The sequence below is a fragment of the Ochotona curzoniae genome, unplaced genomic scaffold, assembly GCF_017591425.1.
Source record: "Ochotona curzoniae isolate NIBS_2020 unplaced genomic scaffold, NIBS_Ocur_1.0 scaffold_1037, whole genome shotgun sequence".
Classification (NCBI taxonomy): Eukaryota; Metazoa; Chordata; class Mammalia; order Lagomorpha; family Ochotonidae; genus Ochotona; species Ochotona curzoniae.
Genome location: NW_024467083.1, coordinates 19,268,343 through 19,556,700, shown reverse-complemented (window position 1 = coordinate 19,556,700; position 288,358 = coordinate 19,268,343). Strand labels below are relative to the sequence as shown.

General features: G+C 42.1%; 8 protein-coding genes across 19 annotated transcripts in view; 4 read left to right on the top strand and 4 right to left on the bottom strand.

Annotated features, from left to right (window-relative positions):
- Positions 1–9,451, bottom strand: part of ATP5PB (ATP synthase peripheral stalk-membrane subunit b) — a 12,626-nt gene extending 3,175 nt beyond the window's left edge. Inside the window, exons 1-5 of the mRNA XM_040998703.1 lie at positions 9,328–9,451; positions 9,083–9,119; positions 3,030–3,175; positions 892–1,055; positions 402–527 (exon numbers count right to left, since the gene is read on the bottom strand). Of these exons, the coding sequence (XP_040854637.1) occupies positions 402–527; positions 892–1,055; positions 3,030–3,175; positions 9,083–9,119; positions 9,328–9,364 (510 nt within the window). The 5' untranslated portion in view covers positions 9,365–9,451. The remainder of the gene's footprint in view (positions 1–401; positions 528–891; positions 1,056–3,029; positions 3,176–9,082; positions 9,120–9,327) is intronic.
- Positions 9,452–9,613: 162 nt separating this feature from the next.
- WDR77 (WD repeat domain 77) lies at positions 9,614–17,515 on the top strand. 2 transcript variants are annotated; one of them, XM_040998776.1, is made up of 10 exons: positions 9,614–9,816; positions 10,032–10,217; positions 11,052–11,193; positions 11,450–11,499; positions 14,308–14,378; positions 14,500–14,554; positions 14,952–15,023; positions 15,505–15,613; positions 16,021–16,089; positions 16,497–17,515. In XM_040998776.1, the coding sequence occupies exons 1-10, from the start codon at positions 9,702–9,704 to the stop codon at positions 16,654–16,656; spliced, it is 1,029 nt and encodes a 342-aa protein (XP_040854710.1). In that variant the 5' UTR covers positions 9,614–9,701; the 3' UTR covers positions 16,657–17,515. The 2 variants fall into 2 exon arrangements, with proteins under 2 accessions (XP_040854710.1, XP_040854711.1); XM_040998777.1 differs by lacking the exons at positions 11,052–11,193; positions 11,450–11,499 and having other exon boundaries at positions 9,618–9,816.
- Positions 17,516–29,543: 12,028 nt separating this feature from the next.
- OVGP1 (oviductal glycoprotein 1) lies at positions 29,544–42,058 on the top strand. Of its 2 annotated transcripts, none has more exons than XM_040998601.1 (11): positions 29,544–29,658; positions 30,203–30,232; positions 30,596–30,800; positions 31,684–31,740; positions 33,311–33,476; positions 33,938–34,062; positions 35,312–35,420; positions 35,628–35,813; positions 37,634–37,750; positions 40,270–40,405; positions 41,486–42,058. In XM_040998601.1, exons 1-11 carry the CDS (start codon positions 29,634–29,636, stop codon positions 41,659–41,661), a joined length of 1,332 nt encoding a protein of 443 aa, XP_040854535.1. In that variant the 5' UTR covers positions 29,544–29,633; the 3' UTR covers positions 41,662–42,058. The 2 variants fall into 2 exon arrangements, with proteins under 2 accessions (XP_040854535.1, XP_040854534.1); XM_040998600.1 differs by having other exon boundaries at positions 41,363–42,058.
- Positions 42,059–68,305: 26,247 nt separating this feature from the next.
- PIFO (primary cilia formation) lies at positions 68,306–80,580 on the bottom strand. Its single transcript, XM_040998838.1, has 6 exons — positions 80,366–80,580; positions 73,178–73,317; positions 72,603–72,701; positions 71,722–71,852; positions 69,549–69,666; positions 68,306–68,543 (listed from the first exon to the last, which is right to left on the bottom strand). The coding sequence occupies exons 1-6, from the start codon at positions 80,442–80,444 to the stop codon at positions 68,475–68,477; spliced, it is 636 nt and encodes a 211-aa protein (XP_040854772.1). The 5' UTR covers positions 80,445–80,580; the 3' UTR covers positions 68,306–68,474.
- Positions 80,581–118,354: 37,774 nt separating this feature from the next.
- Positions 118,355–160,597, bottom strand: LOC121168824 (chitinase-3-like protein 2). 2 transcript variants are annotated; one of them, XM_040999212.1, is made up of 15 exons: positions 160,529–160,597; positions 150,767–150,892; positions 141,716–141,759; positions 141,258–141,494; positions 132,062–132,176; positions 130,352–130,381; positions 129,943–130,144; positions 129,640–129,696; positions 124,967–125,117; positions 124,005–124,129; positions 123,294–123,423; positions 121,630–121,812; positions 120,712–120,828; positions 119,776–119,915; positions 118,355–118,568 (listed from the first exon to the last, which is right to left on the bottom strand). In XM_040999212.1, exons 2-14 carry the CDS (start codon positions 150,771–150,773, stop codon positions 119,778–119,780), a joined length of 1,536 nt encoding a protein of 511 aa, XP_040855146.1. In that variant the 5' UTR covers positions 150,774–150,892; positions 160,529–160,597; the 3' UTR covers positions 118,355–118,568; positions 119,776–119,777. The 2 variants fall into 2 exon arrangements, with proteins under 2 accessions (XP_040855146.1, XP_040855147.1); XM_040999213.1 differs by lacking the exons at positions 141,258–141,494; positions 141,716–141,759; positions 150,767–150,892; positions 160,529–160,597 and having other exon boundaries at positions 129,943–130,110; positions 130,220–130,381; positions 132,062–132,131.
- Positions 157,061–175,843, top strand: DENND2D (DENN domain containing 2D). 3 transcript variants are annotated; one of them, XM_040999215.1, is made up of 12 exons: positions 157,061–157,232; positions 162,022–162,197; positions 163,003–163,115; positions 163,681–163,750; positions 164,472–164,549; positions 165,511–165,651; positions 166,733–166,881; positions 169,101–169,278; positions 172,030–172,071; positions 172,465–172,549; positions 172,741–172,980; positions 173,388–175,843. In XM_040999215.1, the coding sequence occupies exons 1-12, from the start codon at positions 157,175–157,177 to the stop codon at positions 173,462–173,464; spliced, it is 1,407 nt and encodes a 468-aa protein (XP_040855149.1). In that variant the 5' UTR covers positions 157,061–157,174; the 3' UTR covers positions 173,465–175,843. The 3 variants fall into 3 exon arrangements, with proteins under 3 accessions (XP_040855149.1, XP_040855150.1, XP_040855148.1); XM_040999216.1 differs by lacking the exon at positions 157,061–157,232 and adding an exon at positions 157,645–157,761; XM_040999214.1 differs by lacking the exon at positions 157,061–157,232 and adding an exon at positions 161,213–161,442.
- A 1,119-nt stretch (positions 175,844–176,962) lies between these two features.
- CEPT1 (choline/ethanolamine phosphotransferase 1) lies at positions 176,963–215,916 on the bottom strand. Of its 3 annotated transcripts, none has more exons than XM_040999220.1 (9): positions 215,814–215,916; positions 208,329–208,739; positions 201,325–201,472; positions 199,162–199,303; positions 193,737–193,821; positions 180,316–180,447; positions 179,699–179,857; positions 178,339–178,464; positions 176,963–177,749 (listed from the first exon to the last, which is right to left on the bottom strand). In XM_040999220.1, the coding sequence occupies exons 2-9, from the start codon at positions 208,665–208,667 to the stop codon at positions 177,630–177,632; spliced, it is 1,251 nt and encodes a 416-aa protein (XP_040855154.1). In that variant the 5' UTR covers positions 208,668–208,739; positions 215,814–215,916; the 3' UTR covers positions 176,963–177,629. The 3 variants fall into 3 exon arrangements, with proteins under 3 accessions (XP_040855154.1, XP_040855151.1, XP_040855152.1); XM_040999217.1 differs by lacking the exon at positions 193,737–193,821 and adding an exon at positions 186,029–186,113 and having other exon boundaries at positions 215,814–215,915; XM_040999218.1 differs by lacking the exons at positions 193,737–193,821; positions 215,814–215,916 and adding an exon at positions 186,029–186,113 and having other exon boundaries at positions 208,329–208,746.
- Positions 215,917–216,010: 94 nt separating this feature from the next.
- DRAM2 (DNA damage regulated autophagy modulator 2) lies at positions 216,011–250,261 on the top strand. Of its 5 annotated transcripts, none has more exons than XM_040999230.1 (8): positions 216,011–216,091; positions 225,362–225,506; positions 229,182–229,249; positions 230,452–230,591; positions 237,274–237,451; positions 237,973–238,055; positions 238,986–239,078; positions 250,078–250,261. In XM_040999230.1, exons 2-8 carry the CDS (start codon positions 225,376–225,378, stop codon positions 250,123–250,125), a joined length of 741 nt encoding a protein of 246 aa, XP_040855164.1. In that variant the 5' UTR covers positions 216,011–216,091; positions 225,362–225,375; the 3' UTR covers positions 250,126–250,261. The 5 variants fall into 5 exon arrangements, with proteins under 5 accessions (XP_040855164.1, XP_040855163.1, XP_040855160.1 ...); XM_040999229.1 differs by lacking the exon at positions 250,078–250,261 and adding an exon at positions 242,389–242,509; XM_040999226.1 differs by lacking the exon at positions 250,078–250,261 and adding an exon at positions 239,545–239,896.
- The last annotated feature ends 38,097 nt before the right edge of the window (positions 250,262–288,358 follow it).

The following is a 288,358-nucleotide window of genomic DNA, read 5'->3' as shown; positions in this document are numbered from 1 at the left end:
ATAACTATTTTCTCAGGGCCAACATAATGGGAAGTGGGTTAAGCTAACATCCCATATAGGTGTTGTTTTGGTTCCCAGCTGTTTCATTTCTGATCCAGCTCCCTGCTAATGTGCCTGGAAAAACAGAAGATGGGCCAAGTGCTTGAGCCTCTGCACCCAATGGGAGACCCAGAAGAAGCTCTTGGCCTCATCCTGGCTGCCATTCTGGATGTGAAGCAGCAAATGGAAGATCTTTCTTCATTCTTCATTCTCTCTGTACTTCTGCCTTTCAAATATATATACATCTTAAAAAAAAAAAAGACTATAGAAGATGCTCTATTTAACTATTCCTTCCAAGAAACTGCTTTCTTCCTCATGTACATAAATGAGCAACTCTCTTTTCAGAAACCTGTGAAACCTACCCTCTGGACATCAAAAAGGTAGTGGCGTTTCTGAACCAGAGCCTGCTGTGCCTTCTCCGACTCAATCGCATTCTGGATTTCTTTGATGGAAGCCTGCTTCACCTCTTCTAGTTGAGCAATTTTTTGCTGTAATTATAACATAATCAACAAACATCAGTGAAAACCTCTGAAGTCAGAAAGATTCATTTTATGCTTCCTAAATACTATATTTGTGAATATATTCATTAGAGACCACTTACTGACAGAGAATATACAAATCCTAAAAAGAATTATTCATACTAGTTATGTTGAGTGGATAAAACTATGGAAAAGTTAAAAATATGACAGATTATAAAAATATATCTCTAATAGCTAGCACTGATACACATAATTGCAGTTATTGAAATCAGATCAATTTCTTTATGATTTTCCTCCAATGCCTCTAGCAATACAGAAGGCCTTGAGGCTTCTGCTACAGTCTGTAACAGGAAATAAGGTCTATGGTTCTTACCTCATTGAGCTTATCAGCAAACTCTCCAATTGAGGCACCGTATTTCTTAATTACATACACAAGTAAGCCTACTACTGATATGGAAGAGAATGTCTCTGGGGTAATCACATATATTTCTTTGGATAGACAGTATAAGATAAGCCCCGTTCCAAGCATGTAGGGTCCTAAAAGAAGAAAGAGTTTATAAATGAAATGCTCTGCCTGAAAATGAAAAGACACTTGTGTATTTGACTGGTTGAATTAATGATTTAAAAAAATGAGATTTGGCCCGGCGCGCTGGCGCAGTGGTTAAAAGGTCCTCGCCTTGCACGACCGGGATCCCATATTGGTGCCGGTTCTAATCCTGTCTGCCCCGCTTCCCATCCAGCTCCCTGCCTGTGGCCCGGGAAAGCAGTCGAGGACGGCCCAAAGCTTTGGGACCCTGCACCCGCCTGGGAGACCCGGAAGAGGCTCCTGGCTTCAGATTGGCATAGCATCGGCCGTTGCGTTCACTTGGGGAATGAATCATCGGACGGAAGATCTGCCTCTTTGTCTCTCCTCTCTGTATATCCGCCTTTCCAATAAAAAAAAAATCTTAAAAAAAAAAAAAGAGATTCAAAGACCAAACACTGAGCTGAGAAACAATACGGTGAGGATGAGCGCATACAGCTCTGGCCTCCAGGAAACCGGTGTCCTGATTCTGTTAACTTAGAAGAAACTAGGCCATCTCAGGACTCTGGGGGTAGCTCCCTCAGATGGGCACAGTAACTTCTTCACAAAGCTGAATAAACTGAGAAACAGCTCTATAGGCACAAAGATGTCAAGTTATTTACTGAAGTGATTTGCCTAGCAACACATTAAGGCTGAAAGGAACACTGGACACGATAAATGCATCTACTCCTTGTCTCTTTTCATTGAGTAGAAGCCTGACAAGAAAAATCTGTAAAGTTATATACATGTAAAAGAAAGAAAAGCAACATGATTCTCAAGTCCTATAACTTATAATGACAATATTAAAAATGGTTATCTTTAATCAGGTCACAAATTCTGAAAGAAACACTTAAAAGCATGACTTGGGATTTAGGACATAGATGTTTCCTCAGGATTTCCAGGCTCGCAGAGGCACAGAGTAGATGTTTAGGGCAGTATTTTACAGTTTTGCTAAGCAGTGCTAATACCAAAGGATGCATTGTGAGAATAAAAGGGTGACTTTCAGAAATACAATTTACTCAGGTAATAGATTTATTCTTATCTGAAAAGCAGATTTCAGAGAGGAGAAACAGGTTTTTCATCTGCTGGTTTACTCCCCAGACAGCTGAAAGGGCCATGGCTGAGCTGATCAGGGGCCAGCAGCTTCATTTTGGGTCTCCCATGTTGGTGCATGGGCTCAGGCAGTCTGTTGCCTTCGAGGCCATTAGCAGGGAGCAGGATTGGAAGTAAAGCCTCTGGGACCTCAACTTGTGATGTCAGTGCCAAATGTGGAGGACTAGTCTGTTATGCCACTATCCTGGCCCCTCAACAGTTTCTCTAAACTCGCCTGTAGTTTCAGTTAAAAAAAAAAGTATGCTAATTTAGTCTACTTCAGAATTAAAAAGGCTAACAAAGAATCCTACACTTTATCAGGGGACACAAATTTAAGGATAGGTTAAATAGTTGTCTATGTTTTCTAAAAAAATGTTCTCATAGGACTTCTTTAATGATTATATTAAATGAAGCATATTTATTATAAAAATGCAAGGCTTTGAAATCGTTCATGTCTTTTTAAAAAAAATTGATATAGTCCAATTTCTGTTTCACACACACACGTTGTCTTTTTTGCTTTATCCATGGCTTTTTAAAAAAATTATTGGATAGCATATTATTCAATTATTCAGTTATTCTCTGCTTACCATACAACAGAATGTATGATATACCATGGTAGACACTTAGTTCACTAAAGTGTGTCTAGAAGGGTGTGTGAATTGGTAGGCATCTAAAAAGGGGTCTATGAAAAGTTGGAGACACTATAAAGTTAGTTTCAAGCAAATTTAGAGCAAATTAGAGCAGCCAAATTAATTATTCTATTCAATCACCCTCACAATTCCTTTTAAAAACAGCTCAATTTATTTTATTTAGTGGTACCATCCAGATCTACCATTAAAGACTGGACAAATGCTTACCTGTTACACCTGTTTTGGGATAAAGGAACTGGAAGAATTCCTCGGGGATCAGTCCAAGACGAACTTTTCCTCCATGTTCAGGGAGAGGTGGTACAGGAGCCAGACTCGGTTTCCCTGTGTGAAAGATCCTTGTTGCCTGCAATACCCTAAAGGTAGCAATCAGACAAAGATCATCATGTATGACAAGGGCAGCTACTGAACCAAAGACACAGGCTGTATGTGACCTACTACTCAATATTGGAATTCCTTCTGGAAGCCAGTCAAGCCTTTTACCCAACAATTACTAGCATTGAAATCAGAATATGAATTCTGCACTCAGACCTCCTGGGTTAAAATCCTAGACATGCTTCTTGACTTTCAAGCAGGAACTTAAGCTTTTGCAAGTTGGGTCTAAGAGGCAATAAAATATATTAATTTACACAGGGTTGTTGTGGTGCTTAGTATATGGTAACGTTCTATGTACACAGCTAGCTACTACCTGTCTGCTATGCTGTGACCATCTTGATGCCAACAACTTGAAGCTTTCTGAATATCCCTTTGATGTCATGTTTATTATGTGAAAACTCCTGTCAGGAAGCAGTCCCTGCAGATGAGCACAGGAACCAAGTCTGGGAGTAGGCCAGACCAAGCCAGGTTATGGTATTCAATTGGCAAATATATGGTAGGTCAATTCATAACACCCACTACCAGGATGGGTTGGGCTGCAACACCAGCCAGTTTATATTAGGTCGGGACTGGGGGCTGACTGACTGGTCTGGGATGCAGTATTCACCAGAATGAATTGGAACTAGGGGCAGACCAAGCTGGCCAGGCTACAGGACCTGCCGGCAAATGCCAAGGTGAGGTGCATCATGTCAGACTGGGATGCAACACCTACGGTGAGTTGTGGGGAGGGTGGTTCTGCAGGGGACTCCCCTGCTGGGCCACTGCTCCCACTGGTGAACATGGGAACTGGGATCAGGGGCAGACCAGGCTGGGCATGGCTACAACACCTGTTCACCTGCATGTGAGCTGGATTACGGGGAGAGCCAGGCTGGGCTAACTGACTGCACCCACTGGAACACTCATGGGTCAGAGTAAGAACAGGCTGGTTGGGTTTTGCTGCAGCACTACCTGGCAAATGCTGGGACTAGGGGCAGATCCTGCCAAGCTAGGATGCAGAACCACCTGGAGAGTGCAAGATACAAGACTAGGAGTGGACCCAGGAAGGAAACTGTGGTACCTCTCTGATGGGTTGCAACGTCCACTGGTGAGCATGAGAACCAGGGCTGGGTCAGGCCTGGCTAGACAGGTGGTGGCACCCACCGGCATGAGTGTGGTTTGGATAGTGGGGTCAGGTGGATTGAGCTAGGCTTCAATGCCCATTGATGTGTATATGAGTTGAATGAGTTGTGTGACAGAGTGGATCAGTCTGCTGCATTGCTGGCAAGCACAGGAAACAGAGCTGGGGGTAGGCCTAGTGGGGGGTTATTTCGGGTTGCTCTGACGAGGCTGCAGCTCCTGCTGGTGTATGTGGGGGTTGACAGTGTGGTGGATAGAGCTGGGCTAGGTCACAGCATCCACTGAAGATGCTGGAGAAAGACGGGGCTGGAGACAGAACTGATTCAGCAACTGCAACTACCAGTGTGGGCTTAGGTTGATGTGAGTGACAGACAGAGCTGGACTCCATACTGAGAAGCTCTGAGATCACTTCAGACGAGGTTTTTTTGGGGATCCTCCCAACTTAACTGCTGGACTCAGAACCCTAACCATGGGGAAAATTGCAGGCTCTGTGGTCTAACCATGGAGTGTGTGTATCAGAACTGGGGCTCAGTGGCTAAGGTGGAGTATTGGACAATATACCCAGATGCACACGGAGGATATGGCAGTTGACTAGAGCCTGCAGAGGACATCTAGTAGCGTAACAGAGGAAAGAGGGCAGAATAAACTGGACAACTACCCCAGTCAAGTACTGACAGCAAATATCTGGGCAAATAGTGACTCTAAGGTGGACTATGTCAGCCAATGAACCTTGGAAGCATTTCCCTATCCTTGGATTGGCAAGATTGATAACATCTCAGAGCCATCAAAACCACTTAAGCATATTCCTGGGATGACATCGGGTGGCCAGCCGTTCCTCATCCCAGGCACTGAAGCAGCTGGAGGCTGGGTGCAGCTTCTTCCACCCACTTTCCCCTCATCTTCGACCCTTCCCATGCTGACCAACTATGTAAATATCATCAAAAATAAAAACAGAAAAAATTTTTTTACATGAAACAGACCTCTTCTATTTAGGGTTTCTTTAATGCTGTTCATATTTAAACTGACTACAGCATACATTCTAGGAATCTCAATCCAACGGTTCTAAATTTTTCTATGGAAGACAACACATATCTGGATTAAATATCTTAGTTTCTCTACATCCTGACTGTTCATCAGGATTTCTCATGATTTAAAAAAGATACAAAGCACTTTGCACAATACTTTAATGAAGAGTCCAAGATTGCATTTTTAGCAGTTATTGCATACTGATGTCTCTTCTAGTCTCTTTCATACTTGCTGCCAAGTTTAGATTCCTTCACATTCTCAGCATGCCTTGTCCCTTTTTAAAATTTATTATTATATTTTTGACAATCTTTACACAGTTAATTAGGGCATAAAGGCTACAGGAAAGTGGGTAGGACTATCATTTCCACACTTTTTTTTTCTATATCTGAGGTAAAGGGGGAGCTAAAGGGAGAAGCCCCACCCAGTCTCCCACCCATCCCACGTCCTCGATATGGGGCATGCTTTGAGGGTCTTGCTCAAGTGGTTTTGATAGTTCACCAGTTATGAATTGCTGCCAATCTCGCCATTCCAAGCACGAAGAAATTTTTGCAGAATCCACTGGTTGATATAGTTCATCTTAGAGTCTCTGTTTGCCCTGTTTTTCACTGCCAGCATATGGCTGGGGTAGCTGATTGGTTTATTCTGTCCTCTGTCTTTTCATGGTTAGGGATCTGAGTCCGGTAGTTCAATTGAGGGGATCCCTAAAGAAACTGTCTGAGGTGAATCCAGACCAGGTTCTTGTGTGTGCTTGCAAGTACGGGGCCCGGTACAGTCCATTGCCCCGATCAGCTGGTGGTTGCAATTGCTGGGTTGGTTCTGTTTCCAGTCCTGTCTTCCACTGGAACCAAAGGGTGTTACAGTCCAGCCTGATTCTGCCCAGCACACACTTGGCCCTCACATAAACCAGTGGGAGCTGCAGGCTAGTCAGAGCCACCCACAATAAACCCCACCAGCCCCCCCCTCATCCTGCTTCTTGTGTTTGCCATTATGTGCAGCAGACTAGTCCAGTCTGTCCCACTTCCCATTCAGCTCTCATACATGTCAATGAGCACTGAAGCCTAGTTCAACACAACCAGCTCCACTATCCAGCCTGCACACTTGCTGTTGGATGCCCTTCTGTCTAGCCACCCCTGCCCCTGTCCTGGTTTTTGTGCCCTCCCTTGGGAGTGGTAACCCAAGAGGGAGGAGCTCACTATTTCCCTTCTAGGCCACTCCCAAATTATGCACTCTCCAGGTGGTTCTGTAGTTTAACTTGACAGAATTAGCCCCCAATGTCAGCTTCTGCTAGCTGATGCTGCACCAAAGCCCAACCAACCCTCAGCCTTGTCCCTTTTTCTACCCTCCTACTTCACCACTCCAATTTTGCAACGCTAGAGTTTACAACATTTCACTGAGTGCTGGTTAATGTTTGTCTTCTGAATATTATTTCTGGCTCCAATGACATTAGCCACGTCATGAGGCTTTGAAATTTGAAATTAATGCTTGGTATTCCTTCATTTAAACTGAAGTTTCTCAAGTGGGTGGTATGGACCCAAGTACTTGAGCCATCACTGCTGCCTTGAAGGGTGCCTTTAGCAGGAAGCTGGAATCAGACATGGAGCTGAACCTAAATCCCACCAACCCCCATCAGCACTACTGGCATTTTGGACTAAATAATTCACGCTGTTCTGTGCACCGCACAAGGTTTAGCAGTGTCCCTGTGGCTCCCATACACCCTTCTTTCCTCATCCACCTGCCCACTGGTAATAATCAAAAAACAGCTCCAGATGCTGCCCATGTCCAATGAGAGGCCAAAGCAGCTCTGAGAAACTCATTAAATCATGGCATGGGAGACCCCGCACACAAACTGTCTCACCAAACAGCTGTCTGTTTAACCTTTCATTATCTCTTGCCTTAAACTAGTTCACTAACCCAGAGCCTTACCTCCGTGCTCCTTATCCAGCACCTCTTACATCTACCTTCTACCACTCGATTGTAACTATTTTTGCAGATGTGACTTAAATAGGCTCCTTTGAACAGAAAACAAACACAGCATGCATGATCCAGAACCTGTCAAATTTTATCTGTGTTTATTACCACACACATTAGCTATACAGAACTACTTATAACTCCCCAAAACCCCACAATTTCCGCCTTACGCTGCTCTCACTGTGTGATGTACCCCTCGTACCACGTCTCCTATGTCCACCAACCAGCCTTTACAAAATCCCAAGCACCTTCTTTATAAAAGCCTTCCCTAACCTTGGGCCAACATTCACCAATTCAATTAACAAAACATTACTGGCTTTCTATTCAGGGTGTGGCAAGAGACGACGTGTATATTCACACACCATTCCGAGCGGCTGAAAGTGGTATGAAGAAAAACAGAGCAAGACAAGGGGAAGAGGGGACAATGGAGCGGGGTAAGTTCTGAGGAAAAAAAAAGACAAGCAGAGATTCTCAAGGAAGAAAGCGCTTGGTGTTTCAGAGTAGCAAGGGCAGTCTGGTTGAAGCACAAACAAAACAGAATAAAAGTTGGATCTAAGAGGTAGGATGGGATCAATTCATACCGGGCACTGTGGGATATTCTAAAGCTGATCTTTATTTCAAGTGAGATGGGACATATCAGCAGGCTTTAGGTGTAGAACTGACACAATCGCTCTGGCTACGGTGGGACAAGCCTCAAGCTGCACAAGTACTAGGGAGGAGACTACTAGGCGGGGAACAAGTGGCCAGGGCCCACATGTCATCCGGAGGAGGACACTTACTACTCTGGTTAGGGAATGAGAAAGAAAAGGTCGTTCCTTGCATCATGTACATAGACTTATCTACTTACTATCTCTATCATGATTTTTTGTTTACATGTCTGAATAGACCGCACTTTCCCTTGTTGAAAGCAGTTACAGCTCTATTTTATTGCAAGCATGACTTAATTAAAGCCAATTCTAAGTCATAGGATAGTTACATTTTGCAAGCTTTAAGGCTACAAACTGCAAAGAAAAAAACTGCCATGCCTAAGGAAATCATTTTTTGCCTGCCAATATTTACTAAGCATACACTATATACCAAACACTGTCTTTAGTTCCACTGAAAACTGTGTCTTCTCACTGGTAATAACAAGCACTCAACTCCATCTGGCAGATGATTGAGGTTGAGGTGATACAGCAGCAGGCGAAGCCAGGTGGGCCCCTTGCTAGAGAACCGCTGTGCCGCAGCTACGAACCCAGCGAGATGGTGTGTGAGCCCCACTAAGCAGACACTGAGCCTTAACTCCTCTTTGTAACCTTGGCAAGCTAAACATATATGGACTCAATGCGTGGTTTCTGCGACTTGTGAGATGGCACTGAAACGGTAGGAATGTGGAAGACAGATGGAAAAGCAACATGTTTAGCAGGCTTATTTAACCCAATGCACCCTGGGGATGTAATCTAGTAATTTTCATTCGTTGTGTCAGGTTGTGTCAGGCTGAAGGTCACAGGGAAATGGGCGGAGCTTCCGGGTGGCAGGTTATTCACCCTCTTGGGGTCTTTGCCATTAGGTGACAGGCCAACATTCCAGGCAGTGCAGACGAGGCTTTTAGACGCAGACAATGGGTATGCCTCACAAACAAAGCCAGTCCAACCGTGACAGCCGCTGATCTTTATCAAGCGCCAAGCATGCAGTCTTTACTTCAAGCAAGGGAATCGCTGGCCGATCACTACGAGGAAGCAGCAGAGGCACGAGAGACAGACAAGGACACAAGGGAGCACTCCACGTCCCACACTTACCCCGGACCCAGGAGGCCTGCGTTCTTCAGGGAGGGGGCTGCGGACACACAAGGCGCGGGTCAGCAAAGTCAAGGTGAAGCCCACCGTCCCGCGCTGCCCCGCCACCGGGTCTGGCGCCCTTGTTGCCCTCCCCAGTGTCCCGCCTCGCTGTCAATCAGGCCCAAGGCACCTCTCACCCTCCCCGACCCTACGAACCCCGGCGCCCTCTCTCTCTGCAGTGGCCCTGACAGCTCCAGAGCCCTCACCCGCTGCGGCGGCAGAAAGCACCACCCGGGACAGCATGGTCAGCGAAAGCCCAGGCGTCCCTGTGACCCCGAACGGAGACTCCACCAGGAGTAGGGGCAAGATGGCCGCGCGCAACTCTCGCGAGAGGAGAACTCCTTCTCTGGGCACTTTAACCTGGACCTTTTTTTTTTTCTCGCGAGAAGAGGCATAGGGTCCTGAGCACTTGTGGAAAATGGGGTGGGAACGTGGAAGCCAACTCTCGCGAGAAGTAGAGTGACGGTAGTTCCCGGATCGGGGCGGAGAGCCAGCGGTGCACCACGTGGGATTGCCGCCGGGATTGACTCCGGTTGGCGCGTCCGGCTGTTCCGTGTAGGGTCAAGTGGGAATCGTGAAGATGCGCAAGGAAACGGCTCCTGCGGCAGTGCCCCCGGCGGCCCGCGAGTGGAACCTTCCCCCTAATGCGCCCGCCTGTATGGAACGGCAGTTGGAGGCTGCGCGGTACCGGTCCGGTGAGCCGGGGTTCCGGGCCTGGGAGCAGCCCCCTCGCCCCCGTCCTGCCTGGGCCGCCCTTGTCCTGGGACGACCCCGCACGCTGACCCCTTTGGCTCCCCGCTCCCGCCCCGCCGTCCTGCGCTGGGATCCAGGCTCCCGGCTTGTTCCCTGCGGTCACTATGGAGACCAGCAGGTCCACGCCTCTCGCACTGACAGCCTGTACCTCTCGTAGATGGGGCGCTGCTCCTCGGGGCCTCCAGCCTGAGTGGCCGCTGCTGGGCCGGTTCCCTATGGCTTTTCAAGGACCCCTGTGCCGCCCCCAACGAGGGCTTCTGTTCGGCCGGAGTCCAGACAGAGGCCGGAGTGGCAGACCTCACGTGGGTCGGGGACAAAGGTATCCTGGTGGCTTCTGATTCAGGTGAGTCCCTTTTCCTTCACCCCCTGGTGGGGAGCGGGCCTAGCTCAGTCTGTGATGCCCCAAAGCAGTTCTTGAAGGGGCCTGAAGGCCCAATATTATCTAGGTGGGCAGTATCTTTTCCAAAATCCGAAGTTGTCTGGTGACATCGCCTAGAAAAACCCAGAACAAAAATACTAAATGAATTGGAGCCATTTCCCTCCCTTCCTTCCTAACTCCTAAGCTAAGACAAAGGATAGTCGTGTTTTTAATGATGCGAAGGCATCCCATTTCTTTCCATTTTCTTAAATGTCTTCATTCTTTGATTTGAATGTCAGGCTCAGCAGGGGAGAATTTGCAGTTTATTTAAAAAAATCAGAATTTGGAAATTGTCAGGCGTTGCATTGAGGTTTGAGCGTGGGACATTAAAGATGGATTCCCTGACAGTTGAACACTAAATGAAAGACATTAATTAAGGTCCAGAAGTTACTCGTCAGTGTCCAAATAATTGGGAAGAGTTAACTTTGCTGGGTAGTGAGCCATTTAGATAGGGAGACTTCATCTCGCTGGAGACTCACTTTCCAGAGTTCTTTCCCTAGAAGAAAAATGTTAGATTTTAGAGACCTTTTTATGTCTTCTTGTGTTTTGCAAGGAACTTTCCCCATGTCATCATCTGGGGTTAGAAAAACAATAATACAGCTTGAAGCCAAAAGGATGTGGAGGTTACCTAAACACTCTGATGGGCCTTTGCTTTTCTGAGCCAAATAAGCATGGTGGAGGAACACCAACTGTTCGAGTCTTACAGGTGCGTTTCTGCCTTGATGTAATCCCAGCTCGTGTTTCCCTCACCCCCAACAGGTGCTGTTGAACTGTGGGAGCTGGATGAGAATGAGACCCTGATTGTCAGCAAGTTCTGCAAGTATGAGCACGACGACATTGTGTCCACAGTCGGGGTCCTCAGCTCGGGCACGCAGGCTGTCAGCGGCAGCAAAGACTTCTGGTGGGTCCCTGTCCTCACTGCTCCTGTGTCTTGGCCACCTCCCGGTGTCCTTATAGGCTTGTGACCCGCTCGCTCTTGAGAAATCATAGGCTCATTACAGCGTTGTTTGTTGTAACTCATTGTAAATAGACCATAACAAGAGTCCAGGAAGCAAAGACATGGGACAAATTGGAGAAAGGAAATTCCTGTTTGAAAAAAATTTTTTTGTAATATTGGTAAGGTAGGTCAAGATTAAGTGTTTCCTTTTGCTTCTTAGCATCAAGGTTTGGGACCTTGCTCAGCAGACAGTACTGAATTCCTACCGAGGTGAGTTCTTTCTCTTCAGTCCTGGCCTTGGCTGTTTTGTTTTACTTGTCCCCCTGTGAGTTATTTGAACTTGGCTTGGGTGTTTGGAGTAGCAGCCAATTCCATGTTCTCTTGTGCCTGCTGATTTTCCTTAAAAAAACTGCAGGTTCCAAAATCTACCATGTGCTCTTTTCCTCATTTTCCCTATGTCCTTTCCTCTTTTCTTACTAAGCTGTCTTTTTATTTGAAAGAGAAAAACAGAGATTTTCCATCTGCTGGTTCATGCCCCAAATAGCACAGTGACCTGGGCAGTCCCAGGCTGGTGGTATCAAGAGCCAGGAACTCCATCCTGGTCTGCCACATGGGTGGCAGGGACCCGACCACTGGACACATTGGTAGGGAGATTGAAGTGGAGCGGCCAGGACCAGTGCTCACCTGGGATGCTGTACCACCATGTCAGCCTCTCTGCTTCCCCACTTCTGTTGCTCGTTTTACTGCTTTCTCAACCACGGAGGGTCTAAACTCTCAGTCTTGCTCCGCTTCTGCTTCTTCTGCTCCCGCTTTTCCTCCATTGTTGGTCTCTAAGTTCTTTTTCAATCTGGTCCATCACTTTCCTGTCCATTTCTAATTCCCCTATCTATTTTCAGGCCTTTCTTTGTACAGGTGGTAGTAGCTGTTTTGCAGCCTGTTATCTTTAGTTCTCTTGGTCTTTGGTTCTAGTTGTTTGCGCATTAGAATACCAGTTTTGCATCATGGCATTCAAGTTCTTTTAACTGTCATTGTGTTTTCAAGCATATTTTGCTAATCTAACTCAGTCACAGTAGATCCTTGACTTTCTTGAGGGATAAACCCTGAAACTTGTGAATCTAGATCTTTTGAATATTCACCTCCATAAAATGTCTATTTTTTTGGTCAGCACCATCATTTTTTTGTTTTTTGGTTTTTGTTTGTTTGTTTTTGTTTTTGTTTTTCTTTAACACTTTCATTAACAGTATTAGCCATTCCTCAGGAAAACGATGTATAGAATGTTAAATGTGTGATTGTGAGTTGGAGCTGCTGGGTGATCACTGCAGTTCTTTTAGCGGTTCTTTCCTTCACCTGATTTCCTTATAGTTCAAAACAAAATCACAAACACACATCTGCTGGACTTTTAGACAAGTAAGAGGCAGACACCAGTGTTAAAGTACCAGTGCTTACAGTGTAGACTGCTACATTTGCCTGCCGTGTCCTGGACGTGTGCTGTGCTTTCCTGGATAATGGCGTCTCTTCCTTCTTCACCCTCTTCTGGTTACTCCTTGGTGTTTGTGTCTTAGTCATGACACCGATGTCCAAATCTTTTGAGGATGGAGGAACCAGGCTTTTTCACCTTTCGTATATTTGTAGGTTGCTTATCTCAAAGCATTACTTTCTTCAAGTGTGCAATTAAGTCCTTTTCTAGCTTATCATCCTCTTAGTTTTCCATGGATTCCAGGGCTAGGAAGTAACTGTGGAAAGCAAACCCTCCGACTGTCATGGGAAATTAATTATATGACTCTAGACAAGTGATTTCCATAGCTTCTGGTTAACACTTCACAGTGATCTTCAAAAATGTTTGTCCTTAGGGAATTTTGAGAACTACTTCCACATGTTTTAAAGAAGCAGCAAAAGAGATAGTTTCTAATTATTTATTGTATATACTTTTAAGGTGCTTGTTCACCATCATTTTTGATTTTCAGATTAGGCCCATTTAGTCTGTGCAAATATTAAATAGGCCAGTAGGCAAAAATCCAAACTGCATTGTTAAGTTAGTTTGACAAATTAGATTTAACTTTATATCAGGAAAAGTTGAGTTTTATTTGTTTGAAAGTTAGACTTACAAAGAGAGAGCCTCCTTCCACTGATTTACTCCCTGGGTGGTTGCGTTGGCCAGGTCTGAGCCAAGCTCAAACAGGAACCAGGAACTTTAGCTAGGCCTTGGACGAGTGTGGCAGGGCCCAATTACTTGGGCCATTTTCTGCTGCCTTCCCAGGTGGTTTCTCAGGGTGCAGCAGGACTGCAAGTAGAGCAGCGGGACCTGGAACTAGTGGAATGCTGACTTTATCTGCTATCCCATAATGCCAACCCCTGAACTCATTTTTAAATTTTGATAAACTTGAACACATCTATCACATTTTTCAGTTTTCATTATTTGAGACAGGTAGGTCATTTACACTTAAGTTTGTATTGTGACTCAAACAGGTGGTGTCCCACTCATGGACCTTTACCCATAGTCCTGCTTGGTAGCTCCCTGGCCTTTAGGGAAAAGCCTCCTTTTGTCCTTTGGTGTGGAACCTTTGGATTTTTACGCCCTTGGACATTGTATCCTGGAAAGCTTTGAGATGGTACGTGTTACACATGGGTGAGAGCCATGTGTTCCTTCTGTAAAGTGGGATGGAATGACTAAAAGTTCAGGCAGTTGAAGTTTTGGTGAGAGAACTTTGGAGAAATGGATTTTCTTAATTATCATTGCTTTGAACTTAATTGAAAGTGTTTGTATTTTACTTAGAAATAAAGGAATTCCAGTTATGAAAACTGTTATTCTGGAATTACTTGGCTCATACATCCAGGATATGTTAACTGTGAATTCACTGTTCTTACTAAACCCCTGACTTCTGTATCATCCTTGAAAATTCATGTTAACTTTTTTAACACTTCCAGCCTGTCTTAAAGGTTTTGTCTAGTCCTGTTGCATGGTGAGGCCAGGCCCATTTCTTGCACGTGCCCTCTTGCTCCTTGATTGTACGTGGCCTTGCCTTTCGTGCTGCCCCCAGCTGCGTGCCTGTTATGTTTCATTTTCTCTTCCCATCACAGCTCATGCTGGGCAGGTCACCTGTGTTGCCACCTCTCCGCACAAGGACTCTGTGTTTCTCTCATGCAGTGAGGTAACATCCGGCCACTTCTCCTTCCCTCCCCACATGCCTCCGTGGGCCAGTCTCTACTGTGGAGAACTCTGGGCCAGCACTTTGGCCTGTGAGACCATTTTCTGCTGCTCTTTGTTTTTAGGACAGTAGGATTTTACTTTGGGATACTCGCTGTCCCAAGCCGGCATCACAGTTGGGTAAGTCTGAGCGCTGCTGGGGAGGTCCTGGGAGCCTACCCGGAAGAGGCTTTCCCTGACTTAGTAAAAGGAAAATGGCCATGTGTGACATACATGATGTAATCTTTTCCACTGTGGCTATGCTAACCTTGTTCTATGCAACAAGTACGAAGAAGGAAGGGGAGGGTCTGGTTCCTATGTGGGAGATTGTTCTGTTGGGTGTGTGGGTAGAGGGGCCAGAATCATTATATTCATGCTGTGTTGAGAAAGGCAGGAAGCTGATAGATAAAGGTAGATTGTGAGATAAAAGATTGAGGACTGTGCTGCCTTCGCAGGGTTTGGGAAGCTGAATAAAGGAGCTCCTGTGGTTTAGAATGACTTCTTTTGAGTTTCATTCTAGATCCTTCTTCCCTTGTAGGCTGCAATGCCTCTGACTACCTTCCTACTTCACTGGCTTGGCATCCTCAGCAGAGTGAAGTCTTTGTCTTTGGTAAGGTAGAGTGCAAACTGATGTTGACTCTAGTTTAGGGAGGGTGGGAGAGCAAGCTCACCTGGGGCAGCTCCAGCTCTTAGCACAGGCGTCTTAGCCATGCGTCTTAGCTTTGGAAAACAGTCAGTTTTTCCCCCAGTGGACTTGATTCCTGTTTTTTCTGACCCCTGTATTTTGGGCGTGGCTACCAGTAAGTGAGCCACAAAGCAAGTGGGTTGCTGTATTGGGAGTTCTGTCCTATTGTGGGTCTTGATAATGGGCTGTGCTTATGGTGACATAGCTTACGGTTAAAATGATAGCATTCTCATACAGTCATTTATTTGTTGTAGCCACTGCATTTTTATCCCTACTTTGCAGAAGAAGAAACTGATGCTCAGAATGGTTGACTTGTCCAAACTTGAGAAACTGGGATTCAGATCTAGGTCTGGCTGACACCAAAGCCCATGTACTTAACCTCGGTGATGTGTTCTCTCTTCCCTAGGCGACGAGAATGGGACTGTCTCTCTAGTGGATACCAAGAATGCCAGCTCTACCCTCAGTGCAGTAGTGCACTCACAGTGTGTCACCGGGCTGGTGTTCTCCCCGCATAGGTATGTCTATTGTCACTGGGGACATGGGGAGGAACAGAAATGGCTCTTAAGACTTCACACCTCTCTTAGGTTCCAGTCTCTCAGAATGCTTGCAGTGTAGCTTCATTGTTGTTTAGCACCAAAGTGATTTACCTGTAGGTTTCTAACATGTGGGTTGGAAGAGCCAATGTTTCTAGGGTGCTAGGTGGGGCCCCAGAGAGGGGCCAGATGGCATGGTTTGTTTGCTAGGGTGGTTATTGTTGAATCTGGCTTTGTTCTGTGTTCCCTTTCTTTCCCTGGAATTTTTAACATGCGCTTGAAGGGTTGCAAACTTCAGCCACAGCTGGGAGACAGGGTGCCTTCTCAGCAGAGCCAGACCAGTGAGGGTTTTGTTTTGGCTTTTCTCAATCTTTTCCTCCCTCCCCTAGTGTACCCTTCCTGGCCTCTGTGAGTGAAGACTGCTCACTTGCTGTGCTGGACTCAAGCCTTTCTGAGGTGTAAGTATGAAGTGGACTCCTGTGACCAGGGTCAGGGAGTGGGAGCAATGGGAGGGTAGGCCCTGGCATTGCCTGGGTGGGGGAAGCAGGCCGACTGTTGGCAGTTAGCTGGTCCCTGCAGGGGAGGATTAGGGGTGGTGGATAGAATTTCTCTCTAGCGTTGAGCCCTCTTCCACAAGGGGACAATCCATCCTTTTCCCATAAAGAGTTTGAAATGCAACTTGCTGTAGTTTAGTCCTGCCACTATTATGAGATTGGAACACTGGATTACATAGCAGATGCGTTTACACTACTATTCAGGTGATTAAAGCCATGCAGATGGTGGTATATGTGTTGTTGGTTCTCCTTCCCCAGGAGTACATTTTCTTGTCTCTCATGCTCAGACTGTCTTCATTTCTCTCCTGCAGGTTTCGAAGTCGGACCCACAGAGACTTTGTGAGAGATGCAACCTGGTCTCCGCTCAATCACTCCCTCCTTACCACGGTGGGCTGGGACCATCAAGTCATCCACCACGTTGTGCCCTCAGAGCCTCTCCCAGCTCCTGGACCTGAGAATGTTGCTGAGTAGTTTGAATTTCAGACAGAAAGCTAATCTGTTCCTCTGCCTCACCCTCTTTGCACGTGCGACCTTAGACATGAGGTCGATGCACCAGATCTGTGCCGCTAAGTGGCACTGTCTCTGCCAGAGGGAGGCTGGGTTCTAGAAGCCTGTTACAGGGAGGGGAGACGTGAAACACAGATGTGTAAGTGTGTCTAGGTGTGTAGGTGTAGCTCTGTAGGTTTTGGTGGCAGGAGTAATAACAGTTCCATCCCATATCTTGCATAAACACCGTCTCCAGCCTCCCTCCACCCCCATTTCCTCCAGCTTCCCTTGCAGCTGAGGTATTTATATCCCTACATTTTTGGAAGCATCTTTCAGTGCTACTCATAGGGGTAAGAGCAACTTTCTGTTTGTTTGTTTTTCTTTGTTTGAGCTTTTTTTTTTTATTCACAAAATTTCAAACCAGCCACTTTGAGGAAGAGGTGGGATGCATCACAGTTGTACACAAGCTCCTTGCCATTAAACTCAGCTGTCTGGCCCAGAAAGAGACTGGTGCATGGGTGACATCTGTCTCCTCCTTCATACCCTGCACCTCTGCCTGCCCCCTAGTGGTGTGTGTGAGGGATGAATGGCTTCCTGTCATAGATGCCTTGTGGAAAAGTTTGGGGGTGATGGAGACGTGAAGACATTTCAGCTACCTTAGGAAACTGGCAGACTTTCACTGAGAAACCTTGCTCCTTTGCCCACCTGGAAACAGCCTTGGACCTGAGCTCGCCTACATCGGGGTCCCTTCTCTGAATTTAGGCAGTCTGAATGCTGCATATGTGGAGTCCTGAGGCTTTTATTGAAAATGCTTGTTGAAGGAATAAAGAGTTCCATCACTGTCGGCCTGTGTGTGTTTGTGTGGCATGTGCAGTTACATTTACTCGTCGTGAATGTTGCCAGGGTGTCTCTTGTGTCACCCCCTGCTTCTCTGTGCTGTCTCTTCCCAGAATGGCTTGCTGGAGCTTACAGTGACCATGATTTTACTCCTTGGTTTGGTGGAGTGATCAGTTAGTGATTATATTGAACCTAAACACAATTATGTACTCTGGAGCTTCATGTAGCCAAGAGTTATGAAACTGGGGGCAGTTTGGAGAAATACGGCCAAAATATTGCTAAGTAAAAGTATGCTTCCCTTTGGCTAAACTTGCCTGTTTTCAGGGCTGCCCTGGCAAAAAACACAAGGGCGTTTGTTACCATGTGCTTTTCCGGGGGTGGGGTGGGAGGAATGCCTACATTTTTATTAACTGTAACTTAGAGGGAATGGGAGGGGTGGATAGCATCATTTAAGTTCTGCTTTCCAGAACAAAAAGCTAAAATTGGTCCCTAAGTGAAAGTAAGGTGTGTGAAAGTAGGAATTATGATCCTTTTCATCATGGATTTAGGAATGGTGCCAAAAATGAAGCTAGTGCTGTGGCTTAGTCGGCTACTCTGCATGTATTACTGGCATCCCATGTGGGTGCTGGTCTAGTCCTGCCTGCAGCACTCCAGTCCTGCTCCCTGCCAATGGCCTAGGAAAGCTGGCTGGCAGAAGGCGTTGGGCCGCCACACCCACCATGAGAGACCTGAAAGAAGTTTCTGGCTTTGGATCAGCTCGGCTTTAGCCATTGCAGCCATTTGGGGAATGAACCAGAGGGTGTAACAATTCTGTCTCTAAAATCTGCCTCAAAATTATTTTCTCTGAAAAAAAGAATGGTGGAAAAAATATCTTCTGAGACTAAATCTGGGGAATGTTTGAAAGTTAATGGAAAATATGAATGGATTTCAAAATTTTTTTAAACCAAATCAACATGTTTGCATTTCATTTTCCCACAAACTATAGTACTGTCATGTCAAGGGGATTAAAATGAAGAATAGTAGTGTGATTTATTGTAAACAAATATGTTCACATTAGGCTGTGCTGCCTATTAATGTTTATTACCAAGATCTTTGCAAACCTACTTGGAGTTCATTTGGTGTGACCGTGATTTATGGAAGAATGAGTACATTTGTGTTGAGCAAAGAAGATAGTTCATAATAGAAAGTCTCAATAAATGGGATATTGCATACAGGGTAGTTCACCAAGTTCCTAAGTAGCTCCAATAAAGTGATGATGGGGAAACATCCATTATGTTGGAAGAAAATTTTTGCCTGTAATATCACTGATTCCAATGTGTAAATACTAGGGTAAATTGGTTTGCCAACTTAAGTATTCTTACTCTGAAGTCCATTTCACTTGAACCACTATATTCTGCTGCTGAGCTCTGACCTTTCGGGGTCTAAGAGACTCAGATCTTGACTAGTGCTCAGAACCACAAAGAAGCAAGAGTACATGCAGTCCATCATACGTGTGGCCAAGGCATTTTCTGCCCAACATGCTAGACCAGTGAAAAGCTGAACAGGAGAGGCTGCTGCCTGTTACAGCAGTATCCCAGTTCTGTTACAGTAACCCTGTTACAGCAGGCAGTGGTTCTGACTGCTCCACTTCCAGTCCAGCTCTGTTTATGCCTAGGAAAGCACTACCAGCAACACAGGTGCTCAGACCACTGCACACATGGAAGATCCAGAAGAAAATGGCTCCTGGTTTCAGCCTGGCCCAGCTCCAGGCCTTACAGGCATTTGGGGAGTAAACCAGTGGATGGAAAATTCTTGTTTCTCCTCTCTGTAACTGCCTTTTCAAATAAAAATTATGTGGTTCATAATTGCAGCAGCAGAAACACTTGAGTCCTAACTACTCTGAGGCCTCTTGCCATATATCTTATGGTCAGTATGTTAAAAAGGGCAGAAATATTGAATATATATATATATATATATATATATATAATTTGCATTCATTTGAAAGGTAAAGAAATTGCTCTCATTTGGTTTAGTCCTCAAATGCCTGCTATGGCCCAACTAGGCCATATGAAAACAAAAAGCTGTGAGGACTCAAGCCAGGTGTCTAAAAGCAGAAGAGTCAACTCTAAGCCATCATCTCTCTCTGCAGGGTACACATCAACAGGAAAGGAATTGGGAGCTGAGTTGAACACTGGGGAATCAAATCATAACCATTATGTCATATTCCTGCCCCTCAAGATATTTTTGTCTTTTTTTTTTTTTTTCTGGAAAGGCAGATTTACAGAGAGAAGGAGAGACAGAGAGCAAGATTTTCCATTCACTGGCTCACTCCCCAAGTGGCTTCAATGGCTGGAGCTGAGCCAATCTGAAGCCAGGAGCCAGTACCTTCTTCTGGGTCTCCCATGTGTGTGCAGCATCCCAAGGCTTTGGGCTGACCTCGACTGCTTTCCCAGGCCACGATCAGGGAGCTGGCAAACCCAAGCATTCTGATTTGGGATATGAGCATGTTAACTGCTAGCTTAAATGTTTCTCTTTTCTCACATTTTTGATTTTATTGTATGTCTCAGAGCAGTTTATCTCTCCCTCCTGAGGTTCTCTGAGTTTCAGGAATCTGAATGTCTGTATATCACTGCAGATTAGAGAAGTTTTCAGCCAGTGTTCTTTAAATAAGTTTTAAACTCTCTTTTCTGTCTCTTCTTCTAAAGCTGTGTTTTGACACTTGATGGTGTTCTATAAATCTCTCAGATTGGAGTAAAGGGGTTGGAGACAGCCATCAGGATCCATGACAGGGAAGTGAGGACGAGAGACATGCCACCTGCCACCTAAGCCACTAGCATGCGTGGCATTTCCTGGGCCCCAAGGTGGATAATAGAGGTCACACAGGTTGGCAGCTGAGTCTAGAGGGGAATGTCATTATTTCCAGGTTTAGAATTGGGACGGTGCTTGGCAAGTCTGCCACCTGGACTGGTGCCTCCACAAAGCATCCCTCCTAGGTTTTAGGCTCCACTGGAGTTTTACAAAGCCCTTACAGAATCCCAAGACTCCCACATTATTGTTGCTTCAAGGGCTCTGAGTGGGAGCCTCTGTTCTGCCAGCTTGCTGACCTGGGACGATGACATTGAATCTTAAAGACTATGTCTGGGTTAGTAGATGTTTGCAGGTGGGGAAGAATCCGGATGGAAGTGATAGTGTGAAAAGTGTGAAAAGTGCTGCTTTTAAGGAATCTTAAACACTGTAGAGAAGGGACTCTGTAGGCAAGGTTAGATGAAGTAGGGGCAGCAGCTGGGTTACCGATACCATATGCTGTGGGAAGAACTTCAAACAGAAGAGACATGTGAGATGTACTTTTGAGATAGATTGCCTGGCTGTGGTTTACAGAGGAAGCAATGAAAACTTCAGGGGACCCATAGTATTCTTGACCCCAAAGGCACAGAAATAAATTGGTTTGGCTGTTTGCGCTTTCCCACCTCTGACTTAAACCTGGAAGTAGTGCTGCAAAGATTCAAAGATTTGGAAGTGGAAGGTGGTGGGGGGCTGTTGTATCACTTGGAATAGCCACGTCCCATGTAAGAGTGCTGATTTGAGTTCCAGCTACTCTGTTTCTGATCCAACTCACTACTACTATAAATGGGAAACAGCAGGTAGTGACTCTAGCACTGGAGTCTCTGCACCCATGAGAGAGGTCTGAATGGGATTTTTGGCACCTGGCTTCAGTCTGGCCCAGCCTTATTGTGGCCACTAAGGACTGACCAGTGGGTGGAAGATCTCCCTATGCTTCTTTCATGGTTTTTCTTCCTTTTAAATAAATAACTTCAAGAATCAACAAAGATTGGCAGAGATTGGGTAGCTGGCAATGAATGACAGTAGCCCAGTGACAGCAGCAATAATAGTAGCTGCCGAATTTGTTACCCAGCTGCCTATGGCAAACAAGGTTCACCCATGAAGGTTTTGTCCCTACGTGGTGATATTTAAGAGGTGGAGCCTAATAGAGGAATCCTTAGGCCACTGGGAGCATGCTGTAGAAGAGAACTATGGGACCCTAGGCCTTCTGTGCCTGGTTCAAGATACAATTGCTTTACTCAAACACCTGCTCCTTTCATTGCCATCCACTGCCTAAACAGAGGCCGAGTCAATGGCCTGATCTGAAACTTTGAAGCTCCAAAACCATGAGCTCAACAACACTTTTCTCTTTATAATTTAGCAATCTCAGTTATTTTGTTGTGATTTAAACCTAGCACATTACCCATGAATCAGTTGGGCTTGCAGCAGCCAACTGGGTGAATTATAGGAGGTTGTGATGCATTAGAAATAAGCATCTCTGAATGTTTTTTTTTTTTTAATTTATATTTACTTGAAAGACAGATGTGCTGTTTCACTCACCAAATGACTACAACTACCAGAACTGAGCTGATCCAAAGCCAGAAACCAGGAACCTCTTCCGGGTTTCCTATGCAGGTTCAGGGAACTGAGCATTCGGACGTCCTTCACTGCTTTTCCAGACAACAAGTAGGTAGCTGGATGTGAAGTGGAACAGCTGGGATGTGAACTGGTGCCCACATGGGATGCTGGTGCTTTAAAGGTTGTTGAGCCATGGTGCCAGCCCCCCAATACCTCTGAATTTATCAAGTCTTTTATGGTGGCACTTTTTTCTACTGCAGTCCTAGCAACCAGCATTGCTTTTCTTCACTACGGTTTTACTGTGTTTACTCATATACACACATGATTCCAGGCGCTTTTGCTTGGTCCTGCCTACCGTAATCCTCCTGATATAGGTCAGTGAAATGTGAGAATTCTGCATGTTACTCTATATATTCCCAGTACACATCATGGATCCTAGGGAATTCACCACAGGGATAAACCCATGAGCAAACTGGACCAGTGCTAGGTGAACTCAGGCCAAGAATCTATTTGCCCCTTGCACTTTATAAGCCCATAGTTACCATTTTGATCACTTCAGTGGTTCCAATCTCTGAGAATCAGCATCAATTTACTAAGCAAATATTGAATACTACATCATGGGCTGGCATTCCTTTCCCTCAGATGACATCACCCAGTCTGTATTATCTCTTGCAAATTTAGCTGCAAATTCACACTCTATTCCTTCGACCACATAGGAGGTTCCTTCTCTTGCAGGGATAGCTTGCTTAGAGTTGAGTGGCTCCACGATTGTATACTGGCTTAGCTATGGAAATTAGGTAAGAAGGCATAGGCTCCCTTGTAACGATTTAGGTTGGTTTGTATCATATAAACCTACAACCTTTCTACATGATTAGCAGTACCTTGGTAGTCTAATTATCCCTTGAAACCTCATCATCAGTTACTCATAAGCTACACATTCCTTACATTTGCATCATTACTTACAGGTCAAAATACTGTGATTACCATTTCTTCCTTGTGACTCCTGTGGTCAGTGTTCAGGAATAGGTTTTGTTGCACTTATTCCCACCATCACTTTTAGCCAGTGGAAGATAGCCACTGGAGTTGGTGCACAGGTACCAGGCACGTGGTACCATCTTCCACTGCTTTTTCAGATAATAAGTAGGGAGCCGGATGGGAAGTGAAATGAACTGGTGGCCACATGAAATATTGGTGCTTAAAAGTAGAGGATTAGCCTATTGAGCCATGGTGCCAGCCTCCTAATATCTCTGAATTTGTCAGGCTAGTTCTCTGCCTGCAGCACCAGTGACCCATATGGGCACTGGTCCTGCCTTTCTGATCTACCTCTCTGCTAATGGCCTGGGAAAGCAGCAGAGGATGGCCCAGGTCATTGGCCTGCTGTACCCGCATTGAAAACTGGTGAAGAAGCTCCTGGTTCCCAGTTTTGGATCTGGCCATTGTGAGCATCTGGGGAATGAACCAGCATATGGAAGATCTGTCTATCATTTCTCTGTAAAATCTGCCTTTCAGGGCCCAGTGCGGTGGCCTAGCGGCTAAAGTCCACACTTTGAACATACAGGGATCCCATATGGGCACCAGTTCTAATCCCGGCAGCCCTGCTTCTCATCCAGCTCCCTGCTTGTGGCCTGGGAAGGCAGTCGAGGACAGCCCAAAGCCTTGGGACCCTGCACCCACGTGGGAGACCCAGAGGAAGTTCCTGGCTCCAGATCGGCGCAGCTTTGGCCATTGTAGTCGCTTGGGAAGTGAATCATCAGATGGAAGATCTTCCTCTCTGTCTCTCCTCCTCTCTGTATATCTGACTGCAATAAAAATAAAATAAAACTTTAAAATATCTGCCTTCGAAATACAAATAAATAGATTTTTTTAAAGTTCAAAAGAAAAAGAGAAGATAGCCACTAAAGAGCTGGACCTCTCTGTGCTGGGACCAGTCATTTGAGCAAAAGTGGCAATGTGGGAAATGAGCAACTCAAGATACTCTAGACCCTTGCCGCTTCCTGACATTCAGTGGGTCTCTGCCCCATTCCATCTTTTACTTGACTACGTGCATCATCCTAGAACATCCTTTTGATTTTTTAATTTCCTGCTCAGATGTGTTCCATGGCAGTGACATTTCTAAACCATCTTCTTCCCAAATAGTACATCTACATCTTTTATTAATCATTCTTGTAAGAAACATAAGCAGGTGAAAAAAGGAGACTATACTAACAGTTGACATTGGAGTTACTCTTTGGATTTGTTTGAGAAATTATGGTGATGTGTGCTTGGATGTAGATACCAAAAACTGAAGAAGCACTTTGGGTATGTTTAAATGGAATTGCAACGAAAGAGGGAGGTAGGTTCCAACAATTCTGCAATGTGTTAGACACATTGGTGGGACCATTGGAAAGTGCCAGGAGCTGGTTACAACCTCTGCCTTGTGATGTGGCCCTTCACAGGGATCCACATCTGTGTTTTCAGAAAAAAAAGCACCAAGTCAAAAGCGCCTAAGGAAGATAGTGGGAGGGCTCAAATCAGGCACCAGGAGGCTGTGTGAAAGAAGTCTATACCCTCAGGCCACAGGAATGCCAAAGCTACTTTGGGTCAACCCAGGCAGAGTCTAAGAGGCAGAAAGTCCCTGCTGGACATCCAAGCTATATCTTTAATATTCATGTTTTCCTTTTTTATTGTACCATGAGAGTATGAAATAAATTTTGTTGAATAAATGAGTAAATGAATGAATGAATTGCTTTCAGGACAATGCCATACAGTCGTGGTGTAAGAAAGGACTCACGTGTCAATTAGTCCCACTTGTTTCACAGTTGGTACATGCTGATCTCATTGCCAATGGCAATGGTCAGCAGCAGCGACAGCTCCCACCATGACAGCCTAGCCCGAGTCAGCCGTCTTTTACTTGTAATCCATTCCTCTAAGGCTGTTCACAAAAAAAAAATGCTGTGATGTTTAGATATATTGTTCAGAATTTCTTGACTTATGCCTGCTTGTTTCTTGGTTCTTATGTGCTGATTTCCTTGGCTGGGGTTTTTCTCAGCTCATTTGTTTCAAAGTCAAACTTTTAACTGTTGGTCTTGGGACTACAAATAGGAACCAATCATGACTCCTTCACTAAAATAGCTCACTTTGTATTGAAGGGAAATTTGCTTATTATTACTATTTTAAAATGTATTGTATGTATTTAGAAGGCAAAGTCAGAGAAAGTGAGAGAATGTGTGAATTTTTCCATCTACAGGTTCTTTCCCCCAAATGGCTGTAACTGCCATGACTGCCTCAGGCTTAAGCTAGGAGCTTGACCTCCATTTGGGTCCCCACATAGGTGGCAGGGGCCCAAGCTCTTGGACCATCCTGCTCTGCTGCTCCAGGTACATTAGCAGGGATGCTAGATCCAGAGTGGAGTATCTGGACTGCTGATCTTCAGGTGATAGTTTAACCAGCTGTGCCACAATGCTGGTCCCCAGTTTGTTTAAATTTTCAAACTGGCGTTATAAATGCTTCAATAGTAATGCACTCTTACATTTATGGAAAGAGAAGAACAAGAACAACAAAAATCTGCTAGGTGTGATTAAGTTTTCGATACTGCCGTAGTTTCTGCTGTAGGGCTATTTTGTGCTTTGTAGGATATTCAGCGTCATCACTGCCTGCTGCCCTTTAGGTGTGGTACCACTTCTTTCACTCTTGATCCAACCCCAAATGTCCCCAGACATTGCCAGGTGTCCCCTGGGGGAGAAACTGTGCAGAGACTTCAAAGGAAAAGGAGACCAGTGCACAGAAGAGCAGTAATGTACTTAGCCGTCTCCTAAAGATGATCCTTTAGTTGATGAGGCTTTTTTTTTTTTCTGTACTTTATGCTACAAATAAAACTGTAACAGTCACACATGTACTTTCTCTGTGTATTTGGGCTAATATATCTGCATGGCATATTTTAAAAAGTGAAGTTGTTGGATAGAAGGACTGTGGTGTTGCCTAAATGACCCCGAAAGTAAGAGAACGGATAGCAACCCATTTTCTACTTTATTAGAGATATTCTTTTTAGAATTACCTCAATTTATGCTCACACCAGTTATGTAAAAATATGGGTTTTTACGATAGTATATTTTTTAGTACTCATAAAAACACATTAAATATTAAAGCAAGAAATCACTTACATACAATCTCAAAGAACTTTTTATATCAAATATTGGCAAAACTTCACTATAAAGATCTGATTATTAATTAGAAAAGTTTACCCTGATCTGTAGTCAACAGTATTTGGAGTTTTAGATTATTCTAACAATTGATTTTGTTTAAGACATACTTCTCCATTCAGATGAATATGGTTTAGGACTTGTTCAAATAAAGGATGTGATCCAAAGCGTTGTGAAAACCGAAGCACGCTGAAGATATGTGTTCTTGCCTATATCAATCCAAATCTAGATTATGAGAGTGGTTGTATTATTGTAGTGATTTCTTCAGTTACTCAAATAAAGGGTATGTATAAATATGTCATCTCCTTTTGTGAGAACAGCCTAAACACTAGAAAGCAGGATTTTCTAAACATCCAGGTGGGTTTGTAAAAACAAAAAGCAGCAAGTGTGTTTGTGTGTGTGTGTCTGTCTGTGTGTGACAGCAAGAACTCAGGGAGAAGGATGAGAGCCAAGAGCAACACGGCACACTGGTTTTCAATAAGCCTTATTCAACTTTTCTTTATTCATCTTCTGCCATGTGTGTGGAGTCAGAGTTGCCTACTTTTTGGCTCGGTCATCCCTGAATGAAGCAGAGGTCATTTCTGGGGAACATTGTTACCTCTTGGCATTCCCCACATCATCAGTTACTTGGCAGGAATGGAGCAGTTCAGGTCTGAGATCTATCTCTGCCATTGTGGCAGTGTGAGAGCCCAGAAGATGCAGGTGCAGATGAATGAGGTTCAGATTGTTGGGCAAATTGGCCAGTACCAACAGGTAGTGCCCATGCCAGGAGTCTTCATGGAAAGGCACAGAGCCAGTGGAGAATCTCACAGACCCAGTGGAGGTGCAGTCTTCAGCAGGGGAGCTGAGAAAGAGAGGATTTCTATGTCAAGAGGTCTAAAAAACAGCCAGGAAGGCCTCAGGGTAGTGGGGTCCTGGCAAGACTGAGTCCGGACCAGGCCTTGGAAATCAAGTGTTGGTACCTGTAGTTTACAGAACAGGAAATCAAAGCTGAGAGCAGATGGTAAGAACTGGGGAGTTGGAAATAAATAAGAGAACAGTCATGAGAGCCAAAACACACACCAGGGTTAATCTAGTCCACAGTTACAGAGGACAGATATGCTGCCAGATTTGAACCCTACGCAGTGTACATCTCAAAGCATGACACAGCACGCAGTAAATATGCATAATTTTACATATCAGTTAATGAACAAACACAAAAGGGTTGATTCAAGCAATGGTATAAGCTGTTGCCAAGCCTGATCCAAGTGCTCAGGTTAATTATGTCCACTACAGGTGAAGATTGGCCAGGGGGGAACTCAAGGCGCCCTAGTATACAACAGGAGCTGAATCTATCTGTCAGATCACGTGATTCAGGCTCTTCTCACCTCATGCTGCTTCTCCAAGAAAAATACACATACTGCGGATGTGAGCAAGTTGTTTGTGAGGCCCCCAGCTCCTTGAAAGGGAGTGCTAGGGTCCCCAGCAGCACCTGGCATAGGCTCATGGAATATTGTGAAAATCATAAAGAGAGGCAAAGACAGATGAGCATATGGAGACCTGGTCTCTGCTGAGTGGATTTTCCATCAAAACGTCACGGAGGTCCAGGTGAACTCTCCCTGTCCCAGACATCCTGTAGCCCATTTATTCTGTTAGGCCATGGTATCCTCAAAGACACGGATTTTCCTGATTTTGTTCATACTGGAAATGAATGACAGATATTCCATGAATCTGACCACTAATCATTGTTATTTCCCTTTGTCATGTCAGCGGGTACTTCAAACTGTTTGCATGAAAATCAAATAAAAAGTAAGGTATTTTGGTACAAAAGAATTTGAAATCCATATATATATACTTTCTATCATGCATTTTTCCATGCATTTTCTTGAAAAAAGATGGTTTGTTTGAAAGACAGAATGGCAAGAGAGGCTTTTAAAAAAAAACATTTATTTTTATTTAAAAGGAAGAATTATAGAGAAAAGGATAGATAGAGATCTCATATCTGCTTGTTCACTCCCCAAATGGCCACAACACTGAAAATTGGCCAGTCCAAAATCAGGAGCCAGGAGCATCTTCCTGGATATAGAGGCCCAAGGTCTTGGGCTGTCCTCTGCTGCTTTCCTAAGCCATAAGTAAGGAGTTGAATCAGAAGTGGAGCAGCCAGGATTCAAACTAGCACCTATATGGGATGTGGGGGCTGCAGCCAGAGCTTTAATCTGCACAATGGCCTATCTGCTGGTTCACTCCTCAAATGGCCTCAAAGGCCAGGGCTGGTCTAGGTTGTAGTCCGTGTGAATATCAGGGACCCAAATGCTCATACCATCTTCCCTCCTTTCTCAGGCACATTAGCGGGCAGCTGGATCAAAGTGTGGTTAGGACTTGAACCAGCCCTCCAACATGGGTTGACAACATTGTAAGTGGCAGCTTATCTTACTGTGCCACAATACCAGCCACTTGCATGAACACTTTGAAGTCTCTGTGTAGTATTGACTTCTGCTTAGTACCCTGTGCTATCATATGTGGATTAGGCAGTAAGGACAAGAATCCAAGATGGGAACGATATGACCTGGAACCTGTGAGGCAGAGATAGAAAACTGATGACTGCTAGAAGCAGATGGCTTAAAGACCTTTGCGTCTTTGTATTGCGGCTGTTACATGTTTTACAACCTGACTCTTGGATGGCCTGAAGCATGTTTGCCCTATTCCTGAGATTTGTGACATGTTCTCCCATCCCTCATTCACTGGATCCAATAGTATTAGCTCATTTGAGAAGTTTGACTTTTGCTTTTTCTCTTGAGAAATTGAAGGCTCCCCCAACCCTCAGTCTATTTCCCAATTGTATTTGACCATGGGCTTTAGGTGAGTTGAAGCATATCACTGGACCTGAACTATTGTTCTTCTAAGAAGGTAGAGAGCAAGCCTGGCCAGGTGTTAGCGTTTGAGGTCAAAAGCCCCTCTTGCTACAGTCACTGAGTCTTTACTGAATGCAAAGCACTGGGTTCACCATTTCTCACATACTATCTGTTAATTCCTTCACATCCCCATGAGTTATCATCTTTCTTTTTGTAAGTGTGGAGACTGGAAACCCAGAAGTTAAGGAACTTGTCCACAATTATAGAACTTCTAAGAAGTAACACAGAGATTCAAATCGAGGATGAAGACCTTGAACTCAAAACCTGGTAACCTTACGTTATGCTGCTTCTTCCAGAAGTAACTTATAACAGTGGACTTATTGCTATCCAAACCCAGGCCATTGACTGACTTCCAGGAAGTGGGGCTGAGCACAAGGCAATCCCAGAAGTGCTGTCCTGCCCTTGTCACGGCTCATGGTGCACGGTCACTCCCTACAAGAGTGAGCCAGAGCTAGGCTTTGTTGATTGTGAGAACCACAGAGGAAGGACAGGTGGATGTAGGGGCACTGTGACTCTCATAAATCACTTGCCCTGGCCCTGTGTGTGTGAGAGAGAAAGAGTGTGTGCGTGTGTGTGTATGTGTGTGTGTGTGTGTGTAGCTGGGCTTCTCTGGGACTGTACATGGGGCAGCTCTTATAAAGGGCTGGAGTTTTGACCTTACAGCCATCAGACCACTAAGATGGGGAGGCTGCTGCTGTGGGTTGGTAAGTGTGGCAAGTCCTGGCAGTGTTAGCTAATGAAGACACAAGGCTTTTGAATTTGCTGTCCCTCTGGGACCCGAGAGAGCAGCCCGGGACTCGGGCCTAGATTGTGCATCAATAGGATGGAACATAGTGAGGAGTCAGAGGGATCCAGAGAGGAATGGTCAGAGTAGTTTTCTCAGCTTTCTCATTAGACATTTTTGATGCTTGAGTCTCACTTTGGGCCAATCAGAATCTCTGGGGTGGAGGATGCAGGTTGTTGATATTTTCTAACTTGGGCTAGGGTCGACAGTGGTAAGCTTGAGGCTTTGGCTGTCTCAGGACAAAGCATGTGTATAAACACATGGCATCTACTTCAGAGCCAAGGGGCTTACTTAGGTGGTTCTGGCTGCACTTGCTTGGCTTTAGAGGATAGGAAACCAGTGAGTGGGCTGTGTGTCTCTAGGAGTGCAGTTGCATCACTACAGGGTGCCCAGTGGCGGGAGCACTTGCTGGCTGCAGGCGGTGCAATAACCCCTTGTGTGTCCCTTCCCTTTGTTCTCTACAGGGCTGGTCCTGGTGCTGACTCACCAAAATAGTAAGAAATTGTTCTCTCCCTTCCAGGGGTTCCCCTGCATTGAGAGTGTCTCTTTCAGTCTGATCCTTCCCTGGCTCCTTGGTCAAGGGTTACTGACCCACTAAAGTTCAGTGGAGGATTTTGGTCACTGGCTGTTTGTGGTACTCACTGTGTGCCAGGAACTAGACCTGCACCTCCGTACTGATCAGGATTGTATATGGCATACTGCAGGGGAAGGACTGGACCTTGGCTTTGGGCTGTGTGGGAGGGAGCAGAGGAGGCTACAGTGGCCTGCTTTCCTGGACTACATTCCCACTGCTCTCTGAAAGCTGAGCTCTATTTCCTCCTTGGATTGTGTCAACCCTGTGTGCTCCCCCTTTCCAGGCACTGCCTACAAACTGGTATGTTATTTCACCAACTGGGCACATAGTCGACCAGGTCCTGCCTCCATCTTGCCCCATGATCTGGACCCATTTCTCTGCACACACCTGATATTTGCCTTTGCCTCAATGGACGACAATAGGATGGTTGCCCAGAGTCTCCGGGATGAGCAAATTCTCTATCGAGAGTTCAACAAACTCAAAGAGAGGTATGCTCATCTTAGATGGGGGTTGCAGTTTTGATTTTTACGGAGATAAGAGAGTTAAGCTTATTCCTCTGCTACCCTCTGACTTTTCTCCTATTCTTGCAGTCCTAATGTATCTCAGTGGGGCTCACAGACACTGCCTCCTTCAAAACTCCATGTTGACAAACACCTTGAGCTCTTTCTCACCGCTATGCCTTAGTCTGGCTGTCACCTCCCTCTCCCAGCTCAACCTATGAGACCCATTTGTCACCTGCTTTCCCTCAAGCTGTGAATTCCTCAAGCATAGTATCAGTGTCTCTTATGTCTTTGTATACCTAGCGTCCAGGTCGCAACTGGATTGCACTTGGTGCTCACAAAGAGCTTGCTCAAGTATTCCCCCACCTGCAGCTCTCCTTGGTTCTCTCCCCATGTGAAGGAAGTCTTTTCACTCTTTGATGGTTATCAGCGGGCACAACACTAAAGGATAAGCTACCAGGTGGTAAGGAGTTGGTCTGTGCTGTTCGTTGGTGTCTCTCCAGCACTTACAGCAGCCAATAGCACATGGCCAGTGCTCCAGTAGAGCCTTATTTAATGAGGGAAGAATTTCAGGTGACTCTTTTTCTGGAAACATCATGCGGATGTGGGGGAGTTTGGTGGGCTCTGTACAGCTCTGGAGCTCTTGGTGATGACTTGGGGATCGTTGGTCTCTTTTCCTTTACTCGCCCTCCCCTGTGCTTTCTTCTTTCTTTCCCCACATCTCTTTTCTCCTTTCCTCTCCCTGCCTCCCATTCACCCATGTCCATTGTTCCCTCAGTGAGAGACGCAAAAAGAAGGTTATTGGTGTGATTATTGCTGCCTACTGGGGTGAAGATGCCCAGATCACAACCTCCTCTCTCCCATACCCTAGGAACAGGCAGCTGAAAACACTGCTGTCCATTGGAGGTTGGAATTTTGGCACTTCGAGGTGAGACTCTGCTGTTACCATCTCTTCTTGGGGGACAGGAGGAGGATGGAACAGGTGGGCTAGAAGTGAGGGCAGACTGGGGAGAGGAAGCTGGCTTGGTCATAAGGTCAGCAAAGTTGGTGCAGATGCAACCCTAATCCTAACCTGAATCTGGATTCAGGGGACCCCCAAGGCCTTTTTCATGAAGTGTCAGGGAGATAAGAAGTTCCTGCAAGTGGTGAGAAATGGGGTGGAGGGAATGAGAGACAAAATGGGGGTGCTCATGAGGGTCCTTTCTTGTTCACAAAGGCAGAGGCTTATCTCCAAGAGAAGTGTCTCACTTAGGACAAGAACAAACTCCAAATCTCACAAGGCTAGATATCCTTGCTATATAAACAGAACCAGTGACATCAGCCCCAAAAGGAATGGGTTAGAGGCAAGGAATAACACAAGCAAATACTTGGCTTGGTTTGTATGGGCATACAATGCCTGTTCACCTGCAGCATGCCAGTAGCTCTCTGGTTAGCATCTCACCCTCCATGGGGCAGTGTGAGGATGATACATGCTTTCTTGTGCTTTGAAGATGCAACCTTTAACAGTGGAGGCCCTGGGACACAGCCCAGACCTGCCTCCCTGTGCTGGGGATGTGAGATGCAGGAGAAGCCTGGTGGTCTGCAGGGAGGGGAATGGGCCCTCCAAGGGAGCTCCAGGTGCAGTAGAGAAAGGATGCTGTGTATGAGGTGACAGCTGGCTCTGTCCAACTTCCATGCCAGCCCTTCTTCCATGCCAGCCAAAAGCCAGGTTCTGGCGTATGTTATCTTATCAGTTCCTCAGGAGAAGCTTGTGTCATGGCTGTCCGTATTCAAGAGAAAGCAAGAGTTACACGTGTTGGGAAACTTGCCAGACTTCTTCTAGGGACCCCTCAGACAGCACTCAACTGGGGGAGGGAAAACACACAAGAGAACCTGGCTCCATTGCCCCAGAGCCTCACCATTAGCTGCCAACAGGCCTAGCTCAAAATCACTCAAAGTTAGGCTCCAATAAGTTACATTTTTTTTCTGGAAATTTCTGTTCACCATGGAATAGAAAGCAAACTGAAATGGAAATGATCAAACAAGCAAATGGACAAAATCCAGAGGATGGAAGCTCATTATCAGCAAGCTAGGTAGCTCAGCTTTATAAATGGGGTTGAAGCTCTTTCTAGAAGTGCTGGCTCAATCCCCTTTCCTAATACAGCCAATGCCAGGACTGGTATGGGGTTGGGGAGCTAATGGTGAGGAGACAGCGACATGCCCTGCCAGTGGGTGTGCCAAGTCTGGGGAACAGAACTAGACTGAACCAGTTCCGCCCACTGCAGGCTGCGTGCTTTGCTTTGTGCTTGCTGCCTCCTGTCCTGCCCTCGCTGTTGCTCCTGTCCTGGGATCTTGGTGTTCAATCTTGGTGCAGGAAGGGCATCTCAGAGGACAGGGAGATCTCAGGCACCCTATCCCTCACACCAGCCTTGTCTGCTTTGTGGACCACAGGGCACCTGTTATGCAAGGCTGTGATTCTGCAGACAGCATTCCCCGCCTGACCCCGGCTCTCCCCACAGGTTCACCACGATGCTGTCTTCCTTCAACAATCGTGAAACATTTATCACCTCAGTTATATCGCTCCTGAGGAAGCACAACTTCGACGGTCTCGACCTCTTCTTCTTATACCCTGGGTTGAGAGGCAGCCCTTCCCATGACCGGTGGACTTTCCTCTTCTTAATTGAAGTAAGGCCATTCTGGAAGCTCCTGGATGCAGAAATGATTCTACTTTCTGCTGTATCTGGGCTCACAGCAGGGCAGGGTGGAGTACAAGGACAGGAGAGAAGCAATAAAATGTTCTTTCACTGTCTCACCTAGGGGTTGGGGGCAGCACTGCTGTTGCACAGGTGCCCATGGGTGCTCTTTCCTCTGTCTCTGGCTTGTGCTCCAGCCCTCTAACCTTGTCTGTGCAGCCTCTTGAACTCTCCCAGGCAGGGGCTCTCTGCTCTGTGCTCCTGGTCTTGCCCATACCCATGTATAAACTCACCACAGTAATCTGCACCTGCCTTTCTCATGCTCCTGTGGGTGCATCTAACTCACCTTTGGGGCCTCAGAGCCTGGATCCTAGGCTCAGCAAATGTTTCTTGGATGACACTGGCATTCCCGACTGTCCTGTTTGATTCTCTGATGGATATCTCTCTTCCTAGGAGCTCCTGTTTGCCTTCCAAAAGGAGGCACAGCTCATCAAGCGCCCAAGGCTGCTGCTCTCTGCTGCTGTCTCTGGGGCCCCACACATCATCCAAACATCCTATGATGTGCGACTTCTAGGAAAGTGAGTGCCTTGGGGTGGGATGGGGGGAGGGGAGGAGATGGGGTAGGGCAGGGTTTGGTCACTGTGGGAAGGAGAATTTTGAGCTCTGAACCTCAGGGCTGTCTAGCTTCTGCCTCTTGACTTAAGAGTGAGCACACTGTGCTGACAGTGTATGTTGGAATGGACTGAGGGACACAGGCAGAGACAGGAAATAGATCCATCAGACTAATGCTTTCTTTAGAACACCACTGGGAGGTGATGGGAACTAGCTCACCATGTTAGCAAGGGCAGAGCTTTCTGTGTATTCATTGCTGGAGAAAGTCCCATGAGCTTGACCTCTTCTTGCCCAGAGTGCATGGCAGTGTAGTCACACATTATGCAGTGGTGCTGGCATGGAGGGATGGATGAGTCATCCATCACTGCATCAAAGACAAAAGTCAAGTGCCTAGACACACTCGGTTTTCAGGACAGCTCTCCACACCAAAGTTAAAGAATTAGACCAAGAACATGCTGTCACTGGGATAATTTTCTCAAGTCTGAAGAATCACATTTTTATGGCTAAAGAAACTGAGGCAGAGAACCAAGAGAGGATAGGGGTGGTTTGGTGTGTAATGGCTTTGGGAAGTGGAGTTTTAATTTAGGAAGAAATGTGAGAGACCCGGGAGGGTATAGAATTTTTTAGAGGTGACCCTGTGGCCAGGCCTGATGGAGATTTCTGCATTCACTATTCAGGAAAATGGGCGATCCTGAGTTCTAATTTCTTCCAACTTTCAAACAGAGACAATCAATGTATGTAGAGTGTTGGCCAGATAAAACTTAGTGTAAATCCTTATACCTGTGACCTGGTGCATGTTTAACTACACCTGATTATCATGAACACTTTTTGGAGGAGGTGGTTTCCAATGACAATCTGGAATAACAGAGGGGCAGTTCTTTTACTGTTGTGGGATATACTGATTTATGTAGACTTCTGTGAGAGCTTACAGCAGGCCTGGAGGTATCTCTGGTCAGACTCTTAGCCACTTTTAGGACACTCCCAGAATGCTCAGGCCCAGATGCACAACATCTCTAACCAGATATCTGTTTCAGTGGCAGCATCTAGCAGGGGGCATCTAGCAGGGGGTTTAGTTCTGGCAGGCTGCACAGGCAGACAGAGCAGAAAAGTACTCTCAATAAACACTTGACTACTTAGCTTATTGATGTTGTGATGATCTGGCTTGAAAATCTAGCCTGCCAGAGCTTCACATCTCCTCTTTTCTGCACTTTGCAGACTCCTGGATTTCATCAATGTCTTGTCTTATGACATACATGGAAGCTGGGAAAAGTTCACAGGGCACAATAGTCCCCTGTTCTCCTTGCCTGATGACCCCAAATCTTCGGTAAGAAAAGGAAAAAATGCTTTTCAGAGGACAGAGAGTGAGTGTGCAGACACCTCCCCAGCAGCAGGAGCTGTCATATTCCACTCCTCCATTTCACATGGTAACCAATAAAGACTGTTCATCTCCCAGGTGGCTCAGAACATGCCCCTGAGCCCGGGATGTTTGCTTAGAGCAGCAGGGAGAGATTTGTGTTCTTTCCATCTGCAGGCATATGCTATGAATTACTGGAGAAAGCTTGGAGCACCCTCAGAGAAGCTCATCATGGGGTTCCCAACCTATGGGCGCACCTTCCACCTCCTCAAAGCATCTAGCAATGGACTGCAGGCCAAAGCGATCGGACCAGCATCTCCAGGGAAGTACACCAAACAGGCTGGCTTCTTGGCCTATTATGAGGTGATGGATGGCTTCCCTGTCCCAGCTGGGGCAAGGGCCAGGACAAGGGACAATGACAGGGGTGAGAGCTAGAGAGAGGGCAAAGAGGAAGGCATTGGGCAAGAGGCATCTGCTATGTATGAGGCTGTCTTTTTTTTTTTTTTCTGGGGGAAGTTAGAGTCCTTTGTAAGGAATAGGGGATTTGGAGGAGTTTGTAAGGGAACAGACAGTTCATCCCTTTGACTCCTTTGAAGGCTCTTAAATGTGTGGATAATTCTTGACTTTTAAGTGAATTTTACTCATATTTATCAGATATACATATAATTTGATTCCAAACATGCCAAAGTAACATTCTCCTTAACTAACGTCATAATTATTCACAGCCAGCCCTTGTCTCACCTCTGCTTTGCCTTCTGTCTCCCTCCCTCTCCAATACTGGATTATTTTGAAGCAATTGCAAAGCATCCTGTGCTGGAATTCTCTCTCTTCTCTGCAATTTCACTCTTTAATTCCTACGTTGAAATTTGCCATGGAGGGAGTGGAGGAAAAGGACACATACAAAGGCAATGCAAGACATAAGAGAAGTCAGTGAAAAGCACCGTAGCATGTGGCTGGAGGGATCTGGGAGGCCTCATGATGCAGGTAGACTTGAAACAGAACTTGAAGCCCAAGAAAACGCTGAACCGGAATGATAAGATAGGAAGGATTGTCCAGGCAGGGGGCAAAAGCCACAAAGGTTGTAGGGAGAGCCAGAGAGAAAGCTACAGCCTCACCTTAGGCAGTGGTGGAGGTCCAGAGGTTCCTCTAGCCTCTGCTCTGCCTGACTGGAGACTTTTCCCGCTAATCCAGTAGAGTGTGGTTAGGAGTGAATAATCCAATGTTATGAGTGACCAATTGAATGGGGTATGTTTAGGAGTGATGGCACAGTTGGAATAATGTTTTTGAAGGACATCTTGCTTCAAAGAGGCTTTGGTAGACAGAACCTATAAAGGAACAAAAGAAAAAGATGGTAACTTAGACATTAATCTCCACAGCATAATTTGAGCCCCTCTGCTTCTTTGCGGCACTGTTCCTATCCAAGGGTGGCTACCCAGCAGAGAATGAAATACCTGGCAGGTTGTAATAATCTGGTTTCCCCCGCCCTTTAGAACTTTAAGTGTGCCAGAGGTTCAAGTGTTAGGTTGTGCTGAGATCTAATGAAGGAGTTGAGATTTAGATACAGATGTGGTCATCAGATACTCTGATTATTTTGGTGCTAACATTACTTACCCACACCCTGGCACCATTTCTTCCTTAAAAGAAAAAAGTTTATTTTTATTGGAAAGGCAGATTTAAAGAGAGAAGTAGAGATAGAGAGAAAGATCTTCCATCTGCTGGTGTACTCCCCAGATGGCCACAATGACTAGAGCTGAGCCAATCTGAAACCAGGAGCTAGGAGCCTCCTTCAGGTCTTCCATGTGGGTGCAGGGTCCCAAAGATTTGCACCATCTGTCACTGCTTTTCCAGGTCACAAGCAGGGAGCAGGATGAGAAGTGGTGCTCCTGGGAAATGAAATAGTGCCCATAAGGGATGCCAGTGCTTGGAGGTGGAGACATCATGTACCACTGAGTCCTTGGTTTTCTCTCGCTTTTCTTTTCTGGGTAGTAGAGGCAAGGACATGTATTAACAGAAATTTTCTCAGAATGGAGGGGAAGTCCTCTGTTAGTACTTCCCAATCTCTGATCTTCCTTCTTATTCCCTGGTGAGGGACTCTTGTATTCCTTATTTTGGGGCAAGGATGCAGTTTCCTGCTGCTTGTCTCCATGGTGTCTTGCGGAACTCACACGCTGTCCTCCTGGCAGGTCTGCTCCTTCATCCAGAAGGCGAAAAGGCACTGGATTGATTATCAATATGTGCCCTATGCCTACAAGGGGAAGGAATGGGTTGGCTATGATGACGCCACCAGCTTTAGTTACAAGGTAAGGCTGGCATCTTTGCTCCAGCAGAAACTTTCCCATGGGTTTCCATGGGGCCTTGGACTAGACTCTGTGTGTGTGTGCGTGTGTGTGTGTGTGTGTGTGTGTGTGTGTGTGCATGTGCGTGCTCATGTGGGTTTTTTTGGATGAAAGTGAAATGATGAGAATGGTTGGCATTTTGGAAGCTCCATGAGGGTCTGGACCAGGCTGGGTCGAAGGAGAAGCAGTTCAGGTGAGTTTCGGGCAAATTTAAATTTTAGTTCATATCCTTCTTATTCAACCATCTTATTTCTTTTAAATATTTTTTTTCCTTGAATGCCAGGTTTATAGAGAGATAGAAAGAGAGACAGAGTTCTTTCATCCTCTGGATCACTCCTCAGGTGGTTGTTAATGCCAGAGCTGAACTGATCCAAAGCCAGAAACCAGGAGCAAAAAGCTTCTTCCAAGTCTCCCATGTGGGTGCAGGGTCCCAAGGCTTTGGTCAATCTTCCGTTGCTTTCCAGCCCACAGGCTGGGATCTAGATCAGAAGTGGAGCAGCCAGGACTCAAACCAGTGCCCATATGAGATACTGAGCATTGCATGAATATGACTGACACGTGGCAGGGCTGAGAGAGAGTTAGAGAAGGTTGCCTCAGGGAGGTGAGTAGGAGAAGATGGGTGAGGGAAAGCTCAGTAGTGTAGAAAGCTTGTAGCAGTTCAAAGAATTTGGATGGAACAAAGAATCTCTCTTTAAATATTTGTTCATTTTTATGAGAAAGGCAGATCATATTTATGAAGAGGAGAGGCAGAAAGATCTCCCATTTGCTGTTCACTCCCCCAAAGGCTGCTTTGGCTGGAGCTAAGCTTATCTGAAGCCAGGAGCCAGGAGTTTCTTTGGAGTCTACCAATTTGAGTGCAGGGTCCTAAGGCGTGAGGCCTCCGTCTACTGCTCTTTTCAGATATGCAGGGAGCTGGGTAGGAAGAGGAACAGCTGGGACATGAACTCTCACCCACATGGGATCCTGGCATTTGCAAGGCAACAACTTAGTTATTGAGTACGGGCACAGAACAGAGGTTCTTTACGAGACTTGAAGTCTGGTGGGAAAGGTTGGTCTGCAATCTCTGGGCAAAATCTGGTCTCTGAGCAGGTGTATGACCTACATGTTCGAAAGCTGTAGAACTGCTCCCTTTCCAGTATAAGCAATATTTTATGAAGTCAGATCAGACAGATTTTCACGGTGAAATAAAGTGGAAGCATCATGCTCTTAGAAGTTTCTGAACCTGCCCCTGCTTTGGAATCACCTAAGAGACTTGGTAAATGCCCCTCAACATTCCGGAAACTGGTTTTGTATGACTCTGTGTGATCAGGTTGGCATTTTGGAAGCTCTATAAGGGTCTGGCTCAGACTGGGTTAAAGAAGAGGCAGTTCGTGGGTAAGAAGTTGTCAAGCTTTGACTACTTCCTGGATTCTACATCTTACAAGTAGAAGAAAGAACAATTCCCTGCGAAGGTATTTCAGAAATTTCCTGGAGAAGTGGAATTGACAAGTTTAGATGCAGACATAATGGCACAGTGAGCTAAGCTGCTAGCCTGTGACACCTGCATCCCATACTGGAGCATTGGTTCCGGCTATTCTACTTCTGATCCAGCTCCGCATTAGTGCATCTGGGAAGGCATCAAAAGATGGCCAAGTACTGGGGCCCTGCCACACCTGGATGGAGCTCTAGGCGCCTGGTTTTATCCCAGTCCAGCTGCAGCTACTCCAGCCACTAGGGGAAAAGCAGAAGGTGCAAGATCTCTTTCTCTTGCTCCTACTTTCAAATTGTAAATAAACAAATATATATATATATATTTAAAATATGTATGTAAAAACGATATGTTTACTTGGTAAAAAAATTTGGAATGCATGCATAAGAGAGTGTTCAAAAAGCTCATGGAAAAGGTTGTGAAAGAACCATGTATGGATCTAAAAACTTTTTTTTTTGCCAAAATGTATACTGTTTAATTGTATTTTCCATGAATCTTTTCAGGTACCCCTGTAGGTAATGCAGAAGCAGTAGGTGGCTTTTCTATGGACATAGTGTTGGGAGGCAAGTGTGAGAGACAGAGATACTAATGAAGACCCTCTGCAAATCTCTGGGTGGAACATGGATGAAGATTAGTTTCCAACTTCACAGCCTTACCCTGTGGTTTGGGAATGGAGGGCAGAAAAGGGCAAGGACTCAATGAAAGCATCCAATTGTATAGATTTTTAAACCAAGATTTGTTTTGAGAGTTATAGAGATAAGGAGAGACACACGGGACAGAGGTCTTCCATTTGCTGGTTTACTCCCCCAAATGGTTACAATATCTGGAGCTGAGCCAATCCACACCAGATACAATAACAAAAAGAAAAACAAAAGCAAACAAAAAACCACAGCAGAAGCTGACTCCTCAGGAAGCAATGTAACAGGATGGTGGTGTGTCTGAATTCAGCTTGACCTGCTTAACCTGGTGTGGAGAGTGGCCAGTACAGCATGTTAATCAACTGCTGTTTTCACAGGCAATGTTTGTCAAGAGAGAGCATTTTGGGGGCGCTATGGTGTGGACATTGGACATGGATGACGTCAGGGGCACTTTCTGTGGTGATGGTCCCTTCCCGCTTGTGTGCATATTGAACGATCTCCTGGTGCAGGCTGGTAAGTAGCTACGATCTGCAGGTTGGCTTGGGTGTTTCATGACCAGACACTGGTGGGCCTCTTCTCTCAAGTCTAAACTCTTTGGTGAAGCAACCTCACACCAAAGGAAGAGAAACTTTGATGTCAGGCTAGTATGTTTTTAAAATCTTCGCTGGGACAGTTGGACTTTGTGAATGCTTTTTTGAGCTTGCTTTGCCCCATCTATAAAATGGGAATAGTCATTATACTATTGGCACTGTTTTAAAGACTAAATAAAATTTGGAATAAAAATTGCATTGACTCAAACTAGTATGCAATATGTAAAACAGCTTCTTTGTTCCTTTCTTCTGTGTTCAGAGCAAGGGCTGACCAGGGAATTTGGTTTCTTCTGATATCATTTTCTGGTTGTAGAGACTGCCCTGGCTGTTGGGGATGAAACCTGGCATGCAGGAGCTGAACCATCCTCAAGGGTGGGAGTGTGGTTCTCATTCTGCAGACTACTTTAGCTCAGCCAGGGCCTGGCTGTGTGTGGACTCCAGCACCATTGGTCCGAATGCTCTGTGTAGGACCTCCTTGCCCGCAGCTTGATTCCTGGTACCTCCTGCAAGGTGCAGCACAGGGGGCTTCTCTGGAGGATTTAACAAGTAAAGAATTAAGCCCAGGGAGAAGGGTTTTGCTGATGGTATAGAGTGAGAGTTTAGAGTGAAAGCTTAGGTATAACGAAAGGAGAGTTCCTCCCTGGGGTGATTCCCTGGAAACGTGGCAAATCTACAAAGTGGTCTGGAGCCATGTCAATATGATGGAGTGGCAGAGCATGGCTGCTGGTGGTGCAATTTCTGCATCCTCCAGTAGGTACATGATGAGGTCCTTGCAATGCTAGATTTTTGGAGCAGGTGCTTCAGTCCTGGAGTGATTCTAGTCATATCAGGAATTAATTGGAAGGGGAGGAAGAAGCAGGAACCTCATCCTTTTCTCTAGAATCCACCTCAACACCTTTACCGCCCTTTTGGTTTTCCTCTGCTGCAAATTCTTCAAGAACTCACTTTGAAAGAGTGTCTGGGATGGAGGCAGTGACCACTGATGTGAGGATTTTGCCCCCAGGAGGTGAAGCTATGGCCACTGAGATGCATGGAAAGCTTGAAAATATGATCACAACACCCAGAGGTGGGATGGTGTCCCTTGAAAAGCACACCGTGGCTCCAGAAGAGAAGACTGAGCTCCCTGGGGTGAAACCTATGGAGTCTGAACAGACAACTGTGACCTCTGATTTCAACTGAGACCCTAGAGAGACGACAATGACCCCTAAAAGGCAGGCTACGGTCCCCAAGAGACATCACTCACCCCTGTGGTCACTGGACCTAGCATAGGCAAAATTAGTTTTCAGATGGAAGTTGAAAATTTGATGCTGTTCTCTGTCCTTGTTGTCCAGGGCTCAGCTCTTGCTTTTGACCTCTTTGTTCCCACTCAACTTAGTAACACTGTAAAAAGACCCTTCTCTGCTGTGGACCAAGGAGCCTGAGCTCAATTGGTGGCAAAAGCTGGGGAAAGGCCTCATCTTTTGTCCCAGGTGGTGCTACAGAAGCTGCCTGGTCACAGCCCTTTATAATCTCTTCATGGGGCAAAGCCACAGTACATCAGATGCTTTTCTGTTGAATAAACTTGGAAACATAAGAATGTTCTCTGATTTTTTTTTTCTTGAGGTGACCTGAGCAGCCCAAGATCACTTCTCCCTGATGTTACTTCTGCAAAGGTGGAGTTTGTGTCTGGTCCTCAGTGCAGGCTGTGTGTTTCCTTCTCTGTCATGGGCAAGTGCTCAGTTCACTGTCGAGTTGAGCCAGGGTCTCTTTCAGTTCCCCACAACCTTCCAGGGTCACTGGGAGAAGCAGGGGGAAGCCAAGCCAATTAAACTACCTGCCTGTCCAAGTCCTAGTTCCTGAATCTCCCCTTCTCTCCATTATTTTCTCTACAAGAAGTGGCTGAGAAGGCAACAGTAAATTTCTAAATTCCCATGCTGTCAGGCACAACCTTTTCTAAATCTCCTGCAGAGCTACCCATTTCTATACATCACACTTGGCAATCTACTGAGGGAACATTTTTCTGGGCATGATAGATCCTTATACATTGCTCTAGATGTGGGACAAATTCTAGTCCTCCATTTGCAGGAGCCAGTGCTGCACAGAACAGGTATCGCACTTCACGCCAATGTTACTTTTTCTTTTTGAAGTCTTTATGCCAAGCATCTCAAATTGAAATCCTTACAGGACCAGGTGCCTATCACAAAGGATAGAGGCCTATGAAGGCAGTTGTCCACCTGGCTGTGCTGCCACAGCGTAAGTCACATGTCAGTTATCCACTGTCGCCTAACAAACCAACTCTAAATCTTGTGGCTTACAAAGTAGTCATTTATTTAACTCATGGTAATATAAAGATTGATAATTCAGACTGGGTTTAATTAAGTGATTCCAATGGTTTGTGCTAGTCTTGACTGGCGTGACTCATGCAATGGCAGTAGATTCATTGGTTTCAGATTGCTTGAATTTTAAAAGTTGAAACCCAGCTAGGCTGAACAAAGTTGGTTCCCATGAGTTCAGCTGTATAGTCAAACCTTTTCACATGGTCACATTGTTACCAGAAAACAGAAAAGAAACCTTCAACAGACAATTTGCTATCTAAATATTATTTGAGAGGGAGGGAGAGAGGATAGAGAGAGAGAGGAGATCCATCAATCAATTCACTCCTTAAATGTTTACAATGTCTAGGTCTGGGTTGGCTGAAGCTAGAAGCAGGAAACTCAGTCTATGGTGTCCCAATATGGATGGTGAGAACCCAGTTATTTGAGCCATGATTGCTGCCTCCCATGGCTTGCATTAGCCAGAAGCTGGAGTCAGAAGCCAGAGATAGGTGTTGAACGCAGGCACTCCGATATGAGATCAAAGTCTTACAGCTAGTCTGAATGCCTTTTCTGACAACTGATTTAAGGGCAAGTCAAATGGGCAAGTTCAAAGTTAGAATGGTATGGAATTAACCAAGTGGATACAAAGAGGCACAAACAAATCAGAGGCTATTGCAATAATTCAATCTCACAAATTCAATGATCTGATTTTCAAGGTAAGCTAAAAGGGGTGTGTGTGTGTGTGTGTGTGTGTGTGTGTGTGTGTGTACAGTGTCAAAAACATATCATCTTTGGGTCACAGATGAGGCAGTCTGTTAACAATAGCAAAAGCCCAAGCAATATCTTGTGCTGGTGAAACAAGCCATAGTCCCATAGTGAGATCCAATAAGGACCAAGTTGTGTGTGATCTTCCAGTACCACAAGAGAAACCCTGAATCAGGAAAATGTGATCTCATGCAGTGCTGCTGATTGCCTGCCCTTCTATTCTCCCTTCCAATGCCGAGAGAATAGAGTGAGAGCAAGAGAATGAGCTCTTTTCTATTCACTTATATTTGAAAAGATGGATCGTCCAAGATGTGCAGAAATGCCAGACCCAAGGAGATCGCCACGGGAGGGTTCCAGCAGTCATCCTACTGCCACCAGTGTCTGCAGTTGCAGCCACGGTACTGGATTACATACTGGCATCTCTGACTCAGCTGCCCCAGAAGACTTGGTTTCCCAGTCAGTCATCATTTTTTTTTTAATTCTATATCTCACCTCCTAACTTTCTTACAGGTGCATCCTCCAGGAAGAAGCTTGTCATATATGAAACCCTTGTTTAGAGGATACGAGATGTGTAGGTTTAGCAGGTCAGATTATGTTGCAGAAAGACCCAGCACAGGAATATTGAATTAGCCAGTGTTCACCAACTGTAAAGATCACACTGTAGCTACCCAACAGAGCTGATCATTCTTCTCATTATTAAGCATCCCAAGAAAAACTGCAGCAAGTGGCTTCATCTAATACAAGAACCATTTCCTCCAGTGAGAATATGATAATGGTGGGAGCAACTAAAAATGCAATAGAAGTGTGCAGCAACATTGCTTAACATGGCAGACTGATGGAATTGCAACTCCTTATGAGGGATTGTACTGTTGTGATAGTGTGGGGAGAATCAGCCGGGGGATGGGAATACCAGACTACACAGAATTGTACCATAAAATTCATTTTTCAAATAAAAATTTAAAAATGAAATAAAAATACAATATAGGTAGTCAAAAAAGATTAACTGTGTTAACATGATATCACAAGCACCCTGCAAAGGTTTGGGAGAAAAGAACTAACATTAGTAGTTTGACTTTGGAGAATAGGGGGTTCTGCATTATACAGAAAGGCTAAAGGCAAAAAGAACTATGCACAATAATGTTTTCTAGTTAGCAAAACTTTTTTCACTGGCTGTATATACAAGCCTTTATGAGACCACTTTAATGTGGATCCCAGAATTAAAAAAATAATATACTCTGAGTTAGGATCAAATTTCTTACTATGAGAGCTGCAAGTTACAGGTAGGCAAAGTGGAAAAGCCAGAATAATTCCTTAGTTTCAGAACTGGCAGCATCAGCATGGAATCATGCCTTTAGAAACAAACACAGACACATCAGTGTAGAAATACATACACACAGAGTTAGGTTTCTTAGCTCTACTTGCCTGCAGGACTTGGAGACAATGCTTTTCCAGTGTCCAGATTTCTAGATTTCTGTTTCTAGCGCCCAGATTTTGGCTTATAAATTTCATTCTCCAGTCAAAGAAACCAGGAGTTTTGGAATGTGTGACTGATTATTGGGACAATGCAGGCCAAAACAAGAAAAGACTGAAGCTTCTTACATTTCCATAAAGCTAAGAGTTCTCCAAAACTGATGGAACCATGTCAAAGAGAAATAAGAATCACCTTGACAGAGTTCCCAATGGCTACATGTGAGACAATTTGAACCAAAAAATAAATGATGATAATAGTGAATTACTGTCATGGCATTATGTGTCTGTACAGTCATCAGGAAGCCACTGAATGAATACATAGTGGGGAAGGAGTTGGAGAAGCTTTTCCTTACAATACCATGCCAGTCAAATGACGAAGAAATGTGTATGTGGGAAATCATTAAGTGACAAATACAAAACAGCGACAGTTGTTAGAGATCAGAAACACTCGCTGGATGCTGAGATTACTGGGCGATGTGTGGCACACGAGGTGAACCACCTGTACAAGCACACTGGCCCAGCAATCGCTGCCTCTGTCCATGAGCTAACCCTGACTCCTGCAATGCGCTGACTTCCCAATGAGTCTTTGCTTCAAAATGGCTTTGTGAATTTCTCCTTTCTCTCCTGCGGACAAAGTTCAAATGGGTACGACTAATGACCTATTCACAGGTTTTGTTTGCTTAGGATCTATGGAAAAGATGTTTTGAGCTATAGACACTGACTTGAATTTTGAAGTCAGACAAAAGCCTGGGTTTGTAAATTGGAACTATAACCACCAGGTGGCAGCAGCAGACAGGGTTATTTTTAATTTAGGCAGGACAAATGCTAGCAGATAAGTGATAGAATACATTTCCACACAAAAAAAAGTGAAAAGTTGATATTTACATATGTCGAAGCCAGGCCATCTTAGGCACCCAGGCCTGGAAGAGGCTGTAGTTAGAGGGAGGGTGTATGTTCACACACAGCCAGACTTGCAATCCTTCTTCTGGCTTTTGTTAAAATGTAGTCCTGGGCAAGACACCTTAGCATCCTAAGAACATTGCAATGAGAAAATGAAATATGTATTTGGTATAATATTGGTGTTCAGTAAGTGGGATTGACTGTCGCTAGACACATATTGTTTGTAGTTCTGTTTTCCTTTAAAAACTTAGTTCTACAAAGAAACATTAAATTATACAAATGATGCTGGAATCATCTTTGGTGTACATAGCTTGAAGCAGAATTATGATAGAATTCTGTGCTAGCTACGTGTCTGCTTAAGGAATCCTTCTGCTCCCTGTTCTCATCTCAATGCTTACAAAAGGCTACAGTGTAAAAAGAAACTGTTAAGTGATATACAGAAGGGCACTTGCTGGATTAAAAGGAAATAATGGCTCCTTATGAAATTAAGTCACTATTGCTTAGCACGGCATAGAGGGAATGATGGAAGTCATTCTGGACACCCAGCACGGTCTGTAGTACTATCTGTGCTCTAATACGATACAGGTTTGATAGTTAAGGCACTACGAGTACAGTATAGTGTAGTATGCTATAGCCCAGTAGTTCTATCCACGGTGCTCTGTGTGTTGTGCGGCATGTCGTAGCTAAAAGTGTTAATAGTTAAAATTCTGAAGGAATTGGATATCTAATAGAATACTGTAGATTCCAAAGTATTCCTATGACGGTAATTCCTTTTCAAGCGGTTTCCTGAATACAAAACTACTGTCAGGGCTACAGTTAGCCAAATGGGGCCGGGGCCCACTGAGGAGGTCCTATAGATGCGTCTGGAGCTGATCATGAACACGGTTAGGTATTGCTCTTCTTGGCGAGAGGGCATTTGATTGAGCAGTTAAGCTGCTGCTTGGGGTCCCTTCTCCCATGTCGAGGTGCCTGGTGTGAGCCCTGGTTCTGCACCTGATTCCAGCTTCCTGGTGATGTGCAGCCTGGGAAGCAGCAGCCAACAGCTCAAGCACAGCTGCTGCCACCCATGTGGGAGACTCGGGTTCTGTGCTTCTGACATCCACTTCCACCTGGCCCAGATGTGGCTGCAGTGCGCATCTGGGCAGGGAAGCAGTAGGTGGGAGACCTCTCTCTCCCTTTAAAACATGTAACAAAATGTTACAAATAGGTTTTTTGTTACCTTGCTCAGGATGTTCTCTGAACTCCTCATGAGCTTCATTCTTTCGGGCCATTACACAAGTTTTCCCTCGTCTTCCAATGGCCTTTCCTTACTTCCTCATCTGGCATCCAGAAGATCCTTGCTCAAATGCCACCTCTTCTGTGGAGCCTTTTCCAGCCCACAAGGAACCATAATTCCTTCTCTCTGCTTGTTGTGTTAGTACTATTGCTACTCTCATTCATTCAACAAGCACTTGAGTGCCCAGTGGGATCACATCGCCTCATAGTTTGTTGTGCAATTCCTTCCAGCAGGAATGCAGGCCTTGGCATCCAAGGGTCATTTCTTCATCTTCTGCGCACTCCTGCAGATTGGTGCAGAAATGATCTCTGAACAGTCAATAAATGATGATTACTTTGCCAACTAAAAATTGAAAGAACTGATATCAAAGCATGCCCTATGAGAATTAAGTATGAATGATGAGACTGGCAAGAGGAAAAGAAAACAATGGCCACTGCAGGCTGGGCAGCGTGGCCACTAACCTGCTCCCCCGTACTGGACAGCCCTTGTGGCTTCTGAGGAATGTCCTTCTCCAGCATATTGCTCTGCCTCTGACAAAGCCAACCACAGGCTGGGCTTTGCTTTCTCTGCTTAGCCCAGCTCTAAACAGCTGTCTGCACCTCTCTTGGTGGGACTCTGGATTTATCCTGATGTTTCTGTCATTTCCTGGCACACATTCCATCAACATTTTTCCCTCTCCATTCGTAGAAAAGTTTGTGAACTAGAGCAATTACTGACTCCAGAACAATATGAGGAAGAAAAGGTTTTAGAGAATATTTCAGATAGTTACTTTTTAGCTACAATTGATCAAAACAATTTCCCTCTTTGAGAAGAATAGCACAGTCTTAATGATTTTGAGTGTTCCAACATTTTGCTTCTTGGAAGGCGGGATAAGAAGGATATACACACAGACAAAGAGACCTTTCACCCACTGATTCATTCTCCAATGATCACAACTGCTGGGACTGAGCCAGACTGAAGCCAGGAGCCAGGAGCTTCTTCAGTATCTTCCGTATGGGTGGTGAGGGTCCAAGGACACCAGCTGTCTTCCCACTTGCATTCACAAGGAGCTGGACTGGCAGCAAGGCAGATTCAAATCGGCCTTCTGAAATGGGATGCTGACATCCTAGGAAGTGGCTCAACCCACTGTGACACATTGCTGGCCCCCTTGGATTTGCATGTTATTGGGCGTTTTTACACTCCCCAGTATTCCATATTCAAGCTGCCACACCTAATCAAATGCCTGACTATTTGGGTTTAGTGTCCCAATCTGATTTTACGTAGAAAGGAACTGAGATGCAGAGGGGTGATCATGCAGGTAGGGTTAAACTCACTATGTTTTAAATGATTTATCTATTTGAATACACGCAGAGAAAGAGAGAAAGACGTAAGGATAGAGAATTCCTTCTGCTGGTTCACTTCCACAATGGTAACAACAGCTGAATCTGGGCCAGGCCAAAGTCAGGATCCAGGAGCTCCATCCTGGTTTCTGATGTGGGTGGCGAGGGACCAAGCACTGGGATCATCTTCTTCTGCCTTTCCAGGAACATTAGCAGCGAGCTGGATGGGAAGCAGAGCACTGGGATTAAAACTGGTACCCATATGGGATCCCGGTGCATGCAAGGTGAGGACTTTAGCCTCCAGGCTACTGCACTTGGCACTTAAGCAGCATCTTAACTGCTAGGGCAAATGCCCACCCCAGAGTTGTGTTTCTCTCAAGGAATTGATAGATGCAGGTCAGCTCTGATTTGCCTCCATCCTCATCCTCTTGCCTTCAGTTGCTATTCCTGATTTTGTATTATACCTAATTATGCTATGGTCATTGACCTTCATGGTTTAGAGCAGGGGTGGGGAATCTGTTTCCTATTGAGGGCCATTTGGCTATGTATAACGTCACTAGAAGGCCATACAAAATTATCAACTTACATATTAACCTGCTACAGATTCATTGCCTTTTTAAAGATTTATTTTGTTGCTGTCGGAATGTCAGATATACAGGGAGGAGAGACAAAGAATATGTTCTGTCTGCTGATTCACTTCCCAAGTAGCCACAATGGCTAGAGATGAGCCAATCCAAAGCCAGGAGCCTAGAGCCATTTCCAGGTCTCACACATGGGTGCAGGGTCCCAAGGCTTTGGGCCATCCTTGACTGCTTACCCAGGCCACAAGCAGGGAGCTGGATGGATGCAGGGCAGCTAGGATTAGGATCGGTGCCCATGTGGCATCCTGGCGCATGCAAAGTGGGGACTTTAGCTGCTAGGCTACTGAACTGGGCCCTCCTTGCATTTTTTTAGAAACAGATTTACTTCTCTTGTTGGAAAGGTAGATTTACTGAGAAGGAGATACAGAGAGAAAAGGCCTTCAGTCTGCTGGTTCACTTCCCAATGGCGAGAGCCTAAGCTGAAAGCCAGGAACTTCTTCCAGGTCTCACATGGGTTTGGGCCATTCTCCATTGCTTTCCTAGGTTGCAAGCAGGTAGCTGGACGGGAAGTGAAATAGCCAGGACAAGAACCAATATCCATATGGGATCCTGATGCATGCAAAGCAAGGATTTATCCTTTGAACCGTCGTGCCTGGCCCAGATTCTTTGCAATTTGAGTCCTGCCTGAGGTTGCCTTTGCATGCCAGACCAAATGATTTCACAGACCTTGTAATACCTGAGAGCTGAATGTCCCTCAGGCCTGGGTTAGAGCAAAGATCTTGAGTCAGAGTCACAACTCAGTTCCTGAGATACAGCCCAATCCAAGTTATCATGGGTTGTCTGTAATTCACTAGAAGATTCCAGTCCGCTGGAACAATGCATGGAAAATGCAAACCCAAAGTTAGAAATTTTCATGTGCTTCTAGTTTCCAGAAAATAACCAACAGAAACTCCCCCAGAGCTTAAGGTCTCTTCCTTACTGACCCTTATGGGATGGGGACAAGATTTGTTAATATGGGAATGTTGCCTGCTTTCTATCCCTTCTCCTCAGCACATTCAGTAAAACTTCCCCTACCTAGATCCCTCATTTTTGCAATAGAGAGCTGGAGGGCTAAGTTCAGTTGGCTACAGAAGTGTAAGGAAAGAAGAGAGAATTTGGATGGAAAGAACTAGAAGGCAACAAATAGATGAGAAGGTTGGAAATATGGAGGTTGGAGGTGAAGACAGAGGTTCGGGCTTTGTTGGGAGAATTGTTCAGAGGGGAAAGTGGATTAGGATTTTGGAAAATTTTGTCAACATTTACAAATTATATCTTTTTATAATGCTTCTTTTTTGTCAACATTTACAAATTTTACCTTTCAATGTTTCTTTTACTGGCATTTGTATTACTATTTGTGAGGTGTAATGTGCTTTTCATGTATGAATTCTTGTGAGCAGCATAGTTGGAAGGAATTAGACTGTTATTGGGCATCCCTGTAGTCCTCATTACTCTGCTGCACTCTCAGGCTGCCTCACATAGTCACGTCACTTGCCTGGGACTGAAAGCATTCGAGCCCACACATGTGCTAACACACTCTCTCTCTTCCATGCAGTGATTCACTCTTCAAATGGCTGCAATAGGCAGAGATGGGCCAGGCTGTACCCAGAAGCTTATTCTAGATCTCCCCTGTAGGTGCAGAGGCCCAAGGACTTGGGTCATCTTCTATTGCCTTTCCCACATGCATTAGCAGAGAGCTGGATTGGAAGAGGGACAGCTGTGTATCTAATTGGTGTCTATATGGCCTGCTAGCCTTGCAGACAGATGGTAGCTTACCATGCTACACCACAACACTGGTCCCGCATTTGAGCTTGAAGTGTGAATTCATGCAGAGAATGGGCACATGGGACCTCACCCTAGGTCTGGGTTAGATAAGGTGAATTCTAACTTTTTCCTTTTAGTTTCAATCTTTCTCATATCGCCATTGCTCAAATACCACATTAATGATATGTGAATCGAAATCTCAGGCTGTGGAGAGGAAGTGTGTTACCTGACCCCCGATCTCTCTCTCTTTTTCTATGTCTCCCTAGATGTCCTCCCCCAGCACCTTGTCCCTCTTACAGTGCCCTCCAATTCACACATCATTACTCATTTCCTCATCTAAATTTTCCCATGTAAATTCTGATCTATTTCCTGTAGGAAAGAGAACATGCTATTTTAAATTTTTTTTAAAGATTTATTTATTTTTATTGGAAGGTCAGATATACAGACAAGAAGGGAGACAGGATGATCTTCTGTCTATTGGCTCACTCCCCAAGTGGCCACAACAGCCAGAACTGAGCCTGATCTGAAGCCAGGAGCCAGGGGCTTCTTTCAAGTCTTCCAAGCAGGTGCAGGATCCCAGTGCCTTGGGCTGTCCTTTATTGCTTTCCCAGGCCACAGGGAGGGAGCTGGATAGAAAATGGGGCTGCTGGGATTAGAACAGGTGTCCATATGGGATCCTGGTACATTTAAGGTGGGGACTTTAGCTGCAAGGCTACTGTGCCAGGACCAAGACTGGGCTTTCTTCATCAAGGGGATCCACAGTGGGTTTTAATGCAAAAGGGCAAGTCTGGCAATGTGAGGTCTGTCAGCAGGGCTTCACTGCTGTTCATGTTTTCCCACCTGGCAGATCACTCCCAAGACTCCCAAGAGACACGAGTTCCGGGTAGGCGCATCCTACATTCCTGGCAGACCTGCTCCATGGCCCAGGTCATTTCTTAGGCATATGACCTTGGTTAAAAAACCTAGGTAGAATTAATCTGAGCCCTAAATGCAATATTCAGAGCCAATCCAAAGCAGTCTGCTCTCTACTGCCCTCTTCCCTCACTCCATTAAGACTCCTTTATTTACCACACACCTGGCACCAGGAACCACAAAAACTGCTCTCCACAGGCCTAGTGGGATATTTTGACCAAGGTTTTCTCTCCTCTTCCTCTTGCTGTCAAATGTAAACACTATCCCAGAGAAAAGTCAAGGCTTCATGAGGTTTTTGAACTTGACCTCAGCAGGGTAGGAGGTGGGCCTGGGCTGGGGATGGGGGTCTCTGTAAACAGAATACACTGCCAAGGATCTTGAGCAGGGGCAGCTGTAGAACAGGAAGTATTGCTGGGCCTTGGGTTCTTGGAAGTCTGACTTCTGCAGCTGGTCCTCTTTCTCAGGGATAATCAGGTTGCTCCTGATTGAGCCTTTATAGCAAGAGTCCAAAGCCTCTGTACTTGGCATTGTGGCTGACAGGGGGAGCAATCACAGACTCTCAGTCCCTTTTCTCCTCCTTGCTCCAACACAGTGCATCTTCTCTGGCGGGGACCAAGGATCAGGGACCTGGTACCCATTTTCAATACACCAAGGCTCGGTTTGTGTTTCTCTAGGGTGTTTCTTCTGGTGTGGACTTTCCCCATTAGGCACCTGCTTTGCCAGGCTGCTGGTGTTATGCACCTGCTCAGCATCTTGATTGAAAAGACTTAAGTGCTAAAACAATAAGGGGTAGTAGTCCACCCTGATTCTCAGAAGATGTTTTCCAAGACCCCTATGTGTGGAAGCCTGAAACTTCTATATTAGGCACAGTAAGAGGCTAAAACAAAACTAGCACTAAATTTGAACAATCAACAATTTACTGTAATACAAGCCTCATGAATGTGGTCCCTCTCTAAATATTTTGTTGTGTTGTAGGTTTTGGCAACCACTGCATACATTTTTTTTTCTCTTCTTTTTCAGTTGTGAATGTTTACTTTCCTGCTTCTCTGTGGCACATTTGAATTGCCAACATTGTTGCTCTCACACTTGGGGCCATTGTTAAGAAAATTAGGACTACTTGAATGTCAGCACTGTGATATTTTGACGGTCAATATCTTTGTTCTATAGGTGATTACAAGCAGTAGAAACTGCAGAAAGTGAAGCTTGGAAAACAGAGGACTATTTACTGCATTTTTAAGGCATGTGTGTGTGCAGCATGTGTGTGTGCCAGCAAGCTGAGCACTGCATGCTGACTTCTGACTCCCTGGGAGAAACGGTCACACCCCAGAGCCACCACTCATTTCTCCATTTCCCCTCTTCTCCTCTGTCTTTTGGTCTAACAGTGATGTGCCACTTTACCTTACTGCCTAAATGCAGAGAGAATGCAAGTGAGGGGTGGGCTATCCCATCTACCAAAGGGTGGGACCTGTCTGGAATGAGGCTGGAGGGTCTTGGTAAGGGAAAATTCTTACTTTTGTTCTCTTTTTGTAAGATTTATTTATTTATTGGAAAGATTTACAAAGAGAGAAGAACAAAGACAGACATCTTTCATCTTTCATCCCCAAGTGACCCCCATTGGCCAAGAGTGAGCCAGGAATCAGGAACATCTTCTGAGTCTTCCATGTGGGTGGCAGGAAGGTTCTTGGGATATCTTCTGCTGTGTTTTGGAGGCTGTTACCAGGCAGCTGAGTTGGAAGCAAGCAGCTAGGACATGGGCTTGTATGGGATTCCGGAGTCAGGCTAGGCAGCTTCACTTGCTATACCACAATACTGGCCCATATTCTAAGCACAGTTAATTCAACCAATGAATGTCAAGAATCTACCATGGGACAGGTATTGGGTTTATTTAAAAAATTTTTTAAAAACAGGAAATCTAGATATTATCAGACATTGCTTGACTTCTGGTCAGTCTCTTGTGATTTCAGAGCTCTCATGTTCATTATCCAATCTTATGGCACAAAAACTATAGACAATCAAGGCTACACGTCTTTTATTTCTTTTTTTTTTTAAGATTTATTTCTGTCTGAAAGGCAGATTTACAGAGAACACACACATATGTACGCTTGCTCACACACACACACACACACACACACACACACACACACACACACACAGTGAATCATCTGATATTTCACTCCCCAAATGGCTGCAACAGCTGGAGCTGAACTGATTCGAAGCCAGGAGACTGGAGCATCTTTCTGGGTCTCCAGAAAGACTTGAGTTACTGTCTGTTGCTTTCACAGGCCATAAGCAGGAAGCTAGATCAGGTCATTGAACATCTGGGACTTGAATTGGCGCCCATATGGGATCCCAGTACTGCAGGTGTCACCTTGCCTGACCCACACAGAGTTATTTCAACTTTGCTGAGGGAGTGCAGGCTTTGGCCTGAGAGGCAAGTCTACTTGCCTGAATGGCTTTCACAGGAGCCAGAGCCCAAGCAGCACCTGAGCACGGCCTCCTATAGACAGAACATCTTGGACCAATCATGCTTCCTCTCCCTGCGGCAGCGTACATACATGTATGATTTTGAAACCCTTGCCCCCTGTCTTCATCCATCACCTCTCTTGCTCACCATCAGTATCTCTGGAGGAAGAACTGTGATTCCCTCAATGCTCATGCCCATGACCTGCACCCCTCTGGTCCTGAAGAATCTTGCAAATTTGTGGTTTGTGATCAGTCAAGAGACAGTGAAAACCAGGAGGTGTGAGTTGCTGACTCAACAGGTCCTGACATGTTCTGGACTTTGATGTGTGCAGAGGGCTGTTTGATTGCTTACAGTTTAATGCAATAGTTGGAAGGTGAAAGTCCAGTCGGTTGGAACCTTGGCTCACTACTGCAGGTGGTTGGCTTGTGGTGTAATGTATATGCATATATTTGCTCTGTTTTAGATAATGTTACTCCTGTTGTTTCTCTGATCCTTACAGCAAAATATTGAAGTGAGATTTGTTCTCTCCCCTTGCAAAACAGAAAATCAAGGCTGCAAGAGATGTAACAAGGTGTCCAGCACCTGCAGGTGGAAATTGAAGAGTGGAGCTTCAAGTAGAGCAGCATGTGGCCCAAGCCTGGTGCTCCGTGTGGCACACACTTACTTGGTGGTGGAGAAGCTGGCTCCAGTACAGCCTTGTTCTCCAGGTATGCTTCAGGCAACAACCGTGAAGAAGAAAGTCTGTGCAGGCCCCAGCAGGAGCTGACTGTTGACTATTACCCAGTGGTGGAACAGGCCAAGAACTTCCCTCGGAAGCCCTAGCTTGGATGTGGATTTCCTGCAAGCTTTTTCTACAGGTATGACAGAGTCATTCTTTGGATAAAGATGTTTTCACCATCAGTAGGTTTAAACTGATAAAAACAAATACAACGCATGCTCTTAGCTAAATAGCTGAGAAGTGAGGATGCATCAGTAGGTCTGGATGCTTGGACATCTGAGAAAACTGAAGTCTTCACCTCCTATAGAACATTAGAAATTGTTGCCCCAAACAGAGGAAGGAATGGAGAAAGTGAAAGGAGAAAAGGAAGAGCAGGAAAAAGAGGGAGAAGAAAGAAGAGAACATTTTCCACATTTTCTTGTCATGATACTGAATGAAGATTAAGTAGCTATAGAATATATTAATTTGCAAAGGGTCAGCTACTATCTACAGAAAAATAAAAAATCTTCAGGAGAGGGGACAGTGAAGTGGCACAGCAGCCTTATCATCTACCTGTGAGGCTAACAACTCATATGGACATCAGTTTCAGTCCACCTGCTTTACTGCCAACCCAGCTCCCTGCTTATGGCCTGGGAAAGAAGAAAAGGACGGTACAAGGCTTTGTACCCCTAGTCCCATGTGAGAGACTTAGAAAAACTCCTGGCTTCTGGCTTTGGATCAATTCAACTCTGATTGTGGTGGCTATTTGGGGAGTGATCCGGTAGATGGAAGATCTTTCTCTCTTTCTCTCTCTCTGTAAAACTACCTCTCAAATAAAAATATATTTTTAAAGATTTATTTTTTTTATTATTTTTTCATTGGAAAGGCGGATATACAGAGAGGAGAGACAGAGACGAAGATCTTCCGTCCGATGATTCACTCCCCAAGTGAGCGCAACGGGCCGATACTATGCCGATCCAAAGCCAGGAGCCTCTTCCAGGTCTCCCACGCGGGTGCAGGTTCCCAAAGCTTTGGGCTGTCCTCGACTGCTTTCCCAGGCAACAGGCAGGGAGCTGGAAGGGAAGCGGGGCTGCCGGGATTAGAACCGGCGCCCTTATGGGATCTCGGGCGTGCTAGGCGAGGACTTAACCACTTGCGCCACCGCGCCGGGCCCAAAAAATATATTTTTAAAAAGAACTATTTTTTAAAAAGTCTTGTCCAGTGCCCTGAGACCAAACTGCTCAGGCCTTGGCCAGGCAATGTGCTCACAGGGCAGTGTAAGGACTGGACAGATGTTCCCTGAGCTCTAGAACAGCACTTCCAGGGCCTCTCTGGGGGTCTCCCCATCCCATGCTATTCCAGGATCTCTGCTATCCTGAGGTAATGCACAAAATGTGGATGGTTGTTCACAATGGCTGGGGTTCCATATATATGTTTTTTAAAGATTTATTTAATTTAAAAGGCATAATTAACAAGAGATGGGGAGAGAAAGAGAAAGATCTCTCCATGAGTTCACTCTCCAAGTGGTTATAATAGCCAGAGCCAGGCCAGTTTGAAATCAGGAACAAAGAGATTTTTCTGCACCTCCCAAGGACCTGAGCCATTCTCCACAGCCTTTCCAGGCACATTAGCTGGGAGCTGGACTGGAAATGGAGAAGCTGGAACTCAAACTAGTGCACATATGGGATATCACCACCTCAGGCAGAGGCTTAACATGTTACGCCACAGCACTGTTGCCTCTTCATTTAATATGTATACCACTCAACTGAAGTCCATTTGATATCAAATCATAAAGAACAAGCAATTTTCCCAAATTAAAACAGAAAAATTATAGATATCTCTACAATGTTTTTCCTTATAAAACACTGCTTTAATGGGAAAGCAAGAAGAAATATTACAGACATTACACACACATACACACTTCATCCACATGTATAGCGGGTCTTCTAGTCCATATTTTTCTATTGCCTATGGTGAACATGGTCTAAGATTATTTAATGGAAAGTCCCACAAATAAACAATGGATACATTCTTAGTACCTTTTATTATAATATGCTAACTATACTATTGTATCATTCTATTTGTTGGTCTCTTAGTGTGCTTAATTTACAGACTAAACCTTATCTATGTATGTATAGGAAAAAATATCGTATATGTGGGATTTGTTACTCTCTCAACTTTCAGAAATCTATTGGAAGTCTTGAACATTTCCCTCCCAGTCAAGATGGGAGTACCATAGACATCAATGCATGCAAACACTTTCCTTCCCATTTGAATTAAAATGTGGTTTCAGAAGCTAAGGCTGGAGGGCTTAAATATGAATTAGACAGGATTGGGCTGTACTACAACTCCCATCGGTTCACGTGGAAGACAGGGTTAGAAACAGAACTGACCCAGCAATTGAAATGACCAGCATGTGCATAAGCTAATAGGGGTGACGGATTGTGCCAGACCCTGTACTGGCAAGCACACAAGATTCGGGTCTGGGATCATTTCAGATGAAGTTTCTTTGGAGATCCCTCCAACTGAACTGCTGACCTCAGAACCCCAGCCATGAAGAGACTATGTCAGCCAGTAGATTCTGAATAGATGTCATCGTGATTGGAATGGCGAGATTGACCACAATTCAGAACAGTTGAACTATCAAAACTGCTTGAGCAGGACCCTCAGAGCTAGCCTCACATTGGGGACCTGGGATGGGAGGGAGGCTGGTTGGGGCTTCTCCCTTTGTTTCTCCCCTGACCCTAGATACAGGGGAAAAAATGATATTAGTGTGGAAGCAATGATATTACCCACTTTCCTGTAACCCTTGACCCTCTGTACCCTAAGCAACTAAATAAGATTAATAAAACAAAACAAAACAAAACAAAAGCAGCAGCTAAGGCTGAGCCACAGTCTACCAGTGTCTGTTGATTTCAGCAGCTGTTTCTGTAAGCAAAGGAACCACCGATGCCAGTTAGGAAATTGCTAGGTCTGGAACATGGCAGCAGTATCCAAAGACCTAAATAGTATGTCTTTTCTCAGGACAAACCAATAGATTTAACACATCTTTGCTTAATGTGTGTATATGGTCCTCATGCCAACCTTTCTTAACTTGGTGCTTGCTGTACGTCGATCACTCTTGTTTCCTGCTCAGGACCTAGAGTGTGTCACATTTGTTCTCTGTTGCATGGGGCATTCTGGTGGGTTTGCATGAATGTATGTAGCCCTGACTGCCATGTCTACACCCTAGGAAGAGCAGAAAACATGTGAGAGTGAGAGAGAAAAATAGTTATAGTTCCTGCTTAAACAACTATGGGACAAGGTGTGTTGTTATGACTCTAATTTGTACTTCCCTAAGATGTTTCTTCTGGGAAGTTTCTTAGGCAAGCCTCACACTAGGACATGGAGGATACAGAAAAGAGTCTGGGTCCAGGGCAGTCTTCCTAGGACTCCAGCAATAGCTGCTGCACCAGCCTGAGCTGCTGCTGCCTGAGAAGTCAGAAGTATCCGGAGCTCAGCGAAGTCTATGTGGAATGGGCCTGCTGGACACAATGGCTCATTGAAGATTTACAGAAAGAATGAAGTCTTTTCCTGGAAGCAATCCAGTCTTCTGAGAGCTGAGTTAATAGATGTCAAAGTGCTTTGCAGAAAGGAAAGTAAGAGGGGGCTGAGGGGGCCCTGTGTACATACGTATGAGAACACAGGCTTCTTTTGTTGGCCTTGATAAAGCTAGTGACGATAGGCAGGAATTATAGAGAATCACTTGGCAAATCAATAAAACAAATATGTTTCTAAGGTTAATTGTTAAACTGAGAATCAAAGCTTGATGGTAGCAAATGCTTGATTAGATCATGAGTTCAAAAATATTCCAGCAAAAGTTAACTGAAAGTCTTTAATGCATTGACAGGAATTACATCAAACCAGTTGAATTCTTTCAACTAAAAGAATTTTAACCTCATTTCAAAGGAAAGATAGAACAGATACCAATACAGAAAGGAGGTAAACGTGAAAACACTGGTTGATGTTGCAGTGGAAGGTACTGGGAAAGTGTTCTGTATGCTAATTAGTGAATCCTTATCTGGGATTCTAGGATTTCATGGCACATATGGAGAGAAAAACAAAAGCTCACACTGTTCATGCCACTGCTGATTCCTTGGGACCTCCAGGAGGTCTCAGCTGCAGGCACAGCCATCATTAGCTTCAACTAGGCTCCTGGGAGTTTCCCTACTCAACACTGAAAAGTAGGAGCATAGGTTATGATCAGGCAGCAGGCGCAGGGGAAAAAAGTGGAGAAAGAGCTGACCCTTCGTCCAAGTGTTCTTATGGAAGTTTACCATGGAATATTGATGAGATGATGGGGTCCCTGCTGAGAAGCTCATTATAGGCTTCCCCACATATGGACTGACCATTCACCTCACTCCCTTATATAAATCTGTGGGATCCCTTATTTCAGGACAAGTATCTACTGGAGCCAACACCCAGGAAGCTGGTTTCTAGGTGCACTATGAAGTGCCTACCCTTGAGAGAGGCAAAGTGAAGATTCAAGTTGATAGCAGAGTTGGATTAAACAACTCTTGGTTCCTCCCAGTTGTAACATGATCCTCACTGCCCATGATTTCCCGTCTGCCCCAAGTGGAGCTGAAAAATATTCTCCTTGGAAAGACAAATCATATTGGGTAATGCCACATGTAGCCTGATCTTAGTTTGACATATATGAATGAAAAACTCTTTCTAACAATGGGAGAAAGTGGACCAGTTCTGTGGCATAACAGTCTAAGCTCTACCTGTGGTGTCAGCATCTCATACAGGTGCTGCTTTGAGTCCTGACTGCTGCACTTCTGATCCAGCTCCATGCTAATATACTTGGGAAAGCAGCAGCAGATGGCCCACATGCTTGGGTTCCTGCACCCACGTGGAAGATCCAGATGAAGCAACTGACTCTTAACTACAAACCAGCCCAGGCTCTGCCTACCACTACCAACTTGATGGGTGGAGCCTAGGTAAGTCTGAGCTGCAGCATGGGTGTCTGGATCCCCCAGCCACAGCCATATGGCTGGGAGAACGCATGCTGTGCCAGGCTGCTTGCTGGGGAACCTAGCTCCCCATCTACCATACTGAGTGGGGGGAGGTTCCTGAGCTTATCTAAGCCTGAATTTAGAGAATTTTCTCCATTCAAAGTGACCATGCTGGAGCCTGATCTCAGACATCTCTGGGTATGCTCAGGACCATGGCTCTGCCCATCCCTGCCATCTTGGTGGGAGGAGCCCAGGTAAGTGAGCAGTGGAGTTGGTACCTTACTCTCCCAGCCACGGCCTTGTGGATGTAAGCAGGGAGAACACATGCTACACCAGGCTACTTGCTGGGGAATCTAGTTCCCCATCTACTGCTGCTGGGTGGGGAGAGGGTCCTGGGCTTGTGGGCAGCCAGAGTGCCAAGTGGTGCTGGACTCTGCCCACCGTTTGTCTGGCTATGAGCTCTGGAGTATTAGGGGTATCAATTACTGCACAGGGACATCCATGGACAAGACTACTGTATCTGTAGGTGAGGAACGAATTCTGAGGGACACTAAACAACAAAACCACTGTACTCATAGGTAAGCAAGGGGACTGAGACCTGGTGGTTTTGGAGGGGAGACACTGGAAGATTTGTATGGGTCAGACTGATTCACCAGCCCACGTGGGAGTCCTGAGATGGGCTTATAGCACAGAGCATCTCTGGTCAACCTCTTTCTGTAACCCTAACTTTCAAACAAAAATACATAAATCTTAAAAAAAAAAAGAGTGAGAAGACTTTTCTAATTGGCTGGGATAACATTACAGCACTAACATTTTGCTCATAGTGATACCATAACATCATTAACAGATAATGCTGCTGATTGCTTTTAAAATTTAAGAATAAGAAGCTTTGGAAGAAAATAGGAACTCTTTTGTGAGCTCTCTGTAACATTCAACCTATTTCCACTTAACTACTATGTCTAAGATAAGTTTATGGGTACTTGAATATATCAGGCAATATGCTTGGCATTGGAAACACAGTTAAATAAAACATAATTCTGGCTCTCAAGGAGGTCATAAACCAGAAAGAACTGTGATTTCTATTGATAAAGCCACTAACTTCAGCATTTAATGATGATATTCTCTTTTCCTAAATATGCCCAAAAGTCATTGCCCATCTTTGGTGTGACTTGGATCTCTCAGAACAGACCTGCACACTTTTACTTGAAATCATCTTCTTATGGGTTACGTACTAGAAGGCCTCCTATGCCTTCAGAGGAAATGAATGGATGGGTTGGCTCAACAATGCTTAGAACTATGAGCATAAGGTGAGTTCCAATCCATGAATGTTGAGATTTATCCTGTGAAAATAAATTATTCAAATGAAAGGAGCCCTGGGTGAGAAACTAGGAAATATTGTTACAGCCATTGTAAATTTAAACCAATAATCTCTCCCTTTTGTGCCTCTGGGAGGGGTAGGGCAAAGCAAGGTGGAGGTGAATGCTCATTGGGATATGGAAATAAGAATGTGATTTCCTCAGGTTCCATGGCCATGGAGTGGTGGCTGTGGTCCAATATTAAAATAGGGGTGGTGGAAGTCACTTCCTGGTCTAGGGCTTAAACAAGTGGCCAGTGTTGAGGGGTGATGGTGAGAAGGCTGACCTGGGCCTGTCCTTCTTTTCTTCCCAAACAGGTCCTATGTCTGTGCTTTTAGAATCCTTGACCCTGGTGTTCCTGGATATAGAGCGGAGGGCAGGCCTCTGTTCCACTAAGGTTTTTATTTTCATTTCTTTCATGCTCCAGACTCTGAGCAGAGTCACTTGAGCTATAAACCTGAACACAATGAAATGGGGCTCAAGGAAAGGCCAGAGATCAATCCAAACATCCTTCAGTCCGAAATACTATGACTTTCCTAGGCAATGGCAGATCCTAATTGGGCAGCTTTTTGTTTTTTTTTTTTTTTTCAGGCCTGGCTGTTCCATTTGCAGGTGCAGCTAGGCAAGGAGTAACACAACTTCTCATTCACACTTCACTGTATCTGACAGCATCTTTCCCCTCTCCTCTCTTTCAATTCTGTTTTTCCTGCTACCATGACAAAGTCAGGGCTAAATCCCTGATTTTGCAGCCTGTTTAATAGTACTAGGACAGAACACGTAGGTCGTGAATTTCACACTCGTCACTTTACAGGTGGGAAAACTGAGGCATTAAGATAGGAATGAAATAGATTTCATTACTCGGTAGCAGGCTTTAGCCTATGACCTGATGCTAAGACTGTAGCTTTGATCACTTTATTTTCTCTGATTAATCTTCCACCCCCTTAAATATCTTTGCACTCTTTCTAATATCTGGGCATTGGGCAATGGATTTGAGATATGAGACATGGGAGAGGAGAATTGCAGGAATACAAGCTTTGAGGTAAGACTGCCAGGAAATTATAGATGCACAATAACTGCTTAGGGAACAGAATAATAAAAGGATGGATATTAATGTTGAACTTGAAACTGAAGCAAGTCAGTTTTCTGAGTCTCATAGGGCTTCCCATATACAGTTGTTATGAGACTGACAGTGTAAGCAAAGCAATGTGCATGCAGCCTCCAAATAAAGCATTAATCACATCATATGCTGTCTAGAAGAGGTAGCAATTTGATTGGTAATGAATTTGAACAATTTTATATAGAGTATTCAAAAAATAATTAGACTTGCTTCTGTGATAGCAAGATATTGTGTTTTATGTGTTGGACCTGATTTTTAAGGCTTCCTGGGTCATGAAAAATCCTTGGGTACTTAGGGCTCGTTCGGGTTCTGTTGCACAACAGTGTCCTGACTAGAGGCTGTGTTGCATTGCAGAGGGCTAAGCTGCTACTTCTGATGCTGCTCTCCCATATTTTGAGTTCCAGCTGCTTTGTTTCTTTCTTTTTTAAAAAATTAAGCATTTATTGAAAATTATAGAGTTAAATAAACTAACATTAAAAAAGTAACTGGTTAGACATATTGACAGGTGTGTCCACTTAGTTCAGACCATTTAAACAACTTTGAACTATGTTTTCTTTCTAATTAACTCAGCTATCTCGTTTAAACACTGCTTTAATGCATACAAATTGATCTTATCTGCTGTAGGTAAGTAAGTGTTCATGTGTGAACATGTTGGATTCTCAAAGACATTTGTCAACATAGTATGATGGTGCCAATTGTTAATCATTAAGAAATCAAAGAATCAGATTTTTGTTACAGTTTTGTTTAATGTTGTGTGTTATGCATAATTAAGTTCCAGAATATACTCCTGGCTTGTGTAAGGGATTCTGGAAACAAAAAAGTAGATGAATTATGCTATATCTTTACCATAGCTGCAATATTTGAAAACAGGGGTTTTTTTTTTAAAAAATAATTTGTAAGGGGCAGTAGGCTAAGCTCCTATCTGCAGTTCTAGCATCTCATATGAGTACTGGTCCAAGTCCTGGTCACTCCACCACCTCCACCACTGACCCAGTTCCCTGCTGATGTGCCTGGGAAACAGTGCAGGAGGGATCCCTGTGTGGGGACAGGGAACTTATCTTCATAGTAATTCTCTATGGAACATCAGCATTTAACCATAGTTTGAACCTATGTGTGATGATACATCAAATAGCACACAGATAAATGGAATTAAAAGTGAGCTTATTTTGGTGAAAAAAAAGTTTTTGGTAATATATGGAAAATATACAATATGAAAAACTATGGTTTTTAAATACTTTTTGCACCACAACAAAGTCTTTATTTGTATCAAAGAAACTCACTCTTTTCCTTAATAATTTTTGGCTGGGAGTTGGTTCTTAGTTCCTTTTCTTCAGACACTCATCCCAGTGGTCAGAGTCCAGTGACCTTGAAGAAGGGCAGCTGAGCTCTTCACGCTCGCCCTCCAGCCCTGAGGTAGGACAGGCACCCTCACAAATGCTGCTGGGCACAGTGCACTTACAAGACTCACAGTAGACTCTCCTTCAGTTGATCCCAGTGGAATAGTTGGGCATCAATGTTTTTTTTATCTCAAGAAACAGCTTCCTACTGTAGATTTGTCTGTTATATTCGTTAGAGGAATGCTTGGTTATCACATTTGATTAGAAGTACTTTTTCAGCATGCAGTTGTTTATCAATCTTAGGTCTTTGCCAAAGAAGCAATTCCCCTATGCCTGACAAACTAGGTTGAGTTATAACTTTTACAGCTTTCTTCTGACTAGAAGAAGGAAGTTTAGCACCATGGGTTTCTCTGGCAACACACACACACACACACACACACACACACACACACACACACACAATCAGTTATTGTTCCTCTGTGTTGTCTTAAAGAATTCTGTTTAGTGAGACCACACTTCTTCCATTGCTGGAAACCTTCCCTCTCATTCCCCTTTCTTTACCCTTGTGCTGATAGTAGTCTTCTTTGACCTATCTGGCACATCATATCTGTGTTCTCCAGTGGGGTTACTCTGCAGGCTGCAATTGCCGGGACAGAGGGAAGCGAAAGAGAGAGAAGCTGTGACATCCACCCTACCTTTTCCTTTCCCATCCCACTACTCTTCATCTTAGGTAGAATTTCTGACAGTGGCCCTGTCTCCCCAGTGGTTCCACTCCAGGACAGATGCTCTGCATCAACGGCTTCACAAATCCAGCTCTGTGCTAGTATGCCTGGGAATGCAGCAGAAAAGGGCCCAACTGCTCGGGCCCCTGCCACACATGGAGGAGACAAGAATGGAGTTCCTGGATCTTGGCTTCAATCTTTGCCCAGTGCTGGCTGTTGCAAAAAAAAAAAATGACAGATGGAATATTTCTTTCTCTCTATGCTACTCATTCTCTGTCACTTTGCCTTTCAAATAAATAAATCTTTACAAAATTATCCTGATTGCTATCCAGGACTTCCACAGGCATAGCAAAGGCAGCATCTATTCCAGGCTAATTTCTGATTTACTTCTCCCGTAGGAGTTCAACAGCAAAAATAATGGAGGCCTACATCACGATGACTAATATTTCTCCTTTCAGATTCAGCCTATGGATTAGCGTGCTATGTTGCCAGCTGGTCTCAGTGTTTATTGCATGAGCCAAGTTCTTCCTTCGTGCACAGTCCTGATATAAGCCTTTCCATTAGGAATAATGGCACGATTGCTCCCTATGAGCTGGATGATAGGGATGTTCTACACTCTCAGTTTAGGCCCTGACAGAGTGGTCAGTGGTCAGTGTCCTCAGTAGACAGGGCACACGGAGACATTGGAGAGCCCAAGCTCAGTGTCCAGTTCACCCTCAAGAATCCTAAGATTCTGGGTGCTCAAGTCCTTCTCAGAATTTTCTTCTTGAGAATATCCAGATTTCCAGCACATAATTAAAATGTGCTGCAAGCACTAACATGAAAAGATGAGAAACAGCACTCACCCTGGGGAACATAGAGGTTGTACTTGGCAGTTGCCCATTCACTAGAGAGTCAGGAGTAAGTAATAGCATCACTTTGCAATGTCTGCATCCCATTGGTCATAGAGACCTCACAGAGCCCTCTCTTACACGTGCCACTCTCTTTCTGCAGCCACACAATCTGGTCACTTTGCTGACAACAGATGCTGAAGTTTTTGGCATTCAAAACAATAGCTTTCTGAGGTCTGGTATTGTGGTACAGTGGGTTAACTTGCTGCTTGTGATGCTGGCATCTCATATTGGGAGGACTGGTTAGAGTTTTGGCTGCTTGACTTCTGATCCAGCTTCTGGTTAATGCACGGATGATGGTCCAAGTATTTTGCTCTTGCTATCCACACTGGAGACTTGGCTGGAGTCCCTGGAGAATGAATCTATGGATGAAAGATTCTTTCTGCTCCAACACATCATTTTGCCTTTTAAATAAATAAATAAAAAATTACATAGCCTTTTTAATGGAACAATTAGACTTGGGAAAAGAAATGGTGTTAAACTTGATCTGAATGTCCAAGATGCCTAAACAAAACGCAAGTTACTTCCTGAAGCACAAGAATAGTGCATTCCCATAGTTGCTCTCAAAGTCAGCACAAAATAGCTTGGCATAAAATATAACTTGTTCTTTTTTCTAGTTCTCCAGAGAAAGAGTGTGATGTTAGGACAGATTCTCACTGGGATAGCCAAGTAAATGTTCTGGCAGTTATCAATAAGGTAACAAGCTAATTAGCAAAGTTTTTGAACAATATTTCTTTTGCTTTGAGTGACCTCTCTGCTGTACCAATATAGCTTTTCTTATCTTGCCCTCATCTCACAAAAATACGAAACTCTTTACAAGTAAATCCTCAAAATCTTCCAACATCATCTTCTTTTCCTGAGTTTAGATTACCTAGTTTGTGCTAGCAGATTTACTTCCTAATTATTAAATACCTAACCTTAAAATTTTTTCCTGATTTCATTTTGATTATTTTTGTAAAGATATATTGATTTTTATTGAAAGGGCAAAGCTACATAGAGAAGGAGAGACAGAGACAAATATTTTCTATCTGATGGTTCACTCTCTAAGTGGTTTCAATGACTAGAACATGAGCTGGCACACATATGGGATCCTGGTGCTTGTAGTGGGAGGATTAGTCAACCAAGTCATTGTGGTGGCCCGCCACTTTTTCTTAAGTACGTGAGTCTACAACTTAGCATTTCAAGGGACCCTGAAGTGTATTAAAATATTATATTTACTTATTGAACCAGATTACTGGGCCTCGTGTGGTAGACTACCAGTTGAAGTCCTTACCTTGTACATGCCAGGGTCCCATATGGGTGCTGATTCATGTCCTGGTGGCCCCGCTTCCCATCCAGCTCCCTGCTTGTGGCCTGGGAAGGTAGTCAAGGATGACCCAAAGCCTTGGGACCTTGCACCCTTGTGGGAGACCAGATAGAAGCTCCTGGTTCCTGGCTTTAGATCAGCTGAGCTCTAGCCATTGCAGCCACTTGGGGAATAAATCATCAGATGGAAGATCTTCCTCTCTGTTTCTTCTCCTCTCTGTGTATCTGACTTTCCAATAAAAATAAAAATCTTTAAAAAAAAGATTACTGTTTTAGAAGAGAGTTTCCTTTCTCTGGGAAATGCTTTGAGCATATGCATCAAACAGCATATGTACCAAACACCACGCACTAAAAACATATGTACCAGGCTGCTGTTATTATCTTCCAAAGAAGAGGAGCAAGACCCTGAATCAAAAAAACACTACACACTCCACTGTCACCTCTGAGAAACATGCATGTGTACAGATCCAAAGGAGAAAAAGGAAGGAGGTGTGGGAGAGGTGATATGAGTTAAGCCTGGCTGAAGTCATGAACTCTAAACAAGATAACGGAAATCATTAAGTCATCAGATTAAAATAAACTTACATACCAGGTTTTTAGCTTGAGGTATGTTTATCATTATCTTCACATTCTAATTTGATTCCTAACACTGACTGTTCTGCCCTTCACTGAGTTGGCCCTTAAGGAATTAGGGCCCTCAGTGTTTACCCACAGGGTCTTGCCTCTTCATGTTCCTTCCTCCAGCTGATACCCACCACGGGGTGCCCTGATGATACAGCCAGCTACAGATCCTCTGGGGTCACTGGAAGCTTGCCATTCTTTGGCATCCAAATGCATATATCCTTGCCACTTAAATATATACATATTTCTAAATGACTAAGTGGATACTAAAAGACCTTTATGTCAAAAGATGAGTTAGTGCACACATAGTGCCAATCTTGAACAAATTACACTTGGAGTTTTATCAGAGTTGCTAGAGTTTCTGCATAAAGAGTGCGGCTATTATGGATTCTAAAATTCCCCCAGGCTATCCTGTAAGTGTCCTGGGGCTCACTCAAACGGAGGCAGACAGAATCTACTAGCTGCCCCTGTCCCTAGGAGCCTTCCGTACACTTTTTTTTTTTTATCAGAGCCAAGAAGATAGTCAAGTAAACAAATCTGAGTCTTGCTTTATCCCCAGTACTAACCACTCTGCCCAACACAAAGCAGAAACTCAATACACAAGGTGGCCCACAGATCAAGCAGATCAGGTGATAGGAAAGAGGAAGTGCTGTTTCTGTGAGATTTATGTCAATCTAGGACAGGTGATCTAATTAGTATCTTTTTATTCCAAGCCAGGGAAATCAAAACACTTGGAAAAGCTCCTAAAACATACATATGTTAATCTGCCTTCAAGTTTCCTCTGTATCCAATGAACCTCAACCTCATCAAATACTTCATATGCATCAGCTTCTGATGATGACCCTTAATGACAGAATATATAAAACACGTGTCTGGGAATTATTCCTAGGGTCAGGGCCCACAAATATTTCAGTAAATACCCAAACTGAGCACTCAATAGGAAGTCCCAGACCCAACCACATTGGTATGCAACATCACAAAATACCAATGAAGAGAAAATACTCTGAACTAGTCTTTATGCTCACATACAGTAGTTATGAGCCCTTTGCCCCTTCTTGGGCCCCACTCCGGCAGACAAGCGGGCTCCTGTGGTGCTGAGAGAAGAGCAGCTCTGCCCTCGCTCCTGGAGAGTATGCGGTCAAGAGGAGCATGTGACACAGTCAGCACTCCTCAATTGTAGTATAGGCTTAGGTAGGCCACTCGGCTCCGATGCTTCCTGAACTCTTTGTCTGTGGACAGCTGCAACGAAAGAAGATTGTCTCAGTCCGGCGTCTCACAGGACCCTCTGCTCTGGTCTTCCTGGCTGTACACAACAGGACTGCCCGCTAGAGCTGTATGGTCCAGCTGAGCCCCGGCCCCACAGCAACCAAGCCTCAGCAATTCTCTTAATGCATGTGTATGCACACCTGCCGTTTCCTTCTTACTAGGGTGTAGATCATGCTGGGAATTCATTGCTACTTGGTAAATCTGCAGGAAGTTGGTGGGTTTCCTAAAGATAGAGTCTGTTTAATTCTTGAATGCTACCCATAGGCACAAGCTCAATGATGGGTACACATTAGGGCATTGACTAAATATTTGTAGAATTAATCCAAAGTCCCACTAAAAAAAGCAGGTATTGTTGGAATCCTGGTGGCTAGCATTATATCTTTATTATGTTTCCAGGTATTAAATGCTTTTTTACATTATCTCAATCTTCATAGCTTCATGTTGGTTCTAGTATTATATCTATGTTATGGCAAACAAAGCTGAAGCTCAAAAAAATTCAGGAACATGCCCCAAATGTCCTAACAAAGAAGTACTAGAGCTAGTATTTGAACCCCGGAGGTTTGGCTCCCAGATTCCAGGCTCTTAGCCAGAATGACATAGTACTCAAGTGGTAGCACAGAAACAGCACCATGGTAGGAGTCACAAGGCCTGAGTTCCAGTTGCACAATCTTCCTAAAAACCTTAATCCAGCTAAGCCTCACTGTCCTCACATTTCTTCGGTTTCTAACACAAAAGTATATTTGAAGATCAAATAAGAAAATGTGAGTTTTGTTCAGTCACATATACCTCCATAGGTCTGATGAAATGGTTTAGCTGTCCATGAAGACCCTCGTATTCTCAGACAAAAACAAAAACAAAATGTGTGTCCATCATTCAGTGGTCCAAGTTCTGCCTGCAGCTCATCCACAGACCCCTGGTCAAGAATCCCTGAAATATATGAAACCACAAGATAGAGCTAGCCAAGTCCAGTCTTCTTACCTCTGTTTTCAGGGTTCTTTTCTGTAGACATGGAACTTGAGTCCAGTCTGGAGACCCAAACTGCATTGGCCAAGCAACTTTGAGGGGTGGCTTCTTCTCAGGGTTGTATGAGCCAGGGCTGGAAACAATGTGAACATGATGCTGAATGAGCTGGTAATCATACACCAAATCCTCCACTAACTGTCCCTGAACTAGGTCTCACCCCTCAGGAAAGTAACAGACTGCTAGGAAAGCTGGGGTTCTTTTGCCTGTGCATGTACTTCTTTTTAGATATCAGTATTAAACATTAAGTTGCAGTAAAGATTGACTAGCTTAAAAAATATTTCTGAGAAACTACTACAAGATCCCAGAAGAGGTGGTAGATGAAAGAAGCCTACAACAGTGGTAAAATTGTGCAGCATTGGTGATAAAAGTGCAGTGACAATCTATTTGCAGCCCAGGAAGAGCAAAGCAAAACATACTATATTTTCTAGACAACGGGGTTATTTTTAGAATTGTCTTTGTTCGCAACATTGGTCTTCTGGCATTGAATTTGTTGCAGACATGGGGAAAACAGAGTGGGTGTGGAGGTCAGGACTCAGGAAACCAAATTTCCTTTTTGCAAACTTGAGAAAAACACACTGACACTCTGATTGCTGGATGTCTCTGCAGTGAAGGACAGACCTTGACCCCTTACCTGCAATCCCATGCATCCTGAATGACTTTCGAGCATTTAGGTAAAGTCCCTTCCCCGCTCTCTGCCTCCTTCTGTCCTCATTTCCTCCCTTGACCATCACGCTCTTAACCACTCTCTTTTCTTACTTTATTCCTCACACTAAATTCTTTGGCAACTGACAGGCTAGGCATGTGCTACTCCTTCAGCCTATTCTGCCCAGGGCTGGCTCAGCCTTGCACTTCAAAGCTCAGATTGAGAGGAATTTCCTCAGAGACATCTTCCTTGACAACCTTAGCTAATGTAGCCTGCAGCCAGCCTATTACTTCCTGTTGTTTCACTGCCTTCTTCCACTGTTTTCATAGCACATTACCAGGTTATAACTCTTCCTGGTTTGCCCGTGACAGTTCTAGATAATGGCTACCGTCCTGGTATAATTACTGAGGATCCATTTATTCTCAGAAGTGTCACAGTTTAACCAATAAATTTGAGGTCATTCTCTTTATTCCAATTCATGCTTTAATTTTCTAAATTTTTAAAAAGATCTATTTAGGGCCCGGCGCGGTGGCGCAAGTGGTTAAAGGTCCTCGCCTTGCACGCCCAGGATCCCATATGGGCGCCGGTTCTAATCCCGGCAGCCCTGCTTCCCTTCCAGCTCCCTGCCTGTGGCCTGGGAAAGCAGTCGAGGACGGCCCAAGGCTTTGGGACCCTGCACCCGCGTGGGAGACCCGAAAGAGGCTCCTGGCTTCGGATCGGCATAGTATCGGCCCGTTGCGCTCACTTGGGGAGTGAGTCATCGGACGGAAGATCTTCCTCTCTGTCTCTCCTCTCTGTATATCTGCCTTTCCAATAAAAAAAAAATAATAAAAAATAAATCTTTAAAAAAAAAAGATCTATTTAATTTTTATTGCAAGATCATATATACAGAGAGGAGAAGAGACAGAGAGGAAGATCTTCCATCTGGTGATTCACACCCCAAGCAGTTGCAATGGCTGGAGCTGAGCGGATCCAAAGTCAGGAGCCAGGAGCCTCTTCCGGGTCTCCCACATGGGTGCAGGATTCCAAGGCCTTGTACCGTTCTTGACTGCTTTCCCAGGCCACAAGCAGGGAGCTGGATGGGAAGTGGGGCCACCAGGACATGTACTGGTGCCCATATGGGATCCTAGTGCATGCAAGGCAAGGACTTTAGCCACTAGGCTATTGTGCCAGCCCCACCAATTAATATTTTATTGCATAGTTTGGTTCTCATTAGTCTGGACTCTAAATACTCCAAGGTATCAAGGGCCTTATGTGATGTGTTTATTGTACAAAAATGCATGGAAAATCCACAGATAGTTTTTAAATGAAGCGTTGTGATTCTACAACGCGATAGTCTAGAGATCTGGGAGATTAAAAGGTCAAATATTTAAAGATAGGTGGTCTTTATCATCTAGTTGAGATGCTTCTGATGCAATCTTTTTGTTACATATTTTTTTTGTTTGTTTCACTTTGTGTTGGAGTGCACAGAAAGAGGAGGCATACCCAGGATAAGAAGGATCCTTTGAAATGGTTGCAAATCGAGGCATCAAGACATTAAATGGAGCAAAACCTTGTTTGTATTTTTCCTCTTGAATATTTATTTTCTGGTACATGCCAGGATAGTGTTTCATATCCTGTGTCCAAGAAAGAAGGTCAATATGTGAGTGTACACATACACACACACACACACACACACACACACACACACACACAGCCTTGTTAAAGCCTTTCAGGGTAAAATAAAAAGCAGAAGCATCCTCCTCTTGTTCATAGTTCAGCCACCTCAAGGTGTAGGTTACTGTAGCAGGCTCCTCCCTACTGTAGTAAGCTACTCTAAAGTAGAAAACTAATATATGGGGATGATTCAGCTGTCCAAGGCTGCACAAACGTACTCATGGTGGTAGACAAGCAGGGCAGTGTGTTGTAGACACCGGCCTCTCAGATATTCAGAACTAGCATTTCCTCTCTCAGGGCTCCGTGTCAGGAAATTGTCCACCTGACACGTGGATTCTATATTGGAGATTTTAACCTTGACATCCAGCCGCACCCAGGCTTGAACAAGTTGGATTTTGTCTTTTAACTGACACAATACGATAGATATTAACACAGCTTACAGGATTTTAACATCAGGTCTCTTGATACCTATCTTGGCCCACTTTCTTCAGTTTTCCACTCTCCCTGGTACACACCCACACACATGTGCACACCACACACAGTTGTAGCACTCACACCCAAGCTTTTCAAAGAGGCTTTCTAATAACTTTTGCCTAAATGCCTATGTTTTGTGAATCTCAGAGTATATTCTTTTAGGCAGCCTCCTGGCTCTTTGTCCTTTGCTAAGTCACACGTGTCAACAATATTCGCACTGAAAACCAGCATATTACCTTCTCAGTTGGCTTGAACCTCACAGATGTTCTGGCTCCAAAAGCATACCCTTTTGTGCTGGTCGGGATCTTGGTTAGGCTGTAGGCCAAGCCACACCACTTCGAGTGGTTTATTCAAAACAAAACCCAAAAGCAGGAACACATAGTCAGAGAACATCATAGCCACCCTAAATTTCTCTGCAAGACACTGTTCTTTCTTGTCCTCACTCCTTCAGAGCCCATAAGTAACACCTGTAACTTTGCAAAGGGATGTGGCTGGACAGGTAGGACATTGGACATGTCTATGAATCTAGTCTTCTGAGCCTCACAGAGCCAACCTGCTCGAAGGCAACTGTGGCCTAAACTTAGTCTAATGGGAGGGAAACTGGCATCTGCTCGTGGCCTTGAGGGTAAAAGGTTAGCTTTTAGTGGGCTAGGGGCACCTACGATGGTCCTTCACGCTTGGCACTAGTTTGACCAACCAGTTGTAAACCCTGATACTCTCTTGTTTTGGGGCCCACCTCCTAGATCTGGGGTTGGGTAGCCGTTGATAGCTAGGGACTGCAGACCCACCTAAGGCAGGGCAGAGTACTCACATCTGTTGTGTAACTTCCAGGCCCTCTGTGGGGCGATCCCCGAAGTGGGAGAAACTTGTTCCCCAGCCGGTTTGGGGGATGATGGTGAGGAAAGAGCTTCCTCTGTTGACATGTTCCAAAACAGTAGTTTTTCACCACCTCTACAGGGTAAGAAACCAGAAACGCCACGTGAGTCATGGAAGACTCCTTGTTTGCTGCCGCGGGCAGCAGAACAGATTCCCGTGCAAAAGTGCTCTTCCCCAAACCAGACAGATGCCCACCGAGGGCTCCGGCTGTGTCTTCCGCTTTCCCAACCCTCGCCCTGTCTCGAGTCCAGACTCACTAGTTTTGCTGAAGCACGTCGCGCGCCTCTGGGGAAGCATTTGTGTACTGAGTTGCCAGGGGAACGAGGGACGCTCGCTAAGGGGAGTGCGCCTGCGCAGTGAGTGGAGCGCACGCGGGCAGCATTCCGGGTTCTGGAAATCTGCAACTGACCTGGCGTAGAGGGTTTGGAAATTGGGCCCTGCTTGTAGTGGGAACGTTTAGAGTGCCCTGGGCCCTGCCGTAGAGGGAACGTCGTGTAATCAGAGTGCCTCAGGGGCTCGGACTTACTGGGACCGGGAAAATGCGAAACGCTGCCGCCGCAGTGAGGGCGCACGGGGCAGAACTCCACGTCCTGTGTCCAGAGCCCAACTGACCCGCTGGTTCCAGGTGGAGCCTCTCTCTACAGACCTATTCCTAAGCCAGATCTAGTTAGTTGCCCTCTTGAACCCTACGTAGGGGGCGGGACACGAGGCTTTAATAGGATTAGAGGCCTGAGTGGGATGGTAGGCGTGCTGCCCAATCATCAAAGGGCTTAAATAGTTTTAAAATCTAGGGCAATCACTTAAATGTTGGATCCCGAATTTCCTCATGCCAAAACCTTGGATCTGGAGTTTCCTCATTGCAAAACGGGGAGCGTTAATGCTTGCTTGTAGGGCCGTGGAGAAGATTAAGACAACAGGATTTACCAGGCAGTTCCGTGCCTGGTTTTGGGGAGGTTCACTGTTAACAAGAGGCTTTTTTTTTTTTTTTTACAAACTCTTTCCTGGAATTCGGGACTCCTAGCCCAGCCTCTGCCGTTACAGCTCTTTGGGGGAGTGAACCAGGGGCTGGAAGATCTCTCTGTGGTTCTCCTTCTCTTTCTCTTTTTTAAAGATTTATTTATTTTTATGGGAAAGGCAGATATACAGAGAGGAGAAGAGACAGAGAGGAAGATCTTCCATCTGATGATTCACTCCCCAAGCGGCTGCAACGGCTGGAGCTGAGCCAATCCGAAGCCAGGAGCCAGGAGCCTCTTCTGGGTCTCCCACATAGGTGCAAGGTCCCAAGGCTTTGAGCCATCCTGGACTGCTTTCCCCGGGCCACAAGTATTGAGCTGGATGGGAAGTAGGGCCGCCGGAATTAGAACCGGCACCTATATGGGATTCCGGCAAGTGCAAGGCGAGGACTTTAACCGCTATGTTATCGTGCTGGGCCCTCTCCTTCTCTTTTAATTATCTTTTCAAAAGGCAATTATTCTTTGAGAGAGAAGGTCTGATATGTGTTGACTGCTTTGCATAAACTTGTCTTTCGTAGGGGTTAGGATGACTCTAGGAGTTGTCCAGGTATAAGAACACAGCATGGAGTGCGACTGGTCCCTATGGTCTGTTGGCTTCTTAAAGATTTCTGTGGGATCCACACACACCTCAGGCTGTCTTAGGGGACAGTATTATATCAATCTAATGCAGAGTTTCTCAAATAGAAGGCCTTGCACCTTCATGATCTTTTGGGAACTCATGGAAACTTGTTTGTCAAAAGTGGTTAGGATGATGCTCCGGGTCCCAGGGTAGGGAGGGCAGACATTCTGAAGTGCAGTCACGTGGTGAGTTGGTCCATATCCCCTTTAACAGTGAAATGTCTCACTGGTCTCTGTAAAAATAATTGGTTGCACTTACATTTAATAACAGGAAACAAAAATTTTTAAAGAGAGAGAATGAGAGAGAATGAGAGAGAGAGAATATCTTCTGTCGGTCTGCTCGTTCATGCCCCAAATGTAACAACCAGGATTTGGTTTGGCTGAAGCCAGGGGCTTTGAACACCATTAGGCCTCCCATGTGAGAGATGCAGACCCAGACACTGGAGCTGTTGTCTGTAGTCCCGTAGGATATATGTTAGCGTGGAAGGTAAACTGGGACCTGAATCTGACATTCTCCTGCTTCTATTCTTCATGCGTGCAAGAAATAAATCATCTGTTGACAGTAACGTCATTCAGAGCTTCAACTAATTTTTATGAGCAAAATGCCTCAACATAAAATAACCACTGATCCCCTCCACCAATCCTCCAAAGAAAATAAATGAAAAAGTGTAGAATTTGACCGTTTGGAAATTTGGATATTGGAGTCATCAAAAAGTGACTTTATTCTACTATTTGCAACAAACTGGTCCCAACTAGAGGTTATTATGCTCAGTAAAACAAGTCAATCTGGAAAGGCCAAATATCATATATTCTCTCTGATATAAAGCAACTTTCATGCAAAATACTCGATCAGTAGCCTTTTCCATATTGTTTTTGCTACACCTCAGAGCATTTGATATTTTTGTTTTTACTTTCATTCATTCAAAAGAAGTTTTTGCTTTTCCTATTAATTTCCTCCCTGACTCACAGATCACACAATAATATTGTTTGCTTCAGGAAGGTCTTTAATTTTGTTCATTTCTTCAGTGACACATTGGTTGTTCAGTAACATGTTGTTTAACTTCATGCTGCTGTAAATTTTCTACTTTTCTCTGTGTTGTTTTATGGTTTTTTATTTATGGGGATGTATAGTAACTGTGTAGTAAAGATTATCATATACAGAAGTGAAGACACAATGCAGTGTGCATATCTACTTACAAAGATGGACTCCCAATGAAACTGTTGAATATATCTTGACAATAGGATGCTGGGCTCTTTGCCAGTGTCCATACTTACAATGTCAGGATACACTTAAATAGCAGAATGATGGACTTATGACTTGTGAAGGACTATACTATTTTAATGACATAGGGGAAACTGGTGGCAGGGGGCGGAATTTGGGGAGGAAGGAAGGGAAATCCCAGAGCGTATAGAATTGTATCGTGGAATAATAAAAGAAAAAAAATAACTGCAGTAAGGGTTAGTACAGTGGCATACTATGTTAGTTTGTGTCCTGGATGCTCTATTTCCCATCCAACTTTTAGCTTATGGCCCTGAAAAGCAGCAGAGGATGGCTTTGGCACTTGGGCCTTTGCACACATGGGAGACCTGGAAAGAAGCTCTTTAAGGCTCCTGGTTTTGGATCAGCTCAATCCCCACCATTATGGCCATTTGAAGAGTGAACCTGTGGATGAAAAAATCTCTCTCTCTCTCTCTCTCTCTCTCTCTCTCTCTTTTCCCTTTCTCTCCTTCTGTCTTTCAAATAAAAAAATCTTTAAAAAATGTACTTGGCTAGAGGGGGCTGGTGTTGAGTCATAGCAGATGAAATCTCCTGTGGCACTGGCATCCCACATGGGTATGGGTTCGAATCCTGACTACTCCACTTCTGATCCCGCTCCCTGCTATGGCTTGGGAAAGCAGCAGAGGACTGTCTAAGTGCTTGTGCTCCTGCACCCACATGGGAGAAGGGGAGGAAACACAGCTCGGGTCTGGCCTGGCTGCGGCCATTGAAGCCTTTGGGGGAGTGAAATTGTGACTGGAAGATCTCTGTCTTTCCTTCTCTCTTTGTAACTCTGACTTTTGAGTAAAAATTTTTTAAAAATTTAAAAAATTGTATTTGGCTTGAGACATTGGCGGGAATGGTGGAACTGCAGAGGGAACACAGAGAAGTAGAAGAAGGCAGAGAAATATATGACCATGAAGCAAATGCTTGGCCTCTGTGGTGAGAAGATGAAAGAATGAGACAGGTCAACCCTAACAGCAGTCAATAAAGATCCCAATGTTCTCAAGGAAAAAGAAACACACCACCAGTCTCCTGTTCTTGTTACTAACAGAACAGAATTAGGCTCAGTCACAGCTTGATGTCAAATACATCAACTTTTTCGTTAAAGACAACCTGAACATAGTACTTCAAAGATGAATTGTCTGTCTGTCACAGGTATCTCCGTAGGTACCAACTATGTAATGATAAAATTGAGGCATTTGTGCAGAATCTCAGGTGGTGATAAGGAATGTGAAGAATGCAGTGTCAGTATTTGGATGATGATCATATAGAGAGGAACCCATGTAGGTGACTGCACAGTATCGAGGAATGTCTAGGCAACGTTTGATACAGTGGCCACTTCTGAAAAAGATCTGAGGGATTTAGCAGTCCCCCATTCGACACACATCTGGCCATAGTTGCAATCTGCTTGGTAAGACAGCTGTCTTCTCTCATGTGACTATCTCTGAGGCAATTATAAGAACTATCATAATAATTGCTCTAAAGAACCATGTTCTCTGTTAATAGTTTTCTAATTGAACAGGAAAAAGTAAACTCAAGTTTTTGTACTAATATTTTAAATGGATTTGTCCAATTAAAAAAAGTATTGGATGAAATGACAAATTGAGCACATAGGATAAAGCTATTATGTTTAAGAAGTTAACTGACATGGGGATGGATGTTGGGCATGGTGATGACGAGGCCACCTGGGATGCCCATATTGCCTGTTAGAATGCCTGGGTTTGAGTTCCTGCTGTCCTTGTGCTTCCAACTTCCTGTTAATACACATTCTGGGAGGCAGCAATGGCTCAAGTACCTGGCTCCTTGCTACCTACATGAGAGGTCACGATCGAGTTTTCAGCTCCTAGTTTTGGCCTGGTCCAGCTCTGGCTATTGCAATTGTGGAGTGAACCAGCAGATAGAATAACTCTTTTTGTCTTTCAAATAAAGTTAAAGAAAGCAAATTCTTTTTTTAAATTTATTTTTTATTTTTTATTGGAAAGGCGGATACACAGAGAGGAGAGACAGAGAGGAAGATCTTCTGTCTGATGATTCACTCCCCAAGTGAGCGCAACGGCCGATGCTATGCCGATCCGAAGCCAGGAGACTCTCCCAGGTATCCCACGCAGGTGCAGGGTCCCAAAGCTTTGAGCCGTCCTCGACTGCTTTCCCAGGCCACAGGCAGGGAGCTGGATGGGAAGCGGGGCTGCCGGGATTAGAACCGGCGCCTATATGGGATCCTGGGCGTGCAAGGCGAGGACCTTACCACCTGTGCCATCGCGCCGGGCCCAAGAAAACAAATTCTTAAATGACATGATGGAGCATTTTAGAAGCAATGGAAATGAAATAATTAAAAAATTATGAGATTGATATGTGCCATCACCTTAAGTAAAAATTGAGTATCTGATTTATCCCAAGAGCAGAAAAGCTAAAGAATAAAAAAGAATGAGTGAAAAGGAAGAAAAGTATCACTGAAATCGTATATGCCAGGAGGAATGGTGATGAGACTTTCAGAGTAATGAAGAAAATAAAAGTATTTACAGGCAGGGAAATTATATCCAGGAAAACTGTCATTCAGACATGAGAGAGAGAGAAATACATTTCCAGAAAAACAAAAGCCAATAGGCTATCACAACCAATCCAATCTTACGAGAAATGCTAAAGGAAGCCATTCAAGATGACATGAAGATACTAGTGAGTAAGAAGAAGAAGGAACTTTGGTCAGATCTCTACTGTATTATGCAGCTCTGGGACTGACTGCACTGGATCTATAAATCCTAGAAACACCTGTGCTTGCTCTGTGAGGGATGGAGAGGACTCTATTTCTACTGCAGTATTGCATGCTCAATGCATAATCCCAAGCAAAACCTATACCTTGCCTGTGGCATCTGGAAAGTTACTGTTCTGGAACTACAGCTCTGGGACTGTGACTATAGATATAATATTCCCCTGAACCCGCTCTAAGGGCCCTGGGGAAGACCCTAAGTGAATCTTACTGTTCTCCAGAACCACATTTGCAAATGCACACCCTGTATTGAGCCAGGGGATCTGGACAAGGACTCCTTTACATTTTCTAGTGCTACAGCTGGTGCGTTTAGTACTATAAACCTTAGAATCATTCATGCCATCATGGAAGGACCTAGAGCAGGGCCCATCCATATCACATGGTTATGGACTCACAGTTATTGGTGCAAGAATACTCAGCACTACTCAGTGGAATAAAGAACAGCTTGCTCTGTGTCCCACAGTACATACTGCATACATTGCAGTATGCATCTCCACTTCCAAATCAAATATGAACTCCCATTGAAACTACTAAATATATCTTAACAATAGGATACCTAACTTTCTGCCACTGTCTATAGCTACAATGTCAGGATACACTTAAATAGCAGCATGATGAACTTATGACTGTTTTTGAAGGACTAGACTGCTGCAATAACATAGGGAAATCAGTACAGAGAGGTGATTTGAGAAGGGGGAGGGGAAATCTCAGAGCTTATGGAATTGTATCATGAAATGAGTAAATTATTACACAGGTAAGTTATGCTATCCATGAATTTAACTTTACTGTGTGATAAAATAATTTGTTATGGAAGGCAAGCTTTGAGTCTGAACAGGGTTTGGAATACCTAATTCAAAGAATAAAAGTCCCACTGGAAGATAGATATAGTCATATAAAGGAAATAAAGGGGAGGAATATAGACTTTTCAAATTCCATTTTCCGTGTATCCTAAAACACTAGCCTCTCCCATCTGTTGGTAGAGCAATGAAGATAGGCCCTAAAAATCCCTCTAACTGGTGGTAATAAGTTTTGCTCTGTGCCTCATTAGCTGTAAGGCCTTGTTGCAGTTACTTACACTACCTATGCTTTGGTTAATCTACAAAATGACACTAGTAATTTCTTTTCTCCCATGAAAATTTAAGATTCAGCTAAAAGAGATTTTGTATAGTGAGTGACTAACATAGATTTGGTATTTAACAATTGTCAGTGAACTTCCAGTCTATTCACTTCTAAGTCCAAGGCTATGGAACCTTCAAGAGTATCTTTGTACCAATAAGGAAGAATTGTCCGTTTATTTGCATGGGTGCCACTACCTACCAGGGTCTATGCCTTGGTGAGTGGCACACCTACCTATTTCCTTCCAGGATCAGGACCCCTGTGTAGCATGGCATACCTCACCTCTTATAATTTGACTGATCTTGAAGAGATGAGTTTTTATGCAGGGACTAGAGCCCAAGAAATGGTTACCTTTGTCGAAGACCCAGCAGTGCTGCTGCCGGGTCGTGATTCTGTTGACATGCAGGTTTTCAGATGGCTTAGTCTGCATGTTGTGGCTTTCTGATAAGAGCTGTACAAGAAAAGTCCCTCAAGGGAACTTTCACCAAGCCTGGTGCTCTCAATGTGTCATCTCCAGGACCTGCTCCTTTTCTATGAGGACTTCAACCAAGAAAGAAAATGAAGGGTGTAACAACTGGCTGCTAAGCAACAACCTCACCCTTGCCGTCCCCCTCACATCATTGTGACTGCTTTCCACAAGGCAGCATTGTGCTATAAAGGCAGCCAGAAAGGTACAGTTTTGAATATGAGTTATAGTAACTACCAATGACATGATCCTGAGAAAACAATAATAATCCTTTCAAGATGTTAATTCTTCACCCTGCAACACTGAGACACTGTTCACAACAGAGATAATGTGTGTGGTGTGCACACGCATATATGCAAGAACATATGTGCATATGTGTATATGTATTACACATATGTATGTTACCTATCTAACGCCCAGACAACTTGTTAGTTTCTAGTTCTTTTAAATCCCCTCCCCAGCATCCATTCCTTTGAGATACTTACTAAATTGTTATCATATGCCAGGCACTGCTTAAGAGAGGAATAGGCCAGTAAACTGAAATCCTTATTTTCATGGAGATTAATTCTAGAGAAAGATGTTAGAAAATTAAAAAATAAATACATAAAAATGTATTAGAGGCACATGTTGAGAAAAAGCAAAGAAAACACAGCAGTGAAAGAAGGAGAAACGGAATTTCAATCTTAAATTCAGTGGACAGAAAGGGCACTGTCCACACACCTTCTGCCACAATCTTCCAGTGGCTTCCTAGCTCCCTTACAGTGTAACTCCCTAGCTATTAGGGAAATAAAGATAAAAACTCCAGTGAGAATGGCCTACATACAGAGATCAACTAACAGCTGTTGGTGAGTATGTGGGAAAAAGGGTTCACTATTTCACTATTGGTGGGAGTATAGACTAGTGCAGCCACTATGAAAGTTGGTTTGGAAGATGCTCAGACAACTGAAAATTGATCTACTATATGACCTAGCTATCCTACTAGGAATATTTTCAAATGAGGTACAATCTGCATATGAGAAAGCCACCTGCAACTCTGTATTAATGGGTAGCACAATCCACAATATTGGAGACATGGTAACTCAAACTTCGAAGTACGTGTCAAGACCTTGCGCAGTCTCTGCCTTGCCTACTTATTTCCTGTGCCCACCACCTCATGGCAACACTGACATTTATGTAGCTAACCTGTTGTGGTGGTTTCTACCTCAGCAACCTTACACTTCCTGTACTCTCTGCCTCAAATGTACTTTTCTCAAGATAGTTGTCTCTCTTTACTTGTCAGGCTCCAGACCTTTCTCCTCTGGTCACTTTCTATCCCTGTTTCATTTTCTCATTTCTTTGTTTGCTTATTGTTTAATATTGCCATCAGCAAATACCAGTTTCATAAAACTATAACTCCATCTTCAGTTCTTAGACCAGTACCTGGCACATGATAGTGGATTAATACTCTTAATAGACTGCCAGGAGAACTGAAAAGATGCATGTAAAACCCACAGAGTGTGATGTTCAGTGAACATATCAGAAAAAAAAAATAACCTTATATACTTTTTTTAAAGATTTATTTTATTTTTATTGGAAAGGCGGATATGCAGAGAGGAGAGACAGAGAGGAAGATCTTCCGTCCGATGATTCACTCCCACGGTGAGTGCAACGGCCGATGCTATGCCGATCCGAAGCCAGGAGACTCTCCCAGGTATCCCACGCGGGTGCAGGGTCCCAAAGCTTTGGGCCGTCCTCGACTGCTTCCCCGGGCCACAAGCAGGGAGCTGGATGGGAAGCAGGGCTGCCGGGATTAGAACCGGCGCCCATATGGGATCCCGGACGTGCAAGGCGAGGACCTTAACTACTGCACCATTGCACCGGGCCCCAAGAACCTTATATTCTTAATACTTTAATTATGATTGCTTTGGTTCAAATACAAGAAACAAACCTGAGTCAACCTCAGCAGCAAAGAGGAATTTATTACAAAGTTCTAGGGAGTTAGTTCACAGAACCAAAGACAAACACACACAAGACTCAAGAAGGAGACAGAATCAAGAGTCCACAAGCTGTTGCTGAGTGTCCTGTCTCCACTTGCTGCCTGGTTTTTCTCTTTAACTCTGTTTTGACCACCTATAGGCCTTTCTTGCTGATTTTGCTTCCTTCTGGGTGCTCTTATATGAGAAAGAATCTGCATGTGACTAGATACGTGTCCTGCAGTGGTCCTTGCTTCTGGCCTAGAGTTTGCTTGAATTTGCTGAAAAAGAGTGTATTTTTTTTCCCAATGCAACTACTAACTTCAGTGATTTTATTTCTGTATCTTTAGTGATTTTTATTTATGGATATTCAACTTTTATTTATTTATGTGCATGAAAGTCACAGTTACAAGGAGAGAGAGAGAAACAGAGAGAAAGAATTTGGTCATCTATATAGTTCACTGCCCAGATGGCCATAATGGCTAGGGTTGAGCCAGACTAAAGCCAAGAGTCCAGAACTTCATCTGGGTTTCTCACATGGGAGATGTGGGCCCACTACAGCTATCACCTACTGCCTCTAGCTATACATTTGCAAGAAACTAGAATGGATCTGAAACCCTAGCCCAGTCCTTCTAATGTAGAATGCAGGCTTTCCAATTGACATCTTGACCACTATGCCAAATGCTCACTTGAACCACCCAATATCATTATATTATGTTTTCTGAATACCTTCTCTTAATGCATTCCATTTTCCCAGACCTAAGTCAGAAAAAAATCACATTTCTTGCCTCTGTCACAGCTAGGTAGCAGGCCTGAGTCTCAGACGTGGCACTTTGTACAAGTGTTGGCTTCCAAGATAAGCAGCATGAGGAGTGGGCCATGTAAGGGAATGTGGCTTCCAGGAAGAGCAGTGGTGGGCATGGCTTGCTTCCCAGGACAGCAGTGGTGAGCTGCTGGCATCCAGGGCTGAGGGTGCTGGTTTTAGACAGGAGACTCTGTGATTCCTTACCTGGAGCCTCTCCTTAACACAGATAGACCAGTTTGCCCCAGGTCTAGCCTTCCCAGAGATTTTGTGAGCTAACAAGTCTATTTCATGAATTTCATCAGTGCTTAAACTGGTCATTACTTAATTTTGTGTTTAAAAACCAAGGACCCTGGCTAAATCAACTTCCAATTGTTATTTGTTTTAAACATTTTTTTTTAAATTTGAGAGGCTTTTAGAGAAAGAAAAAGAGAGAGATTTTATATCTACTGGTTCACTCCTCAAATGGCTGTAATGCCAGAGCTGGACCAATCTGAAGCCAGGAGCTGGGGCTTTCGCTTTCTTCAGGGTCTCCCTTGTGGTTATAGGGACCCAAGTCCTTGAGTCACCCTCTGCTTCTTAGACTGTAAGCAGGGAGCTTGATTTGAAGCAGAATAGTTGGGACTTGAACACAGCTATACTGGGCTATACTGGTATCCCAGGTGGGGCCTTTTACTGACTACACCACAGCACTGGCCCTTCAAACTCTCAATTATTACATAAGCCAATTTGCTTATTCAGTGTGACCTTCAGAACATACGACCCCAGCTACTCAAACCCATTTCTTTTCTCATTTCTGTAAATGAACACCTCCATCTTTGAATGTTTGGAATTTTAATATTGATTTACTATAATGATTTTATTATTGTTAGTTTTCATATGCTCATTATTTGCATAAATGAAACAACTACGTATGCATTCTTTTACTTCTTGCATTTTTAGCTTAGCATTAAGTTGCTAAGACTCATCCAAGTTGGTACAAGTAGCAGCTGTTCACTTATTTTCATAACTTGGCATTATATTACATGAAAAAGCTGTGACTCACCTCTCTTTTCTACATAATTTCTTTTCTGGTCTTTATACACTGCTATAAATATTCCTGTTTGTTTCTCTTGGTGCTCATCTGCAAAAATTTCTCCAGTGTTTATACCTAAAATTAAGATTGCTGGGTAAAACAGAATACATGCATATTAAAATATATAACTTAGCTAGATGGGTTTTTTAAAAAATAGTTACATCAATTTATGTTACCAACATCTATGTGTGATAATCCTTACTGCTTCATATCATTGCCAAAATTTAGGATAATCAGATTTCAAATTTGTGTCATCTTGGTGGATAGCTTTATTTTCTATTTCTTAGATTGCCAAAGTGTTTGAATGGAACTGAGCTAATCCAAAGCATGAAGCCAGGAGCCTTTTTTGGGTCTCCTGCATGGATACAGGGGAAAAAGGAATTGGGTCATCCTCTGCTGCTTTCCCTGGCTACAGAGACCTGGATTGGAACCGGACAAGCTGGGACAAAAACTGGCATTCTCCTATTTATATTGGGTCATCTACAATATGTGTTATTAATTTTATATAGAAGTTATTTAAAAATTCTGGATAGCAGTTTTTGGCAATTATGCTCATTTAAACTTTCTCTCATTCTATGGCTTGCTTCTTATTTTATTAATTGTATCCTATGATTAAAACAAACTCTTAAGTTTAACATAGCACATGCTACTTTTTCTTTATAGGTTGATTTATTTGGGTATTTTATTTGACAGGTTTCTTCCTACTTTGAGGACATAAACATTTTTTGTAGTTCATTCTAAAGTCTCAAATGTTGCCATTAGAGCCCGGGGCAATAGCCTAGCAGCTAAATCCTTGTCTTGCAGGCGCTGGGATCTCATATGGGCATCAGTTCACGTCCAAACTGCTCCATTTCCCATTCATCTCCCTGCTGTGAACTGGGAAAGCAGTGGAGGATGGCTCAAAGCCTTGTGACCTTGCATCCACATGGGAGACCTGGGAAAAGTTCCTGGCTCCTGGCTTTGGATTGACTCAGCTCCCACTATTGTGGCCCCATGGGGAAAGAACCAGCAGACGAAAGATCTTTCACTCTACCTCTCATTCACTCTGTAAATCTGACTTTCCAATAAAAATAAATAAATCTTAAATAAAAACGAATAAATAAATGTTGCCTTTAATGGAAGGCCATCAGTTACTTTTGGGTGTGGACTTGGCCTAATTCATTCCAAGTAAGTGTCATTTATAAATAATCTATGCTTTCCCACACTAATTTGAAATAATATTTCTGCCATGCCTTTGAGCTGTCTTACTTATTGGTATCCAGTAGACAAATTCCAACCCCTAATACTCATATTGCTTTGAATATTTAGGGATGTCTTAGTCATCTTGACCCTTCATTCTTCCATATTGAATTTATAATCCATTTTGGGACTTTTTAGGATGCTTAATTATTAAAGACAAATGTCTTTAATAAAATTAGTATTGAGGATCTAACAGCAGTATGATGTACCAAAACCTGGCCTTTCAGTCTTATCAACTAGTTTAGTACTCATCAATTAGAACACTTGGCATTCCCTGAATGTATGTGATCCGACTCTTGTGATTATAACTCTACTCTTTGATGGAGACTTAGCTGAAGTCCTGACCTAGTTCTCCACCAGAGCAGATTGCATCAGGTCCCAGGCATGTCTATGACTGGTTTCCAGAGGCAGAAGACCAACGTCTTCCATAGGAGGGTAACCTGTAGGCCTTCAGTCAAGTTAATCCTGACCTCTCAACTGTCTAGAAGCAATGGACTTCCATCAAAAGACATATTCTGGTCAAGTAACTGCACTTGAAGAAGAAATAATAAATTATTTGGGCACCAGGATATTAACAAAGTCTCAAATAACTTTGCAAGTGTAGTTAATGAAGTGGTATTGAATACCCTTTGACCTCAAATATCCATCAGAAATATTAAATACCAGAATAGAATGGCAGAATGCTATGCAGAGTTAACCTCACCAGAATGTGAGCCATGTGAGAATAATTTGTTTGGAATGGACTTCAGAGGGTAAGAGCAGGAGGGGAATGTAAAAGGGAAAATGGAAGAACCAAAGAAAATGTTTATTAAAACTTGACCTGTGTGGAGGCAAAGGGAAGCTTGACCCTTGGGAGTACCTTAAAAGTTCTGTTAAATGTGTTTCTAGATAATCTAGGGAATAAAGGTGGAAATACAATGGTCTCTTGATCTGTAATGATACAGTTAAACCTTCTGCCCCTCTAGGTTTTATGTGCTTGAGCAGAAACCTGTATCCGCGATGCCTCTGGAGGAATAACAAGCAATGAATGACGTAGGTTTGAGAAAAGGGACTGGAAATTCACAAAGATGATTGAAGCCTGTGAAGAACTAGTTGATTAAAGAGTATTAAAGAGTAAGGAAAAGATTATTTGAAATTGTGCTAAGAAATTTACATATGTATAAAGAGTTCTGAGGACAAAAGTATATGAACTCATCATGTTGTACTTTCCAAGTATAATATACTTGAAATATAAATATGTGCAAAATGCTAATGGAAAGTACGTATTTGAAAAAAGTAAGCATAGATTTCAAATTTTGGGAGGCCAATACAAGCTCATTTAAACTTGTTAGACCATGTCAGAAGAGCTACTTAGAGGCACTAAGGTGAATAAGATACCACATTGAAAAGAGGCCCTTTCAGAGCATACAGAACTCTGCTAAAATTGAAGCCAAAACAAACATCAAATTTCTGATGATGCTTCTGGTGAAAAATGTTAAAATCATTGATATTTTGTGAAAAGTTTATAGGAACAAGCTACCCTGTTACCCCAGTGAGCATTTCCAAGCTACAACTGGTTCTAAGAAGGGATCAGATGATGCTCAATATGAAGCCCGTAGCAACAGACTTTCCACATCAACCTGCAAGGATGATGTTAATCTGAGTTGTGCCCTACCTTAAAAGGATTAATGATTAATAGAGGAAACAAGAGCCAACACCACCGACATCTCAGTTGTTCATACTACACACTTCTGATGGACACGTTAGTGGAACAAACTTTCTGCTTTATGGATGGTGGAACTTTAATGTTGACAGCAGCTATGGACAAGAGCAGAGCTTTCATAGAAACAAAAGAAGTGGATCAAGATTTGGAAGCATTTCTTGGGAGAATTTTAACAAGAGATCAAGCATAGTTTTGCCAAGTAATCTTGAAGACACAACACAATTACAGCAATGGTTTCCAAGAGGAAGAGATGGACACGTCAAAGCCAAAGAAAACTGGACAAGAGCAAAGGTCATGGCAACAGTTTGCAGTCAAGGCATGTGATTGTTGATTTTCCTGTAGGGCCAAAAAACAGTAACATCTGTCTACTATGAGGGTGTTCTGAGAGTTAGCTAACACTTTAGCATAAAACCATCTTGGAGGCCTATGCTAGAGTCCTTCTCTGCCATCGCAATGCCATATACCAACTTTTTTTTTTTCATCAAACAAGAGCAATTCTGTAAGAGTTTTGAGGGCAAATCATTCATCCATCTTGCAGTCTTGATTTTGCATTTTCTGACTTTTTTGAGACCTGATCTTTGTAAAATATTTTTAAAGAGGACTCATTTGTTTTCATTGGTGATGTAAAAAACAAACAACAACAACAAAAAAACCTGCTTTGATATGGTTACATTCCTAGGATGCCCCTTCAATCAGCTGTGAACTAAACAATTGATATTCTCACTTTTCAAAGTGTTTTGTACCTTATTGAGCTTATGCTTTAAATTCTTGTTTTTTTGGTTCAACCAGCATGAGTTACTTGTAGTCTTTTCAAATATTTTCTAGCTAAAAAAGGAAAATAGCTGACACACACTTTCTTTTTAGAAACATTTTATCCATTTATTTGAGAGAGAGAATGAGCCTTCTATCTGATAATCCATTCCTGGAGTTGATGTGATGGCTAGGATTGGGTCAGTTGGGAGCCAGGAACCAGGAGCTTCATCTGGGTCTTCTGCATGAGTGGAAGGGGCAAAAGTATTTGGGCCATCTTTTACTGCTTTCGAAAACACTTTAGCAGAAAGCTGAATTGGAAGTGGGGCAGCCAGGACTCAAACCATCACCTATATGGGATGCCAGCATCACAGTTTGTGACTTGCTGTACTGCAGCACTGGCCTCAGCTGACGCCCCCACGCATTGAAACTCAAGTGATCATAAAACTACTTGGAAAAAAGTGTTCAACTACGAAGTCAACAAACACTTTCCCCCAAGAGAAAGCATAAAGTCATAGAAAAGAACTAGCTCTCTGTATTTTTAATTGTATGAATTTTATTTTTGATAATTTTCACATATTTCATTAGGGTACAAAGAGTTAAGGGCTAGAGAAAGTAAGACTATTGTTTTGACATTCTCTTGTTTTCTTCTTGTATCTGAGGGCAGATAAGGGAGAAGCCACACTCTGCCTTCCAACCATTCCAGGGTACCCGATGTGGGGCACTCTCTGAGGGTCCTGCTCAAGTGGTTTTGATAGTTCAACAGTTCTGTATTGCTGCCAATCTTGACAGTCCAATCACGAAGAAATCTCTCCAGAATCCATTGGCTGACATAGTCCACCTTAGAGTCTCCTTTTGCCCAGGTATTCACTGCCAACTGTTTGCTGGGGTAGTTGATCAATTTGATCTGTCCTCTGTCCTCCATTATGGTACCAGGAGTCCTCTGAAGGCTCCAGTGTACTGCCATACCCTCCATGTGCATCTGGGTATGCTATCAACTGCTCCATTGAACCCACTGAGGAGACCCAGCACTGACATGCATTCCATGATCAGACCATGGAACCTGCGATTTTCTCCATGGTTGGAGTCCTGATTATAGCAGTTCAGTTGGGGATTCTCAAAGAAACCTCATCTGAAGTCATCCTTGACTTGACTCTTGTGTGTGTTTGCCAATACAGGGTTTCGCACAGTCTGTCTATGCACACCCTGGTAGTTGCAACTGCTGGGTCAGTTACCTCCAGTCCTGTCTTCTATACAAACTAATGTGTGTTGCAGTCCAGCCCACATCTGCCCAGAGTACATTCAACCCCCACGCAAGCCAGTGGGAGTTGTAACCTAGTCAGAGAGACTTGCAGTAACCCTTACTAGGCCTAACCCCTGCTCTGATTCTCATGCTTGCCAGTATGTACAGCAGACTGATCCATTCTGTCCCACATCCCATTCAGCTCTTACACATGTCAATGGGCTTTGAAGCCTAGTTCAAGCCAACCAGTCCCACTATCTAGCCCACATACGTGCTGACAGATGCCACTCCCTGTCTAGCCATGCCTGTCCCGGTCCTGGTTCTCATACTCACCAGTGAGAGTGGCAACCCAAAAGGGAGGTTCCCTCTGTTTCCCTACAGGATCCACTCCCTCTCCTGAATCTTGCATTTTCCAGGTGGTACTGCAGTTTAGCTCAACGGAGTTCCGCACCACCACCCCCCCCCCCCGCCCTCCCCATGCCAGCATCTGCTAGCTGATGCTGAGGCAAAGCCCAACCCACCCACACCCACTCTGGCTTATGCATGTACCAGTAGGCATAGTATGCCCAGCCTGGCTTTTCCCTGATCCAGCTCACGTGCAGGCCAACAGGTATTATAGCCCTGCCTGGCCTGGTCTGCTCCCAATTCCAGCTCTCATGGCCACCAGTGGGAGTAGTGGCCCAGAAGAGGCTACCTTGCCCAGCTTGCCTGACCCCTAGGTCTGGAACATGTGCTCACCAGTGGGAGCTATGGCCCTGTACGGGAGTTTCCCAGGTTTCCCTGCTCTGGCCACTTCCAGACCCACATCTTATGCATGCCAATGGGTACTTGTCCCTTACCCAACATGGCCTACCCCATCTGTCCTGGCCTTTGTATGAGTTAATGTGGCCCAGCCTGCACCATACCTTGTTGTAGGGAGCTCATGCAGGTGCTGGAGCCTGGACCTGCACTGCTTGTTCCCAGCCCCAGTACCAGTGAGCATCGGTGAGTTCCTCGGTTATGCCTAGCTCAGCCTATCACCATCCCAACTCTCAAGTTTACTTGCGGGACTTGTAGTTCCATAGTGTTGGGCCCACATATCCTCCACAGAATCCAACCCCAGTCTTGGTTCTCTTGTGCTCTGGTTGTTGTCATGGACCTGCCTAATGTGATCCTTCCCCTGATCCAACACTCACTGTCAGGAACTAGGATCTAGCTCTGCCAGATAGGCCCCCAGTCATAGCTTGTGTGTGCGTTGACATGTTGTGGTCAGCTATGTTCCAAGCTAACAATCCTAACTCAGGACTTCCATGTGGGTTGGTGCATCAGTCTAACCTATAAATATCTTTAGGTCTCACCCCTCCAAATCACCAGGTCTTAGTTGTCTTGCTTACTTACAAGTACAGTGGCCCTGTTTTTGGATGTCCATCAGGATTCTTTCCTCACTTACACATGCAGTGGCTTTATCCATGGATGTCTCTAGGCACTAATTCCATATTTCTGAGATCCCAGAGCTTGCCGCCAGGCAGCCAGTGGGTGAAGCCCAGCGCCAGTTGGCACTCTGGCCACCCACAAGCCCAGGACCCTCCCCTGACCTAGCAGTGATGGATAGGGAGCTGGATCCCCATCAGAAAGCCTGAGCTGGCGTGAGTACCCTCAGGCACAGCCACATGGCTGAGGGATCCAGACACCCATGCTAACCTTGATTGTTCAAGGTTACCTTGATTGTTCCCCCCAATATGGCAGCATTGGGTGGTGCCATGGCCCTGGGCATGCACAGAGCCAACCGAGATCCGTCTCCAGCATGGTCGCTTTGGACAGAGGAAATCTCTGACTTCAGGCTTGGACAAACCTGGGACCCTCCCCCAACCTAATAATGGTAAATGGGGATCTGGGATCCCCAGCAGGAAGCCTTGGTTGGCACGGGTACCCTCAGCCACATCTAGCCACATGGCTGTGGCTGGGGGATCCAGACACTCATGCTGTAGCTCAGACTTACCTGGACCCTGCCCACCAACAAGGTGGTGGTGGATGGAACTAGCTCTATATTTAATGTCTGAATAAAAAAGAGTATGAAAATATAAGTAACAGAGAAAGCCAGAAATTTTATATCCAAAAGGTTTTGGTCAAACAGAAAAGCTGAGCATTTTCACTCACGTGGGAAAATAGAAATAGCAATTGCAGGCCCTTTTTGGCAAATAAAAATAAAACAAATGAGAAAATAAATTAAAGTAGAGGAACATCTATTAGAGAAGCCACCACATCAGTGTGACAAACATTGAATATTTGAACATAAAACTAAATAATTTAAGAGTTGTTTACTAAATAAAAATAATACAAACATCATGAGGCAAGAGGTGTTAAAACAGTGCTGGATTTTGTCACTCATAGCTCTATCAAAATGTGGGTTTAAAGACAGAATTCCAGCTTTTATTTTCCATGATGTTGTATTTATAACCTAATTTCTTTGCTGCCTTCCAAGGTGCATCAGACAGGTTTCTGCAACTGTTCTTTCTTTTAAATACGCTCCTCCTAAGCCTTTGCCACCAAACTGTGCATTAAATCTAATCTTGCTGAGATAATCGATTATGGGCATGTTGCTCAAGCTAGTGGCCAATCCTGAAGATCCCATATGACTTCGCCCGTTTTCAGTGTGTGATGCAGTGGATTACTTGACACCTCCTTGAAGCATTTCTTTTCTCGACTCCGTGACTCTCCTAATTTTCCTTCCATTCCACCTTTTCCTCCTTTGGTGACTTCACTATTAGCTCCTCCTCTTCTGCCTAGTCTCTGAATGTTGAGATGCCCAGGGCTTAGTTCTTAGACTCTTCTTGCTTTTTCTACCTATAATAACTCCATTAATGAACGCATGTAACATCTTAAATACCAACTACCGACAAAAATGTCATAACCTATTGTCTATTCAACATCACTAGTGAGAAATAAATAGTAATCTTAAAGTTCAACAGGTCGTAAATCCCAAATCAGCCTTTCCCTCTTTGCTTGATGACAATCTTGTATCTGCAGTTTCTCAACTCAGAATGTTGGGATTATCCATGACTGTTCTTTTTCCTCCCCACTTTGTACATAAAGTAGTTCTACTTGCATAAAAAAGCAGCAACCCAAATCCAATGACATCTGACAGTTTGTGTGACTGCCACTCTGTTCTGAGCCATCACCCTACCCCTAAACCATGGCATTCATGGTGCATTCTCAGCAAAACAGTCAAATTAATCACTTACTGGAGATAAAATAAAATCACTTATTCTGCTGAAGAGTCTGCAAAGGCTCCTCATTCTTTCAGAGTAAACACAGAAAGTCCTTCTATTGCCCTATATGGTCCTAAACCAGGAATCAGCAAACTACTGCTCTTGGGCCAGATTCAACCCATTGCTTGCAAACTAGGAGGGATTTGCACATTTTTAAATGAGTGAGAAAAAATGGACACAGTGCACACTTCATGACCCTTGAAAATTAAATGAAGTTCAAGTAGCTGCAACAGACACAATATGGATAGCAAGATGTAAAATAGTTACCATCTGGCTCTTTACAGAAGACATTTGTCCATGTCTTTCCTAAACAATAGGAGACTTTTCTGTCCTTTCTTTTCTTCAAAATCAGTAAGATGAAGCTACATTGACCAGCAAAACCTTGATTGCTAGAAATCTGAGCATCCGTGAGCCTGTAGGGGAAGCTGCACATGACCAGACTTGCATCCTTCCAGGGATGAGTCACACTGTCTATATTGAGGTTTCTTGAGTCTGCTAGAATGTTTGCTTTTTGTGTTTTATAATGCAATTGGTAACTCAAATTTTTTGTTTCTAGATCATTAGTGATTTTCATTTGTGATTAGCCAATATTTTAAAAGATATTTATTTGCATATTTATTATATGATTTATTTGAAAGAAGGCAGACAAATATAGGAAAAGAATTCTGATCTGTTGTGTCACTCTCCAAGTTCTGACAAAACCCAGGGCTGGGCCAGGCTGAAGATAGGAGCTAGATACTAAATCCAGGTCTCTTTTGGGGGCACCAGGCACTCGAGTGCTTAAGCTATCAGCTGCTGCACCTAAGGCATGCATTAGTAAGAAAGTGGAGTCTGGAGTAGGACCTGGAAAAAACCCAGGTACTCTGATCTGGGATACAGACATCCTAAACAGAATCCTTGCTGCCATGACAAATGCCATTCCTATATCACCCAACCTCATTACCCACCCCTGTGTGCCAACACCTGCCACTTAATGAATCCCACTTTCCCAGACTTAAGTCAGAAAAATTACACTTCCTTCCTCTGTCAACTAGGTGGCAGGCCTGGGACTCAGATACAGCACTTTGTACAAGTGTTGATTTCTAAAATAAGCAGCATGAGGAGTGGCCCTCCAGAAAGTGGTTTCCAGGAAGGGCAGTGGTGGGTGTGGCTTGTTTCCCAGTACAGCAGTGGTGAGCTGCTGGCATCCAGGGCAGAGGGTGCTGGTTTCAGACAGAGCACTCTGTGGTTCTTCAACCAGAGTCACTCCCACACCACAAAGAGGCCAGTTTCCCCGGGCTCCAGCCCTCCTAGAGGGTCTGTGAACTAACAAGTCTATTTCATGAATTCCATTACCACTTAAATTGATCAGCACAGAGTTTTTTGTTTGTTTGTTTGTTTGTTTGTTAAAGACTAAGGACCCTGGCTAAATCAACTCCCAAACTATTATGTAAGCCAGTTAGCTCACTCAGTGTTGCCTTCAGAACAGAACATAGGACCCTGTTTCCTCCACTCATCATTTTTCCTGCTCATTCAGAATACTATTCAAACCCACTTCCTCACATTTCCATTGACAAAAACTTCCAAGTCTTCTGTATGTATGTTTGTTTATGAGTTAATATTGTCTGAGTCCTCTCCTGCCTGTGTTCTCCAACCCTCATCTAAGTATGTTCTGAGAGTGAAGGGAAGAGCCAGCTATCTTGAGTCTCTTTCTGATGCTCAGTGCCCAGGAAAGAGCTGTGCATGCGCACACGGTAGAAACAGTGTGGCTCGTGGGCTGGTGGAGCAGTAGTAACTGTGAGGAAGTTGGGATTCATTCCATCTCAGTTCCTTTGGTAAGGAAGCAGAAGCCATTGCACAGGACTGCTCAACCCTTTCTTCACAACCACTTCTGAGGATGCAGTGAGTGAGGTGGCACTTGGGGAAGCTTCTCACCAATCATAGCAAGAGTAGGGTGTGTCAAAGACTAAGCAAGCCATGCAGTGCTGAACAAAGGATTGTCCATTCACACAAGTGTGTAAGACATTCTTGTCAGTAGAGTCAGGATACAAACCACTGGTTGTGTTGGCATAGAACCTGCTGCCAGTAAAGCTGCCCCCAGCGGTGCTACTGTCACTGCTACCATTTGTGCTGGGTATCTCTGTAATGGGAACAGTGGACTGGGCAGAAACTTTGCAATCTGCCAGATATGAAGCCAAATTCTGACCCTTCTCTTCTTTTAATCAGTGATGCATGAAGCATGAGAACTAATACAGTGGATTTTGTCCTTGGCTCCTCCTCCTATGGTAGCAGTCTCAGGCTCATCTGTACACCCTCCCTCTCCTCTCATCTTTGCCTGTCAACTTGGACTCATTGTTCAAGGCATAGTTTATATTTCCTTCTTCTTAGATCATGCCAACATTTGATATTTCTCATTGCCATGAACTCACAAATATATTTATCCTTTTGTGGGGGCACTTTATCCCATCTTTTGTGTTGCTTTCTAACTTTGTCATTGTGTCAATCCTCTCTCACTAGATTGTAACCTTCTGTAGAGACAGTGATCTGTGCATTTGGGATCAACTTTTGTATCTACATGATGCTACATATGTAATAAACATTCAACAAATTCCTTGTGAAATGAAGGAATGGATAGGACTGCTAGTGAGCAATCATGTTTGTTTATGCCAACATCAGTCAATCATTACCAAGTTCTAATGGAGCAGTAGTTATATATTCATGTGTACAATGGCTTCATGACTTTCTCTTTCCAGTCTGAGGTTTAGGGCTCTTCTCACTGCCTAACTTGTTTTCTCACTGCAGGCCCAGGACATCCTTCAGGGTAGGGTCAGAAGAAATTTTCCCTGGTTGCAAAAGCTGCCTGTGACGTCATCCAAATCAATGAAATCAATGGCCTAGACTAGGCCAAACAAAGAACTATGAGATTCTCTCCGCTCTCCCACATGAGTTTCAGGGGCTCAAGTACTTCTGCTGCTTTTTTGGACCATTGTCAGGAACCTGGATTAGAATTGGAACAGTCAGGTACTTGAACTGATGTTCATATGAGCTACAGGCATCACAGGTCACAGTTCTACCTACTATACCATAACACCAGCCCATAGAAAATTTTTTAAAGATTTATTTATTTTTATTTGAAGGCAGTTTTGCAGGAAGAAGGAAAGAAAGATCTTCCATCTTCCATTTATTCCTCAAATGGCTGCAAACAACCAGAGTTAAGCCAATCCAAATCCAGGAGCCAGGAGCTTCTTCCAGGTATCCAACACAGGTGCAGCATTCCAAGGCTTTGGGCCATCCTTTGTTGCTTTACCGGGCCATGAGCAAGAACTGGATTGGAAGAGTAGTTGGACATGAACCTCACCCATATGGGATGCTGATTCTTGTAGGTGGAGGATTAGCTAATTGAGCCATTGCATTGGTCCTGGTAGAGATGTTTAAAGTACAAATAAAATAAAAAAAAAAAAAGGACAAAAACTGAAGCATCTAGAACTGAATACAACATTAATAATTTTGGCCTTCGGCTTGACACAATGGCTCAGTGACTGAATCCTCGCCTTGCATGTGCCACGGTCCACTATAGGCGCCAGGTCATGTCCGGGCTGCTCCACCTCCCGTCCAGCTCCCTGCCTGAGGTCTGGGAAAGCAGTAGAGGACAGCCCAATGCCTTAGAATTCTGCACCCACATGGGAGACCTGGAGGAGGCTCCTGGCTCCTGCCTTTTGATTGGTTCAGCTGTGACCATTGTGGCTACTTGGGAAGTGAACCAGAGGATGGAAGAACTTTCTCTTTGTCTCCCCTTCTCTCTATAAATCTGCATTTCCAAGAAGAATAAACAGATCTCCTTAAAATAATTTTTGTTTAGTTGATACCTACAAACTATTACATACACAGCTGTGAAATTTCATTCTTTTTAAGTGTGCTTGGAGGAGTGTAGGAGGAAAGGACCCTTGTATACAGACAGCTCACCTCACTTTAAAGTGCACACATGAAAGACATACTCTAACGAAGAGAGAGAAACTGGTAGGTAGTTCTCATCAGTGTTTACACAAGAAAGCTGAGAGTGTTGGTTTGCATATGTGAAATCAAGTAGGAGGTTAAAAGATGTCCTTCTGGTAAAAGGTGAGTCACAATCTAGAAGGAAGGAAGAGAGAAAGGAGGTGCAGTTCTCAACCCTTGTAATCTTGATCAGGGATTGTAGCTCACAGTAAACACTTTGAGAATACATCTACATCAGGCTCTAGGTGCATGACTGTTCATGCATTTAATTTTAGCCTAATACATGCCTACATCATGTCACGTACCATGCAAGAAAACAGGAATGGGACTATCACTGGTGAAGACAGAAAAATGAAAATTATGACCCAGTGAAGTAGTGCTATAGAAAGAAAACTGTTACAATGAATAAAAAGCGATTCAGCATTCAGAGTTAGTAGTCATATCTCTAGATGGAAAGAACCAAAGGAAAAGGTCAGAGGTAGGGAGAGGGAATCCAGGAAACATTTTTGATGGCTAGTATTGAGGCACAACAAAAACAGTGAAAAGACAGGGGACTGAGGTAACCCCAGAGGGATTATGCAAAAAATTAAACATTAAAATAATAAAATATTCTGATATGATGATGACATAGAAAGACATTTGTGAAAGTGAATAAAAGTGAGGCATAAATGAATATAAAACACAGAACAAAAAAAAATCCAGATAATAACAGATTATCAGGATAAATCTGGATGGTTGTAAAAATTGGCCAGAGTGCTTTCTATCAGTGAGTGGAGCTGTTACCTCACTCCTGAAAGCTGATCTGGCTGTCTTAGTTGCTTTGATTAATTGGATACAGCTTGAATGGCACCTAGTTCTGACTCTCTTGGTCTCATACTCTTGGTAAGCTGAAACTTCCCTGTGACTAGAGCTAGCCTGCTGAGTGATGGGAAACACATGGCCACGTACTGCAATGGTCCCACCTGACAACCAGGTAGTTCTCAGAAGCAGAGCCTTCTAGTTGGTACCCGGCTGAATAGAGATGCACGAGCAAGCACAGAAAGGCTACAAGTGCCCAGCCCATTCTGACCTAAGCTACCAGCCCATAGAATTGGGAATCAATAAATTGCTGCCGTGGAGTCTTCTAACATTGAAATGCAGATTTTTGAAATTAGGTTAGAATATACACACTAGAAAGTTGTCCTTGGAATGAATTTTAAGTATATAGTTCAGTAGCAGTAACCATAATTGCATTTGGTGTAATAGCTCTCTAGAACATTTCCATATTACAAAACTTGAACGCCATACTAATCAGACAGCAACTCTCGTTTCTATTCTTTTACAACTGCCCCCATCAGCTCTCATGAACAGCCATTCTATTTTGTTTCTGATTTTGACTACTCTAGATGTTTTTGTAAAATTGGTGTCATACACTATCACTTCTTCCAAGATAGCTGCAGTTTACTCCACATCAGTGACATTAGCTTTAACTATATTGTAGCAGGTGAAAGTTGTTGCTGTTTGGGGGTGGTTTTTAGGGGTTAGGCATTGTAACCAATACAGAATGGGTGATTTTAAAAGTTCTGATTCATCAGGTCTGGGATAAAGAGTTGAAAGATAATGAAAATATTGGCCTAGATACTAGCTGAAGTGACAAGCTGTATGGAAGACTCACAAACCAAGCCTAGAGTCTTGTGACAAGACTAACCATGCAAAGTAAGCCCATGAGTTTTATGCTCTGACTCAGTGTTGGCTTGGCTGTCCTTCAGAAGTGTGCTAATAGGTGGCCTATTCATGATGAAAATCCTGCATATGAGATCCTTGTCTTGACAAATCACAATTCCTACCAAATTGAAAGCCTTGAGCTTAAACTGACATTTCCCAACTACAGTGAATCCATGAAATGTTTTCCCAAGTATCTTATATTACCATCCTTTGGAACACGCCAAGAAAGGGATGGAATAGGCCTTTTTCCCAATTATTAAACTATAGAAAAATTTTGCCATATGGATAATAAAAATACAGATGGGTACTGTATATACATAAATTTCTTAAAGACCATATTTAAGAAAGTAAAAACAGGTGAAATTAATAATGTACTTTAATATATATCAAACATATCATCCATATAAAAATTGAGATCTTTTCTTTCCTCCATATCTGAGTGTTAGTCCAATTCTAGCTACTATAATGAGATATTTCAAGCAAAACGGCTTTATAAAAATAAATGGCTCATCGAGCTCAAAGTTAAGAATATGACAAAGGCTCTGGCTAGGGTCTCCCTTGGCAGTAGCACCTCAAGGAAGACACAATGGCCAGAGCACAAATGAGAGGAACAATTCAAATTGCTGAAGAGGAAACAAGGAGAGGCTGGGTATCAAGACGATGTCCAAGAATGTGTGTGGCCCTCTCCAGTCCCCACTTCTTGGAGTTTCCCCACCTTCCATTTTGCTGTACACACCAAACTTCAAACACATGAAACTTGGTGCAGAGGCACACAACATACAAACCACAAATCTTCAAACTCTGGTATGTAGTTCACACTTGGAAGGCCTCTCTCTTTGAATTAACCATCTTTCAAGTACTCAATAACCACTTGTGGACACGATATTAGACAGCACAATTCTAGAGAGACCTTTTCTCTGTAAGTTCCTATTGACTCATTCCCTTTTATTCTATATGATCTTCTACAGACTTACTTGGACTCAAACCAGCCATAGGGTATATTTGCATGTTAAATAATCTTTCCATTTGCTGTGAGGGTGTTAACCCTCACATTATACAGTGTTCCGGACACTAAAATCCTGAAGGGAGGCATATTTTTGGTCTTAGAATCTAAAAGAGCTGTACTTGTTCATTTGTTCTGATTTTCTGGACACTATACATTGTGTAACTAATTTGGTTTTCCATGTTCTGTCGTCTACCAGAACCAAATCTGTGGCCCACACATAACGTAATTGTGGGATTGCTTTTTCCAAAATGTGTTTAGTTTCTTGCTAGCTTACAAAGCACTAGTGTCACTGGATCAGGTGTGGACTTCCGCAGCAGCTGCTTGAACAGCCACTTGTCACAGCCAAATGACTACCTTGGTGGTAAGTCTCTAAAAACTGGAGTGACATGGCCTAGTGGGTCAAGCTGCCGCCTATAGCCCTGCCATCCTATATGGGTGTGGTTAGAGTCCTGGCTGCCCCTCTCCCAGTCAGCTCCCTACTAATGGCCTAAGAAAGCAGTGGAAGTAGGCCCAAATGTTTTGGGCTTCTATACCCACATGGAAGACCTGGAAGACGTTCCTGTTTTCTGGCTTCAGTCTGGCACAGCCCTAGCTGTTGCAGCCACCTGGGGAGTGAGCCAGCAGATGGAAGACCTGTCTGTAACTCTGCTTTTCAAATACTAGTACTACTACTACTACTAACAACAGCAACAACAACAAATTCACTTGGGGGCCTAGGCCCACCTCCCAGCTGGGTGCCCAGAACTTCTCTGCCAGGATATTTTAAGATGCTGGGTGTTGTCCAACTGCTTCTTGTTGTTGGAGATAGTGACAACAGCACCTGCTCCTGCCACTGTCCACTCCTGGGTCCAGACAGTGGCATGCCACATGGACTGGTGGGAAGGAAACTACAGCCACCAGCGCCAGTTTTAGGAGTCCTTGGAGCTAAGGGCTTGCAGGTGTGAGGGCGAGGTTGGGACTCCCTCCCTTCCCCTATTAGTCTCCTGCTCTGAGACTTGGGTGGTCTTATGTAATGCTGCCCTTGGATTCCAGCCAGCATTTGTCTTCCTGGCAGCTCAACTGCCTCCGGGGTGTTGGCTGCCTCTCCAAAGATTTTGTAAAAACTTTCACAACCTTCAAGGAGAGTCACCCAGCCCGTAGGCAGATGAAGGGTGTCAGGAGCCAGGAGAATTGTGGGTTGTGCTGAGTGTTATTTGACAGTCAGTAGCGTCCCAGATGTGCGTCCCTTTCTGGGAATAGAGATGGGGGTTTCCTGTTGTTCTCTGTCCCAGCCATTTACCCAACCAGAAAATCCATCACCCTCAGCCCCTTCATCATCCTACCTGGAGTCTTTTCTGCTCAGTGTCTCTCCGCCTGGCACTCATCCACCCCTCCCTGCCACAAAGAATAGGGACCTCAAGCACACTACTTGAGGAGCCATCACTGCCTGTGCAGGGCCACTTTGCCTGGCTGGATCATCTAGCATAGGCAGCATGGATATAAGTGGTGGTCTCCAGCCGCCCTAGCCCAGCCAGACCAGAAAGCCACCTGCCAGCCAAGGTGCTCCATCCTCTCCCGCGCAGCCTGTGGAAAGAGAGGCTGCAGGTAGAGGGCCAGGGTGACCAGAGAGCCAGGGGCGGCACAATGATTCCAGGATCCTGGATGAGGTGTATTACAGTTCTCCAGAGGTTCCTAAAATTCTGGTACTTCTAACCTGTTCTGCTTAGATCCAAAGCCTTGGTGCCTGGGTGGGGAAGGAGTGATGGGGCCAAAGGGCAGTCAGGCATTGTTAAGATGAGGTTTGTAGGAGCCAGACCGTGCAGAAGTGCATTTCCCAACTGCCTGAATTCAGAGTTCTCTCAGCCTCCTGGGGCTGTGAGCTGCAATAACCGTGACGGGGTCGTCTTGAAGAGTCCACGAACTGATGTTTGCAGATGGGGCGTTGTGCTAAGTGTTTATCAAATAAAAGAGCAGGGAGGAAGGGCTTTGGAGAGCACACTGGGGGGACATCAAGGGTGATCCTAGCTGGTCTTCCTTCCTGGACTAGCCAGGGACATAAAATTGGAGCCGCCAGGGTGTAGGGATTCTCAAACTGAAGTCACAAACTGAGTCGCACATTTGAAGGGAAGGACAAGCTGCCAGGGTCACTAGGCAGGCTGGGGAAACCCGGGTCAGATGCACGCCAGTGGCTGTGAAATGCATGCAAAGCATGTCACATGAAGTTCCCGTCCCTTTACGATGCTCGTTCAGGAAGCAGCTGGGTCAGCTTTTTGTGCAAAAACCGGACCTTCTTTCATGCGATGTATCGTGACGTGTCTGATCAGTCATTCTGGGTCTCCTGTCATGATTCATTCCAGGCCCAGACACATCTGAGAGTGAAGGAGGTATTGAAATCAGGTACAGTTCAGAATATCAAATTTTGATGGAAACATATTTTTGGTACCCAATGGATTTACAGAATAATTTTATGAAACATGTTTTCTGAATGTAGAAGTACATAAAAATGTAAAATTGTGAATAATTATTTTCACTATGTATTCAGTTTTTTAGCCATATTGAGGGAGCCAGGGACTAACTCTGTCCCACAGCTCCTTGCCAGCATGTCCACACTACAGAAAACAGAACAGAAACCCATTGTGACAAGTATTTTTCAACAGATAGCAAGATTTGGATTTTGTCAAAAACAAGTTAGAGGGTTCTATTAAGACTGGGCTGCCTTCACAGTAGCTAATATAGAGCCGCTACACACATTTGCTCTTAGGAGATGATGTGTTAAAGAGGCATGAAACCCTAGACTGGGAGGCCTCAGGGACCTAGTCTATTTCTCACCAGCCCCTCCCCTTTGTGGGAAGCCTCTGTTTTCTCCCCAAATACAACTTTATTTTTTTCTCCGCTCACCATTTTTTCCTATAAATTGTCATCGACGATGGGACACCAACCCCGTATTCATTTCACCTGTGTTTCTCTAAGAACATTTTCAATAATGGTCTCTTGCATTTTCCTGAAGAATCACGCTTTTTTCAATATCATTCTATCATTTAATTCTTTTTCATGATTTTGCCTGCAAAGGTGCTTTATACGATGAATGAATTTTAAAATGCTGGATCTTTCTGCATTAGGTTGTGAGGGCTGCCAGAAAAAAACAAATGCACCAGGCTGAGAAGCTTAAATGACACCTTGATTTCCTCCTGCTTTCCGGGGGAGGGAAGTCCACTGTCAAGGCTGGGTCTTGTAGAAGCCCTCCTGGGCTGCATCCTCACAGGTGTTCCCAGGCGGTGTCCATGTCCCAATTTCCTCTCCCTGTTAGACACCAACCATGGATCCAGACCTACTCGCATGCCCTCATGTTGTCTCAATCACCCCGTTAAAAGTGTTATCCTACTCCTTAAAAACAAACAGCAAACCTTTTATTTTTGTTGGAAAGGCAGATTAGATTTACAGGAAAAAAGAGACAAAGAGAAAGATCATCCATCCACTGGTTCACTCCCCAAATGGCACCAATGGCCAGAGCTGAGCCAATCCAAAGCCAGGAGCCAGGAGCTTCTTCTGAATCTCCCACATGGATGCAGGGTCTCAAGGACTTAAGCTATCCTCCACTGCCTTCCTAGGGCATAAGCAGGGAGCTAAATGGGAAGTGGAGCAGTTGGGACACAAACTGGTACTGATACGGGATCCCAGAACTTACAATATGAGGATTTAGCCATTGAGCCATTGTGCTGGGCCTTAAAAGCTCTATTTCTAAATATTTGTGCAGTCCAATTCCGCTATAGGACAGCTAATGCCTCCACAAATGCATTGTAGAAAGATGTAATTAAACCCATAACACCTTTTCCCTATTTTCCTTGTAGACCAGAGAAAATCTTTATGGACTTGATCGGTCAACAAAACTTCTCTCTGGAGATGTGCAAAGCAGGCTCTGTTAAATGAGGGGATATTCTCCATCCTATTTTTTAAATTAAAATGTTTAAATATTCTCTTTTTTTAATGTTTAAATATTTCATCTCTATGTTTACAACTCTAGATTGTCTCACCTGCAGGATCATAGGTCTTCTTAGTTTCCTCCGCTTTTCATAGGGCAGTAACTGTGCTCAATTAAAAATAGTGGCTCCATCAAAAGGCTTCCTACAAATCGAAACATTCCAAATTACGGCTGTAACATTCCAAATTTTTGTATTGGAAAGAACTTGGATGCTTACTAAATTTGTTCAGTGCCCCTTTTGATGTTTCGCTATTGTAATATTAACTTGCTAAAAGTTCCAACGATTTTGGAGCTTCATTCAAATGATTAATACATCTTCATTTGTTGTGAAAGGCAGAGTGACAGATCCCCACCTTCTGGTTCATTCCCCAAATGCCCACAGCAGCTGGGACTGGGCCAAGCTGAAGCTAGGAGCTGGCAGCTCAGTCATGGTTTCCCACGTGGATGGCAGGGACCCAACTGCCTGAGCCACTACTAGGTGCACATCAGCAAGGATATGGATCGCAGGTAGAACCAGGACTTAAACCTGGACATTCCCATATGGAATGAGATAGTTCCAAGCTTTGAGCACATTGTGCCAAATACCAACAGCTCTTGGTTGAATAGTTTGATAAAAAAATGTCTGGTAAATTGATTAAAATCAAGTGGAAATTTAGAAGACATTTATACCCCCCAAAAGTTTCAAAACAATGTGGGAAATTCCAGATTAATTAAAAAGTAATTATTTTTGCACAGTGCCTCAAGTGTTTTCAAAAATCCAGCTGACACTGGTCAGCAACCTGTGCTGCCCTGATGACATACATTTTCTTGTACTTACCATTAGTGTTGGAGAAAAAGCTACTTGGCACTTATTTCATACATCTGATTGTATTCACAAAGTTGGTAGCCTTTACTTCGAAGGATTAAAACATCCAATTTGGGCCTGGCTCTATAGTGTAGAGGTTAAAGTCCTAGCCTTGAACGCGCCAGGATCCCATATGGGTGCAGGTTTTAATCCCAGCAGTCCTGCTTCCCATCCAGCTCCCTTCCTGTGGCCTGGGAAAGCAGTCAAGAACAGCCTAAAGCCTTGGGACCATATACCGTGTGGGAGACCTGGAAGAAGCTCCTGGCTCCTGGCTTTGGATTGGCTCAGCTCCAACTGTTGTGGTCACTTGGAGAGTGAATTATCAAATGGAAGATACTCTATACTGATTCCCATAGTGGTTGTACTAGCCTATACTCCCATGTGCAGTGAAAGAAGGTTCCTTTCTCCCCACTTCCACGCCAGCAGGTGTTGTTATTAGAGTTCTGAATGTAGGCCAGTCTCACTGGGGTTAGGTGGTATCTCAATGTGGTTTTCATTTGTATCTTACTGATGGCTAGGGAGCCTGAGCATCTTTTCATATGTTTGTTAGCCATTTGAATCTGTTCTTTTGAAAAATAACCATTCGTTTCCTTAGCTCATTTTTTCACAGGTTTTTTTTTAACTGTCCCTGGGTTTCTGAAGGTCTTTGTAAATCCTGGATATTAGTACCCTATCACTTGTGTAGTGTGCAATAATTTTCTCCCATTCTATTGGTTGCTTCTTCACTTTGTTAATTATTTCTTTTTCTGTACAGAAGCTTTAGTTTGATATAGTCCCATTTGTTTATTTTGTCTTTAACTGCCTGTGCTTTTAGCATCTTTTCTAAGAAGTTTTTCCCCATTTCTATTTTTTGAAGAGTGCCTCCTATGTTTTCTTTTAATAGTTTGGTGGTTTCTGGTGTATATTTAAGTCCTTGAACCATTTAGAATTTATTTTTGTATAATGTGACAGGTGCGGGTCTTCCTCCCTTTTTTTTAAAATAGATTTTTTTTATTGCAAAGTCAGATATAGATAGAGAGGAGGAGAAACAGAGAGGAAGATCTTCCAGCAAAGACATAGAAACAATCCAGATACCCACCCAAAGAGGGGTGGTTAAAGAAACTGTGGTATATCTACTCCATGGAATATCACTCAGCCGCTAAAAAGAATGGAATCATATCATTTACAACTAGATGGTCCCTGTAGGTTCAGAAGAGAAGCTTTCTCTGGTTCTTACTTAGTCCCAGCTTTGGCTTCCACACCTCTCTTGCACTGACCATCAGGGTTGCTCAGGAGCCCTAAAACTAGCTCAGATAGACAGAGAGAAATGAATGTAGAAAGCCTTGAACAGATAGGAAAAAGTCAGCTGGCCTATAATTGCTCAGCCTGTACCTTACTGGTCAGGCTCCTGACCGGGCTTTTTCTAGAACTCACTAGGTAGGATGCAGAATTCAGTTATTCCTCACTAGCTAAGTTATTGGAGAATTCTCTGCACATCCATCTAAGACCGTTCTACTCTTCAGTTGTTAATGTACGGCTTGCTAGAGTTATAAGTTTGTTTTGATTATCCTAAAGTGCACGGAGTTCTGTAAAATCTCACTTGAATACTATAAACTGCTAAATACAAATATATAAAAAATTAAGTGGTCCAAACTAGAGATCATCATGCTCAGTGAAATAAGTCAAATCCAAAAGGACAAATACCATATATTCTCTCTGGTAAAAGGAAACAATCATGCAAATTGTACATTCAATTTCACTTTCCATACTGTTTTTTGATGCATCCCATGTGTTTTCATGTTTTTATCTCATTTTCATTTCTTCCAAATATTTTCTCTTGTCGAATTCATCACTGGCACATGAATTGCATGCTGGCATCATTTTAGTCAAGAGGCGTTTGTGTTTTCTTTTTATCACCCTTGCATCGGTTATTCAGTTGCACATTTTTTTTCAACTCCATGGTGCTGTAACTTTGTCTTTGTTTTAACTTAATACTTGTTGTTGACCTTATTTTGCGGCTTCTCATTTAAGGGAATATATAGTAATGGAGTAATAGAGACTACCATATCCAGATGTGAAGATACAATGCAATATGCATCCCTACTTCCAAATCAAAGATGGACTCCCAGTGAAACTGTTGGACATATCTAGACAATGAGATGCTGGACTGTCTGACATTGTCTGACAGCAATGTTGGGGCACACCTAAATAACAGATTGATGGAATTATAGCTTGTTATGAAGGACTATACTCTTGTAACAATATGCAGAAAACTAATTGGTGGTGGGAGTTGCGGGGGGTGGATTCCAGACTTTATGGAATTGTACCATAAAATTCATAATTCAAAATAAAAATTCAAAAAAAGAGAAAGTACTATTCCCAAAAAGAGGAAAGAAAGAAAGAAAGAAAGAAAGAAAGAAAGAAAGAAAGAAAGAAAGAAAGAAAGAAAGAAAAGAGATAGAAAGAAAAGAGAAAGAAAGAGGGAAGAGGGACTGGCACAGTGGCATAGCAAGTAAATCCTCTGCCTTCTGTGCCAGCATCCTATATGGGTACTGATTCTGGTCCTGCCTGTTCCACTTCCAATCCAGCTCTCTGCTAATGGCCTGGGAAAGTAATGAAAGATGACCCAAGTTCTGGTGACCCTTCAACAATGTGGGAGACCTAGAGGAAGTTCTTGGCTCCCAGCTTCAGACTGGCTTAATTCTGGCCTTTGTGGTCATTTGGGGAGTGAACCAGTTCATGGAAGATCTCTCTTTCTGTGTCTCCTCTCTCTCTGTGACTCTGGCTTTCAAGTAAAAATAAATAAATCTTTAAAAACATTAGAAAAGTAAGAATAAACCCATATTTAGCAAGAAGACTGAATCTGTGAATAAAATCCTTTTGACAATGAAATAAGAAAAAATAGATTCATAATTGTCTTGAGCTGGAAATGTGAATGGGGAATGAAAGTTTCAAAATAAAGGAGGAAGGATGTTTCAAAAATTAGACTGTGTCAATGGTAGAACACCATTATACATTTTTTAATTTACTGAGCTGCACACCTAGAACAAGTGAATCATATGGCATGCAAGTAATAATAAAGCTGCTAAAAGTAAGGTTCATGAATTACATAAAAGCTGGGAGAATATCAAGATGTTTAGAATAAATAAAAGCTAAATATCAATATCTAATGAGAGATTAAAAATTTTTTTGGTCCTATGAACCACATGTAAGCACCTGAAATCACTGTATGAATTAGGATATAATGTATTTTGCTGTGGGACTAGACAACTCCTGAAACTGGTTAGCTTAACACTAACAGAGATAATTTCTCTTTCACACTTAATGGTCCACAGATGTGATCAGTAGAGAGTGAGGAAACAGAAAAGAACTTATTTTAATAGTAAAAACAACAAGGAAAGCTTAGAATCAGACAGGAAACGGTCAACATGGATTCACATATACCTTACTAGGTAGGACACAAAGATTAGCTACTCCTCACTAGGGTATTGAGGATTTCTCTGCACACCCCTCCTAAAACTGTTCTGCACCTCAACTGTTGACATACGCCTTGTTAGAATTATAAGCCAGTTTAGACTACCCTAAAAACTGCCAGGTTCAGCAAAATTATGCTTCAACACTATAATCTGCTAAATTCTAAAATGAAAATAGACACGAGACAGCTGAATTGTACCCTATAGCCAATTTAAGGTGGTTAAAAGAAGCTGGTTGTATATAAACTACAATTAAAATGTCAATGAAGTAGTCTCAGGATGTGGTTTGAATTTACATGTTTTAACATATTGGTTACTCAATATCATGTCAATTAATTCCATAACATTGTAAAATGTTGTTGATGTTATGTTGAGGCTTTTAATTGGGATGATACACTGCCAGCTCTATCTTCAGACGAGAGATGATCTCCCCAAGAAACCGTTGAATTTATCTGGACAATAAGATGCTGGACTCTATGCTTGGTGTATGCTTGCAATGAAAAAATTTTGACTGAATTTGAACCATAATACTGCAACAAAGTGGAGGAATCCACCATGGGGGAAGGGCATGGGCAGTGGTTGGGGGAATCCCAGAGCCTATGAAACTGTGTCACATAATGCAATGTAATTAATTTAAAAAAACCACAAACACACACACACACACAAACAAGTCTGACTCCATATTTTGGCTATGCAAGAAAATGCTGTTACAAATGTGGTGGTTCAAGAATCTCTTTGATACAATGAGTTCATATCTTTTGGACATATATTGGAGATAAATGTATATATTTATCTATGTATACCAAAACAAAAAACAAAACAAAAGTTTTGTGTAAAGGCATTGCTGTAAATGTTTTTTTAATCAAAATTCTATATCTTTGTAGAATTCTATAGTTTTGATGATCTGTAATTATTTTTAAATTAGCTGATTATGAGTGAAATTGACACTATTTCATTTTATTAAAGTTTAAATCTCTTGCCTGTATTTCTGCTAAATGATTATCTTTTTACTTTTTTTTTTTTGTTGAACTCTTCATTTAGTGGAGCCTTAAGCCTTTTACCATAATGTAAATTAAAAATATCATATTTCAAAAAAGTAAGGAACAAGCAGACAGACAACAAGTCTGACAGATACATCTTAAGAAAGTTTCTGAGATTTCCAAAGAAGGAAAAGCGAACATTGAAAATGACTCCATCATTTCCTTCATCCTATAGTTCTTTGTGGAAATGAAATATAACACATAGCCCATTGGCCAGAGGGAGGCGCAAGACCACAGCTAATTTCACAAGATACTTGGGGAAACACAACAGTTGTAAAAATTGCTACCATATTTGGAGAAGAGGAAATACAGTGTGTAAAATAAGCAATGTTTAATCCTTAAAAAAAAAAAAATCTGAGATTCTGGAACTGGAAAATTGAAGTTTGAATCCAAGCCCTGCCAATTACTAGTTTTATGATCTTGAGCACATCACTTGACCCCTTCATGCCTCAGTTGTCCTCCTAAGATGGGGAGAATATCGGCAACACCATTGGGGATGAGTGTTCAATGAGATGATAAAAGTCACTTAGAACAAAACCTGTCTTCCATGTGAACCAGGTAATAATCAGCAACTGCTATTATTAAAAATGCACACTTTTTTGCATTTTAAAACTTTTATTGTTATTGTAATTTTATGATACATTTCTATAGGCCCTGGGATCTTTAGTGAAGAATTTAAAATGAGAAAGAAGGTGTTTTGAAGAGATGAAACTGAAAAAAAAAATCAAAATCCATGAGATATAGTTTCCACTTCTCTTTGTTGGTGAGATATGTCTTCTGTAGGCAACAAATAGATGGATTTTGGTTTTTTTTTAATCCAGTTTTTCCTTGTCTTTGAAAATGAAATAAAATCCTTCCATAGTAAAGAAAAGTTTAAAGAATTTGCCTCTTACAAACCTGCCCTACAAAGGATACTTAAAGATGCTTTCTTGACAGAGAAGAGGAATAGCACTCACCAAAACCGAAGGCAAATGTGAAGAACATCCCAGTAAAATAATAACAGAAGACTAAATCAAGGAACAATCGATTGCTAAAATGACAGGACCAAATTACCACCTATTTGTATTAACCCTGAATGTAAATAGCTTAAACTCATCAATCAAATGTCATAGATCAGCAGACTGGATTTTTAAAATGCACACTTTAAAAGGTTAGAATTTCAGATGTTTTTAATCACTAATTCATCTACTGTTCTCTCTCTGCCAATACAGTGCCATCTACAACAAGGTACCCTGTCTTACAAATCAGAATGTAAATATGCCCTTTTTGGACTTATCTCAATCATTGGAGCAGAGAGAGTGGGACTTCTGATGCCCAGGTTCTCTGAGGACATTACCTCAAAGCAGGCAAGAGTCTCAGCCGACTGAGTTTAGGGACCAGGAAGCTTGCGCCCAGTCACAGGTGGGTATGTCTAGTCCATGGTTGGCAGCTAGTGAGAGTGAAGCTATGGACACCATTATTTTCTTATCAGGAAATCTTGGCTTTCTACTAATTCATGGCAGTGATGGGTTCAACTGGACTCTTTCAGGGCAAGAGATTTCAATGGGACACTTTAGGGGTCACAGTAGCGGATAACAATGACCTAAATTCTACATCTTTGTTTTGTGTTTTAGCTGCCCCATTATTTGGCAAGACACATATTCAGCTATGTAGCCATTCATTCAACATCACTGGAGTTGTTACATATGGTGGTAAATAAAATCGAGTTTCTTCCCTAAAGGAACTTCTATAAAGGAAGAGATAGATAAGTAAGGAATTTAAAATGCAATGTAGTGTGAACACAGAGGAAGGACATGCTTCAGAGGAAATTTCTGGCAGGTCTCAACCAAGATCTGAGGTCCAAGGGACACTTGTCGCAGAGATTCTCTGGCCCTTGGAGTCTGAAAGAGAGTGAACAACACAGATGTGATTTTGCCATGAATCTCCTCCTTCCCCAGGTCCAAAGTTCCAGCCGCCAATAGACAGAAAGCATTCGTTTTCTGTTCCACTAGATAGATAGTGACATAAAGAAATTCCACATGCCTGCGTTATCTGTTGGACAATCCCTCCACCCTTACAGCACATGTCTGGCCTTATGTTGGGAACAAAGTTCTCTGTATGATCAGAGGAGCAAAGTGCCCTCCATAGATAGAGGCATGGAACATTTAATCTGTCTGTGACTCACACTGAACGATTTTTCATGTATCCACTTCATAATGTTTTGAGAGTATCACAAAATAACATAAAAAATATAGAAATAATCCATTAAATATGTCCAGTATTTAACAAGAAGCATTTCAGGTGAAATCAGAAGCTAGTTTATAGTTTGTAGTGGGGTTACACTACAACATGAAAGACTCCAGCCGACACTATTCACCATGAATCCTTTTTGGAAGGTACCTCCTGGGACATAGACTATAACACATAAAATGGCAGCTTGAAAGACAGTGTGCGGCTCAGGAGCCAAGAGGATTGAGTCCTAGGTGCTAGAGAGAAAAAGGAATAGTCCGATCCCTGCCCTGGGAGAGCTCAAAATCTGGTGAGGAAGTCATACCTGTAAGCCCATAGGTATAAGGTGAGGTGACATTGATAACATTGAGATAGGAACTGAGGATTATGAGAAACAGGTCGGAGAAGGCTTCCCTGGGTGTGTGTGGGGGGGATTTGGAATAGTTCCCCCTATTTTCCCATGGGCATTTGTGCTTATTGTGCCTCAGTGTGTATCTCACTGAAAAACAATTGGTGCTCTGTCCATGAGACTGTGGGATTCTAGAGGTTAGTGGTTGTGTTTAAAACTGCTGAGTGGCCACTACCCAGTAGAGTAACTGGCATGTACTAAACGAACAGATCCTAAAGATAAGACAGATTGGTAGGGAAGAGGAGGTTTTAAGACAAGGGACCCTTCTCACAGCAGTCTCTTCTCAGTGGGATCTGAAACCCACCTTGTCCAGAACCAATATCTACGCTGTTCAGGTGTTAATTATAGATTTTATTGCCTTCCAAGCCATCCAGGTATACTCCATGACATGCTGCTGTATTTCATCCAAACGCCATTCTCACTGGGCATACAAGGTTCAGTGAGTTCAGGGCAGTATTAGTTGACTCATCTTTGATTGTGTGTGTTAAGCACCTGCACTGTGGCTGGCATTGAGGGGGGACTCACAGCACATCAGACAGGGATGGGCTGGCTCTCTTTTTACATTACGTTGGGAACTGCCTTATCTTGGACCCATTTTCATATAAAGTCCTATTTGCAAGTTCAGATCTGAATGGATACTCAATGGCTTTTTATAGGGGACAACACATGTCCTCCACTCTGCCCTTGCCTGGTTTCAGCAGGCAACATCATAGATCAAGAATAAAGGGCTATATTGGCACTTCACTTTCTGAGTCTTACCTCTTTTCCATCTTGAATAATTAACCCAAGAACACAATAGCGATTTAAAAGGCTGTTGACTTTTTAGAAGAAATGGTATGCTTGGCACAAGTAGAATGTTAACCTGGAATCTAAAGTCAGTATAGGTCAGAGTATGTTCCATGTGTCAATAGACCAGCTGGATCTTTGGAAAAGAATATAAACAGAAAAAGCCATGCAACCATTTAATTGAATGACAGTGTGGCTAGCTCCTGATCTGGTCTTAACTATTTGGTTCTACTATACACACTAATGTTGAGTAATGGCTACAAGTTAGTAATTTTTTTTAATAGCTATGCTTGGAGTGAGAACTCACCATTTTGCATGATTACTTCTATTTATTGAAGATTGCCTGGGTTACAGAGAGTGGGGAAAATTGTCAGGACAGATATTTCCAGTTAGGCTTTGAGTCAGCAGGGAGAAGCGGCAAAGCATGCAACAAGGTCCCAGGGACCTCCCTATCAGAGGAAAAACAGCTGCAAAAATGCTGAAAGATTGGAGATTTAAGTCATAATTTTCAGACTGCCCACCCCCTCTATTCCCAACCTTACAACCATACAAAAAATGGTGCTACCTGGAGGCTGCCTGCCATGATGTCATGCCATAGTTTCTAGACCAGGGCTGAGGGTCCCTCTGTTCCAGGAGGCTGTGGGAGGAACAAAGATGTGATATGCTGCTGAAGACTGGCTTTGTTCTGCCTTTGGCATTGACATAAACTCTAGGGCATCCACACAGCCCAACATCACTAACAGGAGAGATGATCACTACTGGATGCACTGCTCACACATGCTGAGAGACTTCCTTCTTGTATACTTACCAAGTGAGTTTCCAACATTTTCTGCAGGATGTCACTCAGGTCCTTGGGAAATTTGTGTCCATTTAAAGGCAATCTGGGTTCACAGAGATCACAGGAATGGATCGTTTATACTGTTTTGTTGTGCAGAGCTAATGGTAATCCTATGGCTAATTACCCACAATCCTCTCCCATCATTCCCAGGGTTGAGAATCAGTTTAGCCTCTGAAGTCTAGGAGACCACCAAGAACTGTGGGAACTCAAACTGATCCAGTATTAAAACTACCAACACCTAACATGCATCCCATACTTACCATGTACCAGGTGCTTCACCTGTATTGATTTATTTAATCCTCAAAGCTTTCTCTTGATGCAGAATACTATTATTTTAATCTGTTTCATGAATTAGGAAAACTACGATACAAGAAACTAAACAATGAACACATAGACACAGCCTGACTCTGGGGATAGGTTAAAGAAATCACTTAAACACTTGCAGCAGTCAGAACTGGCCAGGCTGAAGCCAAGAGCTTGAAACTCCATATGGGAGGCAGGGATCCAAACGCTGGAGCCACCAGCTGCTGCCTCCCAAGGTAAATGGAAGCAGGCACTTTGGGCTGGAAGCACAGGAGTCAGGGTTTTAGCCAGGCACTCCAACATGGGTGCAGGTGTGCTAAACAGCAGCTTAATTGCTGCATCAATTTCTCACCTGGGGGTGGGTTCCTGTGATCTATGTATTGCCTCTCACCAACACCAGCACAGTGCAACTCTGATAGAAGACTCAATCTTTAAAGATCTCCCCAAAGTTATATTCTAATGAAAAAACAAAATAGAGAAGCAGGGGAGGGGGTGGAAAGCCTAACTGGCATCCTTCCTCAACCCTAGCTCAATTTCAGACTTTCATAGTCTTAATCTTGCAATGTTAGCAAAGCACACGATTTTTCTCTTCGTAGTAGGAAACAGTATTCTACAAGGCTCAGGGCTTAGAGCTCAAGACATGGACCTTCACTGGAGGGACAGGATTCATCAAGGCTAAGGTGCTATGTTGTGCAGCCTTTGCAATTCGTTTTCCTATATCAATAGCTGAATTGGCCTTGAGGCTGTCTCCTTACTCTGAGTTCCTAGGTAGTGAGCTGCAATCTAGATTAAGCATGTAAAAAAACCTGAAATCTGGCTCAGGAGTCTGTAAGCAAACCCCAAGCTGTACTCAGTCAACTTATTTCTATACTTTACTTCCTTTTCTGTCTATAAATATTAATTGCGCTTATTGCAAAGCCAGGCTTTCTATACATCTTCTGGTCCTGAATACTATCCAATTCTAGAATCACTCTTTTCTTAGATAAACTAAGATTTATTAATTTACTTTGTAAATTTACTAATTTAATTTCCTCATTCTAAATCATAGTCGATGTCAAAAACAATTTGTTTTAAAAATTTAACTTAGTAATTATATGTATTTATGGATGCTATGTATTTGATGCACGTACACAGCATGTAATGAATAAATCAGGGAGATTTTTGTATCTACCACCTTAAACTTCAATAATTTCATTTTGGTGAAAACATGAAAAACATCTAGCTATTTTGGAAAGTGTAATACATGATTATTAATTATAGTCAACATGCGGTAAATCACAAGAACTGAGTGCTCTTAATTGTATTGTTGTACCTGCTGACAGCACTGTCTCTTTACCGTCTGCCCCATAGCCTTCTCAACCACCAGAGTGTGGCAATTATTCTAGTCTCAACTTCTGAGATCTAGCCCTTTAGATTCCACGTGCATTGTAAGATTGTGCAGGACTTCTCTCTCAATCCTGGATTTTTTCTTCACACAGTGCAGTGGTAGTTCTTCCCAATTTGTTGTAAATGAAAGGATTTCATTTTTCTGAATTGGGTAGTAGTCTGTTGTGTGTACACACCATATTTTTCTTTATCTATTTGTTCACTGAGGGACACATAGGTTGATTTCATCTCTTGGTTATTGTGAGTAGTGCTTCAATAGACAAGGGAGTGCAGATGATCAGTTATATAATGCCAACTTGACTGGTTGAAGCAACACCGAGGAACTTAGGAAAGCATCATTTTGGGTCTGTCTATGATGGTGTTTCCGAAGGAGCTTAGCACCTAGTGCACCTAGTCTGAGTGGACTAGGTGGGAAGATCCAGCCTCAGTGTGGGCAGAATCATCTACTGACTGGGGTTCTGGAGGGACTAAATGCAGAGTGTGATTGGAATACTGTTCACTGTTTCCTTGGAGGTCAGAGGCAAGTCTTTGGATTCCAGGACTCACACCAACGGCCCCCACACTGATACTTAGACAATTAGCCACAAACTAAGAGTTGTGCCATTTACTTCCCTGGGTTTCAGGCTCTCCTCCCACTTGGACCAACCCATTTTGTCAGCATCCCAGAGTTTTTAGCTAGCACATGTTGTAAGACTTCTCAGTTTGCATAAAGATGTGAGGCAATTCCTCTAGTTTACCCCGCTTCACATATTTATAGACATAGCCTATAAATTCTATCACTTTAGACGACCTTGACTCTTACACACGATATTGTAATTGTTAAACCATGCAATAATTCTGTGTTTCCTTTTCTGAGGACTCTCCATACCATTTCCCATAATGTCTATGAATATTCATCCCAGTGTACAAACTTTCCTTTTGATCCACAACCAAGCTAACACTTCTTTTTTTATCAGTGGATGGGAGAACTTTATTTCTCTCTCTCTTTCTCGTTCTCTCTCCATCTCTCTCTCTTTCTTCTCTCTCTCCAGGGAGGAGCAAGAGAAGGAGGGAGAGGAGGAGGGAGAGAGAGGAGGAGAGTGAAGGGGAGAGGGGAGGGTTAGTTCTAGGTGGTGTTGAGTGTTATGCTCTTTTTTTAATTTTATGGTACAAATATGTAGGGTCTGGAATCCATCCCCCCAAAATTCCCACCCCCTGGCTGATTTTCTGCATATTGTTACGAGAGTATAGTCCTTCATAACAAGCTATAATTCCATCAATCTGTTATTTAGGTGTGCCCCAACATTGCTGGTACAGACAATGTCAGACAGTCCAGCATCTCATTGTCTAGATATGTCCAACAGTTTCACTGGGAGTCCATCTTCGATTTGGAAGTAGGGATGCATATTGCATTGTATCTTCACATCTGGATATGGTAGTCTCTATTACTCCATTACTATATATTCCGTTAAATGAGAAGCCGCAAAATAAGGTCAACAACAGATATGAAGTTAAAACAAAGACAAAACAAAAAAGGAAAAAAAAATACTTTATCATAGAATAAAAAAAAAACATGCCACCAAATAACCAATGGATGGGTGACAGAAAGAAAACACAAAAGTGTAATTTGCACGATGGTTTCCTTACATTGGAGAGAATATATGGTATTTGTCCTTTTGGGTTTATTTCACTGAGCATGATGATCTCTAGTTGGGACCATCTAGTTGTAAATGGTATGATTTCATTCTTTTTAATGGCTGTGTGATATTCCATGGAGTAGATATACCACAGTTTCTTTAACCACCCCTCTTTGGATGGGTATCTGGATTGTTTCCACGTCTTTGCTGTAGTAGATTCTGCTGCTGTAAATACAGGATTACAGATCGTCCTCTCGTATGCAGTTTTCATTTCCTTTGGAGTGGGATAGCTGTGTCATCTGGCAGGTTTATTTACAATTCTCTAAGCATTGTTCATACTGATTCCCATAGTGGTTGTACCAGCCTACACTCCCACCTGCAGTGAAGAAAGGTACCTTTCTCCCTACATCCATGCCAGCAGGTGTTGTTATTAGAGTTCTGAATGTAGGCCAGTCTCACTGGAGTTAAATGGTTTCTCGATGTGGTTTTCATTTGTATCTTGCTGATGGCTAGGGAGCCTGAGCATCTTTTCATATGTCTATTACCAAACCAACACTTATGCTTCCTCTTCTTGTAAGAGTTGATCTAACTGGGGTCATCTTCAAGTGATAGATCATCTTTGCTTTGATTACCATTTCTTTGAAGACTAGTGATGCTGACTGGTTTTCATACACTTGTTGGCCATCTGTACATCAATTATCTGTTGGCCATTTGTAAATCTAACAGCAGTTTTGGAAAAGTCCTTAGGTATTCCCATCCTACTTCCCTTCAGATCATGAAGCTCCTTCTAGTTGTGTCCCCAAATCTCACCCAGAGATTCTGCTGTCACCACATTCTGAGAGTCAAACTAGTTACAATTACATTTCAGATAAATGCTTCAGGTGAGCCTCAGTTAGTGCACCTCAAAACTGGGATAATGCATCATACTTCAAAACAATTAATATTAAATCTGTGCATGAAAATGTTGTTTAAATATTAGAATAAAAATAACTCTTTTTTTTCTAGAGGAAATGAATGGAACAGAAAAGAGAAAGTGGGGGAAACAGTGTATCTTAATTTGTCTGACTCTAACTTAATCCAGTGCAACTGGATTCCTGCTGTGAGTACCATGCTTTAGAGAAAATGCTGGCAAACTTTTCTGTGAAGAACTGAATGCTAGATATTCCAGGCTTTGCACAATGTACCACCCGTGCTGTAACTTTGCAATTCTGCCACTGCAGAGAGAAAACAGCTACAGACACATCCTAAAAACCAAACACAACAAGTCATATGTAAAGAAGTGGAATACAGCTGGGTTCCAGAAAAATCTTATTTAAAAAGGCAGTGAGCAAGATTTGATCCATGGGCTAGAGTTTGCTTAGACTGTTTCAAAAGAGACGGACTCTGAGCCTCTTGCACCTGTTCTCTGCTGCATGAGCAGAGGTGATTGCAGGGTGAGAGACACATCTTCCTGGAGCTCACGTCTCCCCTCCTAGAAAGCATGATTCTGATACCCAGATTCCTGCTCAAGTGGCCCAATTGCTTCTGTTTACTTTCAGAGCCTGCCAAGGCCTTTTCCATGGGTCCACCATCATGGGGGGATGGGCCCCAAAGCTGGTTTGAGACACCCAGCTCAGAGACCCTTATGTGTGTATTTTAGGAAGTGAAGAGATGGTGTGGCTGAAGCTTGGATGCAAAGCCCGAGATGTCCACATGTGTGTATACGAGGGCCCTGCTCTGCGAGATAGACTTACGGGTAGGGAGAGAAAGGACTATCTATGCTCTGGGAGCCCAAACATGGGCTGAGTCACTAGTGTCTGAGAATTCTCATGATGAACTTTATCTTTTAGGCCATTGTGGAGATATATTTGAAAATGAAGGAATATTAGTCATATTTTCATAGAAAGTTAGCTCTCTAATATTTATAAAGGAATGTGCAGCCCTTGTAGTAGGGCAGGACAGTCTAACATCAGTTGGTCAAGAATTGCACAAATTGGGCCCGGTGGCGTGGCCTAGCGGCTAAAGTCTTCGCCTTGAATGCGCCAGGATCCCATTTGGGTGCCAGTTCTAATCCCGGCAGCTCCACTTCCCATCCAGCTCCCTGCTTGTGGCCTGGGAAAGCAGTTGAGGATGGCCCAAAGCTTTGGGACCCTGCACCCGTAGGGGATACCTGGAAGAAGTTCCTGGATCCTGGCTTCGGATCGGCATAGCATCGGCTGTTGGGCTCACTTGGGGAGTGAATCATCGGACGGAAGATATTCCTCTCTGTCTCTCCTCTTCTCTGTATATCTGGCTTTCTAATGAATAAATAAATCTTTAAAAAAAAAAAAAGAATTGCACAAATTTGCTAGGCCACATTTGCTGCAGGAAAGTGATTTTCATTTTATTGGACCCCTGGCCAGCCAGTCAGCTGCTGTAGGGAAACAGAACTTGTCCCATCCAAGGTCTGACAGAAAGTCAAAAAAAGCTTAGCACTGTGAGATCTGGAAGCCAGTCAACAAGGGCAATCCCATTAGAGATGTTTTGAAAGGGACTAGGCAACAGTGTCACCTTGCATTTTCAGCTGTGAGTTGATCCTGGAGATAAAAGAAAGAATACTTCAAATCCCAGCCTGGTAACCTTAGGTCTGTACCAAGTTACTAAATCATTGATGCTCAGAGCTAGTAGGGTGCTGCCCAATCAAATAGCCAAGAGTGTTCAAATAGTTCTGGATCCTGCTCCAAGATAGTATGGCCATTCCTCATCACTGTTTACAGTAAGCCTTTGTCAGCTGCTCTTTACTCCACCCTCTGCCCTGGAACCAGTGGATCTCAGCATGGATGGTTGGTCATCAATGGCCTTCACCTTCCCGAGAGGACATCCAATTTACCTGGGGAGTCTGGGGACCACAAATGAAGCAGAAGCAAAGCCAGCAGACTTTAGCATAGCAGATAGTCTTGGGCAGGAGCGTATCAACTACGACCATGGAACCTTTCAAACATCAACTAGGTAAGATTAGCTGTAGTCAAGGATCAGGGCATTAGATAATGACCAACATTGGACTTCTCATCAGTCCTGTGAGTTGAGGGAATGGGACCAAATTGATTCAGATTTAGGCAATCAAGAGATGCTGATGTTTTTGTAGCTGAGGCGAATGTCTTTGTAGCCAAGAATTGTAATGAAATCAATATTTATTTCCACTGTATGAATAAATAGAGCCCACAACTCAGTAAATGGCAGCCAAATAATTCTTGTTTTAAAAAATTAATTCAAAAAGAGGTTGCCTTTTAGCCTTTTGACTAAGATCAAGTGTAATTTAATTCAGAGATACAAGAGGCAGGTAGAGCAGTCCCATACATTGTCTCACTCAGCAGATGCTTGCAATAGCTAAGACTTGGCCATACCAAAGCTGGTAGTCAGGAATTCAGCCAAGCTTTCCCACATAAGAGGTAAGAATTCAACAAATAAAGAGACAGTGTTGCTGTTTTCCAAATGTCTGCACCAGCAGGAAGCTGGAGTTAGGAGCTGGAACCAGGCACTAAACCCAATTACTTCAGCATAAGATCAGGTATGTTAATAAGAGTCTAGGCTACATGCCTGTCCTGAAAATTATTACTATTCTAAAAAATGATGAGAAGCTGACTAAAAGATAGATTCTGTCCACACAATAAGGAAACAGCAGAAAATGCAAAGGCACCTGAGGAAAGGTCAGGCCACATATGTGAAGATGATCTACCCCAGCATCTTATTCCTATTCTCTCTAGTCCTTTGCCCATGTCCAACCCTAACCCCGGGCTCTGTTACCTTCACAAGGGAGTCAGGCTTCTTTTCACAGCTTGGACAAGGGGAAAGGGGCCTTGGTTGCAGGATGTGCCAGTGAAGTCATCCATGTCAATGGACCAGATCATGGCCCCTCCCATGTTTAAATTCTTTAAGAACTGAACCTGTGGGAGGCACAGAAGGACAGAAATCAGAAGAGACCTTTAAATACCCATGACTAAGTCAGGTTCAAATGAGGGTTCAAGCTTAGAAGGCAGCAGTAGATGGATTATACAATGTTAGAGAATCCCTGCAGGAAAAGATGGCTCAGAGAGAGCCTGCAAGGGCCACAACCTACTAAGAAGCTCTCGTCTGGTTCATGGAGTCACCACTCTCTGGGTTCAGTATTCTTGGAGGTTGTGAAAGCTCTGCTAGATACAACAGAGACTAGGAAGATTTTAGTAAAAACAAAACAAACAAGGAAACAAACAAAATCAATCAACCAACCAAAAAAAAAAAAAATCCAACACACCCTGGTGTTGTCAGTTGCACTAATTTCTTCTTTCTTTCCTGAGCCTGAAGGAAAACAAATGCCAAGGTCTGTGGATTGCTATGTTCAGAAATCTGGAGCCCATCGATGAACAAACCATGAGAAGGACTGAAGGATTTGTCCCGAGAGAACTGACAACCATGTAGGCACCAAGGTTTCTTTTATTCCCTTTACCTTCTCTTCTTCCTTTCAGCTTTTACTTCTCTACTTATTCTAAACTTTGCTTGGATCCTTATTACCTTTCTGTGTGTACCACAGGATGCTCAGATATATAAACTTGGGCTATAGTGGAGCCTTGGGTACAATCCTGAAGTAGGGGGTCCCAGAAGTTCCTCCATTTTGAAATTAAAATTTTGAGGAACTTTGCCACGCATTCCTGCTTCTCATCTAAGAGAACACCTTTCTCTTTCCTGTCCCCTTTAGCTACCTACCTTGTTCTTCACACTCTCCACGTCATCGTAGCCCACCCATTGGTTGCCCTTGACTGCATAAGGAACCTGCTGATCCTGGAGCCTTGTGATCTTGGCTCCTTGTAGGAACTGGCAGATCTGATGAGGAAATGGGGAACAAGACAGTCAGTAATGGACTTCTCTTGAGACTGAATAGGGTAGATTTCGCAGACTAAGAATTTGGTGAGATAGAAGAATCATCTCAGGGATCAGACTGGGAGAGAAACTATATGATACACTGTACAGAATGGATGGTTCAGGATGAACCGCTGAGAATTCTTTGTGCTAAAACCCCATTAGGAAGAGCTATCCAAAACAATCAGTTAGAAAATACCAAGTTTTAGTTCAGATACCAGTATCGACTAGTCAACTATCCAAGGATGGGTCACCTTCTCACCCACCCCCGGTCTGTCAGACATCCTGAGAATCAATGAGGAGGCTAGTAATGAGCCATGTGCTTTGCCCCTTGCCAACTTAACTGATGGTGAATCAATAGTTCTCCTCTATGAGGTGGTGGGGGGCGGTAAGGGGAAACATTACCCTGATCATGTATCATAGTGCATGTCAAGTCACTCAGCACGGACTCACAACATACACATACTGAAGAGGATGGATCAGGCTGGGCCTTTTCTCATCTCTGTAAATGCATTGTTAGGCACCTACTTACTCAAGTCAAGAACTGGGACAGTATCCCTTTTCCAATCATATATACCCTTTCAATACCCTTCCGCATTGCACTTCCTCCAAGAAGTATTCCCAGACCTCTCCCCAGAATCAAGAATTCCTCTTGTGTGTTCCAAGAATATTCTGTATCCCACCTCTCCCCTCATAATAACTCAGTAACCATTGCTCTGTTATTGTCTCATTGACTGGGAAGCCCATTTTGGGCATGGCAAGTACCTCATAATAAGCTAGGATGCCTGATGACCCAGTGATGGGACCAGGGGCTCCAGGACCGGAGGCAGAGGCCCCAACAGCAGTGTCTGCAGAGGACAGTGTGAAAGAGCGTCCATATGTGGGGATTCCCATGATTATCTTCTCTGTAGGCATGAGCTTGTGTGCCCAGTATCCAAGAGCATATTCCTAGAAGGGAAAGAGAGACTGAAACCCAGGGCATGAATAAAGAAAGGGGCCAAGTTTTTCTCAGCCTCCTTCCAAAACTTCATAGAGATGACTCTTTGATGTCTCCTTGAATATTTGGGCACAGACAGGACCAACACATCCAATCTCCTTCAACAACTAGAAGTTCGCTTTCTTTTGCAAGTTGTAAAAGAGAACTTGAAAATAGATCACAAGAGAAATGAGACAAGAGACCTAGAAAAGACCAAATCAGGATTCTTGTCCTCCTTCTTCCATTTTTGAGCCAGTTGCCTATGTCTACAGTGTAACTGACAGGAGGAAAGGCCAGAATTCTGACTGCAAGGCCTTGCAACAACTTGGACCCAAGGGGATTGCAGGGAAGAGGCACCTTTGGGCCTTCCCATCCTCCAGGATAAAATAAGACAGCCAATAGACCTTGGAAATATTTTCTCAACCCTTGTGCAATGAAGTAAAAAAAAAAAAATGCCTCAGAATTATCAAAACGATTCAAGCAGCACCCTCAAAACTTTCTTCCTCACACTAGAGTCTAAGTTGTCATCAAATGACCCTCCCTTATCCCAGAGTGCTGATGTAGTTTGACAGCAAGGAGTGGTGGCCCCTTCACCTTTCCCCACTTCAGACACAAGAGGAAAAAAAGGATATAAACAGTTGCCCCACCCACCTTCCTCCATACCTCGACCCTCCCCACCCTAAGCAAATGCCCACATGGGTGTGCATCCCTTTCAATTACGTAAACAATATTAAAATTAAATATTGCTGACAAAGGGGAAGAACTGAAGAGGGCAAATGTAAGTCAGTTGTGTAGAGTCTCAGAAAAACTCCAAGCTAGAAATCAGGAAATCTAGTGATGGACTTAAGATTTTTTTTTGGTTGCTTTTGTACTTATGATTTTGTACCTTTAAAAATAAAGGCCTGGAAACATACATCACAAACCACATTTTCTCTCCTCAGATTTTAGGAACATACATTCTCATATATGTACCAGAATAGCAACAGCAATATTTTTTCTTACACTTCACATTTCCAACTTTTCATGACTTTCATATCAGCATATCTTTGAGCAATCATTACATTTACTAGGCTTCCATTTCATCACTAAGACATGCCAGCTGTGCCTCCTGCATGGACAATCTCATGGGGTTGTTTTGAAGATCATATTAAATAAGGACTGTGAATAGACAAAGGAAGGCACAGGTTTGATGCGCATGCAGGTGTAACGTGTACCAAAAATGAAACTTGAGAAAAGACTTGGATGGATGATGTCCAAAAATAGAGCTCAGGAACATGAACCATCAGTTCTGACAGCTTCCAGGTAGCATTTTCCTGGTTTCTAGCCAAAGCATTTCCCCTGCACTCACAATCTGCTCTTGGACTTATGGCTCCTGCTTGCATCAAATCAGGAGTAACTCCAGATGTGCTGGACAAGAGCCAATGTCCCCCTGAACATTCTGTGTGTCACTCACCGCATTGAGGTAGGAGCTCATCCCCCGGTCTCGATACCCCTTCCTCAGAGGACTGTTGTGGCCTGTGACTAGAGGCCTTTCCCAAAACCCATGGAAGTCAAAGGACAGGAGGTTGACGAAATCCAGGTCTCTAAACGTCAGAGGCAAGGAAGAAATTTTAGGGTGAGCAAAGGTAGAATCTATCCTATATATTCTGGGAGGGGGGGTTTGTTTTTTAATTTTTTATTTAAATTTTATTTTTATTTAAAAGACAGAGTTACAGAGAGGAGAGATAGAGAAAGGCTTTTTATCTGCTGGCTATTTCATTCCCCAAAAGGCCACAGTAGCCAGAGATGAGCCAACTTAAAGCTAAGAGCCGGGAGTTTCTTTGAGATCTCCCATGTGAATACAGGGGTCCAAGGACTTGAGTCATCCTCCTTTACTTTGGGAGGCCATAAGCACGAAGCTGGATCAGAAGTAGAGCTGCTGGGAAATGAACCAGCAGCCCTCTGGGATGCTGGTGCCACAGGCAGAGGCTAGGCCTACTATGCTGCAACACCAGCTCCATGAGGATTTTGCAGATTATTAGGATTGAAAGCTGTCTTACAGAAGACAGTCCTGCCTGTGCTACAGTGTTGACAGTGACCATGCCTGACTCCTTCTTCCCCTTATCCCTTAGACATACTGACACATGGAATGCACGGAACTGGGGAAGCATGCTGATGTACTCACTTGGCCAGTTTTTCAATCTGATAGCTGTTATCAATCATCTGCCTCCACGCTGCCACGCCTGCAGTCAACAGAAGCCTTTCTTTGTTAGTATTGGTGAACTCCTTCCGAAAGGCTTCTGCTAATTCCTATGAAAAGCAAGAAAACAAGGTGTTAGACTTTTCCTCCCACAGCACAACACTAAACATCTGAGATCAACCCTTTCCTGCCTAACGCACGTGGGGCTATCTCAAGCTGCATATGCTCTGGAAGTCTCCACGGTTGGCAGGAAGACCCCAGCCTCTCTGCACTCAGGAAAGAACTATCTGTGCTTCCTCCTGATAGGTTTCCTGAGCCATCTAATGGCATTTTCTGTAATGTTATCAGTACACAGGAAATTGTACAACCCTGTACTATACATGGCTATTGCTTTGCTTTGGAGTTGCTTGTTCACTGTATACAGAGCTCTGTTGGAGGCTGTCCCTGCTTTACACTAGAAACAGGTTTTTTTCCTGTCAGTGAGGGCTTCTGAAAGGCCCAGGCTGTGCCTCCCAACCCATCCTAACTGCCTCTTTTTGTTTGCTAATGTGGTCATGAGTTTGTCACATTAAAAACATGGAGTGTGGGCCTGGCACAATAGCCTAGTGGCTAAAGTCCTCTCCTTGCACGTGCTGGGATCCCATATAGATGCCAGTTCTAATTCCAGCAGCTCTGCTTCCCATCCAGCTCCCTGCTTGTGGCTTTGGAAAGCAGTTGAGGACAGTTCAAAGCCTTGGTACTCTGCACCCACGTGGGAAACCCAGAAAAGGCTCCTGGCTTCTGGCTTCAGATCGGCTCAGCCCTGGCCATTGGGGAGTGAATTATTGTACAGAAGATCTTCCTCTCTGTGTCTCCTCCTCTCTGTATATCTGATTTTCCAATTAAAAAATAAAATAAATCTGAAAACAAAAACATCGAGTGTAAGTGTAACAAAGATTCTAACTCACATGAATCAATGCAGTAAAATGAATTTTGTCTTTCAAATCTGGGTAGATCCAGTCGACATCCAGGCCATCAAAGTCGTGGTTCCTCAGAAATGATATCACAGAAGCAATAAATGCTGATTGTGAATTGGGAGAATCAACCATAGGGTGGAACCTGGGTAGAAGCAATGTAGATGTTTTTCAGAAAGAACAAGGAATACCCAGAGTGGGACACAGTTTTCTACAAGCATTCTGAGATAGTCTCTCTCTCCCAAAACCCCTGCTCCTATTGGAACAAGCGAGAGGAAGAAAGACTATGGACCAAAAAATTGATCCAGTCACGAAGGACGTGGGGAGCAGAGGGGAGATCAGGAGATCTGCAGACCTCCATGCAAAGTAATGGAGCTGCCTCGGAGGAAGATTCTCCTTGGTCTGACTTCAGAAAGCTCCTCTGAGCCCTCTTCTCAGCTCGGTCTTGATCATTGGCAGTTGATCTTTATCTTCAAAGATTCTGGTTTTAACAAGAATCTTGCAATGTCAGTTTAGTGGGAAATCTTGGTATCTGATCACCTTCAAAATTTTATCCAAATTTTCACTTTTGACCATCCCTCTCATCATCTTAGCCTGCCTTTTACAAAGTAATAATAAGAAGTCCTATTGGGTCAGGTTAGCAAGACTCTCCTGGTCCTATTTCCTTATCCCATTTCCCATTCATTGATCTCTGACACTTGCTTCTTGGCTATCAATCTCTTGCTTTTGCTATAGTCAGAATTCATCCCAGCCCTTTTCTCCTACTGTCACTATTCCTGGGTAAACTATGTCTTTAAACATTGTCCAGCTTTGGTTGCCTTATACCTTTGGAAAAGCAGCCTGTAGCATGCGGTGTGGTAAACTAAGGGCTCACGTCCCGGGTCAGAATACATTCTGGTGAATGTTTTGCTACTAACCAGATTTCTAGGTTTCAATCTGGCTAACCTTAAGTTGGGATTGAGGGAAATAAGCATGCTTAATGTGCCTCAAAATGATTAAATTTAGGGAAACTCCATGAAGGGCACTGAAATTGAAAAAGAAATAAAGATCCCTGGTTGCAAATGAGATACTGTTCACACAAAATGCTAGACACTCCACCAAAAAGCTGTGGAACTGATAAACCAATTTAGCAAAGTTGTAGATTATAAGATCAGCTTACAAACAATATAGCATTTTTATACAATAATGATGATCTCACTGAAAGAGAAGTCAGAAAAGAAATTCCATTCATAATAGCTACGAAAATGAAGCATTTAGGGTATAGAAGTGAAAGACAATTTTAAAAAATTGATGGAAAAAATCAAGGACACACACAGAAATAGAAGCATATTCTTTACTCATGAGTTGGAAGGATTAATATATAATGAAATATGTTACCTAAAATAATCTGTGGCTTCAATCATTCTCTCCCAAAGTACTAATGATATTCTTTACAGAATCAGAAAAAAAAAATCCTAAAATTCATATGGAATTACAAAAGATGAAGAATACTCAAAGTAATCCTTAACAACATAAAAACAAACAAACAAAAACAAATGGGAGGCAGAAAATACTTGATTTCAAACCAAAATACAAGTAAGGCTATTAAAATCGCATGGCACTGGCATAAAAACGGCCCCACAGATAAACGGAATGAAATAAGCAGTCAAGAAATTAGTTCACACCAATACATCCAACTTATTTTTGACAAAGCTGCTGAGAACATATGCTGGAGAAAGGAAAATACTTTCAATTAATGGTCATGGTAACATGGGATATATGCACCTCTATATGCATATATACAAAAGCATATGTATAATATTAGATCCCTACCTTTCACCATACTCAAAGCAACTTAAGAGGGATCAAAGATCTACATGTAAGGTTGTAAACTATGAGACTGCTAAAAGAAAACACAGGGGACACATTTCAAGATGTTGGTAGAGGCGGTTACTCTTTGCATATGCCCCTGAAGTGCAGGCAACAAAAGAAAAACTAGACAAACGGAATTTTACCAAATCCAGAGATTTCTGCACAGCAATGAAAATAATCAGAGTGAAGAGCATCCAAGAGAATGGGAAAAGTGTTTAAAAGCTACTTATCTGACTAAAGATTAATATCCAAAATGTATCATCAACTCAAAAAATTCAAAAGCAAAAATCAACCAATCCAGTTAACAAATGGGCAAAACATTTTAACAGTTTGCAAGAGAAGACACACAAATGGCTAAAAAAATACATGAAAAAAATGCTCATGATCATTTACTAAGTAACAGAGATAAAAATAAAATGAAACATGAGATATAATTTCATTTCTGTTAGGATGCTGATTATCCAAAAGGCCGAGCACAACCGTTGACAGTGAGAATGTGAAGACGAACTCTTAGCTACTGTTTATGGGAATTGAAATTAATGTAGCCATTGTGGAAAACAGTATGGAGCTTTTTTTAAAGTAGAAATAGAACTGTGACATCATCCTTCAATCTCACTAGTAGCAAACACTCAAAGACATGAATTGATTTTATCAAAGAGATACCTGTTTCACTATGCTTATAGAAACACAAATTTGGCTATGCACAATAGTCAAAACAGGAAATCAACCCAGGTGTCCACCATCAGATGAATGAATAAGGAAAACGTAGCAAACAGGAGGATTGTGAAACAAATCCTCAGAGTCTCTCATCTGGATTCAAAACACATGAAGTTTGTTGCTGCATGCCCACACCGGGGCCACCAGTAGCATTCAACATCCAAAGCCATAAATGCGATACTGTATTTTCCCATGTTATGGCACTTCTGGCTCTCCCATCCCCGAACTGACTTAGAGACTTGGATTAAGGCTGTCTCAGTCAATATCAAATTGGTATTTTGATTACTGTATGTGTCTCAGCTAAATAGTGGTAGATATACTTTGGAACTGGGTCATTACTATAAAGTACAGTAGAAATCAATTGCCAGGTTTTGTTTTGCATTGCCAAGTGTTTACAATGATGACAGAGCCATTGCATCTGAGCCTCAGGGCTAATTTACTCCTTAGAAATGAATCTGTGCATACATGGATCCTAGTTTTCTACATAGCACCTGACACAGAGCTTGGAACTTACCCAGTAATAGCAGTTATACTAATGTAATGATTATTGCTATCATTGAGCTCTATTGCAAATTGACACTACAAGACAATTTGTTTGCATTACCTGCCTTCATAATTTTACTCTGAGGTAGATTCTGTTACCTTCAAAAACAGTACCAGAGGCTTAGAATTGTTAAGAAACTTGCCTAAATTCGCTTAGCTTGATACAGCTGCAAATAAAAGGAAAACCCAAATCAATATGTCTGTCTTCAAAGTCCTATTTATAATTACCAAGCTGGCATGTACTGGGCACTCAATTAATATATGCAACAAAATATATGCAATTAAAATGAATGAATGAAAACATGTTTAGTTGCATCAAGATGTAGGCAAGTATTAGGAAGGAATATTTGAGAATCAGAAGCATAGTTGCCCTGGAAGCCTGTTCACCATTGAAGGGTGTTCACGGTGGAGGTGACGTAGTGACAGCTAAATTAGGTATTCGGACTTTTTCTTCCTCTCTCATGTATGCAGAAATCCACGCAGGAGTTCAACACCTGCTTCTCTTCTCTGCCTCTTCTAGCTTTAATTGACAAACCACATACAAAGGTTTTGTAAACAGACTTCTGTGGAATAAGACTTTTTGCTGATAGTAAGAACTCTGAACTTTTAAAAGTGTTAGCATTTTAAAAGTGGAAGCAGAAGGAATTCAAAATTAGACCAATTGTAGTTGAATATTGAAAACAATGTGTTTTATCCCTGTGTATTTGTACCTTGTTACCTCTTGATATAAATGGGATATCACTTTCATGTGAGTGGAAAATACAATTTACAGTGCATGCTTTGCCTTACAGAAACTCTTTTGCAAGCAAAGTCATCTCCTCTGCTGTTCTACTCTTCTTAGGCCATCTTGCTGCTCACTCCTGACCCAAGAAAACACCACCCACAGGTTGTTAGGGACCAACGTTAACTTTATAAGTACAAATAACCTATCCCATGGTGCAAAGTCAAACCCTCAAGTGTTTAAGATAACCACATTTTGGGCCCAGCGCATTAGCCTAGCAGCTAAAGTTGTCACCTTGCAAGCACTCGAATCACATACAGATGCTGGTTCTTATCTCAGCGGCCCTGCTTCCCATCCAACTCCCTGTTTGTGGCCTGGGAAAGCAGTTGAGGACAGCCCAAAACCTTGGGACCCTGCACCCATGTGGGAGACCTGGAAGAGGTTCCAGTCAGCTCAGCTCTGGCCATTGTGGCTTCTTGGGGAGTGACTCAATGAATGGAAGATTTAAAAAAAAAAAAGATAATTACATTTCATAACTAAAACCATCTCCCTACTACCTATAATATTTACAGAAATAAAAATATTGCTCACAACCCTGTTTCTCCTGGGCTTTCAGGAACTGAATTTGTGTTAAGTTCCTGGTGCATTTCTTCAAACACTCCAGGAAACCTAGTGCTGCACCTCTACTGTGACAAACATAAATCCATTTTGACACCTGGACAAGGGGGAGATGTGTCATTGTCTAATTCGGTACCCCCTTTTGAGAGACAGGGAAGAGGTGACAACCAGACATTACAAGGGAAAATGAAGATTAAAAAAAGTGATGCAGTCTTACCCTTTAGAACCAAACAGGTACCCTCCAATGGACACGAGGATTTTCAGTTTGGGATTCCTAGTGTTAAAAAGTAAGTTGATTATTTCTCTTTTGGCTATCTGGGATTAATCCCCGGTGTAAAGAATATGAGCAATTAGGGGTCTGGCGCTGCTTAGCAACTGAGTTCAGTGAAGGAATCAGGCACCAGGAGAGAATATAGCCCAAGGACGTGCATGGAGAGGAGAGAGTAGGCTGTAGATCAAGCTGTTACTGACATCTTTCCTCCCAGACCACCTCAGATGCTCCCACCCCCATCCCACTGACTTGGTTTTGAGACTGCCGATGGCCTGATAAAGCGCTATGGCATCCTTGTCGTCAATGGTGAGCTTGTTGTTACTGATGTTTGCGAACGCATAGATGAGGTGAGAGCACAGGAAGGGGTCAATGCTCTCAGCAGTGAATTTTCCTGGTTCCTGCCGGTACTGGGACCAACTGGTAAAGTAGCAAACCAGTTTGTAGGCAGATGCTGAAGTAGAATGGAGAAAGCCAAAAAAGCACAAATGTTGTTGCCTTGGAGTTCAGAAAACTACAAGTTTCTCACCCAAGATAGCCAGCACGATGGGTACACAAAGGGACAGTCAGAGTCATAGATATGTTAGTGTCGGAACTGGAGGGAGCAATGCATGTAGCAGAGACAGGAGATTCAGGCAGTGGTGACTCATGGCCTGCTTACCTCCCTGGAGAAGCAGTGAGGCCACCAAACCTGTAATGGATGGGCAGAAAGAGAAAGCTTGTTGATCCCAATCTGGATCATCCCTCCCAGACAATAACGAGGTGTCTGTGTGCGTGACTACAAACAAGAAACAGCCTTGCTTCCTCTGAGCTCTCTAGCCACAGCTGCTGTGGCTCTACTGACCTTGGTTGCCCCAAGGCTGAGACAGTTTTCAAACTGGTTATTCATTTATCCACCAAAGTTCTACTAAGTCACCTCCTCTGTGGCAAGCATTATCTAGAGTAGTAGAGAAGCTAAAATCACATCTCTGCCTTCCCTGCTCTCCAGGAGCTTGTCTGAAATGAAATATCCTTATAGGGAGGGTGATCGTAGACTTTATGCTCCAGTGGAATCATTTGATGAGCAAAAACAATTATTAATAATTTATCTAGGGCAATAACTTGGGACATAACTGTTGTGGGAAGATGGAAATGAATGGTTTCCCTATGTATAATAAGCAACTCTTAGAACAAGGCAGGGTGAATGGAGAAGTTTGAGTTGGCTCTGGTGGTGCTTTAAGCCTGTCTTTGATGTCATACCCAGCCTCTTCTCCATGGCAAGCTTTGCTTGGGAGTAAGAATGACCATGAAATTGCTCTCTCCTTAATTCATCATCCAAAGTGGAAAGTAAATGTAGAACCTTGAGTCTTAGAAATTCTTCCTAATGAGCAAGACTCTTTTAAACTATGTTTCCACCAGCCTAAGAACATCGTGCAGTGTTGGGGTCTGAAAATAGAAAAAGGGAAGTTATAAAGGAAATAAGATCAGGCTCACAGCTGCTGGAGCTGGGTGTGTCCCTTGCAGAGCTCAGGTTCTCTCCTGCTGGTCCACATTCCTGCCAGGCAAGGGACAGGGTAGGCAGGAAACTGATTTTCCATGCCCTCCTTGAGTGGGCAGAAAGATTCTAGTTAGTACTTCTGCTTGTCAGGACTCCCTCCTCCAGGATTTCCTCCTAAGCATTGCCTCCCTACTGGCTTCTTTCCTGAGGTCCCATGGCGAAGAGCTTCCATCAGGCTCTAGCTAAGGGTATTGCTCATGGCTTGAGAGTGTTAACAAAGAGAAAGATGTACAGCTGGCACTGTTGTCTCCTTTCTCTATCAGACATATTCCTCTCTTCCTGGTCAACACACCTTGTTTATTTATTTAGTCTCATCTCCATCTTCTGGCAAATTCTCATCACTATGAATATCAAAGTTTTGTCTCTGAATTCTGGAGTTGGGCGGGGGGAGGATTACATAGAAATGCTTAGAAAGCTTTGAATGCAGTTATCCTGCAAGTGAGAAATAGTTGGGGTTGGGGGCCTAAACGTTTTAGAATATACTCAAAGCGCAGCCCGTGAAGGGTGTGACTCCCAACACAAGACTCACACATTAAAACACTGGGAAAGCGTTACTCTCCCTGTGTTTTGAGCTCCAGTCCTAATGCAGGCAAGGACACCTCCGTGTAGAAAGTTTCCTGAGAGTGCAGAGGACTTTGGCCACTGCTGCTCCCTTGCCTGTGCATGGCACCCCCGTGACAGCTGCCTTACTTGATGTTTTTTAACGTACTAAAGTGAACAGATTGCAATCTCAAGAAAGCAGCAAGATCACTTTTCCACAGTCTGTACTCTCCCTTCTCTCCTCATGAACTGCCCTGCTGAATTATCAGGACTCCCTCCCTCAGCATCACTCACCTGCCCAGAGAGCTCTCTTGTCCATAGTGCTTGCTCCCGTATCTCCCAACAGCTTCTTCTGGGATGTGGATGCTCTGACCCTCTTATTCCCTGAGGCTTCAAAAGCCTGCTTTAACTGGAAGGAAACAAGCACAAATCCAGGCAGTCTTAGGGACTTCCCTGCAACTACATCTTACGAAACTTCCAGGCAATGAAGTGCACACTTGGGCAATCACACCCAGCAGAAAAGCATTTCTGTGGACACAGCCACTGAGAAGCCCTGTTTAGCTAGCTCCGTGAACTTTTTTCAAGCCTTGAGCTTCTGGCATGCAGCTTCCTATGCATCAGCTCCAAGCTACACAGGGAGGAAAAATAGCCTGGACTCCTTTTAAATTCTGCCCAAGGAAGGACAATGTGCCGTCAGCAGAGAAAGATTGCTGCTTAGAGCACTGAACCAGGAACACAGGGGTTGATGGGAGAAGTGGCTGAAGGTGTTGCTTTCAGGGTACATGCAGATGAGGGTGGGTCTGAAGAACCCACAGACACCTTCAGGAGAGAACAGAAGCAGCCTGGAGCATTTGCCAGGCTCCGGTGGCAAGAAGCCCTCTTAAACTCACCGCAGTTAAGTAAAAATCATTTCCTTTTTTTGCCACTTCTCTCTCCTCTTGCCCAAAGCTAGTTCAGAAACCATGCTAACAAAATGGAAGGCTAAGGGTGAACATCTGCGGGGAGGGAAAATGAAGATGAGTACAAGTGGCAGTGCACAGCAGGCCTGGCTGGGGAAGGGGACCAGACTCCACACTGTATCACACTTGGAGTCATGATGACAATATGAGCCTGCCTTGTAACATGAAGTTGGGTTTGCAGTTTACAGTGACTATATGACTTCCTTACCTACAGCACATCAGGGACAGAACAGAAGAATCTTTGTCAACTGGCAGATGTAAATGGCTTGTGAAAGTCAAAAATGAAGTTCCTGGGGCTGGCACCATGGCATAGTAAGCTAAGCCTCTGCTTGTGGGGCTGGTATTTCATATGGGCACCATTTAAAGCCCTGGCTGCTTCCCTTCTATTCAGCTCCATGCTAATACTCTTGGGAAAGCTGCAGATGATGGTTCAAGATTTTGGGGCACTGCACTCACATAAGTGACTTGAAAGAAGCTCCTGGCTCCTGGCTTCAGGAACCTGAGCTGGCCTGAAGCCGGGAGCAGCCCTTTGGGCAGTGACCAACCAGTGGATGCTATCTCTCTCTCTGTAACACTGTCCTTTAAATGAAAAAAAAAAAAAACTTTGGATTTTTAAAAAAAGATTTATTTTACTTTCATTACAAAGTCAGTTATACAGAGAGGAGGGGAAACAGAGAGGAAGATCTTCCATCCGAAGATTCATTCCCCAAGTGAGCGCAATGGCCGATGCTGTGCCGATCCGAAGCCAGGATCCAGGAACTTCTTTCGGGTATCCCACACATGGGTGCAGGGTCCCAAGACTTTGAGCCGTCCTCAACTGCTTTCCCAGGCCACAAGCAGGGAGCTGGATGGGAAGTGGAGCTGCTGGGATTAGAACCGTCTGCCATATGGGATCCCAGTGGGTTCAAGGTGAGGACTTTAGCTGCTAGACCACGGCTCTGGGCCCACAAATCTTTGTTTAAAAAAGCTCCTTTGATGACCACAGCCTTCTAGTCATGAGTTCAGTGCATCAACCACTTACTTTTCCATGAAGAAATGCAATCTCATGCATAAATAGAAATAAAATAAATTCATTTTCTGTCCTTTTCCTCTACTTAACACGGATATCATTCCAAATCATTGCCTGATTTTCTCATTCTTTTTGTTGGCTTCATTAAATTCCATTGTATGGCCATATTATCACCTACTTAACCATTTTCTTCTGATAAACATTCAGATTATTTCTACTTGTTTTTGGTACCAAAAGATTCTTGAAAATATCTGTTTTTTATATGTATATGAATTTATCTATAGGAGAAAATCCACAGAAGGAGAATTTACGTGTCCAATATTATTTGACGTTTGGGTGCTGATATTGTTTAGTGCTCAACAGTGAGTTGAGCCACAACTTGCAGCCCAGGATCCCACATGAAAGTGACAATTTGTGTCCTGGCTACTGCATGACTAAAGTGCATGGGAAAGCAGCAAAAGTTGGCTGGAATGTTTGGGTGCCTGTCATTTATGTGGGAGACCAGGATGAGTTCCTGGCTCTTGGCTGCAGCTTCATCCAGGCTGCCTACTGTGACCATTTGGCGAGTAAACCAGCCGACACAAGAGCAATATCTCTCCTCTATCACCGGTCTGTCTTTCTAGCTCTCTCCCCCCTTGTCTTTTCTTCCCTCTCCTTTGCTCTCTGTAACTCTAGTTTTCAAATAAATAAATCTTTCAAAAACAGTATTTGATTTTTTAAAAAATTTTGACTTTCTTTGTTTTCTGTTGCTACAAAAAAAATGCATGCGGCTAGGTATCATATTTAACAACAACGAAAAAAAAGCTGACAGTTCAGAGATCCATGTGTATGTGCTGGCATCTATTTGGCAAGGGCCTCATGGTGGATAGCACCGCAGTGAAGGAGCAGGTGCAAGAATAGTGAGCAGCACGTGAGTAAACAATTCAGGAGCGTGCCAGGTTCCCTTGTAACAACCTAGGACAGAATAACTCACTCACCCCCCCATCTCTTAAGGGTTGCACTACCTCAAGATGGCCACACAAGAGACCACACTTCTGCTACAAGAACCTTTGTGGGGACAGACCACATTCAACCACAGCAGAAAAGTACAAATCTATCTTTGGAAGAAGTTGTGCCTCGCTCATGGCAGGTGAAAAGGTTACCTGATTGTTTCAATTGGCATTCTTTCACATGAGTGTGATTGCTAATATTTATGAATCATTTTCCCTTGTCATACTGATTGACTTCCCAAATGGCAACTAGAGTGGGGTTGGTTCAAAATCAAGAGCCTGGAACTTCATTGAAGTCACCCACATGGCGACAGGGGCTCAAGGGCTTGAGCCATCCTCTGCTGCTTTCCTGAGCTGTTAGCAGGGAGCTGAATCAGAAGTGAACATCATCCTTGTCCTTGCAAGCCACTAGCTCTTGATACTGAACCAGCTATTTCAGGCATTTAGGGAGGAAGCCAGCAAGCAGGTGAGAGTGCTCTCTCTTTCAAAAAAAAAAAAAGGTGTAAGGGCCCGGTATGGTGGCCTAGCAGCTAAAGTCCTTGCCTTGAATGTGCCAGGATCCCATAAGGGCACCGGTTCTAATCCCGGCAGCTCTACTTCTCATCCAGCTCCCTGCTTGTGGCCTGGGAAAGCATTCGAGCACGGCTCAAAGTCTTGGGACCCTGCACCCATGTGGGAGACCTGGAGAAAGTTCCTGGCTCCTAGCTCCGGATCGGCATAGCACCGGCTGTTGCGTTCACTTGGGGAGTGAATCATCGGATGGATAATCTTCCTCTCTGTCTCTCCTCCTCTCTGTATATCCTACTTTGTAATAAAAATAATAAATAAATCTTTTTTTAAAAAAAAAAAAGATGTAAGCCAAATCAACTTAGTTGTTTATTTTCAACAAATCAATGATTACAATTCATTTGTGTACTAGAGAAGAAATGGGGCTCAGTTTTGTTAGCAGTTGGCATGGTGCTTGGCTAGTCAAGAGTTCATTTGTGCTGCCGTGCCCTGAATGTTTATTAGCTTAAAATCATGTGATGATTCTTCAGTGTGATGCTATTTGGAGAAAATGATTTAGGAAGAGAATTAGGTCATGATAGTATAGACCTCTTGAATGGAACTAGTGCCCTCAAAGACAGAGATGCAAAAGAGACAATCTCTCTCTCTCTACCATGAGAGTATGCAGTAAAAAGACAGACTTCCAGGCCTGGTGAGGTAGTGTAGCAGCTAAAGTCTTCTCATGTCCCAGGATCCCATATGGGTGCCGGTTTTAATCCCAGTGGTCCTGCCTCCCACACAGTTCCCTGCTTGTGGCCCGGGAAAGCAGTAGAGGACAGTCCAAAGCTTTGGGACCCTGCACCCATGTGGGAGACCCAGAGGAGTCTCCGGGATCCTGGCTTCGGATCGGCTCAGCTCTGACCATTGTGGCTGCATAGGGAGTAAATCATTGGATGGAAGATCTTCCTCTCTGTCTCTCCTTCTCTCTGTATATTTGACTTTCCAATAAAAATAAAATAAATCTTTCTAAAAAATAAAAAGAGGAAGACAAACTTCCATAAACCAGGAAGAGGGCCATTAGCAGACTGCAACTGGATTTTAAACTTCTCAGCCTCTGGAATGGTGAGAAGAGTTGTTGTCTAAGCCACAGCTATCATTTGAATGTTGAATGTTCTCCAAGGTGCAGGGTGAAAGACCTGGCTTCAGGGTTGCTGCTTCCTGGGAGGCAGTAGAATCTTCAGGACATGGGACACCATGGGAAGTCTTCAGGTCATTAAAGGCTTGGCTGCAGAATATAGTTCTCACTGCAGGGTTGTTATAAAAACCTGAGTGAGGACACACACAGTCTTCTCCCCTGGTTTGTCCTCTGACCCTTCCTCCGAGTAAGTTTCACCAGATGCCACAAGGCTTTCATCAGATCCTGAACTGTAGCATTTGGACTTTCACTTCCAAAGCCCCAGAAAAATTGACTTCTCTTTCCTTCATAACAGCCTTTGCATCGGGCAATTTGTGGAAGTAATGAGAAGTTGACTGATTTCATCTACCCAATCTGTAGTATTTTCTTACTGTGCTACAACAGCCCTCTACAAGGACTCCTGAAGCCTGTGAGACTTGGATCAGTGCAAAAATTACCTGGCACAGCCTCCTGAGACAGTGCCAAACAAAGTGCATGGAAAGCCCTGGTTTCATCCTTGTTGCTTTAGTAAGACTGCAAAGTGCACTAAGTGTTGCTACAAAGCTTTTTATGCATGCACCATATCAATCCTCCTTGCAAATTAATTAAATTTAACAAAGCACTTTTTGTTTGCTCATTTATTTAAGAAAAGGTTTAGATGGAGCATCGGTGGGTTTGTTTTGAGCCATCCTCTGCTGCTTTCTCAGGCCATTAGCAAGGAGCTGGATCAGAAGTGGAACAGCCAGATTAGGACTGTCATCCATACAGGATGCCAGCAGCACAGGCAGAGGGTTAGCCTGATATGCCACTGCTCTGATTGCAGTTGAGGAACTTTTGCACCAGTCTGTAGAGAGGATAGCCTTGCAGGAAGAGGTGCCTCCATGCCAGCATCAGTCTGAGCTGGCGTATCTCAATATCCTTATGCTTGGTCCTTTGGGCTTCTGTCTGTCTTCACCAGAAGCATCAGTCCTGAGGAGTGAGCAACAGTAAAGTATCTAGAAATCAAGAACTATTTTAATTCCCTCATTTTTGAAAGGAGAAAAGCTGTAGCCTGGAAGCGTTTGCTTACAGGTGCAATGTCCCACCTCTAGTTAGGACCTGATCAGTGTGTTGTTCTTTGTTAGTTTGGCCTGAGGCTGTTCTGCCTCATGCAGAGCACTCCCTGTCCAACTATCCAGGGTGAGCCCAGGAGTTGCACTGTTGCACCGAGGGGCACCCGTGTGATGAGTCACGCATCTGTTGGTGACCCTTGGCAGGATAGATCTGGAGTTGGAATCAGAGAACCAGGCCCACTGACAGCCACTAAAGACAGTCAGGAATACTACATCTTCCTACACTACATTTAATTTTCACAATGCATAGAGAGGTGTACTTTTTTTTTTTTTACTTCTTTCATTGTAACTCTAAAACACGATGAACTTTGTCTCCAAGACTAATAGAAAAAAACTTAGATTTTGACTTTTATTAAGAAGGTCTTGTTAGATTTTTGAAAACTCTTTTTCCTTAAGGATTTATTTATTTGAAAGCTGGGGGAGAGAGGTTGACTGAGTAAATTAGAGAGTGGGGGAGAGAGAGAATTGATCTTCCATCTATTGTTTTATTCTGCAAGTGCCTGCAACTGTCAGGGCTGTGCTAGGTTGAAGTTGGGAGCCATTAACGCCACCATTCAGATCTCCTACATGTGTATCAGGGACCCAAGTTCTTCAGCCATCATTTGCTGTCTGGCATGTACATATGCAGCAAGCTGAATCAGAAGTGAACTAAGTGGGAGTCCTGAATAGCAGCTTAACCCATAGCATAACACCCACTGCTCATACTTTCTTCTTGAACAGGTGCCTTTCCTGGGTCAAGTTGTGGCTTCTCTCCTGGCAAGGTCTTCTGCTCCCTTGCCCTTTTTGATTTTAGACCTATTTTGGAAACATTCCATACTAGGCTCATGCTGTTTTCCAGCCACAAGTGACATCAATATGTTCTAAACTCAAAGATTCATTGCAAAAGGGAAGTATGGAGGTGGAGGCCTTACAGCCAAGAGAAGGAGTATAGATTTCAATCATTCTGCATTCAACAGGTCTAGCAAACATTTATGGGCAACTTACACTTTGTAATGAATTGGTTAAAGATTTATGAATGGTACCTTCAATTGCCCCTTTAATTAAGGAGGCTAATATATAAATATAGCAAAGTTTGTAGCAGGGGTAGTGAACATTCATGGTTTTATAAGGGCCTCCAAGGTAGCAGGCAGCACTCAAAATCCAATAAATCTGTAACTAGAAAAAAAAATGTTTTTGTCTCTGTTACTTTTTTTCATTTTCCTTTTCCTTTTTAATCTGTCTCAGCTCTCGCAGGTAGGTGCTGCAACCTAGCAAAGCTGGGCATAGCCCATAAACTGTTCTGGCTAAAACATGTGGGCAGCAGGTGCTGAAGCCTGGCCCAGGCTAGCCTGCTCCCACACAGGTCCCACACAAGTGCTGATGGGTGCTGCAGCCCTGCCTGGCCTGGCTTGCTGCCAGCTCCAGTTCTTACTCTCTCCACAGCCCTGTTTGTCACGATCTGCCCTCATTCTCAACCTTTGTATGTGTTGGCAGGAGCTACAGCCTGGCTCCACCTGGCCTCCTCCCAGTCTTGGCTCTCATAGAGTTGACACAAATCCAATTGTCCAAAAGTGTCGGTTCATTTTTGGTGTCTCTTAGAAGCTCAATTAATATCTTTTGATTAATAAAACTTGAAACTGGCATTTGTACTAAATCAGTCTCTTGGCATCTTTATCATATCTTTTAACTGGGTGTCAACCAGTTCCTGTCATGTCAGTTCAGTGGTCCAGATCAGCTTGGCCTGTCACCACCTCCGGCTCTGCATAAACTGGCAGGTGCTGCAGTCCCACAGAAACAAATCCACATGTCCCTCACGGAATCTGCCTCCACATCTGTTTCTCTCGTGTTCTGGTGGGTGCTGTGGCCTGGCCTGATGTGGTCTGCCCTCTGCCTTGACACTTGCAGTTGGGTACTACAGCCTAGACCAGCAAGACATACTCCCCAGTGCCAGCTTTTAAACACACCATTGGGTGGTAGGTGATCCTATTTAGCCTAGCTCAGGTCTCCTGCTTGGGTGGGTGTCTTGATCACACCAAAGACACTCCAGTTCTCCCCTTTAGACCACTATATCTCAGCTCTGTCTCCTACCTTTGAGTGCAATAACCATGGAAGCCCCCAAAAGTAATTTTTACCCTATCCTCAGCCTCTCCCACTCCAATATTTCCCTGGACTCTCTTCCCCGGGCATTCTGCCTCCTCCCCAGCCTGGAGGCAAAGGTGGTGTGTCCCAGTATTCCCTGACTTAACCACAGTATCTCTAAAAACTAATAAGTAACTAGGCAGGCATAATGGTACACTGGTATGGTTAACACAAATTTGTCCTTAACCAGGCCCGGGGTGCCTGCCAGATACTGACTGCTTCTCTCTGCACAGTGTAACGCGTGCCTAGATACAAGGTAACCTAGGCAGTTGTCTACAGCTGGGACAGCTAGAGAACTTTTAAATTGTTCATTTTGTTTAGCCAATGAACAAGGCTATAAATACTCAACACAGGAAATCCACCACTAAAGTTTAGAACAGAAAGGCATGATTGATGGAATATTTACTCTTTGTCTGCCATGATATAAACATGACATACACAATAAACCACTACGAACCAGTTATGATTTGATTGCAGACTTGTGGTCACTTATGCTTCTATTGGGGGAGACAAATATATAAATAAATTGTTCCGTTTTTCCAAAAACTTAAAAAATATATGGTAAGTGTACATTGCAGAAAGTGAAAACAGAGAGAAACAACTTCAAACAGTCTGGTATATATCATTTCTAATCTCTCTCTCTCTAAACACACAAATACCTTTCCCCTCCCCCCCATATCAACTCACCACTTCTTGCAAAGAATCCTTTCAGGCCTTCAGAGTAGTATAGAATCTGTATGTCCCTTGGAAAGGCTGCTCTGCTGCTGATATTTCACTTGTTCTTCAAAGTTCCCAATCACTGCTAACTTTGTAATACGAGTTTGCATAAAAAGCATTGAGTATTTCTATTCTCCTTTTGGAAAAGTGTTTTGTATATCTTCCTGAAACCGTGGAAGGTAGCAAGAGCATGGCTCTTACTTTTCTTAATGTATATAATCTACCAGCATTTTCTATCTTTTATGCTAACTGGCCTTGCTGTTTCGATTTCTGCCAAGAGGGACTCTTAGTTTTCTTCTTCTCAGAGATCTCAGCCTTTCCCCTTCAGATTGTACTTTTTTTCCAAGCTAGATATTTAGGAATTCTGTCTGAATTATATGCAAGAATCCTTTATCCAGATAAAGGTAATTTTTCCAATTTTAAAAAAAGATTTATTTACCTTCTATTGTAAAGGTAGATAAACACAGAGGAGGAGAGACAGAAAGAGCTTCCATCCACTGTTTCACTCCCCAGCAATGGCTGCAATTGAGCCAATATAAAGCCAGGAGCTTCTTCTAAGTCTCCCATGCAGGTGCAGGGTCCCAAGGCTTTGGGCCATCCTCGACTGCTTTCCCAGGCCACAAGCAGGGAGCTGGATGGGAAGTGGAGCATCAGCAGGAAGAAGAGACAGAAACAGCCTCTGCAGCCACACCCAGGTGAAAAAAAGTCCCAGGGTGAAACCAAGGAGGCAGAATGAGGAGCAAGAATGATTGAGCAGATCTTAAAGGGCCTCACCTATTTCCAAACTCCAGGGAAGTACTAATTTCCGATAGCCCTTCTCCTCACAGGTGGGAGAAGCTGTGTTTACTAACCCGAGATGATTTCAGTAGTATGCTTTAGGGATTTGCTGGAGGAGCCCCAGAACTTGTTCTGCGCAAAGGACGTACAGGGGAGATGGGACTTTTATTAGTGCGAAGACAGAGGCTCTGGGACCCTCTCAGAAGCAAGACCAGGGCTGGAGCCTGCAGGACTTCTGAACCATCCCACGACGGAGAACATCCAAGGACCACATGGTAGGATGGGGTGCGCCGTGGCGCCCTCTGGCGGTGGTTTGTAGCCGTCGCTGCCCTATCATCTTCCCATGTCCTCTCTGGTCCAGGGCTTGTCTCAGAAGAGCTGCGACGCTGTGAAGAGAAAGAGGGATGCTGTCTTGGTCTTGCTTAAGTTGGAGGCGGGTACGGGCTACGAAAGAGGAAGTAGACATACAATGTTGGGGAAGATCAAAGGAGAAAATTCAAAAGGAGGATGAGAAGGAAAAGAGGAAGAAATGCTCCGTTCCATATATGGCAAAGTATTTCTTCTTTGTCCCTCAGGCTTGCATTCCTGAGGCGTGGCGCCTTCTTGCCTTGTTTTCTTCTGTGGCCTGGTTCAGGCCTAGACTTGGCGTACCTAAGAGGAAGAGGCTATGATTAGCGTGCCCCAAGGTTGATGGAGAGCCCTGTTTTAACCTATTTCAGCATGAGAGAGACTTGCTAAGAGAGGCTCATCTCCAAGGCAGGCCACTGCAAGGAGAATTGAAGTGGCCCAGTGTCCACAGAGCAGGTGCCGAGAGGCGTGCTTCCTCCCTGCTGAGAACGTTGGGCCTGGGCATCCCCCAGAGAGGCCAGTGAAGAGCACCAACTTCCAAAGGATCCAGAGTACCCATTGGGGTGAAAGCCCTTTGTGAATGAGAAATGACAAGCAAACATGAGCTTCAAGTCTCTGTGCATCCTTCCAGACAGTGTGTGTAGACTGTTCCAGTGTTTGACAATGGACTCGAAGGGGTTTGTGTTGTGGTACAGCCAATTTACGCTGTTATTTGCAAGTCATCCAAGAGGCCAATCCTCACTGATCCGCTTCCAACCCAGCTCCCTGCTCATGCCCAGGAAAGCAGCAGAGGATGACCCAAGTACTCGAGCACCTGTCATCCATGTGAAGAGCAGGATGGAGTTTCTGGCTCCTGGCTTTAGCCTAACCCAGATCTGGCTGTTGTAGACATAGGAGCAATGACCCAGTGGATCAGGGACCCCTCTGTTGGGGAAGGGGGAGAAGGGAGAGAGAGAGAGAGAGAGAGAGGGAGAGATTGATTCTGCTTTTCAAATAAACCAATAAACTAATCAGTATTTGAGAACATGAGATAAACTGTTTCTGCTCCCCATTGTCAACCTAGAAAGCCAGTTAGGGCACACTGCATGTGAGAATAAAGAAATTCTTTTATACTGGAGTAAAGATGCTCACTTAGAAACAAACATTCTGGAACAGATGCTCCAAAACAGAGTCCAAGAAGTTTGAATGCACAGAAAGAAATGAAAGAAAATAGAAACCAAAACCATCACCGCAAACTGACCGTTGCAATTTCAGTGGTTAACAATGGCACAGGACCCTGATTGGCTGTTGATCACCTCAGTTGTACAACCGAAGAGAAACAGCAGTAAGTGGGAGCAGGCACTTTGCATGAATGATTCAAGAGAACACATGTTTTTGTTGAGTCATTTACTGTCCAAATGGTGCCGGTTACCTGGCAAGCATTAACCAATATTTTAGGGTCTTAAATGATGAGGATTCCATATTAGCATTTCAGTAGACTAATGATTTTTAGTGAGCCTCAATTTTACTTGAATTTTTCACCACCATGTTTTCAGGACTTAGGCTTCAGACAAAAACAGGAGCTCATGGACTGATGCTATGGCATAGCAAGCTAATCCCCTACCTGCAAGCATAGTCATCCCATTCAGGCACTGGTTCGTGTCGTCCTGGCTTCTCCACTTCTGACATGACACCCTGCTTATGGTCTGGGAAGGTGACAGAGGATACTCAAGCCTCTGGGCCCCTACACCTGCATTCGAGATCTGGAAAAAGCTCCTGTTTCCTGGCTATGGATTGGCTCAGCTCCAGCCATTGCAGCCATTTGGGGAGTGATCCAACAGATAGAAGACTCTCTCTGACTTTCCTTCTCACTATAAGATGTACCTTTCAAATAAAAAGTTAAAAATATTTCTTAAAAGTTAAGAGGTCAGTAAGTGATTGATAAATGAACACAGCTAAGAATAAATACATGAATTACCCATCTATGTGCTTCTAGCTGGCCCCTGTACACATTGGGCTCATCACTGACATCTCATCTTTTATTGATGAATGAACAAGTGACCTTTTGGGAATCCAGATTTGGTGGTTGCTAGGTTAGGTGTGAGCTGAAAGATGTTGCATAAACCTCTGCTTGGGTTGAACCACTGGTGGGAACTTTGCTCAAATGCAGGATGTGGGCTGAAAGCTTCTCTTCTTCCTATTTTTGAGAGTGGGGGTTGGACACACAAAGTACCTCTGTGTTGCTCCTGAGGCCTGAGCAGTGGCCACCAAGTCTGCAAAACTGAGAGCTGGGGGAGGAAGGAGCCAAAGGGGATGTGAGCAAGAGGCAACAGTGAACATGAAGCTGCCCACAGAGACTCGTGCCATGGAAGGCAGAAGGGACCGGAGGGGACAGTTTGCCTGTCCCTGTGTCTGACCTCCAGTCTTCATCAAACAGGGATTAGGGAAGTACTTTATAAAAAGGATGGTGAAGGTGCCTCCCCATAGGAATGGGGAAGATGGGAATTAAATCTTATAATGTACATGAAACGCTGGCTCTGCAAATAGACTCAGATATTACCTAGCCATGTTCTTTAGTGATTTCTAGATGTTGTTTCAATTACCAGCCACAATGATAATGAAGAAAGGCACAGAACTGTAAGAGTTTGCAACCTGTGGTACTGAGTTGGTCTTGCATGAAGTCATTAGCCACCACTTGACATTGCTCTGGCTAAGAGGAACTTGGACTGACCTGTGGCTGCCAAAGCCCAGCAGTGGTTCCACGGGCCAGGCTGAGTTCTGCAGATACAGATGTAAAATTGATGTGAGTATAGATCGTTCATCAGGAATGTTTGCAGATGGAAAGGAGGAAGCCTTGATACAACTGTATCATACCTGGACAGAAGCTTCAGATTAATGTCTCACTTCAGACTCAGTGCCTGGATCTCTGAGCACCCACATGGTTCCCTCTTCAGATCTGGATTGCCCATGACCTTGGGTGAAGTAGACATCTGCAGCTCAGTATACCCGCCAAATATGGCAGCAGGAGGCTGTCTGCTACTTATACCTCCATAGCATCTACCTGGAGCAGTGGGCCCCTGGATCATGTGCCTCTTTAAGGAGAACCTGTTTTGTACACCCCTCAGTCTAAAACACACAGAGGTGGATGCTTGTTGCTATGTATCTATTGTATGCTATGTTGATCCTATTGGCTTAAGTGCCACTGTTCACAGCCTACTTTCACGGACATGGTCTCATATTTCATATGTCAGTGATAGGACTTTGGAGGCTAATCTGAAGCAGAGGGCAAAGGGTAGGGGGAGAGAATCAGAAGCTTGTCCTATTGGCTTGTGCTGGAACTTGGGGATCTCAGTGTTTTTCGTGGCCCACTACCCACAGGCCTGAAGGATACTTCCAGGCTAGACTCCATGGGGATATAGGAAAGCCTAAGAGAGTCTTTGGCTGAAAATATCAAAATTCTGAGAGCTGGAGGGCAGGAGAGCTGGAGGAGAGGGTAGCTGAGGGCCAGGGAATGCTCAGTGCAGCTAAACTGAAGAAAGGATGATGTGGCTCAGATAGGAAAGAGCATCTTGGGGCACCAAACGCCTGGACACCCAACTGTGCCCTCACAAAAGCCTTGCCTGGACATATCACTTCCCTTCTCAGAACTGCCACTGCCCTACCATGTGTCCCATGTATTCTAGCTCATCTTTGTACCCTGGTATCTAGCTTGGAGGTGGAAATCCTCCAAAGATTTAGCAAATGTCTATGGCCACTACAACTCTAGTCACAACTGAGTGATCCTCAGTCCATGAACCAGGAAAGCTAGATGAAATGCACAAATGTATTGTTTTTAGACACCAGGCAACATGCAACGCTTGACTCCGATCCTAAGAGAAGGAAAACGGATGAATTGAGTCCGGCTGCTGCTGTATACTTTTCTATCATGGCACTGTCTCCAGGTTGTAACCCAACAGGGAGAGCATTCACTGAAGAGCCTGAACATTCCCCCTGGACTGAGGAGACCAAGACTGGAGTTTGAAGAGGCTGAGACATGTGGGGGTTGATACAGGGTAGCAGAAACTAGGGAGAGACACAGAAACAGGGCTTCAGAGGCCTGAATAGGGTTCTCCTGAATAGTCAACACCCTGTTGTGTACAATGTTTAGCGTCCAATGAAAAGCTACTAGATGTGCAAAAAACCCAAGAAATGAAAACTCACAGCTGAGAAATGACAGAAATGATCATATGTGTGCTAAAGTGACTATTATATAAATGTGCCCAAAAATTTCTTAGAAAGCATGAGTATAATGAGGAAAGCTTGGAATTGTGAAAAGGGAAAAAATGGAAAAGAGCTAGAATATACCATATTTAAAAATTAAAGATCCATGGTCTTAACAGATGTAACAGAAGGACACAATAACAAACCTGAAGTCAGAATAACATGTCCCTCCCCCTAAAGAAAACTAGAATTTGGCCAAATTATGCAGTTTTTCTACAGGTCATTTTAAGTACCTGAACTTTTAGAGGCTGGTGCTGCTGCATAGTGGGCAAGGCTGCCTGCAGTGCCAGTATTCCATCTGGGCACTGGTTCAATACCAGCTGCTTTGCTTCCCATATACCTTTGTGATAATATGCCTGTAGTAAAGGCAAAGGATGACCCAAGTGCTTAGACCCCCCACATCTACCTGGGAGACCCGAAGGAAGCTCCTGGCTCCTGACTTCAGAGCAGCCCAGCTCCAACTGCACAGCCATTTGGGGAGGAGACCAACAGGTGGAAGATCTCTCTTCCTCTCTTAGACTCTCTCTTGGCTTTTGAGTGAATAAATAAATCCATTTTTTAAAAAAATGTTAATTTGAGTAACATGGACAACACTGGACAGTTTCTATGAGTAAAGGCATGCCATCTGTCTTAGATTTTAATGAAATCATTCTGGCTTCTGTGTTGAGAACAGATTGACAGGTGAACCCAAATGGCTAGACTAAGAGACTATTGCAGCTTTGTGAGTGAAAGATGACAGCAGTGGCAGTGAGCTGTGGGCAGGATTTTGGGTGATAGTCTGATGAGAAAGCAGGTGATATTTGTCTATGTGGTAGAAGTGCAATCAGGAGTGACTACAAGATGTATATAAGTGAGATGTTGGCTACTTCTTGAGAACAAGAACAGCACACTGCTGAGAACCCCTTTCCGGCATTCACTATATAACAGAAAACTCAACATAAGCAGATGTGGGCTCCTCTGTTTCACATAGCTGGCCAGACCAAGGTTTGTTAGCCATTAGTATCGCAGGCTCTCATTTTCTTGAAGCTAAACTAGACTGTAACATACTTGCCTGTGTGGCTTTCATCTTATGCCTCATGACTACTGCACTTCCAGGCATCATATCAGTGTTTCAAGAAAGAAGAAATGGCAAAGAGATTAAGGAGTATCTGCCTTGTAACTTGTCCTTTTCTACCTAGAAAGTAAAAGTTTTCCTGGAAGCCACATCCAGTGAAGTTCCCCCTTTCATTTCATTGGGTCACATAGACAACCTTACTCTACTTTGAGTGAATCGTAACTCATTCCTGTGCATCAAAGGATATCTACTGCTGTGAAGAAAGGACATGGGGCAATTTTGACCATTGATTGGTGTTTGTAACTTGCTTTTAAATGCCTTTTCCCACCTTCATGTTCGGCAGTGTATGTAATGGACATGTTTTGGCCAATGGCACCTTGGTTACGGAGGCTTCACAAAAAAGTTGGTAGAAGCTCTGTGTGGCACTTGATGAAGGGAGATGGGTATTACTTTGGAGTGTGAAGTTCTGGCCTGTGACAAGAACAGTTCCCTGACCTGCAGAGCCCATGTCGAAGATGGTAGACCAGCTAGACACAAACACGTTCTCTTTCTCGCGCTCTCTCTCTTTCTCTCTCTCTCTGTCACTCTCTCTCATCCTAAGTTCTCTGACAAGGAAAATGAAGCTTGAATAATTGGTATACTGAGGGGGAAAGGCACCTGCTTTAAGGTTGGAGCCAGAATTGCCCTCAGACAATTTGCTGTTAGGAACAAGTAAATGAATGGCCAGTTAAGAAAGAAAAGAAAAAGAAAAGAAAAGAAAAGAAAAGAAAAGAAAGAAAGAAAGAAAGAAAGAAAGAAAGAAAGAAAGAAAGAAAGAAAGAAAGAAAGAAAGAAAGAAAGAAAGAAAGAAAGAAAGAAAAGAAAAGAAAAAGAAAAACAAATTACTGTTCAAAATAAAAGAAACAGAATTTCAGGTTTGGCTGGTGGTGCAAACAGAAGGATAGGATCCTGGGAACTGAGAAGGAAGGGGGAAATTTGAAACTTAAACAAGTGGAGAGAAAGTTATGTGAGTGACCTTCAGGGTCAGTGGCCTTGCTTTCCTCTCCCCATCCTACAGGGAAGGAGACCATCCACTTTCAACCAGCTGGACCAGGATTTAGCTACAGAAATTTCTGGCTCAACGCCTGGTGTTCTTTTATCTGTAGCCTCCTATCCAGTCAGCCCATAGTTCAGATTTGGCCTGGGAGGCTGGGGATTAGTCATTCGTAGACCTGCCCCACTCCCCACCTCTGTCTGCAAAGACCCAGAGGGAGGCCCACTTCAGTCAAGAAACGTCTGGCAGGTGCTCTGGCAGGAAGTCCCACTACAGCTGGGAACAGGCAGTTTCCTCTGGTTAGTGCTGTGGGTGATGGGTGATGGGTGACGGTTCCACCTCCTTGCCCAGAACAAACTGATAAACAGCTTTAACCCCGCCTTCCGCCCTTGGCCTCCTGCAGCCAGGCAACCTCATTGCCAGACCAGCAGAAACAAGGTTTCCTGATAAGAAGGGGAGTGGTTTTTAGTCCCTATAGAATAAGAGCCAGTTTGTATGGGGTTCTCTTTATAGAGAGAGGGAGAGAAGAATGTGTGTGTGTGTGTGTGTGTGTGTGTGAGAGAGAGAGAGAGAGAGAGAGAGAGAGAGACCGCAGAACAAAGCAGTTTTTCACAGCCTTGTCACCCTGGGAACTTGGTGCTGATGATTTCTCACATTATCTACACCGTGTGTGCTGCTCAGCCCTTCCACCTGTCAGGTGCTAATCACCACTGTGCCCTTCCTCCTGTCAGTACAAGGACACCAGTGGGCTTTGTTGTACCTACCACTGGAGTTCAAGGCAACAATATTGAATGGTTTTCCTGTCTAGACTTTCCCTTGGCATCTTCAAGAATGTTGCAACTTCTGTTGCCTTTGGAGAGCAGTGATGGTGTCTCCTTGGGGCTGAGTTTGTGTGCTTCAATCCCCAGAACCCAGCAGTGTGACACTCAGGAAATGACAGCTGTGTGAAGGCTTCCTTTAAAAAAAAGAAAAAGATTTGTTTATTTGAAAGGCAGGGTAACAAAGAGAGAAGCAAAATCTTCCAACTGTCAGTTCATGCCATAAATGGAGCATGCAGCAGCCAGGGCTGAGTTAGGCTGAAGGCCAAGCTAGAAATTCCATCTGAATTTCCCATATGGGTGACAGGAGCTCAAGTACCAGAGCCGCCATTCACTGTTTCTCCAGATAAGTTAGTAGGGAGCTAGATTAGAAGCTAAGCAGCTGTGAGTTGAACCCAGGCACTCTGACGTAAGATGCACGCATCCCAAGCAGCAACTTAACCCAGTGCACCATGACACTTGCCCTGTGAAGACTTGCTGGAATAACATAAAGGTGAACTGAGAAGTGGAGAGAGGGAGGGGCAGGTAGCAACTTTCCTAGCTCTTAGAAAGATCTGATCAGGGCAAACCCTAAAGGTGAAACTGGTCTCTATCCTCTGGTTCCTGTGTCATCCCAAGAGCACCAGCTCCCAGAGGGCCCTGAGTCTAAGTGGCCTTACTTCATTCTGGGACCTGTGCTAACGTGGCAATCCAGTTAGACAGATAGGTGTATGCCTGTGCATCTATGAACTGTGTGCATCCTCACTAAAGAAGACATAAGATGCACTGACAGTCTCTGCAGGAGCCTAAAGGGAGAAAGGAAAGTACTTTTTTTTTTCTTAACGATTTATTTATTTTTATTGGAAAGACAGATTTACAGAGAGAGTGAGACACAGAAAGATCCATCTACTGGTTCACTCCCTAGATGGCAGCCAATGGCGAGCTGAGCTGATCTGAAAACAGGAGCCAGGAGATTCTTTGGAGTCTCCCACATGGGTGCAGGGTCTCAAGTCTTTGGGCTGTCCTCTACTGCTTTCTCAGGCCATAAGCAGGAAGCTGGATGGGAAGGGAGCAGCTGGGACATGAACTGGTGCCCATATGGGATCCTGGTACATGCAAGGTGAGAATTTAGACATTGAGCCATCGCACCTGACCCAAGGAAAGTAATTTCCAACGCCCAGGTGGATGACATGATTGTGAAGGTTATGCCATTGTGCCCAGCCCCTCTTCCCAACTCCTAGGCCTTTACCCACTGCCAAGCGCCCCCTTTATTCTCTTGCTTGTATTCCACAAACTTTCACAGTTTCCTTGGCTTCCCATACATGTCATGGTCACTTAGGAGCTAGCCTTTCTGTATAATAAAGTTGTCAGCATGATTCCTCCCAGAGCTAGGTAGGGTTGAGGGGAAATGAGAACTCTCAGAATGTGAATGTTTTACTTTCTTGGGCTTTGTTATTGAAGTGAGTCTGCCGATAGAGTCAGAATATTAACCAGTAAATGTACCAACTGATTTCCATATTGTCAGGATTGTGCTTAAGAGCCCACTGCTCTGTGCTATGTGTCTGTGCTCATTAAGCTAACAAAGAAGGAGAGATAGAAGATAGACTTCAATCAGGTTCCTATGATGGGTGTGGAGGAGCTGAAGGCAGGGCTTATCAAGACACCTCTGCTGGATTCTAGTCTTTACGGCCAGCAGTTGGCTATATAGGGACAAAGCTTCACACCCCAGCCAGGGAGCCCAGGGTCTGGCAAGCCCTCAATGTTCTGAAGGTAATGATTTTCCCATTTCAAAAACAGGTTCCAGCTCTTGGCAGGAACATCCTGGGGCATGTGAATGTTTCTAGTGTGGTCCCTGCTTGGTCGCTTCTAACTTGACAGTCTAAACTGCTTCCAAAAATAAATAGGGGTATGGTAGTTCTTGAAGCATGTCAGGTGTAGAGGGGTAGTCAGGTCCAGGACCACAGGATGAAAGAAAAACTTTAACTATTTTCAATTCAAGTAAGAACAAGAGTTTCAATTCAAATTAGTAGGTTAAAATTCATGTAGAAAACAGCTCATTAAAATATTACAAATGATTACTGTTTGAAAAAAATAAAAAAAGAGTGTGTAAGAGGCAGCAGATTGCTGGAAAAGATATAAGATTGGGAAGTCTTATGTCTCCAAGAAGAGCCCTGTTTATTAACTTACGGTTCATCTTCGATCTTGGAATTAATGCTCAAGTCTTGTTTCTTATCCAGTCTCAGATCAAAACCTTATTCTTAAATTTCAGTTACTGTCACCGCGTGAGTGAGTAGGTTTTCAAGTTTCCTTTGGCTGTTGAGAAAATTATGAGCGTTGTGATATTGTAGAGATAATCAGAGTCGATAAGGAAATAAATTCAGGATCAGCATTTTGGGTCGGTTGTTTTCATTCAGGTAGAGTGATTTGTTCTCATACTATTACCATGTTTATTCTCTACAAACTCAATCAGTGGGCTTGTTTAATTTACAAGATTTGTTTTGGAATGAGCACTGCAGATTAGCGAGTATAGCCCCCACTTATAGTGCTGACACCCCATGTAGCACTGGTTTGAATTCTGGCTTCTTTTCTGCTCATCCAGTTCCCTGATAATGCATCTGGGAAAGCAGTGGTAGTTGACCCAAGTGCTTGGGTACTCAAGTGGGAAACCTGGTCGATGCTCCTGGCTCCTGGCTCCTGGCTTCAAACTGGGCCAGCTCTGATCATTGAGGCCATTTGGGAATGCAACTAGTGGACAAAAGATCTCTTTCTCTGACTCTCCCCCTCTCTCTATAACTCTGCATTTCAAATAAGTATACTAATAGACCTTGTTTAAAAGAGAAAAAGAGACTTGCTTGGTATCTCATTTGTCAGATTTAGAAGTCTTTTCTGATTTTGAAGTGTTGTAGAAAATTGAGCATCTTAAATTATAATTCTGGATAGAACCATCTAAGAATCTTGAATGAATTACAAAGCTCCCTATGACCTTCAGGCCCCCTCCTACCTTCTATCTTGATGAACAGTGGCCCCTAACCTCTGTTTTAGGGTGGAATTACGTGGGTGCCTTATCTCTAGGTGGCGATTAATATCTCTGAGAACTTCCTGCCACTGTGACACCTACTACAATGAACCTCTTTCCCACACAGGAAAAAGAGAATCAAACGAGTTCTACTGTTGGGGAATATCTCTGTGTAGAAAGTAAAAATGGGCTGGGCATTTTAGAGTCAGTAAGCAGACTAACTTGACTGGCCTCACAGTACACCTATTGGAGGACATCAGGAAGCTTTGTGTACAGAAGCACCTCCGGCAATGTGGGGACTCCACACATGCTGAGTACCCATTGGTGTGCTCCACCAACCTGGAAACGTGGTTCTCATGTGACACTGGCAAAAGTTCTTCGCATCCCTGATCCGGGTTCTTCATCTATAAAGCAGGAATAGCAGTATCTAGCTCAAAGGATTATTGGTCATGCTGATTTGAAATCATATTTGTAAAACACGTATCATAGTATTCTGGAACACAAGAGAGTGATGTGTTTCCCTTAAGTAAACCATTAAGTAGGACTTGGAACCCCCTCAATGTAATCAAGGTGCTGAGCCTATAATGCAGCTCAACAGTTCCATACTGACCATCTGCTGCTGTTGGAGTCCCAGGGCTAGGGATTCATCCATTCATTTGCTCAACAAATATTTATGAAGCAGATGATTCTCAAGGAAATTGGCTAGGCCTATTCAGCATTCAAAGCTCCATGCTGCCCTGAAAATGCACTTTTTAAATTTTACTTTTTATTATTACTATTATCATAATATGATACAGTTCCATAGGCCCTGGGGTTTCTCTTACCCCTCCCCAATTTCCTCCCCCCTCATTGAATTCCCCTATATCATGACTAAAGTATAGTTCTTCTTACACAGTCATATGTCCCTTAATGCGGGTATGGACAATAACAGAGAGTCCAGCATCCTATTGTCAAGATATAGTAAACAGTTCCACTGGGAGTCCATCTTTAGTCTGGAAGTAGAGATGCATACTGCATTGTATCCTCACATCTGGGCATGATAGTCTCCATTACACAGTTACTACACATCCCTTAAATGGAAAGCCACAATTACAAAAAGAACAACAGGAAGAAAAATAGAAATTAACAGAATGCAAGCTGAAGCTCTCTTTTTCTTAGGAATCCATTCTGCATCCAGACAGATTTTTAAGTGGTAAGTAGATAAGTTTAAGTGGAAAAAGCCTGTGTGACAAGGTCACATTCCCTATAAAGCACTCTGGAAAACGGCAAAATTATGGAAGGCATTTAAAAAGGTCAGTGTTTGGGGGGCAAGCCAGGAGAAGAATGGCAGAGGACAGAAGGTTTTAAGGCAGTGAAACTATTCTGTGTTACACCATCACGGTAGGCACATGTTACTATACACCTGTCAAAATCTGCAAGATGCTCAGAAAAACAGTGAACTGTAATGTTAGCTATGGCCTTTAGTTAGTAACTATAGTGTGCCAATGTAAACTAGGCAACAGTAATGAATTAAAGATAGCTAAAATCTGTGTGGGTAGGGGTCAGAAAATATCTTGCTTAGTCTTTTTAAAAACATAGAACTTCTCTAAAAATTAGCCTAATTTTTTAAAAAGAAATTGGCATTTTTAGAAAAAGTAAGTAAAAAGCTCCCAAACCTACTTCCCGAGCCTAGATTTGGTTCTTTAGGGTGGAATGTAGGCTTCTTCCTCATGACCTTGGCCTACTCTGCATTTACCTCCGCCCCAGTCCTTCTGCAGTCTCTCTTTTCCATCCAAGTGCTAACTTCATGCTGACAGAGGCCACATCTTACTTCTTTTCTTGGGATCCTGCCAACTTCCTGTTCAGACTTCCCAATGGCTTTCCATTCCATGTCCTTTACATGTACTAATTCATTTAATCCTTAAAACAACCATATAAAACAGGCACCGCTATTTACCCCATCACAGAGAAGCTAAAAACTTGTTCGATGTCCCAAAACTAGCATTGGCAAAGTTAGAATACCAACTCAGGTAGTCTAGTAGCAGAGTTATCAGAAAAAGTAACAGAAAACCAAAAAATTGTTACAAATTGTTGGTCACACACATTTTTGGAGCGGTGCAAATATTTTGGGGCATCACAAACAGGCATATTTTTTAATACATTAGAGAATGGAAAAACAATTGAATGAAAGCTCCTACTTGCACACAGTAAAGCGGTACTGTGTTGCGAGCTTTTTGTTCTATTTTTGTCTTCGGTGTGTGTGTTTGTGTTGGGATGCCATGAAAGATGTGCTTAGATGGCTCACTGCCTTGAATCCAAGTTATTATTTTAGGTGAACAGAAGGCAGAACGGGGTGACTCCAAGCCTGTCAGCAATCCTTGGCTCCTGCCCCATTTGCACTTTCCTGAGAGTACCTTGTTCTTGTACTGCTGCATGTTCTGGCTTCATCTCAACATTTCCTGCCATGGCATCCAACACCAGGGATGCCCAGAGGCAGAAAAAAATATCTGTATGCCATCCCAGATGGGTGTTAGGCAACCAAAGGGTTTGCCTCTTAGAGCTTAGAATATCAATTATTTCCATTAGTTTTCTACCTCCTACAGACATAGGATTAAGGTAGACTACCTTTACTTTTCCATTTACTCAGCAAATATTTCCTGAGTATCTATGTGTGCTGCTACTGTTCTGGGCAACAGGACATAGAGTTGAGCAAAAGAGATACAATCCATGTCACCTTGGGATGACTCTAGAAAGGGAGATAGTATTTATACAGATAATCTCAGCAACCTACATATGTCTACACATTACACTGAATGTGCCCAAGGAAACAAAGGTAATAGCGTGACTTGACAAGGGCATAACTGGTGGATCTGATTTAAAGGGAAGAAGGGTCAATAAGACTTCTGGGGGAAAGTCTTTTAAGCAAAAATAGGAAGCATGAACAAAAGTTAAAGGATGAGGACCCCGTGAAGATTATTTGAGGCAGAGGATCAGCAATGGGGGGAAATGCTTGGAGTGAATGTATCTTGGCACTTCCGGGGAACGGGAAGCATGATCTAAGGAGGGACCAAATGACACAAAATGAGGCCAGACAATAACAGGACCAGTCAATCACACAGGAGCTTCAGTCGAGGAGGATTCCATGAATGAATGTGTCCTCAAACTTGAGCAAAAACAATTGTCCAGAAGAGAGGAAGAGAGATTGAGGATGTTGGTTCCAGCAACTCTTAGTAGTAGTGTAAAAGATTATCTTTGTTTCCAGTCTTCAGATATTATTTCCTAATTCTTGGGTGTACTTCACTGATCATTCTTTATACTCTATGCTTAAATGTTTTTCTGTCTGTGCGTGAGACTTTGATTTTAAAAAGATTTACTAAGAATGCATTTCACTCCCCTCATTAATGCCACCCTAACTTCTTAATGCATTCTTAGTAAATCTTTTCAAAATTAAAGCCCCATGCACAGATAGAAAAAAATTTAAGAATCAAATGAGAAATTATTAGGATGTGGGGGACTGAAGTTTGTATCATTGATCGCCAAAGTACATTTGTCACCAGGTTAGCAAATAGGGCATCATCAGCACCCGGAAACATTTGCAGAATTTTCCCAATCTTCCTTTGATTCTCTTCCCTAAAAGTAACACCATCTTCACTATTCTTAACATAGATTAATTTTGCCCACTTTAAACCTTGTATGAGTGGATTCCTGCATTAGATGCTCTTTGTGTCTGGATTCTTTTGCTCAAGGTTATGTTTGAGCACTGCGACCATGTTTCTGCATGCACTGGTGTCTTACTTGACTTGACCACTATGTAGTATTTGGGTTGTATGAATACTCTGCAAACGATCATTCTTCCTCTTAATGGACATGTGGAGCTCTCTCCAGCTGGAGACTATTTCAGATATGGTTTTTATGAACCTTTTAATCTTTTTTGGTATACAAGGACACACTTCATCCTGTCTTATTTGCAAAGTTAGCGCTACAGAAAGATGGAAGAACAGAGTAAGACAGCTGCTTATTCACTGCCCAAGTGACCAACAGTGGCCAGGGCTAGACTGGGTTGAAACCATGAGCCATGCAGCTTTATCCAGGTCTACAACATGGATATCAGCGGTTCAAGCACTTGGGCCGTCTTCCATTGCTTTATCCAGGCCATTATCAGGGAGCTGGATTGGGAACAGAGCAGCCTGGACAAGAACCAGAATCCATGTGGAATGCTGATTGCACATGCTTTATTCATTATGCTACAACATCAGCCTCTCTGTTTTTTAAAGGAAGGATGCAGTTTTGCTGGTCAGGCTATGAAATAGGTTAGGAAAATTAAAGCAGAAAAACAGTTAACAAATTGAGTAAGCTTATGAGCAACTGGTATTCTACCTAGAGAGACAAAGACAGTCTAGCCATGAGAAGATACTTGGGAAACAAGTGTGTCCTTGTGTTTGTTAATACACACAGACTAGGGAACAGAAATATACTGTATAATCAAGTACAAAATTGCACACGCCCAGAATCAAGTCAACTTTTAGAAGCCTTGTGCTAAAATTAGACAGTTTAATACTAGGGCTGGCGTCCCAGCTCCTGCTCACCCGTAGTCTGTAACCAGAGTCACCTGAAGCCAACATGAGGACAAGGAGATGGGAGTCAGCTCCAGGGACCGGGACAGTTCTGCTGGAGGGTCTTCTTCCTTTTGCCTCTTGTTTCTAAAGCAGGGGTTAAATGCACTGTACTCCTCATCCCCTAGATACCCTTCCTGGGCAGGGAGCTACGGTCAAAGCTTAGTGGCAAGTGACACTTACCAAGCACAGAACATCCTTGACTGAAACTGCAGGTTGAAATCTGGGTGTCTTTGGGAGTGAGGGTGAAAGGAGGGAGAAGAAGCTGAAGGGCTCTGCATTGAGTCCTTGGGATTGGGTAGGAGAAGAGGCAGTGGCATCAGTGATGTCAATAAAAGTCCTTTAAGTGTGTGTCACAGAACACATTCCCGAAGTTTCACACCTCTCAGGGGCAGCATCAGGGGAGCTGCCCCAACGTTTCTGACCTGCCTAATACCAGACTGTGTGGCCAGCAGGCCTAGGGTTGTGATCTACATCATCCCAGGGCAAGATACGGCAGGACACCTGGCAAGAAGCTAAAGCAGCAGCCGAGAAAGGTGGAGGGGACTGAGATATGTGAAACCTCAAAACTCTGTCCCCTTCTGGCATTAGAAGGGGCTAGAAGGTGCGCCTCCGAGCTCTCACCTTGGAGGTAGGGGGTGACTTCGGCAGCTACCCCTTGCGTACGTTTGGGAACTGCGGATGGGTTCGCCAAGCCTGGTGGGGTGCGGGCGCGCGAGGCGCCGCCCCTCCCGGATGCCGGCACGAGAGCCTCTGTCACCCCACGCCGCGCTGCCAGCTGCAGAGCGGGCCCGCCCAGGTGCGCAGGGGTTGGGCCGGAGCCCGGAAGGTGCGCCGCTCCGCCCCGGCCAGGCTCCTGGGTTCCCCATCTCCTGACTCCCCCCACCCCCCGCGTGAAAGCGAAAGTGTCGGGGCCCGAGGAGTTCAGCGACTGGGGGGCGGGGCCGGTGCGGAACCTGGGAACTGGCGCCGGGCGCTGCAGGGGCCATGGATGGGCTCGGCCGCCGCCTGCGAGCCAGCCTGAGACTGAAGCGCGGCCGTGGGGGTTAGTGCTGGCCGGGGCGCGCCGGGCCAGGGGCGCGGGGACCGAGGCGCGCGAGAGCCCGAGGCTGCCGCCTGGGGGGCGGGTGCCGGGGAGGCTGGCGCGGAGGCACGGCTGCCGGAGCCGGTTTGCTAGGGAGTCGGGAGGACTGAGCTGGGCTGGGGGTCAGGTGAGCTGGAAAGAGGGCGCAGGTGGAAAGGAGGAAAGGGTCAAGAGGGGGTGGGGACGGAGGTCCGAGGAGTGGGCAGACCTGCGGGGGTGTCGGGGAGGCGGCTGGCTTAAGGAAACCGTTGTGGGGCCCCCAGAGCCACGTGTCCTGCCATCCGGGAAGCTGTGGTGCAACCGCAGGGTGCCCCAAGTGCCCGGGTAGCTGTGCCTCCTGGAAGGCACCAGCTCAGTCCGGAACCGGCTCCACCGTGGGGCCCCACTCTGCTGTGGCCTTTGCCCGGCTCTTGGGAGCCAGCTGATAGTCACTGGCGGCTCCCTGACCGCGGGCTGGCACCAGCAGCGAATGCCCTGCAGGAAGGTCTGGGTGAGCCGGGGCCGGCAGCTCCCACCTCACCTCTCCAGGCTCATCAGAGAACTGGGACCACGTCCCCGCTTCTGGGCTGGTGGAGTTGATTTGAAGTCCATAGCAGTAGTTTCTCCCTTCTCAGCGGGAGCCCTGGGCTTTGGGAGGCAGACAGGAACTCACAAACCTATTCATTCATTCAGCAAACTTGTTGCTGCACCCCATCAGCGTCCCATGCACAAAGAGCCCCAACATGCTCTGCCCAGAGGCTCCTGTCTTCTGAGAACATGAGTCATGCCCAGACAACCCACCCCTTCTGACACTGGTGAGGCAAAAGGCTGCTCTAAGCCCCCGTGAGGGCCACCCCAGGGGGTGAGGCAGTGACCTCTGAGTGTGTTCTGCCTTTGTTCCTTCCACATCCTTGTTGTTCCTCATGAACACAGGGTTTCCTGTCAACATACCTGGAGGAAGAGCTCAGCCGATAGAGGCCTGGCCCTGTGCAGAACGGTGGGGTGGGGGTGGGGGGAGCTTTAAGGGGGAGGGGGGGCAGGGATAGCTAGCTGGCATTTTGTCTTCTCTAGAGAGTGCCTACCTCTTGTTTTCCCTGGAAGTCCACCGAGGGCATGGGACTGTTCCCTGCAGGCCAGAGGACATTCCAGTGGTTCCAGTTCACCAGCGCCTGGACATGTGGCTGGTGGTGGTACCAGGAAGAACTTTCTGGACCTTGGGGACCTTGAGGACCTTGAGCTGAAAGGACAATACTAGATGTCCTGAGATACAGCACTGCCAGGCTTGGAGAAGGTGGGTTCTCCATCCTTCACCTTCCTGGCCCTCAGGGGTTGTGTATTAGGAGGGGGTGTGTGTGTAAGTCATGCTGGTGCAAAAGAGTAGTGTGGAGGTTGTCATGGGCTGAAAGAGACCGAGCAGAAAGAGGAAGGATTCCCAAAGTCTCCCCTGCTGTATTCTACCCGGCTCTGGCACTGCAGTTAGGTGGCTGTGGGAGGGGCTTCCTGGTGGAGGAACCAGTGTAACCTGACCCCTGATTTCCCTAGAAAGGGTGGGTCCCTCCTTGATTAAATTTGGGGATAATTGCTTCTTGCTAGGGCGCAGGGATTAAAAGTGACGCCTTCTGTGAAACCTGTGTCTGATGGAATTTAGTTTTCTCTGACGCCTTTCTGTGGATCACCCCTTTTGGAAGTAGGGGAGAAAGCCATCTTTTTTCTGGATTACTAGAAGCCTCTGCTCACAAGTTCAGTTCCTTTTTATTTGTCAAGGTTTTTTGAGCTTTGGTGTTCTGTTGACTCTCCTGATAAGGCAGGAGGAAATGGGCTCAAAATGCTGCCCGAAGGATTTAGGAAAAGGCATGATTTCCTGAGACTCTCAAAGATCAGCAAGAAGATGCTGGTTCTCAAAGTACGCTGCAAACCTGTGCAATGCTGGATGTGGAGTGTGCCCGGACAACAAAAGGGTGCACACAAACTTCCATAACCTGCCTGTCACCATGAAGCTAGTAAATTTTTAAAAAATATTTGTTCATTTTTATTGGAAAGGCAGATACACAGAGAGGAGAAGCGACAGAGAGGAAGATCTTCCATCTGTTGATTCACTCCGCAAGCAGCCACAATGGCCAGAGCTGCACCGATTTGAAGCCAGGAGCCTGGAGCTTCTTCCAGGTCTCCCACGAAGGTGCAGGGTCCCAAGGCTTTGGGCTGTCCTCAACTGCTTTCCCAGCCCACAGGGAGGGAGCTGGATGGGAAGTGGGACCACTAGGATTAGAACCAGTGCCCCTATGGGATCCAAGTACGTGTAAGGCCAGGGCTTTAGCTGCTAGGCTATTGCACTAGGCCCAAAGCTCGTAAATTTTAAGCAGCCCTTTAATTCCACTGTGCCTCAGTCTCCCCAGAGAGGAGATGAGGACTGTTCAAGTCTGTACAGGATGTGAATAAGGTGTGGCTGACAGCTTTGAGGGTTCCAGCTCATGCTTCTTACCCACTACAACTTTCCCAGCATCCTTATTTACTGTGCTTGTTCTTGTCCAGGAGTCATGACTGCACCACTGGGTCTTGGTTTTTATTAGTCTGATAAAAGCCAGGTCTAAAACTCCTTTAAAAAAATGTATTCTTAATTTATTTGAAAGGGGGAAAGAGGGATAGATCCAGAGAAACAGAGATCTCTTGTCTACTGGTTCACTTCCCAGATGGGCGAGGCTGAAGCCAGGCATCCGGAACTCAGTCCAGGCCTCCCTCATGGGAAGCGGGGCCCCATGCACTGGGCTCATCCCCTCTGCCTCTCATGGTGCACGTTAGCAGAAAGCCAGGATTGCAAGTAAAGCCAGGATTCACACCCCAGCAACCTCTATGCCCGATGCCCACCCTGCGTCTAGCAATCTCAGGAGGAAAGTAGCCTTTCCCCCTACTCGGGGACCTCTCTGTCATCCACAGGGTACACCGCTCTTGGCAGGCATGGCAGACAGATGCTGGCACCAAACCCCTTTATCCCCTTTGTCTTCTTTGAGACAACTCCGTGCTAAGAGGCCTGTCCTCTGATCCATGCAGACTTTTCATTCAGGGTGTCTGTGAGAATCCCAGGTGATTTGCTGCTATTCTCCCCTATCTCCAGATACAGAAGTAAGCTAGCAGCTCTGCCCATAGCATTGATCAGCCCGATGCTGTTCAACAAGTGGCCCTCAGGCTGCTGCCACCCCAGGCCAGGGTCAGTCTGAATCAGAGCTTCCTCTTTCGGGAAGAGAAAATCTGCTGGAGCCCTGATCAGGTCTCCTTGGCCTTACCCTGGACCGTTGCCTGGTGAGCAGGTCGCTGTAACGGGTGCTGCGGAAAGAGCAGGAATGCTCAGCCTCGCCATCAGGAGACCCTCGGGCATGGGAGGCAGGGGTGCGGAGGAAGGGTCGGGGGTAGGAGAGGCAGTGATTTCTGGGATCCCCTCTCCCGCTAGAATTGCTCCTTTTACAGAATTATCAGGTCAACTTATCTTAATCCAGGGAAGGCAGTGGCATTTGTTGTTTTAGTCCTGTGCTCTTGGTTGGGGTCCGGAAGGCCTGGAAATTCTAGAATGTAGCAGATGACCTTGCAGGGATGGTTGGCTGTTGTTGACCAGGTTGAGAAGTGGAAGGTCAGCAGTCCAAGTTATGAGGCTATCAGATGCCCGTCTCGAGAGCAGCGAGGATCCAGTAGCCACAGCCTGATGCTATGGGACATTCTTCTTCGTTGTCCTGAGGTTGTAAACCAACTCTCTGCGTGCTTGCTGCTTGCTGGCAAGTTCAAAGCCCTGAGCCCAAAAGCAGCTGGGCTCTCTCTGGAGGTGTTTGCTCATGACCTTTTCTGTTACCACACCCTGGGGCTCCTGGGAGGAGCTGAGACCTCAAGCAGCAGTGCCAGGATGCTGCCTCTGTCAGTGCCTGCTTCTGACTACCTCCTGGGTCCCGTCACATCCTCCTAGCTCCCCCCGAAAGGGTGCAGAGGATGGAAACTGCCCTCCCCGCCTCCGCCTCCGATAGAGGACTGCTCAAGGCTCCTGTGGCAGGGGACTGACGCGGCAGCTCCTGGCTGGCTAGGGCTCTCTGTAGGCAGCCTGTGCTGGGAGCAGGGGTGTACTCCATGCCCCGAAGGCCTGGGAAGATGGAAGGACGAGTGGTAGGCCAGGCACTCAGGGTCTTCCGAAACCGGCTGCTTCACCGCCAAGCAGGTCAGGACTGGACTGCCCACTTCCTTCTGGGCGGAGGGTGGCCCTTTCACATGGGGCTGCTGCTGCTTCCTTAAAATGTTCCTTTCCCTTCTGCCCTCGTGTCTCCACCTCCTGTGGTCCCCCATGTGATAGGCCAGAGGTTTTCCTGGTGCTGTGTGGAGCTGACCAGGCACCTCTGTGGGGTTGTTGGGCTCATAGTCATATGCCCCAGGGGCCTGTTGTGACTGTGGGGTTCTGGGTTTTCTCTCTGCCATACAGTTCTAGGAGTGCCCCAGGACACCCTGGGAGCAGACTGAGTGTGGTGGCCCCCGGCCCAGGGCCTGCTGTGGCCTCTGCAGTGCATTTCCTTGGCTTTGCACCAGTGTTTTCTGCCCTCTTCCCTCCCAGCTCCGCAGGGTTTCAGGTCTCCCAGGGCAGGTGTGGAAACTGCCCGCTTGGCTCTGGTCCCAATTCGTGACCGCTGGTGCGGTCCAGGCTGGTGTGGTGGCTTGGAGGCATGGAGGCTTGCCCAGATTCTCAGATTCTGCTCTGTGGCTGGGTGAGGCAGCGAGTGAATGGGTCCTGCTCTTTTGGTTTCAGGATCTTCCCAGGACAATCAGAATGAAGCTGTAAAGGAGCCAGAAAGGACCCAGGAACACCCTCTGCCCAATTTTGCTGGAGGGCAGCACTTCTTTGAATACCTTCTGGTGGTTTCCCTGAAAAAGAAGATTTTAGGGGATGACTATGAGCCCACCATCACCTACCAGTTTCCCAAGGTACGGCCTGGAGGGAGGCGTGTTTGCATGGCAGCTGCCTTGGGCTCCGGTCTCTTGCTCCCTGTCTTGCCGGGGCTTGAGCTCTGAGCTCACTACTTTCCATTTCCTTCTTAGCCAGATAACAGAAAATTGTTCTCGCTTGCAGAATTAAGGTTTGCCCTAAGCTCCCAAGCAGAAGAATAAGGCTAGAGCTGCTGCTTTTTGTGGATCCTCCCACCCAAGTTCTTCTAAGTTCTGTCACCCTTCTCTGTAGAGAAACGTATCTTCTGCTGGACCTCCCGGAAGGATCACCTCCCTAGGCTGTGCAGGAAGGATGGTGGGCAAGTGCCTGGCTGGTGGGCAAGCACTGTGCTCTGTCATAGCACAAGCACTGGGCTGCTTCTTGGGTGATTATGTCCTGGTTGAAGGGGCCCATTTAGCCTCTGTGTTAACAGGTGCAGCAACTGAGTTGGCCGCTTCTCATCTCTGATGTGGTGTCTCACTTATGTCATCCTCCCACATGGCTGTGCCATCTCAGGGCCTTTCTGTCTTCAGGATGGTCCCTTGACACTCTTCCTGAAATATGTACATCTTCAAGATAGTGAAAGCCAACCCAGTTTGTGTTGATAGGACCCAGAAGAGCACATCTTAACTTCAGGACCAACCAGGCAGTCTCTAGGATGCAGACCATTTAGGATAACAGGCTAAAGCAAGTTTGGGTGCCCAGAACAGTGGGAAGGCTTGTCCTCAAATGGCTGTAGTGATCCAAAGAAGCCTCCTAGCCCCCAAGTCCCCTCCTCCAACATCGTTCTCCTTTTTCTTACAGCGGGAGAACCTGCTGCGGGGCCAGCAGGAGGAGGAGGAGCGGCTGCTCAAAGCCATCCCATTGTTCTGCTTCCCAGATGGGAATGAGTGGGCACCACTCACTGAGTATCCCAGGTAATGCTCAGCCCCGGGCTAGGGGTATCTGATAGAGGGCAGAGGGACAGGGGTGAGTCATGGGGCTCCTGTGGTCGCCCTCACCTGTGGTGTATAATAATATATTTCCAAGTATGTTTACCTGTAAACATCCTGCCTAGGATCTCTCAAGGCCAAGGATATTGGCTATGTTTGGTCACTGCGCAAAGATGGGTGACATTTGGTCACCTAACCTCGGCATAGTGAGCACTCTTTTTGTCTCTGCTGCTGGCAGCACTGGGGCTTTGCAGGAGGTCTTGGCCTCAAGAGGAAGACTATATAGCAAAAGTCCTTACTGCTGAAGCCCTGGAAATTGGCTGAGATTAAATTTTGAGCTGATTGAGTATGGATGAGAAACGCTCCCTCAGAGCCTTTGAGAGAGTATAAATACGGAACCTATATCAAAAGATGGGTTTGGAGAACTAAATGAGATGAGGCACTTAGGGCTCAACACCTAGGAGCACTTAGTAGGCATGTTATTACTACCATGATTGGTCAGCAGCCCTTGGTTGACCTTGACACTGACTGCCCATCTGCTCTTTCTTAGGGAGACATTTTCCTTCGTCCTGACCAATGTGGATGGGAGCAGGAAGATCGGCTACTGCAGGCGCCTCCTGGTCTGTACAGCTCAGAACTAACCCCTCCTCAGCTCCACAGCTGGCCTTGCTCAAGCCTCTGCTGCAGAAGCTCAGGCTCCCTGGGAGTGGTGGCTAGAGAGAGAGAGAGAGAGTCCAACCCAGCACCTGCTGCTTTGTTTGTGCCCCATCCCTGCAAACCCACAAAAATGATGACATAATGCCCCTCCTCACTCATCCGGGGACCTTTGCTGTCCATGCTCTAGTCTGAGCTCTCCTCTTGGCCTTTGCTCTCCAAAATTCCCCTTTCTTTGCGAAGGGCTTCAACTGACTCCTGTCCTTGCCTTCTTTGTCCAAGCCTGTTGGCTGCAGAGCAGACCTAGAATTTGGGCAATGAGGTTTAGTTCTTGTGTCTCAGGAGGAGCCTCTAAGCCGCCTTTCCAGTACCGCCTTTCCCTAGCCATTTCTTCATCTCTAAGATGCACTTGCTTCCTGTGTCTGCTGAGCCCCAGCTTGTGCTGGTCCTGAAGGTGGCAGTGTTTGCCTGGGGGCCTGCTGGGCCCCTGAAGGATCTTCTTTTGACCTTGGTGGCTGTTCTGACCTCCTTGCTGCCTGACCAATGCATGGCACAACCCTGGTCCATGTACCCCCTGCCTTCGTTCTCCCTTCTGCCCAGCCCTCTGCCTTGTGCCCCATCAGCCCTAGCTGGCAGAAGTCCCAGAGGAGGCTGCAGCATTGAAGGTGCTTCTCTGTCCCTCTGTAGCCTGCTGGCCCTGGCCCTCGCCTTCCCCGGGTGTACTGCATCATCAGCTGCATCGGCTGCTTCGGCTTGTTCTCCAAGGTAGGAGTGGTGCGGGAATCCCTGGGGCCTGTTGGGCGGGTTCGGCTCCCAGGTGCTGCCCATCTGCCAGTCCTGCCTGTGCAAGCTGAGCCCTGAGTTGCAACCACCCCCTCAGCCTCGGTGGACATCAGGACACACCTGGGAAAACCCCTGGCAGAAGTGCCTGGGCTAGACTGACTTGATTTTAGAGAAAAGTGAAGGCTACTGCAGGGGGAGCTGCTGTTCTCACTGGTCAGGTTAGGAAGCAGTTGGAGCAGCCAAGGGGCACAGCCTTGGAAAACGTTTGCCCTGAGTTTCTACGTTCTTAGCTGTCACCTGGATATGATGATCTGCAGAGTATGGCCCCTGCACTTTTATCTCTAGACTCGTAGTGGTATCAAATAAGGTGATGTAGGAGAGGCAGAGCACTGAGCAAATAGCAGGAATTTCTTTGAACTCAGTTGAGTGTTGATGCACCTATGGCAGGATCAGAGCATGTTCTGCCTTCAGCTGGACCCTGGGAGGAGGGGAGGAAATGCTGTGGCTTTGCGTGGACTCAGCGTTCACCTCTGAGAAGAGAAGGCAGCTTTTGATGCGGGAAGCCTCCAGTGCAAGCTGGAGAGCAGAGAGATTTAGGTCTGTGGGTTCCCACTCTGAGCAGCCCAAATGAGTGTGGCGCTGTTGTGGGTAATGCCTTAGCCCTTGGAGGACTTCCTAGCGGGCAGTGTTGTGTTGTTAGGAGAAAAGAGGCATCTGGTGTGATGAAGAAGGTGAAGGCAAGGGAAGGAGGCAGCTGCTGTGCAGGCAGTAAATAGCAGATTGTTTGGCACAAGAGCAGATTTTGTCAAGGAGGGAGCAGGAGAACCAGCAGGTGGAGGCACCACGTGAGCCCCTCATGGTGCTTGGCACGTGAGCTCTCTGCCCTCTGCCCAGTTGCGTCCTCTAAGCTGTGATCCCCGGTGGGGGTTCTCCTTCCCTGCAGATCCTGGATGAAGTGGAGAAGAGGCATCAGATCTCCATGGCTGTCATCTACCCATTCATGCAGGGCCTCCGGGAGGCATCCTTCCCTGCTCCTGGGAGGACTGTCACACTCAAGAGCTTCATCCCTGACTCAGGCACTGAGGTGGGTTAGCACAACAGGTTCGAGCCACCAGACTTCCCTGACATCTCTCATCTCCAGTCAAGTACAAAGAAACTCAGCCAGATGGAGACTGGCACTTAGAGTTGTTGGCAGACCTAAAAAGCAAATGCAAACTTGCGGGTTCTTCTAACCTAATGCCCACAGCTCTAAGTTATTGTGAAAACCCTCAGACTTTTTAATTGGTAATCCACAAGCCTTGGAAGTGGAGATTTTTGGTGCTAGAAAGGACTTTGCCCCCAGCCCCTAAACAGCCCCTTGTCCTCACACCCCATCCTGTGGTCCTTGTCTGTCCTATTTCTCCACCTTACAGCTTCTATTTGTTTACTTATCCCATCTGCCCAGAGTCCCACCCATTCCTTCTGAGGATGTGATTGTTTCAAGGCGCTGAACAGACTGAGATAGCAAAAGCCACATTCATTGTTCTAGAATTACAGTTCCGGTCCCTGGGTCGGGGGATGGGTGCCCCTCTGCAAGTTGGCTTCCCTATGGGAAAAATAAGGTGGGAGGCTTAAGTTTCCCATTTACTTGAAAAATAAGTCCTCAGTGCTTACAGTGTGCTGAGCTATTCTCTGGGCACACAGTGGTGAACAGTGTGGCCCCTGATTTCGTGAAGCTGAAATTCCAGTGGGGAAGACAGACACTAAGTGAGCAAACTCAGCAATCTATGCATCATGAGAAATAGCATAATTGAGATGGAAATTGCACAGCCACAGCGAAGTGCAAGGTGGCCAGGGAGGAGCTCTGAGACCTGAAGGTGGGGAGGAATGCAGGCAAGTGAGCCACCCAGGTGCAGCCTCACCCAGGAAGGCAGGCGGCAGGAAGGCTGTGGGTTTGGAAGGCCAAGATGTTGATGTGATGCCCTGTGGCGCTAGAGAGTGGGCAGAGCTAATGCTGACCCCATGGTTGTCCTCAGAGTGGAGCAAAGCAATATAATGTGGGTTTTTAGCAGGGAAGGAGAGGAGAGACAGCATCAGCTCTCTCTTATGGGGAGCTTGGTGTAGAGGCCCAGCACTCAGGTCTGTGTGATTGTGTGATGACCTCCTTCACTCTTGTTTCCCCACAGTTCATCTCCCTGACACGGCCCCTGGACTCCCATCTAGAACATGTGGATTTCAGTTCTCTGTTGGACTGTCTCCGTTATGAGCAGATTCTGCAGATCTTTGCCTCTGCGGTGCTAGAGAGAAAAATCATCTTCCTGGCCGAAGGTCTCAGGTGAGTTCAGCCAGAGTGACTGCTCTGGGTGGGCTGGAATCCCTGGGCTTAAGGGCACAGCCTGGGGTTCTCCAGAGGAAGTCGGGCAGTAGAACCCCGTGTGCACCCTCCCACTCTCAGGTCCTGGGGCTACACTTGAAGTCTAGAGAAGCAGATGGTGCAGTCGCCCTGCCCGACTCTCCAAATGGGATTGTTGCCTGGTCCAGAAAGGGGTCCCTGACTTAGCTCTGAGAAGAGCAGGAAGTATTCCTGGGACAGCCTAGGTGGGACTGGCCAGGGTAGATGCAGAGATGATTCTGCCCTTGCAAAATGGAGGGATGGAAGGAGGGTGGAGAACAGGACAGGAAGGTCTACGATGCTATGGAGGTTAAGCCCATTTATTTACCCACTCAAGAAACATTTATGATGTGCCTGCTGTTCACCAGTTGTGTGGCATTGGGAAGACACAAGAAAGACATGATCCTTGACCTTGGGGGCTGCAGAATTTTCTGGTGGTTGAAAGCACAAGGTCATGGGCAGAAGCAGAATGAGGATTAAATTTGTCCACCTCTAGTTATGAGGCTCCCTTGAGTTAGTTTATTAACTTCTTGAGGTCATGATCTTCTCTGTAAAATGGAAATGATTATACCTTCTGAGGATCCTCATAAGGTTGAGGAGAGAATTAAAATAAATCATACACACTAGGTATTTGTCATCCTGCTAGGCACATGCTGGTAAGTGCTAGATATTCTTTTATCAAGTTCACAGTTGAATGTATCCTGCCTGTAGTTGAAACAGGGTGTTTTCAAGTCTAAGAAACATGGAGAGACAAGTGATAGAGTGGAGAAGAACAAAACAAAAATGAATACAAAATAGTAGGTGATTGACCTATTGCTGCCTATCTGGGGAAGTAGAGAGGACTAATGGCATTGGACTAAAAACTCTGGTTCTAGCTTTTCTGGGGAAAAGGATATTAGGGACTGAAATGACAGAAATTGGCAGGGTCAGGTGGATGTTATGGGTGACAGAGGAGAGGGAAGCTTGAGCAAGGAATGAGTTCTGCTTGTTGAAAAGTCTAACAACATCTGAAATTGGTGATAACTGCGAAGGAACTAGTTGCAAGCTACTCCTCCTGACAGGCGTGGCATGCTCTTTTACTTAGGAAAGCTCTCTCCCTCTATGAAAAGATGTTTCTGTGGCAGCTGCGGCTGGAGTTCTGACTTCTCTGCACACACAGGTCAGCATTTAGGAAGCAAAAGGGGCAGGGTGTACATCCTGGCGTGCCATTTCTCCAGGGAAGTGTCACCACTCCCTTCTTCTTTTCCATGCCCAGTCTGCAGACCCCTGAAGCCCACCCCTGAAGCCCAGGCAGGACAGGCACTCCCAGAGATCTCGTGCCCCACTGGCACTCTCAGAGTGCCCTTCCTTGTAACTCAGAAAGTACAAGCTTTTACAAGTTTCCACATGTGTGTTTTTATTGGCCTTGGCTTTGGGGCAGTTTGGCTGGCAGGTTGAGGATCCTTGGAAGTTTACGAGGTGGCACAGGCTACAGGGTGAGGAGGGAGGCTGAGCTGTGACTTGGGCAGCAAAGACAGGAGCAATGCTTTGTTGGAAAGGCTGGAGGGGCCACCTCTGTGGGACTTTCCGGGTAGGGATTCCTGGGCAGGGGTTCCTGGAACCCAGGGATTTCCCAGGCTAACTCAAGCAACAACCTGGTAACTTTGAACTGGCTCAAGCGGCCAGAGGGCACCGTGTGAGGTCGAGGCTGGGCATGAGGGTGGTCAGGTACAGAGAGGAGAAAAAGTCTTCCCCTAGTGTGTCCATGTTTGCCTCCTTGCTACACCACAAGTTCCTGAAAAGCGGAGCCAGTGTCTTCCTCTTCCCAACACCCACATCCTTAGTTTCACTGTGAACACACTGCAGGGTAGTTTCTTCCCTCCCTTCTTCAGAGCTGCTTGCTCCTGTTTCCTGCCAGTAAGGGGCTAAGAAGACAGACAGAGGAAAAAAGCAGATCAAACAGAGACCCCGCCCTTGGTGGAGCCTTGGCCTCTTCTGATCTCTGCTCCTCCTCCAGACAAGTGGTTACAAGCTCTATGAACAGTGGGGCTCCCAGACTTGCCTCTTTGCACTGAGCCAGTCAGCACTTCTGGCAGCTGCCCGGGGCAGTGGGCTGTGAGGCGGGTTTGGGGTGGAGGTGCCCCGGGCCCCTCTGAGAGTCACTTTTTCATGTTCTGTCCTAGCACCCTGTCTCAATGCATCCACGCTACTGCCGCCCTGCTCTACCCCTTCAGCTGGGCACATACCTACATCCCTGTTGTTCCGGAGAGCCTCCTGGCAACTGTCTGCTGCCCTACCCCCTTCATGGTTGGAGTGCAAATGCGCTTTCTGCAGGAGGTTATGGACAGCCCCATGGAAGAGGTATGGTGCCACAAGACAAGGGTGGGAGGGCAGAACTTGGATCCCTGCTGTGCTGCTAACAGCCCTGCCATTGGGAACCAGTGGCATTCCCTTGTTGAGCAAAGCTTTTGGAATTCTGGGGGAAACAATCTGCCTGAGTGCCCAGCACATAGTTGATGCTCAAGAACGCGTGCTCTTTCCTCTGCAGTGATTTCCTGTTGGGCTGAAAAGCAGTGACACAAAGCTTATGTTTAGGGGTCATCACACTATTCTGTGCTAGCTAGCAACAAAGTCATCTCTGAGATGCCCCGTCTCTCTGGATGGATGGTCCCAGCTGGTCTTTGTAACACACACCCCACTAGAACTCATTCAGATTCCTTGGAAGTGAGCTCAGACAGCCCTGCTATAAACTGTGAGTCTTCAAGGCGCAGACTTGTGCAGCAAGAACCATGTTTCTCAGTAACCAAGCACTCAATTGGCTATTGAGGATATAGGGCCACATTCCTTATGATGTTTGCTAGCTTCTTACTTCTGGGCAATATCCCAGAAACAGAGGGCTCAGGAGTGAAAATAGGAATCAATAACATGAGTTTATTGCTAATGCTGAAAAAATAACTCCAAACACATGCTCTGTTTTGATTGTCAGTAGGATAGTGAGTTATGACATTGGAAACCAGAGAGATCCCAGGGAACATCTGTCCTGGCTAACCGTTGACTCAGGCTATGCCAAGATAGTGGAGAGGCGGAGTGTGGAGGAAGCTATACCGAGGTGTATAGGCAGCACTGCAGGGGGGGTTTCCCCACTTTGCTTAACACAATTAAGGTCCAGAGAACTCAACTGACTTAGCTGAGGCCACAGAGGGAGCAGCGGAACCTGGCACAGGAAGCACCAAAGCCCTCCCTATGGGAAATACTTCTGGGAGGTAGAGAGGCAGGCTGTGTGTTTCCCTTCGTTGCTTCCCTGGCTGTCCCACCCCTCCTCGAGCTGCTGAGTACACATGCCCTTTGAACCACACTGAGCCTCGTGACTAACTGGGACAGAGTATTAGCTCTGTGTTTAGCAATAAAACTTACCATGTCCCAACCCCAAAAGTTAGGAAACTTCCTGACTCTGCAACTCCTGCTCCTGGGGAGCTTCAGCCCTCCCAGCAATGACCAGGCAGGAAGACATCCGAGGCTGGAAGGACCCTGGCTTCTGCCCTCCAACACGTGGCCTGTTTTATCTGTCATCAGCAGCTGTGAAATGGGCAGTGGAGGAGGAGGAGGAGTGAGGGCCGTGTGAGCAGAGGTGTGTGTGGGGGGGGGAAGGGCGGGGAAGAAGATCTCCTGACTTCCCCTATAGACAATAATATGCTCCAATTCTGGAAAGATTTCTGGAAACAATCTAATTTAAAAAAAATCTTTTGACACACTCTTTCCTCCCGACCTCTCTCCCGCTGCCCTGGTCAATGAACAGTTTTCTCTGCATGCAGGTATCTGAGCCTATGGTATAAGTGGTTTCAGGCCTGGACTAGTTCAACTTTCCTCTCTTGCGATGCATAATTACAATACACGTCTGTTTTTTGGCATACTTTTTTTATGTGCTGGTATTTTCAAGAAGGGAGCAAGGAGGGATTGTTCACACTCAAGAGTAAATGGAAAAGACAAAGCCAACACAGGCCCCTAAATGGCCCAGGATCTAGGGAATTAGTGCAGCCTGGTAATGTTGTGCTTAAAGGGGAAGAGCTAGCTGATGGTCACTCTTTAGAAATGTAGGTCAGGGTTTAAGTTTCTGACTTTTCAGAAGAGGTCAAAAGTCTAAATTTTATGTGAATTCAAGTTAAATACTGGAAATTAGTTATTCAGAACTACTCTTGAGGATCAAAGAAATGGAACTGCTGGTTGTAATCAGCCAGAACAATGTCCAAGTGTAATAGGCTGGAGACTCCTAGGTTGACAGTGCTGGGCTGCAACTTAGGAGTCACAAGGTCCAGCCACCCGCTTGTCTCACTTTCAGCCTAGAGACATCAACTCCTTCCTCACTTCCTTTTGGTTTCTTTTCCTCTTTGCTCCAGATTCATTTATTTCCCTTTGTTCCTTGAACCTGAGGCTATCTCCTTCCCTCCTAAGGCTACTGCTGAAGGCCCAAAGGTCTGAGAGGATTGTAGCTGGAACTCCCAGCAATTGTACATAAAGCTATTGCAAGCATTAAAAGATCAAAGCACTCCACTTCTGACCTGAAACAGACCAGAGGAAAGGGAGTTGGAGCACAGTTGTAGAGAGAAAACTGCAAACCCAAGACAGAGCAGTGCCATCTTGGAAACTGGTGCTTCTATTTGTTAGCAGTAGGAATTCTGGCTATTTAGTTACTTTAGTCCTGTTTCCTTACCTGCAACACAGAGATTGTACTTACCTTACAGGATTGTGGTGAGGATTAGATATGAATTACAGTATGCAAAGTGCTTATGTATGCCATGTATTAAAATGTTGCGATTGTAAAAGAAAGCACCACAAGCAATGTTTTATTAGGGGTCACTGACTATGATTTTTCCACGTTGCATTTTCTTAGCTCTTCAAAGACAGACACACACAGGCAACTTTCTGCAGGAAGGGAACTATTTCCAGAGCTGAATGGTGGGGATGAGAATGCCAGCAGACAGGCCCTGAGGATTAAAGATGTAGATGTTTTCACTGCCTGGGCTGAAAGAGTAGCTTCTGGCAGAAATGGAAATGAAAAGATCTCCTGAGGTATATCCTAAAGGGCAAGAGATAACACCATTCTATTTATTTCAGGTCCTGTTGGTGAATCTCCATGAAGGAACCTTCTTACTGTCTGTAAGTGGCTGGGTTCAGAGCCCCCTGCAGGTCTACTGCTCACCCAACAACTCATTTCACCCAAGTTGTACTTAATTCCAACAAACAGCAGTACTTTTGCTGTATGAGAATCTGTATTAACAGGGAGTCCAGAAAAAGACCCATAGGTCTCTAGTACAAGGCAATCAGTGGCATTGCCTTTCAGGTGTACATCAAGCACCACAGGGAATAAGGGGATCTTTTGCTAATGTCTGGAATCAGGCCAAAGTGAAGACAGAGCTTCTGCTATGTCCTGATTATTTGGGGATGGGGTAGGAATGCAGAATTCTTGTCTTCCTTACCCTATCCTGCCAGTCCCCTTCATCCCATACCTCCTCCCTGACTGCTCAACTCTGAGTTGACTTGGTGTTCTAGGTTGGCGATGAAAAAGACATCCTGCCGCCAAAGCTCCAGGATGACATCCTGGACTCCCTCGGCCAAGGGAGCAACGAGTTTAAGAGTAAGTGCTAGCCCCTCTTGGTTTGAGGGACCATGTGATTTGTACTCTTCCTCAGTAATGGCAGAGATCATAGACCTGATCTCTCCTTTACTTGCCATCAGCAGCTACAATCCCTACCCAACCATTTTCCCCAGGAGCTTTCTGCCTGCAGCAAAAGCCACCCTGACATAGCCTTTTTGTGTCCCCTGCAGCTGCGGAACAAATCAACGAGCATGTTTCAGGGCCTTTTGTTCAGTTCTTTGTCAAGACTGTAGGTCACTACGCTTCCTACATCAAGCGGGAAGCCAATGGGCAAGGACACTTCCAAGAACGGCCCTTCTGTAAGGCTCTGACCTCCAAGACCAACCGCCGATTTGTGAAGAAGTTCGTGAAGACACAGCTCTTCTCCCTCTTCATTCAGGAGGCTGAGAAGAGCAAGACTCCTCCTGCAGGTACACAGGAACAGCCCCCAAGAAGTCCAATACCACAGTGTTACCTCTAAGCTGAATAAGGTGGAGAAAAAGGTATTTCTCTCTAGAGGCCCACAGAAGACTATAATTCTATTAGGATTGGAAGGAGTTAACCTGAAACCCAAGGAGATGCCTCAAGGCTGCACAGGGCTCTCTCTTAGTTTAGAACTAATTCCTGCTCAGTGGTTGTGTCCTAACCCTCATTCCCCTGCCCCATCCACCTTTTGGGACAAATTGAATACTTAGACCTTTATAGGTTTGTGAAGGGAGGGGGATCCCAGCCCAGTGTCTGGGGTACAAAACAGGTATCTCTGGATACAAACTCCTGGGCTTGTTACACTTTACCTGAGCAGATTAGATATCTCCCATGCTTGTTTCTGAACCCACAGGCTACTTCCAACAGAAAATACTTGAATATGAAGAACAGAAGAAACAGAAGAAATCAAGGGAAAAGACTGTGAAGTAAGAGATGCGCTCAGGGAACAACTAGACCTACAGGCCAGTCCTGGACTTGGGCCTCTGCCAGTGTGGTAGGAGCAGTGAAGCTCTCAGGCCTCGGAATCCACAGCCTCCCCTGAGTCCTGGGGACTAGGGTTTGCTTCAAGCTGGTGTCTGAGTCTGGGATCTCCAATATCACTGTTCTGAACTTTGGAGGGTTCTGACCCCAAGCTCACAGGACTGGGCTACACGCTGCATGTCTGGCAGATGTCTGGCAGCAGTGATACAGGACAGGTAACGATAGCACAGGTGTTATAGGCACTTAATTAGAAGTTGCTATAAACACCCTTTCCTGGAAACCAATATTAAAAAATCAGCAACGCAGTTGGGGCCCTAAGGCTCAGCCCCTCCACAAACATAAAAGGAAGTCCATGGAAACGTGAGGATGAGAATAAAGATGAAAATCTTATTGTTTGTGTGTATCTTTGGCTACCACTGGAGGAAAAGAATGAACAGAATCAGGAGCATGAGATGTGTATGTTTGAATACGCTAGATTAGAATTAGACTGCCAGGTCATGGTGGCCCACAGCCCTGGGCTGTTTAGAGTTGTAGATTTGTAAGGGTTAGCAGTTCCACTTACAAGAAAGAGTAGAAGTACTGGTCAAAGTAGTAATACTACTGGTTTTCAGTCATGGCTGAAGAGTCTGCTAGCCATAGGAAGGCTACCGTAATCTAGGGGTAACTCCATGTAGTATCAAATCACGTAACTTGACTTGATTTCAATCGGGAAGCTAGTGAGGAACACTGCACTGCTTCTACAAAGAGGTCTGTTTGGACTAGTTTTCTTTTTGTCTTAGACATCCTGTCTCCAACTGGCTGCTATTTTGGGGACGCCTATAGGTCATAATCTTTAGAGTTCAAAGGAGTTTAGGGATCACCTGGTCCTTTCTCACTTTCTACCTCTAGGATAGCTTCTGCTTAAAATTGTAATATGTGGGAAATTTTCCAAGCAGCATTTGCTTGTTTAAAAAATTCAACCTTTTCTGTTGGTGATTTATTTTTGGAAGGCAGACACACAGAGATCTTGTGTTTGCTAGTTTACTCCCCCCAGTACCCACAACCACCACGCCTGGGCTAGGCAGAAGACAGGAGCCAAGAATTCAACCTGTGTCTCCCACATGGGTGCCAGGGACTGAAGTACCTGAACCATCATATGCAGCCCCTCAAGGTGAGAAAGCTGGATGGGAAGTAGAGAAGTGGGACTCGAACCAGTTACTCCAATAATGGGATGCGGGTTATGTACTGTCTTTGGCTGCTCCATTAAATGTCTGGCCTTACTTTTAAAATGTGTTGAGGAGGATGTCTGGCCTCTCAGTTAAAGAGGCAGCTCAATAATGCATTGAATATTTGGGAGCCTGAGCTGAAGTCCTAGCTCTCTTCCTAATTTCATCTTCCTGGTAATGAGCATCCTAGGAGGCAGCAGCTGATAGCGCGAGTACTTGCGTCTCTGCCACCCACGTAAAAGACTTGGATTGAATTCCTGGTTTCTGGCTTTGGCTGCGCCTGGCCCCAGGGGCTAAGGTTTTTGGGCAGCGCCAATGCCTCTCAGTCTTTCAAATGTGTCAAATAAGTAAAAATTCTAAATGTGTTTATGTGAATATGGTCCCTGAATTCTATGCACAATACAAATACTTTTGGAGGGCGGGATAACAGGAAGATGGGGTGGGGAGCTCCCAATTATAGTTAAAAATTGACATTGTTTGATTTTTGGCAAGAGACCTGCTACAGGTAGATGTTCCACTGCCACATATACTAAAAAATGGATGTAACTCAAAAAGGGTTCAGAACAGGAACTAGAATCCTGGGAAGCTTGCCCTAAGGATGTAGACTGACACGGCTGCAGCCATTTTTGGTTGGTACTTCATCTTGCTCTTTGGATAAGCCTGACAATCATCTAAAATCTTGTAAACAAAGTTGTTAAGATAACCTTCTAGGCTTGTCTTACCGAATCAGGCTCTGGGAATGTCCCTTATTTAATACCTGAAATGTTGAGTTCTTGAAAAAGCACAGGTGTACTTAACCTAGCATGGGCCACTTTTGTCTATAACATTCAGATTTTTCTGCAGCCTTTCTGTGTGCACTTTTCCTGTCTGCCCCCTCCCCTGAGATTGCTTTTCTCCCAACATCCACGCCTACCCCCTACCCTGGCCTCCAATAAAGAACACTCTGTAATCTTGGAATTGTCTAATTTTTTTTTTCCTTTGGTTTCTTGACCACTGCTGCCTTTGGCTGCTGGTGTTTTTGAAACACTTGTGAAAATATTCTTTGAAGCCCTATCCCAAATCTGCCATATCATCTTTATAGTTAGGACCTGGAATTCTGTAATTCTTTAAACCTTATTCAGGATATTTTAATACTTGACCAGATAAACGAAGAATCGGGGCCAGCTGAGGTTCACTACAAATGTACTCTGGATCTGATTCTAATGGCAGCTAGAAACCCACACCAATACCTGGATGCTTTTTAGATTCCCTTTACATTGAAAAAGATCCTAGGAGAACATAATCATACACATTTCAACTAGCCCTCAAACACTTGGTTGTAGCATTAGCTCACTAGAGCTCAGTGTGATGTAGGGAAGCACAGTGGAACAAGACACAGAAGACTTGGTTCAGGCTCTGTTGTGAAAAATGGCAGTGCTATGACACACTGGTTACCTATTCAGCTATAATTTTCTCTGCCAGCAATTAATGCCTGTTTTGTCTGCTGTAACAAGTAACATAACAGTTGTACAGTACAAGCAGAATTTTTCTTCCATATCCTGCTTTGTTCTACTCTCCAAATCATTACTGGTATTTTCCTGCATGTATCCCTCTATCCCAGAGGTTGGAGAAGTTGCCAGCAAGGTAGTGGGAGGTTTCTTTTCTTGTACTGTCAGGCAAAGAAATCACGGTTTTAATTCCCATTGCTAATCCAGATCTACAGGATATTGATGGAACCGTTAAAAGTGCAAGAAAGTAGGCAAGGCATTGCAGCTACTATTTATATTCCTGATTAGAGTACAAGGTTCAAGTAAAAAAACGATATGTATTTTAGTCAATAGCTTAATCCTTTTCTGCTGGCCCTTCCTTCATTCAAGCAACTGAACATTCTATATACAAGAGAGTCATACCTGGTTCCCATTTCAAAGTGCAATATAGACACTTAAGGACAGTACAAAAGTAACTCCGGAGAGGAGCCCTGGCAATTACTGCACATTTAGGACAAGGGTTAAGATTTTAAAACGATTGGCAATCACAAGAATTACTGATGACTAAAATACAAAGAAACTATCAAGAGGAAAAATGAACACAGTTTTTGTAAAAAAGTAAAATGGTTTCTACAAAATACAAAGACCATAGGACATATCACAACAATGCAACTGACCGAATTTCCTTATTTATTAAAGAACAGAAGTCAATTTTGCTTAAAATTTAAAAAAAGACATTGAAACTTTATCTATTGAATAAAAGAGAGAGAAAAAAATTGGTTTTTAGATCATATATTTATTTAAAAAAATAAAATGGATTGACAAAGTTAACACATTATTCTGCATGCTAACAGGACTTCCCAAGCCCATGAGAGATACTTCTTCTTGAGCAATAAAAAAAATTTACTTCCTCAACAATGTAAAGATAGGAAAACTTTCAGTCCAAGCTCAAGGTCTTTCCACTAGTTTCACCTCACAAGCTAGTGGGATGCATCTGTGTCACAAGCTGAGCTCCTTAGTAAAGAAAGCTTGAGAAGACACTTAATGAGGATGTTACTAAAAGACGACAATTTGTTAAAATTATGAAGTAACCATCTTTTGGCCTGTAATTATTCTACATTAGAAATCTCCGCCACTGGGATCTGCTTCTTAGGACATGATTCTGTATCCAGGATAATTACAAACATATGGCATTTTGTTTTTCCTGCATGCTTCCTTGGGCCAAACTTTGTATGACAACTTGTACAATTTACAAGATGGGACTTGAATTCCCATTCTCACACACAGGATAGTTAGGGAGTGTTACCAGTAACAAAGAATAAAGGTGACACAACATTGATTATTATAAATTATATTTGTTCTTATCCACCCCCTTTCTCCTTAATGTGTTCAGATTCTTTCTTGCAGAAAACATGAGCTTCCTATAAAACATAAATTACATCATTAATGATGATTAGAATGAGTTGTTGAGGCCTTGATTCTGAAGACATGTATGTGCAGGTGAGAGGCAATCTGATTGCACACACTGACGCAGTAGCGGATCAAATCAAAGAAAGAGAAGACCTAGAAAGGAAAGAGACGATTCTGAGCATCTGCGTACACCTTCCCGAAGCTTCCTGAAAGCAAAGCAAGGCCACCTCTGATCTGTTTCTTTTCAGCTCAAATTCACCCTCAGTTCTACATGATTTAATAACTCAATTTGCACATAATCTTTTCTTTACACTATAAGGACCAACAAATGCTTAGCAAATTTTTCAAGCGCTGTAGGTCGCACTTTGTCACAATTGCTCAAGTCTGTCACATAGTGTGAAAGCAGCCACAGAGAATATATAAATGAGGCATCCTGCAGAGACCTAATAAAACTTCACTGAAAAAAATACACTGTAGGCTAAAAGAGTGGTTTGCCAGGCCCTGTTTTCTATAACCAGAAATTTGGAGTTGATTACTGGTGTATGTAGGACTAGTGAGAATAACCCCCAAGAATGACCCAATTATGAGGCCACAGGTTCTCACAAAGTTTTATAAATGTGTATGTGGATTTTCTGAAGCTTCAAATTATTACAAATGTATAATCTGTTTTAGGACTGGCCTATCAAAACAAGAAAACAAATAGCTTGCAAAAACAGAAAATATAACATGGTTTAATACCTACCAGGGCAATCCAAAGTACAATATATTCATCAATAAAGCTGTTAAAATACTGGTCCAGAAACAAAAGCGCTGGACCTATGAAAGCTGTGTCATGCAAATGCATTTCACTTTTCGTCATGTGGGCAACCTATGAATAAAACAGAATCAGTGATGTACACATTTTCACATTAGAGCAACTGTGAGCTATACAGCGAATCAGTACTGTGTTCAAATATGCATTTCAAAAATCAGTTACAGGGTTACCACCCTCACTGGACAGCATGAAACCCAGGCTAGGAGCAGGGGTGGCTTGACAGAAAGGCACCTGCCAGTGGGTGTATGGGCTGGATAATAGGTTGGTTGGGTTGAACCAGGCTTCAATGTCCATTGACGTGTGCGAGAGCTAATTGGGATGTGGGACAGACTGGACAAGCCTGCAGTGCATACTGGCAAGCATGGGAACCAGGGTAGGGGGCAGAACTGGTAGGGGTTTTGGGGAGTCGCCCCAACTAGGCTGTAGCTCCAACTGGTTTGCATGAAGACCGAGTATGAAGTGGGTAGAATCGAGCTGGACTACAACACCCATTGGTTCACAAGGAAGACAGGGCTGGAAGCCGAACGGACCCAGCAATCGCAACGACCAGCATATGCATAAGCTGATTGGTGTGACAACAGTGTTGGAGTCTGTACTAGCAAACTCACTCAAGAATCAGATCTGGGATCAACTCAGATGAAGTTTCTTTGGATATTTCTCGAACTGAACTGCTGATCTTGGAACCCCAACCATCAAGAGACTGTCAGCCAGTAGACTCTGAATAGGTTTCATTACGGTTGGGACGGAGAGATTGGCAGCAATCCAGAACTGATGAACTATCAAAACTGTATGAGCAGGACCCTTGGAGCGTGCCTCATGTTGGGGATCGGGGATGGGTGGGAGGTAGGGTGGGGCTTTCCCCTTTGTTACTCCCCTAACCCTAGATACATGGCAAAATGATTATATTAGTGTGGAAACAATGATATTACCCACTTTTACCCTGTAGCCCGTGACCCTTTGTACCCTAATAAACTAAGATTATTAAAAAAAAAAAAAAAAATCAGTTACGCTATTAAGTATGAATAAGAAAGAAAGGGATCATTGGGTTAAATAACTCCACAGAAGGTGCTGACTGTGCACTCTTAACTGGAGCTGAGCTCAAGAGAGAAGGTGAAGTTCCAGGGACATCAAGCTCTACTTTAAAGGGGAGTATGGTTTCCTTGCCGATGTCAAGCAGACAATGACTTCAAACTTTAGAACTGCCTACGAAGTCACAGAATGAAAACCATGGCCATAAAAACATTAGATGAAAGCTAAATACTAAATAAGGAAAAACTTCAGCACTTACCACAAGCTTGTTAGTGATTTTAGCAGATACAAAACCAAATGTCAGTATATAAAGACAAGGATGCTTTTCAAAAAGCTGTACTGCTGATTTCTTGTATATCATCGCAGCTAATGTAATCACTGATCCAATGTGGAGAAAAGGAGAAAGGACACTAGTCCCCTGTACAAAGTGAAGAGAAGAGTTAACATATTACATGGCACTGCTGCAAAAGCGTTCAATTCAAGCTTTTAAGAACCTCATATTGCCTGACCACTGGAGATCTCTGTAAAAAACACTTGTTCACTGTTCCCAGAACGGCTAATGAAAAACAGCCACACAAACTGGTTAGGCAACAACTAAAAATGTGATTTAAGTAGTCAGGATTACTTTCACAAAGCAAGCCACACTTTCAAATAAATACTTGTTAAAGTGTGCGTGTGTGTTTGTGCATATACAAAAATATGCATCTGCTGCATATGTACCTATACATCTATATCTAACTATAAAACTGAGACATTTTGGAATATTGCTTTCTTCTTAAGGATAATTAAATTCTGAATTACCAGGTGCTTTTACACATTCAAATGAAAAACAAGACCTGGCAGAAACAACTGCTGGACAACTTATGCCATACTCACTGCTATTGTTGATCCATTTTTGCCAACACCACCTGTGAAGATTACACGGAAGTAATTTGTACAGGAAAATATGGTCCCTGCGACAGTGCAAAGTGCAGGAAAAATTTTCATTTGAATATTCAGCACTGGAATCTTTAATGGGTAGAGAGAGAAAGCAATTAAAATATATACAAACAGTATAAATACTTTATTCACATACCCAAATACTTTCCATTCCCTCAGTTTAGGTTATACTTGAAGTTTCCTCTCTTCATTTCATGCAATGTAACAGATCGCAACACATGAGGCTATATAAAAATTATTCTCATCTCTGGAACCGGCTTGCGATTTTACTAATCTGTGTCATAAACAAATGCATCCTAGAACTGGCAGCAGTGGAACAAGCTGTCTCCTGGCAATTTCCTTCAAGCAGTGTACCTGCTTTTTTCAATAGGCACTTTTTAAATTCTACCTCTAAATTTATGGTGCATTCTTGATTATGGTATGAAAGAACAAATAAAATATGTAAGAAGGGGGATATTTGCAACTGGATTAAAAAAATCTGCAAAAGAAAAAGAAAAGTTCTATTCAGAAGAGTTATCAATGTAAGGAGCTAATAATAAAAGTAGAAGACAGTCATTCACATGCAGGAGAAAAAAAGCCAAGTGAAGCACATCTAACCAGGTCTAAATGGTGTATCTACAATTTAAATATAAAAGTTTTCTTTTCAGAAAAGTAATCAATAATATTGTCCTTGCAATATACATTGAAAATATGTATGAATTTATGTAAAATTTAGCTGAGTGGACTAGTATAATTAATTTAATCTTGCAAGCACAATATCTACCATTTAAAATGAAATGTAATGTATTTTTTATATCATTTAAGATTTTTGTTTTTATACCTCTCTTACTTTTTTGGTCTTAATTTTTCCTAATGTGAAGTGAAAACAATGCAACATGAAAGTAAGTTATATGTTTTAGTAACAAATACAAATCATAGCAATAAGATTTCAAATAGGCAATGGGTTCGTGCAATAAAAGCAATTTCATCAGGATTATTTATACTTTTTAGGACTACCATTTGTTAATGCATGACACTGCCTATTTTTGTTATGTTTAAAACCAGTAATATTGGCAGAAATGTTTGTATACTTCATTTCTACAAATGCTCAAGAACTCACTTTGTTTATACAACTCTATGAGCTCTTGCAAAACTTGCAGTTCTATAAAAAACTGCTCAAATTTCAAGTTCTACTCAGTAATGTTTCATTTTGTCAATTGAAACAAGTCAGACTAAAAATAAAGCTTAAAACTCTATGGAACAGCCACCAAGGGTATTTTTCCTTCATTAAGCTCATATACAACTTTTACAATCTAACTTGTTTTCAATACAGGAGAAAACCATGGTTACTTTAAACTCCAGATTTTTGTTGTTGTTGTTGTTCCAGTTCAGAAAACTAGGGACACTACAGTTTAAATCTGATGCACCTGGATGAAATCCAGTAATCTGGCTAGTTTCCTGTTCCTGGCCTTTCTGCCACTCTGCTCTTTTATTCACAGACAAAGGCCTTCTGTGGCAAAAGGGGAAATACTACACTGACTCCAAAAGAGGGCATGTCTGTAGCAGGACCAGGACACTGAGTTAAGTGCCAACTCAATGTAGGAGTAATCTGTGGCATGATGGAACCCACTGGTTTTAAGTGCATTTACAATTTGGTGAAAGTGCTCTAGAATCATGGAAATTGTTGCACTTTGAAAGACAATAAACACAAATGAGGCTTAGATCACAATGTAAGCAAGCCGACTACAGACGGCAGGAGCAAAGTGTTCTAAGTATTCTCAACTCCTATCACTTCTGTCATGTTAAGTTACATACACCAGCTCTGGGGTTTTGCTTCAGTTCATTTTTATACTCTCTCTAGAACCCTGGTTGTTGTAGGCCCTTAATATACTCTTGTTGAAAGACTATGATCTTTTCCTTTTCTCTTACTGTCTATAGCTCTGAGAGTATAAAGAAGCATGAAGTCTCATATAAACAAGGAAAAAGTTACCTATTAGAAATAAACAAGAAGAGAAAGCTGGAGTCATAGGAACACTAAACATCACCACTTAAAACACGAAATGATCCCTTAAAAATTGGTATAAGTTGAAGCATTTAGATAAAATACTGTTTAAGTGTTGCTGTTTTCACTTCACATTCAAGATAATGGTGGTTGGGCACATTCTGTTTCCTCCCCCAGATCACAAAGGGTGGGTACATTTGGTCTTAAAATTCTCTGTATTCACTTACACGAAAATATGTATAATATAATCCCATGTGATTCACTTTTTAAAAAGATACCAGAGGTTAAAAAAAAGTCAATTCTCTGCATCTTTCACTAGATTACAATGAACACATGTGGTTCAATTATTCATATTAAAACAGATTAGTATCAGTATTAAACTATTATGCTAGTTTGCTAGTGAGTATAAATGACAACATGGCTCATGTTTTGAGATTAAATCTTTTTGAGATTAAATCTTTTCTTCCAAATAATGTGGGAATGACTGGTAGAAAATCATAAGCAAATCCCACCAAAATACAGAAAACAATACCACAACTTTAGTTTCCACCAAGAGTTGGAAGAAACCATTATGTTTGAGTAGTATAAGAGTAAGGGCATTTTCAGTCTTTTTTTTTTTAAGTTCAGAATGAGACACAAATAATTTGTACTACACAGCAATTATTCAATCAATCCTGAAACACATCTGCAAAAACATTCTCCCAGTTACTCTAATTGGAGTCCAGAAAATGGCTCATGATATAATATATATTTAATCAAATGCCACATTTACAAGAATCACCTATCAGTAACACTGAGTAGTTCATACGTGTTTCTCTTCCAAAATGAGGATATTCTTTTTAAAATTTTTATTCAGAGAAGTGACTGAGAAAAAGTAGAAATTCAAAACATGACTTCCACATGGGTAGTAGCAGCCCAACTACTAGGGCCATAACCCCTTCTGGGTTTTATTAACAGAAGCTGAAATCAGGAGACAAAGCTGGGAGCTGAACCTGGTAACTATGTCCCACTAGGCTAACTGCCTGCTCCAATCCCTTTTTCCTTTTCTTCTCATCCCAACCCTAAAGAATGATGCTACAGATGATAATTCCAAGACATTTCAAAAGGAGATAGTTTTCTGGGGGAATCAATACACAAAATGTTGTTTTGCATTTTTTTTTTGCTTGCTTGCAATGTATAAACCAAAGAATATCTTTTGTGTATATAGATGAAAATCACCCAGCTTTTTAAAACAGATGATTGGCTAAAATCAACATTATGGAGACCTTGACACTGTTTTTGTTCGCTCGTTTGTCTTTTCTTCTTTTTAAATAATAAATCTGCTTTCTAAAGTTAAAAGCCTTTCAATGTAATGAAGATTTGGACAGCAACTTCAGCGTTATGGCCACAAACTTAAAAGAGATGAAAACGTCAAAGCTGAGTCCTCATTAGATCTCCCCTCCATTTTGGAACACAAATAAACAGGAACCTCACATGAAGTAAATGTTTCTAAATGAACAAATCACTTCAAAATGGCATATTCAGTAATGACCCCAGAAGCACATACATGTAAATAAAAAAATACTGGTCAAACAAATCCCTAACCAAAAAGCCCCAAAGTGCTCCAAAATCCAAAATCATTCAAGTTTAAACTTGTGAATTTTGGAGTATTTCAGATTTTCCATTTGTGCAGTAGGGACGCTCAACCTATAAAGTATATGTAAATATTGCCAAATGGAAAAAAAATTGAACTCTGTAACACTTCTTGTCACAACTTGCAAAGTGGTCTGGGATCAATTGTGGGAACATGTACTGGGAGTTGCTCGACACACTATTTCACCAAGTCTTCGAAGTCAGGTTCTTCCTTTAAGTTTAATGATGGTAACAGTAGGACCACGGATGTTAAAGCATTGGCTGGTCCCTGTGAATCTGTTTTCTTGCTGCAACTGGGTCCCATTCATTCCTGAACTGGATTGCTAGCTTTAGTAACTCCACTCAGCTCTGAATCTCGGAGTTCCTCAGACAACTTGAAAAGATGATTATTTTACCTCAATTACAACCAAACATAGGAACAATCTGCATCTGTTATGTACATACATTGATTTTAGGTGCTAATCCTATTTGAGAAGCTCAAAAGTATAACTGATGCAATTTACTGCCACATACTACCTAAGAAATAAGGAAATGTATGTGACACATGTATAGATAACTTCATTTACAACGTCTTATGGCATTTCAATATATATGCCAGGATAGTTATGTACATAAAATGAAATAACATTATTTATTTTCAAATGATTAAGCCAGAAATACCATTTCTGGGATAATAGTCTAATGAACTTTTATAGGCAATTTTTTTGTTGTTGTTTAAGATAGCCCAAATATTTCTGTGGGATATTTCTGGTATGCAATTCAAGTTTTAAGAAATAATAATCCATATGATCAAGGGATATTAAAAAAAGTTAAATTGGGTTTGAGGTGGGCTTTACAATATGGTTTCAAGAAAACAAAATCTATGCTTTTCTTTCTATAAGTTGAATTGTACAAAAAAACCGAATCTACTAAAGAACAAAAATTCTTATCTCTGCACATTAGTCTTAAAGCCTATGGAATCTCTACAGTGAAATTTGATATAAACCTACAGAGAGAGCATTAAATAGTTCATGGAAAACAAAACTTGATTTTGATGTGTATTTTTTCAAACTTTTTGAAAACTTGGTGTATGAACCCTTATGCCTGTGCATAACTGTATGTGTGAGTGTATAGTTTATATATGACAAAATAGTTTCATCAGCTCCAATGACTCTAATTTTTTAAAAAAAGTTATGTTCATTTATAATTAGCACATTAGACTGCATTCTGAAGGGTGACGGTGGAAACCAAGAGTTAACTGATAACCAAGGAGTACAAACTACTTTGATCCAAACATGGAACAATATATTCATACCCTAAGAGCAGCAATGGCTTGTATCAAGTATTCATTATTTAACAGGCACTATTATGACTTCTTTACATATATTAATTCACTTAATGAAATAATTTTATGAGATAAATACTGTTATTGTCTTCATCTTATAGAAGAACTAGGCTAGAGAGTTAAACACAGATTCAATTCACAGAGGCAATGGAGCCTACAGTCAATGTAGTCTGGTTCCAGAGTCTGTGCTCTTGGCCCCAATATTGCAGTTCCTCGCTCACAAGTTTGTGGAAAAAGTATGTCTGTAAGGTGACAATACTTTAGTTCTGGTTGGAAATCCATGAAAACTGCTTCACAGCATGGATTAGATCCAATAAGCACCTAACCTATTTTGGGGTAAGAATGATTCAGCTTAATGCAAGTGACAGAAAAATATGTAGATTCACGTAGCTCAGAAAGAGAGTAAGAGTTTAATATTGTTATTGGTTAACTTGCTACTTTACCTGCTGTTTCCTCATCTGTACAATTACCTGACAACAGTAATTCAGATTCTGGGAGGTGCTATAAACAGCCCTGGAACAGACCTAACGTACTGCAGCGGTAAACTGACCATGCTCTCAAGAGAAGTCCATGTTCTACTGTTTGCTGTGACTTTTCATTTTCATACACAAAAAATAATCTAACACATTACCTTACAATTGGATTATCCTATATTAGATAACACAAACAAGACAACATGCATTACATGGGATACACAATGTGAACAAAGTTACCATAGATTGCCAAAAAGGTGGTCCTCCAATCACTGCCAGCAAATGCATGATTATTATGAAGATTTGCACTTCAGTCACATCAATTCTGATTAGGTATAAAAAGCCAAAAAAGCAGAATTACTCAAAACAATTACAGGTTAATTACTTGCAAGCATTGCAGCATTCCTCTATCATGCACAATAGGGAAAAACTCAAATATTAAGGAAAAACAAAAAAAGTGTCAAAAATCTGTTATGACCAAAAATCATGCGGTCCAGACTTTCAATTTAATGGATTTCACAGAGCAATAAAAAACCCCCTTTTCCAAATAAATTTGAATCACTGAACTCAGGTTGAAACTATAGCTTAACCTTTCCCACCAAAAAAAAAAAAAAAAAAAAAAAGATGTGAATGTTGTGTGTTAAAATTTGGGTATGGGTATCAAGCAGAGGATTACATCGCACTGATATGTGACATGAAACACTGAAGTAATGCTTTGTAACAGCAAATAAGAATGTGGTAAATCTTAATTAATATAACATAAATCACGGAGACTGTGCAAAATATACTGCCCTAAGATGTATTTATGTAATCTCTGTCAAGAAAAAAAATGTAATCCCATTGTCAAGCCAATTCTTTCTTTCATTAGGCTAACTACCTAAGATTTCTAGAAAGAAGACTCCAAAACAGCGAAGAATTAGCTTTGGGATTCTTGAAAATGTTCTTACAGTTAAGAGGAGATAAACCTGGGGACAAAACAAGGCAGTAGAAATTGGAAGACTGAATGTGTGAAAAAAACAATATGGACAAAAAGACTGAGAAGTGAAGCTGAGACTGGTCCTTCTTCTGCAGGTGAGCACTTTGAATTACCTTCAAATCATCTCTCTTTAACTTATGATCCAGTTTTCTTTTTTTCACTTTTTGAGAGGTCTTCCTATAAATATATTTGCACACTGACAAAAAATCCCTTAATGAGGGAGTGGTTATATAAATTATGTGTTTCCACTAATGGAATATTATATATTCTTCAAGAAGAGTGGAGCTGGACAGCTCCCCACATATTGATACACAAAAACACTAAGGCTATATCAAATCAAATCAAAGTTGCAGAATGCCTATGGGCTACTTACATGCAAAAAAGCAAGAAAAGCAATATTCTATTTTTATTTTTGCCAGTTAATTGTACAACAAATTCCTGGAAGGGTACATTATAAACTAAGAATAGTAGTTATCTATTAGAGGGTAGGGTAGCAATGGGGTAGTTGAGTGATTTGTTACTATATACCTTGATAATGGTTATTTTCAATAGAGTGAACAACCTACCTTAAAAATCATCCTAAGGAAAGCAGGTTATCAATAACAGCACAGGGGTACAATTCTCAGAGAAAGGAACCCCCATTTCTAAGACAGAGACTTAAAGCAAACATTCTATAATGTGAGCTTAAGACATATCAGCTCTCGGGCCCAGCACGGTGGCCTAGCCGCTAGAATTCTCGCCTTGAATATGCCAGGATCCCGTATGGGTACCGGTTCCAATCCTGGTAGCTCTGCTTCCCATCGAGCTCCCTGCTTGCAGCTTGAGCAGTCAAGGACCCAAAGCCTTAGGACCCTATATCCGCATGGGCGATACAGAAGAGGATCTGGGCTCCTGGCTTTGGCCTGGTGCATCACCAGCCATTGTGGTCACTTGGGGAGTGAATCATCGGATGGAAGATCTTTTTCTCTGTCTCTCCTCCTCTCTGTATATCTGACTTTACAATAAAAATAAATAAATCTAAATTTATATGTATATATATCTATATATATAAAAAGATATATCAGCTCTCACGCCCATGATAAGCATTTGGCTTGGAACCAGTCTCTTGCAATGAAGACTGATCTATGTGCTAAAATATTTTTTAAACAAAAGCTTATGTAGCTGTAAACATACAGTTAATGTAGTTATACATACTTACTAGACAAAAAAAAAAGGACTGAATTAGGCTAAAAACAATCTGTAGAGCTAACCTGGTGAGTGGTGTTGCCAATAAGGGGAATTACACTCAGTAGCAGACTCAGGAGACTAAGCAGGTAGGTGTCGAAGATGGACTCTGTCTTGGGTGGAGGAGGGTAGACATCTTACAACATTTTGCTGCATATATGAAGTAGCCTTTTGGAAGGGGAAGGGCCAGAAGTATAGAATTACAAAATAAAAATGGAGGGAACCTCATGCAATTAATCTTTGTATTATGGATGAATATAAAAAGATCAGGAGATATGAAAGATGTTTCCAAGGTCTCAAGTTGGGATTCTTGAGGACAGGCATATGGTAGAATTTTGGGCAGATGTAAGCTATTCAACTATTGAGACACTGTCACTGTTTAGATAAGAAAGCAAAACAAAACAAAAAATAGGTCTTCATGTTAAAAGGGCCAGGGAATGCTTACTTACCAGTTGCTAGTCAGAAATATTTCTTCCTATTTGTTTATTTGATTTAGAGCAATTGTTGGAACTTCAATCTGTTCTGAAACCCGAGAACTGCCTACCAACACTCCTAAAAACGTGGGTCAGATCTTGACTGTCAATAAGAAAGGTGCAATGTAAAGTCATTCCCAGAAATAGGAACTAAGAAACTTAGAGGGACAGGTGTCAGAGAGTGATTAATGGTTAATGATTTTGTTGAGAAGATGACTAGAATGTCTATTTTATACCTTTTCATTAAGAAGTCTCTTTCTGGGGCTGGCATGATGGCTCATTTGGCTAATCCTCTACCTTCAAGTACCAGCATCCCACATGGGCACCAGTTCATGCCTGGCTGCTCCAGTTTTCATCCAGCTCCCTGCCCGTGGCCTGGGAAGGCATGGAGGATGGCACAGCACTTCTGAACCCTACACCCACAAGGGAGACTCGGAAGACATTCCTGGATCAGTTCAGCTCTTGCCTTGTGGCCATTTGAGGAATGAACCAGCAGATGGAAAACCTTTGTCTATCTGTCTGTAAATCTGCCTTTCCAACAAAAATAAATTCAGGGGATATGTGGTAGAAGAGTACCTTAAAACACTAGAGTGATTTAAAAAAAAAAGGGGGGGGGGAATAAATCTCTTATCTGGAGCATTTGATTTCTACAGCTTAAACTAGATGATAGTAAACCCAATTTTCTGTTGTTTTATGACTACATGTAGGAACACGTGCAGGTATTGAGCATCTGTTCTGGTATTGCTTCCCATTTTGAATATTTTCATAGGAATATGCTTCAGTTACAAGTCAGAAAGAAACTTGTTCTGACCTTGTCATGAAAGGAAATGGGAAAAAGCAAATCAGGTGTAAAGCCCAAGTTCTCCCATTGTGCTGAAGAGAGACCACAGAAGACGGTAGTTTAAGGTAGAAATAACCTGTAATACTCATTATTGCCGTGCCTTTCCCCACCTGAGTGGGTCAATCGAGCCCTACAACACTATAATGGCTAATTGATTGAGAACCCAGGTGGAGAGAACAAAGTTAACACAAGTGATTAATTGTAACTTCTAAACAAGGGAGCAAAGAACCTCTGCTTTGAGGAAGGATGTCAGGAACCGTCATCACCACAAAATGCACCTGTCACCCTGGAACTTTAAAACAGCTTTTAAGAGTGACAAGGTGTTTATTCCATATTGTTCATACACATGACTAAAAGTTCTGTTTTGAAAGTTTCACTTCTATTTTTAGTGTTGAGAGAAATCTAATATATGTACTTTGTAGGAATTCCAAGACAAAGTATTGAGGAATACGAAAGGTTTTAAATGGCATTCTCTACGAGTTGATAAACACGCTAACCATCAGGGTCCAGAATTTTTAATGTGTCTTTTCTTTCTAAAATAAATAAAAGACAACTAAATTTATGTTTCTCCCACATGTAACTATATTTTAAAGACATACCTGCCTTTAACTTGTAAGCACATTTTAGCTAAACTGTAAGGAGTAAATATAAATGTGCTGGAATCTGGTTTGGTTACTAGTTTCTTAAAGAATATTCACTAAGGCACAGATTCAAATGTCAAAGAAATTTCCATCTGTACAATTTAACTAGTGAGTTACTGTTAAAAAGAAATGTTTAAAAGTCACTTACTTGGGGCCTGGCATGGTAGCCTAGTGGCTGGAGTCCTTGCCTTGAATGCACTGGGATCCCATATGGGCACCAGTTCTAATCCCAATGGCCCCATCTCCCATTCAGCTTCCTGCTTGTGGCCTGGGAAAGCAGATGAGGATGGCCCAAAGCCTTGGGACCCTGCACCTACATGGGAGACCTGGAAGAGGCTCCTGGCTTTGGCTTGGCACAGCTATAGCTGTTGTGGTCACGGTCACTTGGGGAGCTAGTCAATGCATGGAAGATCTTCCTCTTTGTCTCTCCTCCTCTCTGTATATCTGACTTTCCAATAAAAATAAAATAAATCTTCAAAAAAAAAAAGTCACTTATTTGAAGCCAGGTGTTTAGAACTGTACTTAAGGATTACTATTAACTATGAATCTGTAAATGTAGTTCAAGTTGTAGGGAACTTACATGCAATTAGATCATACAGATTTTATTGGAAATCTTAGCTGTGGGTTGATATGTGGGTGCAGTTAAATAAAGATTAGTTTAGAAATTCAAAATACTGCTTTCCAATATGCTCTGGTTTGGATATTAGTTTGGCCTACCTGTCTTTTAACACAGGTAGGTCCCTAACATCTTGCTATTGGTTAATGCTTAGAGTAAGGACTGTCCAATGACAGTGTTTAGCAGATAGGCCTTTTGAGTGATCCTTAGGACACTGGGGGTTGGGGGTGTACCTTTGGAAAGTAGTTCTTACAGAGTCTCTCGCTGTTTTCTGGGTTACCAGGTGATCCTTCCTTCATACTGAATGCTGTGACCTCACCAATGGTTCCTGCTGGATCTTGGACTGAGAATCTCCACAAATAAAGACAAAATAAATCTCCTTCCTTTGTAAATAGTGACGTAGGTGTTTAGTTGTAGTAATGAAAAGCTAATATATAACATTTTTACTTTCTATACTGATAAGAGGCGAATTGGGCATGGCAAGCTTAGCTTATGGTCAATTAACATTAGCCATAAAGCCAAGTGATAATTATGTGTGTGTGTTTTAATGCATGTATTCATTTGAAAGTCAGAGTTACTGTGGGGTAAGAGAAGGTTGTAAGGGGAAAGGGAGAAAGATTTTCCTTTCATTCACTGTTTCACTCCCCAGTTAGTCCCAACAGCTAGGGCTGGGTCGGGCTGAAGGCAGGAGCCAAGAGCTTCTGCTAGGTCATACACACAGGTGGTAGGATCCCAAATACTCGGATCATCACCCATTACTTTTCCCAGTACATTAGCAGGGAGCTGGACTGGAAGCAGAGCAGCAGAACACGAACCACTGCCAATACAGGATGCTGGTGTTGCATGCGGTGACTTTATCCACTAAAACACAATGCCTGCCCCAATTATATGTACCTATTATTATAGTATTATTTTTCCAGCATAGAGTGTTATACACAGGGGAGATAGACAAAGCTATGTGTCTACTGTTGAAATAAGCTGAGTTATCAAAAACAGTATTTCCTCTGACATAAATCATAATACAAATCCTCAGACTTCCTGAGACTAAAAAGGAAAAGCTCATAGACTATCTTAGAGTAATTGGGGAAAAGTATTTCGAAAGGCTAGAGCAGAACAAGTGCTCTGATACAGGAAGGAATAAAGCAGAGGACTCACGTCAAAGGCACAGCCTATTACCTTTGTAAATGGAAGAACAAAATGAAAATTCATCTCATCTTACTTAGTGTTGGTCTTAGAGTTAGGAATCATGGACTTACTTCTCTCTAGCACAAGCAGTTTCAGAAGAAATCTGTAACCTAATGGGAGTTAATAACACAGGTCTTAATATTATGGATACTGGATACTTAATTCTGTGCTAAGAGGCAGGGTAGGAAGCACAGTACACTTGTAACTCTTCTAATCACCCCAAATACCCTAGGAGACTGGGGGAAAAATCACTTTTTACTCAGTAAGATTTTTCCAGTTAGAGAAAAAGAGACGTTCATTTAGTGCTTAGACTCTTTTTACTCTATCAAGCAAATGGGGAAAACATCTATTCTAAGCTTCATATAGCTGTCTGAGTTTCAGGACAATGCCCTGCATTTGAACACAAGTTCACTAACAATGCTAGAATGTAACAGGCAAAAGCTGATGAAAAGTTTAGATGCTGACGAATTAAATTTATTTAGAAACAAATTAGTGAGAAAAACTTTTTTTAAAAAACTTTGCAAAAGGAAAGAGTATATCAGATAATTTAATTTTAATGATCAAATAAGTTAAAGCAACAGAGTAAAAGAAGCAAAAAAAACCAAAAGCAAAAACAAAAAAATGAAACAAACAAAAACTCTTTCAGTTAGTGACTAAAAAAGTATCAATGTATCTGGAGAAAAATTTTTAAAAGTATTGTGAAATATCAACAATGTTAACAAAAAAGTTATAACTATTGATCGCTACAAATGAGCATAAAGTTACAAGTTTTTGGAGAAAAGCAACAGAGAATAGTGTAAAGATAATAAAGAGAACTAGACACTGAACTATGCACACTGCAGGAATGAATCTCACAAATAACTATGCAAATACATTGTAAATTTAATTGACAATGGCATTAGCTTTGTTCTTAATTATTTATAGCACTCAGTACTGTCCACACTAAAAGTTATTTCACAAAAATGCACAGAATATCCCTAGTTGTCACCCGAACCATCATTAAAATGCTACACTATGCCTTCAGAAACAACTCTGTTGATAATAATTCATTGTTTCTATCATATTTTGAATTAATATTAATTCTTGGATGGGGAAGCAAGAAGACTTAATGTAGAAAACTTAATATAGCCTTGTATTGCCAGAATGATCTGCTAAATTTTCATACAAACAGCTCTCCACCATTCCCTTTGAACTGTAACACAAATTAAAATCTAAGCGTAAACTTTACATACTAAAGTATAAAGGATCCTGGGATAACTTGTTGAGAAAAATTTACTAGGAAATGTTCTGAAATTTAAAAGCAGTAAGATCAAAATAATATCCCTGAGAAGAAATGTATTCTATTTGGCACTACATTAGAAAAAACACATACTGCTAAACAAAAAAGAAAACTAAAAAAAGAAGGCATTCAAAGTATGACTACAGTGACATGGAAAGCCAAGTTTATCCTGCTTTAACAGCACAAGGAAGAGAGGAGCACATTAAGCAAAACAAATAGAAATAGTTTCTGTCATACACGTTTAAATCAAAATCATTGCTAACCTAAGTGGAAGAACTAGCTCCAGAGTGCTCAGACAATTTGCTTCAGAAGCTGAGAATAAATAGAATTTTTCTCCACATTAGGATTTTTCAACTATCTAAGAAAAACTCTGCTTGCTTCATTGTTTTTAAAATAGAAAAAAAAATCCTGTTTCATGGTGGAAAGGTTTTAAAAAATTAGAGAAAAATATTATGCTCAATGGATAAATGGAAAAGAAAATTGGCTTTAGCAGCAGGTCACAAGAAATTTTTCTTTAAAAATTGTTTAAGAGGGTGGATTTTTATTGCCCTATTATATGCTGAAATTATTTTTTCCTAATGAGTTGTCTGTGAAATATCACGAGAAACACTTTTGAGTTTTCACTTTTTAATCACTCTGTGCATGACAAAGGTGCTGCCTTTACTGAGTTCAGGCCATTGTTCATCAGACAGCATGAATACTCTAGCAGTTACCGTGAAGTTCCAGAACCAAGGCCCCAGGGTTCCTGTGAGAAGCTGGAATACTACAATTATGATCTGGGACTCTGTAACATCGAATCTATGCATAAGGAAACAAACATTTCAATATAACTTTACTCAGAACTCTTCCTAGAGAGGCCTATTAAAATAGGTCACAGAAGCAGATTTAAAAAGTAACATTCTCCTTATAAAGACACTTAACATTCAACGATGTAATTTACACAATAATGGACTGTCCCTATGCATACACAAATACTTCATACACAAACTCAAATGTAAGCTTAAACAAGTAGAAGACTAACCCATTGACTCAGAGTAGGCAGCTAGAAGCATCAGTGCCAAAACACAGTGTTCCTCTCAACTGCCTAGAGGCGGTGAGGATGACTGTACAAATTATCACGCTGTCTAGGATGCAGGTCATCTAAGCACCAGAACCTATTCAGGCTGTGTGTACAAACAAAAATCATCCCAAGTAGCTCCAATACGCAATTTGAAGGACCATCTCCTATGACATCACATTCCCTCACTGCTCCAAACCTCATCACATTCCTACCTCAGCTATCTCAAAAACTTAACATATGTAGGTGAAAAGAATAACAGGAAAAGAATCTAGTTAAGAGTGACTTCTCTGGACATAGTAAAAACACAAATCAAATTGGCTATTTCCTTATTCTATTTCTTGAGAGTTCCTAGTTCACAATCTTTCCTTTTCCTTTCTCTTTAAATCGATACCAGCACTACAATTCTCTACCACATTAAGTTTATTAGTTATAAAAATATGCAAAACATTCTGTCAACCATTAAAGTAGTTTCAGAACATTTCTGGTTACAGAAAGAGTAGCAGGAAATAGGTTTCTAAAAAAACTAATCAAAACTAAGAACTGAGGAACACAAGCGAGACTGTAAGTCTACGGTTTTATTTGATGAGAATTCAAATTGCAATCTAGGTTAACACAAATGGGTGTTTTAAGGAATAATCTATAACAACTGATAAAATTAAATGGATGGAATTGGAGTCCAAATAAACGAATCACTGCTCAGAAAATAATATACATAGGAAAACGAAAAACTAAAAGCTACAATGAAGATCTGGTATTTGATGACTAATGTGTTAAGCCTTAGACATTTAAAAATATGCAGATTCGATACAGGTGTTTGATAGAATGTTTCTAAATTCTTAATCCACAGGAAATACATTATACATTAGTAATTTTCATTACTTGGAGTCCTTAAATCAATTATTCCTTAGAAACTGCTTACAGAATTAAATTAGATTTGAGAGATTCTTATTGGAACACATTGAATTTTTTCTAACTACAGAAAAATGGTAAGTTAATTTACTTATACAGAAATAAATGGTGGCACAGTATGACACTGTAGAAGTGTGAGGTGAATAATGCAGTGAGAGTGCAGATCAATATTCTGCCTAAAATGAGCACACCAGAAACTGTATCTATAACAGTAACAGATGCAATGATTTTACAAATTGAACATTAGAGATAATCTAATCCAAATCTCTTATTTTGTAAGTGAGGTAATGTAGCCCTGTGAAAGCTTTGTTCCTTGCCCAAGCTGAAACACGATAAGGTAATTTGTTGACAACACTTGTTAACATTCGAGCCAAGATATACTGGCCTGAGTTCAATTTCCTTTATTCCTCAGAAAAGAAAACTTTAGGAATATTATTATTACTACTACTGCTACAATTGCTGAAACAGTAGTTTAAATAAGAGCTCTGCCTTTACAGTAAGTAACATTTTTTAAGACCCATTTTTTCCTTATGTGAAATTTTTATTAAAGACTGTTTAGGGCATCTATGCATCTAATTTATAAAAATGATTCTATACAAACAAGTTACATAGAGTTGAGGCCATGTATTTCAGCATTTGCCTTCTAAAAATCATCCTATACAATACAGAGGATTAGGTTTTAAGAGAGGGCTTTGGACAATCCATAAACACTTTAAGTCACATTTTGTTTTTACAACTATTTACAATGTTTCAGCTCATAATACCTGTCTTCTGTGAACACGATCCTCCCATGATGTTCTCTAACTCCATTTCCCGCCATGAACTTTTAGATTCAGGCTAATGAACATCCTCGGGGTTGGCAGGGCCTAGAAGGCCAATGAAGGGTACTCATCTGTCAGCTCTCTACTTGGCATAGTCAAGGGGCAACACAGGGAGAGGGATCTGCCTAGTTACCTAATAAAGGCATCAACATGCTCTGCAACGCAGCTTTTAGCTATGTTCAGACTTTATCTGATAGCTAACTTTGTCCTTTCTTCAATAACCAAAATAAAATTCTGAGTTTCTCCTATGTACATAGAGGATATAATTCAATATTTAACCTATTTTATGTCTATTATATATGACAACATGTGAAATGCAGAATAATTAAGATTTCTTTAGGAATGTCCAAATATATTCCACATGCTGTTATTGTGTTGGTATTTTGACAAATATCTTCCTAAATGTAAGGAACTCACAGTGTAATCTAAGAATATTGTTGACTGCTCTTTATTCAGAAAATAATTCAAGGTTGCTTTAATACAAATACAGGGTTTCTGGGTGCTGAATACAACTTCTCAGAGCAAAACCAATCCCTTTATACACTAACAATTTCTATTTTTTTTGTGAAATTCAGTTGGCTTCGATATTTTTAGATTTTTAAGCAGCTTTACAAGGAAACACTTCAGTCTGTTTCCTCCTCTCTAGTCCCTCTTCGTAATCCCTTTAGTCTTGCTCTATAAATCATCGTTCTTTCTCTTTTCCTCTGTATCTTTAATCTCTTCTTTACTTGGTTTTTGCCCATATGCCTGTAATTTTGTCATTAAAAATATAAAATCCTCTTTCTTTGGAGCTCATTCTCTCCCCTCTAACTAACACTTTTGTTCTTCCCATCACAGCCACTTATTTTTATAAGTGACCTTGGGTAATGTGTGTTAAGTAGTAATCTCCTTATTTATTCCACTCATATCTCTCTCCTTACACAGTGGCTTCTATCCCATCATCACACCGAAACTACTACAGGCGGCTCATCCTGCCAATTCAATGCAGAATTTCCTGTCCTCATTTTGAATTTTGGCAGCAGTTATGTTTAAAATGTACTCGTTTTCTGGCTTTTCAATTCAGAATTCTTCCTCTGACTCTTGCAGTTCAATAATTCTCATGGGCTTCTTTTTAAGTTTGTTCTTGAAGTTTTCTGCTAGTCACAGTCTGTCTGAATGTCTAAAATCTTTCATCTACATTTTTCTCCCTAGCACTCTTATTTTAAAGGGAGTCCCATTCCAGTGCCTTTTTCTATCTTCTATCCAACCCCTGAAACATGGGAACAGAGTCATTCCAATTCTGCCCTCAAATTGGTTTTTCTTTTTTTTTTTTTTCATCTTAACAGACTGTCCTACATTTCTGCCTCTTAAGTCTCCCCCCAGCCTATCCTGTTCCCTGCCATAGCAATTCCACTGTGTTCATTCAAGCTTCATCATTCCTCATATTAATTATGATGAAGCTTCCTAAGGGGTTTTCTTATTTGTATCTCAGCCTACTCCTAACTACCCTCTGCTACAACGACAAACTGGTATTTGTAAACAGTACTTTGGTCTTCTCCCTGCTGCAGGTCTTGCAAAAGTGCCCTACAGATTCGGGAGAAGGATTACATTTCTTGGAAGAATAGAGAAGGTCTCTGAATTTTGGAATCTTCTTCAGCTTTACTGCTAGCCTCTTCTCTGCAGACATCTTATAATCTAACCATATAGACATGCTTGCATTCTCCAAAAATATACTTCATTAAAAGAAACTTCTATGAGGAAAATTCTAAGACTGGAAGATAGAAAGCCAAGATATCGTCACTCTTGAAAACACTGCTTATTTCCTCTCCTCCTGCTTTAATGGTTAACTCTCTTTTCTTCAATTTCCACATCATATAGCTGCTGTACTATTCAAAAAGGAAGCAGAATACATTAGGACTGGTATACAAATTTTGAAATTAATGAGGGTTTGGAGGGTTCCTGTGAGATAATAACCAAAGACATTTAAATGATATGAAATTCAACTATAATAAATGCTGCCATTTTTCAAAATAGCAATATCACAAAAAATTAAAACCGAATTACTACAAAACCAAGTGATCTTAGAAGTCTATTACATTTTGTAGATTTACCTAAAGCAGAAGCACTCTAAGAATACTACAATAGACTATGACAATACTGAGGAAGAAATAGCTGCATACATTTTCAATTATTCTATCAGAACTCTTCACTATTTTCTGAGCATTGATCATTTTATAAACTGATAATAAATCCACAGGAAGATAGCTTGCACATGGACACCTGTGTCTCCTACTGTTTCTAATAAAGGCAACACCTTTAGATGAGTCTTAATTATATTTTCTAACTCCAATTATCTTGGAATTATTCCGAGACAAACTTCTAATAGTTTACATCCAAAGTACTAGTAATTATTTAGTTGTTGCTATAATCTCATCTTAAATTCTACTTTAAATCAATTTAGCAAAAGATATTTAAAATGAACCTGTAATGAATATGTGAATTTATATGCATCCCAGTTTTTTTAAGACCTGCAAAAACTAAGTTCACCAGGGACTGAAAATGAAAAAAACAATTTGTAATGAATCATCTTAAAAATGAATAAGATTTGTTCTGTCATTTACAATCAAAGACTTGTATTTTGATATTTCAAGAAGCACACAGTTTTTTCTCTTTGAACTTTTGTGATGAAAAGTTAAAGAACAACTTGAGCAGTGCAAATAGGATCTGTGATAACTAAACACTAACTAAACTAGTAAATGTCTCAACCTTCTTCCGAGACTGGTTTATTCATCAGTATTTATGAAGAAGAATGGACTAGCAGTCAGAAACAATTCATTTTTACGCTTGGAAACAGCCTGTGCTTCCTTTTTAAATTATCTAGTTATCTGGTTGAGAGTAATACATGATGTGCTTATGTTAGCAGAATTCTTAAGAGCTAAGATTTTTACAGATGTAATCTTTCATCTTAGAAACTATATTATCTTTCCTGAAAGTGCATTTCTATTTGTCAAAATAAACATGGAATTAAAAATAATAGTAAAAGTAAATAACAGTAGAGGAAAATCGTTGGCGTGTCTGAAAGGTAAATCTAGGTGAGCAGTAAGGTGGGAGTGGGGAGAGTCCTTTTTCTCTGTTGCTTTATAAACCCTAGATGAAAGGCTTTGATATTTTTTATTCAAAAACAAAACAAAGCAAAGCAACCAGTAACGGGGTGATGTGATAGAATCTATCAGGGAATAAGTGCAATGGTAATGTTTTAAAACTTCTATGTATTAAACTAATAAAGTGATATGAACAATTCTTAATATTTGTATCTGTCAGAAACACGGTTCATATTTAAAATAAAAATTACTATTAAGCATTACTTACATTCCAAATCTCAGTGTTCCAGAAACATATGTTTGCCAGTGTGCACAATAGAACATGAATGTTCCAGCAAAACAGCAGAAGAACATCCAGTCAGGGTTTGTCCCCAGCTGCACTGCAATACAAGTCCCAAGAACCACAAAAACTGTAGAGGAAAGATAACAATAAAGACCGGATAATATGAATTACAGCCATTAGCTGAGATCAAAACGATTCAAGACAAGGCAAACATACGTGCTGTGAATGTAAAATCTACTCTCACATGTGGTAAAGGGAAACCAGGATATTATCTTTTACTACATAATTCTAATCTCTTCATTAATTCACTTGATGAAACTTAAGTTCTTGAAAGCAACAAAAATACATCAGCATTTTTTTATTCTCCTCACCTAGTGACAGTGGCACTGAGGAGCAATAAAAGTCACAATGTAGGGGGGAGTGTTCAGTTTTGCGATCAAGACGCCTGTTAAGGACCCAGTGCTCTGGCCTAGTGGCTAAAGTCCTCGCCTTGAATGTGCCAGGTTCCTGACAGCCCCGCTTCCCATCCAGCTCCTTGCTTGCGGCCTGGGAAAGGAGTCGAGGACGGCCCAAAGCCTTGGGACCCTGCACCCACGTGGGAGACCTGGAAGAGGATCTGTTCTCCTGGCTTTAGATTGGCACAGCACCGGCCACTGTGGTCACTTGGGAAGTGAATCATTGGACGGAAAATATTTCTCTCTGTCTCTCCTCTTCTCTGTATATATCCAACTTTGCAGTAAAAAATAAATAAATCTTAAAAACAAAAATAAATGCCTGTTAAGACACCTGCGAGTTCCACTGAAGTGCCTGGGTTTGATTCCTGTCCCTGTGTCCCATGTGCCTGTGGTTTCTGATTCCATTCCCTGCTAATGTGGGCCCTGGGAGGCAGTGGCGATGGCTCAAGTAGTCGGGTTCCTGACATCCGCATGGGAGACCTGACCAAGTTCCCAGCTCGGGCCCAGCTTTGTATACTTTGAGGGGTTCACTGCAGGTTGGCAGCTCTCGGTGTCTCTGCCTCACAAAAACATTAGTAAAACTTTAAAGTGTCAAAAGACAGGGGCTGTATTTGGCCCAAGCTGTCTGTATTCTGTATTCCACATCGGAGTGCCTGGGTTTCACACATGGCTCAGCTCCTTACTCCAGATGCATGCTCAGTTAGGTCCTAGAAGGCAGATGGGATGATGGCATAAGTGATGGGGTTCTGGCACCGGCTTTGGCACCACCTGTGGGGACATCAGGGAAACGAAGCAGCATGTGGAAGTGTGCCCTTTGAATTTCTCCTTCTGACTCAACACAGCAACCACAGCAATGAGGAAATGTTCATTAGAAGGCAGAATACCAAAAAGAAAAACACAGGGCTGACATAAATCATAAAGGGACTGTAGTCATATTTGTAATGGTTTTTCTTATTTAGCAGATATAATTGAGTGAGGCACATACCTTGAAAAAGACTTGCGATAACATTTTTGAACTCTAGCTACAATAGAAATCTTTCATTCAAAACAAACCAAAAATAGGATAGCTGTTATTCTGTGGTTATCTGGTTAAATGACAAGCTTTTCAAGATGGCCCACTACCGTTTACAAATCAGAAATTCTGAGCTTTTCTTGACTCAGAGCTGCTAACAGTTCAGCTGCTACTCTCCCCTTAATAAGCAAGCTGGTGTCAGTACATACTGAAAGAATGCTTTCGACATGCACCTCCATCTGTAAATATTTATCAAGGAGTAAAACTGTTTCGTTTAAAACATTTTAAATGCATGTCAAATGACAAGAAAACAAATGAGGAACTAAGTAAAAATGGGGAATAGTACCATCACTTACTTTCCAAATTTTTGTTTTCTGTCTCTAAAAATACTTAATTATTACTTGGAAAAAGGAAAAATAAAGACAGATTACCTAAAATCCAAATATAGTAACTATCTATTGCTAACAAGATAATAACCTTTTATGACAAAATGTGCCAAAAACAATCATTAGGGTTCAGTATAACTGAAGTACAAAGAAATTTACTTCTGCAAATTTCCAATAGTGTCAGTAATGAACAAATAACTAGTCTTTTGAAATACACCGAATTTAACATAAAAATCATGTATTCTAAAAACCTTTTTAAGCACACTGTTTTGAACACTGATAAAATCAAGCATACCTGTTGACAATGAATCACAACCATGATCAAAAAGTTCCCCCAAGGGAGAACTACTGTTGGTTCTTCTTGCCTGCTTCCCATCTATGGCATCCAAAGACTGGTAAATGAAGAGGCCACACGCACAAGCAATATACGCCCACAAAGGTGCCTATAAGATAAAATAAGGGAAAATTTATTCAGACAGGTTAGTTACTATGTTTAATACATTTTTTATGTGTGGACATTTTACTTTTACATCTAGAGAAGAATTGCTGGTTAGAGGCTACAGAAGACAAGGTTTGAGTGCTGCACAATGAAGAACTTACTGAAACCATTGAGTTTGTAAAATCCACCCCCCTGCTGAAAAGGGGTGTCTTGAGAGATGCTGGATAACAGCTTTGCAGGGATACTGTAGAAACATTATCATAGATTTCCTCCCCACACTTAGATTCTAAGCGTTGATTAACGAATAATCTATCATTTTTCCTGAAGTGATGTTTAAAGGTAATACACAAAAGAAAATTTCATGCTTCTTAGAAATTCTGGGTTAAAATTCTGGATTTCTCTATTACAAGATTTTTCTCTAGCACTTACTATTATTGTATTCTGTAAAAATCCAAGAGGGAGGCATAATATGCAGACACTTTTCAAGTTCATTTTCACATGCAAATTTTAAAAAATGATTTTAAAATTTGTAATAAATAATTTTTAAAATATATGGGCCATCTCTTCATTGGTCCATACACTAACACAAGGAAAATGATGATCTTGTATACCGAGTGTTCAGAAAATTATGTTCCAAATATTTCTGATAACATTTTTAAGGAATAGCTTCTCTTCTTCCAAAAGAAAATTGGATCACTGGTATTGAATTCTAGCGTTATGTATAAATAAAGCTTCAATTTGGCTTGTTATAATACAAAAGAATGTTCTCTAGAACTTTTCATTATTTCCTCATGTCTAGTCTATGGAAAAGAAAATTTACAATCCTAGGACATTTTTCTCAGTTTTTGGATATCAAGTTACATTGCATGAAACACTCAGAAGTACAAAAATAATATTCCATACATTCTGTGCTGCCAAAGGTTTCCTCTTTGACACAGACCTATTTATGAGTTATATTTTAGGCTGTGTAAAGGATCATAATACATACCTGTCATAAGAGAGTTCTAAAGCAAAAGCATGGTTAAATAGTTTCACTTCACATGTCAGCTTACTGACTCGGGTCATTAATCCTGTAGGCCCAAGAACCTTCTCTTCTGGACTTTGGATCTACATTTTCTGCTCTTAAAGGATACAACAACTTCTAGAGCAGTGCTGTTTTACAAGAGTGCCACTAGCCATGTGTAACCATTTTAGTTTAAATTAGTTAAAATTAAAACTTCAGTTCTTCAGCTGCACTAGGCATATTTCAAATTCACAACAGCAACGCATGGCTAGATCCACCAGACTGGGTAATACAGACATAGTACACTGATGGGCTCTGCTCTAGAGGACTAGAAACCTAGAAACTTCCCAGGGTAGAAAGTTAGCATTCTAATGGGGGTAAAATGTTATGCTGGAATAGACGCATCTTCAACGTTAAGCATACAATCCTAGAAAATACCAAAATAATTATTACATACTTAGAAAAGAGAAAGTAAAGCTTTCTTTTTGAATTTTTCTTACTTCTATGAACCTGTAAACCTGTAGCTGCTATAGAACCTTTTTCCTTATAAGAACTGTCTTCACTGAGCTAAAAGCCCGGGAGAGAAACTGAAGGAAGGAACTTTGGTGTCAGTCAGGAAATTGCTATACTTTGATAGGTGGGTGGGGCAGAAGTGGCAACAACAAACCACCTCATCATAGGCTGGCAATTATCCAACTTGGAAATGTTTATAAAGGTTTTGTGTTATTTGGCTTAAGTAAGAAAGCCTGAGGGTTTTACAAACTGAAGGATACATACACACATACACAAAAACACACACACAGAGTTCCTTCAAAAAGCTTATGGAAGGGACAGGTAAAATGGTGTAGCACGCTCAGCCTCTGCCAGTGGTATAAGTAACCCAAATCAAAGCTGGGTTTAGTCCCAGCCATTCCACTTCTGGTTCAACTCGCTGATTCTGGCCTTGGCAGACAGCAGATGGCTCGAGTCCTTGGGTCCCTGCACCCAGGTGGAAGACCTGAATAGAGTACCTGGCTCCTGGCTTTGGATCAGGCCAGCCCTGACCCTTGTAGCTATCCAGTGGAGGCCAGTGCATGGAAGATCTCTCTCTGTTTCTCTCCTCTCTGTAACTCTGACTTTCAAATAAAATTAAAATATGGGGAAAAAAAAGCTTATGTTAAAAAGGAAAAGATGCTTACTTATATGCAATTTTTAAAAGATCCACAGTCTTTTATAATACATATTTTCTAAGAATTTTTTGATGCCCCCTTGTACGTCTATGAGAGTATGAGAGTAAAGTTTTTAGAGAAGAGGAAGGAAACATTAAACAATTATTAAATCCTGTTATGTTTGGAAGGCACTGGAGAAGATAGGAAAGAAAAGCACATAGAAAGGGGAAGTTTTTACTTTCTGCTTTGTAACTTTCTTTGTTTGATTTATTATAAGTTTTTCTCCTTTTAAATGTCAATAGAATTGGGCAATGTACCACTTTAATTTTCTTTCCTAATTTTGTTTGCTAAAAGAATTCCACCAAATCCTTTTTTAGTGAGAGAAATCAAAAGCATTGGCTGGCATTGTGGTGTAGCAAGTAAAGCCACTGCAGTGACACAGGCATCCCCCATGAGCGCTGCTTTGAATTCTAACTGTTCTACTTCCCATCCTACTCCTTGGGAAAGCAGTGGAGGATGGCCCAAATGCTTGGGCCCCTGAACCTATGTGGGAGGCCTGGAAGAAGCTCTTGGAAGACCTCTCTAACTATGCCGTTTAACTAAATAAAATAAACCTGCAAAGCAAAACAAAACAAAGCAAAAAAAAAAAAAAAAAACACACAAGAATTACACTTAGCAACATAAAAACAAAAAAAAAAATGAGAATTTACACAAAAATTCTCATGATCAGATTATAAAAATGTATTTAATTTGGCAAAGTTTTATTGGTAATGGTATAGTTCAGTTCTGGTTTTCATCCATATAAAATAGGCAACACCAACTCTTGTTTCTGTCTTAAGTAGCAAGGACAAATCAAGCATACTAATATATGTGTATACCGCAATAGTACCAGCATTAAAAATAAAACCAGCATTACAAACTGGAGTCCCAGTTCCAGTTCTCATTGTTCTTCTAGCTTTGTTCATTCAGCTTTCTGCCAGTGTTCCTAGGAAGGTAGAAGACGGTTTAAGCACCTGCCACCCTCCACCTATGTGGGAAATCAGGATGGAGTGCCTGGGTCCCAGCTACAGTTTGGCCCAGACCTAACTGTTCCCAGCCTTTTGGAGAGCGAGCCAATGGAAGACCAATTACAAATTAACTTATGCTGCAACTACCTGATACAAAGTCTAAATCTTACTAGCAAATACATCAGGGAAATCTTGATAATCCATATAAAAAGAGTGGTCTGCATTTCTATCTCAGGAATTTTAAAACAAAGAGTTTATTTTGCTTTCCTATCTATATGAGGTTTGCTCGAACAAAACCTATCTAAAAATCTCTACAACAATGACTTTTATTGTCTTTCGCAAAGACTGGTATCTGAAATTCTTATTCATTAAGAAGAAAAAATATATATACAAATGAAACTTAAGGATTACTGAGGTATAAGATCCAAAAGAAATCTCTGAAAGAGAATCTGCCCGAGTTATAAATTTATGGTGCTCTTTTACTCCAAAACAGTATTTAAAAGCAAGAACTTCAAGAGTTTAGATGATTTTAGATTTTGTGATTCTATAAATTATATATTATCAGAGAAAGTCAGAAATGGAAGAAAGGGTTCCTGGAAATAATGCACTGTGTACTTAATCTTTCTGATCAACAAAGTAATATAACATTAAATGTTACGTGCTAGGTGTCTGGCATACAATATTATTTAATCTTAATAATAACAACAACACAAAATGAGATTTAAAAAGATTAAGTATGACTTTAAAATTTATACACCTTTCTGAAGATGAGCGAGATAACAGACCTATTACAGATCGCCATGACCTATCTTAATGCATTCTGATCTGTGCCTAATTACGATTTCCACCATAAAGCTACCAGCACATCCAGGAATACTCTTTTTTTTTTTTTTGCTTTTTTTTTAAATTGCAGTTCATTTTATGACATTGTTTCATAGGCTCTGGGATTCCCCCAACCCCTCCCCATGGTGGATTCCTCCACCTTACTGCAGTATTACAGTTCAAATTCAGTCATGCTTCTTTCATTGCAAGCATGTACCATGCATAGAGTCCAGCATCTTATTGTCCAGATCAATTCAACAGTTTCTTGGGGAGGCCATCTCTGGTCTAAAAGCAGAGCTGGCAGAATATTGTTCCGACCAATTAAAAGCCCCAACACAACATCAACAACAATTTACAACATTATGGAGTTAATTGACATGGTACTGAGTGACTGATATGTTAGAAAATGCAAGCTCTTAACCACATCCTGTGACTACTTCATTGACATTTCACTTTTAGTTTATATACAACTGGCTTCTATCCATCTTAAAATGGCTGTAGGATACTATTCAGCTGTCTCATGTCTATTTTCATTTTTGTATTTAGCAGTCTATAGCTTTGAAGCATAATTTTTACTGAACTTGGCAGATTTTAGGATAGTCTAAACTGGCTAATAACTTTAACAAGGCATATGTCAACAGATCAGGCACCGAACAGTTTTAGGAGGGGTATGCAGAGAAATCTTCAATACCCCAGTGAGGAGTAACTTATTTTTGTGTCCTACCTAGTAAGGTATATGTGAGTCCCCACTGACCATTTACTGTCTGGTTCTAAGCTTTCCTTGTTGTTCTCTATTCATCTATTCTAATTTTGTTGTTGTTTTTTTGTTTTGTTTTGCTTTTGGGGGGGCCTCAGGGATGACCCTGATGGTCACTACAAGAGAGGGTGGGGATCCAAAGTTGGAACTAAGTAAGGACCAGAGAAAAGCTCCTCTCCCTAGTCCTGAAGGGAGTTTACTGTTCTTCTGTTTCTGCGGACTGCTCAGGGCTCCTGGATCTTGTTCCAAGGACCTTGGATCCTGCAAGGAAGGATTTGGGCTTCTTCCATCCCATGTGGGAGATTCAAAGGGGAGTGGATGACCTCAGAGTTCTTAGCCTTCGAAGGTACTCCAATTCCCCGTGTTCTCCTGGGCAGTTGGGATGTAGTCCTTGGTGCCTGCACTGATAGTCCTTGGTGAGGATCCGGGAGTCTCCAGGGCTGGGTACAAGCCTTGCATTACTTTCCCTTGCTGAGCACCAAGCAGAGGCTCAGTCATCACCTACCATAGCTCCTCCCAAAAGCAACTCTGAAAAGTTTCCTGTGAACAGAACAGTTCCCATTCTGGAAGACTCTTGAAATGACTTAATTTGAGTGTTATTCCTAACTTTAGAACAGAGGTCATAGGAAAAGCATAAAAGGGGAACACAGAACTTGGCATATTTGGGGTTTCAACAAATGACCAGTAGTGGCTGAATTACCACTGAACATGCTAACATGCTTTCTTTCTCAGATCTTCACTGTAGGCCTGGCTTAGGACCGCCAGAGGGCTTCTGCTAAAATCAGTCCATCTCCTGCTGTCGCATTATATCTCTAAAGATAAAACAAGATCTGGACCAAACGCTTTCGAACACAGCAGTCAGGGCCTCAAGTAAGGGCCAAGTGAACAGTTCAGAGGATACATGATAAACGATATCCACACACACTTAAAATTGTACTGTGTTTTGTTTTGTGTGTATGTGTATCCTAATTGAGGAATAGCATGACAGCTAAGGAAATGAGAGACAATCCGACATACATACAATCTGTATGAAAGAGGAATTAAATCAGTGGAGGAAATTAAAGTTGAATGGTGGAGGGAAATAGGCACCTTGAAGATGATAAAAACTACATGTTTTTTCAGTTGTGAACTTCAACAGTCGTTCACCATAGCAGGAGTACTGTAGAAATCAAAGAACTGATGAAGACATAAAGGATGGCAGTAATTTTATCCCAAAATATAAATCTGAAAAAAATTTTTAAAAAATTACTTGAAGCTTAGAATCAGAGATGCTGTGCAACTATAACTGTGTATATCTGAGTCATTTCACCATCTGCAGTTGAGGATAACCTAAGTTTCTTTAGCACCTGAGGCTGATCATTGTGTTAATACAGGCATTACAAAGGCCTCAGCGGCTCATCCACTCAACTATCTTAGTTTTGGAAAAGGAGATTTTAAAACCAAAGAAACAAACATCAACGTAACACATTGTGCTGAAGAGTCAATCTGTTTTGCTTTTGAGCAGTGAGCAGACAGTAAGACAGGGTAAGCTAGTATTTGCGAAGACCTATGTAAAGAGTCTGCAGAAGCAATTACCATGCATCCTTTCTTAATGGCAGCCAGAGGACACAGAACAGGAAATTTAGAAACTTTTTTTTTTAAATATTTTCTTTGCCTGTTACAACAGTAATAACACATCCAAAGATGTATTACAAAGAGACAGTTCCCAATTCTCATTGGAATGACCAGGACAATACCTTTAGTAAGATTGGCTTTAAAGTCACGTCATTTCTAATAGAGACTTCCCTGTGTGATTATTTTAAACTTTGTTGGACATACTATTAAGACTTTTTAAGGGTTAAACCTCTTTTGTAAAGAACTGAGAAAGGTACTGATTTTTTAAAAAGGATCACTGTGTTAATCCCTACTAACATTCTTTGCTTTTGAAGTTAAATGAGCAACAGTGTGCAAAGTGGGTTGTACTTAGGAGCCTTATCACAGTGTGCGTGGTTATTTTCTAAGAGTTGACAAATAGCTATTAAATGTTTTTTCTTTATTTAGTTAAAATCACCTCCCAAACCCCCAACTGCCATGTTACTGGTATGTAATAAATGCTAGTATCTCTTTTAAGAAATTCTTCTTACCTGCTCTGTAGCTGTAGGGCAATAGAAGACTAATAAAATAGTTGTACAGATATTTATTGACAGTCCAATGATGGTGATGAGATTTGGGGCAATCCAGGAGGGAACTCTTCCAACTAGCCATTCCCAATACCCTTGCATTAAGGGCTCAAGCAGGGACCGTCCAGCACTCTGATATCTGTGTTCTTCTAGCCGCTTTAGCTGGTGTCTTGACAGTGGTGGTGTGGGTAACTGGAACAACTTATTTAATATACACCCTGTAGTACTCATATGCCCAAAGCCCACAGGGGACTCTGGGTGAGAATCTCCACATCGTTTTCTTGTTGACCGATGCCCACTCATGGATCTTGGTTTTCTTTTATTTTGGAGATAGTAATTTATCTTGTTTTACAGCTTTTTATGGCAGGTGTTTATCTGGGGGGGTGGGGAAAAAGAGTATATTTGTAAGCCATTTTTTAAAATCAGTATCACTAAAATCAGTTTACTAATAGAATAAAAATATCAAACTGGCATCAGAAAATGAGGGACTTGATTTTAGTTCTAGTTCTTAGTCAAAACGTATGACCCTCCCCCTAAGCAAAAAATATTATGGAACTTTAATAGTGATAGGCTTCCTGTGACTTTATAGTTTATGTGACTTTACACTGCTTTTCCTATCTCACAATGCTTTCACTAATGTCATGAACAGAAGTTAGAAACAATCTCAGTGTGTCATACATAAAATGAAATCCTGAGCCTAGCAAATCAATACTAATACTAAAAGAATAATTTGAACGAAATGGGTTTAAAGCTACATTTTCAGGGGCTGATGTTGTGGCACTGGGGTGAAGCCACCACCTCTGATGTTGGCACCCCTATGGAGCCAGTTAAAGTCCAGCTGTTTCACCTCTGATCCAGGTCCCTGACAATGTGACTGAGAAAGCAATACAGAATGGCCCAAATGCTTGGACCTCTGCATGCATGTGGGAGACCCAGAAGGGGTTCCTGGTTCTTGGTTTCAGAACAGCCACGCTCTGACTTTTGTGACCATGTAGGGAGATAACCAGTAGTTGGAAGATCTTTCCTACACCTTCTCTGTAACTCTGCCCTTAAAATCAATAAATAAATCTTAAAAAAACCACTAAATTTCTCTCTAATGATAAAGCTAACATTAATTGAGCATTTATTTTATATCAAACAGCTCAAATACTATGCACACACACATACACACATACTCATTTAATATGAACAATCCTAAAAAGCAGGGGCTGTTGACTCCATCTTTATAGAAAAATAAACTAAGACATGGGAGGCTAATTAATTAACATGCCCAAACCACATGACTGGTAAATGATGTTTAAACAAACACATTGTTTCTGTTTAAGCTAAATTAAAAGACAAAACTAAATAGTGACAAGGGTTCCAGAAAGAATTCGAGGTGGAGATAAGTAACAATGAAAAATTAATTTTATGAACTCATGCCATGATGAAATGACAAAACAGTAAGCAAACACAAGTGATGAACTAAATGATGACTATGGGTAAAGGACCTGGAGATTGAGCCCCGAATTTTTCTGGACTTGATTTAGGAATCATCAGCAATAATGCAAGTATTACAAGTAATTAAACAGAGTAATGAAATATTTACAAGGGTATTTCCAAGATGAACAGGGTAGCCATATATAGCCATCAGGACGGATAAAGTAGTGAGAACAATAAAAAATTAGCACAGTGACTTCAACTGTTTGTAGTGTGGCAGCCACTGATGGTAAAACAGAGACAGAACAAAGTGTTTAGGTACTAGAGATGAGTGGAGCAGAGGGAAGGGAAACTGGAAACTAGCGGTACTGCCGTCAAAAGGGAAAGTTAGGAAAAAAGTCAGCTAATTATATGTTGGCCTTTGGGATGTGCAGGTGAGAGGGCAACTGAGGGTGGCGGTAGGGAGGAAAGGCACACATGTAACTTAAGATGCCTCAGATAAAATACAGCCTGGAGTTCGAACAAGAGATGAAAATTTTAAATTACCGAGTTAGAAGCTAATGACTAGCTAAAGACCAAAAAGATTTTTGAAGTGATTAAATATGGAAAGAAAAAGAATAAAGTACCTTGTGGAAAACACATAGTGAGCAAAGGGAGGAAGGGAAGTCATAACATTAAAAAAAAAAATCTTAACTGAGTTAAAAGGAATTGGCATTTAACCAGAAAAAGGTATACTTTGACCCTCTGGTTGAATAGTATAGAGAAAGAAATATGAAATTCCCAAAAATGGTGTCCTGTGAGAATACAGAATGTAATGCAGGGTTTAGAATATCTTAACAATGGACCTATGATGGGAACATGCCCAGCTGTTCTTATTAGGATTCAGCTTATTCTGCCTTGGAAGGGTGGTCTCGAAAGCAGCAGGTGCCCTATGGTCCCAGGTGGATAAAAAGCCAGTTCTTAGCTTTTCATCCAGTGATGAATGCAATGCAGCGAGTCAGGCTGAGACCTGAAAGCAGCTGTTCCTTGACTTTTACTAGGTCATGACTATAGAATCAGTGACCCAGACCACACGGGCACCCTGGGGGTCAGGCACACTGTGACCCGACATGAACTATAAAATACAAGAACATGGTTCATATATACAAAACACAAGCACGCAGACAAGTGGGCACAGACTCACAGCCAGTGGGACACTGAGTCACAGGCAGGATGGCCACGTGAACAGCATGTTGGGTTATGTAGGTACCAGGAGGTTTTTCTCTACACCCTCACAAATATCAAACTCCCAAATGTCAATGTCACTAATGACTTAAGGTGCTATCTAAAACCTTTGTCAATGATGGATCTCAACATACGGCTTAGAAAACAGTCATTGTGATCAAGGTAATATCCTTAAATTTTCTTAAAAAAAACCTCAAAATAATCAGAGATAGAAGTAACCACTCAGGTGCTACAAAACAAAAACATTTAATATCTCAAACAAAAAGGGAAAGCAAAGCTAATTCCTACTATTTCAAGTAAGTCTTTCATAGAAACATATTACAAAGTTATTAACTAAAACTGTTTTCACACAATTTTTAAGTAACTGGTAATAAAATTATGAGATCAAGGGCCTGGCGCGATAGCGTAGTGGCTAAAGTCCTCTCCTTGCACGCCCGGGATCCCATATAGTCACTGGTTCTAATCCCGGCGGCCCTCTTCCTATCCAGCTCCCTGCTTGTGGCCTGAGAAAGCAGTTTAGGACGGTCCAAAGCCTTGGGACCCTACAACCATATGGGAGACACAGAAGAGCTCCTGGCTCCTAGCTTCGGGTTGGCTTAGCTCCAGCCATTGCCGTCACTTGGGGAGTGAACCATCAGATGGAAGATCTTGCTCTCTGTCTCTCCTCCCCAATCGCTTCTCGGCCTTTTGGCTAAGATCAAGTGTCTCTCCTCCTTTCTGTACATCCGCCTTTCCAACAAAATAAATAAATAAATAAATCTTAAAAAAAAAAAAAACCAAACTATGAGATCAAATGATACATCAAACACCACCAAAACACTGAGCTTCACAGGAACCAAAACGAACAGCGCATTTTCAACAACTGGGAAGCTATCATTGAGGCTTGTGGAATTCCACTTAAAATGGGAATAAAGTTTAGTTAATTCATATTTTCTTGTTGCAGTGTTCTATTTTTCCACTATCAACAAAAGGGGGTGCTATACCGAGGGTGCTAGTCTGCTCTTGGCACTACCAGCTACAAGCAACCTATCTTAACGGTTTTAAGTTTGAGCATTTGGCAGGAATAGTATAAGCTGATACTTTCCTTGTGAGTTTTTCCCTACTGTGACCTACATTCTTTTTTTAACCTTCTAGTTCTGTTTTAGAAAAAAATATCTACATTTTTACTAACAGTTGTAGATCTAGCTGTTTTTATAGAACACACACATGATAAGAGTCAAAGAGTCCTAAGTTTTCTTTGGCAACATTTCAATCAGGCAACATTGTCTCTGTGAAGCTATCAGCAACAACATCGCAAATATTTCGGAGAGGTATAACACCTATGATACCCTGGGGCCTTTACATTTGGCACATAGTAGGTTCATCAAAAAGTTCATAGAAAATTCACACTATCATATAATTTCATCTTGTTCTCTCATACAAACAGCTACTTCAGTTGTTGTCACTGACACAAATCCAGCTCCACTGCTCCTTCTTCCATGACCTCGAGAATCATTTCCAAAAAAGAGGAACTTCTGAATTATATCAAATAAAAAGCAAGCATACCTTATGGGAGTAGGAAAGGTGGCTACAATAGGAAGATTAGCAACATGGAGAGAAAACAGAAAGTGAGATGAAAATATGGAAATGAGGTACAAATACTACAAAAGTATGTTAGCAACTTGAGTATGAAGTCTGTGCCCAAGAGAGTAAGCAGAAAACATCATTTTCTTATCACAGGACAAAGAATTATTTTCTAGACAGCCAACAACTAAAATGACTGCTGGGTAGTGTAGAAACCTAGCCACCAGCAAGAGTTTTGATAAGAAAACGGATTCCAAGTTCCAAATGCAGTCAATATCTGATTGCAACAAACAAAACACACATGGCCTTACCTCTTATGTCTAGAGCAAAAACAAGCAAAAAGCAGTCTGAAGAAACAGCTTGTACATGAAACTCAGAGGAAAACAAGGAACCAGCAGTTTTAAGAACAGGTGAAGAAAAGAAAAGAAAATGAATCAGGACCTGAAGCAAGAAGCTACTTGTCTTATATCTCAGAGATCACTATTCAAGGGAAAGAGTAAACCAGATAGAAAAGCGACGTTTGCAAGAATAATACATTGCAGGGGTTTATAAATCATGGCACAGGATTTTTATTCTGATGTGATTAAAAACTACAAGTGAGATTAAAAGAATGTTATTAAGTTTGTAGTACAGTGCACTTGTTAATGGAAAATATATTTTTGTAAATCATAATGTATTTTTTAAACATCTATTTATTTGAAAGGGACGAGAGAGAGAGACAGAGAGAGAGAATTTCCATCCACTGGTTTATTCTCTAAAATCTCATAACACCTGGGGCCCAGCCAGGGCAAAACAAGAAGCCAGGAACTGCACTTGGTTCTTCCACGTGGGTTGCAGGGACCCAAGCACTTGGGCCACCATGTGCTGCCTTCCCAGGTGCGTTAGCAGGAAGCTGGATAAGAGGCAGAGGCGTCAGGAGAAGTGGTGACACTGACATGCGAGTGCCTCAAACAGTGCCTAATCCAACACACAACACCCACTCCGGTCAGTATTTTAAAAATTATTTCTTAGTATTCATTTGAAATGCAGAGGGGTCTAAATGAAAGAATATGAGCGTGTACTTCCATGGAAGGCTGGGACAGGTTGTGAAGTCTGGAGTGCAATCCAGGTCTCCCAGCTAGGGAGCCATCACTGGCTGCCCGGCAGCACGCACACTGGCAGGAAACAGAAACTGAGAGCTGAGTCCTCCAACCCAGCCTGCTCAAAGTTAATAAAGAGCAATCAATCAATAAATCCTACCACCTTTAATTCAGTTTAACACTGATCATAATTTTATAGCTACTGTAGCCTTTCCGCTTAGTAAATAAATTCTCCTATGTTAACCTAACTCAACAGTGTTCTGCTCCCTTGAATACATTTCGGTTACCACGCTTTGAACTTCTTGTATTTGTTGTTTTGGGCTGTCTTCTCTACACTGCTCTGTAAGCTGTACTGACTGCCATGCCTGTCTTCGCATTCTTTCCCCCCAAGTCTCATACCACACTTAGAACTAAGTAGTTAATCAGTACTTACTGAACAATGGACAAATATGATAAGCAGCTTTTAGCTGTTCTAGATCTTGAGAAGAAAGATTGAAATATGCCACCTCATACTCTATTCAAAAGCCTTAACATGCTTGTAAACACCCTAAGGTACAACACGTTCACAACAGGCTGTGAGTCCAAGGAAGACATATGGTTTGACAAAGAATTCTCTTTGTTCAGGCATCAACATCAACGCAAAAAGTACAATTCAAGGACAAAACCACAGACTCACAGATCACTGAGTGAGCAAATTTACCAAAATTACACATGCTTTGTAGGTCTTAAAGACTGTCATGTAGAACATCTGTGCAATAGCAGCTGAAGCCAAAGGAACACTGCCCACGTAATTCCTGCATGGACTTCAGCGTAGGGAGTAGCTGACACTACCTGACACGTAACACATTTAAAAACACTCCAACTGTTGAACCGAGCATAAGGTAAGCTTACACAACATGCAACCTGCTGTTTGAGATTCCAGCTTTCCCATCCTCCCCACCCCAGGTCTGAGGGTGCCAAGTTTTGATCTGCACTGATTCAGCACTATGCTGGCAGTCCTCTCACAGGCGACAACTGGGGACTGTACAGTCCTTATGGCACCACTAGATGAAAATGGGAATGTCCTGCAGGATTAGGGAGGCAGGGCAAACGGTAAGCAACGAGGAAGGGAAAGAAGGAAGGAAGGGAAGAAAATCAGTGGGGATCAAGTCCCGCGTTATCTAACAAGTAATACATACAGCAAGTCTCCCAGAACAGAAGCCTTTTCAGCAGGAATGAAAGGCACTGTGTAACACAACCTAGACCTGGTGTTTTTGCTTAAGTGAAATCTCCCATTCCCTCACAGAGGAAATAACTCTGCTAGAGAACCTAAGTAAACACTTGTAATTTCTTAAACAGAAGGGTCATATGACAAGCTGGAAACGGGGCTTTCGTTTTTCACAGCACAGAACACGCAGCTTATGGGTTTAACTTCAATCCTGAATTTTTGAACCCCAACGGTACTGCCTGGGTAGTCAGCTAGGCACTCCCTTTAAAATTACACACTCCATGCCCATGTATAAAAATGACACAAAAATGCCTCTCATCGAATTGAAGAAATCCCGACACACTCAGGGCCAATTGTGCAGTTTGACCCCATTTCTGGGAAAAGCGGCACAAACTAGCACTCCTGCATGCCTTCCAAGAATCCTGCTCAAACACACCCAGGCTTGTCGGTGGCGAAGGCTGAAATTTCTAGAAAAGTTGCTGACCACCAGGCGAGGCCCAACCACGCAACCCCAGCACCCTCTTCCAAAGGGGAAACAAACCTGGGAGGAGGATGCTGCGGCCGGGCGAGAGGGTGTGGATCCCACCGGCCAGGTCAGCTCGGAGCGGGCAGCACCCCCCAAGCCCTCGGCCGCCCCGTGCGGGCCCTCCGTGCCGCTCCCCGCCTCGCCCTCCGCTCCTCACGGCCGCCCCCCGGGCCCGCGCTCCGCCGCCTCGGCCTCGTTCCGGGGGCCAGAGGGGAGCTCGCCCCTTGTCCTCCCCCAAGCCCCGAGCGCGAGGCCACTGTGCGAGGCAAGGGGGACGGCGTCCGCCTCGCCCAAGTCCGTCCACAACCGCAGCCTAACGCTCCACCCCGGAGCATCCAGCCGTCGGCCCACTCTTCCTGGGAGACGTGCCCCTCACCACGTCCTTCACTCCCTGGCCATGTGTCCGAAGACCGAGCCCCGCCAAGTCTTACCCCGACCCCCAGCCAGCACACCCCCAGGAATAACAACTTCGACTTCACTCCACTGGGTGACTCTGATCCGCGGCAGCACGCTCACGACACTTTCGCGGTAGCCGTAAAGGGAGATGAGGTCGGCAGGAGCGGCGGCGCGCGCGCGCTCCTGGCTCCGAGGAGAGCGCGCCCAGGCCTGGCCTGGCCCCTCGGGAGCGCGCCGCGGTGCCCCGCCCTGTCTCCCGTGCTGCGGGAAGGCTCGGAGCGTCGGCCTGCCCTGGCAGGGTCAAGCTGGTAAGGTAGGTTAGGATTAGGAAGAGGGTGGGAGGATGAAGCGGTCGGGAGTCCGCCTGCGCGCCGGCTCTGGAGGCCGCTCAGGGGGTGGCGTGGGGTGGGTCGGGGAGTTGGGCGCAGCCCGGTGCCCCTCTGCGCATGGCGCGCGCGCACGGGGCACCTGGCAGTTCGCTCCGCCTGCCCCCAGGGCGACGCTGTGCCAGGCACCCCAGAGGGCCCGGGTGGGGGGGAAGCTGGAGCAGCGCCTGTGCTCGCGGGGGACCCAGAGGTCGTGGAAGAGTGCATGCTGGCTCTGGTCCCCTAGTCTCGCATGATGTCCTTCCCACTCCCCGAGTGCACCAGCTGGTGCCCAGGCTCAGCTTCAGCTTCTGCAGCTTTCCTTGGCCTCAGGGCAAAGCATAGCCTACCTCTTTGCTCCAGTGAGAGGCAGTGGCAGTCTAAATAATTCCTCTTGTTTTAAGTGGTCACCTAGAACCGGCGTCCTAGTCCCACGAAAGTGAACGGTTGAGCGGGTGCCTTGGTGGTGGCGGCAGGGAGAGGTTTGAAAGTGAGATCCTCCATGACCTTGTGTTTACAGAAAGCTGGGTCAGAAGTGGAATTCTACCGCAGGGAGTAGGCTCAAGAAAGGAAATCACTAATCCCTGATGTCCTCACATCCGTGCTTTATATGAAAATCACAGGAAATGCAACTCAGAAATATCTAGTTTTCCAACGTTTTAATTTAGAAATAATTACAGAAATGTGTACTTTGTGTTGCGTCATGAAATTTGCCTCATTTCTCTCCATTTAGCATTTGTTCTTACAGAATCTTATGTAGTCTTGTAGGGTCCAGAATTTAACCTTTAGAGAACAGTGTCTTGGTCAAGGGGCCAAATTAGGGTTTCTGTGATGCTCTGCTTTGGGACTGATGGGTGGGTCTATCATTGCAAAAGCAGCCGGAGACTTTCTGTAAACTTGGAACATCTAGCATTTCTTTCCTTATTTCAGTCATTTGTCTCTGTATCTTCTGAGAAATGTCTCATCAAATGATTTCCTCATCATGGGAACAGTGTATGGTGTATTTACATGAAGTTAGTATAGGTCTGTAACATACAATCCAGAGACCTAGTAAACACAAGGTATGTGTATGCTGGTTGGTGCTTTTTTTTTTTTTTTTAAGATTCATTTAGTTGAAAGGCAAGGTGGCAAAGACTGAGATCTTCCATCTGGCTGGCTCACTCTCCCAAATACCCACAAGGACCAGGGTGGGTAAGGCTGCAGCCAGGAGCCCAGAACTGCTTCCCAGTTTCCTGTGTGGGTAGGAGTGACCTGAATACTTGAACTATCACATCTGGCTTCCGAGTCATGTTGGGGCAAGCTGGATGGGAAGTGGAGGTGGCCAGATGTGACTGCATTCGGACATAGGGCATTAAGATGTGGGTATCCCAAGCTGCAGCGGCAGCTTGACCCTTTGCCCCACAATACTCACGTCTACACTTCTGTTGTTTATAAGTCGAAGGAGGAGATTCTGAAAAAGAAGTTTACAAAGGATTGGATACTAGAGACATCAACCAGTAAAAGACATCTATTATTATAATCTGTGTTGTACATAATCGTGTCGTGTCTTTATACTACTGGCAGTGCAGGTTTGTTTGCACAAGTATTGCCACAAACTTGTGATTGTTGTGTTGTGCTGGGATGTTGTGATGGCTGCAGCCTTGCTCACTAGGTGACGGGGAACTTTCAGTTCCATTGTAATCGATGGGAGGGAGCTCTGTTGTGTATTCAGGTGTCATTTGCCATAGACTGAAACACCTTTGTGCAATACCTGAGTATTTCTTAACAGTCACCACTTGACGATATAGTTTAAGCAATTGATCTTAAAACCGATGCATTCAAATATTTGTGAAAAAAATTCAAACTGCAGTTTTGGTTCGTGGAACACCAAAGAAATCAGAGAAAATAGGTGAGATGCAAGTCTATTTTGTTAAAATTTGTTACTGCTGTATGAAGTTTATTATTATTATTATATATTATTTATTATATGTTGTTTAAAAATATTTTGAAAGGTTTCTTGAATTAAGAACCATTAAAATTTTAATTTTGTTTCATTGGCGGTTATCCAGCCATACCTCACCTTTCCAAGTTCAAAGTCCATGGACAATTAGTTGTCCTCTTCCTCTAGGCCATGCATTTTTCTTAATTGTCATTATGAAATGAATAGACCACTTCAAGCCATGCTTCTCTTCTGAATTGCCAGTTTAAACAATTGGAACCCTTACAGTCTTAGTAGATATGAATCTAAGATGGCTCATACCTAGAAAGAATTTATGCTTACAAGATATTTCCCATACCCATGGCTATTTAATGACTATGCAGAATTAGCAAATCGGCTATCAATGCTATATGCTTCCGTTCCATTCTGTTCTATTGTCTTTTGAGAATTTGATGATTTTACAAATCAGAATTTTGTAACTTAGAAGCTAAGTGATGGGGCTGGTGCAGTGGCTCAACAGGCTCATCCTCCAGCTGCAGTGCTGGTATCCCCATAAGGGTACCAGTTCAAGTCCTGGCTGTTTCATTTCTGATCTAGCTTCCTGCTTGTGGCTTCAGAAGGCAGCATAGGGTAGCTGAAGTCCTTGGATCCCTGCAAGGAGGCTCTTGCCTCATGACTTTAGATTGGCCCAACTCTGAAGGCTGCAACCCTTTGGGGAGTGACCCAGTGAATAGAAAGATCTCTCTCTCTCTCTCTTTTGTATCTATATAATCTATCTTTAAAATAAAAATAAATACATTTTAAAACAAATAATAAGAAGCAATGGCTAAGCAACAAGCCTGAAATCCTATTTGTCTAACTAGGAAATGGTAAAGGTAGGATTGCATTTATACAAGTCCATTCTTATAGTTGTGCTTTTTTTCTATTAACCTCATGGGAGTTAATGCCTTATTTTACTCAATAATGAACTCTCAATCTTTGCTCATTTTTAAGTCTTTGTTAGAAGAAATCAAGAGTTTTTCCTTTAATTTTATTGTTTTGAAGGCTAATGAAGAAAGGTGTCTTCTGTGGAAAGGGATAAGAAGCATGTAATTTCAGATGGTATAAAACATTACAAAAAAACTCAGGTGTTAATTCTTTAAAGCAAAATAGCATGTTAATTGTGCTATTGCTTAGTGTTCTCACAAACAATATTAGTATGATGGCTGGAAATTGATATTTCAAATCACATAGATTGAAATAATAACCTCTTATTTTCCTCGTGTGTGGATTTCAGGATCCATAAAAGGTGTAGGCTGGACAGTTTGAAGATTGATATTTTGTGCACTCCTACAATAGATAATTCCTCTTCACATTAGAGAAGACAACAAATATTTTCTGGCAGCCTGATATTACCTTATATATATTTTCTCATTTAGTATTTTAGTAAACCTCCATAAAGCAGGTACTGTTTCGTACTAACAGACAAGCTAAAAGCTTCTAGTGATGCTAACTGAAAGCTACTATTGTTTTGCATCAGCAATGTCCTGGCTGTGTCATTTGTGCTGTCTTCACAACCCTTGTAATAACTATCCAGCACAATTCACTAAACTTCTCCACATTTAGGAAATACGCTGTACTCTTACTAGACACCTAAGGCTTTGAAAATTTGAAACGTGAGTAGTATGACCAAGGAACTGAGCATTTTAATTTAATTTAGTTGTAATCTAAACTGTAATGTAAATAGCTGCATGTTGCTAGTGGCTGTAGTTTTGGAAAATGTTACCTGTAATGATGATATAATTCCCATTTATTCAAAGGAGAATCTGTTCAGAGCAGTTTTGAAGTTTGCCCAAAGCCTCACCATTTTATTTAGTGAGTCTCTGAGGAGAATTCTTTAGAAATGATAACTTGGTAAAGGAGTCAGAATAGATGAAGGAGTAGAAAAAAAAGCAGGTAAGCCAAGAGAATTGAGAATCTGAAAGGAGTGTTTGTCACGTGAACTGAGAGGAAGGATGTTTCTGAATGACTTACAAAAGTGAATTACCATCACTAATGACAGTGAGGGGACTTTGAAGGACAAAATGAGCCCTGTGCTACTTTCAGTTCTTGGAATCTGAATCTGGAAAAGGTGTTCATGCTGCTTACTGAGATAGAAAAACTATTTTTGGTTGTTCATTCAATACATCCTGAGCTAGTACAATGGGTAGAGTTCTCTGCTCTGCTTGGTGAGAAAGGGGGATCCTTTAACAAGGAGTTTATTCCCTCCAGGCCACCCCTAAGTTTTCAGGTTGTATAATAAACTAACAGATGCGTAAATCAGGTGTTATTGGAGGAAAAGGTATCTATTTCCAGACACAGAAGGATTAGGGAAGGTTCTTTGTGGAAGACAGAATTTGAGCCTGGTTTTGAAAAATAGGGAAGATTTAGACGGGGAAAAAAACTCTAAGGGAGGGAACAGGTTATGTTTCAAGTAATGGAGTGGACAGAATATTTTGAAAATCCCTTTAACCAAAAATTCTGAATGTTAAATTGTATTAACGTTATCACTTAATATTCTTTTTAAAAATTTTTAAGCATTAAATTTTTTTTTTTAAGATTTTATGGTACAATTCTATAGGCTCTGGGATTTCCTTTACTCCCTCCCCAAGACCCCTTCCCCACAACTGATTGCCCCATATTATTACAATAGTATAGTCAGTCCTTCATAAGCAGTCATAAGTCCATCACTCTGCTCTTTCAGTGTATCCTGACTTTGTGGGTACAGACAATGATATACAGTCTAGCATCCTAATGTCAGGAAATATCCAACAGTTTCATTGGGAGTCCATCTTTGATTTGGAAGTAGAGATGCATACTGCATTGCATCTTCACATCTGAATTTGATAGTCTATTAATACAGTTATTGTACCTTCCCTTAAATAAAAAGCCATAAAACAAAATCAACAACATTTGAAGTTATCAAGTCTTTGCAAGAAAGAAACAATGACCACCCCCCCTCCCTGCCCCTTGGCTAAAATGCCAGAGAAAGCTGAAACCAGAGAAATAACTCCTCTGGGAGTGTCTCCTCTGGGGAGGTTTGGCTGATGAGTGACTGAAGCACAATTACAGATAGGTGATGGGCTCCCACCGCTTCTACTCCTAGGTGGAGACAATGCCTACTCCTGTGACCCCCAGCATACACAGCTCCAATAGTGCGGCCTGTACTTCACTAGCTGGTATTTTCACTGAGTGAAGTAGAAGTATTTCCACTTACAAGTGTCCAACTTGTGATCTTGGAGAAATGCTTCCCCACAAATTTATTCATAGTCCTCAAAAGTCTGCACATTCAATAAGGGGTGTGCCAAAAAACAAAACAAAACAAAAACAAGAGAGAGGGGGAGAGAGAGAGAAAGAAATCAGCCTGGCTAAAGGAGACCACAAAGGAATCTATCCATTTTCACCATTACTCCAGAAGGGAGAACAAAGACACCGCTTGAAAACAAGGTTTGCTACTTCTAGGCTCAAGGACCAAATCTAGGTGTTTATGTAGTCAACAGAACACCAAAAAACAAACTAGAAGCCAAGAAATTAATGGACAGTTAGCCCAGTTTGGTAATGTGCCAGAGTGCCTGCCAAAAATAAATACAGGCCCTCGCTGGAATTATTTATCCTTAGTTTAAGCCTCTTAACATAGTCTCAGATTAAGATTATCCAATTACAAATTCACAGTTGAGAAGTACAAAATACCTATACAAAGGTAAGTCATAGCAGCAAATAATGGATTTAGTTCTAAGGATTTTAGGTAAGAATTAGTTAGAAATATAAAAAATGTTTTAGGATATAAAAGAAGAAAAACTAAAGATCTTGACCTGATTGAAATTTTTAGAATTATTGTTCTAGAAACATGTGCAGGAGAAAAGTACCTATGCAGTCTTAGCAAGGAATGTGTTAAGGCTTACAAAGGAAAACAGAAATGAGATAATAATTTATGCAGGAGATTATTCAAACCAAACCTATAATCATGACTGTAGGGAAAAAGAAACGAAACATATTTAGCAAGATGTGCATAATAAGTATATTTAGCAACAAGTCAGATGATCAGAGCAAGTGACAAGTACCCATGAAAAATGGCTGAGATTTCATTATTTAGAAGGCCAAGCTGAGAAGGGGAAGCTGAGGGCAGTGGAGGACTGTGTAGAATGAGAGCTGTTAGTATATTTACAAAGTTGCTTAGAAATACTAATTTGTTTAGATTTGCAAATTGTGAGAAGATACTCTAATGTGCATAAGAATATCTTTGAAAGATTTCTATATGTTTATGTTTAAAAAATCATGAAATATAGTAGAGTTCTCATTATTATTGGCTCATTATTTTTTAGAAAAATTTTAGTACAATTTCATATATTTCTTAGGAACAATTCTAACAAGAAAATCATATTTCTTCCACAACCCCTCTTTCCTGCCTTTCTTTTTTTTTTTTTAGTTTTTCAAAAACAATTTCAATCCAGTCTAGATTCACATGCTTAATGTGCCACTAACCATAAAATTTAACAACTAAAAAAGTAGAAAGTTCAAAGTTCCGTAGGAGTATAAACAAGGGGTAAAAAAAACAATGGGATTACAAGGTGTCTGTTTCATTCCTTTAGCTTTTTTGTTTGTTTGTTTGCATGCTGTATTTATTACCACATATCTGAGAAAACTGTGGTGTTTGTGTTTTGGGACTGGCTTATTTCACTAAGTGTAATGGTTCCCAGTTTCATCCATTTTGTAGCTAAAGACAGGATTAACCGATCCTCAGTCTGGAGTTTCAGGGAGAACATGGTGATGAATGGCTTATGTGTATTTAGGTTCTCTTTTTTTCCTTTCCTTAGGTAGGAGCTGGAAATACAATGGTGAACAAAACAATTGTTTCCTGCTTTTGCAGTACTTAAAAGTTCAGTGAGGAAGATAAAACCAAGAAAGGGAGTAACAGTTAAGTGTAAGTGATGGCCTGGTTGGGGAGGAAGGGGACACAGGAGAGCAAAGCAGGGACTCTCGGCTAAAGCTGGGAGAGACAGGCTTTTCAGGATCGTGGGTGGGGGGAATCACAGAACTGTGTCCTCATTCAGGAGGATTTAACAGAGTGCATGACTGAAAGTGTGCCAGAGAACCTGGCATGTTTAAAGAGCTTCACGAATTCTGCTATGGCACTGTATAGCACAGTGATTTGCTGTCAGAATCAAATTGAACTTGAGTCTTGTTCTCTCCCAGTGGTTGGGGCCGTTTCTCCTAGTAATTCTCTTGAGGGGAATCGATGAGGTCATATATTAAGACACTGAATAGCGCTGCTAATATGAAATAAACACTAAGTATGTGCCTTTGTAGTGATGGTAAAGGTGATGATGGCTAGAGCAAGGAATTGGGGAATAAACATGAACTATTTGAGAATATAGAAAGGTTAAGTAGAGATAATGTCATACAAAGACCTTATAGACTAATTGTAAGAGCAAAGTCCGTAAGAGCTTAAGGGAACCACTAAAAGATTCTTAGTAGGACAATAAAATGGTCACAGTGTTGTTTTAGAATTGTAAGGATTAAGAACTTTGGTTTTAAGGTAGAGTAGTTGTGGCCAAGAATGTAGTAGGATTGAGTAATATAGGAAAAACCAAAGTGTTTTTTCCTGTTCTCTTGCTCAACACAAAGAAGGAAATATTCCTCTGGTCACCAAGAAGTATGTGGGGGTTTTCCCCTAGCAGTCGCCAATTGGTAATGCGGCAGATCAGTGGGCATCCCCTATGTCAACCCTGAAGTATCCCACAGGCTGAGGGCTCAGCCCTGCAAGACTACTCAAGTCATTTTACCTGTGTTTAAGATTAACGTGCTATAAATGGGGCTATCATGATCCACTCCTTAGTTCCACTAACTGGCTAAAGTGGCTCAGAGAATTCAGAAGCACATTTGATGATTACAATAAAGGACATTAGAAAGAATACAGATAGGGGTGTGTTTCGGCACAGTGATTGAGATGCTGTTTGGGATACTGGGTTCAAGTGCCCTCCATGCTTCTGACCCAGCTTCCTACTCTTATACATGACAAGGTGGCAGATTATGACTGCGTACTTGGGTTCTTGCCACCTACCAGGGAGACTTAGCTGGAGAGTCCTGAGCTCTTGGCTTTAGCTTGGCCTAGCTCTTGCAAACATTTGGATAGTGAAGCAGCATAAGGAATCTGACCCTGACCCCTGTCATTCTGCCTTTCTAATAGTAATAAATAAATGAATACAGGTGAAGATATGCATAGGTAAGGAATGTGGGAAAGGGTGCAAACCATCCTTCAGGAATCCTCCATGTGCTCAGCTTTCTTTCTGGAATCTCTGAACTCAATCTTTTCATGTGATGAAACTTCATTACATAGGCGTGATTGAAACTGGTGGCCATTATGGTCAACCTAACCTCAATGTCTGCCCTCCCAGGAGAATAGGGAGTTGGACTGAAAGCGCAAGCCTTCCTTACTGTGAGTTTTTCTTTCCTGTCATCAGCCCCCATCCTGAAGCTGCTTAATGGTCGCCAGCTCCAGATCACTGACTAACACATTTAAGACACTGGTCACTCTGGATTCCAAGAATTTTAGGGAATTTTGGCCAGGAAACAGAAGAGGAACAAATATAGTTGGTCACCTATGTTTGTGAGTTCTGCCTCTGTGGGTTCACCTACAGGTTGGAAATGGGCAGAAAAGGTTTATTTGTACTAAACATGCACAGACTTAAGTCTTTATGTTCTTATTCCCTAAATAATGTGATACAACAACTATTTACACATTGCTTTACATTGTATGAGGCATTTGGAGTAATCTAGAGGTGACTTGAAGTGTACTGGAGGATATCGGTTATACGCAAATCCTTTTCTGGTTTTGAACATTGGTAAATCTGATGTCTATGGGAGGATCCTGGAATCAGTTCCCTAAAGTTACAAAGGATAGCCACATATATTTAACAGTATCACAAGAACCATTTAGAGTTATGTTACAGATTTGGCCAAAAGGTGATGGTGGTTTAGGTGGAGTAATGGTAATAAAGATGGAGAGAAGGAGTAGACATGAAAAAAGAGAGTAAACAGGATTTGGTTCTTGATAACATGTGGGAGGTTGGGACAGAAAGTAAGTTCCTACATGTGGCAGGTAGGTGCATCTTGGCTCAGTTTGCTTAAAGTGTGAACAGCAGGTGTGGGGGCTGGTGTGAGGAATGATTTCAGAAGCTGAACAGCCAGCTCAGTAAGTACAAAGTAATGAAGGTGGATGACCAAAGTAAAGTGGAGGAGGTTCTAGTAAATTGTCTTTTCTCATTTGTGTTTCTGACTTCAGAACACCTGTTTGAGATGTGGTGGTTTCAGCAAGGCCTCAGTTTCCTCCCGTCAGCCCTTGTCATTTGGACATCTGCTGCTTTCATATTTTCATACATCACTGCAGTAACACTCCACCACGTGGATCCTGCTTTGCCTTATATCAGGTCAGTGAAGTGAATTGTTCTTCCTTGGAGTATGTGTCTCACTCATTTGAAACATTAAAACTAACGTTTTTGATGAAAATTTTAAAATTCACATTTCTGCATTGACATTATAACAATATAAAGTGACTGTTAAAAGGAACTTGTGTTTGTCTCCATGTGATACAGAAATGTAGAGACAGCAGAATAAGATACAATGACCTGATTATTGAATTATAATCCCTAGTGGCTAGTCTTCTAAATAAGTTTTAGAGGCTGTCCCAGAAGACATAATCAGAATTATTATTCTCTTAAAACTTTTTTTAAAGATTTATTTATTTTATTGGAAAGGCAGATGTACAGAGAGCAGGAGAGACAGAGAGGAAGAACTTCTATCCGATGATTCACTCCCCAAGTGACTACAACGGCTGGTGCTGCACCGATCCGAAGCCAGGAGCCAGGAATTTTTTTCTGGGTCTCCCACACAGGTGCAGGGTCCTAAGGCTTTGGGCTGTCCTCGGCTGCTTTCCCAGGCCACAAGCAGGGAGCTGGATGGGAAGCTGGGCTGCTGGGATTAGAACTGGCACGTGCAAGGAGAGGACCTTAACCATTACGCTATCGCGCCGGGCCCTATTCTCTTAAAATTAAAGCATGCCAGAAATAACAATAAAATGAAAAGGTAATAGTAATAACAAGCATTTATTGACCTGCTTATTATGCTTAAGGTAATATTCTAGCTATCTTCATGTCCTAATTAAATGCAGTCTTACCAAAAGACGTGGGAATTGTGATACTTGTTTGAGAGTGGAAAAATGAGAATCAAGGGGGTTAAGTTTTTGGCTTAAGAGCACACAACTCAGAAACTACTGGAACCAAAATTCAGATGTAGGCCATTTGGTTCTTGGGGCTATGCTCTTATTCTTTCTGAAATGCTGGTTTGATATTTCTTGACAAATTAGGTACCAAATTTTACTGGTAATTTTTTTGGAGACCTCACAACCTTTGATGTTACTGTGAGTGCTCAGTACGAGTGATACCATCTTTTTAAAAATTACAGAAGCAAGGATTATTATGGTAAACTATAAATGCTAAGAGGAATTACAAAAAAATAAAAAGTGACTGTCTTGCTGGCCCCCCCAGTGTTGCCTCCTGTAGTGACTCAGTTTGGTAGCTTTTCCTCCAGAGTTTGGTTTTTTTAGTCAGCTGTGTTTGTCTAAATGAGCTATTTCCCCCTCTTCTTCCTTCCCTTCCTTTCTTCCCACTTTTGAACATGTTTTGGATTTTCAGTTTTGATTCACTCAATGTAAATTGATAGCATGTTGAATGAAGATCCCATAACATATGCTTCTGTTGATGTTTATAAGAAGTGGATTCCTAGATACTAAATTGCTGTAATAGGATATTGACATTTTTAGTGGGCATTAACAAACAGAATAGTCATAATTATTATGATGAATGGTTTCCAAGGTATTACAGTTTCAACTCTGATATGCAAATAAATTAATTACAATGAAGAGGGGCAAAAAGAAAGATTACTTATGAAAGTAATGTGATTAAATGTGTTTAAATAACTCCGCAATTTTAAAAAAAGATTTACTTATTTACTTGAAGGACATTGTTACCAGGAGTGAGAAGCAGGAGAGAGAGTGACAGAGTGAGCAGGTGCTTCCGTCTGCTGGTTCACTTCCCAAATGGCCACAAAGGCTAACTGGGGACCTTGATTATGTTCTTTGATCCTCTTGAGAAGATTTGTTCAATTGCAAAATAAGGCCGTTATTTTCTCTCAGTGTAATCAAGTCAATATTAAGGATGAACTGAAATGTACTGGTATTACATGTAAATCCATGCTGATCTTTTATAACACACACTTCCCACAAATTTTTGAAGATATTATGTATTTACTGTACTCTTAGTCCATATGCTAGTATTTTTAGATTAAAACATAAACACAGATGCCATAGCATTTTCTTCTCATAACCCAGTCTCTTCACATTTTATTTTGGCATGTGTGACTTGAATCAATCAGCTAAGAGGACACCTCAAATTCCATTGTGGCGAAATTGCCTTTAGTATGAAATTTACATTTGGATAGGGACTACAAACAAGGGAACTCTGCAGAGTAGTTGAATTTAATCCTTTTGAAGATGAAAGAAATGAACCTATGAGAATTACATGGAAGTGTTTTAATTTCAAGACAATTTTAGGTTCAGAAAGTAAAAAGCAGAAGGAGAGGGAGAGAAGAAGAAGTGCCTTGGGAATCACATGCACTGTCAGCAGAGAACTGGAACTCTTGAAGAGAACTTAATGATCTGAGTTATTTAAAGCTGTTAAGAGTGGATTAAGGCAAGTTCTCAGAAGGGAAAAATAACAATACTGAAGGGATCGTCCACCTGAAATATGTGGCTTGACTCAGAGTTCCTAAAGGTAGTCTTGGTCTTTAAGGTACATGTTCCTTTAGCCCAGTGATGGCTTTCAAGTTATTCCCAGAATTAGAACCTTAAATTCTGAAGGAATTGGAGGTTTTGTAAATGCTTTCACTGTGCTCTCAGCTTGGTTACCTCACTTGGTCACACCATACCACTCAGTCACATCGATTGTAGATGGTAGTAGCTCGCTTTTTCCTTGACCTTTTTTTTTTTTTTTTTCCACAGCAGCCAGGACACAAAACCAGCACCTTTGAGGGATGTTATTGTGGCTGGGAGAGGTTTTGCCCAACACTTGACAATACCAGCCTCACTTTGACATTTTAAAAAAAGATAAATTATAGGGGTCAGTGTGGTGACATAGTGGGCTGATGCTCCACCTGTGGCTCTGGCATTCCACGTAGGCTCTGGTTTGTGTCCAGCTGCTACACTTGCCATTCAGCCCCCTGTGTCTCGCCTGGTTTCCACATGGTCCAGCCTTGGCTGTTGCAGACCTTCATTTGTCTCTGTCTTTCTGCTTTCCAAGTAAAAACAAAACAAAATAAAAAACTAGTCATCTCTGAAATGGTGTGTAGCACATCATAAGCCCTTGCTAAGTATCTTTGTAGTTGAACAATAAGTGAGTAAGTGTTAATTGAATAATAGAAGAAGCTATTTAGTGTGGAGAGAGTGTCACGAGGCCTGTGATATATAAGGAGTATTGCAGTGAGACAGGTAAACACACCTTTGTGATTGATAGTAAGTCAATAGGGCAGTCCTATCATGGCCAAGGATAGCTTCTTTAAATTGATCTATGTAGGTCTGCATTGTGTCACAGCAGGTTAAGCTGCTTAGAATGCCTACATCTCATAGCTGCTGTCTGGGATCTGCCTCTGCTTCCACTTCTGATCCAGTTGCCTGGTAATGTGCCTGGGAGGCAACAGACGGTGGTAGTTCAAGTGCTTGGGTTCCTGCCATCCGTGTGTCCTGCTCTTCCCTGGCCCAGCTCCCAGCACTTGCAGGCATTTGGAAAGTGAACTAGCAGATGGGAAGTCCCTTTCTTTTCTACCACTTTGACTTTCAAATAAAGAAAGAAAGAAAGAAATTTATGTTCATTTCTATTATGTGGAAAGGAGGTAATCTTAAATGATGTGACATAAAAATGAAGTAGGCAAATATTTGTAAGTCCAAAGATATAAGCAATATAAGAGCTGAACTCCTGGACTTCATTTTCCTTAGAAGAAATACTTGTGTGTACCTCTTGTAAAACCTCACATCCCTTCTTGTTTCCTTCCAGTGATACTGGTACAGTAGCTCCAGAAAAATGTTTATTTGGGGCAATGCTGAATGTTGCTGCAGTTTTATGTAAGTAAGAAGTTTTGTGTAAGTCATAACAAAAGTAATAGTAGATTCCTACTTTATTTGTTAAACAATACCTTATTACTTAAATTCCAGTTATACTTGAGAGATTGTCACTAAAGTATTGATCATAATTTTGCTCTTAAAAGAGAAATACTTTTCCAGAAAAGCTAAATTATGAAAATTAACCTTTAAGGAATACCTACAGAGCTAGCTAACTACTCATCTAAATAGAAGTTATAAGAATGACCAAATATTCCTTGACCTTAAGTAGACTTCTTAGGAAACTAGTGGGGGACAAATTGCTGTAGACACTGACTTAAACTAACCTCAACTACATTTCTTTAGGATCCACAGCTTAGAATTTTAAGAATAGAAATGGAACCATGTTTTGATTTTTAAGTAATGCACTACTACTGTCAAAGGAAATAGCCTTTCCACAGCATTTTACATTCCTATTTCTTTTGTTTTGAACTAAATTTTTTCTAATGGTTTACCAAAATTATTGTGATTTTATCATAAAAATACTGCTTTAAATATTTGCAGTATTCCAATTATATTACTTATCAACATCAAAAATAAAAATCAGGAAAATGATTCAATTGGCTAAAATGTTTCTTATGACTAAAGTCTTAGGAATACATCCATAAAATCTTATGTTTGGGTTTTTTTTTTTAAACTCTTGAGCTATTTGGCAATATTTCTAACCATATATGAATGGCAAAGTATTATTTTTTTGCTTTGTATAATTGACTAGCGGATTAATCAAATAGTGATAATTTGGAATAAAGTGATGTCAGATTGAGGCAAATAACTCTTTAGGTGTTTTTTTTTTTGTTTGTACCCATTTTATCCACTTTCTAAAACTAGTTACCTTTGAATTGAGTAAGAATAATGATCATTATAGTTTTTTTTATATGACTCTTAATTTTTGAAAGGTACCAAATTTCTCTCTTATGTTTCAATTTAAATCTCTAAATATTTGTAGATTTGAGACCCAGAAGGCAAGTGACTTGCTCAATCACGCAGATATCAGTAGTTCTGTGGTGAAATATTGGAAGTTCTTAAAAACCTACAATTATTTTTTCTTCTCTCAAATTAAAAAGAAAATCTGCATTCCTGGATATCAGTGGCCTTTGTAAACTCTCCATTGGCAGCTTTATTCCCTGTTTATTTATTACTTTGTTGTTTGGATTATCTCTTCCCAGGCATTGCTACCATTTATGTTCGCTATAAGCAAGTTCATGCCCTGAATCCTGAAGAGAACCTTATCATCAAATTGAACAAGGCTGGCTTTGTGCTTGGAATACTGAGTTGTTTAGGACTTTCTCTTGTGGCAAATTTCCAGGTTTGTGTTTTAGTCAAACATAGATATTTTTCTAAAATACATAAGTATCCATGCTAAAAAGGAAACCTGAAACATTCAGTTATGTGCTGTCATTGTTTCTTTGCTTGACAAACTAGAATCTACCTCTTGGATAGTTACACTAATGTGAGAAAAATTTCTATTCAATGAGCTGAACAAATATAAATTATTCTGACTGTTTCTTTAGGATCCACAGGACAGTTATTAGATTCCTTGTTACTACTTAGGTGGACGTTACCTTGTATTTAACATTGATTGCCTATATCCCTAGGTATGCAGCCCTGAATATGAGAGAGGAAGGGTCTGCAGCTCTTGCAGCTTCTCTTTATAGAATTCATAATATTAAAGCAGCACCTGTGCCAAATGCTCGTGCACTCTGTTCTTTCCCTTCACATGCTTTTGGATGAGTCGTGGATAATGTTAGTTGCATCCTGCACACCTATTGCTTTTTGATTAATCTTTCTGTAGTCTTTAAAATTCCAGTTTAGACATTGGATAATCCATTTGACATTCAGTAGCAATTCACTACCCAAACTCATCATTACAAATGCACATATTCAGGCATATTCTGCCTATCTCTTATTTAACATTCTCCTTTCCTATACTGCTTCTGCATATAATCCAATCTAGGGTAGTGTTAGTTTTTCTAACAAGGTGTATATTTTCAGTAGTTTATTTCTTACACAAAATGTACATCTAGAGCACATGTTGGTGTTGGCAGGTAGCTTTTCTCCCGCTATGAATTAACTGCCAGATTCTGTCTACCTGTCTGGGCACTCTTCCATTCCCTAAGGCCTGCCTTATTGTCCTTTGCACCCAGCTGACTGAAGTAGTAAACACACATGCTTCTTATAACCTTGACTTGTGCTAAAGAAAAAAAATTATTCAGTGACTCTGAGAAGAAGGGCTCTGTCTGACCGAGGATCATTATGAAAGGTGAAGGGGTCATTGTAATGGGGTCTTGCAGTAAGGAGGAGATTGAGCTCAACTCCAAATACCAAACTCCAAGAATTTATAGCCAAGGATCAAGCCAGGGATCAATGAAGGAAAATTACAAAGCCGGGAAAGATTCTTGTTGAAGACAGGTCAGAGTGATCAGATGTCACCTGAGGGATGGTGGGCATTCTGATTTTCAATGAGGATGATCATATAATGAGGAAGGGAATTGTGGGTCACCTGAGTTAGTCATATTGTTGGTAAAATGAAACAATGCAAAGAAGAACATAGAATTGCAAACTCAGAATCTACCTGAGAACAGAGTTCTGAGAAACCGGAGTAGTATTTGGTCAGAGGAGGATTCTGTGTCACTTGGCAGGGACTCGTATTGTTTACTGAGAACTGCTGGGCATAAGGGCAAGTGGGAGGTAGGTGGTATAACTTGAAGATGTCATTGTGGGGCTTGGTGCAATGGCTCAATGAATAGATCCTTGCCTTGTATGTGCTGGAATCCTATATGTGTGCTGTTTCATGTTCCAGCTGCATCACTTCCCATCGAGCTCTCTGCTTGTGGCCTGGGAAAGCAGTAGAGGGTGGTCCAAAGCCTTGGGTCCCTATATCTGCATGAGAGACCCAGAAGAAGCTCCTGGCTCCTGGCTCCTGGCTCCTGGCTCCTGACTTTGGTTTAGCTCAGCTCTGGCTCTTGCAACCACTTGGGGAGTGGACTAGCAGACAGAAGATCTTTTTGTCTCTCCTTCTTTGTAAATCTGCCTTTCCAAATAAATAAACAGAGCTTTAAACAATAATGAAAATGTGATTCTTCCATCCTTCCATTCTGTCCTTCCTTTTTCTTGTAAAATACTCATTGTGCTTATTTAAGAGACAGAGTAACAGAAAGAAGGAGTCTTGGTTGATTTCCTCAGTTGGTCGCAGCAGCTGTGTGTAGGCCAAGCCGAAGCTAGTGACCAGGAATTCCATTCTGATCTCTTCCATGAGCGTTAGGGATCTAAGCATTTGAGCTGCCTTCTGCTTCTTCCCAGATGCATTATCAGGGATCTGGATCAGAAACAGAGCAACCAGAACTGGTAACCAGTGCTGTGATGAGGGATGCTGATGCTTAACTTGCTACCACAGTGCAGGCCCCTTTGCTTTCTAATGTAAACTTTTAATCTTATTTAAATTAATCTTAGGTTAAAGTGCATTTCCTTCCCATTTTCTGTCTCTTTTACAGAAATAAACACTAGTTGGATTATCTAGAATAAATTGTAGGGCCCAGTGTGGTAGCCTAGTGGCGAAAGTCCTCATCTTGAATGTGTAGGATTTCATATCGACACCAGTTTGTGTCCCAGCTGCTTCACTTCATATCCAATTCCCTGCCTGTGGCCTTGGAAAGCAGTTGAGGACAGCCCAAGTCCCTTGTACTTTGCACCTGTGTGGGAGACCCAGAAGAAGCTCCAGGCTCCTGGCTTCAAATCGGCTCAGTTCTGGCCATTGCAGCCACTTGGAGAGTGAACCAGCAGATGGATCTCTCTGTCTCTCTTTCTCTCTGTAAATCTGACTTTCCAATAAAAGTAAATAAATAATAGAGTAAATTGTATACAAATAAGATCTTTGAACTATTTACAAAGAGAGATGGTGGCTTGGAATGGTGGCCGGAGTGTTCATTTACTGAGTAGGGACTTAAGGTTTTACCTCCTAACTATTTCTTGAGTGTATCCTTTTCTTTCCTCTTCTGTGCCTTCCTCCTGTTCTCTTCAGTCAGTTTAGATTTCACCACCTCTCTTTTAAAATGAGATTTGTGTATTTATTTGAAAGGCAGTATGACAGAAAGAGGAAGAGATAAGAAAGGGCCTGGTGCGGTGGCGCAGTGGTTAAGGTCCTCACCTTGCACACCTGGGATCCCATATGGGCGCCGGTTCTGTCCCGGCAGCCCTGCTTCCCTTCCAGCTCCCTGCCTGTGGCCCGGGAAAGCAGTCAAGGACGGCCCAAAGCTTTGGGACCCTGCATCCGCGTGGGAGACCCGGAAGAGGCTCCTGGCTTCGGATTGGCATAGCATCGGCCGTTGTGCTCACTTGGGGAGTGAATCATCAGATGGAAGATCTTCCTCTCTGTCTCTCCTCTCTGTATACCCGCCTTTCCAATAAAAAAATAATAAAAGTAAATCTTAAAAAAAAAAAAAGAAAGAAAGAAAAAGCTTCCATCTGCTGGTTCACTCCTCAGATGGCTACATTGCCAAGGACCGGACCAGGCCATAGCCAGGATGGTGATATTCCATCAGGGCCTCCCATCTAGATGACAGAAGCCCAAGAGCATAAGCCATTGTCTGCTGCCTTCCCAGGATCATTAGCAGGAAGATGAATCGTAAGCAGAGCAGCTGGCACTTGAACCTATGCTGGAAGGGATGCTAGGCCTGGCTTGGCTTACCCTGCTGTGTCACGACACCATCCCAGATTTCATCATCTCATATCTGGACCACTGCCTTAGCTTCCTCAGTGGTTTGTCTGTATTCCCTCATCTCTTCCCTTTGTCAATTCTTTCTGTATTTTGAAAATGTAATTCCAAAGTAATATTTTGGAAGTGTGTAGATATCTCACTGTGTTTCTTTATATGTTTACTTAAACCTGGACACTTTATATCTATATGAACAAAGATAAAATGAAGATTAAATACAATTTGAAAAGCTATCCAACTATGGAAAATAACACTAAGATCCAATATGATCTGAATCCTGTTTACTTCTCCAGACTTATTCTGCATCATTTCTGCATCGTTGCTCCCCTTAATGTGTCTGAAGTTTACAGCATTGGCTCCTTGAATAAGACAGGCTTATTTAACTCTTTTTCACATGCTGTGCTTGAGCATACGACAAACCCCAAACCTGACCAAATCTCGGTTTCTGAAGATCTCAAGGCAGATCATACTTTCTCAGGGAAGCCTTTCCTGTCCTCTCCAATGTTTATGTTTCAAGTTTCTTTTTTTAAAAAAATTTCTGAAGCTTCTGATCCTTCATTGCTCTATTACAGTCTCGATTTGTATCAGTGATTTGAAATAATATTTAAATGTTTTAGGTGACCCTTTTTTATTGATTATAACTACAGTGGTTTTGTTCACCATCCTATCTCCAGCACCTGCTTGGCATAGTATTTAGCACAAACATGTATTCATTCATTATTTTGGCACTTGAGAGAGGTCAAAGGGACTACACAGAATGGAAAAAGAAATTCTCTTATTAGTGCAGTTATCTGCATTTAAGAGAGATGGTATTTGAAAACCTAAGTTTAAAGTGCGAGTTGAAATTTCTTTGAAAACAGTTGTGTGTATAAGTGTCCTCCGTGTCAGCTGAGAGGAATTCTGCCCACTTAGAGATGTGTCCTTGCTGAGACTTGGGAAGGCCTGCGAAGCAGAAATCTATATTACTGACCTTGGGGCTGCCATCACGAGATGCCTCAGATGGAGGAATCAGAATGTGGTTCACGGTGTTGGTAGGATCGGTTCTCTTCTGGGGGTTCAGAGAAAGGATGTGTTCCAGGTATTGATGGATGCCAGGAATTCGTGGATATTCCTTGGTGTGTTGTCACAGAACAATGTGTTTTTGTTATCAGGGGGCCATTCTTTCTGCCGAGAAAATTTAACTTCAAGGAAACTTGGGATAATCATAAGTAAGAAGGAGATTAGTTCCTAAATTTTCATATAAAATCTGTGTTTGAGATTTACTCCTGATGAGACCTCCCTCTGTTATTTTTTCTTGTGTTTGTTTTGTGAAGGGACACGTTTTTGTCTTTGTTTTTAAATGAAATGTTGTATTTTTCAAAGGACAAAGTAATGATTTTGTGCATGTGTCAAACTTTTATTTGATGTGTTACTTGATGAGCTAAAGAGTAGATGCTACAGACCAATTCAGGAGAGTAGCAAGAGTACAGGAATGTGGGGATAGCTGAGAGATGCTGCATGTAGGAACGGATGCGCAACTGGGAGAACTGTTCACAGCCGCAGGGTGACAACCACTCGCACCTGCACCGGGGTGTGGCTCTCTGGGGAGGGATTATTCGCATGGCTACTAAGCTTCCCATTGGTTAGCTTCTGCCTCTGCGTGTAACTCGATCTTTGACGGAAGTTATCTTCGCCACATAACCTAGACAAAGCCAAATGGAAGCTCACTCCCTCACCGCCTGGTAATCACCGGAGACTTTAGCATAACGAGGGGAAAAATTCAGTGATCTCTTTTGTCCATTTCAAAAACTTTCTCTGTGCTTCTCTAGTTTCTAAAATGATGAAACTGCATATAATGACAAGAAATTCTATTGGTTCAAACCATTTTTTTATTGCTTCCATTTCTAGTAACTGTTACAATTTAAAAATAGTAACTGGGCCCAGCCCAGTAGCCTAGTGGCTGTCTGTCCTCCTCAATGTATATCTGACTTTCCAACAAAAATAAAAAATAATTTTTAAAAAAAGTATAGTAACTGCTCTCCACTCATTGTTTATTTTTTGCTTTGTGAATCACAGGATTTTGTTGATAGAACTGTATACTAATGACAAATAGGGATTGATTGTACCATATTATTATTTACTTTTGTTAACATGAGTATATTTGAAAATATTTTTACAGAGAATTTGCTCACATTCTTTCCCTTCCCCATAAAATAATTGTTTTCATTTTTGCCTGTGTCTTTTAGCCTTTATTTGCGTGAAGAGATAAATTTATATGAGTCAAGAAGATACTGCTGTTTTACATTGTGGTTTATAAGTGCTGAATATTTACTTTTCTCTGTTATTCAAAAAGATGTTTTATTTCTCATCCCAATCTTATCGTGAGTTAAAGCATACTAAACAATACACAAGTAGACTTTTCTGGTCAAAACAGTAACCAATGCTACTGGCAAATAAATTATAATCTTCCCATGCTTTATAGTAAGACTCTCACAACCTCCAATTTGAAAAAATGGATCCTGTATTTAAGTTAGCACAGTTGATTATGAAAATAGAAAAGTTAAAACCTCTCTTTTCTTGTATCAGTCATTACGTGCTGTGTGTGCCAAGTGCTATAAAGTACCTTCTCAACCAAAGGAAATATAAATGACATAGTTAAGAAAAATAGAATTGTTGAAGTAAAAATATTTTGATTTTGGGATTTCATTGTGCTGTGTTGTCGCTTTTATCCAGAGAGTATGTGTTGTATTAAAAAGTAAAATGCAAATGGATGCCTGTAAGAAAGGAAACATGCAGGTTAGAGTTAAAGGAGAATGTTTCATTTCTTGAGTCTGTAGATTACATTTAAGTTGCGTTTGAATAGGAACTCACTGAAACCAGCACTCCCGAGCGTACTAACAGTCCTTAATGTGCACTACTATTTTTAGCCATTATCACCACCTAATACATTGTGGCATTTCTTATTCCTAAACAGAATTCATTTTTGTGCATTTTCACCAGAATGGAACCTCCATTAGAGCTAGATTTTTGTTTTGTTTTCTAGTGTATTTGGAGACTTAAAACAGTATCTGGGATCTAATTGGCGCCCACATACACACCTTGTTTGACAACTTAACAAAAAAAAAAGTCGTTTCCCTTGCTGGCATCTGAAACAGTGAGATAGTTTGGTTTTATAGTAATTTGAAGAGATTATTCACTCACTGAATGTCCGTTTGAAACTTCTGCCTTGTGCTGTTAATACTGCGTATTGTCCATGTGTTGTGAGTTTCTGTCACTGATTCTTCTTTGTGCTTCTCAGAAAACAACCCTTTTCGCTGCACACGTCAGTGGAGCTGTGCTCACCTTCGGGATGGGCTCATTGTATATGTTTGTCCAGACCATCCTCTCCTATCAAATGCAGCCCAAAATTCATGGCATTCAAGTCTTCTGGATCAGACTGCTGTTGGTCATCTGGTGTGCAGTAAGCGCATTTAGCAGTATCCTTCACTGTCAGGAGCTGAATAATTGAAATGAACATTGTTGGCATGTCGTAAGCAAGCTTTTTGTCTTTATTTTTGTCTTTCTGGTGAGAGAGATCCTTAGGTGAGTCATTCTAAATGAAAACATTTGAAACATGATATTCAGATTGTACATAGGATTATAGTGTCTGAGCCAGGAACAAAGATAATATTTAGCTAATCATATTCCCGTCAAACAATTGAGGGATGATTTATGACTATCTCTAAGAACAACTATGTGGGACATTTATGATAGAAATTCTGCTTTGCCAAGTAAGGAGGAGGGGATTGACTGAGAGCTACTTCATTGTGATTGGGAGTATTTTCAGTTTTGCTCTTGTTCTATGAGAATAATAAGTCTTTAATGAAGTGGTTGTGCAGATTGGCAACAAATGTTAGATTTTCCCTGTGGGACCTTTAAAGTGAGTTTTGTTTAGGAGCTAGTTTAAATTTACAGATTTTATGTGAAATTCTTCCTTGACTTGTTTTTTTCTTTATAGTGCTGACTTGTTCGTCAATTTTGTACAGTGGCAATTTTGGCATTGATTTAGTTCAGAAACTTCATTGGAATCCTGAGGACAAAGTAAGAACTTAGTCTGTAAAACTTGATTGGTTTTGATTTTTTTCCCCATTTTATCAATAACAGTGAAGCTTTTTCTCTGTGGAATAATCAATTAAATTTTAGGATTTTTTTTCTTAAAATTGTAGCATTTTTGTGCAGTCATCATATTATCATGTCACGTGTGTTGGTGAATATTTTGGGTAGGTACGCATGGAGAGGACTGTGATGGCCAAAGAGTCTCCTTGGATAGTGACCTCCCTAGTTGTGGGGATAGTACACAGGATACCCAACTGAGTTCTTTGATTGTTAGAGTCCTTGCTTCCTGAATGGAGGGGATGTCTTCTCTTGCTTTTCATCATCTGGGTGTTTATTGTGAGCTCTGCATGTGCGTTCCACTAGCACTGTGTATCCGAACAGAAACAGCATCTCTAGTCCTAAGAATAAACAGAAGAGGAACAAGTTTACAACCCACCTTATGGCTTTTGGTTGTAAGTCACTTGTTTAAGAATCATCTCTGAATAGGATATGCTTGTCAGAATACAATTACAAAATGATTTAGTAGACTTCTTAGACTTTAAATACAGATTTTATTTATACCTACTGAGTTTATAGTGAGCATTGGTTAACTTTTCTTGGTGGCACATTATGAATGCATTTTGCTTGGGGAAGGACCATAATTCCCTGATTGTAAAGTTAGAATTCTCTGGTTCTGTCATTGTTGTTTATTTAAATGGCAATTTTGTTTGCTCTCAGTGAAGTTGAGATAACTGGTGTCATGTGGGGGAATTCCTGGTGTGTGCTCTTAAATTCCTGAGATATGTTTCACAAATGGAAGGCTGACTTTCAATGGACAGACTGATTATTAAAGAATGTGGGTATTTTCATTTAAAAAATGCTATAGACGATTTCAATGAAATTTCACGGGATTGTTCTTTCGCCCTGTGCTTCAAGGGTTACGTGCTTCACATGATCACTACTGCAGCAGAATGGTCTATGTCATTTTCCTTCTTTGGCTTCTTCCTGACTTACATTCGTGATTTTCAGGTAAGAAAAGCTATCAAATTAATGGAATCAGACTTCTGTCAGTTGGGATAAGAGAATATCTTATAGACACATCTCTAAGCTTTTCAAAAATTGTTTAAAAATTGGTAAGAGTGAGTTATGTGTGTTTGCAATAGTGTATGCTAGCAAGATTTAGCTCTGAAATGGAATTATGAAGTGAATTTTAAAAATGTATAGATCATTCCTAAAATTTAGTCTTACTAAATTTACTAAATTTCTCTTAGTAGAAAGAAAGGAAAAACAAGTAACTTCCTAAAGTAGAGAAGCGTGGTTTTCTCAGATTGTTGATACTCCTTTGGCAGTTCAACAGCTCTGTCACTGCCATTACCTGTTAGAAATGATTTACATCTCTCATCTTCAAAAAGTAGTCTGCTGAACATAATGAAAAGGTAAATTTTTTTCTCTTCAAGGAGCAAATTTCTGTATATAATTTTCTTTTCTGTTCCAGAAAATTTCTTTACGGGTGGAAACCAATTTACATGGATTAACCCTCTATGACACCGCTCCCTGCCCTGTTAACAATGAGCGAACACCACTACTTTCCAGAGATTTTTAATGAGAGGCTGACTATATTTTTGTGACTATTGTTATTCTCAGGGATTGGGGGAAAGGTTCACAAAAGTGGCTTATTCCACTCTGTAATTTTCAACCAGTTGATCAAGACGGACAGTGATAATGAATACTGATAATCAAGAGACACGAAATAAGCCATTGGGTAAGATATTTTAAAGGCTATCATCAAGAGGACTATTTAAAAACATTTATACTTTTTTATCCTAGAAAATAAAACCAAAGGAATACAACATTGTAGTTTTCTCTACTTTATTTTAAGGACATAACCTGAATTTCAGGAAGCAGTCTGAATAATAATCCAGCCTTTCACATTTTACAAATCACCTTTAGCATGTGCTCTCCGGAGCATTTCTATGAGATTTCTCCATGACCCGCCAAATAATCAGTGTTTGTTGTATTTCACTTTGTTTATGCGTCTCTAGTAGTCTTCAAAACTGTTGTTTTTCTTCTGGAATCCAAATGGAAGCAGACCTGAACTGCGGTGAGTTCTTTGTAAAACTCAAATTAAACTAAGTACAAATTTTCTACCAAACAATTTTCTGCCTTTTTCCCTGGTTGTGGAAGTGGTTGGGCCATTTCTACTTGAGTCCGTTTGTACAGATAAAGAATGGTTTTCAGACCTTCGACAAAGTTAAAAAGAAAATACTCTGACAAAAGGTGCTTGGTGGGAAACTGGTCTGCAAAAAAATTTAGGATTTGTAAGGCGTGTCTGTAGAAGAGACAGTTCCAAGGCCAAATAAGAGTTGATAAAAAGGAGTTTGGGCCCCGCAGCGTGGCCTAGCGGCTAAAGTCCTCGCCTTGAACGCACCAGGATCCCATATGGCAGACGGTTCTAATCCTGGAGGCCCAGCTTCTCATCCAGCTCCCTGCTTGTGGCCTGGGAAAGCAGTTGAGGACAGCCCAAGGCCTTGGGACCCTGCACCCACATGGGAGACCTGGAAGAGGTTCCTGGATCCTGGCTTTGGATTGGCATAGCATCAGCCATTGCGGACACTTGGGGAGTGAAACATCGGACAGAAGATCTTTCTCACTGTCTCTCCTCCTCTCTGTATATCTGCCTTTCCAATAAAAATAAATAAATAGTTTTTTTTTTTAAAAGAAGGAGTTTAAAATGTAAGAAAGCATTTTAAGAGAAAATAATAATACGATAGAAATAAAAATCTTAATGATCAATAAGCTTCAGGACATAGGAATCAGTGGACAAAAGAAACAAAAGCTTCTGAAGACTTCTGGACTAAAGGACAGAAAATGGGATAAAATACTGTTTACCTGTATCATGTCACAGTGAACATGGGAGGCATCGCAATTAATGCTGACTAGATGCTGTCATCACTAGGGAAAAAAAGTTGAATACAAGTATTAGAAAAGCATCATACTTTTGAAAATCATCGTGGAAATGCCATCTGGTTCTGATTGCTGTGAATCAAATAAACCATAAATCAAACGAGGAAGGATTACATATGATTAAAAAATAATAGTATCAAAATGAATAAAATTGCAAATTATGTAAAGGGAAGATGCCTCAGAGAAAAACAGGGATTGTTTGTCCATTCCTTGATATTAAACTTAGAAATACAAACTATACACTTAAATAAAGCAATTTAAGGAAAAAAAATAGTACTTCGATAGTATTTGAATTCCTTTTGTTAACTTTTGCCCCGAATATATTAATAGATTCAAGATGGAAATGTAAGTTAAGGGAAATTTGGATTGCTCTGGACATCTTACAATATGCAGTCAAGATAGAGTGTAGGGAGATTCTCCCGGTATTTGAAAACTAGCAGCTCTGCTTAGAAATATGAAGATTCTATTACAGGGGGTAGAAGGATGGCTCCATTGGCTAATCCTCTACCTGCAAGTGCTAGAATCTCAGATGGGCACCTGTTAGAGTCCCAGCTGCTCCATGTCACGTCCAGCCATCTGCCAGTGGTCTGGGAAAGCAGTAGAAGATGGCCCAAAGCCTTGGGACCTTGCACCCATGTGGGAGACCCAGAGAGGCTCCTGGTTCCTGGCTTTGAATCAGTTCAGCTCTGGCCATTGCAGCCTCTTGGGGAGTGAACCAGCAGATGGGAGATTTTTCTCGCTGTATCTCCTTCTTTTTGTAAATCGGCCTTTCCAATAAAAATATATAAGATCTTGCTATATGCTAGCAATGAAGGAATCTCAACTGAACTTGAACTGAGTCACGCAACACGGTGGAGGAATCTACCATGAGGGGGGAGGGTTTCGGGAGGGGTGGTGGGAATCCCAGTACATATAAAACTGCGTCATATAATTAAAAAAAAAACATTCTGTTAAAATCTTACCAGTGCTAGATCCTCAATCCTCAATCCCTTACAAAGGAAAATTCTGTCCATCTATTCAGGAGGAAATGACAAATAATGCCTCAAACTGTAGCTGCAACAGAGCCCAACTCCTTCCCAGCTGCAGCTCAGCTGAATTTAGACCTAACTTCAGGAGTCTGATGGAAGAAGAGAATATCTTTTTCTGCAAGAATCTATTGTTTATTTTCTTTTCTACTGATTTTTTATGGGGAATGTTTGGTACACAGTAAAAGAGTATAAGATACACAAAGAAGCAGAAAATATTTGATTCAGGGAGGAAATACTGTGCAGAAACAGACTTAGAAATTTTCTGGATATTTGGTCTTTGGGGATTAATAATGCTGTGATACTTGGGGCCATTGTGGAGACACAGTAAGCTAATCATCCATCTGCAGCTCTGCTGTTTAAGTCTCTTGGTGCTCCACTTGGGATTCAGCTCTTGGCTTGTGGCCTGAGAAAGCAGTGAAGGATGGCTCATGCTCTTGGGGCCCTGCACTCAAGTGGAAGACCCAGAAGGAAGCTCCTGGTTCCTAGCTTCGGATCAGCCCAGCTTCAGCAGTTACACACATTTGGGAAGTGAACTCGTGGATTGAAGATCTCTCTCTATATATATGTCTCTAATTCTTTCTCTTTAATATCTGCCTTTAAAATAAATCTTAAAAAAATAATTCTGAGAAAAAGTTAAGAAATAAATAACATAAAACATGCATGAAGTATGCAAACTGAAAAAGGGATTGGAACTTAATAGGAGCACCTTGGATTTGAAAGCAAAAATCAGATGCCTTACCATCCATTTTTGTTGCTGATGTTGCATCTCAGGAAAAAGTTGGTGCAGAACAAATGCTTAAAGTCATGCTAAGATTTTTTTTTTGAAATTGATGAAAATTGATCCTGAAAAATGATCATAATTGCTTTTTAAAAAATAAAAAGGTAATTAAAGTTTATAAATACTTAGCAAGACTGATGTTCTGGGTTGAATATTGTTTTCTTCTGCCATATTGACATCCACCTTGAGCTCCAGTTTGTCACCTTATGTAGAAATAGGGTGTATGCACATAGGTCAAGGTAAGTTTATACTAGATTAGTGCTGGGGTCCATGCAGTGGGTGTGGAGGACATGAAGGTGTGTGGCGAACTGTTCCATTGCAGGCAGTGCCACAAGGAATTTCCTGTGCATGGCAGGGCTATGTGGATGTCTCTACAACCACCTGAATGCAGCTCCACGTTCCTTTGCATGGACGCCGGACAACCCCACTGAGAATTCTGTAATCTATTCAGGCATTGTTTGCTGCTGCAGAGTTGTTTTTTACTATCAATGTGAGCTTGGAGGTTAATGTCACAAAAGGGCCTTTTTATTATTCATGTTATCTTGGCTCTCCCCATCAACATTGTGCTAATCAAGGGATAAATGTTTAGGGTTTCATTCTTTGCTTGATCTGCTTTTCCTTGGTCTCCTTGGTTCTCCTTTTCCTTGTGATGCATTTCTTCCCTTAACTGATTCAAGACTGAGTTATAGAATTGTAGGAATGTGTTATTGATTGATATGCACCTTCTATTGAGAACTTCTGTTGAGAGCCTTTAGGTGAAACAAACAGCAGAATTATTCTTGGAAACACCCACTTGACCATGATGTCAAAAGTCTGTGCCAGAGCTCGTGAGGGCTTCTGTGTAAATAAAGGCGGCAGCCTTCTTGCATTGTCCATTATGATCTTGAAGTCGTAGTGGTCCACTTATTTTCTCTTATGCCTACTCCACGCTCCCTTCGCGAGTTCTGAACTCAGTTGGAGCTGGACTCCGGCAGATTAGGGCCCGAAATCCATTGTCCTTTTAAAAAGTTTCTTCACAGATGAAACATAGGTTCTCAGAGAAAAGGCTGTGTGAAGGTAGAGGTAGAAATTGGAGTGACACGATGTGAGCTAAGGAATGCTGAAAGTTACCCAGAGCTGGAAACCATGAGAAAGCAAATAAATAGTTAAAATAAAGAAACAAAATCTTCTCCTAGAGACTTAAAAAGGAGCTTTGGTCTGTCTCTCCTCCTCCCTGTATATCTGACTTTGTAATAAAAATAAATCTTTTTTTTTAAGAGTTTTGGTTTTGGATTTCTAGACTCTAGACTTGTGGGAGAATAAGTTTCTGTTATTTCAAGTCACTCAATTCATGGTTACTTGTTTGGACCATCTAGGAAACTAAGACAACTAATTAACTAAATAAGAAAGTAATATTGCAACTGAAAAGGAGGGGCACCAGTACATAGACCATATTTAAAAACAATAAGGACATATTATAAGCCACTTTATAAATTAAAAAACTCATTGTAAAGTTGCAGATAAAGCTGCTTTCTGCAATGCAGACATCCTGTAAGAGTTCTTAGCTGCTCCACTTCTGATCTAGCTCCCTGCCAAAGCCCCCGGAAAAGCAATGGAAGACGGCCCAAGTACCCATGTGGAAGACTTGAATGAAGATTCTGGCTTCTGGATTCAGCTTGGGCAAGCCCAGGTTGTTGTGGCCATTTGGGAATTGAACCAGTAGATGGAAGATCTTTATCTGTGTCTTTCTAACATTAATTTTCAAATAAATAAATAAGTTTAAAAAATAAATTTTAGTTGGAATGAGCAAATCATTTTCAAAATACAGCTGCTCAAAATTATAGAAAAAATAAAGAAGAAATGGTTCTATATTTATTAATGTGTTGAGTTGTGGGTAGTCATTCCATATAGCAATGGCATGCTTCTATCTTATGTTGAAGTGCCTGGCTGTAAGTACTGGCTTTCCTTCCAATTCTAGCTTCCTGCTAAGTATACACTGTGCAACCTGTATGTGCTGGCTCAAGTACTTGGATCACTGCCACTCATATGTGAGACCTGGGTTGAGTTTGGCTCCCAAGCATGTGGGGAAGTGAGCCCGCACATGGGTGAGCTCTCCTTATATGACTGTCTTCTCCTGTCAAATATATATATATATATATATAGTATATATGTATACATATATGTATGTGTACATATATATGTACATATGCATATATATAAACTTTTATATATATTAACTTTTTCCATTTTTTATCATATTTTTTGTGTCAAATATATTTTTAAATAAAAGTATTACATTAGTAATCACACATATTGCCAAAAAAAGACTGCACGTTCTAATTACATTGGAGAATCTGGCCAATTCCTTAGATTTAAAAAAACCTTTACACAAACTTTTTTAGACAGTATAGAGTGTAAACAATTTTCATCTTGTTTTATGAGATTAGTATAAATTCGATAACTTAAATTAACAAAAATACTAGGAAAATTAATGATCTGTATCTCTTATGACTACTTAGGTAAAAATGCTGAAGCATAAAAGGAACTAGAGATTAACAGTGAAAACAGATGACATATATATGCTGTGCTGAAAGGTTTTGGGAAGATGGAATTAAAAATAGGCTTGTTTTGGTGCAAATCCACACTTCCTGTTTTCTTTTTTAAAATAAAATGCATGTTTTGTTAACTTGTTGAAGCCCTCTTGTATTAACATCAATTGGGGCCGGCCTGGCATGATAGCCTAATGGCTAAAGTCCTCCCCTTGCACTCACTAGGATCCAATATGGGAGCTGGTTCTTATTCCACTTCCCATACATCTCCCTGCTTGTGGAGTGGGATCCACTTATTTATTATATGTATTTATATATAATTTACACACACACACACACACTTAGAAAACCTTTGTCATAAGCATGATTTAAAATATTTTCTTGAGCCTGGCGTAGTGGCCTAGCGGCTAGAATCCTTGCCTGAAATGCACCAGGATCCCATATGGGCACCAGTTGTAATCCCAGGAGCCCTGCTTCCCATCCAGCTCCCTGCTTGTGGTCTGGGAAAACAGTTGAGGACGGCCCAAAGCCTTGGGACCCTGTAGCCACGTGCAGCTCCTGGCTTTGGATTGGCTCAGCTCTGGCTGTTGCAGTCACTTAGGGAATGAATCATTGGATGAAAGATCTTCCTCTCTGTCTCTCCTCCTCTCTGTATATCTGACTTTGCAATAAAAATAAGTAGATATTTTAAAAAGTTTTCTAAAAGTTTGTAACTTTTGAGTCTCTGAATATATTTGCAAACCAGAAGCTTTTAATTTTGGCGAAGTTTAACTTCATGATTCTTCTCATTTATTAGTAGTGCCTTTGAATGTCTCAATGCTTTCTTTACTATTCCTAATTCCCAAATATTTTCTGCTATAACTTTTGTAGATTACATTTCCTATTTTAAAATTATTTTTGTGGTTTTAAAGAAGTGTCTAAATGTGTACATCTTCATAGAAGATTTTTATTATATTTAGAGTATTTTATATTAAATATTGCATCATTACAAATACAGTATTTTCTGTATTGAATTCCTTTTGAACATTTGTTAAAATCAATTATATTTATACCCATTTTTTTCTGGATTTGTTATTTTGCTCAATTTATCTGTGTTGAAGTTAACGTAAGTTCTTGTTATTGGAGCCATATAGTAATCTTGAAGCCAGATTGATTGTTCCTACTTTTTCTAAATTGTTTTAGATTTTGCTTTGTAAAATTTGAGTTACTGTTACTCAGATTCTGATAGGAAATATATTTTATGTTAGGAATTCCATCCATAAATTTATTTCCAGATATTTACGTCTTTGATTTTTTGTATCAGCATTTGGCAGGGTTGGTGAACAATACAGGTGCTTTTTGTCTGATTTAAACATAAAAATTGCCATTTTTGAACAGTTATAAATAGCATTGTATTTAATTTCATAGGCACATGTTTGTATTGGTATAAAAACATGGTTGGCAGTCATATACATATAGTGAATGCATTGATGTTGTTAACCAGGTTTAATTAGTTTGAGAAGTGTTGTTTTTCAGATTTCTTGAAATTTCTATTGATGGAACAATCAATGTATTATACTTTCATTTTGTTTCACTATTATGTATGCTGGGGCTTTCAGTATTTGATTGCATAAGAATTGGAAAGATGAGATTTCTGCCTTCTTCATGATTCCGTGAAAATAGAATTGAGACTTTCACCATGAAGTATGATGTTAGTTGTAGGGCTTTTATTTTTTTAAATTCATTCATTCATTTTAAAGGCAGATTGAGAGAAAGATAAACAGAGTTTCAGCTCATGTAAGAGATGGCTATTTTCCAACTGCAGGTTCATTCTCAAATGGCGGATAAAGCCAGCTTTGCATCAGGCCAAATCCTGGAGCCAGGAATTCTGTCCAGTTTTGCTACATTATTGACCTAGATTCAAGTACTTGGGCCGTGTTCTACCTCCTTTCCAGACACATTAGCAAGACAATAAGTCAAGAATGGAGTAGCTGACAATGCAGTTCGCGTCCCAATGTGGCAGTGTCCCAAGGGGTGGCTTCACCTAAGCACCGCCAGCCTCAATTCTAGGATTATAATGGGAGAATACTTCAATAAGTTCTTGACAACTGAAATCAAAAGATAGCTTTATTTTTATGCAAAAATTTAAAACGTGCATAGTTTTTTCCTTAATATATAGCATTGATAAGATTTTTAAAATGTGTCATAAATGCTCTTGAGGGTATACAATTCTACGCTGTAGTAATGCAGAATAAGCTGTACTTGGTGTAATTTGTTTTATGTGTTGACATAAGTATTTTGTTTCCAAATTCTTATGAAGAGCTTTGTATGCTTAATTCATGAGGAAAATTAATCTGAAGGCTTGAGACTTGTTTTGTGCTGGCTCTGACTTTGGTGTCTGTGTAACACCATAAAAAATGAATGGGGAGTCACTGATGCCACTGTTTGCTTTTTTTGTGTTTAAACATTATGATACTTTTTCTTTCTGCTTTTCCATACTCATATCAGTGATAATTTTTAGAAATCTGAACATTTTTATGATTTCTAGTGATGAAGCTGCTCATATTATTTGATTTTTTCCCACAAATTCTGCAGTCGTATTTTTTCTGGCTGTAGAATTGTGTGCCTGGGTAGCTCATTTTTTCTCCTCAGCAGTGAAAGTATGTAGTTCTATTTCCTCAAGTTTATATTTTCTGCCTGAAGTTCTTGCTGTTTTTTTCTTTTGCTGTAGTGTGACTTCTGTCTTTTAGGCATTTTTTTCTTGATTTTAGAAATTTAACTTTAATGTGTCTATTTGTGTAGTTTTATTAAAGTTTCTTGTTTATATTTTCTGGATTTCTTGCTATTAAATTTGTATCAGCATGTATGAATGTTTCTGATCCATTTTCTCTTCAATTATGACATCTTCCCACTCTCTCCTCTCTGTCTTGGTACTTCAATCACACTGTTTGGATGTTTAATTGCACATGTAACTTATACTCTGCTTTGCTTATTCTATTCTTGTTCTTATATAGTTTGGATATTTTCTATTAATCTCTCTTAAAGTTTACTCATCTTATATACATGTGCTGTTGAATCCATCTAAATATTAATTTTAGCTAACTTTTGTTATATTCAAGTTCTTAGTTGAAAATTTTCCATTTTTACTCATGATATTCACCTCTTCTATTATCTTTACAATATTTATACTTTTAGTCATTATTTGCTGTTTCTGCATCACTTGTTTATCTGCTTGTATTACATGTTTCCTCTTAACTATCAGTAATATTTACTTTATTCTCAGTATTTCTTATGAAAAACATAATTTTATGTTGTACAGAGTATAATGATTCAAAATATGAAATTGATGAATTTCCATTTAGTAATAGCATTATGGCCATATTGTTACATAGTACAAAAATCACTCATGTACACAGTTCAGTATTTTCAGTATGATAATGTATTACATTGAATGATTTTTAGTATTTTAATGTGTGTAGCAACCAATATCTACAGTTTTAGAGCACTTTATCATCCTGATGAGTGACTGTGTTCCTTTAACAATCAAACCACTACCTCCAGCTTTATATGACCACTAAGTTAGATTTTGCCTCTATAGATTTTCTTATTCTGGACTTTCATATGAGTTTGATCTAGCATTTTGTCTTTTGTGAATGGCTTCTTAGCATAATTTTCTCAAGGTTTTTTTTTCATGTTGTTATATGCATTATTTCTTTTTTATGGTCTGTATGGATATACCACTTTTCTTAAAAACATTCATCCATCAGAAAATTTGTGTTGTTTCCTCTTTTTGAATGTTACAAGTAATATTACCATAAACATTCATATACAATTTTCTAGTAAGTATACTGTTTTCATTTTCCAGGACATTTACTTAGGGGTAGAGCCAATGAAGTGAAGCAAGTGGTAGCATCATGGTAATAATTTGGTGAACATTGTTTTTTAAGATATCATTGTGTATTCCACTGTGTTTGAGTGTTCTGTTTTCTCTACATGCCCATCAATGCTTGTTTAATGAACATTTTAAAATAACAAGCTTTGTGCTTTATAGTTGCACTATATTCATTAATAAATGAAGTGGAAAGTACAGGTATTTGTCATACACCCTGCGATGTCCTGAATGTCCTCTCCCAAAATCATTTTGGAGTTAATTACTATTGTACACTTTCTATTTCCTACATATTTACTATTTCACTCTTTACTATTTAGTACACTATCTACTATTCACACTATTGTTTATTGTACAATTACTAATTACTATTGTACTATTATGCACTATTGTGTGGCAGTGTGCCATTTTAAAAATGTTTATTTTTAACATACTTGAAATGGAGAGAGAGAGAAACAGAAAAACAGAAAAGTGGATCTTCTACTTACTGGATTTTCCCAAACGCTTGCAACAGTCTGGGATAGGTCAGCTAATGCCAGCAGTTCAAAACTCCATCTGGGTGTACTGCATATGTTATAACAGGAAATCAAGCATTTGTGCCATCATCTGCTCCTCAGAATGCATCAGCAGAAAGCTGCATAAGAAATGGAGCATTTGGTCTTGAACTGGAGCTTTTATACAGGATGCCAGTGTTATGAACAATGACATAATATACCATTTTCTAATAACTGGTGGTTCTCAGACTGTTTGACTTGAATTGGGACTTACACCATCAACTTTCTAATTTTATGACCTTTGATCTCATACTTGGAATTATATCACCAATCCTCCTCGCCTCAAGATAACATTTCAACTTTTCCAGGAGTATCCCAGGGGCCTAGCATCTGTTTCATCTTTCTGGAAGAACTGAAAGACCTGACACATCCTGGATGTCTGGGATCTACTAAGAGAAAGGTTGTTAGAATGAAAATTTCAGAAGCACACAGAATTTCTGGCTGGGATGATTGATGAGAAGCTTCTCAGTGCAAGGTCAATCTTTAAATAAAAGTGGCTTATTTTGGGCCCGGCGCGGTGGCGCAAGTGGTTAAGTCCTCGCCTTGCACGCCCGGGATCCCATATGGGCGCCGGTTCTAATCCCGGCAGCCCCGCTTCCCTTCCAGCTCCCTGCCTGTGGCCTGGGAAAGCAGTCGAGGACGGCCCAAAGCTTTGGGAACCTGCACCCGTGTGGGAGACCCAGAAGAGGCTCCTGGCTTCGGATCGGCATAGTATCGGCCCGTTGCGGCTCACTTGGGGAGTGAATCATCGGACGGAAGATCTTCCTCTCTGTCTCTCCTCTCTGTATATCTGCCTTTCCAATAAAAAATAATAAAAATAAATCTTTATAAAAAAAAAGTGGCTTATTTTGACCCAGGAATTTGATACCAACATAAAGAAACAAGGAAACCAAACAGACAGGAAATATGTCTTTCCCCAGAAGGTGACTGTAATGAACCCAAAATTACTGATGACCTGAGATTCTAAAATGAGTGTCAAAGGACTGCTTAATAAAAATCAGGGAACAATGTGGGATCAGAAGTTCAACAATGAGTTAGAAAATATAAGCATCAAGCATGAATCATGGAATTGGAAGTCCCAGAAACTAATCTGAAAAATTTAATTCAAGCATTCAACAACAGTCTAGATCAAACAAAAGAAAGCATTAACAAACCTGAAGATAAATTGTTGGAAATTAGAAATTGTACTGTAGCCCATAAATGTATGCAATTGTTAATTTTTTTAAAAGAATGAGAGAAGTTGAAAGTTAAGGGGCTTGTAGAACAACGATCAAGCTGACCTCCATGGTCTCAGGAATTTCAGATAAAAGAGAAAAAAGTGGATTACTGTTTCAATTACTGCAACAAAAGTTTCCAAATCTGAGAAGCAAAATGGAATTACAGACTCACTAAGTGCTGTGGGTTCTCAATACTTGACTGCTAAGAAGCACTCACTGATATACATTATAATTGAGTTAAAAAAAGTGAAAGAGAAAATTTTCAAAGCAGCTAGAGGTGAGCAACTTGTCATCTGCAAGGGAACATCCATTGAACTATCAGCAGACCACTTAGTAGAGACATTTTAGGCCAGAAAAGAATGGGATTGCATACATAAAGTGATTAAGTATGAATAAAATAAAGCATATCAACCAAGAACATTGGACCTAGCAGAATTATCCTTGCAAAACAACGGAGGGATAAAAAAAAAAATTAGGCGAATAAAAACTGGATGTTCAACACCACTTGACCTACCTTATAAAAAATGGAAAAAAAGTTCTTCCAAATGAAATGAGGTTATGCTGAGTAGCACTGTAAAACTATGACAACAGAAAACTATCAAACAGAAAAAGATAAGTGCAGAATGCTATAATATAACTGTGGCAAGCAAACCATATTAAACTTTGATGCAAAAGCTGAAAAATGAAATAATTAAAATATGAACATGTTATTGGATAAAATATAAAATGACAAATTATAATATTAATAGCAGAAACTTATAAGTTTTTTTAATGAACCATGTGAGATCCACAATTATAATACCTATAAAAGTTACAAAAAGATAAAGGAATCAAGGAATATCAAAATAGAATAATGGAAGAGAGTGAGAAAAAGGAATGAAAGAAAAAATTAAAAGCAGTGTCACTAAGGTGTTTTCCTATCAGTAATTAATTACAATAATTGTAAATGGATTATTTTACCAATGGAAAGGCAAAGAATGGCTGAATGTTTAAAGGAAAACATGAAAGTAAGCAAAAACCAGCAAGAAAAATATCCATTCTATTGAGTCTTCAGAAAGTTTATTGACATATTGTGCCTAAACTATGTATGAATTTCAAAATCTTTTGTGCCAAAATAAAAATTTTCTGTCTTTATGAACTTTTTCAATTTGCCTTCTGTATGGTAATTTGAAACACATTAAGGATGTACGTAATGCATAATGAAAAAATGGTAAAGGAAGTTTCCTACAAATGATAAACAAAAAAAGATAACTAATAGTTATACCACCACCAGATACAAAAGACTCTAAGTCAAAACTGATATAAGAAACTAACAATAATGGTAAAAGGATACACTCTCCAAGAAACAATAAGTACATATTTGCCAATATTGGAGTACCTAAAGCTATCATGGACAGACTCAATGGGAAAATAGATAATATATGGGATTTGATACTTTGTGTATTGAATATTAACACAAGATGGAAAATCAGAAAAGAATGTATTTGAATAATACTGCAAGCTGAACAGATCTAACATATTTGTACATCATATTCTTACTAGCAAAACAGGTACACATTCTTATCAATAATATGCATAATATTCTCCAGGATAGAATATATGTTAGGTTATCAAACAATTCTTGAAAAATTTAATAACACCACAGAGTCATACCTAGTATACACATGACTAGAAATATGTGCAACTAGAAACCTAGCAGCGAAGGATAACTGGAAAACATGTTGTTGGCATGTGGTGCAGCTAGTTAAGCTAACGCCTGCAGTGCCAGCATCCCATATAGGTGTTAGTTCCAGTCTCGGTCACTCCCCTTTCAATCCTGCTCCCTGCTAATGTACTTAAAAAGGCAGAAGAAGATGATTGCAGTGCTTGGGTCCCTAACATTCAGATGGGAGATATAAAGGAAACTCCTGGCATTTGGTTCAGTGAAACCTTGGCCATTGTGGCCGTTTAGGGAGCAAACCAGCAAATGAGTGATCTCCGTGTCTCTCTCTCTGTAACTCTGTCTTTTGAATAAAAAAAAAAAATCTTTTAAAAAATGAAAATAAGAAAATAAACATGTGGAAGTTTTAAACATCATGCTTTAATTTTGATCAAAGAAGAAATTAAAAGGTAAATTTACAAATAACTTGAAGCAAGGCAAAACTTAAGGATTGTAATAAAAACAATGGCAAAAGTTGAGGTACTCACCAAAAGAATGCCTTTATAAAAGAATTCTAAATGTAGGCAAAAGCATAGCTTTACAACTCAGTAAAGAGAAACACAGAGCCTAAAATTAGCTGAAGACTAAAAGAAAATTGTTAGAGAAAAGATAGAGAATATTGCAAAAAACTAAGAGTTGGTGTTTTGAAATGGCAGATAAAATTGCTGAATTTTTGCTAGTGTAATCAACCAAAAAATCAGACTTCAAATAAATCAGAAATGAATGAAGAGAGATTATAAGTAATACCACAAATTTCTGACTTAAGAGATAGCTATGAATATCAAGCTGGGTAGCCTACACACACACACAAAAATGAATTCCTCAAAAAGTTTGATCTTCCAAGTCTGAAAATGAAGAAATGCCAAATCTGAACAAATGTAAGGATATTTAATCAGAAACCAAAATTTTCTCAAAGAACAGCCTCAGGCCAGATGGCTTCAATGGAGAATTCTACCAATACTGAGAGAAGTAATATTTGCCGTTTTCAATCTCTGCTAGAGAGAGAGAGAGAGAAAAGTAAGGGAAGGTAATGGAATTGAAATGAGAAGGAAAAGAAGAAAAGAACAAAACTGAAGATGAAAAAACTGTTTTAAGTAATGTTACAAGCTTAGCATTTTCCTGCAACCAAGTATAAACAAGGATGATACAAGGAAACTATAACAAAACAAGGATGATACAAGGAAATCATGATACAAGGAAATATTCCTAATAAACAGAAAAATACTCAAGCCAAATTCAACAGCATATTAAAACACCAATTCTCCACATCCACAAGGCATTTATTTCACCAATGCCAAGGTGTCTCATCATGTGGCCATCCATTCATGTGGTGTTAAGTATTGATATAAAGGATAAAATGGTCACTGCAAAATATGCAGAAAAACATTGAGCAAAATTTGACATCATTATATGAATTGGAACAGCTCAAACTAGCAGCTAAAGGAAATTACAACACAGTTCAGACTATATATGAAAATTCCATAATTAATGTAAATGGTGAAAAGTTGAACACTTTCCTTCTGAGCTCAGTGACAAGAAAAGAATGCCCAGTGTTGCCCCTGCTACCAAATACAGACACAGAAGTTCTAACCAGAACAATTGAAATTTTAAAAATGTGAAAATATTTAAACCAGAATAAAAGAATAAGCACCTTTATCTGTTGACAAATGATATGATCTTATGTGTAGAAATCCCTAAAGACTTAACTAAAATGATATTTGACTTGAAGGTGAATTCAGTAAAGTTGAAGGACACAAAATCAATTTAAAAAGTAAGATGTTTGGCCCAGCATGATAGCTGCATTGGTTAATCTTCCCCTGGCAAGCACTAGGTTCCTAAATGGGAACCTGTTAATATCCCAGCTGTTCCAATTCCTGATCATCTCTGCTGTGGCCTGAGAAAGCAGTGGAGAAGGATCAGGACCTTGAACCCTATACCCACATCCTCCTTGCTCCTGGCTTTGAACTGACTCGTTTCTGGTCATTGCAGCCATTTGGGGAAGAAACTGGTGAATGGCTGAAAAAAAAGTTTTGGTGTTTTTTTTTTTTTTTTAACAAAATAAAACCGCAGATGCACATATATAATCAAATATTGAGGAATAAAATAATTCCATTTTTGATGTTAAAGAAATGAGCAAATATTAGAAATAAGCTGAGAATCAAGATGGTGGAATACCGTAAGGACATGTTTAAACAGATGGAGAAACATTAGCCACTGTGAAGCAGAGAGGGCACATTCTAGGAAATAGGCGAGGACAGAACAACAGCAGAGGGGTACCTGGAGACTGACAGACACAGAAAATCAGTGGACACGACAATGTGGTATTGTAGTGACTGATACCCCAGTGGCATTCAGCAAGTGGCAGTCTGAGTTGCACCTGCAGCTGGAACTACACAAGCAACAAGATGGGAAGGGACATTTACTGGGAGCTCCAGAGGTGAACCCAGACAAAGAGCTGCTTGTCTTGCTGGTCTGTTTGATTTGGCCAGGAGCAGAGACAGAGTAGAAAGTCACAGTCGGGTGGTGTGGGAACAGGGTGGATTTCTCAGCCCAGTATACCTCCTAGAGCCATATTGGGCATCATTTTGTTTAAGGAGGCAAGGGCTATGGGCTAGTACTGTGCATACACTGAGCTGGGAGTGAACTCAATTTGGGCTCAATTAAGTGTAACAACGTGGTAACATATGCTTTCCATCCAAGATACATCCTGGTAGGTCCTCAGACCTGACAGCCAGCAGATCAAGAACTCTAGTAGTGGCACATCAGGTGCCATTTCTTACAGTTTGGCAAAGAATTTTAGACTGCAGGGGACAACAGTGAACTGCACATGCACTGGGCTTGGCAAGAACTCACTGAGCTCAGTGCATTGCACTGGTCCCACAACAAAATAATATCAGCTATGGCATTGTACAGGTCAAAATAGGTCTGTGTGGCCCTCAGGCCTAACAACCAACAGGTTATAGCCAGATCAGCACCACCAACAACGCACCTATATAGGACACCTGCTGTCTCCCTAATCTTGGGACCTGCTCAAACCGAAAGTGGGAGAAAGGTTGTACAGATAATGGTACAGCCTTAGCATGGTATCACAGGAGATGGAGACTGGTAAGTCAGGGGCTGGGCAACGGAGACCATGGTGGAAATCTAATATAAGAACCCAGACATGGAACCTGCTGGAGGGAGTGGCACAAGTGACTGCAAACAAAGAGCCATGTGCCAACTGCAATAAGTAAAATTGAACTGTAGACCTGTGATGACATAGCTTAGAAACCTTCACCAAGGAGAAGACTCTGATAACCAGAAGTACAATGACCAAGACCAAAAGAAGAGACAAAGGCACCGTGAATATTACTGAAGACTCTCCTGCAAAGGAACAAAACCCTTGCCAACCTCAGAGCCAACTGAGGAAGACATCAAGAAAATGGGGGATACAGGGCATGGCGGTGTGGCCTAGCGGCTAAAGTCCTCGCCTTGAATGCGCCAGGATCCCATATGGGTGCCAGTTCTAATCCCGCCAGCTCCACTTCCCATCCAGCTCCCTGCTTGTGGCCTGGGAAAGCAGTTGAGGATGGCCCAAAATTTTGGGACCCTGCACCCATGTGGGATACCTGGAAGAAGTTCCTGGATCCTGGCTTCGGATCGGCATAGCATCGGCTGTTGGGCTCACTTGGGGAGTGAATCATCGGACAGAAGATCTTCCTCTCTGTCTCTCCTCTTCTCTGTATATCTGGCTTTCCAATGAATAAATAAATCTTTAAAAAAAAAAAAAAGAAATAGAAAATGGGTGATACAGAATTCAAGACACTTTTTATGAAGCTTCTTATCAACAACAAGAAGCACACAAAGCAGATGTTCAAGGAATTTAAGGACTATGTCACACTGGAAATGAATCAAATGAATGATGATCTAACAGAAATGAAGACTACAGTGGAGCAAATGAAAAGTACAGTGCAGTGTCTCCGAAATAGAATGAAGGAGCACCCAGCGTGATAGGGTTGCGGTTAAGGTCCTCACCTTGAAAACACCAGGATCCCATTTGGATACCAGTTCTAATCCTGGCAGCCCCACTTCCCATCCAGCTCCCTGCCCGTGACCTGGGAAAACAGTCGAGGATGGCCCAAAACTTTGGAACCCTGCACCCACACGGGAGACCTGGAAGAAGCTCCTGGCTCCTGGTTTTGTATTGGCTCAGCTCCAGCCATTGTGGCCATGTGGGGAGTGAACCATTGGACAGAAGATCTTCCTCTCTGTCTCTCCTCCTCTCTGTATATCTGACTTTCCAATAAAAACAATAATAAATCTTCAAAAAAAATAGAATGAAGGGGTCAGAAGAAAGAATCTCAGAATTGGAGTATATTTCCTGTCACACAGGGAAACAAATAAAAAACTGGAAGCAGAGCTGGATTAAGCAAATAAAGTATTCAAGAACTGAAAGACACTATTAAAAAGTCAAATCTAAGAGTTATGGGAGTCCCAGAAGGTGCAGAAAGAGAAGCTGAGTTTGCAAATGTATTTGATGAAATAATAAGGGAAATTTTCCCTAATCTGGAGAAAGAATTGGGAAACAAGGTCCCAGAGGGGCACAGAACTCCCAACAGGCTTGACCAAAACCAACCTTCACAATGACACATGATAATTAAGCTCTCTTCAATTGAACATAAAGAAAAGATCCTTAAATGTGCATGTGAAAAAAATCAACTGACATATAAGGAATGCCAATTAAACTCACAGGAGACCTCTCACAGGAAACTCTACAGGCCAGAAGAGAATGTAGCAACATATTCCAGATTCTAAAAGCAAAAAATTGTGAAAAACTAGGAAATGGACAAAAATAATATGATTATATCAATATATACAAAAAAGATGACAAAATTAATTGGACTTTCACAAAAATACTACTAGAACAGAATAATAAAAATTTAGAAAAATTTTAGAATTTGAACTCAATCATGCAGCAGAGCATTTCAACCATAACAATGTGTATCTAGACAAAATTAAGAAAATAATTGTATTTACATTAGTAACAGAACAAAAAATTAACGAAAGTTAACTGAGGAGGTAAAAAGATTTTTACACTGAAGCCTATAAAACATTGATAAAAGGAACCTAACAACATACAAATAAATGGGGAAATGCCCGTATTTTTTTGGAAGAAGTAATATATTGTTGAAATGCATATGCTATCTAGAGGAATCTACAGATTCAATGCAATCCATGTCAAAGTTCCTTTTTAAGACATCTTTAAACATTTAAATAAAAGTTTAAAAAAAACCTTAGAATTCATGCAATCATGTGGCCAAAATAATCTTGAGCAAAAAGAGCAAAGCTGGTGACATCACATTCCTTGATTCCAAATATGTTATATAATTATTGTTATTGGTGGAGCAACATGCAGAATAGGGTGAGGAGAAGTTAAAATGGATAGAGAAGGATTATCAGAAAAGCAGAGAGCACATGATCCCAGGTAATAGGAGTGGCCAGGCTAATGTCAGAGACGCCTCGAGACCCATTGACACAGGGAAGCAGCAGAGCCAGCAGAACAATGCTACAATGAACAAATACCAATCAGAGCTCCACTATAGGTCAGGTGGGAAGGGAAGGGAAAATCACTGGGAATGTAGAAGTGAATTCAGTCATAGAATTGTATGTTCTGTTGATTTAAAGATTTATTTTTATTATTTTTTTTATTGGAAAGGCGGATATACAGAGAGGAGAGACAGAGAGGAGGATCTTCCGTCCGATGATTCACTCCTCAAGTGAGCGCAACGGCCGATGCTATGCCGATCCGAAGCCAGGAGCCTCTTCCGGGTCTCCCACACGGGCGCAGGGTCCCAAAGCTTTGGGCCATCTTCGATTGCATCCCCGGGCCACAGGCAGGGAGCTAGAAGGGAAGCGGGGCTGCCGGGATTAGAACCGGTGCCCATATGGGATCCCGGGGCGTGCAAGGCGAGGACCTTAACCACTGCACCACCGCGCCAGGCCCTGTTCTGTTGATTTAAAAAAATCTTATTATGAGTTGAAGCAGAGCAGAGGAGACCTTCCAGAAAGGTATGGGAGTGGGATGGATTTCATGGCTCATCCTCTGCTTCACCAACCATCCCAGTTCCACAGGTGGCATATTGGGCACCATTTTGACTCCTGGGGGATAATGATGAGCTGTGCATACACTAAACCTAGGGAGAACTCACTTGTGGTTCAGTGCATTTCAATGATCCCACCAGGAAAATAATACTGATTTGGCATTACCTGTGTTCCATCCAAAAGAGACCCAAGTAGCTCCCAGACCTAGGTACTAACAGGTTCTGAAAAGAGGGGAAAAAATCCATGCTCTGCTAACAGGACAGTTAGTTTAATGACAACTGGTGTCTCCCTAATCCTGGGACTGCTGGAACTGTGAACAGGTAAGTGACAAGCTGAGTAGACAACATAGCAGCCATGACACAGGATCACTGGGAGCAGAGAGTGGTAGCCCAGGTTCCCCAGCTATAGAGGCCATGGGAAATTGGGACTCATTCTCACTGGAGGAAGTGCTAAGCACTGAACAGGATTGTTGAAGTTGATCTATGGACTTGTGGATGTCAAAGTTTAAAACACAGCCCCATGAAGAAGAATACACTAATATGAGTTACAGTAGCTAAGGACAAACGAAGAAGCATAGGCACCAAGAATGTGGTTACTGTCACCTCCCCTGTAAATGGCCAAAAGACTATTTCAATCTCAGAAATAGCTGATGAAGATATCAAGGAACTGCCAGATAAATAATTTTTAAAATAACGCCAAAGCTGTTTAGAAACATCAAGAAGCAGATACATGAGTTCAAGGAATGTAAGGAATATGTTATACAAGAAATAATAGCATTGAAACAGAATCGAGCTGAAATACTAGAAATGAAGACTTCAATAGAACACATAAAATAAAACTAAGTGGGAAATCAATAATAGAATGACTGGGGCAGAAGGAGGAATTTCAGAGTTAGTAGGTATTATGTGAAATTGCTAAAACAGAAGTCTGGAAGAGAAACTGAGTAAAGCTAGGAAAACCATCTAAAAATTAAATGACACCATCAAAAGGCCAAATATAACGGTCACAGGAATTCCTGAAGGTATGGAAAGAGAAGATGGTTTGAAAGGTATATTCTATGAAATAATAAATGAGAAGTTCCCCAACATGGATAAAGAAAATGAAATGAAATACAGGAAGGGCAGAGAATTCCAAATAGACTTGACCAGAAATGATCCTTGGCACAACAGATCATAATCAAGCCCTCTTTGCTTAAAAATAAAGATACTTGAATATTTACCCATGAGATGTTAAATAACTGAAAGAGAAACACCCATCAAACTCACAGCTGACTTCTCAGAGATACTAAAAGGAAAAAAAAAATCATCCCAGAATAACACACTCACCAACGTTTTCATTTGTATTTGAAAATGAAATACAAAACCTCCAAAGCAAACAAAAGCAGAAAGACTGCCATTACCAGACCAGCCCTACAAATGTTGTTTAAAGGTGTACTACAGACAGAAAACCAAAGAATGAAACCTATCATAGGTAATGAAGACAGAAGTGAAGGATATCTCAATAAAACCACAAAAGGAACCTGAATGAAGCGAAGAGAAATACAATGCTAAACTGACAAATCATTCTGACAAATCATTATTTGTTGATATTAATCCTGATCACAAATAACTGATCAAACAAAAACATAGGTTAGTGGACTAGATAAAAACCAGCCAAACAAAACAGGACCCATTTATCTGGTTATAAGAAACACATCTCACCAACAAAGACATGCAGACTGAAAGTGAAAGGATGGAACAGGATTTTCCAAGCAAACAGAAAAAAATGAGCTGGTATAGCCATTCTTGTATCGGATAATGTCCAAGTTGAAGCAGGATGTCACGTAATGAAGGGATCCATTCAGCAAGAATAAATAATGGTAATAATTGTATATGCATCAAAAGTCCAGGCATCTAGCTATGTGAATAATAGTAACAGATTTGGTTCCACTGAGGTAGCCTAGTGGCTACCTTGCCAGTAATTGCCTTGCATGTGCTGGGATCCCATATGCACACCAGTTTGTATCCTGGCTGCTCCACTTCCTACCCAGCTCCCTGCTTGTGGCCTAGGCAAGCAGTGGAGAATGGCCAAAAGCTTTGGGACCCTGCACCCATGCAGGAGACCCAGAAGCAGCTCCAGGCTGCTGCCTTCTGACTGGCTCAGCTTCAGGTGTTGTGGCTACTTGGGGAGTGAACCAGTGGACAGAGGTCTCTCCGCTCTTTAAAATCTGCCAATAAATAAATCCCTAATAAAAATAAATAAATCTTAAAACTATTAATGGATTTAAAGGGAGATATATACTCCCTTTAATAGTAGAGGCAGACCTTAACACTGCACTAGCATCAATAGATCAATGCCACAGAAACTCAGCAATGAAACAACAGGCTCACTCAGACAATAGAACAACTGGACTGAATCGATATCTGCAGAATCTTTCATCCTATAGACACAGAATCCATTGTTTTTTTTTCATCAGTACATGGAACATTCTCCAGGGTTGATGACATTGTTGTCCATAAAACAAGCCTCAGCAAATTAAAAAACAATTGAAATAATATAATTTGTTTTGGACAAGCAGAGAAACAGGCAACCAACAAGTCAAAATACCACAGAAAATATGCAAACACTTGGAAACTGAATAACATGCTGCTAAATGAACAATGGGTAATGGAAGGAATTAAAATGGAAATTTAAATAATTGCTTGAAATGAATGAAGGCATCAGAACAATTTATCAAAACTTGTGAGATGCAATTAAGTCAGTTTTAAGAGGGAAGTTCATTGTAATCAGTGCCTACATCAAGAAACCAGAAACACACCAGGTAAACAAGCTAATCATGAATCTAAAGGAGCTAGAGAAGTAAAACAACCCAAGATCAGCAGAAAAAAATAAATAAACAAAAGAAGGGATGAAATAATCTGAATAGAGAGAAAAGAATAACATGTAAAAACAATCAAAAAGCTGGTTCCTCTAGAAAATCAACAAAATAGATACCTCCTACCCCAACTAATAAAAAAGAGAGAGATAGAGTGAGAGATACCACAAATCAAATCAATACAGTCAGAGATGGAAAAGAAAATATAACAATGGATACCTTAGGCATAGAATAACCAGGAATTATTACAGGCCAACAAATCAGAATATACACCAACAAATCGGAAGACCTAGAAGAAATTAATAAAATTCTGTACACATACAATTTACTGAAACTGAATCAAGAGGCAATTAATAATCTAAGTAGACAGAGATTGAATCAGTAATTAAATCCCTCCAAAGAAAAGCCCAGGACCAGATGGGTTCACTGCCAAATTCTATCAAATATTTCAAGAACAACTTCCCCAACCCTCCAAAAACTATTCAAAATAATAGAAATGGAGGCAATGCTTCTGAACTCTTTCTATGAAGCAACCATAACCTTAATACCAAAGCTTCACTGAGACACAACAGAAAGAAAATTATAGACTAAAATCCCTGGTGAACATAGATGCAAAAATCCTCAACAAATACCAGCCAACAGGATCCAACAATACATGAAACAGATCATTCAACTGGAGCAGATGACATTTATCTCTGGCATGCAGGGATGGTTTAACATATGTAGATTAATAAATGTGATACACCGCATCAACAGAATGAGGAATAAAAACCATATGATCATCTCAATTGATTCAGAGGAGACATTTGATAAAACCCAACACTACTTCATGCTAAAAGCTCTAACAAGATAGGCATAGAAAGAACATTCTACAACACAATCAATGGAATATATGAAAATCCCATGTGAGGAAAGACTGGAGATTTTCCACTAAGATCTGGAACTATACAAGAACGTCAACTTTCAACATTGCTATTCAACTTCATATTAGAAGTCCTTGCTAGAGCTCCCTTTGGGGTGAGTACACCAAGGGGGTAAATCTCGGGGGCTGGGCAGGCCCAGGGCCCACCTGCCACCATTATTAGGTAGTGGATGGGATTGGGGAGGGGCACGACCTTGGACCTGGGGGGTTGAAACTTCTGGCAGCCTTCTGGGTGCTGGTGGGTGACAAGCTGGGGCGTCTCCATGCTTGGATCCTTGACTCCAGCCACCACAGTCAAGTGGTGAGCTGTCCCCAGGGGGCCAGCACGCCATTTTGTGCCAGGCTCCACCTGCTGGCCGCCCAGCTGGGAGCTCTGGGGTTTTGGCTCTGAATTGCTGCTTAGGTAGCTCCACGTTGAACCCACTGGGCTTCTGGGATGTGAATCAATCCTAAAGATACCCAAGGACAGAGTAAATTTTCTTTTGAAGAGCTTGTAATCTCTGAACAATGCTGACCACCACACACCAGTCCATGCAAAACCTACGACTCAGGGCTTTTCTAGCAGGAGCATATCCTATTACCTGACATGATGGTTGGGGCAGGAGATGGGTCTCATTAGGCAGGACCATGGCATCAATCAGCAGACCAGAGAACTATATTCAGGGGTAGATTCTATGGGGGATGTGTGGGCCAAACCCTATGGAAATGTTAGCCCCAGGGATAATTCAAGAGATGGGGTGGTGATGGACTAAGCTAGATATGACCAAGGAGCCTGCCATCAGTCACAGGTAAAGGAACTGACAACAGTTTGGACTGGTCAAGGCAACAGCACCCAAATGTGCATCCTGTATAGGGTGTGAGATGGGCTGGGCTGCAATGTTCACAAGCTCATACATGGCCAATTGGAAGGCCAGACTTCACCGGGACCTGGCCTAAAACCCAATGGCATGTATGAGAACTGGATCTGGGAGTGGATCAAGTGGAGGAACTTGGCAAACTCTCCTGGCAAGTCATAGCTCCCGCTGGTGAACATGTGGTCCAGACCTGGGGGTCGGACAAATTGGGCAAAGTAGTGCCAACTGCTGGCTAATTAATGAATTGGCAACAGAATGGGGTGTACTGACAGGATTGAGCAAACCATAGTCCATAAGTAAAATTAGAAACCAGGATGGAGCACAGGTCATGCCGAGCTAGGCTCTTGCACCTATTGGTCTGCGTGAGCCAGGGACGCTAAGCCACAGTGTCTAAGGCAGGGATCAGGACAGGTGAGGGGCTGAACCAAGCTGAGTCAGAGCAACCAATGGCATGTGCGTGATCTATGGCTGGGAATAGTCCTGGTTGGGGAGCTAAGGGGACACCCTAACTGGGTTGAGGTTCCCACCAAGGGGCATGTGGTCTGGAATGGGGACTGTGTTCTGATCAGGATACGTTTGTAGTCTCCCTTGGCACAAGTGTGGACTGGGACTGGACGCACCAGGCCGGGCCAGACTCCAGCACCATCTGGTGTTCTGGAGGACTAGGGTAGATGTGGGACAGACTAGGCTAGGTCTCAACCCCCTACTGAGCCATGTGTGAGTTGTATGTGGGTATGGACAAGCTGTGGCTGGCTGAAACATCCAACAGTAAGAATCAGATTGGGTTGAAGGTCAGTCAGGAAAAGCCACTGTTCCTGCTAGGACAGGAGGTGAACTGAGTATGGATGGCTCATGGACCTACTGGTATGCGCAAAATCTGTCAATGGGAGAGGTTCTGATGGAGGAGCCTGGGCAACTGCTTTGGCAGGACACAGACCTGGCAGTTAAGCACAAGAAGCATGATAGAAACAGCCCAGAACAGGCCATGGAAAGTTTCCCACTGGCATACATTTGGCATGGGTTCGGGACAGACCAGGCTGAATCAGTCCACGGCATCCACTGGCAAATCCGAGAGCCGGAACAGAGTGTGGATCAAGTCATGTTCGGTCGTGATAAAAACCAATGCACATGGGAATTGGAGTGCCTTCAGAGACTGAGAACTCTGAGGTCATCCACCCCCATTAGGATCTACCACATGGGCTGGAAGAAGCCCAAATCCTTCCTTGCAGGATCCAAGGTCATTGGAACAACAGCCAGGAGCCCTGAGTGGTCCGTAGATACAGAAGAACAGTAAACCTCCTTCCAGACTAGAGAGGGGATCTTTCTCTGGTCCTTACTTAGACCCAACTTTGGATCCCCACCCTCTCTTGCAATGACCATCAGGGTTGCTCCGGATCCCGCCCCTCCAACAAACAAGCAAACAAACAAAATTAGAATAGATAGACAGAGAACAACAAGGAAAGCTTAGAACCAGACAGGAAATGATCAGCGTGGATTCACATATACCTTACTAGGTAGGACACAAAGATTAGATACTCCTCACTGGGGAATGGAAGATTTCTCTGGACACTCCTCCTAAAACAGTTCTACACCTCAACTGTTGACATACGCTTTGCTAGAGTTATAAGCCAGTTTGGATTATTCTAAAATCTGCCAAGTTCAGTGGAATTATGCTTCAACACTATAGACTGCTAAATACTAAAATGAGGATAGACACAAGACAGCTGACTAGTACCATATAGCCATTTTAAGGTGTATGGAAGCTGGTTGCATATAAACTACAATTGAAATGTCAATGAAGTAGTCACAGGATGTGGTTAAGAACTTGCATTTTTTTTAACATATTGGTTACTCAATACCATGACAATTAATTCCATAATATTGTAAATTATTGTTGATGTTATGTTGAGGCTTTTAATTGATCAGGACATTACTCAGCCAGCTCTACCTACAGAGCAGAGATGGCCTCCCCAAGAAAACGTTGAATTTATCTGGGAAATTAGATGCTGGACTCTTTGCTTGGTATATGCATGCAATGAAAGAATCTCAACTGAATTTGACCTATACTACTGCAACAAGGTGGAGGAATCCACCATGGGGGGAGGGTATGGGGAGTGGTTGATGGAATCCCAGAGCCTATGAAACTGTGTCACATAATGCAATGTAATTAATTTTTAAAAAAGTGCACATTACAGAATGCCAAGGTGAGGTTACCTGTATCTGGTGTGACCGCAGCGCCAAACAGCACACTTGAGAACCAGGAAGGGAGTGGGTGGAGCCGGCAGGGGGAATATGAGGGGTGTTCCCTTGCTGGACAAGGCTGGACAAGGAGCATGAGCTGGGATGGAGGGCAGACCAGACAGGGCAGGGCTACAACACCTGGGCGCCTCATGTGGACTAGATCAGGGAAAAGCCAGGCTGGGCTGATTGTTCCTACTGGTGCAAACAAAATTAGAGTGGGTGAGGGTTGTTTGGGCTTAGCTGCAGCATCGGCTGGCAGAAGCTGGCACTGGGGGGCTAATTCTGTCAAGTTAAACCACAGAACCACCTGGAGAGTGCATAATCTGGGAGTGGGAGTCTCCTGGGAGGGAAATAGTGGGTTCCTCCGTCTTGGGTTACCACTACCATTGGAGGGCACAAAAACTAGAACAGGGGCTGGGGTGGCTAGACAGAGAGACACCCAACAACATCTGTGACGGCTGGATAGTTGAGCTGGTTAGATGAAACTAGGCTTTAATACCCACTGACATGTATGAGAGCTGAATGGGATGTGGGACAGACTGGACTAGTCTGCTATACATACTGGCAAACCAAGGTAGGGAGTGGTCCTGGAGGGAGTTATTGTGGGTCGCTCCAACTAGGCTGCATCTCCTACTGGTTTATGTGAGGGCTGAATGTGTTCTGGGGAGAACCAGGCTGGACTGCAACACCCATTGGTTCCAGTGGAAGACAGGGCTGGAAACAGAACCAACCCAGCAATTGCAACCACCAGCTGATTGGGGCGATGGACTGTGCTGGGCCCTGTGCTTGCTAGTACATATAGGAATCTGGTCTGGGAACACCTCAGACAAAGTTTCTTTAGGGATCTCCCCAATCAAAATGCTGGACTCAGAACCCTAACCATGAAAAGACAGAGGACACAACAAGTCAATCAACTACCTCAGCCATATGTTGGCAGTGAAAAACTGGGCAAAAGGAGACTCTATGATGGGCTTATGTCAATCAGTGGGTTCTTCAAAGACCTCATCGTGCTTGGAGTGGCAAGATTGGCAGCTATTCATAACTGTTGAATTATCAAAACCACTTGAGCAAGACCCTTGGAGCATGCCTCACATCAGGTACCTGGGGTTGGTGGGAGACTGGGTGGGGCTTCTCCCTTAAAATCTCCCTTTACCTCAGATACATGAAGGAAACAATGTGGAAATAATAGTCTTACCCACTTTCCTGTAGCCCTTGAACCTTTTTACCCAAATTAACTATGTAAAAATTGTACAAAATATAATAAAAAAGGAGAAAAAAAGAAGTCCTTGCTAGAGTTATTAGACATGAAAAAGAAAGGGATTCAAAAAAGTAACAAAGAAGTAACAGGTGACAGGATTCTACATATAGGAGAACCAAAAGACTTGATCAAGACACTATTGGAACTCAGAAGCTAGTTTGGCAAGGTAGTAAGGTACAAAATTAGTAACAAAATAGATGACCTTAGCAAACACAGCCACCTGGCTAGGAGAACTTGTAAGAACTGTGCCATTTAAAATAGTGGAGAAGAACCTGAAATACCTTTGAATAAACCTAAACAAAGATATGGAAGACTTCTATTGTGAAAATTACAAAACATTTTAAAAAAAGAAGTAGAAAAGACATTAAAAGATGGAGAAATTTACCATGTTCATGGATTGGTAGATTCAAGATCAGCAAAAAAGTTTACATTACAAAAAAAAAAAACAATAAAAACAAAAGACCCACACATATTCAATTCTATCCCAATCAAAATCTCAACATTTTTCTCAGCATTGAAAAAAATTGATACATAATATCTGCAAACACAAGCAACCACAAATAGCCAAAGCTGTCTTGAAAAGTCAGTCAGAATAATCATAATTCCAGATCTCAAGATGTACTAAGGGCAGTGATAATCAAAACAGTCTGGTACTGGTATAAAAACAGAGAAGATGAATGGAACAGAAGAGAAAACCCAAGAACTAAGTCCACTCATGTGCAGCCAACTAATCTTTAACTAAAGAACTGAAACTAACCCAGGGAAAAAGTTTGGTCTCTTCAACAAATGTTGTTGGGACAATTGAATGTCTGCTTACTGAATTAAAAATCAAGACTTTAAGCCTTATACAAAAATCAGCTCTAAATGGATCAAGGACCTGAATTTGTGCCTAGAGATCACCAAATTATTAGAGGAAAGCATAGAAGGCACTCTACAAGGTATAGGAATTGGTAAAGACTTCTTGTAAAACTCACCAAAAGCACAAGAGTCAAAGTAAAAATAAACAGATGGGAATACATGAAATTAGGAAGCTTCTGTACAGCAAAGGAAATGATCAACAAAGTGAACAGAGTGGGAGAAAATCTTTGCAAACTGCAACAGAGAGGGGACTAATATTCAGGATTTACAAAGAACTTTAGAAGCCCAACAACAGGGAAAAAAAAAAAACCTGTTAAGAAATGAGTAAAGGAAATGAGCAGACATTTTTCAAAGGAACATACTCAATTGGCTAATAAATGAAAAAATGTTCAAGCTCCCTAACTATTAGGGAAATACGAATTAAAACCACGCTGAGGTTCCACATAACTCCAGAGAGAATTGCCTGCACTTAAAAATCTAATAACAACACCTGCTGGTATGGATGTAAGGAAAAAAGAACCCTATTCCACTTTCGAGTTGAGTGTTAATTAGTGTAGCCACTATAGAAATTAATATGGAGAGTCCTCAGACAACTGGAAATTATCATCTATGAGTAGGAACTGTGAAAAAATAAAAATCACAAAAAAATTCGACTTGAAACCAAAAAAACTACAAATTGAAATGAGAAAGAGCCATCCCCTAGGAAGATAAATAAAACAACCCCTTAGCCATATTAACAATGAGCATCACAAGAGAACAACCACCTAAAAATTAGAGATGAAAGAGAAATTGTTCCAACTTTCTGCTCTTTACGTGGTCATGACACTGTTGGCATAGGCAATAGTAGGAATTGTAATTTTTTTGTTGTCCAGGTATTAGAAGTTTCATTGGGAGGCTACCTCCATTTCTTAGTTGAGATGAATTCTGTTGATTTTCCTTGATTCCTGGTACTTTGGTCTCCATTACGTCCTTTGTTTGTGGGGTTACACATGTGTATTTAATTTACCTTTTCTTTTGCATTTTTGATGAAAGTTGTCTTAGAGTGAACGTATGATATCTGTCCTTTCAAGATTGACTCATTTCCTTTAGCATAATGGTCTCCAGTTGGGTCCATTTGGATGCAAATGAAAGAATTTCATTCTTTTTAATAACTGAGTAGTATTCCATAGATTAGATTAACCATAGTTTCCTTGTCCAGTCCTCTGTTGATGAGAATTTTGGTTGTTTCTATGTTTTTGTAATTGTGATTGTTGATTGTGCTGTAATGAATACAGGAGTACAAGTTGCTTTCTCACATGAATGTATAAGCTCTTCTGCATATATTCACAGAAGTGGGATTGCTGGGTCATATGGTAAGTGAATTTTCCATTGCCTGAATATTCTCCATATTGACTTCCACCATGGCTGCACCCCACCAGCCTGCAATCCTACCAGCAGTGGAGTAGGATTCCCCTTTCCCCACATCCTTGCCAGCAGATATTGTAGTTTTCTGTATGTTGGTCATTCTCCCTGGAATTAAGTGGAACCTCAGTGTTGTTTTAATTTGAATTTCCCTTAATAGATTGAAACTTTTTTCATATAACTATTAGCCTTTTGGATTTGTTCCTTTGATAAGCATCTGCTCATTTCCTTCACCCATTTCTTGACTGGTTTGTTTATTTTGTTGTTACAGTTTTTCTGGAGTTCTTTGTATATTCTGGATATTAGCCCCTGTCTGGTGTGCATTGTGCAAAGATTTTCTCCCATTCTGTTGGTTTTTTTGCTTTGTTGACTTTGCTGTGCAGAAGCTTCTTAGTTTTATGGAATCCAATTTGTTTATTTTGGTCTTGACCGCCTTTACTTTTAATGATTTTTCTACGAAGTCTCTACCTGTGCCTATATCTTGTGGAATATTTCCACATTTTCTTCTAATAGTTTGATGGTTTCTGGTTGTAGGGTAAGATGCTTTATCCATTTAGAGTTGATCTTTGTGTATGGTGAAAGGTGAGAGTCTTATTTTTTGCCTCTGCAGGCTGCTATCCAATTGTCCCAACAACATTTGTTGAAGAGACCTTCTTGCTTCCCTGGGTTGTGATTACCCCAGCTAAGTTCTTATTCTTCAGGAGGGTTCTGATTATCTGTGTGTGTTTTTTTTATATGTTTCCAGATGAACCTTTGTATAATGTTTTCCAGCTCTGTGAAGAATATTCTTGGTATTTTTATTGGAATTGTGTTGAATTTGTATCTTGCTTTTTGTAATATTGACATTTTGATGATATTGACTCTGCCCATCCAGGAACATGATATATTTCTCCACTTTTAAAAGTCTTTTTCTATTTTTTTTCAATGTTTTATAATTTTCCTCATAGAGATCTTCTGTGTCTTTAGTGAGGTTCATTCAAAGGCATTTCAGTATCTTCTCTGTTATTTTGAAAGATATTGTGCTGATTAGTTCTTTTTCAGCCTTGGAATTGTTTGTGCATACACTAGAACCATTGATTTGTGTTCATTTATTTTGTACCTTGCCACTTTACCAAATTCTTGCATAAGTTCTAACAGTCTTTATTGAGTCCTTTGGATTATACTATGAATAGAATCATGTCATCTGCAAACAGAGATAGTTTGACTTCCTGTTTTCCATTTGAATTCATCTAATTTCATTTTCTTCCCTAATAATACTTGTGAGTACTTCTAATGGCAGTGGTGATAGAGGTTATCCTTGTCTAGTTCCAGGTCTTAGTGGGAAAGATTCCAGTCTTCCCATTCAGTACGATTGTGGCATTGCTTTGATTATGTTATGGAATGTTCCTTCTGTGCCTATTTTGCTTAGAGTTTTTAGCATGTAGGAGTATTGCATTTGATCAAATGCTTTCTCTGCATCTATTGAGGTGATCATTTGGTTTTTGTTCTTCAATTTCTTGATGTGGTATATCATATTTATAGATTTGCATATGTTAAACTACCCTGCATGGTTTGACATATCACAGCTCATCTTGGTGAATAATCTGTCTGATATATTGCTGTATTCTGTTAGCTGGTCTTTTGTTTCTCTTCCAACAAAGTATCAGAAAAGTAATTCACCATGAGAAAATTTGATTTATTCCAGTAGAAGCTACCTGGACCTAATTTTGGTTGGTACCTGTAAGATGCCATGTCGTTGCAGTTCACTGAGCCAGAAATGAGTTCACTCCCAGTTTAGTTCATGTGCAGTTCTGTCCTTTGCCTTTTGCCTCCCTACACAACATGGCATCCAATTTGGCTCCGCTCTGGGTCTGGTCTGTGAAATGTACCCTGTTCCAGCACCACCAGTTTGGGATCTGCTGCTCTGTCTCTGCTCCTGTTTAACTCAAACAAGTCAGCAGGACTGGCAGTTCTTTGTCTGGGTTCTCCTCCTGAGCTCCCAGTGAACTCCCCTTCCCACCTGGTTGTTGGTGGAGTTTCGGCCACTGGCTGAGTTAAGATCGCTGCTCTGATGGCATTGCATTATCTTGTCACTGCAACACCAGCCTGATGTTTCTTCTTCTTTCCCATGTCCGTCAGTTTCCAGGTACCTCTCTGCCATAAGTCTATCCCCTCCTATTTCCTGAAATGTGCCCTTTCTGCTTCACCCTGGCTAATGTTTCTCCATCTGTTTAAACATTTTCCTCACTGTATTCTGGAATCTTGATTCTTCGGTGTCACTTAATTTTATCCATATGTCCTTCCCCATACGGGATACCACAATGCATCTGATCTTCTGGCTGATAATGAGGGCTGTGTCCACCCCAATTCATTAAAAGCATATCCTGAATCACAAAGCCCTTCTACCATCTACACCACTCAGTCTGCCTTTTCCTTACCAGCCAATTACTCAACTGCCTCTGGTTTTTTTTTTTTTTTTTCCAGTTTACCCTGCTTATCAGTATTTGAGAAATCCTTGCTTATCTCACGAAAGATAATCATATAGTCCACCCTGGCCCCACACTACAGCAACTAAAGGATATTTTTTAAAGGGCTTCTCCATTTGCCCACAAATCTGGCAGCTTATGGCTGTATTCATACTAGTTCACCCAAAGACACGACCCAACATCCAGATCTCTCAAAGTATCAGTTGCAATGACTTCTGCAGATTCAGTACTGTGCCCCATCATTCCAAAGCAGTCAGAGTTCACCAAAACTCTAAAAAATAGACATTGTGGGTTCTTTTTTTTAAAAAACAGACACCAGAACTCAAGTTACAATTATTCTAGATAGCTCATCCATTTATTAAAACATTTCATTTAAATATTTGAAAAGCAGAGTGACAGAGAGGGAGATGCAGGGAGAAATAGAGACCTTTCATCTGCTGGTTCATGCTCCAAATGGTCACAACTGTATGGACTGGGGCCAGGGCAAAACTAGGAGCCAGGAGCTCCAACCAAATCTCCTACAAGAGTGATAGGGTTCCAAGTATTCAGGCCATCTTTCCCAGGAGCATTATCAGAGAGCTGGATCGGAAGAGAGCAGCAGAGACTTCAGAGGGCTCTCCAACCTGGGCTACCTGTATGGCATTCAGCAGCTTAACCCACAACATCCCAAAGACCCCAACTCGTCCAAGTTTAACGATCCACTATATATAGTGTACAACAAGAAAACAGCCAACAGATCCTAGTTCAGTGGGGATACGGACTAAGGATATACACAGCAATCAAACAGAAAGATGACCATTATATTCATGAGTTGTAAATTTCAAAATTACAGCATGGTAGTCCTCGCTTTGAGTGTGCAAACATTTGACTCAAATCTAGACCACAGCAATTTCAGTCCGCCCTGCGAATATGCCTTCATATCCTTTGTCTATTTTTCTATTGGGTTGTCTTTTTCTTATTGATTATAGACATTTTGTGTGTGTGTGTGTGTGTGTGTACACACACGATTGTATATTCAGATACCAAGTTTCTATTCATTGTATGTGGAAAATACATTTTTCAGCTTGTGGTTCAACTTTTACTTGATTTACAGACTCGTCTAATAAGTTATTCTTGGTTTGAATGTGAAAAACAAAAGAAAGGAACTTAAAAATACATATAAAATAAAAAGGCCAAAAGATGAAGAAAGAAATCTGGATAGTTGGCCTCAGAGGCGAAGGCGGGGTGAGGCGAGGTAACAGGTGTGGGAAGATCCTCTCATCACAAGGTGGATAAAAAGCCGTTGTGTCCGGCTGTGGGAGGCAGGGTGGGAGGGGAAGGGGCTGAGTGCCTCCAGAGTATGAAAGAGTTGTACCAGCGGGTGTGGCTCGTGTTGCACTCGCTGCCCTCCATGCACAGCAGGCTCCTGCCCTGACTCCGCCTTCCTTTGGGCAGCTGGAAGTGGTACTGGCTCCGCTGCTGTCCTGGTTCCACTGGGATTCACACTCCACAAGCCCCTTGCTGCCCGCAGGAACCAACAGCCGGTACCCCCGGCACAGGTGGGAATGCTTGGGTCTGGCTATCACCCATCCTCGTCTGCGCTGGTGCTCAGAGGGCCATTCCATGAAGAAAGATATCCACAATGTAAGTTACAAAAAACACTAAAGGAAGTAAAAAGACTGGATTTGGGAAACATTGTCTGGAATTGTTTGAATTCTAAAAAGTAGTCAATATTTCCAACTTTGGGCTACAGAACCTCATTGATGATTTTAAAAATTTGAACTGCAGTAATGCAACAGGATGGAGGAGTCCACCATGGGGGGTGGGGGGAGGGTTTGGGGAGAGGTGGAGGGAAACCCAGTGCCTATAAAACTGTGTCACATAATGCAATGTAATCAAGAATAAAAAAAGGAAAGAAAAAACAGAGAAAACAAAATAAAACAAAAATACACTTGAAACGATTAAACTGAAAAAAAAAAAAGAAAATTGCCATCGGTAAAACCAGTCATAGCAGAGAGTGTCCACTAGATGTCACCCTTGGAACAATGTTCATTAAGCAGTTCCCATCAGGGTTGGTCCCCTAGTTTTCCTACTGTAAGCAAGTCTGTTGGCACAAGCTAAAGGCAGCACTGGAACGAACCACATTCCTTGGCCCTGATAAGAACTAAAAAGTGAGAACTTGTGGAGTTTCCCCTCGTGGTAAAGGTAGTGAGCATGCCCCAGTATCTCCTGAAAGAAGGTATAACTGGCCTTTGGTGTGTTTTTCCGTACCTATCCCCCCAAAGAGTGACAATTCCCATCCCTTATCCTTTTGATAGTCCTTTTCAGCAAGTCTTAAAGGCTTACACTAACGAGTGACTCTTAACCATTGGTAATGAAACCTTACTGCTCAGTAAGATCCCAACATAATTCAAATACCTGAAAGAGATCTGAAGACAATGTACTGTGTTGATCTGGCCAGCTGAATAGTATTTACACTGTGTTATGGCCTCCTTTCCCTTTAAAGGAGCACAATACTCATTTATTGATTTGCCCACAAGCTAAGCCTTTCTTTGTTTTTATTGTATATGCATACTCAAAATATATGCTATATTTACACACACACAACGACTACTATCGTCAAGCAAATTTCCATTTCCGTCCTCTCATACAGTCATTGTTTTTTTTTTTTTGTATGTGGCAAGTGTGCCTACAAATCAGTGTATAGCATATTTCTAGTGTAGCTGACAATGGTGTTAATCCTACTCCTGACATAGCATGTTAGATCTCATCTGTACATTTATTTATCTGTATAAATACAACTTTATCCCTAGATCCACATCTTCCTATTTCTCCAGCTTTCCTTGTGTTCTTTCATGGTTTTCTCTTTAAGCAAGTTGGACATAGAAGGAACATACCTCAACAAAATCAAGGCAAAATATTGTAAACCCATAGCCAGCATTACATAGACTGGGGAGAAGTTGCAGGCATTTCCATTAAGATCCAGAATCCAATCAGGATATACAATATCAAAACTATTATTCAATATTCAATATAGTTCTGTTTTAGCAGAGCCATTAGGCAAGAAAAAGAAATCAAAGAAATATGAATTGGAAAGGAGGATGTCAAATTATATCTGTTCACAGATAACATGAGTCTTCATACAGGATAAACTAAAGACGTGACTAAGAGATTGTTGGAACTCAGGGTTTGGTAAAGTTACAGGATATAAAAATCAACATACAGAAATAGTGTTTTCATATACAAAAAATGCCATGGCTGAGAAAGAATTGTGACATCGGTTCCATTCGCAATATCTACAAAGAAATGTAAATACCTTCAAATAAAATTAACAAAAAAAGGTAAAAAAGAGTTTACAACAAAAATTACAAAATATTAAAGGAAGAGAAAGAGATTAAAATGGAAATGTTTTCATATTCATAGATCAGAAGAAAATAGAAAATACTTGCAAACTATGCCAATGATAGAGGATTGATACCCAGAATCTATAAGGAACTTAAGAAACTCAATGACAGAAAAACAAACCACCCAGTTAAAATTTAGAAAAACAAAGGAGGAGGAGGTGATTAAGGAACGCAGGCAGGAAGGAGGAGAGGGTGGGAAGTATCACTGAACCCCTAAATCTGTCTTGTGAAGTCTGCTCATTTGTGTAAATAAATAATTCTTAAAAATAAATTTATTATTTAATTTTTAAAAAAGGAAATTAGCAGATTACATAAACAGGCATTTAAAAAGGCTATGATAGAAATGGCCATTGGGCCCGGCGCGATAGCATAGTGGTTAACATCCTCGCCTTGCATGTGCCAGGATCCCATATGGGCGCAGGTTCTAATCCCGATGGCCCTGCTTCCCATCCGGCTTCTGCTTGTGGCCTGGGAAAGCAGTCAAGGACGGCCCAAAGCCTTGGAACCCTGCACTCGCATGGGAGACCAGGAAGAGGCTCCAGGCTCCCGACTTTGGGTTAGTGCAGCACCGACCATTGTGGTCACTTAGGGAGTGAATCATCAGATGGAAGATCTTCCTCTCTGTCTCTCCTCTCTGTACATCCGCCTTTCCAATAAAAATAAAAAATCTTAAAAAAAAAAAAAGGAAATGGCCAACAGACACATGAAGTGATGTTTAGGATCACTAGCCGGGAAATGCAAATATAAACCATAACGAGGTTTCACTTCAGTCTGATCAGAATGACTATCACCTGGAGGTCAAGAAGGAACACATTCTGGTGAAGATGAGGAAAAACAAGTACCTTGATACACTGTTGGTCGGGGTGTAGATTAGTGCAACCATTATGGAAAACAGTAAGGCGATGCCTCAGAAATATGAAAACCGATCTATCATATAACCCAGACTGCTGGAAATTGACCCAAATGAGATGAAATTAGCATGTGAAAAAGTTATCTGTACCCTCATGCTCATTGCAGCTCAATTCACAACAGCTAAGTTATGGAATCAACCCAGAGTTGCAACAATGGATGGCTGGATAAAGAAAAAATGGAATACTACTAACCAATAAGAAAGATTCTTTTGTAACAACATAGATACACCTGGAAATCATTATGTTTAGCAAAAAAAAGTCACGGCTCAAAGACAAATGTCACGTATTCTTTCTATTAGCATACAAAAACTGTATGCTAATGCAATGGAAATCCTGTGATAGGATTGTCGCCTAGTCCTGGTATATAACTCTGTGAAGCTCTGGTCTGATGGTAAGTAGTGAATTAAACCTGTGATTATGGAATACATCACATTTATATCTAGGCAAAATTTAATGAAAAGGAAAGAAGGGAGGGAAGGTGAGTAGGGTGATGGAAAGGGAGACAGAGTATAACCGTATTCTCAGAAATGTTCCTATAATAGGGCCCAGTGCTACAGCCTAGTGGCTAAATCCTCATCCTGCAAATGCTGGGATCCTATATGGGTGCCGGTTCATGTCTCCACTGCTCAACTTCCCATCAAGCTCCCTGCTTGTGGCCTGGGAAAGCAGTAGAGAATGACCCCCCCCCCCAAGCCTTGGGACTCTGCACCCATGTGGGAGATCCAGAGGAATCTGCTGACTCCTGGCTTCTGACTGGCTCAGCACCAGTTTAGTTCCAGCCATTCTGGCCACTTGGGGAGTGAACCAGCAGATGGAAGATCTTTCTCTGTCTCTCCTTCTCTCTGTAAAAATTTAGCTTGCAATACAGTAAATTTCTATATAATTTTTTTTGTTAACATAAGAAGAATGTATTTCCTGCTTCCTATAGGTAAAATTCCAAAACCACAAACCATGTCCCTCATTCTCCTAATTTCTCCCCACACCTACCCCCCCTACCTCCCTCTCATTTTTTCATCAGTGTTTGAAAACATATAATTTTAATCCACTCTAAATTCACAGGGCTAATTCACCATTACTCAAATTATTTAACAAATAAAAACTTTATAATCACAAACTTGGCCTTCCACTAATAAAGAATCCACCAAGTATTAAGAAGAAAAACTACGTTTCTCTGATGTGTGGACGATGGTTACGAAGATTAAACAAATCTGAAAATGTCTAGTTCACTCATACACATTACGTTGTTTTTGTACTTCATATGTAAGTTACCACAAATCAGAGAAAACATGAGATTTGTCATTTCTGGACTGGCTTATTTCACTAAGCATAATGATTTTCAACTACATTAATAGGATTTCATTCTTTTTTGTGGCTGAATAGTGTCCCATCAGGCATATGTATGCCATATATGAAAATATATGTAATTTACATTTATTTAGCAAAATTATGTATGTATATATGCATTTTACTCAGTCATCAATTAATGGACATCTGGATTGTTCTACATCTTAGCTATTGTGAGTTGAGCTGCTATAAACATGAGAGTACTTATTATTCATGTGAGGATTTAGTTTCTTTTGTATAAATTCCCAGGAGTGGTGTGGCTAGATAATATGGCTGATCTATTTTCAGACTTCTGATGAATTTCCATGCTGCCATCTTTAAGGTAGTACAAGTTAACATGCCCACCAATGTATCAGAGTTCCTTTTTCCCCTCACATTATTTACTGCATCTGTTATTTATTTATTTAGTTATTGGTTTTTGAGTAACAGTCACCCTAATTGAAGTGAAATAAAACTTCATTATTGGTTTTTACTCGCATTTCCTAATGGATAGTGATTTTGAGCGATTTTCTTGTGTCTTTTGACAATTTTTATTTCATTCGTAGAAAACTGTTCATGTCTTTTGCCCATTTCTTAACTGGATTGCTTGCTTTGTTGTTGTGGAGCTCCTTGAGCTCATTTAGATCCTAAATACTAGTTCTCTATCAGTTGAATAGTTTGCAAACATGTTCTTCCATTCTGTTGGCTGTCCCTTCACTTTATGGTGTTTCATTTGTCCTATAGAAGCCTCTTAGCTTGCTCTACTCCCACATGACTATTTTTTTGTTTGTTTTCTTTCTTGTGTTACTTGGGTCTTTCAAAGAATTCTTTGACAATGCCAGTGTCTAGCAAAGATTCCCCAGCATTTTCCTCTAGCAATTTGATTGTTTCAGGTCTTAGGTTTAGGTCTTTAAGTTGATTTTTATATAAGATGTGATGTAGTGATTTTGTTTTGTGCTTCTGTATGCACGGATCCAAGTTTAGCAACACCATTGGTTGAGGGGATTTTACTTTCTCCATGGTTTGATTTTAGCTTGTTTATCAAAGATTGTTAGGTTGTAGATGCATGGATTAATTTCTGGGATCTTTCATATGTTCCATTTATTTACATGTCTGTTCTTGGCCAGTACCAACTTGTTTTTTTGTTATAACCATGTTGTACTATGTCTCAAATTCCGTACTGTGATGTCTCTAACTTTATTTTTTTTTTCAGGATCATTTTAGCAATTCAGAATCTCTTCTAATTCTATATGAATTCCAAGGTAATTTTTCCCCAGATCTGAGAATATCTTAGATGTTCTGATGAAATTGTGGTGCATCTATAAATTGCTTTGGGTAGTATAGATGTGTATGCTAATTATATTAATTCTTCTAATCCATAAACTTGGAAGGCTTTTCCATTTTTATGTTTTCTTTTTTGTTTGTTAATGCTTTGCAATTTTTATTGTAGAGATCTTTTATCCCCTTAGCTAAACTTACTCCAAATTATTCAAAAATTTTTGAAGCTGCTGTGAATAGAATGAATCTCACCAGTTCTTTTTCAGCCATGATTGTGTATACAGAGATTGATTTTTTTTATCGGAAAGTCAGATATACAGAGAGGAGGAGAAACAGGACAATCTTCCATCCATTGATTCACTCCCCAAGTGACCGCAATGCCTGCAGCTGTGCCAATTCAAAACCAGGAACCCAGAGCTTCTTCTGGGTCTCCCACATGGGTACAGAGTCCCAAGGCTTTGGGCTGTCCTCGAATGCTTTCCCAGGCCACAGGCAGGGAGCTGGATGGGAAGCGGGGCCACCGGGATTAGAACCGGTGCCCATATGGGATCCTGGCACATGCAAAGTGAGGACTTTAGGCGCTAGGCCACTGTGCCAGGCCCCAAAGACTGATTTTTGTATGTTTATTTGGTATCCTGTAACTTTACCAAACTTGTAATGAATTTCAATAATTTCTTAGTGGAATCTTTTCATACCCTTCCATATAGAAACATATCAACTGTGAACAGATATAATTTGATACAACAGAATTTATATTCCGTTGATTTCTTCTTTTTAATTTTTTTTGGGGGTAATGGCTCTGGCTAAAACTCCCAGAACTATATTAAATAATAATTTTGGGGGGCCCGGCGCGGTGGCGCAAGTGGTTAAAGGTCCTCGCCTTGCACGCCCTGGCATCCCATATGGGCGCCGGTTCTAATCCCGGCAGCCCCGCTTCCCTTCCAGCTCCCTGCTTGTGGCCTGGGAAAGCAGTCGAGGACGGCCCAAGGCTTTGGGAACCTGCACCCGCGTGGGAGACCCGGAAGAGGCTCCTGGCTTCGGATCGGCGTAGTATCGACCCGTTGCGCTCACTTGGGGAGTGAATCATCGGATGGAAGATCTTCCTCTCTGTCTCTCCTCTCTGTATATCCGCCTTTCCAATGAAAAAATAATAAAAATAAATCTTTAAAAAAAAAAATTTTGATAGTGAGCATCCTGATTTAATCCTAGATAATAATGGAGATACTTCTAATTTCTCCCCAGTCAATGTAGTGCTGGCTATAGGTTTGCCATGATTTGCTTTGGTTTTGTTGAGGAATGACCCTGCTATGTCTAACTTGCTTAAGGAGTGTACCGTGAGAAGATTTTGTATTTTTTCCCTTGCAGTCTTTATTTTTTCTGTTTTACAATTTTGCAGACATAGGACTTCCTCCCTCTCCTTCCCCATTCCCTTCCCTCCCCTTCATTGATGCTTATAATTTGTAGTAAAATAGTCTATCGAGTGTAATCTTGACTCCAAGGTTCTGCTCTTTACATGGGTCATGATACTGTTGGAATAGGAAATAGCAGAAAAAAAGTTTAATATTTTGTTGTCAAGGATATTTAAAGTTTCAATAGGAGCCCACATGTACTTAGTAGCAGAGATGCATTCTGTCAATTTTCCTTGATTCCTGGTACTCTCATCTCCACTATACTCTCATTTTTGTGATTACAAGTGTATGTTTGTTTATCATTATTTTTTGCTTTTGTTTTGTCTTATAGTAGAGCAAATATATGATAGCTGTCCTTTTGTAATTGGCACATTAGCATAATGGTATCCATGACCATTTGAATGCATATGAGAGAACTTCATTCTTTTAAACAGCTGAATAGTATTCCATGGAGTAGATGTACCAGAGTTTCTTTAACCATTCCTCTTTCAATGGGCATCTAGGTGGTTTCCATGTTTTTGCAATTGATGATTGGGCTGCAGTGAATACAGGATGTAGATTGCTTTCTCATGTATATGTGTTAGTTCTTTTTGATACATTCCCACAAGTAGTTTTTCTGGGTCCCACAGTAGGTGATTTTTAGTTGGCTGAATACTCTCAATGCTGACTTCCATAGTGGATGCCCCAGTTTTACAGTCCCAGCAGCAGTGAGTTAGGGTAATTTTTTTTCCTAAGTACTTGTCAGCAGGTGTTGCTAGTATAGTTCTGACTTAGGCCATTCTCACTAGAGTTAAGAGAGTCTTCAGTGTGGTTTTTATTTGGATTTCTTTTATTGCTAGGGAGCTTGAGCATTTTTTCATATGCTTGTTAGCTATTTGGATTTGTTCCTTCGAAAAATATTTGCTCAATTACTTCACCCATTTCTTAACTGGTTTGTTTATTTTGATGTTGTGTTTCTGGAGTTTTTTGTATTTCTGGCTGAATAAACCTATAACCAAGATGGATATTGAATCAGATGGATATTAAATACCTCCCAACCAAGAGAAGCCACAGGCTTTTCTTGACTGCCTGTGCCTTTGATGTCTTTTCTAGGAAGTCTTTGCATATGCCTGTATCTTGTTAATATTGATAGGTAGTGATCTGGTCCTGTGACTTTCGTGTTAGGTTCTTTGTAAGTTAGGTTTCTTTCATGGTTTTAGTGAGATATTCCCTTTACCATTGCTGAGTGTGACTATCTTCCTTTCCTTCTGTCTTCAACTCATTTTTGAGTAGCATTTCTAGGGCTGACTTAGTGTTGGTGAAGTCTAACTTCTTTTTACTGTGAAAATATTTTATTTCATTTTCAAACACAAATGAGATCGTTGCTGGATATATTATTCTGGGTTGACAGTTTTTCTGTTTTAGGATTTGAGAAGTGCTACTCAATCCTCTTCTTGCTTGAAGGGTATCTTCTGAGAAAATGGCAGTGAATCTGACGGGCATTTTCCTATATGTTATCTGATTTTTTTACATGCTTATTTTGGTATTCTTTCTTTATGCTTACTTGAGGGCAGCTTGACAATGATGTGTCTGGGTGATGATCTTTTTAGATCAAATCTGTTTGGGGTTCTCTGTCTTTTCTGCATTTGACTTCCCCTTAAGGTTCCAATGTTTGGAAAGTTCTCTTTTATAATTTTGTTGAATACAGGCAGGATGGCACTGTGTAAAGAGACTGAGGACGAAGCCTCAATGCCCACAGATTCAGAAGCAACATACACAATATAAAGACAAAATCTGCTTGAAGAGAAAGATAGCAGATTTGAAAGGCCATGTGGAAGACAAATAGAAAAATAATAAGCAACATAAATGAGAAAACCAATGTTTCCCTCAAAACTAAGCAAAAGAGTATCTCAATCTTAGGATGAAGACATCGAAGATCTCCCATATAAGGACTACAAAAAATCCTTAAGAGCTTTGGCCTCAGCCTCTTCAGACAGTGTCATCCTGCCTGCTTCCATTAAGCCTGGTTGCTCCCAGGTCATACCAGGATTTTTGTCTGTGTAGTCTCTCTTCTATTTGTTTTTTCTTTGGTTTCTTGGGCCAGGGAGGTTAAGGTATCCAGAGCTGCACAGTTGCACACCTGCTTGGGCAGTGTGCCTCTCTGTCTTGCCCCACCACTGTTCACGAGGCTGTCAAGTGGAGCAGGTCTGTGGCTTTGTTCCTGACATCATTCCCAAGGATGTTCCAAGTAACTCGCTGTCTGCTCTGCTCACAGTTTCTCAATTACAGGGGTTGTACAAACACACCACCAGGTAGTTTCTGCTGCAACCCAATGGGTTTTAACTCTCCTCTGGTGGTTTGGTGCTGTTTTCTGTGGTGTTTGGGATCAGGGAGGTAACTGTGCCAAAAATCAGGGGTTTTTAAGGCCTCATCCTCCAATCAGATTAGAGTAATGCAGTTCAAACAAAGCTTTCATCTGCAGGAGGCAGGAAGGGAGTTACCAGAGCCCAAAGTTTCCCTGTAGTTACCCTAACCTAGAACATTAGATGAACTCTTAACTCTGCCTTGCAATTAAATTAATCTTTTATAAACCCACACCCAGGTTACCCTAATTTTATCCCTCTATCTTTCTGAGCCATCAAACCCATTAGTAATCAATATTTTGGGTTGACTGAGTTTTTTTTTAAGATCCCACATATGAAGGAGTACCTACAGTATTTTCCTCTTTTTAAATGTAACTTTTTTTATTTTGGAATACTTTCAATTTTACAAAACAGAAGATGTGAGCATAAGGAAGTTCCATGTATTCCTGGTTCTACATTTTGTATTATTAACATCTTGTATTAGTATATTTGACACAATTGAAACTGAACCATATTCAGGCTACCCTTCACAGCCCCTAAAAATAAATATTCTGTGATCAGATTGACAATTAAAATTTCAGCTATCACATACAAGGGAGAAAACGCTGCATTTCTTTTTATGTCTGGCTTACTTTGCTTATCATGTTATCCTCCAGTTTGATCCATTTTGCTGCAAATGATAGATTTTATTCTTTTTAAAAGATGAATAGGGATATGTGAAATTCATTATTTTATATAGATAATAATAATAGCTGAATGATATTCCATTGTGTTTATATACCATATTTTTATCCATTCATATGAAAATAAACATCTTAATTGCTTCCATATCTCAGCCATTGCGACTAGTGCTACAATAAATATTGTGGAGCAGGCATCTCTTTCATATAATTATTTCATATATCATCCAAATAGGATTGTAGATGCATGGCAGTTTTATTTTTAGTTTATAAAGAAACCCCCACATGTTTTCCATAATGGCTGTGCTAACTTACATTCTCAACAACAGTGTGTAAGAGTTCCCTGAGGGGCTGGCAACATGGTGTAGTAATCTAAAAGCTTTTGCCTGTGGCAACTGCATCCCATATGGGCACCGGCTCAAGTCCTCTGCTCCACTTCCAATCCAGCTCCCTGCTTATGGCCTAGGAAAATAGTGGGGGATGGCCCAAGACCATGGGACCCTAAACCCATGTGGGAGACCTAGAAAAAGCTCCTGGATCCTGACTTCAGATCATCTCAGCTCTGGCTGTTGCAGCTATTTGGGAAGAGAATCGGTGGATGTAATATCAACCCCCCCCCCCATCTCTCTGTCTATTCTTACTGTAACTTTACCTTTCAAATAAAAATGAAATGAATATTTAAAAAAGATTTCATTCTTATCTACATCCTTGCTAGCATTTGCTGCTTTTTTGATGTTTTTTCATAACAGACATTTTGACAGGTATGGGACTATATCATTGTGGTTTCACTCGCCAAGTGGATGCAATGGCTGGAGCTGTGCCAAAATCTGAAGTCAGGAGCTTCTTCTAAGTCTCCCACGTGGGTGCAGGGTCCCAAGGCTTTGGGCCATCCTCAACTGTTTTCTAAGGCCACAATCAAGGAGCTGGATGGGAAGCGGGGCTGCCAGGACACATACCGGCACTCGTGTGGGATCCCGGTGCATGCAAGTCGAGGACTTGAGCTGCTAGGCTACCGCACTGGGCTGGAGCTGATTTTTGTGTATGTTGAGAGGGAGGAACTTAATTTCATTCTTCTGCATATGCATATCCAATTTTGCCAGCATCAATTAAAAAGAACTATCTTTTCTCCAATTGATGTTCTTGGCAATATTGTCAAAAACCAGTTGGCTCGAGTACAGCAGGTAAAGGCACTGCCTGCACCTGTGAGAAGTCCTGGAGGCTTTACTTCAAAGACAGCTCCTTGTTAGTTCGCTTAGGTAAGAAGCAGAAGGCTCAGTTACTTGAACCCCTGCTACCCATCTGGCTGATCCACATTGGTTTCTAGGATCCTGGCTTTGGTAGCGCCTGTTCTTGGTTATTGTGACCATTTAAGAAGTAACTCAGGGCGCAATAAGGTGGCCTAGTGGCTAATGTCCTTGCCTTGTATGCGCCGGGATCCCATATGGGCGCTGGTTCTTATCCTGGCAGGCATGCTTCCCATCCAGCTCCCTACCTGTGGCCTGGGAAAGAAGTTGAGGATAGCCTAAACCTTGGGACCCTGCACCCCAGTGGGAGACCCAAAAGAGGCTCCTGGCTTTGGATCGGCGCAGCTCATGCCATTGCAGCTGCTTGCAGAATGAATCATCGGACGAAAGATCATCCTCTCTCTCTGTCTCTCCTCTCATCTGATTTTCAAATAAAAATAAAAATAATAAATCTTAAAAAAAAAAAAAAGAAGTGAGTCATTTGGTGGGAGATCTCTTTCTTTTCCTGTCCCTCGCTTTGTCTCTCACTTTGCTTCTCAAATAAAAATAAAATCTTGGAAGGATCAATTGTCTGTACATACATGGATTAAATTTTGAGGTTTCTAGTCTGTTCCATTGATCTATGTGTCAGTTTTCATGCCCGCATTATACTGCCTAAACTAATTTGGCTTTTCAACAAGCATTGACATTAAGTATTATGAAACCTCTAGCTTGGCTACTTTTCTGTTCCTAATGTCTTTGGCTATTCTTGATCTTCTGTGATTTCAAATGAAGTTTGATTATTTGCTAAGTCTACTAATAATTTCATTGGTAGTTTGAAAAAGATTGAAGAGAATTTATAAATTGATTTAGGGAGTATGGACATTTAATGTTATTAATTATTCTGATCCAAAAATAAGGAACATCCTTTCATTTATCCATGTACAAAATAATTCGTTTTCCTTTTACCCATTCTCCCACCTACAATCTCACCCACTCTTCTCTTCCATGAGTTAAAAAAAAATTTACAAGACGTGCTTTGGGTTCACATTACAATCACAAGCTTAGCCTTCCATGAGACAAAAAATTCAACAGATACAACAAACAGAAAATATATTAAAAAATACTGTTCCATAAGACTATTGGCAAGGTCTATAAACAATAATCAAATCTCAACATCTCAAAATTTTGCTCATACAAATCACATTTTTGTGTTTATATTAGTTATTGTAAATCAAGGAAAACATACGGGAGTTGTTTTTTGGGGACTAGCTTGTTTCAGTAAGCAAAATGGCTTCCAGTGCATCTTTTTTATTGTGAAAGAACAAAATTTCATTCTTATTTTTTACTTATTTCTTTTGAAAGTTTTCTTTTTTTCTTATTTCCCATTTTATAGTTTTTCAGGTATAGAGCTTCCTCCCTTTTCTCTTCCCCTCCTCTCTTCCCTATTATCTCCTGTGTTTAACAATAACGTAGTCCTTCAATTGTAGTCTCAACTCTAGCATTTTTCTCTTTAGGTGGGTCATGTCATTGTAGGTATAAGCACTGGCAGAGTCTAATATTTTGTAATCTAGTAATATTTAGAAGTTATATGGGGTCCTTCTTTTACTCAGGAGTAGCAATGCATACTGTCAGTCTTGGATTCCGGATACTCTGGTCTCCATTACAACCTTCCTTTGTGAAATTACAAATGTATACTTAGTTACCTTTGTATCTTTTTGTTATGTAGTTTGGATGGAAGTTGTCTTGTATCAGAATGTTTGTCCTTTTGATACTAGCTCATTTCATTGTGGATAATGATATCAAGGTAGGACCACTTGGCTGCAAATGATAAATTTCACTCTTTTTAAATGGCTAAGTAGTGTTCTACAGAATAGAAATACCACAGTTTATTTAATCCTCTTTCAATGGACCTCTAGGTAGTTTCCCCCCCCTTTTTTTTTTTTGCTATTGCTAATTGTGCTGCAATGAATATAGAGATTCAGGTTTCTTTCTCATATGTATGTATTGGTTCTTTTGGATATGTTCCTAGGAGTGGGATTGCTGGGTCATTCAGGGGGTAAATTTTCAGTTGCCAGGATACCTTCCATACTCACTTCCATAGTGGCTGTATCAGTCTACAATCCCACCAGCAGTGGATTAGTGTAGCTTTTACCCCACATCTTCTTTTTTTTCTATTTTATTTTTAATTTTATGGTACAATTCCATAGTCTGGGATTTTTCCCTTTCCCCTCCCCAAATTCCCTCCGTCCAACTGATTTCTCCTATATTATTACAATAGTATAGTCCTTCATAAGCAGTCATAAGTCGATCATTCTGTTATATAAGTGTGTGCAGGTATTGTTAATATTTTCTTTTTATGTACACCATTCTCACTGGGGTAAACTGGCACCTCAATGTGGTTTTTATATGTATTTCCCTTATTGCTAGTGAGCTTGAGCATTTTTTCAAATGTCTTTCATCTGCTCAAATTTTTTTTCCTTTGAAAATTTCTGCTCATTTTCTTCATCCATTTCTTAACTGGTGTGTTTGTTTTGTTGTTATTGTGTTTCTGGAGCACTTCGTATATCCTGGATATTAATCCCTGTCTATTGTGTAGTGTTCAAAGATTTTCTCCCATTCTGACGGTTGCTTCTTCACTTTGCCTGTTTTCTTTACTGTGCAGAAGCTTCTTAGCTTAATGTATTTAGTTAAGTTTCATTTTTACTCCCTATGCGTTTGATTTACATATATATGTGATATATCTATATTTATATATCTATATCTATAGATATCATACACACGTATTGCTTGTCCAGTTATCAGGTGATGGGCACCTGGGCTAATTCTACAGCTTAGCTATTGTGAATTGAGCACCAAATATGTGGGTACAGATAATACTTTCAAATGCTGATTTCATTTCACCTGGATAAATTCCCAAGATTGAGAATGCTGTTTCATATGGTAGAGATACTTTCATATTTCTGTAAAATGTATACACTATCTTTTATAATGGTTCTACAAGTATACATTCCCAGTGGATTAGGTTATCTTTCCCCCTGTATCTTTACCATTGCTGATTTTTTTTTTCTGATTTCTGTATTTAAGCCATTCTCACTGAGTAAGGCAAAACCTCATTGTGTTTTTTTATGTGTGTTTCCATGTTGACTAGTGATCCTGAACTTTTGTCATGTGTCCATTGGCTATTTATATTTAATTCTTTAAAATCACTTGTCCATGTCCTTTAACCATTTAACTGGGCTTGTTGTTGCTGAATTTCTTGAGCACATTGTAGGTCCTGGATATTAATCCTTTATTAGTTACATGGCTTGCAAATATTTTCTCCCATTCTGTTAGATACCTCTTCACTTTGAGGGTTTTCTTTGCAATGAAGAAGTTTCTTAGTTTGATGCAATTTCATTTGTCAGTTTTTGTTTAGTTACCTGTACTTCTGGGATCCTTTCCAAGAATTCTTTGCCTATTTCGATGTCTTACTGAATTTCCCTGACATTTTCTTCTGGTAATCTGATGATGTTAGTTTACAGATTTAGAACCTTGATTGATTTTGAGTTTATATTTGTCAGTTGTAAGGTAGGGATTTTGTTTTTTATGTCTGTACATAGATATTCAGTTTTCCAATCACTATTAGAAAGATAGTACTCTTTCCACAGATTGATTATGGCTTGTTTGTCAGATTATTTATTTGATTGTAGGTACATGAATTGATTTCTTGATTTCTTGGTCCAAATGGCTATTTTGTGCCAGTTCCAGGCTGTTTTGATTATTAACAGCTTATAGTATGCTTTGAAATCTGGTATTGTGATACTTTCTGGTTTGTATTTACTTTTAGAGAAGCTTTAAATAATTGGGATCTTTCACGTTCCTATGTGAATTTTAGCATTATTATTTTCTAAATCTGAGAATATTATTGCAATTTGCATTTGGGTCACATTGAATTTTAAATTTATTTGGGTAGTGTGGATATTTTGAAAATATTAATTCTTATAAGACATGAACATGACAGATTATTCCATTTTTGGATTCTTTTTATGTATTCAATATCTTTTAAAAAATGTTTCACATCTTTGATTTGATTTATTTCAAAAATATTTGGTATTTTTTGTGATTGTGTTTGGAGAATGATCTTGCAAGTTCTTTATTAGCCATGAATTATCTAAGTATTCAAAGGCTAATGATGCTTTTGTGTAGAT

Excerpts from the sequence above, each read along its gene's own strand:
- WDR77 (XM_040998776.1), top strand. The coding sequence starts at position 9,702 with ATGCGCAAGGAAACGGCTCCTGCGGCAGTGCCCCCGGCGGCCCGCGAG. Across the intron at positions 15,614-16,020 it reads CTGGTGTTCTCCCCGCATAG|TGTACCCTTCCTGGCCTCTG; the intron begins GTATGTCTATTG and ends TCCCTCCCCTAG. Across the intron at positions 16,090-16,496 it reads GACTCAAGCCTTTCTGAGGT|GTTTCGAAGTCGGACCCACA; the intron begins GTAAGTATGAAG and ends TCTCTCCTGCAG.
- OVGP1 (XM_040998600.1), top strand. The coding sequence starts at position 29,634 with ATGGGGAGGCTGCTGCTGTGGGTTG. Across the intron at positions 29,659-30,202 it reads GAGGCTGCTGCTGTGGGTTG|GGCTGGTCCTGGTGCTGACT; the intron begins GTAAGTGTGGCA and ends TGTTCTCTACAG. Across the intron at positions 35,814-37,633 it reads GCTTCTTGGCCTATTATGAG|GTCTGCTCCTTCATCCAGAA; the intron begins GTGATGGATGGC and ends TCCTCCTGGCAG.
- PIFO (XM_040998838.1), bottom strand. The coding sequence starts at position 80,444 with ATGCAGACTAAGCCATCTGAAAACCTGCATGTCAACAGAATCACGACC. Across the intron at positions 73,318-80,365 it reads CTGCTGGGTCTTCGACAAAG|AGGTGGTGAAAAACTACTGT; the intron begins GTAACCATTTCT and ends CTTACCCTGTAG. Across the intron at positions 69,667-71,721 it reads AAGGATCCTTCTTATCCTGG|CCCTGGCTCATACAACCCTG; the intron begins GTATGCCTCCTC and ends CATTGTTTCCAG.
- LOC121168824 (XM_040999212.1), bottom strand. Across the intron at positions 130,382-132,061 it reads CAAGAGAGCTCTCTGGGCAG|GTTTGGTGGCCTCACTGCTT; the intron begins GTGAGTGATGCT and ends CATCCATTACAG. Across the intron at positions 120,829-121,629 it reads GCATCCTAGCTTATTATGAG|ATCTGCCAGTTCCTACAAGG; the intron begins GTACTTGCCATG and ends TTTCCTCATCAG.
- DENND2D (XM_040999214.1), top strand. The coding sequence starts at position 161,355 with ATGCCCCGAAGGCCTGGGAAGATGGAAGGACGAGTGGTAGGCCAGGCA. Across the intron at positions 163,116-163,680 it reads CCACTCACTGAGTATCCCAG|GGAGACATTTTCCTTCGTCC; the intron begins GTAATGCTCAGC and ends GCTCTTTCTTAG. Across the intron at positions 169,279-172,029 it reads TGGACAGCCCCATGGAAGAG|GTCCTGTTGGTGAATCTCCA; the intron begins GTATGGTGCCAC and ends TATTTATTTCAG.
- CEPT1 (XM_040999220.1), bottom strand. The coding sequence starts at position 208,667 with ATGAGTGGGCATCGGTCAACAAGAAAACGATGTGGAGATTCTCACCCA. Across the intron at positions 193,822-199,161 it reads GGAACACTGAGATTTGGAAT|ATTCGATGTTACAGAGTCCC; the intron begins GTAAGTAATGCT and ends CCTTATGCATAG. Across the intron at positions 178,465-179,698 it reads AAATCACTAACAAGCTTGTG|GTTGCCCACATGACGAAAAG; the intron begins GTAAGTGCTGAA and ends TTTTATTCATAG.
- DRAM2 (XM_040999226.1), top strand. The coding sequence starts at position 225,376 with ATGTGGTGGTTTCAGCAAGGCCTCAGTTTCCTCCCGTCAGCCCTTGTC. Across the intron at positions 237,452-237,972 it reads TGCAGTAAGCGCATTTAGCA|TGCTGACTTGTTCGTCAATT; the intron begins GTATCCTTCACT and ends TTTTCTTTATAG. Across the intron at positions 239,079-239,544 it reads CTTACATTCGTGATTTTCAG|AAAATTTCTTTACGGGTGGA; the intron begins GTAAGAAAAGCT and ends TTTCTGTTCCAG.